The sequence below is a fragment of the Amphiura filiformis genome, chromosome 1 (assembly GCF_039555335.1).
Source record: "Amphiura filiformis chromosome 1, Afil_fr2py, whole genome shotgun sequence".
NCBI classification, from domain to species: Eukaryota; Metazoa; Echinodermata; class Ophiuroidea; order Amphilepidida; family Amphiuridae; genus Amphiura; species Amphiura filiformis.
In genome coordinates, this window is record NC_092628.1 from 84,824,867 (window position 1) to 85,113,224 (window position 288,358).

A 288,358-nucleotide genomic window follows, 5' to 3' on the forward strand; every position below is an offset into this window, starting at 1 on the left:
ATCGCGATTTGGTAAACATAAACTGGTAGCCGAAGTTTTGGTATCGCGCGATGTCAAGGGCCCTGTTTCTTGTGGGCCGTATCTGTAACTCTAATTAAAGCAATAATATACGATTTCGTTCAACTTTTAATTTTGTTTAAATAAAAAAGATTTTTGGACTTCATCAACTGCTAATGAGGTAAAAAGCCCATTTACTATATCTTTTGACGCCAAAATCAGTGATCCCAGCGAAAGTGTAAAATTAAAGTACAATTGTATATAAATTGCTTTAAGTGAACGATATGCGATAAGTCATTAGAATTGTCACTAGGTATTTCTGAAATGAAAATTTTACATAAAAAAACAACAGCAAGTCAACAACAACAACAACTTCAACGTGGGAAACAGACAAAGTTGAAGCACCATCAATACATTAAAAATACATTATGTTTCATGTAAAATCACGGCGTTCGATTTACCATTAGAAGGCTAATGCTATGTTAGCACATCTATGCTACAATAAACAAAGTGCAACAAACTGAACTTCGTTGGATTTTTACCATTTTTTGAATGAGCAAATCGGTAAATTGACCTTTATTAACTGTTGAGCTCTATGAATGAGAGATTTTGATGTCTTAATAAAGATATTAATTGCTCTGTTGTCCTACAAACATAACCAATTTTAATTTCCAATTAAGTTGGAACATTACAACTTTACAATTATGCCAAATCAGGTTTGAATTATGATTTTAATTCATATAAAAAGATTATTATGAATTTAATTGTTTTTTATAGTAAAAATGCTACCAAGTCGTGTACTTTTACTCTTTGTTTGTCTTCATCATGCCCACGTGCTTAAGTTAAATTGAAAAACTTTTTTCCTCTTTGCTTTACTCTCAAGCTCTGTATTGTTTTTTGTTTTTTTATTTGATCAATTTACAGAAAAACTCCCATTTCTGGCAAACCAAAAGATGCACCTGAGCTGATTAATCAAACAATGTTTACATGACTATAATTTTTTTTTTGTTTTTAATTTCAGCAATAACATTTTGAAAATAGAGGAAAATTTGTCAACTTACCTGAGCTGACAAGGGTCCTGTACCGCAATTTGGCACAAACCCTACATCTATGATGATCTATTTCAGGAACTCCACTCAGCTCAGCTAACCCTAAACTCCACTCCACTGGATACTTTCCAACATGCCTGGATTTGTTAACAGCCCTCAACTTTCTTCCATTCAGCGAGATAGATCATAGATGGCGTTCCGCGACATGTCAACTAAAAACCAGGACCTGAATTTAACCAAATCTAAAAGCCCCTCCATATACAAAGTTTGGCAAATTACCCCTCTCTGAAGACACGGAACATAATGGTACAGCCAAAAATTGATTGGGCACTCCATGGTGAATAAACCAATTTGATTGGTTGGGGGCTTACCCGGGATCAATCAGCTCATTTCATTTCTCATTGATGCTAAAATTAACCCGCCAATCAAAGTGCCATTCTAAGGATTGTCATGGAAACGTGTGACGTCAAGCAGTGTGTTTGCATTAAGGCCAAGTGAAGCGTTGCAAAATGAGTCCAGAGTTTGAGGGATCATCTCCATAAACTTTTGCATGCTGAATTAAAACGACTATAACTAGTATCAGGGATGATGGCTGTGTTATTAGTGTGGGCATGTAGAAACATGCAGCTCGCAGGGAAATGTACGGTTTTTGCTCTAGCCGCTGGACTAGAAGATGATGTGGACACAACATTTTGTGCTCATCTTCTCTGCTTTCAATCATTGATGAAATTGTCATTGATGAAATTGATGATACTCTAAAGTATAAACTAGAAAATTATTAGTATACGAAGTGTCGTTGTTCTTTCGTAGTCCGACACACTCACACTTTTTTACCATTATTTGATTGATTCATTGATTCAAATGTCGATTGATTGATTGATTCATTGATGATTGTTATTTACAACATTATTGGTTGGTTGGTTTTGGATTGTATGATTAGCTTTAGCTGATCATTTGATTGATTAATTGATTGATCAGTCGATTGATTGGTTGATTGATTGCTTGATTTGTATGGGTCGGCTGCTTAGCCCGGTGTGCAAAGTATTCTAGGCCGTCATTTTCTTTGGAAAAATATGTGAGGGACATAATTGCTTAAATAAAACACTCTGAACATGTTTAATGTGCCGTGGGTCATGCATGAAGCTTGCTATATTTCGTAAGTCGGCTAAACAAATGGTTAAGTTTTGGATTTTTTTAATTCCTCAATTTTCTCCCACTTTTGGACCTTTTTATTGAAAAAAAAATAGATATAGCCATATTTGAACTCTCCCAAACGTCAAATATTCCCAATGCATCTCAGATCATTAACACGACACATCCAGACTTTTGACCTATTAACTCTTCACAATATTCTGATGACAACTCGCCATATTTGAGCTCTCCAAATGACCCGCCACAACTTAAGGCGCAGTACACCAAATCACTACACGAAAGGTGCAATGGCATAGTGATGGGTTCAGGATAAAAGTACATGTATGTGGCTACTGGAGACAATGTGTCCTTTAAAGACCACGTTCTTCGTGAGGTTGGCATGTTCTGTTCTACATGAAAGATGCTAAAATAGATAGGGCCTATGAAATTCTGCAAATAGATTTCACAAGAAAAGTGTCCCGTCAGACGTAGGAAACTTTTGCAAAATGAAGACCTAATTGAAGCCACTTGGTGGACCATTTTTGAATATTGTGTAAAATTTTAATTTGACAGCCTGGGCGAAATTTTTTTTAATGACGGCCCAATTGAAGATTTTCGTGAACAGGTTTTCACTATTATTATATTGCTTTCAACATAAAGTGTGGGATATCCAAAGCAGAAGTTAAAAGGGCAACTTTTTATGCATACACGGGGGTCACATGAAGGGGGATGTCCCGGAGGGGGTTCTCCCTGGTTGAAGGTATACGGGGATGTGCCACGGTTTTATTTGGGGTACCTTTTCAGCAATTTTAGTATATCGATGGGTGGGTTTTCAGTGGAGACCAATGCGTCCAATTGGCGCATTTGGGCAAAAGTGCCCCTAAAAGCGCCCAATTGGGGCAAATTTGGGTGCTTTTTGTGAAAAAATTGGTATACTGATGGGTGGCAAAAACAGCAGAAAGTAGATATATCCCCGGCACATCCCCGTAAAATATTTTTCGAAGACCCCCCCCCCCGGAGGCCCAATTGAAGCCATTTGGGTGGAAAATTTGGACACTATTAGGCCTATTGTGTAAAATTATAGTCAAAAATGTGTGATACCAATACCAACTACATCAGAATTAACAGGGGAGTAAAGAAAGCAACTAAAGAAGCAAAAGAACAGTGGATCCATGATCATAATCAGTGAGATGCAATCAACACACCAATACGGAGCGTAATAACACTGCAACAGCTTTTCAAACCATCAGAGACCCCACAAAGAAGAAAGGTGGTAGAACAACAGTAATTGAGGACAATGATGGAAATCTGTTGACCGAGAAGAAGGAAATATCCAACAGATGGAAGGAATATTGTGAAGAACTCTACAACTATATATAACCTAACATCAGATCATAACCTGTTAAATAGGCTGAAGGCAATGGCAAACACAGGGCAAGAGGAAGATCCACCAATCTTCACAGGGGTTGAAGAGCTGCCACAAGAATCTTGAAGAAAGCATTTATAATGTAGAGGCAGAGATGTTGACGAATGGTGGGAAAACAACAATCCAGGCTTTCTGCAATGAGGTATGAATATCAGAAATTTGACCGTCATGGACACAGTCAATCATCGTTCCTCTTCCAAAGAAGGGCAACCTTAAACATGTTAAATCTTGCAACTACTGCACAATCAGCTTGATCAGTCATCTTAAGATACTTTTCCGAATCATTCTTAATAGCCTTCGAGCTCAAGCAAATAGAACCATAGCAGAAGAACAGGTATAGGATTCAGAAAAGGGCGCAGTAAAGTATATCAAATCCTCAATCTGAGAATTCCGAGTGAGAAATTCCGCACAGAAATTCTGTGGACCTACAAAAACTCACTTTCATGCAAAAAGTGGACAATACGAGTATCAATCTAAATACATTGTATTATCTAGACCTTTTTTGTCGATTAGGGTGATGGGGGATGGGTGCGTCGCATCCTCCGCACCTACTTTTACCCCCCCCCCCCCAGTTTGGTGGATCATTTGGGGCTGGGCCCCGCCCCATACAGCCCCCAGCAACTTGAAAATCCCAGCTACGCCACTTTGCTGCAAAAACAACATCATGAAGATGGGGTCTGATGGAAATGTATAGAAGTTCACGTCGGAGTTGTGGCATACCTGGGATTTTTGCCAGGGGGCAAACCTGTATGCATGGGATGGCATGGATGGGGCGGGTCCCAAACCCCAAAAATATGGGGGTATGGTCCGACGCACCCGTCCCACACCCCCTAAAAAGTACACTTTTCAGAGTAGCAATATCAAAGGTCTAAAGTAAAAAAATACAAATTAACAAATGGGCCATTTTTCAGCTCTGTTTTCATGCAATAAACTGTTCAAAATAGCCAACAAAGTTCATTTTCAGATGGATATACATAAGTCCACTTTTTACATTAAAGTGAATTTTTGTAGGAAAAATGTCCATTTGGAAATTTGTCACCCTTTTGTTGAAAAAAAAAAGAAAGAAAAAAATTCTGCGAGTCTCTTGTCTATTTAAAATCCGATACTCGGCGAGTCATTCAATTTTGGAAAAGGCTTCCTTTAAGGTTTCGCCCAGCATAGAATACTTCGTTGAACCTGATTGTCGTTTCCTGGACACCCTCATTACTTTGCATTTGGACGCGTTAAATCTCATGCCCCAATCTTTAGACCAGTTAACAAGACACGTGAGGTAAGACTGCAGAGAAGTTTCGTCCTCTTGTGGTGGTAGAGTCAACAGCGTCGGTGATATCATTTATAAACAAAATGAAATGGTGCAGGCCTAACACTGTGCCTTGAGGCACACCGCTCAGGACTGGTTCTAAGCTGAAGCACAACCATTGACCATATGACCCTCTGGATATGGTCGGTGAGAAAAGCTTCAATTCATCGTGAAATTTTATTCATAATACCGTAAAACAGCGCTGGTGGAGTACAACATCAAACGCCTTACTGAAGTCTAAGCCCGGGGAGTCTAAGATGGTGATGTTGATGATTGTTATGGTTTGTAGTCAAGTCGTGAAGAGTTACAATGAGTTGTGTGTCGACTTTCGAATGGTCTAGATTTTTAATTCATGTTGAGCATCTGTGAGGATGTTTTGAGAGCTGAGCAACTTCATAATCTGGCTGTCAATGATGTGCTCCAGTATACAACATAGACAGCAAGCGAGATGATGCGATAGTTAGTCAGTACTGACTTTTGACCCCTTTTTATGAATGGGTGAAATCTTTGCTAGCTCTTCTAGTCTTTAGGTAATGCGCTTTGGTCCAAACTCTGTTCAAAAATGAACTGCAGGGCTGGTGGTGGTAACTCAGCTGAACAATCTTCAGTACAGCATTCGGAATTCCGTCCGGTCCAACAGCTTTATTTTTGTCTGAAGCGAAGAAAGTTTCTCAACGCCATCAACGGTAATCTCAATGTCAACATCTCATCTACATCTATCTCATACTCAAAATCGTTGCCGAAGCAATATCTAATTGAGAAACAGTGCGGTAGCATTGAATAAAAGAAAACACATAATACATAATAGACACTAAAAATCATACAAAAAAAGTTAATTGCTACTATTAAAAACAATGTCATGCTAAAAGCTTTTTTGAAAGCTGAAATATTGGTGATGTTAAGAGTGTTTGGTGAGAGATCATTCCACTGAACTATTGTACGGGGCCAAAACTGAATTGGTAACTGTTGATTCTGGTTCTCATAACTCTGTATTTAGCTGGATGGTATTGCCTAGTGTTGTTATCAATCGGACGTTGGACGTAGTCTGGGTTGGGAATTATTTTAAACATAGTTGTAAGTCGGGTTGTTTTCTTCTTTGTTCCAGTGTGGGCCAAAGCGCGCTGCCCTGTGCTGTATCATCTCAAGACGATGGATATCCGATGATGTAAAATGGTCCCATACAGCAAAGGCGTATTCTAGATGGGGTCTTACAAGTATATCTGTTCCTTTACCTTCTGACATCTCCAAAGATTTCTACGCAAGAACCAGACAGAGGGCATTGTTTGCCTTGGCTATGATATTGTATATAACATTAAAGGGCATAGTACCGTTCCTTGGGGGAACTCCTGATTTAACTTTTGCTGGGTCCGATGTCACCGTCCACCACAACTATTTGTGTTCTTGTTGTCAACCATTTGTTAATCCATGCCAGGAGGCTGCCGCGCACTCCATATAAATCTAACTTCTGCAACATTCTCTGGTGGGGTACAATATCGAATGCTTTCTGGAAATCTAAAATTTTGAGGTCAGTTTGATGTTTTTTATCAAAGTTATCCAAGATGTCGGGGATATCTGGGTATGGATTGGTTGGTAATGAAGGAAGACAGGTCTTCAATTGAAAACACAGTTTGAAATTGGTCGGTGAGTTTGTCAGCTTTGGATTGGTCGTCAACAAATGTCAGCAACATGCTCTCAGTTAGCTTTTCTAATTGTCTTAAATTGGTCCCAGTGTTCCTGATCGCCGTGCTTTACGGCGCGGCCTTCAGATAGTTATATTTTGGCTTTTGGTTTAGGTAAAGACGTTTTAATAACATTAAAATGTCGGGTTATATAAAGGTCATGACAACGTTTTAAAACGTTTTATATGAAAACAGACTACAAGAATATTGTTAAATGTTTTCAAAAAATGTTATTGTAAACTATTTTGCAAAAATTTTTGCCAAATATTGTGTCAACACTTAAATATCATTATGTTAAAATATTTTAACCCAGCAAACACAGAAATGTTCTTAAAATGTTTTTTCAAAACCTTTTAATAACATTTAAATGTCGGGTTACATAAAGGTCATGAAAACGTTTTTAAACGTTATTGAAAATATTTTGGGCAAACATTTTTCGCAAAATATTTTTTCAACCCCAAAATAACATTCTGTTTAGAATGTTTTGTATCAAGTTTTCAAGAATGTGTTTGGAATGTTATTAAAACGTTTTTATACCCTTTATATAACCCGACATTTAAACGTTTTCTGTAAAACATATTTGTTTGCTGAGCAGTAGATTATCAAAACATGTTTTTAAGGTTATGAAAACGTTTTATACTCTTAATATACCCTTTATATAACCCGACATTTAAACGTTTCCTGTCAACCTTTTATAACCTTTTGCGAATGATGTCGAAAACGTTTTGTGTTTGCTGGGTACCGCACCATCAGTTTGATCAGTCATCCGAGCAAGATACTTCTCCGAATCATTCTAAATAGACTTCGACCTCAATCAGAGAGAATCATAGCAGAAGAACAGGCAGGATTCAGAAAAGGGCGCAGCACAGTGGAACAAATCTTCAATCTGAGTGAGAAATTCCGATCAAAAGCTACTTCTCCACAACTTCATTGATTTTAAAAAAGCATTTGACCGTGTTTGGCAAGAAGCAATGTTTGAAAGCCTAAGAAACAGTAGCGTGGGGGGGCAGACTGCCCCCCCCCCCCCCGGACACCTAAAATGGGGACGGAGAAGCGGGAAAAAAGGGGAAGGAGAGGGAGAAAGAGAAGAGAAAGGGAGAGGAGAGGGAGAAAGAGAACGGAAAGGGGAAGGAGAGGGGAAAGAAAAAGGGAAAGGGGAGGAAGGGGAGGGAAAAAGAAAAGGGAAAGGGAGGAACAGGGCCGTCGCCATGGGGGTGAGGTGCAACTGCGACCCCCCCCCTCCAACGACCCCTAAAAGAGCGGGAAGAGAGAGAGAAAGGGTAGAGAAGGGGACGAGAAAGTGAGAGAGGGGGAAAATGGAGGGAGGGGAGAGGTGGAAGAGGGGTGAGAGTATGAGATGTGTCTCTCACATCCATCACATGATGGAGAGGGGGCAAAAACTACAATAATTTCGTAATATAGGCCCTATTGGGCCGGTATATTGGGCCTACAATGATGTTGACCAGGTGCGTTGAGGTGATGTGGACAAATGATTTTGCAAGATCGACAAAATGCATATGTGCGCATCCCCTCCGCACCGCACCCTTCATCAGCACCAATGGAGATTATAGCTATGGGGCAAAGTGGCAAGTCAGTCCCTCTCTTACTCAGTTGACAGAAATGGTGTGACAAAATTTACAATTTTCATCATCATGTTGGTCTATTTTAGACCCAAATCAAATTCTTGGGACAGCTTGGCAAATACTTGGGTGTTTACCAGCAAAATCTATTTCTCGACACCACCCCGCCTGAGAAAATGGTATAGCGACGGCCCTGGCGAGGAGAGGGAGAGAGAGAAGAAAATGGGGAAGGAGGGAGAGAAATAGGGACGATACTGACGTTTGCCACCCCGGACTGACAATGCTGGCTACGCGCCTGCTAAGAAAGTTCAACATCAGTAATGGAATTGTAAATGCAATTGAAGCATTGTACACTGCATCTAAGAGTACTGTACTGCTAGGAGATGAAATCAGTGAGTGGTTTCGTACCCGAGTTGGAGTCCGACAAGGTTGTCTACTGTCACCAACCATCTTTAACATCTTCCTTGAGTATATCATGATGGAAGCTCTTGATGGATTCGAGGGAACAGTCAGCATCGGAGGGCGAAGGGTTACCAACTTGCGATTCGCTGATGATATCGACCTCTTGGCAGGACAACCTGAGGAACTAAGTGACCTCACAAGAAGGCTAGATGACAGTGCAAGGCGACTTGGCATGGATATCAGCGCTGCAAAGAGCAAGGTCTTGAAGACGGGGTCTGATGATATAGTAGAAGTTCATGTTGGAGGGGAAGAACTTGAAACAGTTACACAATTCAAATACCTTGGTGCAACCATCACAGATGATGCCAAATCAGTGCAAGAAATCAAAATCAGAATTGCTGTAGCGACATCATCACTAGCCAATTTGAAACCCATTTGGAGAGACAAGAACATCTCAATGGCAGCAAGAATGAGCCTCCTGAGAGCATTGGTAATTTCCGTCTTCCTGTATGGGTGTGAAACCTGGGCGCTTAATGCCGAGATGGAAAAGAGGATTAACGCGTTTGAGATGAATTGCATGAGAAGGCTCCTCCAGGTCCACTACTCTACGCAGACTACCAACAAACAAGTAAGGGCAATGATGGAAAGTTTCATCGGAGCATGAACACCTGATCTCCATTGTGAAAAGAAGACAACTCCAGTGGTTTGGCCATGTGATCAGATGGAAGAACAGTCTTGCAAACACCATTATGCAGGGAAGACGTGGATTGATAACATCAAAGACTGGACTGGACTGAACTTTGACCAGCTCATACGATCAGCTGAGGACAGGGAACTTTGGAAATTATGCATCTCTAAAGCCATCCCTACGTGCCCAAACGGCCTAGCTATGGGACATATAGATAGATATAGATATTAAAAACAACCCATACTGACTGAAGTCTTGAAGTATACTAGGAAGAATATAATTCCCATGATATCCAGATATCTTTCAATCTATCCCAGATCAATCTAACAACCAAGCCCGTAGCTGCGATAACATATCTCGTCGCCAGTCGTCGGTCACATCACATACAGACATAAGTTTAATACCATTTTTAAAATCGTCTCACATACTTCAATACCATGTTACACAATGTCACTCGAAAGATTGGCTTGTATTATAGTACGTCGTACATTATAATAATTATTATAATTATAATAACCAAACTTAAAAGTTTCAAATGTCTTTTTTGTAAAAAATACCCTTTGAGGAAAATTAATTTACCAAATGAATAAGTTTGAGGCTAAATCTAAAACCAGTATCATAGCTCTGTATGTGAAACACTTTTATCCTTGTTTGGATAGAACAGTATGATGCGACAGATTCTGCAGAAACCTAGAAAGTAGCCTCCCATTTTTTACAACATGCGATACAAACTGAGCATTAACAGGCAGAGAAAAAAAAATCATTTAGAAGCTGCTGACGAGGAGGCACCCAGAAAGCGAGTAACCTCCCTGCTGAAACTGGCCCTCGATCTAATGGCTGGAATTTGGGCATTTGGGTAAGAAGAGAATTCCATAATTGGGCTGTAGATGGTAGAAATGATTTTTCATGACTGACAAGGTTTGATCTAGGGACTTTCACTGCTAGGTCATGGGATCTCACAGACCGTCGCAACCTGGGGTCATGGACATGGATGTCAGGCATCAGCTGGCATAACAACTCAGGGGCCTCCTTGTAGAATATACGATCGAAGAGGGTGGCTGCTCCAACTGCCCTGCTGTGGCTCAATGGCTGAATATGATGATCTTCATACTCATTCGTTGGCAGACCAATGACACGCGTAGCTCTACTTTGGATGGAGTCAAGCTGAGCTAATGAGGTGGGTTGCACCAATCCAAGCACTGCTGGCATGTTCCATTTTTGATCGTATCATGGCCTTGTAGATGATGGCTCTCTGGATAGATAGAATATAAGGTGAAGCTCTTCTGAGGAGTCCCAGTCGCTGACCGGCTGTGTTCGACATTTTAGTGACTACTTGGTTCCAGGACAAGTTGCTATTCAATGTAAGACCTAGAAGGTCCATGCTGTCAGCTTCTTCTAGAGTAACACCACAAAAGTGAAGTGGTGGATGGTTGCCATCAGCATCTCTCCGGTTGGAGATGGTTTTATATTTGGCAGCACCAAACAGGACATTCCATGTCTTAGCCCATTACATGTCTCTATCTCGGCTAAATCCCGATTGCGAGATGCAGCAGCAGGAAGTCTATCCTCACTGGATTTGATGAAGGACGTAATGGTGGCATCATCTGCTTACAAGATGGACTGGTTCCTCAGATCTTGTGAGATGTCGTCAATGAAGATGATAAACAGGAGGGCCTAGTATGGAGCCTTGAGGTACCCCATCTTTGATTCTTTTTAATCCAGACTCTCTCCTATTCAGGACGACCTTCAGTGATCTATTGTTGAAATAGTCCGTCAGCCAAGCATGAAGAGTACCTGTAAATGTGCTTTACCTCACTTGCCTCACCCAACCAGATGTAATGGGGTGCTCTTGGGTCAAGACCAAGGTTTAAAGCCATAATGTACGATCTTATAATATGAAATTGGTTAATTTTTTTCAAACCTGATATTTTTTGCATATTTGTAATGTTTACACGTGTCCCAACTTGCACCTAAATGGAATCGGCCAAATTTGTTGTCTTTGTTGGTCAACAGAGCAAAGTTCGACATATTATCATAATTTAAAAATTATGATATGTCCTCCCATAGAACTGTGTGTTAAATGGCCAAAATAACCAGTGGGTTTCTTTCACTTTTCAACCTTTCTCGTCAGTTATTACTATTATTATTTCAACATTTTAAATAAAGAATAACAAAATCAAAATTTGATGGAAATTGTACATTAAGGCTTTAATGTTTTACGGAAAATGGAAAAATCACACCGAATTCTGAACAATGTTGCAAAAGTGGTAAAAATGTTTTTTTTTTTTTTTGTAAAAATCAAGAATGGAATAAAACAAATGCTGTGTCCATTTATACTTAAAACACAATTTGAAACATCATAAATGGTACAACCAATTAGAATACCCATAGAAATCGTCCTACCAATGTCAGTAGTAAGAAATCAGGTAATGGTACAGGAGGGTAGTTGATGGTCATTTAAATTCTTGAAATATGTATTTTTAAATCTTTTTAATGAAAATCAACAATTGGGAAAATTGCATTTTTGTAAAACGGAATGCAACACATAATTTGATTTGAGTAAAATGGCAAATTTTGGTCTTTATCTTAGGGGAAGTGCTGAGAGGAAATGCAGTTGCCCCCTTGTTGAAGCAAAAGGATTCTGATGTATATGTATCTCAGTGGCTGCAGAAACTATTGAAGCATGCTGGGCATGGGTGCTGGGATGAAAAGCACATCACAAACAAATAAGAACATTTCTAAATACCATAGTAAACTTGGATCATATAAACTCCCGTTGCAACTTAAGGTTACACGAAGAAACGTATAAAAAACGTATAAAAGACGTATAAAGTTGTTCTCTAAAACAGAGTTTTCTCAGTAATCAAATATCGCAGCGAGTGAAATGTTGGTGCATTGGATGTAGCTTAACATTTTTGTGTGTGTTATATACAAATTTTTAGAATAAGTTTGAAAATCCTTCGTTTAAGGCATTTTTACGCACCATGTTCACAAGATGAAAAACATGTTCCATGACGTTTTTTCAAATGTGCGCCCCGTATAAATCCACGCCAAGTGGTTGTTTTCTTCTTTTTCGTATTGTACTACAAATCGATCAAAGAAATAATGTTGCCATGGGGAAGAACCAAATGCAGTACCGATTAAATTTTAAAAGCCCGTTTTTGGGGAAAATTTTGGAGAATTTGCTTGAGAAAAAGATGGTTTGTGAAATTATCGATATCTTGATTACGGGACGTTCATTTAGACATCTGAATACCTACATTATTTCTCAACATTCTGCCAATTGCTATTCCATTTGATTTTCACTCCAAATTGAAGCTAGTTTTGCAAAAAACGAGGTTTTTCTCCATCGGGTTCGTCCAAAATTTCAGCGCCGACATGCGTGTTTATTCTAAGAGCCATTTATATGCGGACGCAATTGTAATCACGTCATTGCGTCAAATTATAATTATACCTTCGAGGACAATCAATTGTATAAGCTGATGTGTGGCCGAGCGGATAGAGCGTTGGACTTTGAATCTATTATGATTAATTTTTGTGGGTTCGAGTCCCCGTGTGGCTGAAATTTCGTTTTTTTCTCTTTTCTCCTTTTTACTTCTGTTCTTCCCTCTTTTTTTCTCCTTTTCTTTTTTCATTTCTTTTTTTTTCTTTCTTTTTAATTCAATATTTCTTTAATCTTTCTTGCTCCTTTCTTTTATAGTTTTTGTAGGCCTATATATATTTGATTGATTTGCTGACTACAGTGATTGATTGTTTTTCACTTTATATAATTCAGAAATTTGTAGGCCTGCTAAGTCTGTCTTGTTGAATATTCCCAAATTCAATTTACAAATAATTGCTTTGTGATGTTGTTGTTGATGTTATTTATTTATTTCATCAAAATAAGGCTCTATAAATTTAATATGGTGGCGTATCTTCATGGGGCGGGCATAGGGGCCAGAGGAAGTGCCCCCAATCGATTTTAAAATTTATAAAATCCTCATGAAAATTGCGAAAACGGCTTGTGCACCTCCCCCGCCGCATCAGGAGCTCCGGCACGCTGTGAGCTGAGCCAAGTTTCATGTCTTGACCGTGGATCGATATTCTATTATAATTATTAAAGTAGGCTTACCTCCCGGACGCTTGTTCATTTTCTGCATGGTTGTTTCTGTTATGAACTTACGCCCCTCTGAAATCAAGCGCATGAAAAACCTTTCGCCTAACCTTAAGTTCATCAAAACAGAAAAAAGACACAATATAATAAGAAACTTGAGACCAATTCTTTTTGTTATAATATTCTCCTCACTTTCTCTCATTTATTATCCATCACCACTCATAACATCTTTCTACCTATTATCATCTGTTAAACATGTTGTTGACAAGAGGTCAACCTCTCAATCAACTTTGACCTTTGTATTGACACAAAGTCAAAGATAAAAAATAGAAAAAAAAGTTTTATTTCTACCTCAGTAATAGACTGGTACCAAAGATAACTCAAAAGTGCTTTGCAAAAGTAAATATTTTGTCCCATTATAACCCATATGTACAATATACACATAATTACTTAATAATATAGAGCTAAACAAAGTGACATACATTGTCTACATAATGATGATGATAATAATAATAATAAGTATAATAAACTTTCACATATTGAACCATTTTTGAAAGAATAACAAGGCATAATTTTTTTGTAATATTTGTATTTAGAAAGCATACCATTGTAACACATAAACCTTTGATGTGTACTATCATTCCTAGCATCACACTCTTCATTTTTTCAGATTTGCAATGTATAATTCTATAATTTTATTCAAAAATAATACTTCTCAACTTAGACAACAAAAATAAAATCTACATGGTAAGATGAAAGCATATAATTTCTATTGACAAATTTGGCTGCTATGATAACATCCCAAGAGTAAACATTGCCTTCCCATAATGCAGTTCCAATATCACTATAACAACACTGAGCTTTACCCACAATGCCTTGCAGTTCCAATATCGCTATAACAAGACTGAACTTTAGCTGGGATTTGAGGTAACAGTTACAATATGCATAATTGACTTCGTTGACATCCCATATTCAGCAAAGTATAGCATGGTTGCATGTTTGATTGACCACAATATCACTGGTGCATCATGGGAAGGCAGGATTTCCAACTGTGGATAATAATAATATTACAAAGTAAAGAGGTTGAACTGGTTACACATAAACATATAAAGACATAGGGAAGAAGCCAGGGATTGTAAGTCATGAGGCCACCCAGAAACATGTAAAAACTGTACAAAAATTATTACAATACATTATGACAATTTGGCAATAGGAAGAAGCTTGGTAAGGTTGCCAGTTACTTAGAAAGAGACTCATTCAAACTCTGGTTCTTTTTGCACAGCATTTTAAACTTATCATAATATAAAATGTTCTGCTTTAAATCCCTGCACATGTATATGGCTGCTTAACTTAGCAATACATCTTATTTTTCTGTAAATTGATAGGCTGATATTTTATGTAATAGTGGCATGACAGTCATTCTACAAAGCATCCTGAACAAAGTGAAACATTTGGAGAGTTTTGGAGAAAAGGACCATCACAGATTTTCTGAAAACGAAACTATTTTTGACTTTCACTCAATGGTCACCATTTGATTCACTCATGTTTGGACACACACACCTATCAACTCTCACGCCATCCCATGCACACCACACATAAACATGTTCAAATTCAAGAACACATACACCTACACACATCTGATATTTAAAACGCACAAACACCATACAAACTTCACCTGCAAACACACCCCCACCACTCACACACACACGCCCCTACACAAAACAAACACTATACCTACATACATTTACACTCCACTCACCCCGACACAACATACCCACACCACACATACTCACACCTCACAGACCTCCCAGACACAATACACAATAGAAAATCAGTGAGGCAATTATGGTTCTGTCTTAAATTCTAAAAAATTGCCAAGGCAAAAGGCCAATAAGTCCTTCACACATGCACAGGTTTGCACACACACCCCTGCACCACAATACACATACTCACCTCACCACAAACACACCCCACCTCATGAACACCCCCCATACACAATAACTCGCACCCCACACATACAAACGCCTCCACACACACACACCAAGAAGCTTTAAGCCCACCAAAAGGCGCAAGCTATTGGAACATATTCAAATCTTCATGAGAACATACCTGTGATGCACACTTCTTCAGTTCTGTAAATATAATCATCTACAGATGAAACAATCTGTAAATTGCAACATGTCATAGCTTTTCTTTACACACAGACATGCACTTTACACACTATTTTACCAGATTTTTACCATTGTTTAAAAGCTACATCATCAACACTCAAACAACACACATGCATTTAACTGTACAGCACACTCTGCAACTGCAATCACTGAACTATTTGAAGAATACATGTTCATATATACATACATACATTCTGCACACACACCCCTGCACATATATAAACACACACCCATAAATGAAACAGTCAACACTTCAGGCCATCACTCATGTTCACTATCTATATCAAGCATTTCACCATCTATCACATTTTTCTACTCCCCCCTCTCTCTTTGTCACCACAAAGCTGATTGCCACTTTCTCATCACCCTCTTGCTACATAAGATGCACATAATTTATCATTTTCCATTTTCATTGCATCTGATATCATAATGGCTTCTTCGCAACTCTCTCTCTCTCTCTCTTACTCATCTCTTTTCATTCTATTCTTGCCATTCCTTCTATTTCTTTTATGACAAGTTGTTCCCTTCTGTCTCTCTAACATTTCTCTACTTCTCTCCATATCTGATGTAATCTGATTCTGAGCTCTTTTCTCTGGTATATTATCTGCTGTTCTCTCTGCTGCGATCTTCTATTCCCTCTCCAACCCCTCTCTCTCTCTTCCCTCTCTCATTCACTTCCTCTCTCTCTCTCTTACCTCACACACTTCTCTTATTCCACTGTATATATTTCATATTCTCAATTCTCTCTCTCTCTCTCTCTTACTTTCCACAATACCACACAAAATTAATTTGGTTGTTATCATTGCAACTCAATCACAGCTGTAGAATGACTATCCAAACTTGTAATGACAACAAGCAATAAATACAACTTGCTTCCCATTACTAGTATGGTCATAATGGTGAAATATGATGAAAAAATATCAAAAGCATTTTTTGTATGCAATATCCAACATGTTAAAGAAAAGTTCATACCACTCAATAATGTTGCCGTTATAACAACATTGGTAACCGTGTTTGAATTCAATTTAATGAAATGATTCATCACTTTATTCTACATACACATTCACTCAATCACACAGTAAAAGGGTGTTCAGCACAGAGATTTATGAAAAAGAAATATTATGGAACATGCCTATTACGTTGAAGAGAAACGACATACTGCTAACTGGCCATATGCATACATTATACACTACTCAAAGAAATTAAAGGATCATACTTATTTTTTTATTTTTTAACATTTTGCAAAAACAGCATTAACCTTGTAAATCAGATGAATATCATTTCTTTCAGTAATGTTAAGGCAACAGAAAATTGCACTCCCACATACTGATGTCCCGTGACACTGAGAAACTCTTGGGTTAGCACGGTAAAAACCAAAAGAAAGGAGGTAAAATCATGATTGTCAGCCCGGGATTGGCAGATGCTGATCCTTAAAAGTTTTTGAGTAATGCAGATCACAGAAATTCAAATACTGGCATACACATATAACTCTGATTATATGCTACTGGCCTGGTGCAAAAAGATGGGATTCGGGACCGGGACATAATTTGCATGCTTTTAAGCGGAGGAACTGATTACAAAAAATTACCATAATAATTTGCCATATAATTTGTGTGAGACGTAACTGGGATTGTATGATCAATTACTCAATAGTCCCATTTTTGGCTTTGCCCTTAATAAAAATAATATCCAGATATAAGTAATAGGTTTGCATTTGCACATGCATTTTACATAAAAAATGTTTAAGAACAACATAATAGAATGCTGCTTTCTAAAGGCAAGATCACAATAGTAATCAATAAATAAAATTAGAGCAAGACATGGTCGGTCTTCTTACACCAACTAGGTGGCCGATTCACAAACTATGAGATGCACCTTAGAAGGCAATAAGATTCACTGGAAACAATTCAGGACAAGACAAAAATAACAATGGATGTATCAGAGCCTATAAAGATTATGTGCCTCCAACACAAAATAAGCTAGGGTGCTCAAAACTGACATTCTTATACTAATTGTCTTCCAACAAATCTAAAATCTTTTTTTGATAATATTGCTGTTGAATTAAATTAGCCAATTCTTACTGGACAAATGTGCACTGTAAAACGAATGCACACAGTAGCTATGAAACATATTGGGTTAGTTAGATGACAGTGTAGCTAGCATTTCCAAATACCGATGCTAAAATATTTTGAGTAAACAAAAGTTTGATTGCATGATGTGTTTGTGATGATAAAGCTAAACCTCTCTAAGGTGCATTTTAAAGTTTCTAATTTCGCCTCTGGTACATACACAATATCTGTAGATAGGGAATGGGAATTCTTCCTTAGTATTGCAGTACAGTACAGTACAGGTATTGCATATATTCTATAAGTCATTCTATTTATACATATTTAAAATTAATAAGCAGTAAGCTTGTAATCTGGCGCCATGACTATTTTACACACAATGGAAGCACATTTAATTAGGCTTTGTGTAGGCTTTGTGTATGCTACAGTGCCCACAACCCTTTCTATACAGTATTCCAAAATGGGTAATACCAGTTCAAATCCATACACCCCCTATGAGAGACATGACCTTAATCTTCCACACAGGGAGTTTGAATTTCAAATGCGATTGTACCTGAATGGATGATTGCATTTGATAGGCCTGTGTGAGAAATTAAGGTCATGTCTTCCATACAGGATGTATGGATATAGACTGGAACAGCCCATTGCTTATCTACAACTTGCCTGCTACAGTGCTACCCAGTAGTACTAGTAGTTCTACTATGTTTACCAAGTATCATTTAAAGACCCGCGTGCCACTGAAAGTGGTCCATTTATTCTTGATGTTCTCAGTTCAAGTCCAAAATCAGTAATCTGGGTAGTCTTAGAGCTAAATGCCCTGAGTAGCCAGTCTGACTACCTGGACCATGAATAACCATTTGCTTTTTGTTGCATAGAGAACTGAATATTAACAGAGTGGCATATAATACTGCTTGATACCGTACCCAGTCACTTGACTGAGTACCTGTCTTCAGCTCACCAAGCAGATTTACCTGTGACATGGTGCATCAAGTAGCTCAATCTGATCTCTGGCCTGCAACACAGACAACAAAGTAGCACTAGCACAACACAAGAGTACCCCTGCTTGGTACCGACTTTGGTGACAAACTTCTACAGTTTATATTCTGTTGGCTGCACAGCTCTTTAAATAGCAGCTCTCTGTATACCAAGTAGCACTCTTTTTCTCTCATCTTACTAAATAATAGTTCAAACATTTTTTACTCTGGGTACCATCACCTGATAAATTATACATTTTGCTATACATTTCACAATAAATTGAACGAAGATCTTCACACAATATATGATCAAAGTTAGGTTTTCCACATGACACAGCATAATCGAGAAATAAGAAAGTATGAACAGAAACTGTTGTTTTATGGTGTCTTTAATAAAAGATGTCTTTGATGTATTAAGGACATTTGTAAAGCAACACTTTCAGTTTATATTTACTTATTTCACACAATATAGCAGTCCATTTCATGATAAAGTCATAAATTTTAATAATTTTCATATTTTTTACAGGATAATCTATGAACAAAGGTACTAAGACTTTAGATTAATTATAAACTTAGGCAATGTCTCAAATTGGTCCACTCAAGATGCAGAATTTATCTTTTTTAAAACAAAAGTGTCAGTCACATGTCCTTAAAAATAATGCACTTCAATGATATAAATACATGATTCATGACCACAATTTGCATTTTTGTTGTATGCATGTATGTCAATTACAGTAACCATAAACTGTGTGAAACAACATTTCTGCTTCTCAATGATGCATATATAAACAAATCACAAACGGAATCAAATGTATAACAGCTGCCTTCTGTTGAATATGGGCAGGGCAGCTTTGTTGGGAACTTGCTTCTTTTGATACTGATATATGATGATTGTTGAAATCATACTTAAACGTTCAAAGGCTGCCTTATGAAATATACTATTTAAAGATAAAATGATAAAAGGCAGCTATTGTGTACATAATACCGTCTTCCACTAGTATGCCAATCAATATACAGGGTGTCTCATAAAAAGCGGGCCACAATGAATGTTGTGATATTTAAAAAATTGTGTTATCACCAATCAATCAGTGTTTACATAATGTGAAAGCTACATGTTTTAGCAATCATTTGCAACAAATCAGAGGTCATTTGATAAAACAGTTTTGAAGATATGATCTCAGATGTAAAATGGTTGCAGGATAAAATTTGTTATTTCTGACGACTTCAAATCGCACTAGCCTGTACTGAGTTTTAAGGGACACCCTGTACTTGATACAAGATTTATGTCTTGTCTGTTCATCGCATAATTTAACATGATTGATCCAAATTATTGATATATAGGAGATATTGAAGAGCTTGGTGGGGAATGTATCAGGAATACTACACCAGGGTAATCAACTTCTTTTGTTCATGGGCCATAATGGGGTCAAATACACCTCAGTTTCTTATGATTTCCTTATTTGGCCAAATATCAATAGTTGGCAGGCCGCATTTGGCCCAAAGGCAGCGTACTGAGAACCTCTGTACTACACAGTAACCTCAATACATATAAGCGGCAAATGCTTACTTGTATTTGACTTTTGAAAGGGTCAAATAAACGCTTTGCCAGTGAAGATATCTTACCCTTCCCAGAATCCTTTGTAACATGATACATGATACATCACCTTATTTCATTAAATGACACTCCTATTACTTTGTACATGTTCCACTTGTTTTCATGTTGAGAATAGACTAAGCATGGATCGATAGACATGAAATAAAAACTGAATGTGCACTATCAACCCATGTTGAATTAGTTTGGAAATCAAATCAGAACATTAAAATGGAAGCAATGCATTGCAGGGATTATATGATATCTTCTTTGATGCTTTGCCATAGAGATTGAAAATTGATAACTCCTTGCTCCGGATACATATTCTGAAACACAGCTTGTTTGCATACATTCAAATCAAAATATAGGTCTACATATACAAATTTAAAACTAACTTGATCTGATATCTATACCGAGTAAATATAAACTTATATGCAAGTATACAGATACAAAATGACAGTACAAAAGACATCAAACAGTGTTTCAATAAGGAGAAAAAAACCAACATGCATTGTGACAGGAGGTGTAATCATGATACTTTGAATGAATGTTAAAGGCAGCTGTGAATATGGAAACACTACTAGACCTCAGCAGCTAAAGGGAGTATCCCATCATGCATTGCAGTCTATCTGCTTGCTCCATAGCAAATGTATACAAAATATAAACAAGAGCCGCTTAGATATTGAGAGCTATGGATAGTTTCACAATACTTTAGAGATCATATTTTTTCAAACAAAAGTCGAAGCTCCCCTGATATAAGCGAGTAAATTGAAAGTTGAAGTGAGGGATTTTGTGTACACTTTCTATGGCATGTGCAGTTCTACTATGCTACTGCAGAGCATGATGGGATACACCTATCAGCTGCTGTGCTACTAGACACACTCAATACATCACATGAATTCAGTCAGCAGCATGCGATATCTTGCTAACTTAAAGTGGTACCCGAATAAATCAATTCCAAAACAATTTGTTTTACTTGTTTGTACTAGACAATGCAATTATGAAAACAATTTTTTGAAATATTTTACAACAACACTGGGTGAAAGATATCCTTGCATGGGTCAGAAATGAGCTATTCCAGATATAATCCATACAATTAACGCTATACGAATTTCATATGGGGTTACCTGAATGGGTGACTCCATTTGAAATCTATACCCCCTGTGTGGGAGATTAATGTCATGTCTTCCATACGGGGAGTATGAATTTCAAATGGTAGGGGAGAGCGGGGAGTGTTCGCCCTATTTTTTTCTGACCAGCCTAGCGATGTCAATTTTAAGGTTAGGGATGACCTGATTAGCCCATGTGAAAGCCCTATGTCTTAGCTATATACGGCCACAATCCCAGAACTATAGGCCTTACAATAGCAACAGGATAGAGCAAACAAAAAAGTTTTGCAAAGTGGCGAACTTGCCCCATATTGGGGCAGGTTCACCCATATGGTGGGGTAAGTTCACCCTAATCACAAAAAAAGAGTTAAACATTGCATAACAATAACATATTCAATGCAAACATTTAGCAAGAGTACCCTTACGAAAATGTAATCATAAAAACAAGCTCGAATAAGCTTGTTTCGAGCTCGAGTGAGCTTATTTTGAGCTCAGATGTGATTGATTTTGCTTGTGTAAGCAACATTGAGCTCCTTCAAGCTCGTAGGTCGAAAGGTCGAGCTCATATTTACGAACACGAGCTCACAATACAAACAAATTACGAGCACAAGTAGTCAATTGCGATCTTGCCCACACAAACCTTACGAGCTCAAAATGCTCGTTTCTTATATGTGAGCTTGCACGAGCACACATGAGCTCATAAACTTTACATGTGAGCTCACACAAGCTTGTACATTTTTAAGTAAAAATTTCTATTAAATTTGTAAGCTCAAAAATTTTCATGCTTGAGCTCGCATGAGCACATACAAGCTCATTAATTTTGTACTTCATATTTCTAAAACATGTTGTGAGCTTGCAAATTTGATGTGAGCTCGCATGACCGCATACAAGCTCGTAAATTTTGTACTTTTGTAAAATTTCTACTATGATAATTTGTGAGCTTGTAAAAGTGTAAGCTCATAAATGTTGTACTTGATAGTGACAATTTCTCCTTTGAATGATTCATATAGACATAGCTGTCATCACATCACTTTTTACATTTTTAATTCCAATATATGTATTAACATTTTTAGCGAAATAAGGGGTATTGTCGAAGGGCAAATAATTCATGAAATCGCTAAAAAAGGTGTTTTTTCACCGACTAGCATGAATATCTATATATCTGTGGATGCGCTGCACGGAGTGCCGGGACCGGGGGTTCCCTGTACTAAGCATCATTTCAAATTCAACAAGTTGTTGTTTATCTAAAAATGCAACAAAACATTTAAAGAAAAAAAGTTGTTGTTTATCACATGATCAATCACAATTCAATTTTAAGGCTTAAGCTTACTTCAAGTTCGACATCAGCTGTCTTTAAATTAATGAATGGTGCATTCATTCTCAATTGACACAAGCTCCAGTACAGGAGCTCTTACTTAAACACTCATCATTTCATTACCTTCCCTGAAAATGTGAGTTTACAATATATACAAACCTGAATTGGCTCAAAATATTTTCAACAGTACTGGGCGCTGACATCTTGGATTTTCAATTTGGCATTGTCACAAATCTTTTACAGCTGAAAAAAATATTTACAATAAACAAAAACTGCCACAATTTTTGACATAAAAATATATTTAAATGCGAAAAAAAATATTTAAAACAACAATTGTACATTATAAAAGATTACTAACCAAATATATTATGTTGAAAGATCTTAGTTTTAGAACGAGCCGACAAGTTAACCTCCACGCATGCGCACAAGCCTTAGCAACGATTTGCATAGGAAGTTTATGGAATCCGCACGTACGTATGTGACTATTTTGAAGAGCATTTGTCACGCATAAATTCAACCAATTTACAGGTGTGTGTAGAGTATTTTTAAAAGGAATGGTTAACGAGACATTTAAGAATCACACGATTGCCTAAATATGTAAAAAGTAAGGTGTATGTTAAGGGTTTTTTGCTAAATTGAAATTACGAAGTCGCAAGAAAACTGCCGAATTCGTCAGCCTTGGCACCTTTGGTCATGTATCAGTACGGGCATAACTGTGAATTCAACGAGGTCGGTCGTTGGATGCAAGGGCGTAGGCAGCCAGCCGTGTAGGGAGTGTGTTTTACACACTCAAATTTGTAAATACACACCCAGATTTTTTGCCCACATGGCCTATACTTTGTACACAAATATCTTAAATTTTCAAAAACAGAGCAAAAACACCCAGGGATTTACACACCAAAACAAGCTTGAGATACTGTAGCTTTATCTGTCACTGCACATAAGAATATATCAACTAAAAACACAATGTAGGTATAGGTTTAGTTTAGTGCAAAATAAGCATTTATTAAGTTTTATCATAAAAACATTTCAATAACTGGAAATGTACATCAGTCATGTAGGTGATGCACTGAAAGGTTGCATATTGCACCTACTCTTTTTTTTGTATTTCGATGTACCTTTTAAATGTTCTTTAAATTAAATGTTCTTTAACTTTATACAGATGTTTGTTTACCTTGTTATTGTTGCAACTACAATAGTCAATCACAATTTTTTTTTAAACATCATAATATACCTACAGGTGTAGGACCACATGAAGCCCTTTGACCTGACAACAGGATGCCCATCAGCTGACCTGCATATTAGCCAGAATGTGCTTTTTGGAAAAGACAACAATCGAGAAATTACGAATATTGGCTTGTGATATGGAGCTCAATTGAGCTTGAAACAAGCTTGCATTTGTTACAAGCTCGTTAACAAGTTAGCTTGTGAGCTTACATTTATAAGCTTGTGTAAGCTCGATAGAAATTGCTGTTGCGAGCTTGTTTCCAGCTCACAAATGTTGCAAGCTCGATATGTTTCAAAAATAAGCTCGTTTTGTTTCAAAATTGAGCTTGTAATTTACAAGCTCGTATTTGTGAGCATATATTAGCTCGTAATGAAACTGCGAGCTTGTTTCAGCTCGCTTGGGGTGCAAGCTCGTTTTGTTCCAAAATAAGCTCATCAGTTCCAATATCGAGCTTGTAATTTGCAAGCTCATCAAAATGCAAGCTCGTAATGTTTCAAAAATAAGCTCGTTCTGTTTCAAATACGAGCTTTTTCTTGATCATTACGAGCTTTTTCTTGATCGTAACAAGCTCTGAACGAGCATATATAACAAGCTCATAACAAGCTCGTATACAAGCTCAAAATGTGCTCGGCATTTTCATAAGGGTATACAGGGCATTCATTCTCTTGAATGGGGAGTCACTAAATTTGTTGCAGGGGTCGGGTCATGGTAAAATGTAGGGGTCCAAAGTGAGCTTAAACGTATCATGTTTACAACTTCGGGGAGATTGTGGATTAGGACATAAACGGTGGTATGAGTAATACTGATACCACATAACTTTAAAAAACATGCTTTTCAGTAGTTTTACCTTGTTTAATGGTATAATTATCAATATTTTGCATAATACGCTGATGGGGCAGATCCGCCCTCCAGTTTGGGGTAAGTCCACCCGGGGAAGATCTAGGGCGAACGTGCCCCATCCTCAAAAGGGCGAACGTGCCCCTTGTGCACATTTTGGTATTTTCTTCAGGGTATGCAAAATACAAATCGAATAAGGAGTTTATAACTGCATTAAATCTTTGAGAAATCCCATATGTTCCCAACACAGATTTCCATTAAAACCATCTGTATTTATGTATCAATGATAATACAACATTATTAATGCAACAAAAAATTACGTTTTGGTGTAATTTTTTTGTTTTGGCTGCAGTTCGATGAACACGTCCCTATATGTCGCGTAGCTAATATGAGAAGTTTATAATGACCTATGTCACCTAATTTTGCCATCACCAAATCCCCCGATAGCCGTAGTGCTGAGAAACAAGGGGTGGGCGAACCTGCCCCTAGGGCGAACACTCCCCGCTCTCCCCTATAGCCCAGTGGAAGCAAAATACTTCAATTCCAAGACGTTTGCACCCACTTCTTTGTATGTCAACAAAATTCTATTTCATGCAACTCCAGCAAAAATTAGCAACTTGGTTACACCTTTCAAGCTAAAAATGTCTGTGTACTATCTCACCAGCATGACAGCATTGACAATATATATTTCATCACAATGATGCCAAAACATGGCTTCATTCAAATAGACTGAATAAGATGCTAATAGATACATTCCTGTCTCCATGTTTGATCTATTCAAATAGTGAAGAGATGTTGTAATACAAAATGTACATGAGAATTAGTTCTAGTAAGAATAGGTAAAACTTGTAAGCTTATGACTTGTTTCTGATAGGTTGTGTGTCAACATTAACTATTTCAAATTCACCTGAGATTATTAACTGTCTGTAAGGAATGCTTAGTATGATTTCCTTTTTGTTGGTTGTTTCCAAGGACAAATTGGAAAATAAAAAAAGAAAATAAATTTATAAGGGTATATTATTGCAGCAATAGTGAAGTGCAATTTATGTCCTCTAAGCTTTTTTCATAGAATCTGCAGTTTGAAAGGTAGTTCTCGCCTTTTTTTGCTGGTGATAAAGCCATTGCAACATGTCACCTTGTTTGTTTGAATCTTTTAAATTTGAGCCCCACACCTCCTGTATAAGTGGACACAGGGAGTGGACATTACTGTGCAATTAATATTTTGGGCTTTGTCCATTTTGCATTGCTTCACTTGTTTTGAAATAATTTTAAGTTTCCTTACACCAACCTATACACAAAGAATATCATTTGCGCTTGGACGCAAAACGCACAAAATAAACGTAGCACAAAATGTTTCACTTTTGCAGTACTTTGTATACACTTGCAAATACACCGCACATTACTTCACACCAGATACTTGCACATACACACCCCCACTACATATTTATACCGATCATAGACAGTCAGTATATGACTGGTTCTCAGCATAGGCACATGGTTATTTAATGGGACATGTTTTGATAGCTTGATGGAGGGTCCATTTCATATAATGCTTTTCACTGCTCCATTGCACAATTGATGAGAATCTAGTGCATCCTCATTTACACACAAACACACACCCCCAACTCACCCCCACCCACACATGCACATACACCCCCTCATAACTCATACACAATTAGGCTATACCTTATTCACAAACATACTGCACACAAGAAGTATCCGGACACTTGCAAGCAAAAGCAATATCTTAAAGACACTCAACCTAAATTTGAGACAAAGAATTTAAAAATTGACAAATTTGGGCTTTTACCTGTCAGTGTGATACCGGCTATCATACGGGCTCATCATAGCATGACAGATCAAAACGTACTCATAATCAGCGTGTTTCGAGAGAAAAGTCTATGTAAATTTGGTCACTTTTGAAATGCTCTCTTTCTTATTTTTTATTCAAATTGGAATAAATTGTGAAAATAAAGTCGCTTCATCCCGCATAAGGTATCAAAATATGCAGAACAAAATTCTCCATATATTGACTAATTCATTTGGTAAATTAGGCTTAGCATCTTAAGATATTGCCTGCATACAAAGTGGTTCATTCTCACCATTTTATTCACACTCCATCTTATCAATCTGCTGCTCATGCAATCTCTCAATAACCCTCTTTCACACACTCTTAGATAGCAAGAACCAATCAGAGCAAACACTAGAAAAATGTCAGGTGTGTATTATTGATTATGTATATTGCATGGGTGTGCACTCCGGGTTGTGCTTTTGGACGCATTCTTTCTTTTTGCAGATTGATGCATTTATATTTGCTTGCATTTACAAACGTTTTTAGTGACAATTTTGTTATAAATATAGTAAAAAATCCCAGGAATTATTTTCTTGTGTATGAAATAGGTTAATAAATGTGTATTACTTGTTGCCTGAGATATTGTACAAAATAATTTCACTTGTACTAAAATGTTGACGCATCTAATGCACTCCCTTTTGCATGACTCATGCATTAGACACATCAACATCTCAATAAGCATGCATTATTTTGTACAATTTCACTCCAAACAAGTAATATGAAGATATTAACCTATAAATAATGCACTTGACACTGTTCTATCCTACACATGTACCACACTACCCACAGGACACACATATTCATTTCTCATACCACACATTAAATCAAGGAGAACAATCCCACACTTACTCAGACACAAGATACCTGTACACCTATCTACCACACATTATATCTCCAAAACATTTCTCAAATACACAAGTCTTACTCACCTGGATACATACACTGCATATCAACATGCAAAAACACCCCCACACTGTGACACACCCATACAAAAGGCACACTATAAATAAGAGAGACTCATAACACAAACTCACATATAGGCACACCCATCAGACACATCAGCCAACACATATAAACACTCTCTTGTAGACACTATCATGTGTGCAGTTTCCAACTCTGGAGGTTCACACACTCACATTCTAAATGCAGCCAGAGTTCACCAGTACACAATTGACTGACTGAGGTATTCATATCACCAAATGGGGTGTTACTGGGGTGTTATACCCTCTATGGCTCAAAGACAGTATTTTCTCCAGTGTAAATGAGGCTACACACGCACACACACCCCGCACATCAACACACACCTTATATACAAATATCCCACACATCACTGTAGATGTGCACATAATCTCACACATACTCACAGAATGCAAGTGTGCACAAAGTCTGAACTTGTATACTACCATAATACTAAGAAAAACACAATGGCAAGTGCAACATTGGACTAAATTCGATTTGAAATCCATATGCCCCGTAATTCTTTCCAGGATCTGTGATGGAAGTCATGACCTAATCTGTTGTACAGGGGTGTAGATGTCAAATGGAGTCGCCCATTCAGGTAATCCCATTCAAAATTCACTCCTTGTGTAGAAGATTAAGGACATGTCACCCATAGGGGTGTATGGATTTCAACTGGAATAGCATATTTTCACATTTTTGAACACCAAAACAACTGCTGCAAATATAGACGACAAATAAAACTAAATTAATCAGGAAATGATTTTTTTTTAAATCCACCCAACACTAGCATGACTTTTAAACTGATTCCAGGACATTGATCCCACACTAGGTTTTACTCATGTCACACAACAAGATGATACACAATATACACGATATTGCAGGCTACGACGCATGATGAAGAGGCAAGTTATCAAACAGTCTTGATTTTTATTTGAAAAAAAGTAGTGAATTACTTTGGAAGAAGTAAATTCATATTTTATAATAACATTAGTTTCAAAGTATCCAAATATCAATATATAATAATGAATGAAGGAAGAACAATGTACAATTACCTAGATACAAAGGGAAGAAAAGACTCCTCAGAGGTTTCTTGGATTTTGGTCCCAATAACATGCTTGTTCATAGCAGTGCCACACTATAGTTTACTGTAAAAGTGTTCTTTTTTCGTATTTGAAATGCTTTGCTTGTTTGTTCTTATTTATGATTTTGCATTTTTGTATATAGACCTATGCATAAAAGAACATTTCATGCACTTTCATTTCTGTCGCAGCTGTGATGATCGTGAACATTAATGTACTGCCAAAATGTCTACTTTAACAGTATCAAAATTACAACTTTTCTCTAGAAATTACAGAAAATTTGGCATCAAATTTGTTGAAAATCTTGATGAAATCGAAGGGTGTAAAAATTGTGGTGAAAGTTCCACTAAGGGTATAGAAATTCAAAATTTCAATTTCTTTCACCTTATAGATCCCCGTAAGTGTTAGTCTTTGGTCCTGTTTTATAGGATCAAGTGTGGCACCCCCATGTAGAAACAAAGGAACACAACCAAGATCCATGAACACTCCTAGGAAAGACTACATTACAGAAAATTCAAAAATGGGAAGGAGAAATCTGTGGAATCCTGCAAATTTTTATAGTCCTTACTTTGTAAAAAATCATGTTGAAACAACAAATTGTATATATTGAAATTCAGCATCTATGATAATAACAAGTATTCTTAGTCAAGGGTTAGAACTTGTTGTTAATTACACTGTCAAAACCACTGAGTAAAGTTTAAACAACTATGCGTATTATGCAAGTACATACATTTCATAAATTTTTTTTCCAAATTTAAAACCAAAAACACACCCTTATTCAGATGGGAAAAAACATCATTTCCACCTGTACATCACATAGCTCAATTACCACAAAATTTTAATTTCCATTTATAAATTTTATGAAATCGATAAAAATCAGTTGATTTACAGTAAAAATAAAAATTTCCCAACAAAAAGTGAGGAGGACATTTTTACACAAGATTGGGAAGAATGTGTATGTTGGGTGTGTATCTGTTATAGCTTTGTGACTCATTATACCCAAATTTGGTTAAAATTTGAACCCAGTGTTTTTTTCGCAGTGTATAAATCCCTGATTTCCTATAGAGGCCCATGTTCGACTCTTGCATTGGATAATTTAATAATGATGTTTTATTTAGGTGAAGAAATCCAAGCTGACGACATTGTACAAAGGTTATTATCGCAAAGAAATTTGCATAAACATTATATACAAAGTTCAAATTCATGGGTGAAATATTGTGGTGAATTATTCTATCAGTCAGAGTTTTGTCCTAACTTGGCAATTCCTCAACCTCTCTCTCTCTCACACTGGAGTGAAACATTGCAGTTGTAGTGAATGGAAAAGCAACAGAATTTGTAAGAGCAACCTAATCTTTTCATGAAAAGTTTCAACAAGTTTGTAAAATATTGTCCAGTTTGACATTTTCTCAATCAAACCGAAAAGAAAGAACAAAAACTGCAATTTCCCTATACACCTCAATGCAATGTTTCACTCCAGTTCTGGGGAGTAAGAGTGATTGATGGAGCTAAAGCCTGGACGTCACATCCAACCGGCAGAATACACATCCAACCATCAGTATGTAAACCATAGACCAATACAGAATTTTCCAACAGTCAAAGTCCCTGTGCATTGTATGCTGTGAATTCTCGCATATTCATGAGGGCTGATCGTTCGACCATGCATGTGTAACAATTACGGCAGCGTTGTGTGTTTTCGCGTTTATGTGAAAGACCGTAAAAATATGCGGTATGTGCGTAGCAGATTTGTCTGTCACACTTCATGGAACGATCGGCCCACATTATCGGGCGATGTTGAGACTGACTGTTTGGAGTTTGTCTGTATCTCTTTAGTCCATGGTGAAACCCATCTTTCCTTCCGGGGGGGAGGGGGCCTGTTCATTAAGATATTTGATGCAGTTGAAGGTAAACATGATCCAAAAAGAGTTAAACGTTCCATCCCAACTTGTTTGAGGCAGCCATCCCTGCTGCCAACTGATCATGGACAACACAAGCTAGATTCTTTTTCCAGACTGATCAACTGGTCTCTTCAAGGGGCACAGCCTCATCCCCCCCTCCCATTTTTCCAAGGAAAATGTTGAGATTTTTATACCATTGGAAACATAATGTTTGTGTGCCAACAATTTATTGAAGATTCATTTGCTTGGCAAAAATACAGTCAAATTTGTATTTATGTGTGTTTTAAATCTCCTTTTGATAATATACACCTTGTTTTTCATGATGCACAATGGAAAGAGTACAAGTAGTCTCTAACAATCATAAGTCATGAACAGCAGGCTGAGGTAAGCTGATCTCCAACTTTTAAATTGTTCATAATGACTTTAATGATTTGCATGCTGGCCATAGGCTTCAACATAAAAAGTTAAGAGATATTTTCTCAAACTATCAAGAACTATATCAAGAACCACTGAACCAATACTGGGATTGTTTGTACTCATTTTAATGCATTTTTCATACTGATTCCAAATATGGGCATGAAAATGTAAATTTCTAAACTTTTTGAATTTTTAAAGAAATTTGGAACTTGTCGTCTGCAGTTGACGCCTAGGTGGAGTGGGTTAAAATTAGGGGAGTTATGAGCCAGGTCTGGAAAAATTGTTGAATCCAGGGAAATTTTGGGATTTTGGAGGGAAATTTTGCTTCCCCATGTAAGAAATAGATTTTTAATTATGGAAAAGTTTGCTGTATTTTGAGCTTATTTTAGATTATCTTCCCGGGAAATCAACATTTTTCCATCACTGCCTAAATCATCCCATACAAAATACAAACAAATGGTTTGTTCATCATACGACTCCATACTTATGCAAATGTAAACTAATTATGTTGTTCAGCAATCATGATAGGAAAAACAACCATCTTTGGACAGATACAATGAAAAAAAGAAATGAAACATCAGGTCATTAAGAATATCTTTTGATGAAATGCTATATCAAAATGTAGAAGTCATCACTTATATAAGAAAAACATGTTTTTTTTAAGTAAAAATATCCTGTGAAAATCAAGTGTCTTTAACTACTGTTCTCAGTAATTCAACAATTCGATAACAATGTAATAGGTACAAACATTCACTGCTCTCAATACACAAATAAACTGAATTCAGAAAATATTACTTAAAACTTTTTAAATCTAGATAGATATATAATCTGAGTAATAAGTTGTCAATGATCGCATCATGAGACATTTAGAGAAACACACATCCGATCCAGCGGTTGCACAGAAAAAAATAATTCAACGCCGACGCTCATCCAGGAGTCGTGAGTCGTTGTGGTTCTGGTATGGTCAACAAATGGAACATTTTTGCGATCTGCTATGGGAATGTACTGAACCCCTACCCCTCCCACTATACCACACCACCCCACCCACCCTCCCACCCTTTGGTCTACCCCTTCCTGAAAGCATCAAGTCATATGAGGCATTAATTAAGACTTGGTCTGTTTGTTCTTGCTGTAGATGATGTGTGGAGCATTATCACACTTTAAAAAAATCACTATATGTGTTTTATTTTGATTAAGCTTGCTGAATTCAACACACATACTTCATACCATCCTGTAAAACACACAAGACTCTAAAGAGTTGGGTTAATGAAAATGCTGTTTGTTTGTTTCTCCCATTCATAGCTGGCCTGGTCAAGAAGGCCACTTGTAGCTATACAATCCAATAGTTGAAACCAACAACACCATCGCATCATCAGATGTACACCACTGGATGATACATACGAGCACTTTCAAGCCCCCTCTTTTATACTACATTGGTACTCTCACATCCAGCAGGCTTTTACTATAGTTGCTCTCACACCCTCTTTCCAACCATCACCACCACCACAGATATGTAAACTTGAACTGATGACACAGTTTATACTATGACAGATCACTAGGCTCATCATCCGATAAGTCTTTTCTACTCATGAAGAACTTTCGGAGGCTGGGGAAGCTCTTCTTCGGAGGTGGACCCATCAACATAGGGGCACTGTTTTTGTGTGTGACGGCAATCTGGGTGTAAATAAAAATGCAAAAAAAGATCATTAGGTTAATAAAAAGTTTCCATTTTACTTTTCTTGAGAATATGATAGTTATGAAATAGTTAGGCTTCAGTTTATAAATGCCCAATCATATTAGTGGATTACACACTTTGTCGGTACGCTCCTTTATGTTATTGAAACTTCTATCAGCATCCTAAAATTGGAATTAGAAGATTTGATGAGAAGATATTTAAAAGTCAAGGTAAAATTCTTACTGTGCATGGAGGCTGCACCCATGGTTCACCGTCAATCTGCATTGGAAATCGTTTGTGTGTTCTGATGGTCACATTAGAGCATTGTGCTAGTCGTCGACCTGATGCTCGGATACCAGCCTTGACTTGACCTGCATGGAGGGCGCTCTCCACACCGATCACCTCGATCATTTTGTCACCAATTGCTGAAAAAGGAACAATATATTGGATCAGAATTATAATGACAAATTATAGATGATGCAATTTGCTGAAATAGTGCAAAAAGTCAAAACAAGAGAGCTTTAATTTCAAGCATGACACTGAAGTTATGTATATTGAAACCCATTTGCTTTCTTATTCCAAGAATGGTTGATTGATGATATCAACAATCAACTGATAAATTAGCATTTATCTCTAACAGATTTATACATCTTATATGATAAGGAATACTGACAGCTGTCAATCAATTTATGAGCTGTTGATTTCCAATCAAACCCTATATTGTGAGTACCTAATTGAACTCCACTATAATTGCAAAACAAAATAGGCCTAATGTTTTGACAATATTGTTTAAAAGGTTGCAATTATTTGTGAGAAAAATAATTAATAAAAATTTGTTAAATATTCTTCAAACCTACTCAATTGAAACAGAAAAAAAAATACTAAGGTAAATAAAGAAATACTAATGAAAAGTGTTTCATTATGAATTGTGGATATTTGCCAGTCCTTCCAAGCTACATTCATTGAATACAGTGGTACAGTATTTTGTCAGGATTCTGTAAGTAAATGACCCCAAAACCTAATCGCAGTGTTGACAGGTCTTTGCTATATTATTCACAATGTGTTAAAGGTAATGGCCCATCAAAGAAAATTAGAAATCTACTAGTGAACAAAAACAAAGCAATATAGCATTCAGTGGAAAGGAGGAATAACACTGGTAATGGGTTTATTGACAGTCCTGTCAGCAACTTGACCGGAAAATAAGTACACCTCAAATATGGGTATTTTTAGCGTAACTTTTTATATTATTTTAGATGCCAATTATTTTTGCAAGTGTATTTATTAGTCCTGATATTTGATGTAACAAATAGTATTGAATTATGGACAGAATTTACACACGTACGGTTTACATGCAGGAGTCTGATAAATCAATATTCAAAATTGCATAATTATTTTAATGTTTTAAAAGTTTTATTTTTATGTGTGGTGTTAGCATCTAATCAGCCGCTTGTTTCAAACAGCCTAGTTGTGGGAAAAATTTCTCACAAATTCCACTACACCTGTAAAGTAACTAGATGTTTCAAATTTCAAATATATGTACATTTGTTTTTTCAAAAGTTTTTATACTGGTTTTATTTTTAACTTGGGATCAATATAATAAGCAATAATAGTATACCACCAGTAATGAGTGTATTGGCACTGGACAACACAGCTGGTAGGGATTGACATGAACATGAATATTAAGCTTATTGTCCTACAAATTGGTTACAACTATAGAGTGTATGCAATAAACTAGGCCTGCTAAGAATACGCGATTTTGGAGGCCAAAAACGCATTCTCGATTTTCCAAAAACCCAAAAATCTGTGATTTCCGCTAAAAACGCATAAAATCTAAAAAAAAAAAAAATTTTTTGCGATTTTTAATTTTTTTTCGCGGATTTGGAGAGTTTTAGATTTTTTCAAAATGTCAAAAACTAATTGGAGCCAAAACACGCAAATTGCGGCACAAATAACGCAATAAACCAACCGGAACAGTATAACAATTGAAATGGCAGCCATGCTGGAAGACAGTTAACTTAAGATGACAGAGGGACAGGTCCCTAGATCGATTCCACAACCATTCATACCTATCACATGTTTTATTTTATTATCATGTGAATTTTCCCGTAGTACCTTATGGAGGACAGAATTTTATTTAAATGAGGATGATTCTGTTATGAGTGACGTCGTATTGCATACCTTCTACACAAAGCACAATAATTTTGTGCATACTACAGCACAGCCAATGCAAAAAGTTGGCAAGACTATTTCTGTGGTGAAATGATTAAAGTTTGCAAATTATAAGGAAAATAATAAGGAAAACACAAAGTTTTTTCTTTCTTCATATATTTTTCAACAAAACCAAGAGTGGTGACATTTAATGCTTTAATTTGTTTTCCAAGTGAAACCTTAAGCTCTTTAAATGTCATGCCTCCTGCTTGGTTATGTCAATCTAAATACAGAATAATCATTGTAATGCTTCACATACATTAAATTAAGTTTAAAGTTATTCCAGTTTAAATCCATACATACCCTATGGAAGACATGACCTTTAATCAACCACACAGGAAGCTGAATTTAGAATAGGTGACTCCATTTGAAATCTACACCCCCTGTGTGGGAGGTTGAAGTTTTATCTTCAATAGGGGGTGTATGGATTTCACTTGGACTAGCATATTAATTATGTTCTCTTGTTTTATACTTACATTGCTTAGCAAATATTAGGTCTATATTGGACTGTGTATTGCCAACCATGCAATGAGGCCCTTCACTTTCTCTTCTTCTCTGTGCTTTTCTTAGTAAGGCTCGTCTTTTTTTGCTCCCTGGTTGATCTCCCCACAGGTTGGACCCTCCATAGATGCTGGGGATGTTGAGTATTGAAATACCTTCTAATGTGGGACCGTTGGCTAGATCTAAGGACACTCCATCACACTAAAGTAGGAAGAGAATAAAATTGATACTGAATAAGTAACTTATTGGACATTAGCAATTCCTCTTTTTCCTTCTGCACCTTTGTCATAAATTTGGAAAAGCTTATATTGATGATAGTGTTATGATTCCGACTATGACTAATTACAACTGTGACTGACTACTTTCCTATTTTTCATCTTGGTGAGTAAGTGAAGAGTCAGTCACCACATTGAGTACGATGTTTCTTGCTTGTGTCTAGTATGCAGCACCTTTAAATGTGTGCATATGAACACCAGCACTTTGAGCGAACACTCATGATTTGACGCTGCACATTGATGACAAATAATTCATGATGCGACCAATGGTGCAACTAGGCTATCATAAATTGAGGGGAGCAAATCCAGTGTCTGAGGGAACAAAATCTACACCTGGTATATGGACACCTGTATAACCTGCCAGTTCATCTGGGGAATAGACTATGCCATAGTCGATTTTTGATAAATAAAAATATGTTATTAATCATGATGAACGCATTCAGTTGAACTCGAAATTATACTGATATTTATTACATCAAAATACTAGTATAAAATGGTTATGAAAAAGTTATTAAAAGTTATTAATATAATTATATTTGTGACAGTAAAAGTATACGTAGGCTTATATTATTGAATGCAACATATCATAATGGCATAACTATAATGGCACTTCAATACTGAACAATTCTAATTTTAGAATCTGCCAGTTTATTATCCGAGTTAAAAATCGACTATGGACTTTCACTTTTACCCGGGACTTCGTTCTCTAAAACACACTGTCAATCATATTTGTTTATCAATCAAATCTAACCACAAGACTAAGCATGGTGGTACAATACGCGCTAGATGCGTACGTTCATCCACCAACTTTCGCGACAGCACAAAAGCGCCACATTCCATAGATAATTGTGTACCATGTATAGTTAATGGTAATGGTACGTATCGGGAGGATTTAAACAATAATGAGATCTGGGCGACCAATCACAAGCCAGATCCATTTAAAGATGCATTACATCATGGCCAATTTTAGTAGGCCAGGAATCCGACAATCTCATCCATAGAAGCTCATAGACAGCCGTGTTAAGCATGTAAACCGCAATCCAAAGTCAGTAGTCCACTTGGGAAGCTAACAAACAGAGGGAGTACGGTGACTGAAAAGATCAGATGTGAAAATCTATCAATTGGGCACAAATAATTGAATCAGAGTTTTAAGCTTAAATGTAATGGTCAGAGTATGCACAATTGGCAAGTGGACTACGGAGAAGTCTACTGGGGGAAAGATTCCCAAACTTCCTATCCACCCTCCCCACCACTAGTTATGATTGAGTCACAAAAGAAAAAGGAAATAAATAGAATTAGATAAGTATACATACCATGATATCAATATCTTCGTGTAGGTTTTTGCATGTAGCTGATAAGGTTTCTGATGTACCAAATTCAAAATACCACAGTTTGTTCTTCATTCTACTGTTGAATTTCTCTGGATGTTTCTCTCTCATTAGATGAAACCTATGGGCTATTGAGGCATCCTGAAAAAAAAGGGAAGATATAAGAACATGAAATATATCGTTCATCTTTAGAAGTTTATTCACACACTCTTAGCTTAATCTTTATACCATGACTGTCACAATGAGCCATGCTATGGCAATTCACGCTAAATGCCCACTTTTCAAGTTATATTGATGCCACTACATATGTAGTATTCAGCACAAAAAGTTACATCTGTTTATAAAGCAATCTGGCTGTGACCACACATTTTTTTCTCAAAATTATCTGAATCAGTCACACATGTTGTTAAGTTTAGAACCAGCTCAAATAAGTATAACTAATCAGACTACAATCCATTTGCCAACAAAATAGAAAACATATTTGTTATGGCTTTTATCTTATAAATTATTTTTCCAATATCACTATTCTTAAAATCTTTGCATTTTGTTATCATTTTGGTGCTTTGAAACAATGAATGCATCTATATGTCAACAATAGTTTTGAACATCAAATCTTCCAATGTTGGCCACTTAATTACAATTTAATACCATATAGACTTACCACTCCTATTGAGAAATAGTTGTTGATAATGTTGTATGGTACAGGATCTCCTTGTTCCTCTGTGCTAGTGGTACTAAATTCTATGTGCCACCTGTCTAGCTGTAAGTTTTCAGCATGCTCTATGCCGTTGACGATCTTGGTCAGTCCGCCTCCGTCATAGCCTACAGTATACAATCAGTACAGTTTATTACTGCTATACTGTACATTATTCCACAGTGTTTAATATTTTCAAGTCTCTTGCTAATTCCTCTCCCAACTTTCTCATTTTCATTTTGATTTTATTTTCCACATCTCTCCCTCTTCTTATCGCCTATCATCTCTATCACCCGCTCATGTTTCACTTCCCAACATCTTTTTCATTTGTCCCCACTAATCTTTCCCCCTTTGATTCTCAGTTTTGCACTCTCAAGATTACTATTTGTCTGCTGCATATCGTCACCCTACTACAATAATTGCCTATGTCATTTTTTGTTATTTTGAGAACAAGGTACAAAATATGGTTCAAGCATGCTTATTCACCAATCTTTGCAAAAGAACAAAATATTGCCTTGCCCTATATCCCCCTAATTTAACAGGGTTTGACTCATGCCCTTTTATGCAATCCTTAAAGTGAGGTCTTCACAATGTCCACACTGCACATAATTGGTCCATTACTTTTATGGCGATAATCCTGTAAATGTCCCCACTTTTACAGTTTCATGGGTGCTCTTTCTCTCAAAAATACATAAATACAAGAAGTAAATGCACTGAATGTAATGTTGCTACTGTAATTCATAGTTGATAAGCTTACCTCCTCCCCAGTTAAGACACCTTGCCAGGTCATTGCCTGTTCCTAGAGGTAGTATGGCCATTGGTGGTTTGGGATCAAATTGCAGTTTATCTATACACAGAAATAATGATGATATTAAAAGTTCTTTATTAATGAGTACACACAGATGACAGAAGCAGAAGACAAACCATTAAGTATAGCTTTTTATTGAGGGTTTCTTCTGCTGGCATGAAATTATATTTGTTCATCCATAAAGTGTAACTGCTGTTTAACATGTTTCAAGCCATAATATACAATTTCAGTCAAATATTAATTTTGTTAATCTTTGCCAAAAATTATGATATAATACTATTAACAACTGTCAGGAAGGTTTCCTAGTCATTTGAGCTAAAATAACAAGGTAAAATAAGAGAAAACTGCCTTACTATCTATCTTGGCAGCTTAACCGTGGTGCTCTTGAATTTAGAGAAATGTCTTAATAAAGACATTAGTTCAAAATTGGTCTGTTGTCCTACAACAAATGTGGCTGTTTCCAATTAAGTTGGGAAATGTGTAAACATTACAAATATGCCACAAGTCCCTGGCAAAAATCAAGTTTGAACAGAATAACCAAATTCATTTAAAACAATCATATGACTTTAAATTTACATCTATACACACAGTAAGTTTTCAAATGGGTTGACACAGAAACCTGTTTCTGTCAACAAATGAACTTGACACTTGAATTATTCATGCAGGATGACTTTGACAACAGAATAGGAGAGTTTGTTTAATGACGATTATGACAGAACTGTGCTAACAATATTCTTACCTATACAATCTAAGACCCATCCTACTGTACCGTCTCCTCCACAACACAACACTCGGAAATTTGGCACATCTTTGAAAAATTTCAAACTGGAAAAGAAATCAACATCAAGTGAAAATGAATCATTTGAGACAACATCAAATTTGTAGAACAGGGAAGCAAAGGGATACATAATTTTTTAATCAAATGATTATTCCTGATTTGCAGAACTATTATACAGAAGGATAAACTACTATATGTGATAGGATCTGATCCATTCAGAACTAAGTCAAAATTTTTGAAAATTTAGTTATTATCATAACTTGCTCAGTACATAAGCTTACTGATGGCGAAATTCCCAAGTCCCTGGCATACTTTATTGTAAAGTTATGAACTTTTAATTACTTTTTCTTGCACTTTATTTTTGCCTATATCTCAAGTTTATTATTGCTAACAAAACATATGGGCAAAAATATAATACTCTATACATAATTTTGCCTCACCAAGATTTCAAGCAAGAAATTGCACACTTTTTGGATTCAAACATACCCTAAACAACTTCAACATACATGTGTGCATGTCAAGTGTTCAGTATATTTCTTGAGTGGGTACATGTATGCCTGCCCTAATATCTAGATTTGTGAGACTACTTACCCAGGCATAGGTCCTCCTTTACTAAGGTCGTACACTTGTCTAGGATTGAGAAGGTATTGGAATTTTCTCATGATTCTCTCTCCTTGTCGACCGCCGCTCTTGGGATTTACAAAGACTACTAAGGGATGGGTACCGGGAAGTGGAGTGATCTAGAATTAGAAAAAACAAAATGAACAAAATGCAATGAGAAAAATATTGTTGCAATTTCTGTAATAAATCAATAGAAAAGTCATTTTATTGATGATTTGGATATCAGCTGCATATTCAAATGAGCTAAACAAACAGAAAACAAACACTTTGTGAAAAACAAACAAATAAATTAATTAATAATTGAACAAATAAATAAATACATGAACAAACAAGAATATAGAATGAATATTGCAGTAAAGACCTTTTGTACATCTGCAATTGACAAAAACCCTGGTTTCAATCCGAATCTTATTAAATTTTTACTTCTCAATCAAATAATTATAGGAATTTTTAGTAAATAATTACTGTATTTCTTCATTAAATACTTATTATGTATTTCTCATCAAAATAATTATTGGTATTGCTTATTTGGGAATTACTAAATAGGATCGTTAGCTGAAGTGATAAAACACTGAACTTGAACTCCGAGATGACCTTAGGTAAAACAGCACATATCTTTGCACCATCAATTAATTACAGGTATGTGACATGTCTGTCTTGACCTGTCATTCAACTCATTGTTTAATTATCCAATGCCTAATTAACACATGCTTAATTACCATCATCACTTATGATAACTAGACATTGCTTGCTTAACCCTGGCAATGGGTTACATTTCCTGACAGACACACAGACCTATGACGTGAAGATGAACTTCTTGCGGTTATCATAAAGACAATACAATTACCATAAAGACAATATGATTACAAAGCTAGTATTTATACAACTTGGAAAAATCAATCAAAGTGCAGACAACCTGGGTCTGCTTACAAAGGAACTTGGCACTTAAAAAAGGGTCTTGGTTCACTTGAGAAAACAAAAATTATAAAATGCAGTAATTTGGAAATATAAACATTTTTTGATTTCAGATGTCTTGCATTAGATATGCCAAATCTAAATGTATCATATCATGTGGAATGCCACTTGCATTCTATATGTGCAGATTAAATTATAACCACAAATATAACTAACACTAATCCTAACCCTTGACCATAACCTTAATCCTAACAGAAATTCCTAACACTCAATCTTTTCCCTAATCTTAAATGATAATCTTATTCCTGAAGCCTAACTCCAAATTAGGTCACATAATTATTATTACTTCTGCATCAAACATTTGTAGCCAGCTCTTCCAAAACCATTTAAGGTCAAATTGTTGCTAAAATTTACCCCAAATACTCCGAATAAGAAACAAAGTACAAAAGGTGTGCTTTGTTTAAAATGTTTGACACAGCCACTTTTTTACACACACTTCTTGCAAGTAATTTTTTCAACAAAAAAGGTCCACATTTATAAATCCAATACCACCCCATCCCGGTTACAGGCCTGCAGGCTGCAGGCTGCAAGTGCAAAGTCTTTGTCATGCATTGTGCATGCCACCAATTGCAAATTGCAACAATGCAGAAAGTGTAATATAAATGAATTTTGTCTCCATCAACCAAGGATAATCAGCCATAATTTCAGCAGAGGCAGATACTTAATATCACTGTACCATGCTGCTGATCATTATTTTTATTAAATAAGAAGGAATCCAATAAGATATAAATAATAGCTCATCATTTAAGGCACCAAAGAACAACTGATGCAAGTGGCAAAATCATAATTCAAGTTCAGCACTGTGCCATTAATATCTCAGTGATTATACACATCATATTGATTCTGGAGAATTCCCGTCAATGTTTATCAAACCATGAACCACAAAATGAAAACAAAGTCCTAATTAAGGAAGTTGTCTGTGGTTTTCCAGGGTGATTTGGCTAGGAAAACAACCCACTATAGTAGCGCTAAACCAGGCAGTTAAGTCATTATGCACGATATGGTTGGTATTGGGTAATGAAGGGTGCCAAATAGGGCAAGGGCACTTCCTAAAGTAGTTAGCATATTTGACACATTTTAAGCAAAGAAAAGCTGTTATTAAGTTTGGTGTTCTTTATAATTGATAAATGAAAAGCAGTAATGGAGACCACTACACCATTATTTGCACATCAAAAAGTTTCTTTTGTCACAAATGGTCCAAACGTCAGTACCCAAAACCCCATAGGTAGTAGAAATCTTCTTGGTTTTTTTTAAACTACAGGCCTAGATTTTTGGTCAAATTTGACACAATTTTGTGAAATTAAAAAAAATGCATTTAAAAAAAATTTGGGCCCCAGTTAGATAAAAATGAGGTATTGTAATAATTTGACAGATTTAACCAATTTTAAACCAAAAATGAGACCATATTTGTGCCACACCCCATAATGGTCATTTGTACTGATAGCCCCACATGAATATCCCCCAGGAAACCCATACCAAACCCCAGTCATCTTATTCTAATTAATTAAAAAGAGCATACAATGGTAATATAATCTGAAAAGAGGCTTAAAATATACAGCCCCTTCCTCACCCTAAATCAAAAGAAATTTTCTCTAGATAAAATATAGCCGATTGGAAAGTATATCTGATTGGAAAGTTGACAAATCGTTTGACAAAGAGCCTCTCCATATACCAATTCAAGATGATATTAGTCATCTCCAATCTTGCACATAGGAAGTGATATTTCTCAAGTGGATGAGAGGGACATCTTTTATGAAGGTAATCAACCATGTTGTCAAGCTTTTAAGATGTGGTAATATGCAACAGAAGCTTACTTGAGCAATAAAAATTACACATATCTTGTCTTGCCCGTTTATTTTTCTGAATCAAATCTAATCATAATCAATAAAAATATGCACCCGTTGAATGAAATCGATGAAAATATACACATTATTATTGTTATTAATTACAGTTCACTGATCGCACAGAATAATGAGGTCCTACTTGTCAAACTTTCATTGGTACAAGACTCCCAACAAACACACAGCATTTTTGTGCACAATAGGTGCAATAAAATGTTCAACATTTAAACAAAAATTTACCACAAAAATTTGTAACATAATGTTATTTAAGAGTTGACAAGACTTTTTTTAGTGTTTCAATGGACAATATTTTACAATAACATTTTGATAAAATTGTTCGGATATAGAATGTTTTCAAAAAAATGTTTCTGATCTGTAAATAACCCAGCAAATAGATAATATGAAACTTTTGAAGAATTATTTTTAAAATGTTTAAGTTTAAAAATATATATTGTGTTTGCTGGGTACATTCCAACGTTGAAAGTAGCCCCTGTAAAATGACCAACACTCAACAGACAAGGTCAATTTCTGTGAAGAAAAGTTTTAATGTAGCCCTCATAAAAATATGAATTCTTTGAGGCTGGGTACATCCTAACACTTAAAATTTATACAGTTAGTCTGTCACTTCATTGGTAATATGTGATATGACAATCAAGCACGCCAATAGAGTGATTTGCTCAACATCCTTTTTTGTAATTATAGAGGGCAGCAAACATCTTCTTATTCACCAGCAGCAGTAGCAGGAACCTACCTTTCCAGTTATTGCAAACATTTTAATACCGGGAACCTGGGTTTCTCTACCAGACCTTAGTTTGTTCTAAAATTCTTTCCTACAAGTTAATACACATATTACATAACAATACATACAACTCTGGGGTTAATCCATCTCATTTGTTACTGCAATATGCATATTTGTAGGAGTGAATTTCGGTCAAATTGACTTCTGGAGGACCAACCCAGGATCCACCTATTGACAATGCACATCACATACCTGTAGACCTTGGCCCTCGATTGACATGGAATCTGTTCTGGCAACTTGCTTTCTACCAGACTCTTCATCGGACGTATTGCTATCCTTGGGTGTTAATGTACTTCTTCTCTCCTGTGATGAAAGCAGTGTGAAAGAGATGGTACAAACTTAGTTAATGTATTTCATACAAAATTTAGTGATTTCAACAAAACCTGACAGATCAAGATTTTGGATGTGATGGAATTAGTGAATCAAATTCTGCATCAAAATTATATTTTACTATATCGTTTTCTTCAAAGTGAATTACGATAAGCTTCCTGACTTCCTAACAATGAAGTATACTGTTAACAGTGAACATCTAGTACCCAATGATTGATAGTGTTGTATTGATGATGGTTTGACTCTCATCATACCCAGGAGGATGGATTTTTGTTTCCTGAATCAAACATTTGTTTTTAAAACTTACGGATAAGAACTCTGGAATTCACACAGTAGTGGAATCATTTAAACAGATGCTTGAGTTACCCTAAGACAGAGAAATTGAAAAACACTCGGACGCAAAAATTGCATGCATGTTGGCAATCAGACACGACAACCATTTATTGACTTTTGTTTAGGACCCGCACCAAGTACCTACACTCTCAGCCGTACTATAGCAAAATATATAATAGGAGATTCTCTAATCGAGCGAACAATACCCAACCCAAGACTCTAGCGATACAACGACCAAAGGCGCAGAGAAATCTCGTTTTGGAGACTCTCAATATATAATAGGAGATTCTCTAATCGAGCGAACAATACCCAACCCAAGACTCTAGCGATACAACGACCAAAGGCGCAGAGAAATCTCGTTTTGGATAAACCAACACGTGATCCAAACTTGCATTCGGGTAGCCGCCAACCCAAGCTCAAATTCTGAGCGTTTGACCCCGAACCCTTGGATCATTAAATCAAATATAATGGCTGGAAACTCAACAATAAATTACGGTACTGGTGCATACAGGTCAGACGCTCCCGAGTGGAACAATTCTCGAGACTCTCAACAGGTGATCGACCTGAAGTTACAAAGGATCAAGTATTAATGTTAGCATTCTATGACATGTACATATATCATAATAAATAAATACAGAAAAGATAATTCAAAACCCAGCATTATTTTCTTTTGCTTACTGTGTGAAGTCTTTGACCTTGTAAAAGACTACTTTACTGTTTTTGATGACACCTGTGCCTGCATGTAACAATACGATTGTCAATTCCTGTACATATTAAGAATTATATAGTTTTGACGACTTACTTTCCCTCTTGAACTATCATCCTAAAAAGGTTGATACAGAACAATTATATAAAATTTTATGTAGCAACATATTGAACACATGATCTAATTAAACAGTGTACATTTGAAGAACTGAGAAAGGGAAATTAATTGCAAGTCACATGTAATTTTAATGATTGGCGTCAACTCTTTATTCCTCCCTCCTTATCTACAGGGACCATAATTCTTGATTTTTCTTTTAAACTTACAGACACTTAAATGCTTTAATTAGCTATTTAACACACTACCATGTAGTAGATAAAATATATCTGTATTTATACAGGTCATTATCTCATTACTGTCACACATAATTATATTTTACTTCCTTCTCACATGTCCACACAGGGAGCGGTGGGTGGGAAGATTTTTGTTGTTGTCGTGTCCAATACAAAACCAACAGTGAATAAATCACCACCTCATCACGCCTGAAACCCGCTGAAAATCCATTGGTTCCCGGTCGAGCCAAACAATACAAATTTATCTGCATGACAATGATTGACCTCTGACCCAGTAAACAATAACATGGATTCGCCCATTTCTTAGCTAGGGTAAATTGAGTTTAACTTGTTGCACTGTGTTAAACTTTATTACCCTAAGACAGAGAAATTGAAAAACACTCGGACATAAAAATTGTATGTATGTTGGTAATAAGACAAGACAACTATTTATTGACTTTTGTTTAGGACCCGCACCAAGTACCTACACTCTCAGCCGTACTATAGCAAAATATATAATAGGAGATTCTCTAATCGAGCGAACAATACCCAACCCAAGACTCTAGCGATACAACGACCATTAAAGGCGCAGAGAAATCTCGTTTGGAGACTCTCAATATATAATAGGAGATTCTCTAATCGAGCTTAACAATACCCAACCCAAGACTCTAGCGATACAACGACCAAAGGCGCAGAGAAATCTCGTTTTGGATAAACCAACACGTGATCCAAACTTGCATTCGGTAGCCGCCACCAAGCTCAAATTCTGAGCGTTTGACCCCGAACCCTTGGATCATTAAATCAAATATAATGGCTGGAAACTCAACAATAAATTACGGTACTGGTGCATACAGGTCAGACGCTCCCGAGTGGAACAATTCTCGAGACTCTCAACAGGTGATCGACCTGAAGTTACAAAGGATAAAGTATTAATGTTAGCATTCTATGACATGTACATATATCATAATAAATAAATACAGAAAAGATAATTCAAAACCCCACACAAGGGACTTATTTTATAAGGAACTTGGTTAACCCCCCTTAAACTTGTTTGTTCACTTTGCCGCATACGGATACCATTACCTAAACCTCCTCTAACACTCCTGGAGGATACACAATGGAATGAGGCACATGTTTAAATTTGACTAGCGCATTTGAGAGCGTCTGCTTGAATACCAGAAACCACATGGTGATGGATGAACCAGATATATCTGCCTATGTTTGATAATGCTACTGATAACTAACTGGTGCCTCAATGAAGGATTTTATTGTTGGCACATTGAAATATAAAACACCGTTTGGCTCTGTGCCACTAATTGTTCATTAGCATAAAACGGCACTAAAATTTCTTTGCTGGATATTGACTGTAATCCATATAATTCTCCACAATAACACTACTAATTGTGCTGGCTCTATATGCTGCGAGATACATTGACCTCTATATTGTATGTTCACAATAGGATATTGAAAGAAATCAACGCGATAACTAGCCGCTGCGCAACCTCACAAAAAAACTAGAAAAAATGAGGACATAGTACTTGGCCCCAGAGTCTAGCTACCCCATGCCAACCTGGAGTTGATTCCTACTTCCCTTTAACACAGACTTAATCAAACAAAAACCAGCACGATTGACTCAATGTTATTAATTTCAAATGTACAACAGAATATATGTGTTGTTGAGATATATAAACCCCCGTATAGTCATACTATTACATAATGCAAAGCACATCAATATAATATCAGAGGGCTCACAACTGTATAAATTGTTTCTTGTAAGATTTTACGTACCATGCAATTCAATTTTTAGAAACCCAGATATTAGTGATATTCCAAGTCCCATGAGATTCATTTGTCCAATGGAACTTCCCATGTTGACCCTTTTCGTCCAACTCTGCAAAATTGTATAAATTGTTTTTGCATATGTTGTCCACTACCAATGCGAAGTTGGATGAATTTACGCCTCTTTTAAGTTAATTCTTCTTTCTTCAAATATATGAAGAAGTTGATTTGAGCTTTTTGATTATCAACATCGCAATGGTTAACTTTCTTTCGTACTCTTAGTTACCAAAAATCTTTTCGTCTATCTCAGGCAGAAATCGGGTTATTCTGTTGTGTAGTGAAATAGACCTTGTAATCCGAGTAAGACACCCTAGCCAGTACACTTACGCACAACCGCACATACAGAACCCAGTGATTGGGTTGTTTAATTCCATTTTGCGTCGGAAATATGGGACCAATGTGGCTAACAGCATTCTGCCTGATGTCTTGCGTTATTTTATTCTATTTCAGCACTCTCGACGTTCATGCGACCCTTTGTTCCTCAGTTGCCTTACCAAAGCGCCGGTCATGGCTAAATCATGCACAACCCATCTTTCAAATTTCCACTACTCGACATCGAAGGAATGATCAAATTAATATTTCCCATGCAAAGTTCAACTGCGGTTGATCAAACGATGCTATTATATACACCAAGAGAAGCCTTAAAGTGTTTACTTTTTCGTTAGCTGGACGCCGAACTTCGGAACTTATTTGGTTCAATAGACTTCTGACAGTACAATTTGTGTAAAAGATGCATGCTCTCCTTGTATTGCTCGTGCGTAAGTTCAGTTTCGCAGATGACACAAAATTTTTCCATATGCTTCGCTGTGCATGTCAAAGTCTACTGTCGCCTCACACAAAGTCTAGTAGTCACTAGCAATTATATGGTTGTCCAGGTGTACATGTACATACAGGTCAGGCTTGTTTCTTACCACCAGCATCAAAGTGTCATTGGTATCGCCTGCAATATAAATAAAAGAAAGAAAAAAGAAAGAAATGGGAACCAACCTGCCAGCACATCTATACTAATTACCCTGTGTAACTTGAATAAACCTCCTCGATTTTGTTTTGATCCAACACAAGTTATCAGGAGACAGATGAATATTTAATTTGTATTAATTTCTTTCCCTGACCATTTTTATGAACCATCGTGTTATGTGGATAAGCATGACAAATTATTTGTGCGATCTACTCTCATACAAATTTAACCCTTTCAAAATATGACATTTACTAATTACTAATTCCAGAAACTGAAGCAATCTTTGCCTTAATTACCCTTAATCCACAATAAAAATGCTTTGACACAATATATCCTTGTCATTGTATCACAAATGCAAGGGATGAGGGAACACATTTTCCCAATTTTCACACAATCCGCTTTTACTTACTTGACCTCAAAATTTTTTATCCCCGTTTTTCATGAAATCCTTCTCTACATTAATTAGTTCTTTGACCCTGCTTAACGATTTTTCCTAATTAGATATCTTTATATTGGTTTCATGACCATCCAATTTATTTTACTTTACTTTAAATTGACCCCCTTGTGGCCAACAGGGCGATGACCAATGTATTTGGCGGCACTCATAACTACTCCTCCTTAAATCACCATCCAAATATTTGACCTGAGATTTACCACAAGATTATTAAACTATCCAAGATCCTTCTTCACCAAGTTTTATGATCTAACATCTACCGTTGAACTTCTGAACTTCACATTACTAATACCATCAAGTTCTATAAAGACTCGAAGAGCTCGTCCACATTCCCGTTGAGCCTGTGATCAAAGCCCAACAAGGGATGCAAGGTTAAAAAGGTATGCAACTATGATCAAAATCCCTCACACAGACCGTAACACACGTGATAAACCCTGGTCTTTCATTATTATTTTTTTTTTCCATCCAAATCCAATTTTCAATCCAAATCCAATCCAAAGAAAAGAGCATTGCAATTATTTATTTTTTTTATTTTTTTTTTCCATTTTCAATCCACATCCAATTTTCAATCCAAATCCAATCCAAAGAAAAGAGCATTGCAATTATTTATTTATTTATTTTTTAATCCAATTTTAAATCCAAATTCAATCCAAATCCAAAGAAAAGAATATTACAATTCCAGTCCAATCAAATTTCCAATCCAAAATTCAATCCAAATTCAATGCAAAGAAAAGAGCGTTGCAATGTTATTTATTTATTTATTTATTTTTTCCAATTTTCAATCCACATCCAAATTTAAATCCAACTTCAATCCAAAGCCAAAGAAAAGAACATTACAATTCCAGTCCAATCAAATTTCCAATCCAAATCCAAAACCAATTTTCAATCCAAATTCAATCCTAAAAAAAAAACATTGCATATTTTTTTTTTTTTTTTAAATTAATTAATTAATTAATTTATTTATTTTCAATTTTAAATTCACATCCAATTTTTAAATCCAACTTCAATCCAAATCCAAAGAAAAGAACATTACAATTCCAGTCCAATCAAATTTCCAATCCAAATCCAAAATCCAAGTATTCAATAACAATTCTCGCCGAGACTAGGGACATATCGGGCTATCCTTGTTTTTCGATACATTTTGTCTACAACCCGTGACTAAAATTAGACCTACACTATATGACCACTTTATGGATGAAACTAGGTTACCTTTTAAGTAAGGCATTATGCCACAATCAAACCAAATTCAACCAAACAAACAAAACTAATGCATTACTGACTCTGTCATGTAAATTATATACGTTTTATGCAGAGTAAGCTTAGACATAATCGTCCATGATGAAGGTAAATATCCAAGGGTAAATATACTCATGATACCCTTCCTTTCAATAAGCCACAAAAACCTGGCCTGCTAATGTTATACTAACAATTATCACCTAAAATATGCTTGCATTAACATAAAAAAGGTGAAATCACACCTAGAAATTGTCTAAAATTTTACCACAAACGCCTAATACACTAAATTCGCCAGGGGGTGACGGGCTGTCTTTACCCCATTTTGACGAACGAGGGAGACGGAAATTGCACAAGGATTTTTCCAGATTTTTTATGGCTAAAATAAATTGCCTTTGTGAACTATTTTGCTACAAGTGGCGTTAAATATTATCATCTGCACACCGTATATTTTGCTACTTAAAACCATTATCATTATTAGGGATTTCCCAACCCAAACACGTAATCGTTGACCGACATTATCATCGTCTTACATCTTCCCTTTTGTTATTCTATTTTTATTGATTTTGTTATTTACAAGTAGGAACATAAAATTGACCATCTGTAAATTCTCTACTTATGATTTTCCAGCTTTTAATACGTAAATTAGTAAGCCAAATGATCCCAGCATTTTTTGAGTTTTAACTATAAAAGGGATCCCTTGAATGAAAACCACATTAATTTCAAGAAAACTGACAATATTTCTTGGCACTGCTTGAACTGAATTCGCACCAAATTAAAATACGACTGTCAACTTTACCCTAAAAACATATCCGATGCTGAAAAAAACCTACTTAAATGAACCAACAAAATCAAAAACGATAGTTTAATTTGCTTAAATTTTGCCATCCCGAATTCGAGCTGCCAAACTGATTCGACAATTGCTGCAACTTTGGTAATATTTGTCCAAATTCGCCGGGTAAAAACTATGGCTCAAATGTATACGATGACACCGGAAAAATTCGCCATTGATTTGCAATGGAAAGTCATTGTTTGCCAATCGGGATATCGATTGATTCGCCCATGTCAAATTCTCAAGGACCCTGACGTCATAATGAGCGTGTCTTTTATTACGCCTTGCCTTATTTGGATAATGGCTACATGTGCATTGTAAAACCCTGCCCCTACATAACAATTACACCTCATGAATTATTCATAGAACCACACTTGGTAAACAAACATTAATATTAAATGCGTAAAGCCACAGGAATTGCAAAGTTTTGGAGCACTTTTCGTGTGCAAGAAAACACCATTAAATATTATTTAGATGCATTTAAATACAATTTCAACTCCCGCATTATACATAAATTAAATAAATTTATTCTCACCCGGATATTTCTCCGTCTAATCAGAAATTACTCAACCACAAATTTCATGAAGTCTTGAAGATGACTGCTTTGCGTGCATGTTGTGCTGTTCAGTGGGATTCGCTCTACCGTAATTTTCCGGAATTTTCCACGACGATTGTATAGAATACTGACTTCGGCTAGCTCACAAAACGTGCACAAAATGTTGATATTACTACATGTATCAATATTTTTTACATCCAAGTTTTAGCTCTGCAGGCCAGCGCCGAACTCGCCACCAATTATACATAGCGCAGCATTAAATTCGGAACCTGAATCCTGATTATATTGTTGTGCAGTAAGCAGAAACAAGGTAGAAAAATCAGCGTGTCCTTGTTATTGATGCAGTAAACGTGCACATTTTAAGCTTCCCAAAGCTTGATTTTTTAAAGATTTTTGTTGTTGTCGTGTCCAATACAAAACCAACAGTGAATAAATCACCACCTCATCACGCCCGAAACCCGCGAAAATCCATTGGTTCCCGGGTCGAGCCAAACAATACAAATTTATCTGCATGACAATGATTGACCTCTGACCCAGTAAACAATAACATGGATTCGCCCATTTCTTAGCTAGGGTAAATTGAGTTTAACTTGTTGCACTGTGTTAAACTTTATTTTGAAAGCCATAATGTATAATCTTTTGAAATGAATTTGAATTTTTTTTTTCAAGCCTGATAACACGTATCCCATCTTACACTTAATTGGAATCAGCCAAATTTGTTGTGCTTGTAGGACAATGGAGTAATTTTGAATTAATGTCGTAATTACAATATTAAATCTCCCATTGAGCTCTTTGGTTAAGCTAAGATTGTAATTAGGCTTTCTTTTATTTTACCTCATTATATCAGTTAAAAATGGAAAGAAAACCTCCCCGACAGTTGTTACTAATATTATTTCATATTTATTGGCATAGAATTTCAAAATTAAAATTTGACTGCAAGTGGCTTTATTAGTGGTGTAAAATCACACAAACTGCAGCTGACACCAGATCATGTGCAGACTGGAAAGTTTCAGAAAAAAGCATTAGGAAAAAAGAGGTCTTGAAATTAAGGAGAACTTATAAGCTTCCTCATAGAAAGAAAGGTTCTTACTGGCCTTCCCGAACATTTAATTGCAGAAATAAGGAACCTTTTTGTAACTTTTCCCTTCTTTAATTTTAAGTGTGAAGATGCAACAAAAGGTGCAGAAATGGGCTATTCCAGTTAAAGTCCATACACCTCATGGAAGACATTACCTTCATCTCTCACAGAGGGGGTGTAGTATGGATTCCAACTGGGATAACCCAAATTATATAGTGCTTTAAACTGTTATGTAGGCCTTAGTCTGAAAGTGATTTTCATGAATATTAGAATACCTAAAAATAGACCCTTTATTTGAAATTTTTTGAAGAATTCGGCAGAATGTGATGTATGCCTTTGATTATGGAGTGATTGTATGATCAATTGTGATTGTGATATGTAACTTATCAAGTGAAGATATGATTATGTAACATTTGAATGAAGACTGTATCTGAATTGATATGAAGGTGGTAATCAAATTATAAATGTGATATCTATAGGTTAAGCAATCTACATCCTTAACATTATAACACACTGGGGTGAAACACAAAATTGATAGAATTAAGGAGGGTGTGGATGGGGATGACAACAGGAGTGTTAAAGGAAAGATAAACATACTTCAAAGGGCCAAAATATGGGCCTTTATTATATGACACCTGCGTTAACTGTCCATCTGAAAAGTCCATAAGAAATATGCAAAGTGTGTGTAGGGGTGAGTTTGTTAGTATGTGATGGGACCCATCTTGTTGCACCACTGTGAATTACTATGTAGACACACAGGCAGATTTTAGAATAGAATAATAAATATCCAATGACTGCATGGAACAGATCACAGGTTAGAGATCTTACCCACATCAAGAAATATAAATACTAAGGTTAAAGGTTAAAGGTCAAAAGTTATAAAGGTCAGAGAAAATACAAATCTTGGTGAATTACACATTTAAAACAAACATCTAATCTAAAACAATTCTGTCTGTCCTGTATAAAGTGAGTGTACTTTATCAACTTGGTTCTGCACTCCCACAGTATGCAGGCAAAGGAAAAAGTTCTAATATAACACCTATTTTATACTAGAATGGTGTAGGTGAGGTGAAGAATATTTTGCATTGTTTTATCCAATTGAGGGAGCAATATCTTTGATTAATATCTTTGATCAACTCATCACACCCTCTACGGCAGTTCAAAGAAGCAGTCAGATGTGATGGGTTGACAGACTCACAAAGCTACTGGTATAGTGGTGAACCATCACTAAAATGTGAAAACGTCATTGGAATTTCACAGAAAGAATGAAAAATCTCAGTTGCAATTAACATGCCATATGAACTTGTTTAAAGATTTATATTTTTGTTGGAATCTGTCGTTTGGCAAATCTTTCATATTGTATACTGTGACAAGAAATTACAACTATCACTTGTCTGCATACTTGCTGATCTGAAATGTATCCATACCTTAACAGAGAGATTAAAACCCCTCCTTGATTAAGTATTACTTTATTTACAAGAAAGGTCAGTAAACAATAATAACTCACTTGCTATTGTGTTTGATACAGAAGACAGCATTAGTAAGAAAATAAAGAACAAAATGACATAAGATGAATGAAATGAGAAAACCCTCACACCAGGTTGAAGGCACATACATGTTGAAATGTGGTTAGTTACATAAACTCAGTCCAATTTAAAGTTGACAGCAATATCAATGTTTTTATACACCCCACATTAGGGAGAGCTTCAGAACTGATTTTGGAGTAGGTAGGTTATAGAGGTAGTCATTGTGACGTCAACGCCGCCATTACAGAGTGCCTTGTTGTTAAGACTACCGCGTTGACGTTTGACGACATACACATATAAATCTGGGGTGTAATGTCTAACCGTCTAAAAGGCTGACGGGCTCTATTGGTGTGAAAAAATATGAGTTTGTGAGTGTGTTACAACAACGAACGATTGACTTTGGGTTTTTGTCCAATGGTGGACTTTTTTGGTGTGATAATATCAAAACCCCTTTAGAAGGAGGCTCAAAGAGAAACAGTGTCGTGTTCCTGTTATGTAAATACCAGAATATACAAGAACAGAAGTTGACTTGGCTGTCAATTTTAAAGTGGTCATGGTTACATGTACAAAAAGTGCTGAGAGAGATAGATTAAAATGATTTGATAAATCACTCATTTGTTATCACAATTTTTTATTAGATTGTATGTATAGAAAACATAAGGTATATTGCTGATTGGAATCGATAGGCAGAAGTGATGCATGCTGGGAATGAAAAGGGCTCAAATTTGTGATCTCAGGTGATGAATTCGATAGTTTTTGAACCCTTTTCATTCCCAGCATGCATCATGTTTGCTTATTAATCACTATCTACAATATACCTTATGTTAAACAGAGTGGTAAACAGCTATCCTTATTGAGCACTGGCTCGGTCCTGTCTGCCACCATCTGACAGTGCCCAATTCTCCATCATAGTGTGACGTCAAAATCAATTGTTACCAGGTCAACTGGTTCACGCTATCTGTGTTCAGAACCACAATCAAAATGATCACAACACAAAGTCATTGGGTTGCCAACCAACAGGTGTGCAAACCAAATGTGAACCAGTATCTAAGATATGACGTATTTGCTATGATGGTGAATAGAGCAGATGAGAAGCTCGCTGACCCTGTTGCGATAGGTTGTGTGACTCTCAGGGTTGTCACTTGTCAGGGAACACAAATGAACCAATTATATCCAATATTAATTCCATAAAGTAAGCTTTTAACCACTCTGTTTGTTAGTGTCATCAATAGTACATACCATATTGTTTGCATTGCTTTTTACCAAATGGAGGGTATTTATTAAAAGTGAATTTTCTGTGAAAAAACCTTAAAAATTGGCTGCGAAAAAAATCTTAAGAATCGCCTACTACCAAGTTCAAATTCAAGATGGCCGCACTCACATGGAACCATATTGAACATAGGTTCATCATACGTAAGTGCATCATCAAACAAAAATCTGATGAAACTGGTGAAATTCTACCATAATTAAGCAATTAACTGGAAGTCATAATAGGTTTTTTCCATGCAATTTTAATAGCAATCGTCAGTGACATGAATGATCTTGAGCTGAGCTTACTCACACAGTATAGCATCTCAATTTTGCATTTTTGTTTTTTTTCCCCATTGAAAAATTGGAGGAGGCGATTATTAGAAGGGGAGCATTTAATACAAACAATACGGTAGTATTAACTATTTTTCCATGATATTTAAAATGCAATATCAAACTGTCAACAAATAACATTCAAATATCAAGTAATTGAAGCTTTACAAGGTTTACATGGACTGGTATGCAAATACAGGGAAAGTGATTATGACCTTCCTATGATTTGAGACTCAACATTTCCTCTGAACATGATAATAAGAAGGGCTTTGAAGAAACCTCCCTGAATACACTAAAACGAAATTTTGAGAAATGCCAGGAAAAATACCAAAAATTGACACATATTCCTCTCATGTGAATGAGGATTGCTCTCACTTGTTCTTGACAACAATGTCAGCATTAACAGTAGGGATTTAAACACGACCCAGTTCTGCAGTAACACACAGGAGGCTTGTGTTTGGCAAAGAAATAGTGTACGTGTTAACTCCCAAAGTTGAGGACAAAAAACTCGGTATTCATGCCAAATGTGAACAGAATTAAATAGACAACTTGATGCTTTACATAAAAATACATGCTAATAAAGAAATGTACGCTGTATTTCAGTGAAATATCACACGTTTGGAACAGACTTTTAATCTGAAAATCTGTGGTTCCATTAGTTCATGGATTCCTTTTTTTGGTGGCGCACTGTCCGCTTTCAGATAGGGATGGGCATGTGTTTCTGATACATGACCATGTTCAAGAAGAGAAAATACACGGGATACTGCATTCTTCATAGGAAATCATAGGTTCCCTTTAAAACAGTCCGCAAAACAAGTTTTCTACTATTTCTGTATCATTAGTCTCAACCTGAAGAACCTATGTTTCAGAAGAGTGCATGAGGAACTTGGATGGACAACACTAAATAACAGGGTAGGGAGGGCAGGGCTATTAGTGTTCACCAGATTGGGTTTAAGGAATTTAATTTGTGAAGGTTGAAGCATATGAATTTAGTAACATATAGCCTTCGAGATCTGAACACACTGATCACCAAACACCATACAAACCAATGCAACATCCAGGACCAACAATAGTAGCATAATTCATCCTGATATTGTGTATCTTTTTTTGAACACACTAGTATTACCAGTAACCAGCAAATTTAAAAGCAATATAGCTACTACAACAACCAAACACATGACAATGGTCAGCACAATGTGGCAACTTGCAACTATAACAAAAAAACTGATAACCAAGACATCATCTACTATAGTTTTCAGGTCATATACTGTAAAGATTTCCATAATATGGGCTCCCTTGATATAACTGGCATTCTAGGCACAAACTAAAAGTGCCCTCCTGTAAAAACCCCACCAGCAAATAAGGGCACAGACCCTTAATTCTGGTTGGGCATGGACCTTTAATTCTTGTTGGGAATTTCAGAGGAAGGAGCTTTCTATTTATACGTGTACGAGCCCATGTACGCCACTAAGGGAATCTTGGTTACATAGATGGGATAGCATTGAACCAGTCACATTCTCATAAAGAAAAAAATGTAATTTGATAATGAATGTTATTCAGAATTTCATTACCAAGTTGAATTCTTTCGATTACTCATAAATATAATGATAAATGTAAGTGTTAATAGTCCAGCATTCAAGTTAAACCATAATGATTTTACATATTGACGGTCAGTAATGATTTTTACATATTGAATGAGGGTCAGTGATGATTTTCGAAAGAACAACAAATTTCAACTCTAATAACATCAAACCAACAACACCAAAAGCTGAACAGATAATACAAGACTTAGGAAGCAAACAACAAACTTCAAATTTGAATAGAAAATATATGTCCAGAGGAAGAAAGCTATACACATTGCAAACAATGTTTTGTAACAACCACACATACGATACCATATGAGGACAAGGCAGCAGCCATTTTGGAAAAAAATGGGGCTGATGATGACGACGATGACTACAAACGTACCTCGATTCCTGTAGAAGAACCTGACGGTCTTTTGTGCATTGATTGACGGCATGAGTTAACCCTCCCCTGTGCAATGGGGTAATACAAGTAATGATATGTGGTTTTGTTTATAATATGATGATCATGATCATGGCTATTATGTATCACATTTAGTATCAAGATAATGCTATGTGAATAAAAATGATATGATGGTAGGTTGGATATAGATGGACATTACAAATAGAGTGACATTCAGGACACTAGTACATGGTATTGGTATGGGATTGGTAATACAGTCTTTAGATGGTATACACACAATGAATAATATAATGGACACAAGGTGGACAACTCAGGACCATGTGGAATGGAGAATGTGAGGACAATATAGGACAATCAAGTACAATAAATATGTTCAGATTTAGATGAATTGGAATCATATAAGTGTCTTTTTTCTCAAAACTTCACAAAATTGCCCAATTTCATATTTTCAAATATCTATTAATATGATTATAGAATTTGGGTTCATATCAAGCTGGCCACAAACCATAATTCTGTTTCACTTTCACGAGTCCATTTATATCTAAGCCCTGTGCTTACAAATTTTGACTAAATTAATGTTCCAAACAACATCGTAACCATGAATAGTGTGCACTAAAAATGAAAGTTTTTGAAATGAAATTGATAAATGAGTTGATTCTGAAATGAAGTTGGTAAATGAGTTGTTCTCAGCTTTGTGATATTTAGATTTGATGCAAGAATTGGGTCGGTTTATCCTGTACTGTCATCAAAACATACTTTTGAAATAAACAAAATTAAAATAAAATGAATGTTTATGGTATTTCTGCATAAATAAACAAGTGGAATAGTTATATGAAAATAAAGCTACTCAAATAAAAGTAAAACAACAATGATTAAAATACACATTCTGTTGGGGTCCTCAGCTATTCACCATCCATTCCAACACACTTGTTCAGTCATAATATTATTTAGAAAGACCTGGCAGTACCTCAGTGTTTTCAGTGTTTTTATTGGAATAAATGCTGATGTAAGTAGTGCAATTTTAGTGGGTTAACAAAAACTTGTGGTTGGGGTTTAATTGCTGTCAGAACTGATCCGTACTCACAGGAGATGACATTGTGTCAGATGTGTAACTCTGTGACAAACCGGTTAAGAATGGGAAACAAGTTGAAACAACATTTTTAAGAATTAACCTAGGTTGTTTTATCGTCAACGTCATGATCAGAATTTATTTGGCAAGTAAAGAGAGCAAAACAGTAATTGATTTGAATCATGTTTCCTAAATTTGAATACATATTAATCTATACAGTATTTTAGAATTAACTAACAATTTTCAAGTATCCAAACCAAAAAATCTATTCATAAAACAGGGGTAATTTGGTAACGATAAAGAATCAATGATCGATCAGTTTTGCCTTATCCAGAATACTTGTGCCAGAATTGAACCTGCATCATCAATTAGCAGTGTGTAAGTTCAATATCACTGTGTATGCTTAAAACTGTGCCAAGCAACACCTGTTATGAGGCAAATAGTTTCATGCCTGGCTAAAAGCATTTCAAGATACTGGAAAATGGTCAATTATTTAATAATATATGAATGATGTATACATATGAATCTAAAACATAGAATTGTGAATAACTTACCAGCACAGCTGGGCAGATAGCGGTAGGTGGAAGGATGTGATCTCGGAATTCTCCCATATTGCACTCTGGTTTAACATGGGATGCGCACTTGTTGTGAAGCTGTATAGAAACAGAGAGAGAGAGAGAGAGAGAAGGTCAAAATGGTTCAATAAAACCAGTCAATCAAAAAAGTATTCTTGACAAAGCTATCTATTGACACTGTCAAGCAAGTGTGGACATCCGTGGTCCCTGTGTGTCTCCATTGTTACACAGTGAATTCACATGTGGGTTCAAGATTGATGCTGTTCACAAAAGCACACATAAACACATACAAGAACCATACACATCAAAAGCAAATAATCATGATTACCGCATCCTGTGGTGCTTCTCCATATGCAGTACTTGTTGATTCATCAGTACATAACATCCTATGGCACATATTACACAACATCTTCACCTTCTCTTCATCCATGAGACACTTTGTACATAACATCTCAATGTGAGACGGGATAACCTGTTATCCCTGATGGTGAGGGTTTAATAGGGACAACTCCAAACATTAACACAACTTGCTCTGATGCCAATGACTCTGACTGGTCTGAGAAGCTAATCAATACACAGGTATATATAATACTTCAGTTTTTAAGTTCTCACAACAAGCTTTGTAATGGCTCATGACTTCATTGTGACGTCAATACAAGTTAAGACCAAATTGGAAGAGAACTTGTGTCTTTTGTCAGTAACACCTGTTTATTTACACATCCGTACAGGGTTTCGCCTTGAGCACAACATTACAATTCCTCAGGCACAGATTAAAAGACAACGTTTCCAGCTAAGCAGACTCAAATGCAAACAGATCATCCTGGCAAGTATCTTTATCAACAGGTAGAACGACTCTATCCCAAGATGCAATGGGTTCCAAATTATTTATACCCAAGCTGGCAAATAATATTTTAAATCAAGAAGGAACTAAATTAGGATTATTGGCCAATGCTGACAAGTAAACAACCCATATATCGGCCAGTGCCCAGGATTGGTTGCTGTAAGCCCATTCAGACAAAAACAAGTAACTTTGATCAAATTGTTAAACAACCCGAAAAGGTTACACCACAAAGCATTCTGGGTATGGATCTATCAATGTTTGATTTACCTGTCTTGTTCACTACGCTTCTCCACACACAGGTGGTTACGCAAATAACCTTTTGACACTGTTTAAGATTCACTACCAAATGGGAACTGTGTTCTGTCAATTTTCAAGACATGGCAATGGCTACCAGCTACCTTGACAAAAGCTGAACCAATACTAGGCTTGTTGGTACTTAATACAATCTAATTATTATGTTGATTCCAAATATGGTCATGAAACTGATTTTATTATTCAATTTTTGGCATGCTGATATTATATGATACCAGTAATGAGATGGTTAATGTTTCCTGGAACAAACGCCAAATATGGACAAGTTATATGAAGTATTTTCGAGAAAAAGGGACGTGGAACATGGCAAACACTCTATGACGTTTGAAATTCCTGTGTAAGCTGGTTATTGTAGATATTGTTCACTCCAGGACGTTTGAGTCTGCACGTACACACTCGGTTATGTGTGCTAATAAGAAACGTGATGATTAAGAATTGGCAATAGAGAAGGTAGTGGGAAGACCAATTTGTAATCGAAGCAACAATTCCCCACTGGTATGTGGAAAATTCTAGAGACCACGCTTTCTTTTTTGTTATGTTGGTAACCAAATTAACCATGCATGTGAAAAATCTTTTGAAGTGACATAAAGCCATTGGTCTCGGGTACAGAGAGTTGAAATGCATACATGTAGATCACAGTTAGATTCAGAAAGAGTAGGGTGCAAACCCTGGACTGTTCCAGTGTCAATCTGTCCTGGTGTTTGGATTTTCATAATCCCAGTACAGTCATAGCCTGTGCTGATTAATGCAGTTTTAGTGGTATCCAGTTTATGCATCAGTGCTTTGACTTGTGTGAAAGCACATATGTGTACATCCATATCAAAAGGATGCACTTGTCGGCTGCTACAGGTGTCTCTTTTAAACTAATAGCTAGGAATAAATACCAGACTTATCTCAAGGGGAGGTCACTTCAAATCATCAGTATAAGTCACATGGTTTAGGAATGTTTAAGATCTGTATAAAATTTGTAAACCCTGTGACTTGGGGATGATTTGAAGTGACGTCCACTTGAGATGAGTCTGGTATTACATGTAGCTATTAGTTAAAAAGAGACACGTGTAGCAGCCGACAAGTGCATCCTTTTGATATGGACGAACACAAATAGCAGTTAACAAAAATATTATACTACACTAAAAAATCTACTGCTAAATCTGAATTAAAACCAGCAGTATATTCAGTTTATGATGCTGATGAGCAGATGATATTTCAATCACAAATATGTACCGTAAATAGACAAATGAAGTCCTGGACCATCAAGAAACCTGATCTGGCAGAAGAAACCCTGTGTGTATATTTTGTAATCATGAACCGTTTCCAGACAAACATGATATTTTGAGAAAACAGGTGGTTCTCAAATCCTTAATATGGTTGACTATATTAGGCAGTTACTGAGTGTAACAAACAAGTTGCCACCTGCAGAATTACACAAGGTAAATTGGCACCTAGTTGATAGGATTACTTTGATTATGGAATATTGAGAGTCAGGCTCAGTATGTTTGTATAGGCCTATTTATTCCAAATATCTTCCGGGGGATTGCCATTAACACTATATACATCTTTCCATTCAGGTTCTTTTTATGATTTCAGAATAAATGATGGCAGCAAGATGTGGCTATATCACCAAACTCCAGTGCAATGAAAGCTTGACTATCTAAACACAGTATTACTGGATGGAGCCTTCTCATGGTTCTATTGCTCACTGTCCAGCATATCATGAGAGAGCAGTACTGATAGATCACAAGGGAGGGCTTCATTGCCTACTGTCCAGCATATCATGAGAGAACAGTACTGATAGATCACGGGGGAGGGCTTCAGAGCCCACTGTCAAGCATATCATGGGAGAGCAGTATGATAGATCACAGGAGGGCTTCAGAGCCCACTGTCAAGCATAGGAGGGCTTCAAGCATATCATGTGAGAGCAGTACTGATAGACCACATGGGAGGACTTCAGAGCAAGAGTGCAATGTCCCAACAGATTTCAAAATCTTGTATGACCAACGCAATTGTGGGTACTTCCAAATGGTCTAGACTAGTAGCTAGTTCATAAGCTTAAAATAAATTAAACAAACATTCTTCAGCATAAAGCCCTGCCTGCCACTCACTGTGATAGATAATCAGGTAATTCCAACCAGAGCAACATCAGCCTTCCATGTCGTGGACATCTCAAAATGCTGCTGCTATGGATATCAGAATCAACTATACTCTGGTCAGCTCGTTATAGGCAGGACTCATAACATTGTAGAATGATATAGAATGACGTACACATAGCTGGACGCAGCACATATCCAAATTGCTTGACTGATGCATGCTTTTGTGAATTTACATGGGTGTAAGTTGGAACTTCATTGGAACTTGACTTGTGCAGTAACAAAGAACTTGCCAATTATGAGCTGATCATAGTATAGATAACTTCCTCCATCATGACATAGGGTCAATTATACAGACCTGTTCAAACATCCCATACACTCCTGCAATACTTACTGTTAGTTTACACCATCTACAGTGTAGCCCGGTAACTCCGTTATAACTCTTGATAGACTTTCTGCAGCGGTCACATTTGCCAGGGCAGTTGCCTTCTACCCAATGGTGGTTCATGACCTAAAAAAATGAAGAAAGACAGCTGAATATCAAACCAAAATCTCTAACACAATAAATAAACCAATTAAGGTCACATCTACTCACTGACTGGTTTTATAAACATTCCATTAAATACATGAAATAATAAACTGTGCAATACTTTGATTCACGTCAAGTTAAGTAGTGACATAGGTGCATATTTTGCTGGTTCATAATCGCAGCATGTGAAGTTAAATGCGCATGCATAGAGTAAATGCAAGTGTATCAAGGCAGTTTGTCGGTATGATTGTGTGGCGCAACCACAAAACGCACCAATGTCACTTCCAAACTTGAGGTAAACCAAAGTATATGTATGTGCACTTGTGTACTACTTACAATATTCAGTACTACTACTACATGACATATGAAGATTCCTATTTGTTGTAAGCTGGTAGCCGACAGGTACTCATCACTAACTACTTGGCAGATGAATCTCAAACAGTAACAGCCATATGAGTCTATTACTATACGCCAACTCAACAATGTATTTATATACTCCATATTTTTGGACTAATTGATCGATTAACCTATGAAACCTTGATCAATCAATCATCAATCAATCAGTTTAAGTTATGTATATGTTTTGAGCTGCCTTTTTATTTATTTAGCATAAACTTATAGTCTATAGTCTAGGTAGAATAACTGTGAATCAGTAAAACTGGTGAAACTCCAAGTTCCAGACTGACTGTACTAAGCCTTTGTTATGCTACAAAATGTTGTTTTTTTATAATCTGTGATTCACCATATTAATTTTAATACATTGATCTGATTGAAACCAATAATATATGCTGCCAAAGTGACGTAATAATCGGAATAACTACCATAGCAATAGGTGAAAACAATTGTTGAATACACCGCGCTGTACTACAAGCAGGTTGCACTCATCACCTGTGTATGTCTGTATTCATAGATTGAATACAATACCGGTCTTTTGAAAGATACTAATCTTACAGGTGCGAGTAATCAGCTTGACATGGTTCAATGCAGAGGTACCGCGTGAACGTACCAGTGCAGCACGGTATATTCAAAAATTATTATTACATCACTCTGCCAGCGTATAGGGTACAAAATCTGAAACTGTTAAATATTTGCTTGTATCAGCTTTTGGAATGCAACTCAGATGACTAAATAATGCCTTACCATTGAAGATTACACTACTTGTAAATGAAATCATATCTAGATCAATTTAACATATAACTAAACAGAGAAATAATCTGCATGCTACTTGCATAAATTGAATTCAAATACAACCATAGTCCCACATATACAAAGAATAAAGTAAAACTGTTTTCACAAAACATATCTTTGAAATTCATTCTGAAGCTCAGAACATCAATTCCAAATAACATTTATAACAAGTAACACCAATAATATAGAAGAGCTTGCCACTAAGAAAAACAAAAACAAACTAAACAGAATGTGCACTAGACTGGATGATGTGCTAAATGAATAAAGTGAAAAGTGAAGATAACAACAATGTTATTAAACCAAAATGTGTAAGCACTGTATGTAGGGGTGGGGTGTCGGGGTGTGTATGTGTTTGAAATTACACTTACAAACTCGGACACACACAGAATCACAGATAATCTGTGGTTCTAGAATGATGCAATAGACTAGAAATACCATAACAAAATTCCATTGAACAAGAAGTCCCCTTTATTGGTTGGTACTAGACAAAATTAAGCACAACTGGCAGAAAATGTCCATTGAAAGCCCATCAGGCAAAGAATCCACATGATTGTGTGCACATTTGATGGCAAACACATGGGGTGTGTCTGTGTGTCATGTGCATGAATTTTAACATTATGTGTATGCCAAATTCTGCATGTATGCAACTGTCAGTTTCTTAATGCAAGCATGGGTGTGTTTGTGCACAATTTTCTCATTAATTGCCATTTACCACAACATATCATACCTGCCATTTTATCCCATGCAATAATTACAAAGCAGCAACTATCAAACACAAAGTACACATAAACATCAAGGAGGAAAAACACCTCTCACATAACCACAAAACTACGATGTCATCTATATCAAGACGGTTGGATGGGAAGTCTACAGGGTGGTTGCGTATGTCTCTCATAAAACAAGGAAAACTGAGGAGAACACCTTAAGCAATGCAGGGACCAATCACCAGCTAGAGTGCATGGATGAAACCCAAAATCACTTAATATTCATTTATTTCATTGTCTACAATTATGTTCTCTTTTTGTTATTTTTTCAGAAATGCTTTCTTTTACTGCTTCCTTTTGACCAATTAGTTTTACAGTCAAGCAAATCCTGATGTGATATATTGGAAGGAAATAGCTTTGGCCTGATCTAAATGCAATGTAACCACAGACCATGTACCATTGCTATATTTCTTATATTGATGGCTGAGCGTTGTTTGATACCCTTATGATGGTCCATTAGAGCAACTGAGCATAGTGATACACACTGGTTGATTTGAGGGAGCTTATGCTTATTCCTCCCTATTCAATGGGCATCTTGGTCTACAATTAGCAAATTATTACCAAATTTATAGAAAGTTTATAAAACCAATACTGATTTCATTTGAATCATTTTATGCCATGATCATTTTAGCTTTGCATAACTTAGCTGGACTGCACAACAGTCGATTGATGATAATGAACTCAGTACAACATATTTTTGAATGAAATTATTATATTATAGAGAAATGGCTCCCAAATAAACATTCGGATATGATGGTTCTTTTGGAACAAAGAACCTTTTTCCTATTGAAAAAACTTTTGAAAATAAGAACCATTTTGACAAAAATTCTTCTTGTATTGTGAACTGAATATTATCTGCAAAACAGGAGAGATGTAATCTCTTGCAGACATGAATTGATCAATCAATTATTGCAAACTACTTGGTATACATAATGTATATCAACCTTATGATCCCAGTAACATTTTTGTTATTAATGCTCTGCATGCTAGCCATGCGCTTCAACGGAAAAAGTTGAAGTTTTGAAATATTTTCTCAAAATATCAAGATCTATCTTAAGAACTACTGAACCAATACTAGGCTTGTTTGTACTCATTTTAATGCATTTTTCATGCGTTTTCCAAATATGGTCATGACAATTTACATTTCTGAAATTTTTGAATTACTAAATTTTTTTGGAAACATGTCGTCTGCAGTCGACACCCGCGTGAAGAGAGTTAACATAAGTGGTTGGCCCCCTGACATTGCTTGCAGGTATGTTGACATGGATTGAATGAGGTGGTAACCTTACCGGTACTTCACCCCAAAGTTCTGCATCTTTTTTGGACAGGCTTTGTTGCTGTGAGAAATAACCAGGCAATAAAGCATAAAAACATATCAGAAAATAACATGACAAAAAGATGAAATGATGATGATATATGGGTTAGTATAAAAAAAGAAAAAAAAGAATAGTTAACATGAAAAGAACACAAGATACTTGTAAATTGTAGACAAAGACAATGTTTATTTGTTCCCCTTATGGCATGATTAATGTACTACCCACTCTGCAAGGCTGGAAATAAGTGTGAACAACTTGTATCAAAATAATTGTAATCTACCATTTTTCAATTTATTGTGGCTCTCCACTTTGAAAATCTTGGTTTGGTAGCAAGTGTGATGAAAGCAATGGGTGTGTGAGGGTTTAGTCCTCATTCAAATACTTGTCTGAAACTGCTCGGGTTCGGACTCAGTTGATTAAAACCGGAAGATGAAATTATTACTATTATTTAGATTGCGTTAGTGGCTTTGTATTTGATTCCGATTGCATTTAAGGATTAAGACTTTTCATTTACTTTTTTCGCTAATTTCATATCTAGTTGTCTTACAGAGACTTTCATCAATTATTTCCAGCCAAGTAGATTTGTCCGAGTTTAATCTGCCCAGTTCCCTTATTATTTGAGGCAATAAAATTCCAGGTTAGCACACCAATGAACGTCTACTCTTTAATGTTTCTCCCCAATTCCAACATGGTTATTTGCTTGTTAATGTAGCTCTGAAAAACAAATCTGAATAAAAAATAAAATTGCTGTAATATTTAACAATTACAATGTACGTCTGTCAATTTTGTCCCTCATTTTGTCTGCTGTTGGTGTTGACACGGTATGACAAGAGAAATGCGTCTAATGAGGCTAATATTGATTTTTGATTATTGATAACCATTGATATGTTTTCTTTTGTTTGTTTTTTGTTTTTAAAGCTAGAGAATCACTCATTAACTTTGTAAATATAGTGTGTTTTGTCTCAAGTTCAGAATAGCGCCATGTTAGATTTTGTAGTGGCTGACTCAAATTGTGCATGCTAACCTGATCCTGCAGGGTGTATATACATACGCTAGAAGCATGATTTGCCCATATGCTGGCGGTGCAACCACCAAAATGCACTATTTCAAATCTGACACTGCAAAATCCAATATGACGTTACTCTCAACATGAGACAAGACAAACTATTTTGGTATTTAGACCTAAATTATGATCTGAATACCATTAAATTATGGTCTACTTTAATGGTATTTAGAAGGGTTAACGTGTGAATGACTAGTGAACAAAAATCAAAATTGAAAATTATTGACATTAGATTCATTCCTCTTGATTGTGTCACATATGTTTCTCTCTGTGTGTGTGTCTCTCTCTCTCTCTCTCCTTATCGTTCCATAACTCTATTCTACTTCACTTAAATGCTCTCTTTCTCTCTCTCGCTCTGTCTTTCTATAGGTCTGTCTGTATGGCTCTCTCTTTCTCTATCTCTGTTATAGATACATCTTGTGCAGCCAAATCAGAGAGCCAATATGACAGTCATCTACTTACATTGGCAGCAGTCCGTTTTGACTTGACATAGGTACTAATACAGCTGGCCGGTGCTCTTTGTACACATCTTTCATGAACCGTATATTTACAAACTGTAGAGTGGGGGGAAAATAACAGAAAACAGATCAAGTCAAGTGAAATGTTAATATTGATATACTGTGTACTACTCTCTATTAAGAAATTGGATGGGGAGATATTGTTACAGCGAATTATACAGGCCATATCAAAATGTTTGGTACCCATAAGTCTTCTGTGATTATGGACATGCCTGATTCCACATCATAATACAACATAACAGCCACCTCATCTGCTGATAAGTTTATAAAAATGTTAAAAAAAACCTAAAAATTCTGGTTAATTATCAATGTTGTGCTTGGAAGAAGCAGTATTTTCAATAAACAACAAAACTGAAGTGTACCAATCATTTTGATACAGCCTGTACAGTGTATATCACATTTACGTAATTATCAGAAATGCATCTCTTGTTTCTCTTTGATTCAACATCTGAATACAGAGTACATATCACACCACCAGAAAATCATGTGTAACTAAAAGGGGTACATTATACAGTCTTGTCTCCAGATAATGCTGTGGTAATTTGCCATATTGGATTATCATCCATGGGGAATAAAATAGTGTACCCACGTAATGCCACACTGTTTATTGGAAAGGATTTAAGATTGATTAAAAAATTGAATACAAGACAGTATTTAATTGGTTTTGAACTATAATGTGTGTGTGTGCATCACCTTTTTTTCTCATTTTTGTCTCATGGCCACTCTTTTGGGAGGCCATGAGAAGCTGCTATAATAGTCTTTCTCATCTCAAGTTGAGATCTATGCCACCTTGGATTTCGCAGTAGTAAATTCAAATTGTGCATACTAATCTAAATTTGGGGGTGTATACACACGCGTGGAGGGGTGATTTATCCCTATGCTGGCAATGCAACCACGTAAATGCACCAATTCAAATCTGCCACTGCAAAATCCAACATGGCGCTGCTCTCAACTTGAGACGAGACACACTATATTTGTCATCTTTCCAACCCATTTTTTTATGACTAAAATGATGACTTACATGTACATGTAAGGCCCTGTTTGCCAAAGCCTACTAGTATATTGAGGCATAGATTACAGAATGCAGGTTTGCCGTGGAACTGCTTCAGTCTCCACACATGGTTACCATCATCTTTGACGTTCTGTGTTGAGAAGAAACAAAGAAAAAAGAATAAAAACATTGTTGACGATGAAACTATTCCAGAGATTAATTAAAAAAGATATTTACATGATGAACAGGGTCAATTTCAGATACTTAATTTATAAAGTGCTGGTATCTGTCATATATGACAACCAAAATGGGTTATTTCAATTGATATCTATACACCTATGACCTTACTCTCCATCACAGTGAATTTCAAATGGGGTCATCCATTCAGGTATCCCCATTTGAAATTCACACCCCCTGTGTGGAAGAAGAAGGCCAAGTCTTCCATAGGGTGTATGGATTTAACTGGATAGCCCAATAGACTACAGAACAGCAAATCTTTTCTGATCATATAACTTATATTATATCACACACATTTCACAACTTCCATAATAGATCATTTCAAATCAAAATTGGAAAAGTTCGGAAAATCAGGTGCAAGAAGAAATGTCATGAATCATGGTACCCTTTTGAACAAAATACAGCTTATCCGCCCAATGTCAACAAGGAATCATCAGGTAAAATATATCCTTTACATACTGAATTAAAACCTCTGCTATTTGGTACATCAAAATAAGTAATGGAAAGAAAAGTGCAAATGTTAATTATGGTAATAATTACGATCAAAATATTAGTAAAACGTGTACGCAATGTTTATAACACTGTACGTACATGCATGAAGGTCATAACACCCCAAAATGACGGACCTCAGTCACAATCAACAGAGTGACACGCATTGGCGACATATGCGCAGAAACTAAATAGCAATTTTCATTGTTTGCTTCATTTGTTCAGTTCAAAATTAAAACGGAACATATTTGACAGTGATACTAACATTTTGTTGAAAAGAAATATAATTTAATTTTTTATGGAAATGTTACAATATGGCTTTAAAGGTAGTTGGATGAGACAGGTGTCCTGCTTGAACATTCTTTGTAAATTGCATGTAAGGTGAATTTATTTTAGATTTATTTGCTTCAATGCATATCCACAAACCTCCTCTGCCAGTGAATCAAATGTATATAGCATGACGTCAGGAAACAGCCATGTTCGTTTAAACATAATATGTGACGCAATCAAGTGAATGAGTCTAGTGATGCTGATATTGACATTGGTAACCAGAAGTTCATTTTCATAACATACCATTTTTGAAGCACTAGTAACCAATGTAAATTTTGTTTAATATTTTTTGACATTAAACTCATTTCCCATGATCGTGTCACATATAATCTAGGCAGACTTTCGTCATTCTACATGGATGTACTTACTGTGTCTAGCCCTAATAGCACTAGAAGAGGGATGGTGGTCATTCCTCCACGGATCCATTCTTCCAGTGATACTGTTCCATCTGAATCATAATCTATCTCTATCATCATGTCTTGTAAGATCTGCGGGAATTAACACATTATAACACTGTTACCGCACATTGTGATTTAAAAAATTCTGTCAAATTTAATAATCTTGTAAGCACCAAAGCACCTCCATTAATATTCATTTCATGATCAAAAGACTATAAATGAGCAACATTTTGCTATATGAAACAAAAAAGTTCACCAATCTGTTGTGTGTAACCATGATTGGACATCACGCTATATGAGAATAGCAACCTATCTTTCCTTAAAGAGTAATCTCCCCTCCCCACTTTGTCTTTACAGGGGTGTGTGTTGGGGTGTGTGTGAGGGGGGGGGGCTTCTGTGTACTGAAACCTAATTCTATGTGTACATTGGTATGAACAGTCAATCCAAACTAAACAAAACCAGGGGCATATCCAGGATTCCTGAGGTTTAGACATTTTAACACCATTTTTATATATTTTGCTATCATCTTCTTATTACTTATTTTGTGCTTTGCTGCCTACCCCAAGGTTTACGCTCTCCCTCCACACACCCCTGGATATGCCACTAAAAATATCAACGTGAATGAATAAAGTGAATAGCAGTGATATAGTCATTTGATTTATGAGGAAAATTATATATGCCAATTAGAATAGGTCAACAGTAGTAATAATGTCAGCTGATCTTTGAAACCTACTTCATCAGCCTGATATCTTAACTTCCCTAACATGGGCACAAAAACAGCTATATTTAAGTGAATATTCATACGTGTTGGTGATTAAAAACAGTCTTTCAACCCAAAATAAAATTGAGACATTTTCTCCTCAATATTTTTATGTGAAGATAACTCCATCACAACATCTGTATACAGTTCTCATGATGAGGATGCATCTTCACATCATAATAATGAGGGCTAAATGCCAGGAGCAAATCTAAATTTTATTTTGTGTTAAAAGACTGTTTACACTAAACCTACTACAAAATGTAAGCTTATTTATAAAATGTGACACTTTGTGTAAAATATTCAGGATATGAACTCGCTAACAAAGTGGGGACATTGAAAATCTTGAGTATTCAAAATACATTTCAGGGACTGGTAAGATACTAATTTGATTTGGTGATCTTATGGCACAGAAAATTAAATGACACTTCAAATGCATGTCCACAGAATTCTAATAGCCAAAAAGCTACAAGGCAATGGACATTATTAAGGCTAGTTGCATGAAGACTCAAAGTGAGAAGTAAGACCCATAGGTATTGATATCTGCAAATGTAACTAAAAACTGTCCAATTCCAATAAAAGCATCCCCTCCTACACTACTCTTTCTACTTTTACCAAATCACACCGACACTGGTATAATGCAGTGCCCAGTCATCTACTTCTCAATAATTTTGTTGTTATCACTAGGATCCAAAACATTCTCATCTATTAGTGCACAGTTCTTTAATCCCAATACATTTATACATTTATTGAATGACCTTTGAAACTTTGGGTACAAAAACTCATACTCAGCAACTTGAGGTCAAATTTTGCACCATGATTGTTTAATTGAGGTTATTGGACTATGCCATAGGGATGAGGCCATTGTGGTCCATAGCGTTAGTCTGGCCATTAGTGGCAATGTAACATGACGGTGTGTGTCTATTCATCAGCTAAATATAAACCAGACTCTTGTTTAGTCTAGCTCATTTCATAGTCAACGCAACATGAGGAAAACGTATCCTATGTCCTATGTAAAATCACACTTTTCTAATATTAATTGTAGATGTGGGCTGTGAGCTGTTAGGCAAAGTGACTTTGAAATTTGACATCAGTTTTCACAAGGCTGGTAAGCGAGGTTGAATAAACTCTAATCACTGTAAAAGTATGTCCTGATATATGATGCTACATAGCTGAATGGACATTATAATCCACATGAAAGCAAGTCTTGATATGTATACTTCAAACCTTGTATAGGTCAATGCAAACATGAAACCTGATGTCCAATAAGTGTGAAAATGGACATGAGCCGCATGAGATGCACAGAGTGGCCCTACGAATAGTCAAAAAGTCTTTTTCGTATCTTTTTGATGGGTTACAAGACTACAACATTAGCACTCAAAATTGTAAAATGTAATATTGTTTACCAACTTAAATAATTCATGCATTTTGCTATTGACCCTTCTGTTTGCACCGATGCATGACTTGATATTGAATATCAAAACAAAGCAACTGTTCACTTATACTTTCAGTAAAGCAAATTAATAATAATGCAGGAACATTTTTCTGAGACACCATTTAGAGGTTAATGACTGCGCATCAGTTGTTTTGAGTGTATTGTGTAAAATCTAAATATTTTGCTTTGGATATTCAGTGGCCAATCAAGATCTTTTCAAAATACCAGAAAAATAACTGATACAAAGTCATCAACCTCTTTCAAAACTGGCACTTATTTTGTTATTCATCTGTATCATTATTTTCTTCTTTTAGACTTGGAAACAAAATAATTTTTACTTTATTTTCTCTTTAAACATATCAACCGCCAGTGACCAATTACACCAGCGTGTAAATTGTTTGAGTGCATAACACATCACACAATACGGTTTTTAAGGTGTGGTCATTATATGATTTCAATAACCTGCATTTGGTTCCACACGTCTACATAATTATGATGAATGGATCGCACCCATTGCATGTATTTGTGAGATTTTGAATTACAGTCATTTTTGTCAATCAAAAAATGTATTGCTTTCTTCTGGATTTACCAAATATACATCGAACAGATCAATTTGTGAAAGTTTATTTTCATGACTAAGCTACTTGTGAAATATGTGGAATAAATTCCTTAAAATCGAATTACATGTGTGAATATGTTTCTTGTTGTTTGTTGTACACTTACTGGTCTAAGTTCAGTTACATCCCAGCCAAGGTATTCAGCAACATGCATCATCTGATTGACAATGCAGTCCAACTCCTGAAAACAGAAAAAGGAAACAACAATTAGGCTATATGCAAGTGAATACGAACAAGAAACAACATGCAGAAGTATGTAAGAAAAGGAAGAAACACATTTTTTTGTGGGCAAAACATGGATTGTAGGCAATTCCTTACTTGTCATGATTACTTCACCTCTTAAATATCTTGGTATAGTGGTCAATTATATCAAATATATAAATTGTATCTTGCATTCTCTGCTAGGGTACTGCAAGTTTTTGCTCCCTGTTCAAGTGTTTATCTTTCATGTATTATATAATTGAATAGATGCCTGCTCTATTTTTGTTGAATATGTAAAATATTAAATTACTCCAAGATGGTTGAATTCCATGGTGTATTCAACAGCCTTATTTCTTTTAACAGGGCATAAGAATACTAAAAACTGCTATGATTTCGGTAGGCATAAATCATTTTTAACAGCACCATCAGAAATTATGAAAGAGTTTATGTATTTTTGTATATTCATACACATGCAAATTGATAGAGAAAAAGCTTGTTCTTTTTTCTTTTCTTCAGTCGGCATGATTTGATTTGAAGGTGAATTTATGAAACATTACAGAATAATACAAGCCGGATAAATTGAAGCAAGCAAAGACCGACAAGCATACTGTTCATTTAAAGTTGGATCAAGTCATATATTCAAATTCAATGTGATTTGATCTGAACCAACCAGTCCCCTCCCCCAAAGGCAACACTCGTGACAGGCAAAAATAGGGAGATAAAACAATCAAATAAGACCATTGACATTGTAGAAGCTTTATAACTTTGTTACTAAAATACATGGGATGCAAGGATTAGTACACTGTACAAGTTGATAATGAAACAGCTCAATTTACAACATGCCACTTTTGGCCTGGCTGGATATTATGTCACATATGAATACCCAAATCACAAAATCTTTGTAAAGTGCTGCGATATTGTGTTTCCAAACAACTGCAAAAGGGAACTCAATATTTTGGATAGTAATTTTTTGTTATTCCACTTGAAAATTTAAATATTGATAGCAAGACCAGAGTTGCGGCAGACCCAGACAATGGGAAATATGAGTAGATGGGTTCTCTTTCAATCACTTAATATTTTTTTAGCATTTTACAATTTCATACAAATTTTATGAACAGTATGCTTGTCGGTCTTTGCTTGCTTCAATTTATATGGCTTGTGTTGTTCTGTAATGTTTCATAAATTCACCTCCAAATCAAATCATGCCGACTGATGAAAAAAGAACAAGCACTCTATCTAACAATTTGCATGTTTATGAATCTACAAAATTACATTAACTCTTACTTCTTTTGGTGCTGTTAAAAATTATTGTTAGAACGAAACTGCAGAAATTCTACCAGTTTATAGTATTCTTATATTTGACAAATATATAAAATAGAGCAGGCATCTATTCAATGATATGCAAATCTATTTTGTTTCATGAAATATTTTCCATTTCTGATCTACCCTAAATTTTATAGTACACAGTATTTTCCCAAATTGAACATCATCGCCATTTTTTTACTCCTACATATTCTGACCATTTCTCTGACCATGCTTTTTTCCACTTCTAAAGATTTCATCATAAACTTTAAGTTTGTAGAATATAAAACCAATGTGATGGTAAGCATCCACTAATATGAATTAAAATGATAACAACTCTAGATTTTCAAAACGTATCAATTATAAAGTGGTAGAGGCCAGGGGTACAGGTAATTTTCATTTGCTGTTAAAGTGAAATTTTCAAGGAACATTAATTTTCACACTATTCACACTCAATTCAGCTACTGCAAAAATAAGAACATGTAAATGTGTTCTTTTATGAAAAGGTCTATATGAGAATACTCAAGTTAGAAACATGTAAATTAGTTCCAAATTGGAAGAGTGTGAAAAAATAAAAGTCGCGAAAATGACCACTTTGCTGGATTTCTGGCATTCTTATAGTGCTCCAATATTGCAAGCTTTGTAATCTTCACTATTTGTTCAACTGCACCAGATGGAAAGCTGATAAATTTGGCTTACAATTTTGTTACAATTTCTTCTTAGCAATTTTGGGCAAGAGTGTTATTTGAGAAGGTGATGCAATTGGTGTCATGCATGGGAGAGACACAGGTCTGTTTGAGACTGATTTCTTTTTGAATTGTTAATGTTTTCCCCATATCACTCATTTCATTGTGTTTTATAATGTTTCAAATAACAAGTATATGGCATCACATGCTCATTTCATTCAAGTATTTAATGATTTAATGTGAATGAACTTGTTATACATCTTATAGGATATATTGATAAGATAAAATTGTATGTTAAATTCCAGATCATGGATATCTTGAATTCAAGCCAGCAGCCCTAACATAGCAAAATAGTGCATCTTCCGTTTGCATTACAAACAATTTACTTCCTCTTGCCATGGTTGAGGTTTACTTTTACAAGTTACGTCCTTTGGTAAACATTGACAAAGCTATGGCAACAGCAAGTAACATCAAAGGTTGATTTAAAACTGGTCAACAACACTCACTTTTTAACCATTCTCCATCATCAAACAGAGACCAGCCCCACCCTAAATAGGGATGGGGCCTTATGATTCTCTTCTAGAAACACCATCACAAAGGACAAAAAGGACAATGTCAACATCTAGAAACACTGGAGAATCTTCAGTCAGTCTATTAACAGCATTACACCGCTGATGATGGAGAATGTTTTCTCAGACATATTCAGTTCAAAATGTGATTGTTGTTGATCAGTTTTAAATAATCTTTGATGTCTATTCCCAACATGTATAAATCTCTTCATTTGAGGAAGTAACATGTTAGTGCTGTAAATACTAGAAACACTCTTTTACCATATTAAGGCAGAGAGCCAATTTGCCATAACCAATGAACTGTGAGTGACAAAATCAACATTCTACAAAGTCTCTACAAAAATATCTATGTGTTACTTTTCTTACATTCCTTCCTTGAATTACGAAATAAAACCCTTCATAAACCAAACTTTGCATAACGTTGTCATATATGCATGTTGAGAATAGCCTGAATACTAAAAACCTGTATAAATACACACTTGTTAGGGGGCATCTACCGAGAAAATGAGCTGTGAAATGTGCACTCATAAATATGTTGCATGCATGCATGCATGCAACAAGTAGGGACAAACCCGTCTTATAAGTGTCTGGTACTATGCTTATATGAATAATACACCAACTGAATTGAAACTATTGGTGCCCATCACATTTGATTAGTGAAGAGAATAGCTTGTGTGTATGCAACATCAGATCCACAGTTTTAAGACTTTCCATTGCATTATGTTCATACCTAATATGTAAGCTTATCATCCAAACAATTGAATTCAAAGGGTTGTATTAGGCACTATCAGTGATCAGTAATTCTGAAACATCATCACAGTTCAGATTTGTGCATTTTTGCAAGAAGTGCAGATGTACGGTATTAGAGGACTATTCCGGTTGAAATTCATATACCCTCTATAGACGGTATGACCTTAATCTTCCACACAAAGGGAATGTGCATTTCAAATGAGTTTACCTGAATGGATGCCTCCTTTTAAAGCCTACACCCCCTGTGTGGGAGATTAATGGTATGTCTTCCATATAGGGTGTATAGTGTTCAACTGGAACAGCCTGCGAGTGATAAGACTTGTGAGAATACCCTGTCTGCAGTCATGTACTGTGTGGGGGTGTATTGGATTGAGGGTATAGAGGATTCTCATCCATACTGATACAGACACCCAGAGCAATACACAATTGACTGCAGCTTTAGGCCGTATAAAATTAATGTTTTGGTTCTCGTCCAGAGGATTTTCATGAATTGATGAGGGAGGGAGGTGTTTTTTTTTTTTTTTTTTTTTTCAATGTAAAATTAGCATTGTCAGTAGTTTTCGGTCTTCTCCAACAGTGCTCGAGGAACGATGAGGCTTTTTTTTTTTTTTTTTTCAAATGTGAGATTCTGAGGATAAACCCCTAGAGTACCACAAAAAGACTTGGAAGTGATGCTTGTTCTCTAATAAACTTATTTATATGTATGCAGATTTCATAAATCATTCCAAAGTCTAAAAAATTGAAAAATCTAAAAAAAAAAAAAAAAAAAAATCTGACAAATCCCAGAAATTGAGGAGGAGGGGACGAGAACCAAAATATTAATTTTACACGGCCTTATATTATCATTTTCACTGCTGCCTTCTCCCCCATTTTGACAGTTGTTCATATACATGTTTAAGCTAAAATTTCAAATATTTTGATACTTCTGCAGGGATCACAGATATTGCCTTTAAATGGCTTCAGGAGTTTGGAAATTGGAAGCAAAAATGTGTATTGCAGTGGCTCATATAATATTACATGTTCTTAGGGTGCTACCACTGTTTTGTTCATACCATCTAAATCAAACATATCTCAGACCTAATATTTTACTGGGCAAATAAGAAAAATATTGGATTTCTTCTCACACCAAAATCTTAATTTTTAACGGGACAAAGACATTTCCAAAATCCTTGAGAATGGTAGTGTGAATTTTAAACAGAATAGCCCATTGCATCAAAGTGACCAATAATGATGTTTTTAAAGACTATTCTAAATGCAACATTAGTTGGCTAGTATTGCATATTGTCATGACAAGATTCTGTCTATTTCAAGTAGACCCAAGATTTATGCTTAAAACACAGTCTTTTCAATATACATTAAAACTAAATACAGTGGATTTATTTCAAACATGATGTTGCATTTCTAAATGGCTGATGTTGAAATAAGGACCATAGCAAAGTAGATGTTGTCAGGAATGAGGGGAAAAGAAAACAAATTGGCTACATCTCCACAATGTGATGTGTCATGGAATGTTAAAAACAAGCAACAAAATAGGAGAGGAACCATCATTTTCATCACACTTGGAACTAGCTCAATCAATAAAGTGTTACAGTGGCGTGCAAAGCACATTGAAAGTGGGAGTGGGGGGGCAGGTTGTTCAGTCCCCGAATGGAGTCTGATTAGGAGTGTAAGGTGCGGGCGAATGACTAATTTCCCCCCGAATGACCACCAAAAGTGGGGGGGGGGGGCTGTTCCCCCTGCCCCCCTTTGCGCACACCACTAAAGTGTTAGACTGTGCATGATGGTAAGAGTTCCAGATCCAGCATCAGTGTCATAATACTGTTCTAGTGGAAATATTGAGCTAGCTTGAAATTACACTGGACAAGGAACTTACCGTTAATTGTCCTAGTCTGCTCATGCAATGGCTATATACTTGAGCAGTCAAGTTAGCTAAATCGATAAGGCATTCGACTGTGGTGCGAGATCTTGCGGTAAGGTTGAAATTCCCCTGGACAAGGAACTAACTGCTAATTGTTTCGTTGTAACCCATACGAAACTTGGGGAGCTGATCCTGGCTGCGAAGGCCAAGTGTGGAACATCTAGGGTGTGCGCTTCTTAGCTGCAAGTCCCTATACGTGTTGTTGTTTAATGGTTTATGGAATTATATGGGGCCGTAGTGGTCAGCGACAACTTGTAAAGTGTGCGTAGCGCACTACAAATCACTGCACTTTTTTTAAAATAAGTAGGCTGATAGAGTTGTGTCCCTGAATTATGTTAAATGGTTTGCAAGGTGTATCTTGAGCCATAGTGGTCAGCAACTACCTGTAAGTGCAATGATCTTAAGAAATTACACTACATAACATGGGGCTTTTTAGTTACTTACTCTGCTATCCAAGATGCCATTATCATCTGTATCATATAACCTAAACATAACTGAAATGAGAAATGGAATAAAAGCAATCAATAAGTCATCATCAATTATATAATCAAAAAACATTATTCATCTACCATCGTTAATGGAATCATACTTGGTCTAAATTAAAGCAGTGGCTTAACTGAATACATTTGTCTATCATGTCGAACTAATGTGAAATAATGCAAAAGAATATTGGCATTGGCAGCTTATGTAGCTCATACACTATTCAAATTCTGGCAGGACGAGGTGGAATTCATCTCTCACAACTGTAGTCCGGGGTTCAATTCCCAGTAATGCCATGAACATGGTTGCCGATCCATGACCATCTACAAAGGTAGGGTCAAGGTCATTCAAGCAAGGTGGAAATAGCAGGCTATGAAATCAGACCATCTTCATTTAATTTTAACACCAAAACATAACAGACATGCCAACTTTGAAATCCAGATTTCCGTACTCAGAAGAACAAAAATCCGTATTTTGCACCCTAAAACCGTATTTTTTAAATATGTACCTTTTGCATACCTGCCAACTCCAGAAACTCCAAAAGTAGAACATATAATTGAGAGGGAGCACTTGTGCGACCGAGCACATAACGGCCCAGGTCCAGGGGCCCACTTTACAAATGTGCAATCAAATTTGGCAATACCAAAGAACCATTCCATCAAAGTAATAAATCAATACAGAAATATGCTTCCTTTACGAGTTATCACTCATTGAAAGTGCTACTTTGCTATACTTTACATGGAAAGCGGCCATCTTAAAGTCGTCATATTTCCTTAATTACATAACTGATCAAGCTGAATTCGTATATATGATGCACAGTTGAAAATTAATTTTAAAAGATTTGGTGACCTCAGTCGACCTTTGACCTTGTATGTGACCTTTGACCTTACAAAATTGGATAAAGTATGTAGACCAAACAAATTGGGTTTTGTTACTTCTAATGTTGTTAGAAGCATGCTTTGTTAAAACTTTCAAGTTCAGAAAATCATTGATCATCATCATCATCATCTGAATAAAAGTGGGAAAGCATCTTGTAGGCCTATACATATTTCTTTAATGTGCATGCATGGTGCGAAAGTCGGAAGTAAAAGGAGGTCCGAAACCTTCTTGTAGGTTTATTCTTTTGCACCAATAGAGCTAAATAGTTAACTAATTACCTTCAGAAGACATATAGCATTAGGTGGTTAATAAAAAATATTAATGTGCATGAAAAATCTGCAAGTCAGAAGAAAATTATTTTGGAAACCATCTTGTAGGCCTATTCAATATTTTATTTAATGTGCATGCATGGTGCGAAAGTCGGAAGTAAAAGGAGGTCGGAAACCTTCTTTTATGCTTATTCTTTTGCACCAATAGAGCTAAATAGTTAACTAAATACCTTCAGAAGACATAGCATTAGGTGGTTAATAAAAAACATTAATGTGCATGAAAAATCTGCAAGTGGGAAGAAAATTATTTGGAAAGCATCTTGTAGGCCTATTAAATATTTTATTTAATGTGCATGCATGGTGCGAAAGTCGGAAGTAAAAGGAGGTCGGAAACCTTCTTTTATGCTTATTCTTTGCACCAATAGAGCTAAATAGTTAACTAAATACCTTCAGAAGACATAGCATTAGGTGGTTAATAAAAACATTAATGTGCATGAAAAATCTGCAAGTGGGAAGAAAATTATTTGGAGAAAGCATCTTGTAGGCCTATTAAATATTTTATTTAATGTGCATGCATGGTGCGAAAGTCGGAAGTAAAAGGAGGTCGGAAACCTTCTTTTATGCTTATTCTTTTGCACCAATAGAGCTAAATAGTTAACTAAATACCTTCAGAAGACATAGCATTAGGTGGTTAATAAAAAACATTAATGTGCATGAAAAATCTGCAAGTGGGAAGAAAATTATTTCGGAAAGCATCTTGTAGGACTATTAAATATTTCTTTAATGTGCATGCATGGTGCGAAAGTCGGAAGTAAAAGGAGGTCGGAAACCTTCTTTTATGCTTATTCTTTTGCACCAAAAGAGCTGAATAGTTAACTAAATACCTTCAGAAGACCTAGCATTAGGTGGATAATAAAACACATTAATGTGCATGAAAAATCTGCAAGTCGGAAGAAAATTATTTCGGAAAGCATCTTGTAGGCCTATTAAATAATAATTTTTTAATGTGCATGCATCACCGAAAGTCGAGCGAAAAACGATGTAGGTAACCACTTTAACAGACCAAGAAAGTGGTCAAATGATACCAGTAATTCAGTCGGTAGTCTAATCTTGCAGCTGTTTATCTTTTTAAGACACAACATTTTATTATTTTGGTCAAAATTCTGGAATACCGTATTTTTTTGGGGGTGACCGTACTACCGTATTTATCACGTTTTACCGTACAAAATACGGTGAAACCGTACTAGTTGGCATGTCTGACATAAGACCAACATTTTTACAGAATATGTTAGTTGTGATTAAAATAAACCCTGACCCTGCTATTGAATTCCAATCAAAACTGTTTGTTTGCTTCATGTAGTATTTAACTCTGTTCACGCGGGTGTCGACTGCAGACGACATGTTTCACCATTTTTTTTTAAATACAAAAATTTCAGAAATGTAAATTTTCATGACCATATTTGGAATAAGCATGAAAAATGCATTAAAATGAATACAAACAAGCCTAGTATTGGTTCAGTGGTTCTTAAGATAGCTCTTGATAGAGAAAACATTTCAAAACTTTTTCTGTTGAACCACATGGATAGCATGCATTAAGTAAAATAGAGCACCCTCCAAGAAATGCCATGTGTTCCATTATTTGGTTGTGCTTCTAGTATAGGGCCACTTTATACATGTATGTTTCTTTGTTTGATATTGTTCACCCATCTCCTTGAATCAAACTTATGAAACGTTTGGTCTGTAAAGCAATATGGTTTTATTTTTATTCAAGGATGTTAAAATTCAATTCAATTTCCTGGCAAAATGAGTGTGTATCCCTTTAAGGTCTGCTTAAAATCCAAAATAGTTTACAATGCTCTTTTATCATACTTGTGTGTCTTCTATGATTCTTCATTAATCTGGTGAAGGTGAAGGACATATTGAACACCACCTGCATCATAATATTATTTCAAAATCTATAAAATGCACTGTATTGAGCTATTCAAACTAAAATCTACACTACCCCTGTGGAACATTTTAGAAATGTCTTACACAGGGGAAGTATGAATTCCAAATGGAATCAGCACACAAGGCAGTTCCATTTGAATTCCATATTCCCTTTGAGAAAGATTCAATCTGATTCTACAACAGAGGGAGGGCAGCTCCATTTGAATTCCATACATCCTTTGAGAAGGATTCAACCTGAATCTACAACAGAGGGAGGGTGAATTTCAATAGAGTTGGTTTGGCTAATTACATTTGAACTTCATTCTTCCCCTGTTTTATTAACCACAGAGCAGTACATGTACCTGTAAGCCCCTCTTATTCAAAATTACATTTGAACTTCATTCTTCCCCTGTGGAAAACCTTCCAGGGGGGTATAGATTTTAAATGGAATAGCACCTTGTCCACTCACATTCTAATTTGTCTTCAGGCTTGCCACCTTCCAATAGTGAAAGATAACAGACAATATCTTTCATAAACACAACTTCATTCTCCACATCTGGAACATCTCCATAAGTGGCAGATTGTAGGCGGTAGTGGAAGTCATCATCTCCTCGCTGCTCCTTTCGTCTCTTCTTCTTTCGTATTGAGGCAAAGAACGACCCTCCTCTCCTGGGTTTATCTGTAAAATAAAATGTAATATTTGATAGAAAATGACTGGAATAGGTGGTTTGCTAAGTAACATAAAACATAAAAACTAATATGATTTCAATCAATTTCAGGATTTGAACATGAGACAAATATTTTACACAAGTCTATTTGCTCCACCACCTCAATCAATTCAAGAGTTGATGAAAGTATTTTGACATTATTTGGCTTTTTTTGTCTCTTTTGACAGCTTGACAGAATGTGACAGAGCTTGCATGCAGACAATCAGAAACAGACTCCATGAAGTAGACTTGAATTCCTAAAGACCAGTCAAGAAGATCAGACTGACACCAGACCATCGCCAAAGACGTGTGGTATTTGTGAGACGTCACTGTCCTTGGCATCTCAGACAGTAGGCCAATGTTCTATTCACTGACGTGTGTCGCTTCTCCCTGAAGAAAATTGAGGGATGGCATAGGCTTTGGAGATGCACAGGTCAGCATATGCACAGGAATTGCATTCAAGTAGTGGAACTTTACAATAAGGGCAGTGTGATGATGTGAGGTGGAATAAGTACGAATTGAGGGACAGACTTAATAGTAGTTCAAGGGAATCTCAATGAAGCATATGTTAATGAGATCCTTAGTCAGCATGTGGTACCATACGTTGCAGCCATAAGACAAGACTTTATATGTGTTCATGGATAACAATGCTCTTGCACATCAAGCAAGGATCACCACACAATCTTAGAGGATTGAGAGGTTAGTGTGGCCGGCAAGATCTCCGGATATGAATCCAATTGAGAACCTTTGGGACCAAAATGCGCCATCGGCTCATGAGCACGTATTAAAGATCCAACATCACCTTACCACAGTTTGTATGGATCCTGTAAAGGGCATGAGAGGAATCGAATCACCAGGGTATCCGCATTCTTACCAAGGAGCATACAACAACAGAGGACCAATTCCCTACCAAACACAAACACGACTGACGTGCCACTTGACTTCTTGACCATTTTATTTACCAGATGGGATTGTTTTTGGACATAAATTGCTGTTTTGTGTAGCATGTACAGTTGGAACACTGTTTCTTGTTCTTAATTAGCAGGGTAAATGTCATTTTCTTTTAACAATCTCACGTGAAAATGTTTTCAAATTTTATTAAATTTTTATTATATCAATCCTTGAGTGAACATCACTTGTACAAATTCCATCAAAGTTGATCAACATTGCCGTATTTTTACACACGGTCCCAGTTATTCAGTTATTGAATTCAAATGGTTTTGACATTTGTTCAAGTTCAAGCAAAGAAATTGTAAAATTATTGTTATTGTATGGCAAGACATTCACATTCTTTGAATACAGTTTACTGCAACTTTTGAAACACTGTGTAAAAAAGTTCATTCAACGTCCAGTAACTTGTGGATATTGGAATGAATTTCAAACATTTTTGCATCACATGTGTAGGAAGAATCATTCTATATTCTAGTTTTGTATTGTATTTTTTTTGAGTTATTCAAAAATATACTAAGGGGATTTAGAAGTTGTATTACATTACCAGCTAAAAGAAGTTAGTTGTACCATTTGAGACATGACTTTAGCATAGTGATTTATGCAACATGTTTTACATGACATTAGGGGGTGAACAACAACATCAAACTTGGGGAAATCACCTATTTTTTTGTTACTTGAAAGTAAATCCATATCTAGATAGCAATTGAGTGTGAGCTGCCAATATAAATGCATTGCATGACTCAAATGGGTGTCTCAAGCAGCATTGTGAACAGGTGTGTAGACACTGCATTACAAGTAAACAACAACAAATATGGATATGAGCTCACATTACGGAAGACAGATCTTTACCACTTAAGCATCAAACCATTTCTCTAGACATGTTGTCAACCAGTCATTCAAAGACATTATAAACCACTTTGTGCACCATCACATGGCAAGTAGACAAGGACACAGATCATAAACAAAAATTAAATGTGCAGTGATTTACAGTGCGCTATGCACAGGCATTAATCCACAAGCCTCAGCACACTTTACAAGAATTCACAGTGGCCAGAGACAGCATAAAAACCAGCAAGCAGGGAATTGCATCTAAGAAATACACACCCTATACATACCACAATAAACCATCTCAGCTAGGATCAGCTCTGCAAGTTCTCATATGGGTAACCAAGACAATATAAAGCAGTTAGATCCTTGAACAGGCAGGGCAATTTCAAGTTAGCTCAATTTTTCAGAAAACAAACCAGGACTGTACCGAGGCTCAAACTTGCCACACACCGATGCAGCTGAGTCTAATGCCTCACCAATTGAGCTAACTTGACAAATTCATCTAGGGACAACTTTATTACTTCAATGTCCTTTCTAATCATGGACAATTATAAAGTATCTCGCAAGTTAAAAAGGCACTTATAATTTGATAAATGTACGGTGACACTGGCAACCACTTTGTGCAACATCGCAAGTAACTAAACAGCATTGAAAGGGAGAAACAGCTCATTGAAACAACCTCATCTATCCATACACAGTTCACTAAACCCAGTACACTTGCACATTTTACCTCTAGATTTGTTGGATACAAAACTCATTACTGCAGAACTTGCGGTGACCATCTGAGCTGATTGTTGATTGGAGCTCACTAAACTATGCCATCTGGGAATGATGCTATTTTGTACTCATAGTGCTACTCTCATGTAAAAAACATCTCCAATCAGAATGCAAAGAGCACTTAGTATTGAGCACTAAGTACTATTTACAAACACCGTCATCGACATTATCATGAATGTCTGGAGAAATATTACCACTGCACTATGTCTAATAGCACCTTTCACAAGTAAATAACAACAACATCAAGAGACCACGTTCCATCAAGATTACATCTATTTGGAACATGATATATTGAACGTGGCCTATAAACCTAAAGCAAGTTGAATGTGGCTCTCTCATACCGGGTCAACATACCGGTGAAGTAGTATTTATTTCATCAGAACATTCTGTAATGACATTTTCAATTTAGAATTGTAAGCAAAGGGATAAAAAGCCTGCTTACTCCCAATAAGAGCACATCTGGACTGCTCTACACTGGCATGTCCAGGATCTGTACCTGTCGGGGGCTCAGAGGGGCTTTCAGAGTTATGTGGGGGGCTTAATGGCTAAAATCGCCAAAAAACAGCTGATTTTACATGCTTTTTAACAACCAAAGTCCCCCTGGACACGGCACTGGTTCTGTGATACTATTTTTCATGCGAACTGCAATCAAGGACGATGTATTTGATTCTTAATCCATGGAGAATACGTGGCTTTCATAAATGGAAAACTGAAACAGGGACATCAGTTTTTAATCATATAGTGCTGTCCCTAGAATACTGTGAACATCCCAAATCATACTTATTAATAACATAAATTTGCTTATCGAAAGTGGCCTATTGGCAAGACCATTCTTCAGGCAATTTTCTATCGTTTTTATTTCTTGCTTTAATACCTCTATTTTGTATGCTTTCTTTTCCTTTTTATTATTACTTTCTTTACTTCTCCATAAATGATGAGGCAACAGCCTCACATGCTTGAATGTATGTCTATACCCCTGCATTACAAATAAACAACAATACGAAACACAGCCTTGCCCTTCTCCTGTCTGAGACCTAATGTAATAAGAAGGTCTAGGTTTAGTAACTGAGCACAGTAAATAAATTTTCAGAAAGTCCCACAAGTTGAAACTTTACTATATCCTTTTCAGTTTATTTCTCCTACTGTGCATGAGCATGCATTAAATAATTCAATCCCCAATTCAAGTGTGCCATGTATTCCCGTAATGTGATTGAATTTTAAGCTGTTCTCCTGTGAAGGTTATCTTCTACATCCATGTATAGGATCTCAGATTTTCACTAAGTATCTACTATAATGGGATTGGAGGATGAGTTTAAAAAGCATATATTCAACTGAGATGTCTCTCATGAAGAATGCATTGGTGAGGGCATACCCGGTACGTTCTTATCATTATGTCGATTCTTGTCTACATTATGAAAAACTTGATATAATACACCCAATCTACTTTAATTCCAGGCTTTAATTATCTTTAATTGTGAAATGTATCTGAAGTTATACAAGCTTTGAATAATGACACATTACATTTTAAGGACCTCCTTTATAATTAAGTGTGACATTCCTCAATGAAGAATGCATTGATGAACCTATGCTTGCCTATCGCTTTGTCAACTCTTGTCTGTAATGAAACACTATAGGCCATATCAGCACAACCTACAGTAACTCTTTGTATTTGTGAAAGGTCTCTCTTTAAGGTTTTGTCTCCTAAGCAATGGCTTCAAAAGAAACTATCAGTTGACCGCCAACGCCTGGCAGAACCAGTGACGGGGCTGGTTTCTATTATTTGCGGGACATGGGTAGTGACAGGTGGTTTTGGTTTGAAGCTATCTCTAACCAGTTGATTTCTTCTGCAAAAACACTGCAGTGGCAATAAAAAAGGTGCTTGTAAAAATTGCGCCTCAAGTGGATTACCTTTCTTTTTAACTGCTGGAGGACTTGTGATCTGCATTCCTGTGGAAGCTTTAGGGCTCTCAGAGCTCTGCTGTATCTGTTGCTGCTGAAGTGCCTGCGTGGTGGAATGACTGGAAGGTGTGCCGTTGGAGGCATTGGACTTCTTGGACGAACTGCGGGATTGTGGTGGACTTGTGTCGCCGTGCTCAGGTTTCTGACCTGGATATGAGGAGTGTTTAGAAAGAAAACAGGTGCACAAGAGGAGTGAGTGCATAAACAAATTAGGTAAGGAAAAGGGTTGGGAGTTATAATGAAGAGGAGAAACAGGAGGGAAGAAAGAAATCAAGTGATGTTGCATAGTGATCATGTGTCAGTGTTGAAAGCAATGACAGTGGCATAGCTAGAAATTTCTCTTCAGAAGGAGTTTTGATGTTGAAAATGGGAGAGGTTTTATGATTAACAATGTTTACAGACTACTCTCAACCCCAACTTCAAAATTAAGTCCTACATTCCACCTTAGTGACCTTAGGTAGTCTTGTGAATTATGTTTTGAGCATTTGGATGGGAATCCATGTTTGTACCCCTAATCACCCCCCCCTCTCTCTCTTCCTAACTATGCCACAACTGCTTTCACACACCTGTGTTTGTATGATGGTGCCTTTGACAAAACATGCAGGTCTTTGTCACGCATCATTTTGTTACAAAATAGCTGGTAATAAGCAACAAAAAACACTCATGCAAACAAATAAACATACAAACAAAGACAATAACAAAATAATAAAACAATAATAGAACAAACATAAATATATAAACAAATAATAAATAATGAACAAACAAACAAATAAAACAAACAAATAAATCCACACACAAATAAACAAATAATACAAGTTACATTTGCAGCAGTACATAATGGAATCCCTGATGTTCATCACACATTCAATGAGATGCAATGAGATCAAATTCAATTTCCCTAGTTCACCATGTAGACCTATATAACAATAACAGAAAGATCCAAATATTATACAGAACTGTTATCAAGGGGGATATGACAAAGATTCTCATCAATGCGGTGATTCAATGGTTTTCTGCCAATCAGGATACAATTTTCTACATTGCATACCCATATAAGGGCTGGATATGAGTATACAGCGTTAGAAAATTGTGTCCTGTTACTCCTACATAAGATTTAATCATGATCTTCCCACAAAGACCAATTGGTTATCACATAAACTCACCTGGTATAAATAATTACTTAAACAAAAATACAATGGAAATTATTGTCACTGAATTTGATATGCAATTAGTATGCAAGATGCACTTAAAAATATGTGATACAATCATGCCTAATAATACATGAGCCAGCGGTTCTTTCAATTATAGAGATCCTTGAGTATAATAACCCATTTGATTACAAAAAAGAAAGTAAACGGTTTGGATCTTCAAGACCACAAGATTCTATGGACCTTTTATTCTTTGTACTCATAGGTTCAATAGCTTTTACAATTGGATATCTTACACAGTGTCAACACCAGGTAAATAATTATTTTTGTACATGCGGTAAATGAACCAATAGAAATATGCCCTGCAGCGAATTGTGTGGATTCTGTCCACTTTAATTCGAAATAATAAGGTAAAGTGAAAGAAATCCCACTTGCTAATTTGAACCTTTAACATGGAATTCCATAGAGATTTAATGTCTGAGAGAAATATTAGGTCAAAATTGCTCTGTTGACCAAGACGAACACAACAAATGTGGCTGCTTCCATTTAGGTGCAAGTTGGCACATGTGTAAACATTACAAATGTGCCAAAAACTAAGGTTTGAAAAAAATTAACTACTGCCGTATTATAAGATGTACATTATGACTTTCAAACAATTTTAATTCAAAATTTGAATGATGAGGCATGAAGTAATGCTGCATTGTTACTAGACAGTTTTGTCAAGTTCTTCACTTTTCTGTCAAGATTGACAGTGGTAAAACATATCACATTTATTGGTAGCAGATTCAACAAATCAAATTTTCGTACAATCTGATCTGAAGCACAAGAAACCTTCTGAGAGGGCAACATCTGACCTGGTTACAAGGGAAAATGCATCAAAACAGTGCTAACTGAACAGAATTTGTTATTCTTTCCATCATAATTTCACCCAAAAATATTTTTTCTGAAGGGCAGTCTGCCCCCTGCCACCCTCTATTTATGCATCCCTGATACCGATTTAGATTTTAGAACCACGAGACTCAATTTGAATGTAAATTTAAGAGCCTATTTTGTTCACAGAAGGAAGATTTATTGATGCAGCATCACCTTAAAAGTAATCATAACAAACACATGAGAAGAGACAGCCAAAAGCAGATTACATGGAGACAACAATAATGTTGCTTTTTGTATCTCAGTTTGAAATGTCAAACATTTTACACTGTCCCAAGAGCACGCCCTGCTTATTATGGCCTACAAATCTTACTACATACAGATCTATGAGAAATGTTACCACTCTATTTCTCCAGAAACTGATTCTAACATCCCACCATATCTATGGATTGATTCGCCTCTTTTCTGTAATTTAGTAAAGTAAGTTCTACCTGTAGAGCAGCAAATTGGGTCAAATATTTGAATATGATGAGAGATGTTTTTTGGTTATTTTGGTCCAGAGATATACTACCGTAACCACTCGGGTATAAGCCCACCCCCCTAGGTGGCAGATTTCACTTCAAAAATGGGGGTGGGCTTATAACCGGGGAAGGGCTAGTGCTTGAATTTAAAAATAAGAACAATCACCCCCATTTGTATATTATGCCCAATGTACCAGTAATTTCTATCTTCTATGTCAATTTCTTAAGGGATCCAAAATGAGCGTTTATTGCGTTTCGACAGTATTTTTTTGTGGGACATGAGAGCACCTCAGACCTATCGATTGCATTCTGAATCTGAAGCATGTCTTTCTGATATCAAATAATTTTCATTTTAAAAATCACAATATAATACAAATTTTATGACAAATTATAAAAATTTGATATTTTTCAAATTTTTGATATATAACAGTCCTCAAAGTAAATTATATAAATCTAATGATATATTCTTAAAGTGTATGTAGCAGGGAGGAAAAGCCGACGGTCAATTGAAAATTTTGACCTTTCATATTGAAGATATGGATTTTTTTCCAAAAAGACCTATTTTTTTGGTGTTTTGGGAAAAAATCTATATCTTCAATACGAAAGGTCAAAATTTTCCATTGATCGTCGGCTTTTCATCCCACCTATATACACTTTAAGTATAAATCATCAGATTTATAAAGTTTACTTCAAGTACTGTTAAATATCAAAAATATCAATTTTTAATGATTTGCCATAAAATGTGTATTAAATTGCTAATTTCAAAAATCAAAATTATTTGATATCAGAATGACATTCTTCGTATTCAGAATGCAATTCGATATGTCTGATGTGCTCTAATGTCCCAAAATAAATACTGTCCAAACGCTCATACCCCAGCCCTTAAAATTATAAGTGGGGAATGTTAATTATCAAGTGATATTTTTTATATTTGTTCTTAAATATGAGAGCAATTAAAGCAGTGATTTGATTTAAGAACTTGGCCAAAATTTAGTACTGGGCTTATACCTGAGTGCACCCTTGTTCCCAGAATGTTTTGAAAAATAGGGGTGGGCTTATAACCGAAGGTGGGCTTATACCCGGGTGGTTACGGTACTACCAAAGATGTTATACCCAAAGATTACCCACTCAAAATTGCACCATACATAACACTATGGTAAATCTACTATCTTGGTTGTCACTCATGGAGGCCACTTTAATATACTTCTGGCATATATCGGCAAGAAGCTGAAATCAAACGATAATTTGAATGTTTCAAAGGTTTACGCACTCAATGCTTAGTGTGCATATTTGACACAACGTATTACACACTACGCGCAAACGCAAACCACAGTTTGCATTGAAGTTTTCCCGGGCTCATTAAGTGACAGAGTCGGTACTCTTTGATTCTACCTCATTGACTAGTGGTGTGCTAAAGTTGGCCAGAGTGCCGTCTGATTTGATCTTAAATAGTTATGCCCAGAGAGTTCTGCCATTTGTCACAAGAATCAGGGTAAATAGACAAAAGGTAAAGCTTTGCAAAAACATTGCACTATCAGGCAGATTGATCTAGTAGCTTTATGGGTCACATTAAAGAGTGCTTTTACAAAACTCATTCCTTCTACCAGCTCTAGGTTTCTCTTTTACTATGTTGGGCCGCCACATAATGAACCAATAATTCATCAAAAGGTAAATGTTTTTTTATTAAATTGTGGACTAAAGTCAACAAAATATTCAATTTCAAATGTGATCACCTGCGTCTCCTCCTGGGATATAATGGTTGTTTGATTGTGACCAAGTATCAGGACAAAATGAGGAATATGGTTCTGGTAGAATATAAGAAAAGCAGGTTTCAGATTCAGACACTCTATTGATCCACAATAGAAACTGATGTTCTGTGCCATTACCCGGCTAATAGTGGTGGAAGTTTCGCTGGAATTTATCCTTCTTGAGGAAGGTTAAAACAGAAGCAATTATCCAGCGAATGCCAATGCAAACTCACATTGTTCCGACAGACTGTGCATACAGGGGAGAAACCATCAATTTATAATGTAAAAAGATGCACAAGATTGATGAATAAATCAGAAATCATGGGTGAAAATCATCCTGATTTAGTGTGACAACCCAATGTGTAAGCTTGCAATATTTATCAGCATATGGTATAAAATGTACAAATTGGGCTATTCCTCAAATTTACATTAAATTTACGATCATGGATTCCACCAAGGTCAACCCAAAATGCTTTCCAAGCATATGACCTTTCTCCAGCAAAGTCATGAAGTATAACGATCGGGCCACAGTGGCTTGTATTTTCCGGATAACAGTCACCAATAGAAATTGGCCATTAGCCGTCATTCTCCGCTACCGGTGAACAATTCACTGGAAAATTTTCTGATGTTCAATAGAAACATACTATATGAGAGTGAGCATGACCTTAGACATACATAGCACATGCCTTGACGTAATCAAGGCATTCATTCCATGTATTTTTGCCTACCAATTATTCACCCTGGTAATGTATATTCTTTATTTGATTCCCATACTATGCCCATAACACTTTGACCAAATCAATTGCAGATGGCACAAAATACTCTTCAAACTTAGGGAACCACAGATATAGCTATACAAATCTCTGCATCACACACATCCATAATATTCTGTCAATGCTATGCAACTTTATGCAACACCTGCAAAGCTATCAGTTTGCAATTTAAAGAGACCGCAGGTCTAATTTTAGTGATCATATGCAGCGATCACAGAAAAGATACTATATGTATCCCATAGTATTGCCAAAAATTTCATTCTCATCACTTTCTTTGTTTTTTTTAAATAGGCAAGTATTGCTGAGACATCCTGTCTTAAGTTCTAACAACCATTTCACAACCTTCACTCATCAGACCAAAAACTCTATATGATTTATAAACTATGTCGCAAGGGAAAAATAAGGACACTTGACATATACTGCCCAATTATTTGGGTTTTTTTGTTGTTTTTTGGGGGGGAGGTAAGGGTCCTGATGCCCTGATGCATCCAAGGTAGATCAAGTCGAAATGCACTATAAGAGAACAAATGAATATGCTCACTGCTATACCTTGATTCATAACAAAAGTAGGCGGACAGACATTGTCATGTAAATATAAACATGCTAAAAATAACCCACGCCAGATCACCATCTGAATACACATACAAATTAAACAACACAACTCTGACAGAAACCAAAAGCCACACCTATCTGGGTGTGAATATTACAAGTGATTTAACATGGAACTCACACGTGGGGAACATAACAGCGAAAGCCAACAAATCGCTGGGATTCCTGAGAAGGAACCTGTATGCATGTACCAAAGAGATCAAAAACATGGCATACAAAACATTGGTCCGCCCCATCTTGGAATACAGTTCCTCGGTTTGGGACCCACACACGCAAACCTTAGTGAAGCAAATTGAAGCTGTCCAAAACAGGGCAGCCAGGTTTGTTTCCGGGAAATACTGTAGACACATGAGTGTAACAGCTATGAAAAAGGACTTAAACTGGGAGGAACTTGAAACTAGAAGGAAGGTGGCCCGCCTAATAACATTCCATCAAGCACTAGCGGGTCAACTCGCCATTCCGGCACGAAAAATTCTGCGCCCAGTCCAACGGACTACAAGACATACAGCACCAAAAGCAAACAATTTTACTCCTATTGCAGCCAACAAGAACTGTTATAAGCAGTCATTTATTCCACGTACACTGGTACAGTGGAACAGCCTACCTAGTCACATTACAACCATCGAAAAGAAAGAAGAATTCAAAACAGCAGTCAGAAACTACTACAACTTTTACTAATCTCCTCAATGCGCAGACCCGAACCCCTGCTCGTCTGACCCTCAATAGAGGGTGTTGGGCAGTATACGCAAGAAGAAGAAGAAGAAACCAAATGGAGGCCAGAATGGACGCTACACCATTTTTCTTTTTCCATGTTAAGAATATAATCCATCCTTCCAATAACAATCTGACTGAAATCTTCCTTTTTATCAATTCTGTATATGTTTCTCCACAAGTTTGTTCCTGTTTCCTCCAATTCTATAAATGCCACCCACAATGTAACCTGCACAAAGCTTTTGGAGACAAATCTAATTAGTAGGTAGAAAAAAATATTTTTGTTCTTTACAACTTTCTTTCAGTTTCCTCCAATTCTATGAATGCCATTTACAAGTAACATGGACAAAGCTTTGCAAGCCAAATTGAATTAGGAGGTGCAAATAAAATGTCACTCAGTCACAGAAGTAACCCGACCTAAAAAATCAGACTGATGATATCATTTGCAAGTTACACACTTTGTGTGTAATCAGGGATATGGTGTAATGTACTACATGTACAGTGATAGAAATGCCTTCTAACCATCTTACATGTTCTACCGCAAAACAGGTATTCACACACCAAAAACAACCTTTATGTGGTTTTTGGTGAATACCTGTTTTGCAGTAGGTGGATGATGGTGGTTGGTAGTAACATTACCCTACACTACCATGAATAGTCATTGACCATCCAAAAGTTGTTTCTACTGGACCCACTGCCAGATAATTTACTGCCTGTTACTGTGTATCACCAAAAGCAGAGGAACATTATGCCAAATGATAAAACTGCTGTATGTCAATGTTTCGTGAATGTTAATTTATCAACCAAATCTACTGGGTATGTTGATTACTGAATTGCAACCAGAAATACTCCTTCACTAACATTGGCACAGTATACTGGGATTTGTGCAGAACTCTTTAACCTACAATTGAAACAGACTCCTTGAAAATGCCTCAGCCTACAGGAGTTGAATGAAAGATTCCCACAGGTGAGGTGGTGTTTTTTCTTTCTTTTTAGCTGCAAAAGGAGAATGTGAGAATAAAAAAATCCAAAATGTCTTTGATGATTTGAATGATTGAAATGAAATGAACACTGACAAAAACAGATCAGTAAGTTGAAAAAAGAGAATATACCATGTAAAAATTGCTAACTGTGTTACACCCACCTAAAGTTATGTGAAAAAGTTAACTGGTACATACCTGTAATTGGGAGGATCATCCAACAATTGATCCCTAAATGCCATTTAATATACAACATCAGTAAAGGCAAAATGACAAATACTGTGCAATGCTGATTGATTTCAAATTAATTTTCTAAAATTCTACACAAGTGACTACTAATATTAGAAACCTTCATACTGCCCAAAGGTTGAACAGGAAAACAAAAACAAGAACACACTAACAAACATACAAACAAAAAAGAAACTGAGGTTTGCACTTACCAACTACATTTACTAAAATATGATAAAGAAACACATTTATACTGTTAACTATCTACACAGATTTTAAACCAGATCCATTTGGCCCAACTTGATCCACATCAAAGGTGAAGTCATTCAGAGGGCTGCACACTAACATCAAAGGAATCTTTTGCTGTTGTAAATATTTTCAGAGTTACGTTGTTCCAAATTGATCTGGATTTTTAATACTTTGTGTACATAGTCTCAAAAATGGCAAGCAAGTGTGAATTCAACATGCTCCCCCCCCCATCTGTGACACAATAAAAGAGGAATGAGTTACTGCCAATAATTATCATTCACACAAATGCTACAATATGATCCAAACCCCATAAAAAGTGGACTTTTAGTTACAAAGAGTGATTCTTTAACTTTAAAAAGAAAGTACAACATAACAATGTATCACTCTATACCAAAATGAGTGAAATTAAGACTCATTCCTCTTGATCGTTTCACACATATGCTTTCACTAAGTTGGGACAATTTAATTTAAGGAAGGCAGTATGGAGAACATGGATATTCCACTGTTACTGCTGAAAATACTGATACAAATACCAACACTTTCAGCACATAATTGAACATTCAAATTGCTTGCAATGACACATATATCCTAAGCATTACATGTAGAGATGACACACTTGCCTTTGGTCAGATTAGGACATTACACCAGGATGGCAACTCCAGTATAAAGTCACCACACCCATCAACATCAATGACTTGGTGTGTCATACATTGGTTATTCCTGGTCTTGCATATATTTTGCTAGTACAAGCACCCAATACAAAGTTCCAATACAAAGTTTCAATGCAATTTTCTACATTACCCTTGCAGAAAACCCCACCAGATTCACAAAGGGGTGTACCATATGAAATATTTCATGCAATAATACAAAGCATTTTTGTAACTTGTGAAGCAAGCAAGCTAGCAAAAATATACTGAAAGCAGTTAGGAAGCTCTCAAACCAATAACAATTTACATAATTAACGATAATAATAATTAAGTGAAACTATAAATGAATACAAAGAATTCAGTGATTTCAACACAACAGCTGAATTGGGCTATCCCATTTGAAATCCATACACCCCTTATGGCAGATATGACCTTAATCTCCCACACAGGGAGTGTAAATTTCAAATGGGGCCACCTATTCAGGTAATCCCATTTCAAATTCCCACTCCTGGTGTGGAATAGTAAGATCTGGTCTGCCATAGGAGTTGTATGGACTTCAAAAGGAATAGCCCATTCATGTGGAGTTAGTGTAGTGAAAAGAAAACAAGAGACTGTTTGTTAGGCACTCACAGAAGATGGGACACTCAAAGACAGTGAGATAACGTGGCACCAATTTGATTTCCAAGGAAGGGAGGTCTTGAGGTAAATAATTTGCAAGCAATATTGAATCTCCTTAATATGAACATCTCAACCCATCTGGGCCTTTTTAATTAAAAATTGGTACACTATGAAGTTGCAGCTTTTAACAAGTGAGAACAACTATTTTTTGCAACCTTGTGTATTTAGATCGTAAGAGCACACATGCGCCAAAAAGATGTCTTAACTGAAAATCAAACTAAGGAGCTATGACTAGCATGAACGAGGCTTTGATGTTGCAAACATATAGTGGGCCATTTCATATAATGGCATATCATAACACTATTTACATATATCCTACATCTATGTGTGAAAAAAATGAGGATACAAGTAGATAAATTAATTAGAGCGTTTAACTCCAACTCTACAATTGTATGCGACCTGTTTTGAAACAGATGTTCTCTGTCGTCTCTTCATATACAATGAATTGTCCAGGCTCCTAACATGCAGCATAATAGAGTGAGAGTGCCATGCCTAATGTTATTGTGCAGCCAGGCATTTAAACACATCATATCAATCAACCTATCTAATTGGCAAAGCATTTTTGCAAGGTAAGCAGGGAAAGCCAGTGTCATCCGTTATATTTAATTGTTATTTGCTGTGTACGTCTATATAGCCTTCCTTTCTGTCAGGCTACTTCTGTGGTTGTGTACGGGTGTATGGACATCTACGAGTTACAAGACATACCCTAGAGGGGGCTACATACCTTTATAAAGGACTTTGCCTAAAACTGGTCCTCCCATTATGGGGGTGTAGTTTGTGTGTTTTTATTCGGGTGTGTTGGGGTGAATTATTTTTGGAGATGCAGCCGAACCCATAATTCCAAATTTTACCGATGAGGACACATTATTTGGGTGTTTACTGCAAGAGCCTTTATTTCTATTTTATTACCACAAAAACAGAATGATTTAAAAAGAAAATATCATTTTAAGTGAGAATTTTTAGAGAGAATGTGTAATATTTTCCTGTATTTCAGATACTATTAGGGTACATTATGGCGAATAATACGCCCTCACTTGACACATTTGGACCAATCACAGTGTGTGATTTTGAATACTGGAGAGTAGAGGTAATAGAATACCAAATAAAATTCTATACAAAACCATAATAAAACATACAAATGAAAGTAACAAAAGAAAAAAAATAATTTAAGTTATTATATATCTGATGGCGTCCTTGAAATTGAAAGCGTGGCTTTAGTTCAAATGTTTGCTGCATGTGTTCAGTACCCTACTTTTAGATTACACTGTGCCTTGGAAAAGGGAAGCACATTTAATGAAAATTGACATCGTTCATATTATGCTTTCCCATTTGAGTGTTGTATGTATTTTGCAAACTATATCTGTATAACCAAATCCGAGTCTGCGTTTTTGTGTATATGCCAGGCATTATGTATGCCGTTGTGCGTGTAAGGGTGCTTTTATAAAGACCTGCAAATGAGGATTCACACCCGAAAACTATAACCGAGGACACATAACATTTGTGGACATCCATGGTTCCTTATCCCTACCAGTGTACTGCAAACAATGTAAAATGTATATAAAACCATTTCTTATTTGTCGGTGTAGAGTCATATCTTGGACGTGTGTACGCACTTTTCTTCTTTCGAAGAAGATTAAAATTGCTTCGTTCAACGAAGCTAAAAAGGTTGTTTCGACGAAGGAATACTTCGTTTGACTTGAAGCTAATTTTGTAATGTACGCGCTTGCTTCGATTCGACGAAGGAAAGTGATCATGTGACAAGTGACCTTTGGCGGCTTTAATAATACCCGGGCGTTAATAGTTTTGTTCGAGCTTCGTTAATTTTTATGAAATGTGTACAGTGTCTTCGTTCAGTGTAATGTGTACGAATGCTTAATTAGTTAATCAAGATTAACTTATCTTCGTCGAATGAAGAAATTTTCTAATGTGAACAGGGCCTTGGTTGGTGATAGTAAAAAGTTGATGGCTCCATGGTTTGGAGCTTAGCTTTGAGTGTACAAGGTGATTAGATATGAAAACACTGTAGGTCCTTGTTTACAAGTAGGTCTTAACAAGTCTGTGTTTGTGAAGGTATGGGTGGGATGTGTCTGTCTATGGCTTCCCTTTAATTAATGCTCATTGTGCAATAATTAGTGCTCTTTGAGGTACGGCCTGATGTAATAAATGCATCGATTTGTCAGGCTGTATAAATGCACAAACACGCTAATAAGATCGGATTATTTTCAACCATACTTATGAGTCTTGTAATTTCCTGTGATATTATTTTTATATGGGTGGGTTTTTAAGCTGTAAGCTGTTTTCAGATGACATTGAAGTTATTTAAATCTTACAATTTCTTTTTCCTGTTCAATATCCAAACGTGGTGCTAATTTTTGAATGTGTTACATTACGTTAACAGGCATTTATAGGTGCTATTCCCCAATATAACCGTGGCGCTTACAAAGATATAAACAGACATAGTTAAATACAAATATCAGTCAATCTGGGGCAAGAAATTTAAACAAACACATGATTCTTTTAAGACTTAATGCGAAAATGTGTTGTTTTTATTCTGTATTCAAGCATTTCCTTTATTGCATCTGCATTCTTTCCATATAAAGATAATGCATTCAAAACTATTCAACTTTTTGTATTTTGCATTTATCATTTCAAAATATTGTTTTAAATTGCTTCATTTGTGATTGCCAAATATAAAAACAGATTGAATTTCAAAAACAATAAATTCTTTTAAAAGCTACATTTTATTGCATTATTTTATATACATAATAACTCACACAGCTTTCCCTATTTTATAAAGCTTTCTTTATTTCAAGATTTTACAACAGACTTGAGTGTGTGTCTAAAAAGTGAAGGGCCAGAACTTCAATCTTTGAAAAGTCAGCATTTTAATACCTGTTATATTATGTTGCGCAATAACTTGCATAAACCAAAATATTTGCAACTTTTATAATTCATCACTTTATTTTTAACAAAGTCATATTTTTCACCAATTTGAGATTTTTGCCTCAATCAGCTCTTCAGCATGAGAGACACCTGCAGTAAAAATGCCCAATTCCACACTCACACTTAAGTAGGGTAGCCAAATCAAAGCAATAATTGCCTAAGTCAAAAAATTATGAAGGACTTCGACTTAAATATGACTTGGGTAATTATTTTAATAAGGTTGTATGCTATTCATATGTTTGCATCGAATGTAGCGATATAGTTTTGCGGCTGTATATCAAATGCAGCAATATATACAGACAGCAAAAGAAAAGGGACCAGTTTTTTCACCCTTGTATATCCTGAATGAAAGACAGATGGTTGAACCAGCAGCCAATAGCTGAATCATTTAGCTTGGATTTAAGACCTTATTTGTTGAAATCAGTCAAGAAATGAAGACACAATGATCCAAAATCCCAAGGAAGATACAAATTCAAAAGTTTGTTCCATTGCATACTTTATTGGTTTGTAGGCAAAGCGTTCTCTACCAACAAAACTAGCGCATGCTTTCCATTCGCTGTCGTAGTGCACGTTAGAATATGACGGTTGCTAGGTCAACTGGCTCACGCTTTCCTTTGTTATGAACCACTGATCGAAATGATCACAACACAAAGCCTATGGCATATCAAAATTCGTAACAGGTGTATGAGCCTAGGCTTGATCCAGTAACCAATGGATACTAATGTGCACTACAACAGCAAATTGTTTAGAACATTAAAGTACAACTTTGTTCCTTCTTTGCGTTTTTGATCACCGTTTCTTTAATTCTCAACCGATCTCAACAAATGAGGTCTTAAATTAGAGTTTAAGGATACAGTTATTGGCTGCTGGTTTCAGTTTTGATATATTTATTTTGTTTGAGATTTACAGGGGTGAACATAACTGGTACCTTAATTCTTTTGCGATCTGTAGTTTTGTGATATAGTTTTGCAGCTTTATATCAAACGTAGCTATATATAGTTTTGCGATATAGTTTTGCAGCTGTATGTTGGGGTTAATGGCCACTTGCTCCCTGGTAATTCCAAACCACCATTTCAAAACAAAAATAATAGTTGTAAGTGAAATTATATCCAGTGAAATCAAATGACACTTATAAAAAGATGGATTTAAAAAAAGATTAATATTAGTAAATCTGACATCACAACTGATTAGTGGACATCGAGTGTTAAAAGTATGATTTCTTTAGGTCCAGTGCCACATGAACAATACACACACCAAAAAATTAAATTAAAAGAAAAATATTTAGAAAATATATAAATATTGTGTTAGTTTGTGCTTAGAGGTGAGAGACAGGTGTTAATATACCCACTGATCCAAATGGCCACTAAAAAGACACAAAAATTAGCCCAAAAATAACATAAAGTTAAGATTTTTGTCTTGCCTACCATTTTCAGTTCCATTTTGGTCAACATGATCAGTTCCATTTTGGTCAACATGATCAGAATTCTCAATGACAACCTGTCTCTGAACACCTGTCGTTATATCAACGGGATCATCGTTGTTGATACTTGTAGTGGTATTGTTTTCCTGCTGTTCGGTGGGTTTAGGGGCGGGGTTCTCTGCATTGGTAGTACTGATGGAAATGCTATTGTTGGTAGTAGTAGTGGATGTGGTAATGGTTGTGGCAGTGGCGGCATTGGCGCACCGCCATTGCTGGTAGCATTTGGAGAAGCGATAGGTCCACCAGAACCTGCAGTAATAGGGGCGCAGGCAGTCTCGCGAGTGGCAGCTGCCATCATGCTAGCGATATCCATGCCGGTGTCCTTACCCTTGCCCGAGTCCTTAGACTTGCCTCCATTAGGCGCTGCAGCCACAACTTGACCTGGAGGGGTTTTCTTGACAAAGGAGAGGAAGAGGTGACGGCATAGAGTTTCAGGCATATCAACATCCAGATAGGTCTCCATAAACAGCTTGAATCCATCATAATTGATAGGCTGCAAAAAACAACAAAGCAGGGAGTGAAGAAAATCAAAAGTTATTATCAAAGTACTATATAACTTAGTGACTTTTCACATATGTGATGCGATCAAGCAAAACAAGTTGTTTGTACAGCAAAATCAAAACTCAGTTTTGAATTTCTTTTTATGTGCCTTTGCAAAGATTTATTTTGATGAGAACTCAATCACAATTGGACTTTTGGATATGTTTATGTTGCAAAGAATGTTGAATACTGTTTAATTAGCTGTCTTATAATATCAATATTAAAATTCAAACTCCTCAGGGGCTATGCAATAATTACGAGCCCGGGGGGGGGGGGTAAAATTTCCAAACAGCTCGCCAAAAATCGCTTGCCCCCCCCCCCTTGGCCTGCCAAAAAATCTTTGCCCCCCCTCTTGAACATACCAAATTTTTGGGATCCCAATTTGCAAACCTTAAATGGTCTCTATGTATGTTGCGAGGGCAGCGAGCAGGAAAATTTGCATATTTTTCGAAGCCCTGCTTAGGGCGTGTTGTTAAAAGGCGCCCCATGAATGTGTGCCAAAAATCGCTTGCCCCCCCTCTTGTCTTGCCAAAATTGCTTGACCCCCCCTTGCTCGCCAAAAAATTTCTTGCCCCCCATTTTACCCTCCCCAGGACTCATAATTATTGCACAGCCCCCTCAGAAATATTGTGTAAAAGACTCATAATTTAAATATAACTCTCTTATGGTAAAAATACATAATGATAATGGTAATCCTATAACTGCTGCTTTAAATTGCATGTTTTATAAATGAATTTGATAGTCACCATACATGTATGAATTAGTGGTTCCTTAAATAATTATTTAGATGCCTCAAACAATAATCATGTTTATTTTATTGACATACCAAAACATTTGATGATTGTATTTCATCAAAAAATAAATAAATAAAATAAGATGTAAACTTTTCTTACAATTAAATGGGGTTGGGTTTGGATACAAGTTTTAGGGGTAAATTATACCCCCACCCTGCCCATAGACTCTAGAAAGAACTCCTAGAGTCTATGCCCTGCCACTGCTGATGGGTGTTGCATAACATAATGTACACACATTTAGTTAATATCAGCCTAGAGTCAGATCCCCAAATGTGACGCGATCAAGCAGAATCAGTCGGAATTCGGAAATATTGATTTTGAGATACAGGCAAACAAAGCAAATATTTCGTTTTGTTTCTTTTTGTTTTGGAACCTCTTTAATTGCTCATATCTTTAGAACTAGTCGTTCAATTTCAATGGGGTTTTCTGCAAAATGCAGCTTTGTAAATGCTTTTTACTATCCTATAAAAAACTGAAAATTTAATATTTCCGAGTTCCGACTGATTTTGCTTGATCGCATCACAAATGTAGGTTAACATAGTGGGACTTCATCATTGCTGAATCATTAATGCAAACAATTTAGATAGATATACATACTTCTCATTTATCATATGGTTGTAAATAACTAATGATCAGTGTTCGAATTTAGGAAAAATAAATGGTTGTCCCATGGACAACCAGATTACAATTTCTGGTTGTCCGTCTAAGTTTTTGGTTGTCCGTAGGCCTACAAATGTGACTTTTGGCTAGTATTTTTGGTTGTCCGGCGACTTTTTTAGTTGTCCCGGGCAACCGGACAACCAAAATTTCGAACGCTGCTAATGATGCACAGTGGCATAGCCAGGATTTTGGAACCGAGGGGCACAACTTATAAATGTACCGACGGAAATATTTTTTGCCGACGGAAGTTGTGATTTGTTGACCCAAAATTTTTTTGCATGGTTTGAAAAACTGAAGAGCAAAAAAAAAAAAAAGGATTATAGGCGGAACCAACATAAAAACACCAAATTTGTGTGTAAAATTCAATTTCATTCACAATTTTTCATCATTTTTTTTATAATTCTCCCCATTTTTTCTTTCACCCTGGGTATAAAATAGTCTATTGTTAACCCAATTTTTTTTTCACCAACGTCTTCCGTCTACTGACGGCCTTACATGAACCGGCGGCCATGATGAGTGGGGGGGCCATGGGGCACCAGCCTCCCTGCCCCCCTCCCCCACAGGCTACGCCACTGATGATGCATCTAAATCTACATGAGGATTATTATACCAACTTCGGAAAATTGCTGAACTTATTGCTGAGACCTATGCATACACATTAGGGAAATATCAATTTTAAAAGAGGGAAATTTCATGTGTTCAGGGTCTAAGAATTAAGTGGGATTGTGTATACATTTTTAAAGCACACACCAAGTTATTTTCTAATCATTGCAGCTACTAACAGTACACAAGTCCATTTTTGATGTGTTTCAGGCTTTGTAGGAATGGGTCACAGATGTGTCAAAATGAGCCAAAATCTGTTTCCTGTAGCTGATCTGAAAACCAAAATGCAGTTTGTTACCTTAAAATTATTAGAATCAGGATTTATGGTAAAATATGCATCAAATCATAAGGATTTTAATAAATGTCAAAACCAGTGCAGATAGGTTAAACATTTAAAGGTACATATTGGTTTTCATTTATTAATTTCATATTGCTTGCCAAAAAATATCTTTTGAAAAATGTTGCCATTCATTTTTGCCGGAAACATAATTTTGTCTGCATTCCTCAAATGAAAATAATAAAATGCAGTAACATTGTTCCAGAAAACAAAATGTGTATGGTTTGCAGGAAACAACTTGGTTCAACAGCTTAAGGTGATATTCTCAAGCAAAATGTTTTTTTATGTGCAACAATATTTCACAATTTTGAATTTGTAGTTTTTATGCTTGCAAATATTTCTTTTGCACAGAGCAGGCAAAATGTATAAATTTCAGAAAAATTACATGCCACGAAGCAGAGACGTGACAATAGAACTTTTTGAATGACCCTCGTATATTGAGGCAAAATCCTTGAAGATTTTGCTTCAGAAATTCTTAAAGGATGCAGGAGAACATTTTGAGATTTTGAGAGAATCAGACAAAAAAATTTGTTCACAAAAATGTTTTGAACCATCCTAATCTTTACACTTCAAAATTATTTTGACCATTTTGTAAAAAGAAACATCCCAGCAGAGGGAATTTTATTTGCTTTGAGACCTTTCAAACATACAGCTACTGGACTTTCCCTCATTTTACCCCTGCATCTATATAGCTAAGGCAATGACTACACTGGCTACACCCTTCCCTGAAAACATTCATCACTAGCTCAATACAAGCCAGCATCATTCCCTTTTCACAGAACTAAAGCCTGACTCAAATGTACATTCGGTCATAACCCACTTTAGAACCCCAAAGCCGGAATTGAATAGTGACCAACAATTCCTTCCCCAAAGGAACTCTTCATCGCCAAATACACTAGACTTGTCAAACATGTCATTTTTCAACTTGATTATATATATCTTGAAATGCCACATATGAAAAGAGGCACTTAACTGTGACAACAATGATCTATTTTTCGATATCCTATTTATGATGGAAGTTTGAGTCACTCTAAAAACAAAAGAAAAGGGAATCTGCTTTACGTCTGATTTTCTCCTTGCATGTTCATGACAGTGCAATTAGTAGCTCAAAATGGCTAAATTGATTCAATGTGCTACCCTTATTTTCAGAAGTCTTACACTATGTACATCAGAATGGTAAAAATATAGGCCTTTACTATATCATCTACATGTTGCAATTCTTATGTCTGCTATTTGATCAGTTATAGCAGCAACAATACAGCACCAAGTGCCTCTGCACAATGTAAATTGCTCATTTACAAATAGGCCTAATTAGTCGCAATTAAATATCAACTATTTTCCAAAGAAGACAATGCAGGTTATTGCCATTTGAAATGATGGGAAAGACAAATATTGAGACTATTATTCTACAATTTTATGAGAAAAAAATTCACATTTTGATAAAATATTTCCTCATTACCAAATGATCTACCAAATTAAATGAGTTATATATATATGGGGGTTGGAAGTGGACCGATCAAGCACAAATGGAAGTAAAATAATTTCCATGTATGGGTCATGATCAATTTTGTTTTGGTCCAAAGAAATTGCTTCCTGTGATATTTCCTCTATAGCCTACATAGGTCTGACAATAGCACGTGTCTACAGGATGTCCGTGTTAAAATTGTAAACAACACCACAATGCAGCCACATATCCCATAGGAAGCAGCGGAAGATTGTATTTATACTCTGTGATCAAAAATTTTATATAAGAGTTTGTAAACATTGTTATTTTTGGAAAGATTAAACAGTTACCCAACACGAAGTGTTACAATAAAAATAGACAATGTGTAAATGAAATCCCAGCGGGCATACAACCCAACTGAATAAGGCAAGGAAATGTGCCAGCATGAGATTCGAACCCACAAACTTCTGTTGTCTAGTTTAATGCAGCACTTTGGGTTGGTTCACTCTTTCCTATATTCAGTTACCTTTTGTAGGGAGAGAGTCATTTCCAATTGTGTTTATTTGTTCTTGTGCAGGATGCGTAACCCCATTACCTACTTTATTCTGTTGAGTGATTTACTAAATGATGCTGGACATGTAATGGTTCTTCCTTAGTTTATTATTAAAATAAATTGTTACCACAAAGCAATAATACCATAACCTAATTATCACCCCCAGATCTTAAGGGATCTGGAATGAGCGTTTTGAGCGTTTCGACAGTATTTTTTTTTTTTTATGAGAGCACATCAGACGTATCGAATTAAATTCTGAATACGAAAAATGTCTTTCTGCTATCAAATAATTTTCATTTTTGAAATTCACGATATAATACAAATTTTATGACAAATTATTAAAATTTGATATTTTTCACATTTTGATATATAACAGTCCTCGAAGTAAATTTTATAAATCTAATGATATATTCTTATAGTGTATGTAGCTGGGAGGAAAAGCCGACGATCAATTGAAAATTTTGACCTTTCATATTGAAAATATGGATTTTTTTCCTAAAAAGAATTTTTTTGGTGTTTTGGGAAAAAAATCCATATCTTCCATCTGAAAGGTCAAAATTTTCAATTGATCGTCGGCTTTTCATCCCACCTACATACACTTTAAGTGTAAATCATCAGATTTATAAAGTTTACTTCCAGTACTGTTAAATATCATAAATATCAATTTTTAATCATTTGCCATAAAATGTGTATTACATTGCGAATTTCAAAAAATCAAAATTACTTAATATCAGAAGGACATTCTTCGTATTCAGAATGCAATTCGATATGTCTGATGTGCTCTAATGTCCCACAATAAATACTGTCCAAACGTTCATACCCCATCCCTTAAGTTAGTCATTTTAAGGGGAGCTTATAAATTATAAAATGAAAGTTACAAAATGGAATTAACACACATTTACATTCAAACAGGACCATAGCAAGCAGGCAGCCGGAGATGCCATGGCTTTTTGAGAAATTTGTTACGTTTTTCTTCATATCTTTATTTCAATTTATCATGGCCGCCCCACATTTTTCAACCTTGCTAAGGCCCTGCATTCAAAAGACAGAAAGTCAAAATCATCATTATCCTAAAGGCAATTTCATTAGACATTAGGAAATTAGTTGACAATGTAGTGCTTAAAAAGTTGTCACTCAAAATATTCTGCAGGGGGCGCTTATTAGGGACGAGGTGCTTATTAGATCAAGTCTAAAAATACTCAAAAGTACTGTGCGAACAAGGGGTCAAAGTAAGGTTTCCATAAATATGTAGTCCGTACACTTGTAACCAGTTCTATGATTGGCCAACAGTGGATACATGTGCTTACAAAATTACTTGAGCTTTTTCATGCTCAGTAAGCAAATTTGGGAACAGTAAGACAAACTATTGATAAAAATGTCAAAACTCTGAATATGCTTTTAGTTAAGGGGGTACTACACCCATGTGGTAAATTTGTGACTATTTTTGCAATTGTCTCAAAAAATAATTACACACTGGTAACAAAAGTTATGTATATTATTGGGGCAAGGTATCCAATTACTACACTGAAATTTCAGTGACTCAAGACAAGCGGTTCAGTATATATGATAGGAAACGAGGTACAGCCTAGCGGTACCTTATTTCTGATCATAAATAACAAACCGCTTGTCTTGGGTCACTGAAATTCCAGTGTAGTAATTGGATTCCTTGCCCCTATAATACACATAGCTTTTGTTACCACTGTGTTATTAGTTTTGACAAAATGCAAAAATAGACAAAATTTATCAAGGGGTGTAGTACCTTGCTTTTTATATTGCAAAGCGCTTTTAATAAAATTATGTGTGGGAAATAAATGCAATTATTAAATATTATGACCATGTACAGAATATGTGGGTGATAACTAAAAGGAAGACAGAAACCGCCGAAGATTGAGGTGGTCATTCAATATTTTGAAATTTAGGTATTCTTTTCATAGTGTGCATGGAACTAAAATTTGATATTTGTTTAATTCTCTGTGTTGAATGGAACTATTTTTGTAAGAAAAATGCATGTAAGGCAAGAAATCAGTTTCCAGATAAGTAGGCCAGGTGAATCTTACAGATGTACTCTACACATGTCCTTCATGTCCATAAAGCCATGGAAAAAACACTGTTCTTATCTAGGGCCCGACCAACCCAGATTTTCTGTTTTGGGATTTTTTTAATACATGTAACATCAGTTGTTTTCTAAAAAAAAGTTGATTGAGTTTGACGGTAATTGCTGTATGCATGTAAAATCACCTGTTTGGGGGAAAAAGTATATTTATTTCCAGGTTATGGTGATTTTTACAATTCATTTGCTAAAAAAAAATCCCTGACTGACCAACCCTACTTGATAGATCCATCTGCCCATAGAACATTTTATTTGTCACCTTAGGGACTTGATTCAGAAGTGCATTAAGTGTGGAGAAATTTGAATGAGGAGATAATTGAACTACTGTGATCAACAAAACTTTATGCATGCTTGCTGAGGCCTTCTTTTTTTGTAAGTACATCTTATCCAACCCTGAAACTATGATGAAATACAGCCATCAAATTGGCAAGAATGGCATAGGCAGAGCAATCTACTATATAGGTCCTATATGTATATATTATTAATGGTTTGAATTGTTATCTTATTTTTATCATTTAACTATTTATTTGTATTGCTTTGACTGATATGTACTGCAAATAAACCAAGTAGATACAACAGGACACTTCCAACTGATAACTTGCTGTCAGTCTTCAGCATTACTTATACATGTTCAGTTAGTTTCTTATACAAACCCTATCTTTCATATCCTGCATTATTTTTCATATGAAAATCAATTAAGCTTTATGCAAAGTGAAATTAAACTTGATTTTGTGCATTTAAACTGCAGTTCTAGTTTCAGAAAGAAAGATAATCCTTTATGAGGATTTTAAAGTGTAACAGGGAATACTGGAAAATTCTTTCCCAATTCAGTTTCTCATCTCTACTGCATTGAATTCATTCCTCTATGTCATGTTTCTACTGCCTCTGCATTGCTATGAAATGTTTTTAATTCAAGGTGCGAGGCATGTGCTGACCATGCTTAGTTAGTATGAAGCTCTGACACCGTATCATACCTGTAGAACACTACAAACTTTTATAGGAAACTATTATGAAGAAATTTGGTCACATACCAAAATTAATCCACTTAACGACCTTTAACCCCAAATCTATGTACACCCCAACCAACCCATCTTACCTGTTCAGGGTTGTATTTGGACAGTACTCCATTGCCATGGAACTCTTCCAATACATCCTTGAGAGTCTTTCTTGAATCTGAAATTAACAAGAAAAGATAACAACATTAAAACTTGATCTCTCTGGGGTCATCCTAATATACAAATTAATACATTTCAGTGACAGCACATACAGTAATGCATTGCATTTGCCTACATTATGGTAGGGGCATAAATTTGAACTTTCTTTTTTCACTAATCAAATGTTGCAGTAGTATATGAAGAGCTTTGTTTCAAAATCCCTTACATCCACTTGCCCAATTTTGAGAACACATCAACAAATCATCAAAATAATCACTGATATAAGGTGTTTTTCAACAAAAGCAGTTTTTGGCGGGATGCTCATCCTACCCAAGCATCCCGCCAAAAACTGTTTTTTGTTGCAAACCCCACATATCAGTGATTTTTTGATGATTTTTGATGTGTTCTTAAAATGGGCAAGTGGATGTAAGGGTTTTGAAACAAAGCTTTTCATATAATCATGGTAGTACCTTTAGCACCCCTTTAACCCAATTAACAAGTGTAGCAATTTTTCATTTGAATGCAAGACTTGCAAGTGTATGTGCATAACAAAGCAGCTACAACCTTTCTTGCATTATAGCATCAAATTTAATAAAGATATCCGGCTAGTAACTTTAAAGTATTTTCGGACAAACTGGCTAATGTCAATAAAAGTCAAGTACATTGCTGTATGAAATATGTAAATTTAAGCTTTCCTGCATAGACATCATGGAGCTTCATTAATATCAATAGTTTTATGTCTGCAACACATCTTGCAAAATTATATCATATATACAATAATATTATACCAATTCATATACAAAAATAAATATGCTGTCTACTGCACATCCTACATGTCCTATAGATAGTTTTTATGTAGGTGTGAGAAGTGTACCATATGTATAGTAAACATATTGCCATTGACTAGATTTCATTATCATGTTATGTACATTGTGACAATAATATTAAAGCCAAATGAGTAATTTGTCACCCCAAAATAATATTTAGACACGTGCAAGAAAAGTATTAAATTTCTTTTTCAATTCAGTGGCGTGCGCAAAGGGGGGCAGGGGGGTTATTTGGGGTTATTTGTTGGTCATTCGGGGGAAAAACGTTAAAAACATCAAAATTTGCTCCTAATAAGACTCCATTCGGGGGCACTGAACAACTTGGTCCCCCCACTTTCAATGTGCTGCGTACGCCACTGTTTCAATTTGATGTTTTCTACATCATGACAATTTTCATATCACTGGATCCATATAAGTGCAATATTTATAGGAATTGCAGAATAATATAGCTTAAAGAAATGGGTAAGAATATCAAATAAAAAAATAAAAACAAATTTTACTCATCCAATGACTTGTTTTGCTGAATCATATCACATAATAATACAAGCATGAATGAATTGTATGTTGAGTTCAATGATTCTGTTCATGATGGACTAAAAGTAGGTCACCATCATGTACTCTGTGACATCAATATTTTGTGATTGTTGTAATTTTGTGAACATATCATTTTTATATCTTCATCAGGTGCACTAAATAGTTATATTTATCTTCTAGATTTCAAATGGAATACCTATTCAGGTATCCTCATTTGCAATAGAGGATCATAATTCACAAAATGAACAATATCAGGGAATGATACTTTTCAACTTAAATCATACAACCCTTAACACTAACAGTATCAGGTACTACAAAAATACTACTTGATATATGCGCTGTTCATGCGTATCGCCCTAAGTGATATATAGGCTGGCCAGCGAAGCCTAACACCCGTGGCAAAGTGTCGCCGACCCAGTGCTAGGCATACAGGGGGTCTCGGGTTCGAAACCCACCCAGAGCAAACAACTTCTTTTCTTTGTTTTCTCTCTTTATTCCTTCATTCTTTAATTCCCTTCCCGTCGCCAAAAAGCCCTTAGGCTGTTAGTGTTAAGCTTACAGGCACATTCAATGAGTCATTAACCCTACACACCCAATATTGATTAAAATTAGCATTTTAGTATTTATAATGAAATGTGCTATTAAACAACAACCGGTGGCAAATATGAAAGCAATCTAAAAAAGCCAAGCCTTCACAGTCTGCCTAAATTTCTTTATCAAGAGGGGAAAATACTGCATTTCAAATTAATAGGGCCTATATACATTCCATAACAGAATAGTAGAACCTGCATTTCTATGGAAAAATAGTGCATTAAAAACATGTTTTCACCGTATTACACATGTAGTTCTTGTATACAGCGTAGTTTACAACTTCCTTTACAAGCACGTGCAAAAATAAGTTGATTCATTAAATCATGTCCTTATCCCTAAGTTACAAACACTGAATGTTTTGCTTGACACAGGAAGCAATAATTATTTCCTTGATAGTCCTCTGGTTTTGAGTCTACAACTTGAGAGTTGTTCTTATTTAGATATGTGTGGATGTGTAATATGTGTGTTTGTGAAGACCTGCAAGGACGCATACCTGATAATAGCATGATAACCGAGGATACCATGCAACCGTGGATATCCACTGTTCCCTTTCCCTGTATTAGTGTATTGCAAATAATGAAAAAATGCATAAAAGACCATGACTTATTTGCCTGTGTAAAGTCTTGTCTCTGGTACACACCCTAATGGTGTGACTATGAGACTTGCACTGTACAATGATGCTGTTAGCTGACAGTGGTTTATAGGCCTACACATAATTTGTGTTTGTTTTCACCTACAAACATGGACTTTGAGTCCACACTTATGTTTTGAAAAATCACAGAGAGTGAACCGTGGATGTCCAAGGTCATAAGACAGCGGCAGAGGGTGCTATACAGCATAACTTCGCATATGGAGTAGGGTCCGCTATCGTATGTGTCCGCGGTTAGCGGTGAAATATCACAGATGTCCAAGTATGGATTATGATATGTCTGTGTGTGTGGGTCCACGGTTTCACTGTTAACAACAACACATACAATACAGGTGCACGGTTGTTGGTGAAAACGTGTAGGGGCGTGTTTGCGGGTCTACCTATGAGTGAATATGTGGCTCATATGAGTATATGTGCCTGATTGCCAGTATACGGCCAGTGCTAAACTATTATCGCATCACAATCATGCACTAAAATGTATAAGAGTCTCTCTGTTGGATTTTCAACATAGTATACAAAAACCATTTTGCAACTGACCATTAGTATTAAGCCTAGGCTGTGATGCATATACTTACGTAACATAATAAAATCCATGGTAAATCAATTTAGGATCTAATCCGTAAACACAAACAGCAACTTTGAGTAGGCCTGTATCTTATCAGTAGGCATAACAAATAAATCTGCAATAATTCCAGTAAGTGCTTGTAATAAGTCCGGTTATATCATCCAGAGTGATAGATACTGAAACAAGTGGTTTAACATTCCCCAACTACAGTAACTGACAAACTTAGCATAGGTTGTGGGAGTTGCATAGCCTACTATCTATATATTAATCAGCTATCATATCTTGGTTGCTGACACACACATACATAAGTACATAACTTCCAGGATGGCCATCATAAGTTCATAGCCTGCCTGCCAGCTAGCCAAGCCCAACCCCCTTGCAAACCTATTTTTGACTCGGTTAGTCCGATACCATCGGTTAGTGGTGATCAAACCCTATAGCTAGCCAACAAAACCACCGTAGGTCCTTCCCTCCACAGCTATTTGATTAGTGCATGCTTCCTGTACAGTCAATGGATCACTACAATAATAACTCACTAACAGGATAATTTGATTAACTTTCAACACTAAACTTGTTTGTATTTTTAAACATTTCTTGGTGTTTACTACTTTCATATTAATGATATAACCAAATTTACTAAATTTAATTTTTAGTTATTTTTAAAACAATAAATTGAATATACTTCTTCACTATATGAAAAACAATCTAACTAAACTTCATTACTTTTTACCAACATGATTCAATTTATATATTTATATATAAGAAGACTAAGCAATTATCACCTGCAGAAAAAGTTTGTATGACAAATATAATTATGATATTCTATCAGGGTTTCATGAAATTGAATAGTAAGCAAATTTGTATTAAAAATGAATATGATAAAAGGTATCAATTTGTGATATGAAAAAAAGTGGTTAAGTTGATTATTGCAACAATTGAAGAAATAGTGTTTGAAAAAGCTAAAACATTCTTTGAGTCTTGTGACAGATCAGTATTTTAAGCCAACTCAATTTTGGAAGCAAGGTCTGTAATTCAACTTAAAGCTGCTTTTTAGTATCAAAAAGCAGTGATTAACAGGCAAGAAGAAAGAAGTGATTCCAAAAGTTAAAACGGACTTCCAACACACTGTTCAACAGTAACTAAAAGCAATTTTGAAGAAAAAAAGAATAATACAGCTGAGAACATTTCAGACAAACTGCCATAATAACCGACAGCTCAATAAATGAATCCATACTTGGTAAGTTTATTTTTAGCAATGTGATCAGAGATTGCACCAAATCCTATTATCATTGTCCTCAATCAATGACCAGGCTCACTACCAAGACCACCAGTCCAGTCAAGCATTCACAATCTTTGCCGTAAGTCAAAAGTAAATGGATCGCGTAATGGATCAAGATGGGAAGACAGATTACATGGGGTTATCTACATTGTACTTCTTGATCCGGGTTGTTGATCTGGTTCAAATCTACTTTCAAATTCAATTCAAAATATTGCACAAATTCATGTATGATCGTTTGCACTGTGTACAGGGTGTTCCAATGAAATAGTATGTGTAATATATTGAAAGTTTAACAAAGTTCAATGATGGTCTGAGCTATACTAGTAGACATTTGAAGGAAAGGCAAAATGACCATCAGGTCACTCATCTGACTTTAAAATCGGAATTGAATGTAACCTACACCAAGAGCGTCCTAGATAAAACCACCTTGATTTGATTGTTGCAATGATGATGTGCTCTTGTAGTACTTGACCTAATAATAGAATATACTTATAGATTCATGATTTAAATTGAATATGGTTTTGCATTTCAATATTGGTCTCATTATTAACGCTAAGCAATTAGCAATTCTAGAATATTGTACCAGGTTGAGTATTTCCCAAAGCATAATAATAATATTGTATGCATGCCTATGAACTTCAATATTACACTTGCAACCTTGTGATCTTGACATAGGTTTAAAAAAATCTTGTTTTGGCACATTTGGTCTCTAACCACCACCACTTACTTCGTATGCATATTACTTATCATGAGTTAAAACTTGCATTTCTCCCGGCCAACAGTACAGCCCTTAGATATCTCGGTCATCTCTGCTGTATAAGGAGTTAAAAATTCAAAGGTTCCGAACACATGGTGTGTGTGGGGAGGGGGTGTTGGGTGTGTGTGGGGTGCCTTTTTGTCCATCCATCTTTCTCTCTGCAACAGCAGTGGGGCTATTCCAGTTGAAATCCATACACCACCTAAGGAAGACATGACCTTAATCTCTCACACAGGGGTGTAGATTTCAAATGGTTCCATTCAGGTTACTCAATATAAAATACATACTCCTTGTGCGGAAGATTAAGGTCATGTCTTCCATAGGGGGTGTACGGATTTCATCTGGAAGCAACCAATATCACTAACTATTAATGATAGAAAAATAACCTCAAACAAAAGCACAGGGACTCCTGAAACAAACCCCCAAAATGAATCCATATTTAATCACCTTTGACATTTGATTGCAGCAACCAGCAAACCCCTTTCCATAAAATACCCCTAATGAATTTTTCACTATGCGATTAACCTGGATGAGATGGATCGCCTGGGGATGGTATCTCACATGCAGTCGGTAATGCAGGCATAATCCGAAAATCCAAGCAAGGCGGCTGAGAGCACACATGCACACACAAAAAAATGCAAAATAAGACGGAAATAAATCCAATACGGTGTTTGCTAAAGGTATGTTTGTACTTGCATATCTCATAAGACAGTGTATTGTATAGCAGCAACATTTTGCCAGGTTTGTATTTTTGCGCTTTTCATTTTACTTTCCGAAGTGCCCCCCCCAGTCAGAACACTTGCCCCCTGTTACCCCCAGTAAAAACCCAAAATTATTGATCCCCCCTTAAATTCACTTTGCCCCCTCAATGCCCCCGAAAAAAATTCCTGGCACCACCACTGCAAAAACGGGCAATGGGCAGGGCCCACAAGAATTTTATGGTGTTTCTCAGCTATTGCATGCATGGGAAAAGAGATCTTCAACAATCCACAATCAGATGTTAGTCCACAGGTGAAGGGATGAGTCCTCATTTTGAAACAATTACTCTCTAAATGTAAAAGAGTGAAAATTTCACTCGGAATTTGGAGTGATTTCATTCTCACTCTATTCGAGTGGTTAGTCGTTCTTTTAGAGTGAAAAAAGCTTCTACTCGGTCAATCTAGATTCACTCCTTACAGAGTGATCCAAAATTACCGCTCAATTTCAGAGTGAAATCAGAATCACTCTTTGCGGAGTGAATCCACAGTTCGTACAGCCAATCAGAAAGCGGATTTTCGCATCGAAAAAATTGTGATTATTCATTCAGCGATATTAATCGTTGCAGCAATGGCGGTGGAGTTGTCAGTAGTCAGGAATGGGCGAGGCAGTTTGGCGAAGAAATAGCCAATATTTTCGTCGGTAAGTATACTTTGAACTATTTTATTTATATGTTGAATCATTGCAGATTGTAATCGACAACTAAAATCTGATGTTACTGTCTCAAAGGTGATAATTGTACCCATGAAGCTTCTTCATTTGTTGAACACATTGATTCACATTGTCGGTCCGGCATTACGGTGGCACACTCATGGACTGCTATGCATACCTGGTACATGTATTACTTCATAAACCTGTAAATGATTGAGTGTACTTGTGTAATAATTGTAATGTTTGTTATACTGCGTCAGCCTTATTGTTAGTATGTACCCGATCACATCTCCGAGTCCGATGCGCTAGTCATGCTATACATACCAGTAGCCACAGGATCACATGCAGCAAGGCCAGGCCATACCTAGCTAGGCTTAGGCCATCATCAGGCCAGGCATGTTATCTCTGACCAGTCTCTAATTTATCATGTTTATATACTGCAGCATGTTATATCTGCATGTGTGATGCCAAAAGTCACAGAGGACTATAGGCCTCTATGTCTGATGCTAGGCCTATAGTCCTACGTCACTAAGCTTTTAAGCATGCCAAAATTACCATTTTAATCTTAATTAACATGTAAAAATACTTATTGTGTTGTAATTCCTTTGCTCACAAAAATACATGAATGAATGAATGAACATTTTGTGCCTATTTCTGTGATTATTTTTTGTCAGTCTCATTCACTTCTTTATTTCAGAGCTATTAACTCAAAAGAGTGGGTTTTCCACTCCTCTTTGGAGCTGTATGAGTGACCACTCCTTTTGGAGTGAAATTCACGCTCCCTAAAGAGTGATTTTATTCACTCTTTTTTTTCGAGTGAATTTTCTCACTCTTTTGAAGAGTGAATTTCACTCTAAAAGGAGTGGTCACTCATACAGCTCCAAGGAGGAGTGGAAAAACCACTCTTTTTGAGCTGTTTTTCACTCTTTCACATTTAGAGAGTACACATGCACCCCCACACCCACATGTGTAACCTCCAGGAAACTTAACTTTACTATGGATGTGGTTAATATTTACTATTTAATTGCAGTCTCAACATATACCATCAACTGCAATCATTGGATATAACTTCAAATGCGGTAATATTTAAAAAACACCATCTAAGAACAGTGTACACACACGATTCCTGTGTGTCCTTATTTGTCGAGGTGTACAAACACACCCCCCCAAACACACACAGATATAGGCAAATGGACAATTAAGCTGACTGAAGGTTAAAAAAAAGCTTTAGACCAGATCCTGGAAACACCAGGATCTGTACTAAGGTTGATAAGAAGTAACAAACACTATCGAATCCGAACTCTTAAGGAAACGAAATCCCTAAAGCGTTCTACATATTGACAAGCACATTTAACTACATTTAATTCTTTTTATCTTTTAAACTCAACAATAATTGGGCAAAAACATATGACATGTGTTGCTGTGTTTATGTAATCACTGACAACAGCATTTGAAATTTTTGAACATATTCTGCAGCAAAAATGGGCCTGTAAGTTATGCAGTTTCTCATAATGTGCAACATCGTGAAATATTTCATTTGTGAAAATCATGACTTAATACGCTCTGATGTTACCCGTTGGCTATGTTATTTGAGTTGAGAAATATTGAAATAGGAAGTGAGAATGCAGCATACTAGATCATATTAGCCTTAATGTGCTCTAAAAACATAAATCTTGGAAAGTAACGATATATAATGATCATCTCTAGTCAAATAGTGCTAAAAATATAAACCACACAATAGTTAAATACACATTATTGACGTAAAACAAAACTGACAATGAAAGATATTTCAACATTTTGGCATATAAGGCAATAAGAAACCTGCTTTGACAATACATTTTCTCATAGTTCTCACACTCAATGTGGTTTCAATATTGTTCGTGCTGCTTCATATATTTAGTATAATGCTTTAAAGTTAATGAACTCTAAATTTGTCATATTACAAAACACACCAAAGATAAGGACACAGACATATCCTTAATCAAAACATAAGTATAATATGGCAAACATAAGAAATTATACTCTCAAAGCAAACATTTTAACATTCGTCATTGATACGGGTGAGTATATGTAAGAGTTTCTTGAAAATGTCACAACTTGCTGAGATGTCTATGCTGCCTTGCTGAGGAGATAAATTCCATAATTTCAAGTAAAACGTGTGTGTATTAAGTGTATTTTTATTAACTTCCTGGGAATAAAAAGTCGTTGAAGCAATATAGCAAGAAGTTTTTGCTCAAGAGAAGGCTCTTAATTTTGTCCTTTTTAAAAGGACTGTCTTCTATGCTAAAGTAACTTCTGCCGCAACAGGTAAATCATCCCCACATAGTGTTTCTACTGCAATCCTGTATTTCTCTACCAGAAGTCACACTTCTCACAAGGTAATACGCATATATTGCATTGCAATAGATAAAGATCTTGAGAATTAATCCATCTTCTTTGGAAAGAATTTCAGTCAAACTGACTGCCAGTATAGACTATGAATACCAGAGTCTATGCTGGCAGTAGCATTTGATCAGAGCCCTCGCTGTACCAATAGAAGGTCCAGTGACCGAGGAAGTAACTACTACATGTAGTAGTAAAGAAAATAGTAGTAGTCCAATGAAGACCTATGGTTAGACCCCCGGTTAGACCATTCTACTATATTAGAGCCAGCCTTGAAATAAAGACCACTCCAAGTATCCCTTGCTGAACAAAAGCCACCAATCCATCCCACCAAGTATGGACCACTATCAGCTTGCCAGCAACAATCCACCACTATTTTGGCACTATCTTTCGATCAACCGTTGATGCCATGGTCGATCCTTATAATTGATAAAATATCAATAATTGAATGTTGTTAATTGTGAAAAAATTTAATATGTAATCCATTGACCAATAACATATTCATTTTTGATTTATCAGTCAATACCGGTAGTTCATTTATAACAAGTATTGAAGCAGTAGCATTGACGGTTGATCCCCAGACCAAACAAATTTGGCTGGGGTGCCTAAGAGCATCACTAATAACTAATTGAAAGTTAAATTATCAACACAAATACAAGAAAAGTCAGCGTAATACAAAACTTACATTCACAGTTCCCCATGACGACCAACATAGTATCACACAAGTCCTTTAAAAAAATCTCTAACTCTTCAGCATTGAACGAAAACCGCCGCAGCTTTTAAAGCGACAAAATGCCGCTTCTGGTAAAACCTTTCCTAAAATGAACCAATCATTACAAATAAGTTTTGGTCCTTGTTGGCTCTGTGTTCCAGTAGTGAAGTTCAAACCTATACTATCCTTCAATAGGTGTTTTAGACAAAAAAAAACACCCAGTGAGTAACGTACCAAGCACTTGACATAAAAAGTATCTCTGCATATTTATTGAATAGAGAAATTTTAGAAATAATTATGGTTATGTCACATGCATAAATAAATCAATAGAGCTTGTGATGTCTTTTTAGGTCATCTAATGTAATTGAATAGCTAGACCATGTTTTCTTGTGGCGTGTACGTCATCTCGCCTTCCTTTTCATTCTCACTTATTCTTTACAGTGGTTATTGTGGTTACTTTTTGTTACCAATTTGGGGGTATCTACATGGTATTTTGTAATGCAGATTGATCTTGTCTGCTGAATTGATCCGCATTAAGTATACGCTGAAGTGTGAAATTCATATTTTTTTGATAATGCATTGATAGACTGTGGTACAGTCCCTTCTACAAAACTCATATCCCAGTGACTGGTCTTTTTTCTTGGGGATTACGGATGGGAGCGGTTATTGTATTGAACCTATATTCATTGTGAAATGAGATGCTACTGAATTACAAATTTTAAAAAGGGGCTATGAAGAAGACTAGTAATGCGTATAATTATTGCAGGCCTAAAAAACTTTTTGGACAAATCGGACATAAATTAAATATTCTTGGTGCTAATTGTTTGTCTGTGTTGTAAAAGTCTACATGAATCTAAGCTAACTAAATCCAAATCAATCTAGACCTGTAAAACACTATGCCAGCCTCATTGAATTTGACAGAATGATATTGCATTCATGTATCTTACTTCAGATTCATTACCAAGGTGGCAGACCAGAACAAAATCAATACAGCCGATGTCATAGAAATGACAAACACTGTCATGATAAATGGCTCGCTGCCCAACAACCACACCAGTATTTTTAGACTTAATGGGATCATATTTTTCTTTCAAAACAAGGGGTCATTATATCCATATCATGAGGCTATTCTGGGACAGGTTGAATGTTTTAAAGATGACCAACAGGATTTAGAGACCAAAACATTACCAGGATGTTCTGATTGACAGCATCATCCCCACATCATCCCCAAAGCTTTCCTATCAAAGTGGAGAACTTGGTACTGTTAGGAAAATGGGCTATTCCATTTGAAATCAACACCCCATAATGGAAGACATGCCCTTAATTTCCCACACAGGGGATGTAGACTTCAAATTGAGTTACCCATTCATACCTCGACTGCTCACATTAGACCCAGTTTTAACCACCGTTTATCAGTGGGAGCTGGTTGCCTAATAATGGATAGAACCTCCGTCTAGTGATCATAATGTCGTGGGTTCAAATCCCATGCCAGCACATTCGCTTGCTTGTTTTTTTCAAGTTGAGTTGTGTGCCAGTCGGGATTTGAGTTTATTTGTTGTCTTGTTTAATTGTAACTTTGGGCTGGTAAACTGTTCTTTCTTTCTTACCCATTCAGGTAACCCCATTTGAAATTCACACTCCCTATGTGGAAGATTAAGGTCATGTCTTCCATAGGGTGTGTATGGATTTCAACTGGAATAATGTAAAAGTAGAATTTGCATTGTTTAAATTTGTCATTCTATGCTGGAACTGTCCACAAAAGGAATATGTTCACAAATTGTTATTTTCATGGTAATTGCATGGAAAGTGAAAAGCATGCAAAAAACAAATGTCCACTGTTACAGTAAACCAATTGGTCTAATTTGTGCTAATAAGCTAATGGAGAAACAAGGAGATCAAAAAGTCAATTGCGAGTCTTGGTGAGTTAATGTCACACAGCAAACAGAGTTGTTTTCAGAACATTTGAAATGCTTTTTTGGTCAAGACAACATTTTAAGAACATTTAAATGTTGAGTTATATAAAGCGTCATGAAAACATTTCAAAATGTTTTGTATAAAAAAATATTACAAACACATCTTGAAAAAATATTATCAGAATGTTAGCATAAAATATTTTTTGCAAACATTTAACCAGCTTTGCAGGCAGCAATTAAAAATGTTTGTAAAATGTTATTAAAACATATAACCTGTCATTTACACATTTTCTGGACCCTTGTAACCTTTTACAAAAATGTTTTGTGTTTGCTGGGCACTTGCAAACAAATCAAGGACGCAACCACATGAGAAATATTGGACTACCTTCATTTAAAAAGAAAAAACAACAACAAAGAAATAAACAAAGCCTCTAGTTATTTCTCCCCAATATTTTTGTAGCGATAGGCCTAGTAAATAAATTCAGAGGGTATACACAGGCTTTTGTTGATTTTTGTGTACAAGTATTTTGTACTTGTTATATTCCGGGGTTATATTGTCATATTAGACAACTGCAATACCCAAGATGCCATATATGTCTAGCAATTTCTGAACAAAAAGGCCACAGGCATTACATTGGCATGTATTTTGATCTCATCTCATATATATTTTCACTTAACATTGTTATGTTTTTCAGTGGAACATCAATAAAATGCAGCACACCAATCTTGTCAAATGACCATTTAAACATCTCTGTCAAACGACCTACTTTGTCAGTCCTATATGCACTTTACCCCATATATTTGGTCTTTCACAAAAGGTAGCGGTTGTAAAAATGCATAACATATTGTGAACACAAACATTTGACACAATACATATAGGAGAAGAGCATAAATTGGAAGTAGCAGCTTCTGACAGATTTTGTCTGGTGCTGTATCTACAAAGAGCTATTCCATTTGACATCCATGCACCCTATGGAAGACATGACAGTGAGTGTAGATTTCAAATGAAGTCACCCATTCAGGTAACCCAATTTGAAATCCACTTTCCTCATGTGGAAGATTAAGGTTATGTCTTATAAAATGGATGTATGAATTTCAACTGGAATATCCCAAACCTACTCCAGTTTGCTGAACCAAACATTACCAGTGGCGTAGCCAGTGGGGGGCCAGTGCCCCCATAAAAATTATGTGTTTTTATGTTAGTACCGCCCATTTATCCTTTTTTTTTTTTTTTCAAACCATGCAAAAATTTTTCGGTACATTTACAAGTTGTGCCCCCTCGGTTCCAAAATCCTGGCTACGCCACTGAACATTACATATTATAGAAGTTAGTAATTTTCATGATACGATATCAGATTTTGTGTACTTGTTTCATTCCTAACCCAGTTCTCTATGAAATAAATGATGAAACCACTGTCATACATGGGAATATGTGATGAAGGAATCACTAGCACAATTTCATTTTGGTATCCCCTTTGATGTGTATAAAGTGCAAAAGTAAGTACATTGTGTCTATTTCATACATCTTCTGATGTCTGGACTAGACCATACATCCAAGCTGGCGGATCCATGCAAAGTGTGAATAGGAACATTGAGGCGGTTCCTGTGTTGTAACACGCATTTAAGTTACTGCTCAATTCTGAGATGGGGGAAGTAAGGGAAAGAGTGAGATGGAGGTAGAGAGACAGTGAGATAAAGAATGGAGAAAAACAAGGAGAGAAGGAAAAGAGGAATGAGGGATAAACAAGGAGAAAGGAGAGGGGGGGGGTCCTGAAGGAAGAGAGCGAACATACACATGAGACAGACAGACAGACAGACAGACAGACAGATACAAGAGGACAGATATGGGATAAGAGAATGATAGAGGCAAGGACGGTCATCACAGCATATGCCATACGCAGTGGCTAATATAGACTGCTTTGCATTCCCTTTTGATAAGCAATTCATACCAGCTATGCCATTCCAAAATAACACAACACATCCCCATTGACCGCTCTACCCAGAGAAAGAATTTTTCTCCAGCATCACAGTTTTTGGATGGGAGCGGTTCTTGTTCTGAACTTGTAATCATTGTGAGTGTGAGATGAGTTGATATGAAGTTCCAAAAGGGGCTATGAAGTAGGCTACGGCTAATTTGCCACCAGCATCAAGAAGAAGAAGAACAAGGCCCTCAACAAAGCTAATCACTTGAGTGGAAAATCAAGGCCAAGAACTGAATGTCTGGGTGCAAAACTCAAAGTGCACTGACTGTCGCAACGGAAAATCGCCCAACCTAGCCTTATGTCGGAACTTTGATGCATGTGAACATACTTTGTGTTTTTTAACATTCTTTGTTAAATGACACATCAAATTCTGTGCAGCTTTCTCTTCTCATGGAATGTTTCTATTTCACTCTTCAACATATTGAATTAATGAGTAACTTTTGTCAATATTGCATTGTGTATGTAGCAAAATATCCAGTGAAAATTGAAATTCAATCAATATTTTGAAAAGAATGGTGAATATTGTAGGTAGAAATTACATGCATAAATTGTCAATAATTTCATTTATTTTCCATTTGAAGAGAGCACAATTTCAATTTTGTAAAAATGCTTTCAAATTTAAGAAAATTTAATTGAATTTGAGAAAATGCAAATTTTCAATAGTCCAAGGAAATAAATAAGTCAAGTTTAAAGAAATAAAACATTGTATATGTGGGCGGTGGGCCTTGTAATATCATTTTCAAGTTTTGTCTTACTTTTTAACTTTCAGGACAGTTCAGCACCTTAAAGGGATATACAGTAATTTTGCCATTTTCAATTTTGACATCTTGAAATTAAAAATCAAACAGCTTTTTACACCAGTAGTACGCCTATCACAAGTTCACTTCTAAAAGGAGAAAGATGGACAATATATATATATCGAGGGGTGAGAACCAGAAAGACGTAACACACTTTTGGCTCACTGAAGTAAACCAGCCAACACCAAAGATTTGATAATTTTGTTGTTGCTAGAGTGTGCTTTAAAAATACATTATTATTTTGTAGTAGTAGTATGTGAGTCCATTGACTGACACAATATTGAGGGCAGGTTTTTTTTGGGGGGAGGAGGAGGAGCAAAGCAGCTTTTGGCACACCAAGCAAAAGGGTAAATTAGTTCTTTGGGCAAGGGGGAAGGGGAAGTGTGTTTTTTCAAAGCTGTGGGAGGGTGGGTGGAGCAATTTTTGGTAGACCATTTCAAAATTCTGTCTAAGGGCTAACACATAATTATTGTAGTCCCTGAGGCAATCATATCAAAAATGCATATAAAATCACCAATTAGGTACTACTGCAAGCTTGAATATCCCTTGTGTCTCATCATATTACAAATGATCACTTTATCAATATACCCAAACCTCAAGTACTTGACACTACTGCAGGGAAATTGTTCTTTCTTTCATCAAAATTGATGTTATTCACTCATTCTTTTCTTTCCAATATCGCTGCAAGGCAATATGTTTCTGTATGTTCCACAGAGAACAAAATTTAATCAAAATTGATTGCACAGCAATACCGATATCATTTTGGGAGATGTTTTTATAGTGCTATAGACTATTATTAAAAAAGAGAAGTTTGTTCCATTTCAGCTTGTGATATCGATCAACTTGAAGAGGTGGTATAAACACAAAATAAACAAACAAGCATGGAGCAAGAAGAAAATGGCTCCCTTCTACATCTTAGACAATTTTACAATTTCAAAGTCAAGAACTAGAGCGGTTCTCGGCTTTCGCGGTTCTCGGCATTCGCGGTTCTCGGTAGTGTGGGTTGGTCCGTATGTGACGTTTCTGTTCAGAACCTTGTGTGACCCTTCCCCGAAAAAAATCATCCGCCACCACTGGTTATAACAAGGGCCTTGTAAATGCAACTGGTGAGACAGAGCCTCCCATGACGTTTGTGTTTTCAGTCTGATTTCAGTTCCCTAACAGGTACAAAGTTTACGCATTATCATTAGGCCTACCAAGTATTGTATGTCCTATAATCTCTTATGTATGACATGGATCTTTACCATGATTGTGCAAGCCAAAAAAATATCATTTCAATACCCCAAACATGCGGCATTCGCGGTTCTCGGTAGTGTGGGTTGGTCCGTATGTGACGTTTCTGTTCAGAACCTTGTGTGACGACCGTCGCCCAGAAAAAAATCATCCGCCACCACTGGTTATAACAAGGGCCTTGTAAATGCAACTGGTGAGACAGAGCCTCCCATGACGTTTGTGTTTTCAGTCTGATTTCAGTTCCCTAACAGGTACAAAGTTTACGCATTATCATTAGGCCTACCAAGTATTGTATGTCCTATAATCTCTTATGTATGACATGGATCTTTACCATGATTGTGCGAGCCAAAAAAATATAGTTTCCAGACGCCACACATGCGTTAAAAAAGACCATGTTTTACACATGCAACCTCAAGTTTAGACATATAATTTAATTTGGCCTAAACCCTCATGCACGGGAAAAATCATGCCGCCACCATTGGTTATGACAAGGGCCTTTTAGGGTGCACACCAGTAAATAACCCCCACTGACTTTCTGTACAGACAGGGGCCGGGATAACCCATACAGCTAACGCCACCTCACAAACAGCTTGGTGTTTCTGAAATGTAACACATTTTGAAAGTCGTCATCAAAAAGTCGGATCCTGCTAAATTTACACAGACAATCTAATTTACAGGCCTAAATGAGGATTAAATATGAATCAGGGCCTAATAGTTTCCTTTTAAGCCTTTTCTAATGTATTACATTAAGTCATATTGTTGTCATTATTGATTAAGTCATGTTTTTTTTTTCCTTCCAGGGTGTAGCTAGACTTCTCCGTACTCCACTTGCCAATTGTGCTTCTGGCTATTCAGGGTTCGGTTTTTGCCGGCAAAAACCTGTTTTTGCCGCAAAGTGGCAAAACCTGGCAAAAACTGTTTTGCCAGTTTTTGCCCGGTTTAAACCGGCAAAAATGGCAAAAACTCACACATAGTCACTCAAATATTAAAAAGTGACACAGAAAGCTCATAAACAGTAACACACATCTTTCAACGAATCATTCAACATATTTTTTGTCTCATCAAGTCCTTAAAATGAAAAAGTTTTGAATTTGATACATGCCACATTTCGATTAAATGCACTTGAGCAATGAAAACGCATGCCTTTAATTTCTAAATATATTGCTTTTAATTACAAAATCTGGCCTTGTTACACTCGGCAACTTATTTTTGTAACTTAATAATTTGTTTTGAGATGAAAAAAAATGAACTATAAATCACTTTTTTAGTTTTTGCCATTTTCGCCGGCAAAAACTGGCAAAAACTATTTTTGCCAAGTGCTTAAAACCACGGTTAAAACCGCGGTTTTTTCCACCTGCGGCAAAAACCTGCGAACCCTGTGGCTATTGCATTTAAGCTTAAAACTCTGATTATTATTTGTGCACAATTGATAGATTTTCACATCTAATCTTTTCAGTCACCGTACTCCCTCTGTTTGTTAGCTTCCCAAGTGGACTACTGACTTTGGATTGCGGATAACATTTTAAACACGGGATTCTATGGAGAGTTAGGCCAATTTCTGGCCTAACTAAAATTGGTCATGATGTAATGCATCTTTAAATGAATCTGGCTTATTGGTCCCCCAGATATCGTTATTGATTGAACAAATTCATCAGGATCGGTAGAGTAAACTAGTAAACCAGAGTTCGTAGTATCTGATCCAAGAAAATGCACTTACTGTGTACGTTTCAACAACCACTGTTGTCTTTGTCAACACTTGATGAGGAGTGACTGCAATCTACTGACAACCAACGCTAGAGGATATGTAAAATCAGGCGGTTTTGGCGATTTTAGCCATTAAGCCCCCCCCACCGCATAAATCTGAAAGCCCCTCTGAGCCCCCCTCCTGGAGACGCCATTGCAAAATCAATGGAGAGAAACTATACTACCTTGTTTCTTAATAAAATGTAACGGGGTACAACAGGCAACTATGAGAGCCAAAAAGGCCTCAAATTGAGCAAAGACATTAATTTTCACGTGCATTTCAACCAAGACGCTTCATTAGTGGTGTTCGCCTTTAATGTCATATTATCATGACCGTTTTATTTTGTTTTATGTTAAGGGCTGGGGTATGAACGTTTGGACAGTATTTATTGTGGGACATTAGAGCACATCAGACATATCGAATTGCATTCTGAATACTAAGAATGTCCTGATATCAAATAATTTTAATTTTTTGAAATTCGCAATGTAATACACATTTTATGACAAATCATTAAAATTGATATTTTTGATATATACCAGTCCTCGAAGTAAATTTTATAAATTTAATGATACATTCTTTAAGTATATGTAGCTGGGAGGAAAGGCCGACGATCAATTGAAAATTTTGACCTTTCGTATTGAAGATAATGGATTTCCCCCCCCAACAAAACAAAAAAAATAGGTCTTTTTGGGAAATAAAATCCATATCTTCAATATGAAAGGTCAAAATTTTCAATTGATCGTCGGCTTTTCCTCCCAGCTACATACACTTTAAGAATATGTCATTAGATTTATAAAATTGACTTCGAGGACTGTTATATATAAAAAATTTGAAAAATATCAAATTTTAATAATTTGTCATAAAATTTGCATTATATCGTGAATTTCAAAAAATGAAAATTATTTGATATGAGAAAGACATTCTTCGTATTCAGAATGCAATTCGATATGTCTGATGTGCTCTCATTTCCCACAAAAATACTGTCTAAACGCTCAAAACGCCTCATTCCAGATCCCTTAAGTATATGTCATATTACATGTTTCACATTTGTACGATTTTAAATAATTCTTTATCATGTTTATAGGACATGCTCTGTTATGTTTTTATATCCTCTTTTCATTCTTGAAAAGATAGATCATGCTTTTTATTTCACCCATTGGGTATTTCTTTATTAATTTGTGTTTATATGGCGATTTTAAGTGGGATAATAACTCCTGGATGACGTAAGCATAATGTTGATAGATTTAAATATCATTATAAATAGGCACTTAATAATAATGATATTGAAATAAATTGATAAATTAATAGATAAATAAATAAAAGATATATAAGCCTAGATAAATAATAAATAAATGATAAATTGCAAACATTAAATATCTTAGAGCAAATGAGCATTTAATAAGTTTTTGCGACAAATATTTTGCCCCTTCTTGTACGTTTTATCATTATTTTATCTTTTACTAATTCTTTTTTGGGACATGCTCGCTTATTTATTTTTTATGTTTTCCTCTTATCATTTGTGAAGTATTTCTTTATTTTTGTTTTAGTACAAGTGATCACTGAGTATGTTTAACTGTGGAAATATCGGTAGATAAGGTGTTTTTTTTATAAGTGTATCAACATAGGCTACATTTCACATGTCATGATTTTTCATTGTTTTATTTTAAAGCAATTCTTTATTGGGGTGCATGCTCTCATATATTAGGTTTTTTTCATGTTCCTCTTGTCATTCTTGATAGATGGCTGTTTATTTATGTCGCGTGTTAAGTATTTTTTCAATTTTTGGTATAAGTTTATAATTATCATCAGACACATGTCACATTTTTATGTATGATTTTGCATTATTTAATTTCAAATTATATAATTTTTTAAACGTACTAACGTAGTTCTTTATTTTTGTTTCTGTGAATATCATCCGAAAAGTAGGCCTCCTGCACATTATGATTTTGCCTTGCTTTATTTAACTCTTTACTGGGGTGCATGCTCTCTGCTGGTTTTTTTCATGTTCCTCTTATCATTATTGACAAGATAGCACCTGCTGTACGCTGTTTATTTATTTCCCCCTAAATTATTTCTTTACTCGTGTTTTTAGATTTTGAAGTTTATATCATGATATCACACGCTATGTTTTTATACCAACCGCGTTTTCTTTTTGAAAACAGTTCTTGTTTCAAATCCTGGTCCGCAATGTCAACATTCAGTTCGTTCATAAAATATGGCTATTTATTTATGTCGCGTGTTAAGTAGTTCTTTATTTTTTGCTCGAAGTGTATAACTATCATCAGACACATGTCACATTTTTATGTATGATTGTTCATTATCTAATCTTAAAATATATAATTCTTATTCTTTTATTTCTTTTTTCTGTTTCAGTGAATATCATCCGAAAAGTAGGCCTCTGCACATTATGGTTTTCCTTGTTTTATTTAAACTCTTTATTGAGGTACATGCTCCTCTTTTCGTTATTGACAAGTCAGCACATGCTGTACGCTGTTTATTTATTTCGCCCTCATTTTCTTTACTTTTGTTTTTAGATCTTTAGTTCTTTATTTTTGTTTCTGTGAATATCATCCGAAAAGTAGGCCTTCTGCACATTATGATTTTTCCTTGCTTTATTTAACTCTTTACTGGGGTGCATGCTCTCTGCTGGTTTTTTTCATGTTCCTCTTATCGTTATTGACAAGATAGCACATGCTGTACGCTGTTTATCTATTTCGCCCTAAATTATTTCCTTACTTTTGTTTTTAGATTTTGAAGTTGATATCATGATATCACACGCTATGTTTTATACCAACCGCATTGTCTGCTTAAAGACAGTTCTTGTTTTAAATCCTGAATACAATGTCAACATTCAGTTCGTTCACCTCACAATGCGGTGCGATGTTATATATATAACTGTATATATTGTAGGGTTGCCAAACCCGCGATGTAATAGGCCTAGGTCAATAGGATGAGTTTTGAAGATTTTCCTCGCGACAATTTCCTGTCCTATAGACACCAATTGATGGTTAAGAAAAATATTGCATAACTTCTCAACATTGGCTTACGCGACTTCTGGTAGTTTTTTATCTCATAGAAACCAACGGTTGATAAAAAAAATATTGGGCGACTTTTCAATGATTTGACCCGCGGTTTGCCCTCATTTGTTTGGCAACCGTGATCTGTGTTAAGTGAATATATTTCGGTAAGAAAACAATTATCATAGACCATGTAGACAGAACGGACAATAGTCATAGGCGCTCTCCTCCATTTTGAGAAATATACTTTTACACACACACTACATTTATAATTAAAATGATCAGCCTTAAAGTTTTACCTTTTAGTGGGTTAAGCCAAACCTAGGTTAAGTGGATGAAATATAAATCAACACTTCTGGCACTGATTGGTTTCCGTAGTTGTTATATGGAATACGAGCTGTCTGTAGCTACAAAATTGTCTGCAAATCGGCTTTTGCCGGGCCTCTCTTTTTCGGGTTTTTTCTCATTAAATTAGGGTCCCGTTCAAATAAAAAAATAAACTGGTGTCTAGATGTAATCACAGTTAACACACCAGGAAAATTGGAACAAACATGCACCTGGCCAGACCTGGCCGTAAAACAAAGTGTTCTCCCTACGGATACCCTTAAGGGTCACACAAAAATGAATTTGCATTTTGATTGTTGTTCTGGTGGCATTGGTCAATAGTTAAGCCCACTGCACTAAATGCCCAGAGTGTTGTGGCCCTGATTTTACTGGTAACAAGAAATAGCGCCCTCATATAGGAATGTCTGAGAATGATTATAGAGTAAAATAATGTTTGCATCGTCAAAAGGGGTTGATCCGAGCTAGGCAGCTAGCCCATGTCATATTTGACAAGTCCACCTAATTTGAGACTCTCAGCCGCTACGAATACCCCCTTTGTCAAATTCTGGAGTTTTTTTGTCAATAAAAATCAAATCTTGTAGGGGGGGGGTAAATGTTTGGATTTTTAATACCATTTTCTTTTATGTTTTTCACTGTTGTTGCTACATTACCATGTCATTTCAGTTTTGTTGTTACTGTCAATAACCCCGGAGTTGACATGAAACTGAGTAGATCAGATCGTCTTACAAATGGATACAAAAATCACAGCTAAATGTTGATTTATTAAATATTCGCAACAACAAGAAGTATATCCAGTAATACAATATTTAACGTATACACAACATTGAACACTGATAACAGTGATTCATTAATATCACAAGGAGGTGGCCATTATACAGCCACTAATATAATAAACTGCTAAAAGACAAGAATTTGTTTTATAACTTTTTCAACTATTTGTCATAGAATTACACCCAAAAATGAGACATTTAAAGAGGAAGTGTCCCCAGTGGAGCCACCAGAAGAGGTTGGATGCAGATTGGTAGCTAAAAACACAAGTTGGAACCCTGTCAAAACAACATCATATGCATCTTTCAAAATCTTGGGTTCATTGGCCATATTAATCAGAAGATTTTCAACAAGGGGAGTGGGGCTGACAAAACCATTTTGTTGTCCTGTTTGAAGGAGGGGGTGGGTAGGTACTTGACTTAATATTGGGTACAGGCATGCCTCTAAGGGGTCAAAAAACTGACCCAACTACAGTAACATTCTTATAGTTAAGTCACAGAATATGGATCTTTCATATAGTAGTCCCAAAAATATGGACTATTCCTATTGTAGCAGTTTAAAATATGGACAATTCATATAGCTGCCTGAATCATGGTAGTTTTCTTTTGTCTTGAAGCAAGTGACATTCATTGTGCTATGGACTGCTTGACTCATCTATTTGGTGAACAGAATGCTATGAACAAAAAAAAACAGTTAAAAATCGGGCAGAAAACTGCAAAATTCAGATACTTTTTTTTGGGTGATGTCGTATAGCTATTATAATAGCTATATTGGGTCATATAGCTATTATAAATTATTTAATAATCTGAAGTCAATCTGCCCATCCATTCACGAGATACAGCATCGGAAGCACGGACATTGCAAAAACAGTATGCCTTGCGGTGGAGGCATAAAAAAACAAAACAAATCAAGTTGTCCCACCCCCACTCCAACACATATCAATAATCAGCTCCACCACCCCCTCACAATAATGAAAGTTCGGTGCCTCCTGTCTTGGGAATTTGTCATTGCAATTTGAGATCATCATGTGGGTGGGTGGGTGGATGAATGAGCAAAATGCTTGAGCTAAAATGTCCACAATATGGCCAATAGATTAATTGCCCCTGTAATTTACTATAAGCTAATACTACAATTATAGGTGCATCCAGATGGAGAGCTTTTTGTTTAAGTGACGCTGTTCTTGAGTCCCGGTCTTATGTTAAAATTTTGACATCATCAGACATCCCAAAAACTTGAGGATTACAGCCTTTGATGGAGTCGTGTGGACATGCAGTAAAGGATTGACTGAGAAATCATAATTTTCATGTATATTGATCCTTAAGGAATCTATGACCGCCTGAACACAGCTGTGGCACACAGGCAATAACACGCTCCTTTGCCTTTTTCAAAAAGATGGTAAAAACTGGCTATGTGCGTTAATCTGTATAAGGTATACAACAACACATCTCCCCATACTACACATCATCTCTCATCTCATTCAAGCTTTGGCTAGCCCTCTTTCTTGTTCTAGTGCCTCTTATTAAGTCTCCTCACATAAACTCATCTCAATAGCCACACAATGCAGACAGTCCAGCCTTTTCATTTACATTATAGGTCTTTGACCCAATCGACAGCCTCATCTCCTGATTTACCTTGTCGTTGATGAGATTTTTATTATTTTATCATATATAGATCCAATTTTCCATCCTAAATCCTAAAATTTGACGTTCCAAATCGTATTTCTGAATCATGAGAAAATGCTGATATTTGTCCGGATAACCATTGCGTAGGTCCCGGGAATTTCACTTCGATGACATCTGGCCATATGTGAAAATTTAATACGATTAAGTCGAAGCTTACTGATACTGTTTTATGATATAACTTTGGTGTTTGTTATTCCTGCTACAAACACACTTTCTACATATACATGTGAGTGAAATATATTGGCATAAAATCACTATTTCTTCTTAAAAGAAATGGTAAAATGAAGTTTAATATGGCATACATTTGCTTATTTATCAGTGATTGGGACCATAATGAAGCTTGTGCATACCAATGTATTACTAAGTAGCTTGCTAAATTGTACCAATTAATCAAATTTATGCTGAAAATGTTCTTGTGTTTTTACATAAATGCATAAAGGGGACAATATTTCACATTGTATGTAAGTTTGAAGAAAATCCATATTCTAAACCAATAAGATCACCCATCTTTAACAAGGGTAGATAAAACATGGTTGAAAAAATAATAATAGATCCTTTATTTATTTCAACTTAAAACTGACCCACTTGCTGACAAAAATCAATAAAAATAATGACATCTAATTCAGAAAGCAATTAATTCAATGCAAAAGGGCAAGTACCACTCCACCTTTTGTAACATAAGCATCATTAAATGCATCATTATAATTTATAATAGCTATAGCTCCTACTGAACTTAACTTTTCCCTATATCATGTTATGTATGTTCCCTTTCATGCCGTATCCACCACACGCAAATAAAGAACTTGATTGGATTTGGTAAGGATGAGCCGAGCAGCTGGGATTTCAAAAACATACTCCACAAATATACCAAATTTGATGAAAAGAGAAACAAAAATATATTTATTTTTGTTTATTTTAAATTCAAAATTACGGTAAATTCTGGACGTTTTGAAGATAATTTTGAAAAAACATCCCATCCAAAAATTGCAACCCAAAGTTACACCAAAAAGCCTTGAAATGCACCCATCTCTGCCGTGCATACCTGTACCCATCTCTCCAGTAAGTCCCCGTACTCCTACCCCCAGGTTATTGTACATCTCCTTCACCTGCATCAAATTTGCACCATCCATCATGCCCCTACTTAAATGCATTCATACTGGTATCTTAATTAACAGATGCACACATCAATAGGTCACTTTAAGATGCATCTTACTCAAGGGTCAGTTTGGCTACAAGAGAAATTACCCTATTTAATTTATATTAATTAAATTATAATGAAAATTGGTGCGTGTATGGCAGTGTTTTCTTCTATACAGTGTTAAGGTTAATTTGATCAGTATTCATGGTGGTACACCAAATGTTTTAACTGCATTTCTGAGATATCAGTATTTGCAATTCAACCTCAAGCTATACTGTTTTCCCGACTGTTTTACTTCCAATCTTTGTAAACCAAAAGTAACTTTTAATTGTGAAGGTCTTCATATATAACTGCATGAAAACAGCAACACCAAACATGTGTAAATAATTATGTAATTATTAAGGCAAACTGGAAGGACTCAAAGAAAACATGTAGTGAAATGCGAAACTACATACACCAACGCATTTTCTCCAGACTGAATTTGACTTTGACTTTGATAGAATTGAAAAAGATGTGGTGTTTTGGAGTGCATTAGGAGATTTCCTGAGGTATGTTATACATTATCTAGTTGAGCTGCTAATAACCAGGGACTTGTAACATTACATGGATTTAAGGGCATTTGATTCCTCCATGGTCAGTGTTACTAACTGCATCTCTAGGTGGTAGTGGTCATAGCATTATGGTTATACTCAATGGCAAACAGCCACAGAGTACAGGGAGTGGGATACCTCGGGGCTACTTAACACAAATGACCATACGGGTATGTTCCCTGGAAAGACCCCCTTTTTTTGGATTTCTCAGCTCCAAAAGAGAGCTCCGAAAGACCCTTGATTTTGATAATTTCAGACCCAAATTCAAATTGCTCATGCCTCATATTTCTGGGTTTTTTTCAGTCGAATTTCAACCAATAAGCCAAGAAAGACCCTTGATTTTGACTGTTCGCAGCTCCAAAAGTCCCCATTTTACTTGTTCGCAGCTTGGTTTGCAGCTCCAAAAGACCCCCTTTTACTGGTACGCCGTCAGCTCCCAAAGACCCACCACCTCAAAATTCCGGGGGAACATACCCACCAAAATTTTTGGATGTGCCTCTCCCCCGGAGGGATACAGACCATTTCAAGATATATCTTAGGATATAAAGAGTAGTGTGCAAGGAGGACATTCTCAGCATACTTATTGTGTAGGCTATAGTGCGTGATCAGATGCTGTTAAAAATCAATTAATGGTTTGCTACATGCAATCCGCTGCCTCGAACGTAAAAGCCTGTCTGGGGCACAACAAACAGGTTACAGGAACACCCCTTTAAGCTTTCAATTCAGAGCCAACGAACATACTATACACCAACGCCCCATGATGTAAACATGAGACTGTTGACACCTGACTATGTAGGTGTGTTAAGTGCTCTTTAGTCACATTGACTTTTTATTTCTAATGGGATTTCTAGCCCCTAGTCAAAATACTAGGAATGAAAGTTACCCTTCCAAAATAATCAGTCAATATTCAACATACTTCATGTCTAGTGCATTATTCTTTCTGTTACTAATGTTACATTTCTGTTTCTGTTACTTTTCAAATTCTCAATTTTCTTTTTCTTATGAATACTTGTTAATTTTCTTACACAGGCAAGCCTTTTGAGCTAATGGATTCGCTTCGATTAAATCATGATTTCTAACAATGTTTACAAAATTATGTTGACAATAATTTTTGAACCGAGTAAGTTCCCAATCTTGTCCTTGTACACAATCCTACCAAAATTGATTGTGATTAGAGTGCCAATCAAATTATGGTTCAACAAGGAACATTTGAGTGTTCTTCCAGAGTTAAGGAACCATAAGGAAATGGTCTTGCAGTGTTTTAGAACCTGGTTGATCTACAAAGTTTTAGTGTGACAATAGTATTTTTGATTCAGTGGCAGCCTTTTCTTGATATAATTCTTAAAATATCTTCATAAAACCCAAATAACTTTCAACTACAGGTTTAGAGGACTCCCGACTGGAGCCGAGTCCTTAATTTCAAGAACTTAAAATAAATTTGGATTTATGTGCAAATGAAGCTTGAGGACTTTGCTCAAGCCCAGCCCGAGACCTGCAAATGATTTGATTTTCTTTGCCCTAAATACATTTTTGGTAAAGTTTCAAAAGTACCCTTCACTCTATAACATTTCTTTCAAAACATGAAATCCAGTTAATGGTTCCTCGTAATTATATTAATGGTTCCTATCAACCCATTAAGAAGGCAATAATAAAATACAGCCTTGCATGTAAGCAAACCAAAACATTAGGCCCAATTAGGTCAAGTAAAGAGCAGCTAATGTTCAAAATAAGTCAAATAAACACATTAGGCAAGGTAAAGACCTAAATTCTGCAGAATAATAGCGGCATATTAAAGCTTTTTATTTCCAGAAATATATCTTGAGCAGAACAGAGGACCACTTGACATTTGGATAAAAAATATCTTTGGATTGCTGCACTACATGCAATTTGTTTCAATGCTGTGTTCTTTACGTGCTCGTAATACTAAATTAGGATCACATATATGATGTGATCAAGCAAAATCAGTCAGAACTCGGAAATATTACATTTTCAGTTTCTTATAGGATAGTATAAATAATTTACAAAGCTGGAATTTGCAGAAAACTCCATTGGAATTGAACAACCACTTCCATAGATATGAGCAACTAAAGAGTTTCCAAAACAATAGGAAACAAAAGGAAATATTTCCTTTGTTTGGCTATGTTACTTATTAATAATATATGGCCCAATCAGGAAATGATATTTGTAACTTAATAATTTGTTTTGAGATGAAAAATCTGAACTATAAATTACTTTTTTAGTTTTTGCCATTTTTGCGGGCAAAAAGAGGCAAAAACTGTTTTTGCCCAGCGGTTGAAACCGCATTTTTTTCCACCTGCGGCAAAAACCTGCAAATCCTGCTGATAGTTATACCCAAATTACTCATGTATCAACAATACCAAATCACGTGCATGCTTTGTAGACCAAATTGAATGGTTATGTTTCCATGCCCAATACAGGATGTACCATCTTCAGACACCGTCCAGACAAGGCAACAACACGCAGGAAACGGGAGCATAAACAAGCTATCTCGTCATTTGTAACTTGATTATTTCCCCTTCACTAGTCACTCAAGTCTATTTGATTTCCATTTGGTGAGTACATTCAATTACATTATGCTATTTAACCAAGTGAGAGACGAAACACGGCCCAAATACATTGCCATTCAGTTTGCCATCGTTCCATGCATGATTGCAAAAACGAAGAAGCGTTACAGGTAATATAATTGAGTTTGAAATCAAAGAATTACTTGCCGACTATACTTTTATTTATGTACACGTTTTGATGAAAACAATGCCCATTATGCGCAATTGGGATATTTTAATAACCTGAACTTCCTTTAATAAATGGATTAATTTTCAATGTGTAAACTATTCTATTTTAAAGTCAATGGTATATAGGTAATATACAGTTGTGCACCAAAAGATACTTTTTGTGTCACAACAACATCTATTTTTGTTTTAAATTTCATTTTTCTCACTCAATTGTGTGTATAATTAGTAATAAAAATTGCCATGTGGATGGACATGGCTCTTTAGAAATCAGCATATTTGCTATGAAAATGAGATCAACTCTTTTAAGACTGGACAACCCTATGAAGAGCGGTCTACCGGTGACCTTTTTGAAACATGTTAAAAGACTATTTGGTGGCGTTTCTGTAAATGAAGCTTTCAATATAATAAATATTGAGAAAATGATCTAAATTTCCTGATAGTTGCTCATTTTTCTTGACAATGATTTATTGTATAATATCTATCACCCCTCTTCTAGAGTTTTCTGCCTGTAGTGCGACAGGTGAGTCTGTGAGTTCACAGCTGATCAAATGAATAGTGCTACTCTGCCAAAGTGTCTCTTCACAATAATCTAATTAATCAGACACAATATTGTCATTACTGTGTGCATATATAATGTATGGGGTACCATAATGGTAGAAACAAAAGGAAGCAAGGAACAAGTACAAGAGTGAAATAGATTACATGAAACTTGATGATGGCGACCATTTCCATTTCTTCAGCAGGCCAAATACTCAGAAAGGATTTCTTGAAAAGATTTAAAGGTTTTACTATAAAGCCACAGAAGTAAGTACTTGGACTTTTATACATGTAAACAATATGAAAACTACAGAGGGGAATCCCCTTATCTAAAAATGTAAATCAAAACAACTTAAATGAAGCAAGTTACCTTGAAATGTTGCAATTTGTTGGCCTAAATCAAGTCTTAAAATGCCACTTCCCCCACTAATGGACATGAGTAGATTGACTACTGTGAAATTCTAAACTTTCTGTGTAACATTAATCACACACTACAAAATGTGTGCCACAAACTGTGTGCAAAAAGTCAAGTAATTAGTATTTTCACGTTCAGTGAGCCAGTGACGTCAGTGTGAATTTCACTAGTTTTTGCTCAGTGCTCATAATTATTGGAATTAAAAAAATAATCTGAAATGTTTGAAATACTTGCAACACAAAAATTAATCCAGCAAAAATTACCACAACAAGCAGTTTGTCCCTAATAAAATATGAATTTGATATACAGCCAAGAAAAGTGCTCAACTTCTTCTTGACTGTCTTGGCTGTTTTTAGCCGCATACAGACCACGACTTCTTTTTTGATGCGGTTTTCAGTAACCTGTACAATGGGCACACATACTAGATGGAGCAATTGATTCATATTTCAGGATTGCATGACTTACTCAAAATGACAAAGAAATGTGTATCAGGCATCAGGGGCTATTCCAGTTGAAATTTACGTACCCCCTATGGAAGACATTATCTTATTCTTCCACACAGGGAGTCCCAAAGGAGGTTACCTGAATGGGCAACTCCAAGGTGTTGTCTTGAATAGGGAGGGCAGGGAATGGATTTCAACAGGAATAGCCCAATGCACCTGCTCATTGTGCATGATATATTACTGCTGATATGTCCTTTTCATCCTAATTGTCCTTTCTCAATTCTACAAGTTGCTGTGAAAAAAATAACATTTTTATTTATTAATAACCTAAAAAGAAGACAGTTCATGTAAAAATAATCTGCTACCTACAACGTAAACTCAGCATAATTTCCCTTTAACTCAAGCCTATGCTAGACTTACTTGTCACTGTGAAGTCATGCAAAAACCTATAAAGTATTACTACAGTAATTATTTAAACACTATTGAAGCACGACAGATAGCCACACATAGAAACATATCACCTTCATTTAAAATATCTTTTCAAAACATCTGCAGGAAGTCAGCAAAGAACAACAAAAAATAAGATAACCATTGAAATAGACCTACACCTTTGTGCCCTGTTTGTTCTTTGGCACCCTTGGATATATATACTATTACCCCTCCCCTCATTGAAAGATCTGTTTTGTCTTAATAACAGTCCACCTGGACAAACTTCTGTGTAATGACAGTAACAACACAAGAGGCAAATTTAACATTGTTATATTTAGATAAGCTTGCTATCTTCAGTAGATAGCAGTGCTGAGCAGTAAAATGCAAATTTAATGTTGTCATATTAAAACAGGCTTGCTATCTACTGAGTAGTAAGATGCAACTTTAGTTTAGTGTTGTCATATTAAGAAAGGCTTGCTATCTTCAGTAGATAGCAGTGCCGAGTAGTAAAGAGGGAACATTTAATGTTGTCATATTAAACCAGGCCTGCTATCTTCAGTAGATAGCAGTGCTGATTAGTAAGAGGTAAATGTATTGTTGTCATATTAAGCCAAGCTTACTATCTTCAGTAGATAGCAGTGCTGAGTAGTAGAGGCAATTTAATGTTGTCATATTAAGACAAGCTTGCTATCTTCAGTAGATAGCAGTGTTGAGTAGTAGAGGCAATTTAATGTTGTCATATTAAGACAAGCTTGCTATCTTCAGTAGATAGCAGTGTTGAGTAGTAGAGGCAATTTAATGTTGTCATATTAAGACAAGCTTGCTATCTTTAGTAGATAGCAGTGTTTAGTAGTAGAGGCAATTTAATGTTGTCATATTAAGACAAGCTTGCTATCTTCAGTAGATAGCAGTGCTGAGTAGTAGAAGCAATTTAATGTTGTCATATTAAACCACCATGCTATCTTCAGTAGATAGCAGTGCTGATTGGTATACTGAAGACATCGAAGTCCAAATCATCTGCTGTTCAAAAGGACAAAAAGGACATTGCAATTTGTCCATTTCATTCTACAAGTTGCGGTTAAAAACATCTCTATATTAATATTAATATTAAAATTATTAAGACAAGATTGTTATATTCAGTAGATAGCAGTGCTGATTAGGAAGAGGCAAATTTAATGTTATATTAAATATAAAACAAGCTTGCCCATCTTCAGGTAATTTAATGTAGTCATATTAAGACAAGCTTGCTATCTTCAGTAGATAGCAGTGCTGATTAGTAAGAGGCAAATTTAATGTTGTTATATTAAGACAAGCTTGCTATCTTCAGTAGATAGCAGTGCTGATTAGTAAGAGGCAAATTTAATATTGTCATATTTTAGACAGGCTTGCTATCTTCAGTAGATAGCAGAGGCAAATTTAATGTTGTTATAATAAAACAAGCTTGCTATCTTCAGTAGATAGCAGTGTTGAGTAGTAAGAGGCAAATTTAATATTGTCATATTAAGACAGGCTTCCTATCTTCAGTAGATAGCAGTGCTGATTGGTATACTGAAAACATCAAAAGGACAAAAGGACATTGCAATTTGTCCATTTCATTCTACAAGTTGTGTTAAAAACATCTCTATATTAATAATCTTGAAAAAGGACAGTTCATGTAAAAATAAGCTGTTATCTGCAACGTAAACTCTACATATTTCCCAGCCTACGCTCCCTACTTGTCGATGTCAAGTCATGTGTAAAAACCATGAAGTATTACTTAAGTGGTAATTTAAAGGCTACGTTAATCTTCATGCATCATTAATTGCGGTAGTCTTTGCCAAACTTGCGGTTATACAAACTCTGAAATGTATGCATTAAAAGGGATGCAGCAATGTTCTGTCATACAGATTAATTGAATATACATGGAAATATCAAAATGTTATGTAACAGGTATATATATAAATCCTTCTGTATTTCAAGAGAAAAAAATCCCTGTAAGTTGCCATCACAGATAACTAGTGCAACATCACTTTAATGACACCCACTGAAAAGGTCTTGAGATAGTTGCAGACACATGCAATAAATCCCCATCAAATTGACTTATAAGCACAAAAAAGACTCGTAGCTGCCGTATACTCCTATAACTTGCACAGTCCCTTGGATTGAAATGCTTCAATAGAGAGAGCACGGTACAGAGCACTGGCTGATAGGTCCACATTTGTATAAAGTTCCAGGTATTTTTTTAGGTTATAGAGAATCTACTCAAAAATTTTTAAACTTAACTTTTGTTAAATTTTCTTTATTCGGCTGTGTCTTTAAGATTTCTTATTGCGCAAAGAAATCTGTTCAGAGTGTGATGCTATCTATGCTGTGTCTTTAGACTGCCTAAGACTGCATACGGTAGTGGCTGTGGCTCTCTGTGACCACTTCAGATTGCTTGTGGATAAGGTTGTGGTCATGGCTCTGTCTGGCCGCTTCAGATTGCATGTTGATAGGCTACTTGCGGTCATGGATCTTTTTGACCACTTCAGATTGCTTGCAGATTGGGCAGTGGCTCTTCCTATAGGGCTATACTTGATACTTGCTCATTGTATCATTGTTGGGATATCAATGCTATAAGGTAGTAGTTCTTAAGATTATACCCATTGCAATCAAAGTCATTTTATAGACCTTTTTATATCCCATCATGCACTATTCCATAACATCCCATAGCAACAATTGTATAGCAAACATCTGACTCTCTGTCTTACCACTGAATCTATGTCATTGGACAGACGGCATGAGGACTCACATACCAAGACATGTGAATCTGTGTCTTACCATTGGACAGATGGCATGAGGATTCACATACCAAGACACATGTGTCTTGCCATTGGACAGATGGCATGAGGATTCACATACCAAGACACACGTGTCTTACCATTGGACAGATGGCATGAGGATTCACATACCAAGACACATGTGTCTTACCATTGGACAGATGGCATGAGGATTCACATACCAAGACACATGTGTCTTACCATTGGACAGATGGCATGAGGATTCACATACCAAGACATCAGTGTCTTACCATTGGACAGATGGCATGAGGATTCACATACCAAGACACATGTGTCTTACCATTGGACAGATGGCATGAGGATTCACATACCAAGACACATGTGTCTTGCCATTGGACAGATGGCATGAGGATTCACATACCAAGACACATGTGTCTTACCATTGGACAGATGGCATGAGGATTCACATACCAAGACACATGTGTCTTACCATTGGACAGATGGCATGAGGATTCACCTACCAAGACACATGTGTCTTACCATTGGACAGATGGCATGAGGATTCACATACCAAGACACATGTGTCTTACCATTGGACAGATGGCATGAGGATTCACATACCAAGACACATGTGTCTTACCTTTGGACAGATGGCATGAGGATTCACATACCAAGCCACATGTGTCTTACCATTGGACAGATGGCATGAGGATTCACATACCAAGACACATGTGTCTTACCATTGGACAGATGGCATGAGGATTCACATACCAAGACACATGTGTCTTACCATTGGATGGATGGCATGGGGATTCACATACCAAGACACATGTGTCTTACCATTGGACAGATGGCATGAGGATTCACATACCAAGACACATGTGTCTTACCATTGGATGGATGGCATGGGGATTCACATACCAAGACACATGTGTCTTACCATTGGACAGATGGCATGAGGATTCACATACCAAAACACATGTGTCTTACCATTGGATGGATGGCATGGGGATTCACATACCAAGACAAATGTGTCTTACCATTGGACAGATGGCATGAGGATTCACATACCAAGACACATGTGTCTTACCATTGGACAGATGGCATGAGGATTCACATACTAAGACATCCAAATCTGTGTGTTACCATTGGACAGATAGCATACAGATTCACATTCACATATAACGAGAATGCATATCGTGACATGACCCTGTGGAATAGAACATGATGATAAAGGTGTTGTCTCATGTGGACAGTTGCATATCATGGATGCTAGGAGCACATCAATTTGACCCAGGCATAAGGCATTATACAGATAAGGTGTAATACATGTAATACAGGTAAATCTCAAATTCTACTGAGTAATGAGACAACATTTGACAAATTTCTGTATCCTTCACCAGAAGCACTGTGAAAACTCCAAATATGGCAGCCAAAAGAGATAGGACACTGCTGCACCAACAAGACTAAATGTTTTGTCTGCTGGTGACAGGAATGACATTTTCACTACTTCTCGTTAACACAAAAAGGGAAATCACCTCTTGTCGATAGGTTTTGTTTTCAAAGCCTTATGTAGGAGAAGGCTTTTGTATTTCAATTTTCAGAGTGCATCGATATCTTGCTTTTGAAACCCATTACATAAGAATGCTATCTATGACAGAAATCTTGTTTTTCCAATTCACATCTTCAATTACACAAATCTGGTTTATTTCCATGTTTTTATCTCTCATATCTATTCAAATGTTACTCTAGTTACATGAATAAGTGTATGTTGTGAAAAATATCAGAGAGCTAACCTTACATTATTATACTTTTTCGGAGGCATGCAGCGTGTTTGCTATCAACAGGCATTGCAGTGTTATGTAAACAAGCATAGTAAATCTATGGTAAGTACTATTTTGATTAGATAGTGTTTTCTAAAGTAAATATAGCATTTTTGGCAATATGGAACACACAGATAGCACATTCACACATAACAGCATTTGCTGTGTTTACCTTTAGAAGCCCATATTCAAGAGTGAAATCCAGGATCTTTCTAAAGATTCAAAATGGAAATACTTTTTAATCTCAAATTCAACAGCGCCTAGTGCTATCTACTGAAGATATGAAGTACATGTCATGAACACCACTTGTAACTTAAATGGCAAAAATGGTGTCTAATGTGGGCATGTACCAATTCAATTAAAGCACACATACTGAAATCTATAATAAAGGGCAACAGATAGCACATTTCAGGCACAGGGGTAGATACAAATTTAGGTTTTACAAAATATCTAACATTTTAATTTCAGACAAAATAACTTCACAGAATATCTACAAAAAATAACAAAAACACTGAAGTAGATAGCAGTGTTTATTCAAATGTAACATTGCCATATCAAAAAAGGCTTGCTATCTTCAATAGATAGCAGTGTTGATTCAAATGTAACATTGCCATATCAAAAAAGGTTTGCTATCTTCAATAGATAGCAGTGTTGATTCAAATGTAACATTGCCATATCAAAAAAGGCTTGCTATCTTCAGCAGATAGCAGTGTTGATTCAAATGTAACATTGCCATATCAAAAAAGGCTTGCTATCTTCAGTAGATAGCAGTGTTGATTCAAATGTAACATTGCCATATCAAAAAAAGGCTTGCTATCTTCAGCAGATAGCAGTGTTGATTCAAATGTAACATTGCCATATCAAAAAAGGCTTGCAATCTTCAGTAGATATCAGTGTTAATTATTCTACTGAAAACACCAATGTTGTTAGTTTGGAGATGTCTCAAACCCAGTATCCCACAGTTGCATTTATCTATTACGGTAATATATTTCACAAAATATAGCAGCATATTATTAAGTGAAATTATGCACTTATTTGGTCAGGCTATTAGAACCCATTTCTAGCAACAATTTATATGATATATAATAGTGTTGATACAAGAAGTACACATTAAACCATCAAAGTCAATGCCTTCACATTTCAAAATATGTGATTCTGCAGAAAATTCTTCTAGAAACACTGCACTGTCAAAAAGGACAAAAAGGACATGGTGATTCATAGTAAAGTAGTGATTAGATGGGAGAGGATTAATTACCATAGCGATGTGTTTACACTCCTGCTATATTACTACTTCTACTTTGTCTGGAAAGAGTAGAAGATCATTATTAAAATCAGTGCACCACTGATGATAAAGAATGGTTTATCTGAAAATATTCATATAATAAATGAGTCATAAACTTATATTGACAAAACAATGTTAACATTAATTAAGGAGAAATAATCATATGGTTTCTATTAGATATTTAACAATCTACTCTCAAGTTATTAAATTAGAAAAAAAATGCACTTCCTGTCTCACTCAAACATGTCAAATCACAAGGAAATTCACCTCATATTATTATTTCAGGAAAGGTTTTGGAACCTAGAAGATAAACTTGATACCAATAGTATGATCAAACCTTGACATCACAAATTCATAACCTTTGGAGGTAAAATACAGAAGCAAATTATATCTAAATCCATAGGAGTCGTATTTCTTTTTCATTCATTTCATTTCTTAAATTATTAAATTTTGTAAAACCAATACAACATAGCCTATCCGCAGAATAGTTCAATGCACAAAAGCAAGACATTGCAAAAGTAAAAAAGATCAAGAAATAGCCTCATAAGAAAGATATACCCTTCTCTCATCTAGTCTTATTTATATTCTGAATAAAGCCCCCCAAAAATCAGGCTAACAGAATATATTCTTCTACCTATGAGTGTAAAGTTCCTTGTACGGCAAAATAAAAAGCTAGTAAGTCTCAAACCTGGCAAAGATTTATAAATCCAAAGTGGAATGCATTTTCCTCCTCTTGTTTTTCCCCCAACTCAAATATGAGATGCTTGAAACTTTCAAGAACAATTCTTCCAACAAATGCTTTCAAACAATATTTTTATCATTCTGGTTTTTTTAATTCAGGAAAAAATCATCAAATTTCTCAGAGGCAAATTCATACTGCAAAACAAACACAGGCCACAGCTTTAAGATATACTAGGCTTTTGTTTAGCCTATCTTATTCATATCTGCCCTCCTTCATTTATATACTATCACTATAGAAAGTATTACAAAAGGGTCTTACAATAGTGTCTTATCAAGAAGGATAATGAACACAATCAATTTTCATTCCACAAATGGATATAAAGAAAAGGTGACATAGCCAGAGACAGCATCTAGTGTTACCTGTGTTACAGGCCAAGCATGTGTGCAACCTATGTAATCCTCATAAGTAACCCTGTATTAGAAGCTAACTGCGCTGCTGTATGCTGTAATCAAGGTTACGTGATACGGATGCGCTGCTTTATATTGGCAAGAAAATGTAACCTGCAAAGAAATGAGACAGCTGCTACAAGTGCTTTCATTCAAAATAACATTATCTGAACCACCAGGTGGATCCAAGAATTAATTCTTATCAATTTATTACTAAAAGCACTTATGCTGCATTTCCCCTGAAAAGAGTGTTGCTGACCTTTTAATCACAACAATAGTCAGAATAGTTGAATGAAGCTCAGACCTTTTAGGACTGGTAATGTTGTATTGAACATTGTGCCTATTCTTACACAACATTGATGTGTGCTGTTGCACCTAAAAAAAGTATTCCTACCTACTGAAGATAGCATAACAATGCTATCTACTGAAGATAGCATAACACCGCTATACTGCCAATAGCATAACACTGCTATCTACTGAAGACAGCATACAGTTATCTGCTGAAGATAGCATATCACTACTGAAGATTACATAACACAGTTATCTACTGAAGATAGCATAATACTGCTATCTACTGAAGATAGCATAACACTACTATCTACTGAAGATAGCATAATACTGCTATCTACTGAAGATAGCATAACCCTACTATCTACTGAAGATAGCATAACCCTGCTATCTCCTTAAGATAGCATAACACCACTATACTGACAATAGCATAACAGTGCTATCTACTGAAGATAGCATAACACCACTATACTGATGATATTATAACACTGCTATGAACTGAAGATAGCATGATACTGCTATCCACTGAAGATAGTCAGAATAGTTGAATGAAATGTATAGTTAGAAGCCCAGACCTTTTAGGACTGGCAATGTTGTATTGAACATTGTGCCTATTCTTACACAACATTGATGTGTGCTGTTGCACTTTAAAAGGTATTGCTATCTACTGAAGATAGCATAACAATGCTATCTTCTGAAGATAGCATAACACCACTATACTGCCGATAGCATAATACTGCTATCTACTGAAGATAGCATATCCCTGCTATCTACTGAAGATAGCATAACACCACTATACTGACAATAGCATAACACTGCTATCTACTGAAGATAGCATAACACTACTATCTACTGGAGATAGCATAACACCACTATACTGCCGATAGCATAATACTGCTATCTACTGAAGATAGCATATCCCTGCTATCTACTGAAGATAGCATAACACCACTATACTGACAATAGCATAACACTGCTATCTACTGAAGATAGCATAACACTACTATCTACTGGAGATAGCATAATACTGCTATCTACTGAAGATAGCATAACCCTACTATCTACTGAAGATAGCATAACCCTGCTATCTACTTAAGATAGCATAACACCACTATACTGACAATAGCATAACACTGCTATCTACTGAAGATAGCATAACACCACTATACTGATGATAGCATAACACTGCTATGTACTGAAGATAGCATAATACTGCTATCCACTGAAGATAGCATAACACCACTTACTATTAATAGCATAACACTGCTATCTACTAAAGACAGCATGACACTGCTATCTACTGAAGATAACATATCTTGCTTACATGGAAATCTCAGGCGCAAACTCAATATTTCTAATATAGCAACTGCAGTAATCTCTTTTTGATTTGGCATGAAAGATATACACTATTTCAGGACATTAAAGTCTAGGTCTTACTATGGTATCCACATGCTGTGAAGAATAAAATGGATCAAGCCGTGAAGTGACAGCAGTTTGAAAGATGACATCAACAATAACCAGTTGTTGTTAAATCTGTGTCTAGGCAAGGTCTGGTTGCTGGGACAGTATGTCGCAGAAACCATAATTATTATGTAGGCGTGCAGTATCACATAATAATGCTAGTGAATACCAGAACATCTGCTTGAAACTCATGGGAAAATACAGTGTGAATACAATAAAAAAAAACCAGATTATCTGTCAAATCAAGCAACATAAATTTGATTTATTTCCTCCTCAAATATTTGTAATTTTTATGTAAAGGCTATGTATTGTGGACGATCATTTTTGTTCGCAATAAAACTGATTTTGCTTGATCAAATTCAAAGGTGTATTTTGTGATCCAAGCATCCTCTTTTTATGGGAAGTTTCAGGAGATACTCATGAAAAAAGATTATTCCCAAAATTTCAGTTGATTCTGGTTTTGCATGTGTGAGGTATGCATGATTATGTGTATTACATTACTCCAAGTTATTGCTCTGTTAATACAAATTTGACGATATTTTTGCCAAGTGCAGCAATTGGCAAGAAATATACCAGAGGTGTCAGGTGGTATAAAATCTCAACTTCTTTTTTTTAGAAATGTGGAGGATGAGGCTGTGGATCACGAAATGCCTCTTTAAGATCACATGTGTCATGTTTAAATAGCCAGAAAAACACCTGTTGTATTAATGTAAAAAATATTGATATGCAATATAAATAGATTCATACATCTAACCACACAACAGTAGCTCAAAATGGGAACCTGTGACACCATTCTGTGTTGTGTTCAAATGTACAGAATTTGTTGATTGAAAACTTGTTGCACATATTGACAGTGATTTTAAGGGTTGAATGGACAATCAATGTTACATTACTGATCACAATAACATCTGCTGAAACCATTTGAAAGTTGGTAATGGTCAGTACTGTTTAGGAGTATGTGTCCACAAATTGATGTAATTGAGCATGGTTGAATCTATGCAATGGGCAGGATGTTAGCCAGAATCTACAATTTGAAAAATTGTCATGGGGCCGGGAGGAGGCATGGTGTTAGCCATGATCCCAAAGCTGTCTGTCCAAAATTCTGGTGGTCAAATATTGATCGATCAGGTATCACACGTAATTGATCCAAAGCAGTCAGCAAATGACATGTATATGTGTGAAAACCTCTATTGCAACTACTACACATCACAACACGTCATGAAACATTGTACATAATGCATTTGACATGTATGAGTTTGGGTAGGGGTTTGGGAGCATATTATGCATAGTGCTATGAGCCAAAATTGCAATATTCAAGGTCTTTTCTACTGGGCTTTGCAGGCTGCTTTGTACTTTCCTGACACATTGATCTCACTGGGGACTTTCTGCACATCCATAAGATGTGGTGAGGAATTTTCCATCTGTCTACTTTTAAAATTAGCCTGGTGTCTGATTAACATCTTGGAGGAGGAGGCTGAGAGGCTAAAAAACATCTCTTTAAACAATTTGAAAGTTGGCAGGGAAAATATGATTATTAATACTGTTTTTTTAATAGTGTCCACAAATTTGAAAATACTGGGGGCGAGCTGAGTGGCTACAATTGGCTAAACTGATTTTGTGTGCTCTACACCTGAACCTGCCATTGTTGATTGTAATTCCGACTTCAATGTGTGCATTGCAATGTTTGTGCCCTATTGTACCGAGTAAATGTAAACTTCTTGTCTGAATATTATAGGTGGTGGTTTCTGCTATATATTTTCTACATGATTACTAAATGAAGTTTTGAAGAATCTTAGCATATTGCGCCATCTATTTCTTGGCCATGCATCCCTTCATGTGATCCTTACATACAATCTGAAGACCAATGTACAATTTAACACTTCATTATGTATCTTTCTGTTGTGACAACTAACAGTGGCAAACCTGAAGTAGTGTTTTTCTCGCTAGGCCATTTTTGGCATTGGAAAAACAAAAGCTGAACTTATTAATGAAAGAAAAAAACAATCTCCTATCTAGATAAATACACAGCTATGGAAGGTGCAGGTGCTTGTATGTATACATAAATATCAACCTAGACATCTGTTGATCCACTGATAGTGAAGAGTACAATCACAAAACAATGCTGTGTGCGGTGGTATTGTTTTAACAATAACCGTTGAAATTGTAATCAACTCACAGGCTCAGTGTTACAAAATGCAGATTTGTATTACATTTATGAAACAGCAGTGTTTTACCTACAGCAGGCCAGTGCATCTGGTCAGATTTGAACCGACAAACTTAATAATACTAGCTATGCTAACCAATTAAGCCACAGAGACAAGTTGGAGAAGAGGGGAAGATTGAAATCTATGTTAACTTCTCAATATGAATGATAGTCAAGAAAATTTTCCCATCTCCTGTTCTACCCATTATAAATGATAAAGTAGATCCTCACTATCATTCATGTTGCCCTAGATATTTTTACAGAACTTATTTCTTAGAATTTAAACTCCTGAAATACTGTATTATTCCTAATAAACGCCCTTGGGACATGGGATTTTTCAAAAGGGGAGGCGTTTATTAGATGCAAATTTTCAATGAAAAAAACTTTAAAATCTAGTTCAATAATACATTATTTGCATTCCATGTTGCTTTGTCAAGTTTGTGGAAAAAACCAACCATATTGGATTCCATCAGCTTCAAATCTACACAATCATTGAAACCGATATATATCTAGAATAAAATAAACCCTATACACACATTGCCATATATTACAGACATAGTACAGAGTGATTCCAACAAAGAACAAGGAAATTGAGATGGATTCATTTTGGCAGAGTTTTTCCTCAGCTCAAAACTAGGCTACGTACATCTCTACCAACTGTATTTACATACTCTTATTCTTCTTCAGGCTTGCTGTAACCCCGCATCACCTTTTATTTTGGTAATGTGTGCGTGGGTGATGCCAAGAAGATCTCCACCATTACAATCCAACAGGACACGGTTCCATAAGCAAAATACACTTCCTCACACATAGAATGACCTTTACAAGGATTGGTACTAAAACTCATACTCCACAGCTTGAGGTCAAATTATGAGCTATGGTTGTTAAATGGAGGGTATTGAACTATGGCATGGATATGAGATGGCTCATAGTGATGGTTATTCTACAGAAGATAGAGACAAATTTCAAACAGGTGGGTAATTCAATTTTGTGTGTTTTCGTTTGCTTATACCATCATATGTCTAGCTGCAGTGGGTATACCATCAACATAGAGCAAATAGTGTGAATATTCCTTGGTAGGGATTATGTTCTTTAAAAAAATCCAGACGTGTTACAAAGGCACACTCCTGAGGATGTTTGAGAATGCTAGAAATAACACTCTCATTATAACATGCCACAAACTCCAACCTGCTGAGCCTGTAGAGCAATACATTCTAAGTATTGTAAGTTTTATAAGTTTATACAAAGGGGTGTACTTTGTTCTAAACAAAACATGATTCAGTAGACTACATGAAGCTCAGCAGTCTTATCTGTTCCATACATCTACGACTTTTTAACAAAATCTCAAGAAACCACACAGCATTGGGACTACACACTTGTCACCTGTGATGCGACCCCAATCTCTTCTTCTTGTGGGTGTGAAAAGTAGCCCTACATGTTAACTAGAAGCAAAAGTGAGGTCTTCTGTGTGCACACATAACATCAGAATAACCTTATCTCTGGTTTCAGAGCCCAAAGGCTTGAGTACTTACTTTATTTTTTCCAGCAACTGCAGGAAACATGTAACATCGGTAATGCAGAATTTGTTTTTGTAAGCAGCCACTTGACCAGTTTGGCTACAATTGATGGGTTTGGTCATGCCATTGAAATTAGCATATTTATATCATGCAGACCAAAACAAGTTTATACTTATGGCTCCAATTGTAGAAATACATGACAACCAGTGTTGCCACAACTGTTTCAGATCAAAGGTGGAGTGAGCATCACATCAACATTGTGGCAGATGCCTTTCAAGTAACCCAATTCCCAGGCATAGAAAAGGTAAAAAAATCCAAATTCGTGGTTTTAAAGTATTAAAAAACCTACCACCAAGTCATCATCAAAGACTCTTAGCATGGCAATTAATTATCTCTATTAAAAACTCTCAAATGGGCACAATTAACAAATATATCCATGAACAAAAGGGTGACATCCCGCTATCTCTAAGGTCCGCTATCTCTAAGGTTCGCTATCTCTAAGGTTTGCTATCACTAACGTGTAAAGTCTATGGAGATCAAAATTCGCTATCTCTAATAGAGAAAAGGGTTCGCTATACCTAAAAAAAGGTCCGCTACTTCTAAGGTTCGATATCACTAATTTAGAATAAGGTTCGCTAGTTCTAAGGTTCAATATCACTAATTTAAAATAAGGTTCGCTATCACTAATTTTGAATAAGGTCCGCTATCACTAATTTATTGATGGTTCGCTATCTCTAAGGGTCGTTATCACTAATTCCAATAAAGGTCCGCTATACCTAAGGTTCGCTATCACTAATTTTGTTTCAGATTCGCTATCCCTAATTAATTAAGGTTCGCTATCTCTAAGGTTCGTTATCACTAATTTCGATTAAGGTTCGCTATACCTAAGGTTCGTTATCACTAATCTTAAATAAGGTCCACTATCTCTAATTTTAAATAAGGTCCGCTATCTCTAATTTCAAATAAGGTCCGCTATCTCTAATTTTAAATAAGGACCGCTAATGCGAACCTTATTTGAAATTAGAGATAGCGAACCTTATTTAAAATTAGAGATAGCGAACCTTAGAGATAGCAAACCGTAACCGAACAAAAGTTGTATCTTGCAAGGCGCAGCAACTATTTTCTAAATCACAGCATTCAAACTATATGGCAAATCTGATAACAGGCACCAGTCATTACTGTACTGTTTCTACTTAGTTGTTCAATTTCATATATCTACTGAACCTACTCCCATTAGTTATAATAGAATATGCACACATGTTGGGACTGATTAGCCCATTAACTAATCTGAATTTCTGACAAATTTCTCCACTTGACTGCAATTCCCCTAGTAAATCTACAATTAAATGGCTCTTCATTATGTTATTATATTTTTGCCAAAGTGGCTGATGACTTTGACAACACGATCTATTTGGCGAGTCTTGATAGACGTCTAGTAGTTGGTATCAATTTATATAATTAAAATTACAATTTCTATACATGTAAATCACTGATGTTATTACATTATAAATAACCTTTTGTGACATTTTCCAATTTTCACAAGTTCCGCATTTTATAGGAACGGAACCAGTCACATTATATGAAGTGTAGCTACTTCATTCTTCAAATCAAACAAAGCATACTGACGCATTTATAGCAATTTCCAATTATAACTGACTGACTGCGTCATGGTTAATGTACCTATTGTTTACCAAAGCACTCAAAATAAAATTACATACCACTACAACAACAATATAAATGGCCAAACATTATATATATGAAATATGAAACTTGTATTGATGTTACCGACGAAGCCTTGAATACTAGGAGTATTCTTTACATATTATGGTGCGTAACTGACCACGCAGGGTATTGACGTTATAGTTAATTTTAGATCTTTCTGTGCAATTATTGAAATCTGTAAATCAAAATGAAGTCTTACATCTTGTGAATGACATCATTGTAATCAAAATGTTATAGCAACCATTTTATATACATAAAAATAAAATTTCCAATCAAATTTCAAGATAAATGAAATTTACAAATCAATTGTCAATTGACATTTTTCATATACCACTATGTGAATGACGCAACTTCTAATTTGTCCTATACACTCTCAGAACATTGGTTAAAAATTTTAACCAACTTGGTTAAAATTTTAACCAACCATGTATTTACAGGTGAACAGCCCAACAGTTGGTTATATTGTTAACCAACCTGGTGGTTAACAATAGTAACCACAGGTTGGTTAAAAACATTGACCAACTACTGGTTAACATTACGGCAACCAACAAGTTGGGCAAAGCATGTTGGGCAAAATATAACCAATAGTTGGTTAAACACTATGAATGGGAAGTTCATTTCATTGTTCATATTTTAACCAATTGGAGACATTTGAAGGTAGGAAATTATATTATAAACATTTTATCGGGTATAACACTTAGTTTAAGTGTGTGCGAGGCCAGACTGTGAGCAAGACTTACGATGCTTTATCGACAACAACTAACACCACAACCTGTAAGCTTAAGCTTACAGGTTGTGGTGTTAGTTGTTGTAAGTGTTATACCCAATGAAATGATATACTTTATAATATAATTTCCTACCTTCAAATGTCTCCAACAGATCTTGAAGACCCCGATCCACAGCTTTGCAGCAAGCCACTCATATCGGCCATTTTGTTTTCTGAAATGCATTTTTGCCCAACACAATGACCAATCACAGTTCGCAAAGGAACACCATGTGACCATGGTTGGGCAAAACCATACTTTGCCCAACTTTATTGGCGGGAAAAGGATGTTTTATTACCAAGGTTGGTTAACTTTTAACCAACATTGTGTAAATACCATATTGACAGGTTTGACCAACCATGTATTAAACTGTATTTTGCCCAACTTCAAAAATCTTAACCATTGTTGGGCATTTTTTAACCAAATGTTTTCTGCCCATTCATTTTTTATCCAATGTTCTGAGAGTGTAGTACCATCAGTCCCTGATAAGTATGGTGACTCTTTCTATTGTACCCCAAACTTCTTTTGTTTTTTATAAAAATGAAAAACGATAACACTACGCAAATGTTAATTATTATATTTGATACAATTCATTACATCACTATAGGGCATGATAGAAAGAGCCATTGGTACCTAACCGGGCACCGATGGCGCTATAGTACCAAATAAAGCGTGGTGCGTAATGAAATTCCAGGAAACAAAGACTGACACTTACCTGTATATTAGAATCCCCAATGAAGAGTAGACATGAAAAGGAAAAAAGAAATGCAAAATCAGTTAGAATTTATGATAATTTGTACATTTCTCAATTCTGAAGGGACTAATTCATTGTTACCCCCAAACAGAAAAAAAACCAATGACCACAAAGTTATTCTGAAGGGACTAATTCATTGTTGCCCTCAAACAGAAAAAAAACCAATGACCACAAAGTTATTACTTTTGCATCTCTGTCAAGATGATGACAGAAGGGTTATGCCAAATTTCCCCATTTATGCAAGGAAACACTCTATTGGATACCTGAAACAAAGGACATAACATATAATTGGCTAGTCCATACCTTCCCATAATACCATTTGATAAACAACAACAGGCAAGGCCAGGAATGAAGAATTTCTCCTATGGAGGAAACACCATTATTTCCAGATCATCTTTATTGTCAAATTTTAGGTCACAAATGCCAAGGCAAAGTGTTATGGGTAGCAAAATGAGGATGCAGGGTACATTGCTGAGTATTGTGTGTCTTTTGTGACCAAAAAGGTTTACTGAAATCAACCATATAGTATACCGGTATTTGTTCCTTCAATTACTTGTTCCCAAAATCATGAGATACTAACTCCCTGGTCTTCCTGATAAATGCAGGCCCTGAATCTGGGGTTGTAGCTAGCATAGTTTGAATGCTGACTGTACCGGGCAGCAATTTGCAGAAACATACCAATACTGAACACTTTAAGGATAAATCCAATATATAAATCCAAATTGTATTTTGAGTTTGAATGTTGGGCGCTAGCCCTGATATTAATCTTTTGTGGTGGGCTCCATTGCCACCCACCATAACTATACCATAGATCATTTAAATAGATAATCTATGACTATACAACCTTACCTGAATCATGGCAAAATATTTCAATGAAAACAGCAAATGAAATGAGGAGTCATGGATTAGACCAATAAAGACACATACAATTAACCCCACCCTATAGAGGAATATAAATTGCATAATTCAATACAAAACCTATTCATTACAATATCCTCCATAAAACATCTTTTGATTCTTATCAATCATCCTTTTGTATCCATGTTTAAAAATAATTTTTGAGGAAAATGGCATTAGAGTCTTTCATGATTACAATAATAATCTTATAATGATAAGCTTAATTTAGCTTTAGAAATAGGAAATACTTTGACCTTCACATTGCAAGAACAATGCAAATGTACTTTGAAACAAGAAAATTCAAAAATGATCAATAATATATCACTTATCACATTTGGATTGTACATTAGACCAGCTACATATGATAACAATGCTGAGACGCCCACTACTTTTCTCTTTTATTTTTCACTTTTCTCCCTCTTTTGAAGTTTGAGAAGTTCATGAGCAGTGCATGCTTTTGTTAACATTGTTTATAAGGGATGCACACATGGGAGACTGTGGTATCATTATTTATCACATGAGATTCCAGGTTGATATCCTGGTGATGGCAACTCATGATGGAAAAGAAAGTCTGAATTAGTAGGCAACATCTGCAGATTGAATTCAGACATCCATTCTCTCCACCAGTCAACATTCTCTCCACCATTAACATGATAGCGCCCTCGTTGACGATTGGCTGCATGTCACTTTCGCTCTGTAAATGTTTCATCAAATTTGATATTTTAAAGACATTTTGTGTATTTTTCGACAATATAGGACTTGCGTGAGTACATTTTATTATGGATAGCAGAACTTGATTGAATTTTTTGGAAACAGCAATTGTGCTATTTTGTCTTATTTAATCTCAACGATCAGCGTTATCTCTATGTATTATACTAATGCAGAATTTGGAAGCAATTTTCTAACATAGTGCATTGACAGTTTATTGTACTTTTAACTTTTTTCACACTATGCCTCCACGAATATACAGTGAGGACATCCTACTTAATCTGAACAAAAGGTGTGATCAACAACATTGTTATAATATTGAACCATCTGTCTGGACAACGTTGAGCAACCTCGGTATTGCCAGAAAAACAAGACGAGGTTGCCGTGGACGAAAGGGGAAAGGACGAAAATCGAAGTTCATATCACGCCCAAGACATTTGATTTGAAACCACCGCCTCAAGGGCGGCGCTTATCTTGTTAAATTACCTGCAGCCCCAGTCGGAGCTGGACAGAAACCAAAAAGACAAAATCATTGCCTAAAGCCTGCCTCGGATCATGGAATGCGCGTTCAATTAAAAAAGAAAACGGCGTCTATTGCTGACTTTATAATTGATCAGAAACTTGATGTTCTAGCCATTACTGAATCATGGCTAGATGGAGACGATCGTGACGAAGTTCCTCTTGCAGATATTATCAACACTCTGCCCCATTTCGCCATTCACCATGCTCCTCGTGTAAACCGCAGAGGCGGCGGCGTCTGTTTGATCGTTCATAGGGGATTCAATGTTAGACTCAATGACATTCGTATCTTCCAGTCATTGAATATCTCGATGTACTGTTGTCAAATGGATCCTCATCAATCAGGTTGGTCATCATCTACCGCCCACCACCATCAACAGAAAACAAACTTACAGTGAAAATGTTCATGACAGAGTTTTCCCAGCTTTTGGAAACTTTGACCATTGCCCCGGGCCATCTTTTGATCACCGGTGATATGAACTTCCATCTTGATGATTCCTGTGATCGCGATGCGACTGCTTTTATGGATCTCTTAGATTCATGTGGACTCTGTCAACATATCCATGGACCAACGCACAAGGACGGTCACACATTGGATGTTATTATCTCGCGCTCATCTGATGAGCTTATCTCTGGTGTGGCAGTTTTGAATGGTCTTCCATCGGACCATAAACCACTGAAATGTCTTATGGATGTGCAAAGACCAGCTCCTGTAAAAGTGGAAGTTTGCTCGCGGAACCTACGCAGTATTGATCTGGAACAGTTTAAAACTGACATTACATCATCGACCCTTGGTTCATCTGAAAGCAAATTTGATCATGTCGATGGCGATCCTTCCATTCTAGTGGACCGATATGAACATGTGCTCTCCAGTTTGCTTGATTCTCATGCGCCTATGAGAACTCGGACAATAGTGCACAGACCTAATGCCCCCTGGTATGATGACAAGCTACGATCATATAAGCGTGAAAAGCGAAAATGTGAGCGTAAATGGTTAAAATCTGGTTTGGAAGTGGATCACCAGCTGTATGTCCAACACTGCCAAGAGTATCGCAAAAAGCTTGAAGGAGCAAAATGTGAATACCACGTGCACAAATCAGTCAATGTGATGACCGCCAACTGTTCAAGATTGTCAACAAATTGAGCAAGTCCTCCTCGTCAAGTGTGCTTCCTGACCACTCGTGTTGCAAAGATCTCGCGAATGGCTTTGGAGAATTCTTCAAGAAGAAAGTGAAAAGACTGTTAGATACGCTTGACAACATCAATCCACCTGGACTATCTGTTGATATAACTGATACATGTGAGAGTGAGTTCACTGCATTTCATGAGGTATCAGATGAGGATGTTTGCCAGATTGTGTTGAAATCATCTACAAAGTCTTGTCCATTGGATCCAATTCCAACTAGTCTTTTGAAGAAATGTTTGGATCCACTGCTGCCACAGATAACCAACATCGTCAATGCATCTCTCATGTCTGGTGTATTTCCTCAGTCACTGAAGTCTGCGCAAGTGACCCCACTTGTAAAGAAAGCGAACTCTGACCGAAATGAGCTGAAGAATTACCGCCAATTTCAAACTTGAAGTTCTTATCAAAGACAATTGAACGCGTTTCTGCAGCACAACTATCAGACTATCTTGTTGCAAATGATCTCTACGCTCCTAATCAATCTGCCTACCGAAAATTCCATTCCACAGAGATTGCACTCACCAGAATTCACAATGACATTCTCAACGCCGCAGACCAACATCTTGAAGCTGTCTTAGTACTTCTAGACTTTTCCGCAGCGTTCGATACGCCTCCCACCCAGCTTTACTTCAACGCTCTGCGTGAACGCCACGGCATAACAGGAACGGCACTGAAATGGTATGAGTCATATCTTCAAAACAGATCTCAGTCGGTTGTCATCAACGGAGAATTATCGGACAGTCTCGACCTTAATGACGGGGTCCCTCAAGGCTCGGTCAATGGTCCCCTTTTGTTTACTCTGTTCTCAGCCCCCATCGGTGATGTTATCAACGCCCATAACATCAACTTCATGACATATGCTGATGATACGCAGCTGTACATGCTTCTTCACCCAAGTGAACGCATTTCGCCATCCCGAGACTAGAACTCTGTCTTCGCGACATCAAAGCATGGTCAATCAGAAACAGGCTTGTCTTGAATGACTCAAAAACTGAGGTTGTTCACATAAGTTCAAAATTTGTGAAAACTCCATCCTTTCCCAAAATCACCATTGATACATCTGAAATTGAGGTATCGCTGGTCGCAAGGAATCTCGGCGTCATCTTCGATTCATCTATGGACATGAAAGACCATGTTAAGAGTGTTGTCCGTGCAGCCTCTTTTGCAATCTACCGTATTGGAAAGCTGCGTCGCTATCTTGACAAGTCATCTGTGGAGAGGTTGGTACATGCATTTGTATCCTCGCGTTTAGACTCATGTAATGCTGTTTTGTACGGACTTCAAGACAATGAAATCGCGAAGTTACAGAGAGTGCAGAACACCGGGGCGCGCGTCGTTACCAAGTGCAGAAAGGATGAGCACATGAAGCCTGTTCTTAGAGTCCTCCATTGGCTTCCCGTGCAACAGCGGATTGTGTACAAGATCGCATTGCTTACCTATAAGGCACTGCACGGGTTGGCTCCTAGATATATTAGCGATCTTATTGAGGAGTATAAGCCACAGCGGACTCTACGATCGGCTTCACAAGCTCTCCTTTGTACACGAGCACCAAAGAACTGTAAAACCAAGTTCTACGGCGAAAGATCATTTGTCGCAGCTGCACCAAAGGTGTGGAATAACTTGCCTTTCAAGCTTCGTTCAATTTCAAACATAAACTCTTTCAAAAAAGGACTCAAAACTCATCTATTCAATGCATCTTGCTAGACAATATGATCGTCATCTCATTTCAGTTGTGCAATTTCATTTTCTGCAAGGTCTTGAATTATATTGTTTTTAGAAGTGTGAAATAAGGTGGCATGTGGTGTGTGCAAATACTGCCTTTTTAAAAGCGTTTTTAATCTTATTCATTTTGCTACTTTTTAAACATATGTCTCCAGAGTTTAGACTAATTTTATACCGGTAGTTTGCTGGTCAAGCTTACGGTATTTTATTGAGTGTGTAACTTGTACATTATTTTATGTTTTAGTATATATATTAAGGTGTGTTTAATGAGCTTTATCATGATTATTTTCATGTATACTATTTTGTTCAACATGTAGGCCCTAGTTGATTTTGTATTAGTGTATGTAGTTTTAAGATTCTGTGCAGCGCCTTGAGGCTGTTTTTACATCGTAGGGCGCTTTATAAATCCCATGTATTATTATTATTATTATTAATGGGTATATTTTCACGGGAAAATTTTCTGGACACGTGACCAATGCATATCAATGTAAGTGTACCCTCGAGCCTGATCTCTGACCCCGGCGGTGACCTCGCTATTCAAGTCTTAGTAATTTTGAATTGTAATTGTATTCTTGGCCCAATTTCGATAGAAATTCGTGTATTGCAAATTTATTAAATATCATGCAATCTTAATTTCTTCACAATATCATCAAAACGTAATTTCAAAAATATCTACATACGGAAAAAAATATTTATCTACGGAAACTCCTACCATAACATTTTTAACTTGCGACAAGTTACTTATTTTGCATCAAAGGAGGAATTCTTCCTATTCAAATACATTGGAAGACCACCCGCTGTGCTCGGGGTCACATTCCATAATGCTAATATGTCTGCGCCCATGGGTGTCACGTGTCCAGAAAATTTTCCCGTGAACATTTACCTATTAATTCTGACTGTCCACTGTGCATTTAGCATTGTGTATATAAACCACTCTTAAGTGAGGATGTTAAGGATGTTAAGTCATCGGTTCCATGTACAAAGAACCATAACCATACAATTGCTCATTACGACAAAAAGGCACTGGTTTTGGGCCAACATGTGTCTATTTGGGGTGTCTTGTTTTTACCTTCTGCACAATAAAAGTTATTATAACTCAACTAATCATGAGAAATTGCAGTGTTAACAGTGCACATCACAGATCTTGGAAATTCCAGGATCTGTAGCTATCTGTGGTGCACATTAAGGATATGCCACACAGTTTTTCAGAAGTTCTAATTAGAACAGAAGGATTTGAATGGTAAGTCATCTCATACCTCAAAAATAACGTTGGCGACATTGTCTCATTTGCTTTATTGGATCACATCGTTATGTTGGTATTCATGAAAGCAAGCTGCTATATAGTATTTTGCTGTAAACCTTTGACGAGAGTGTACTTCCGCGATCTTGACAAATGCGCCTTTGACACATAGTATGTGTGTTTTATTGTACGCATTGTGAGTTTGTCTTGTAATCATCCCACAAGTATACTCTCATGTTTACAGCAATTTGATATAAGAAAGTGATCTGTCTAACTGTAACTTGACAAAATTATTGATCAGTTAAATCACACATGTACCAACTCCATCTCTATGTGTCTGTAATCAACGGATAATCACTTTGAGCATTCTTCATTCATACAACCAATAGGCTGCACGTAGATACTTCAGGAGGAAATCAAATCCAGTTTACATTGACTCCCACACCTGGCTATTACAATATATTAAGATAAATCAATAGCATTTACCTGAAGCCAAGAATACGAGTTGCGTAGACATAGGATGGATAAAACAGCGTTGAATGACAAATGATACATCCGTTTATTAAGTGGTTACAGGAAGCTGTATATCGGACAGCTTTTGTGGAGAGAGAGCATCCTTTCTGGTGTTTTGCCATTAGGCATTGGTAGTATACTATTCTAGTGGAAAGTTTCACACCGGTATTTATTTTTCACACTCTGCCAATTTTGAACTACCTTGCTTGTTTTTAAATACCAAATTTTGAATTTTCTTACATAGACCTGTACGTAAGGAGCATATTCAAAGCTTGTTATTTTCATGGTAGCTACACTGAGTGCAAAGCACATGTGAAAATTAGTATCAAACGAAAAATTTATATTTGAATGGGTTATCTTTTCAAAATATTTTCCGGAAAATTGGCACCTGTAGCCAAAATTTGCAGAATTTTAGGAAAAGTAAAAAAGTAAAAAGTTTGGCAAGTTGCATTAAATTTGGTCTAAGATTTTGACTTTTGATATAGTGATGAATCCAAATTTCTTGGAAAATTAGTATAGATGGATGGGTCCACTTTCAGCGACACACTCCTACCCAAACCAAACTTAAGAACCCACTCCTCGGCCTCTCCCTGTCCCCATCTTAATGGCCAGGAGTGTTAGAAAGTCAACTTTGATCAGAAGAAAGAGGCAATTCATCCTAATCTAATGTTCAATATGTAATTTTGCCCAGCATTGTAAATGTATATTAAAAAACAGAAAATGATTGCGCACACTTTGACATGATTGTACTTCTTCATTTATTATTGTATGAGACTGATGTAGAAAGCAATAAAATTTCAGATGGAAAATGAAGTGGGAAGAAAGTTTATTGAATTATGATGTATAGTATAGTAGACATGCTTTGTTTGTGTTATTTAATGTAAAAATTCATGAACAAGTAATAAAAATATAAAATAATAATATTTGTAATGTTTTGTGCAAATTGTGAGAATTGTAATACAAAAGGAATATGTTGATGACAGGCTGCAAATAGCACTACTGTAAACCATTAACCAATCACACTGAACAATATATTTGCAGTACGAACCAATCAAAAAGAACACACACAAATAGACCCTATCGAATACTATGTCACTCATCCTGTTTTAAATAAAATTCTGCCCTCCAAGAGGCCTCCACAGGGCAATGCGCATGATAATACAATGAAACGTGTGAATGGATCAAACTAGAGACCTCGTCCTTCTGACCTATCAACATGTCTGTCATTTCAATTGTTATACTGTTCTGATTGATAGGGTTATAGAATGAAAAACATTGGCACCTCACCTCCCCCCACACATACACCACAGGATTAGGAGAGTGCCATAGAGGTATTGCCTCCACCCCCTAAACAGGTTCAGTGCTCCCCAACTCAAATGACTCATGCCATGTGTGCAATCACCTCACCCCCCCACACATACACCACAGGATTAGGAGAGTGCCATAGAGGTATTGCCTCCACCCCTTAAACAGGTTCAGTGCTCCTCAACTCATGCCATGTGTGCAATAATCACAAATTTCATGTTTATGTCTTATTTGAAAGCAGTGCCATGACGTGACACATCTATAGATTACTTTAGCATTTCCTGTCCATACAAATAAGTTGATATGTGCAAATCCGCATATGTATAATATATAAGCTGGGGATCTACATCGGCCAAACATCAATTATTCCAGTAAACAACTGATAACTTCAGTCCATGGTATTTTGTCTTTTGTAATAACATTTTGAACCATTCGTAAAGGCACTCCTGAGCAAATTAGTTAGTTTGTACCAATATCTTTTAAAAATAGTTGTTGCTAATCTGTGGCTGATTTACTGTTTTCCAAACTAACTAAAACATAAGGGTCCAAGTTCTGTTATCACACCACTGCATATACCAAGGTAAACAGTCTGCAGAAAAACAACAGAAAATGTTGAATCAAATTTCATAAAATGCACTCTATGTGAATTGCCATGTTGAAGAGCACATAATAATATTGCATATAATGTACTCATCTCCTTCAGGGAGTCATTGACACTGTACAGTTCCAATAGCCATTTTTGTAACAATATGACAGCGGCATCTCCGTTTTTGTACTGTTTTATTTTTGTGAAGATGTGGGCATCTCAATACAGGATGTTATTAAAGTACAGTAATGGGTTGCAATGAAAGAATTTCTCTTGCAAATACACTCTTTATCCAAACAGGTACTAGAAGTGCCGGACATAGAGGAATATCATAATGGTAAGATACTTTCATGTTTCCAAGAAAGTTATTACAGGCTTTGGATTAAATTACAACAGTTATACTTTTCAAATGTCATAAGTGACTGTGAGTCACTTTTTAGGTTATATTTTATGATGTTTAGTTAAGAGGGATGAAGTGCATGTGGCAATTAATTGTCAGATTTGTGTATGAAAGTCCACGATTCACGAGGGCCGATCGCCGTTGACACTGTGCAGTCTTGTTCCTGTTCACCGAACCAGAAATTACCCATCATGCAACGCTAGTTCGCCGAATAGTCGCGTCCATTTAGTTCCTCGTGGTGACGTCATCCCGCTTGGGATTGATACAAAATACAGGTTGTTCTGTCTAGGTATGAGACTACCAGGCCAGTTTGTTTGTCTAAATTTTATTTGACAGTCAAATAAATTAATTGCAAAAACCCGAGTTAAATCGACCTAAAAATAAGCGCATGCGCGGATTTAGAGGGGGGCACAGCTGGCCCGTGCCCCCCCTTTTGGCGGATCCCAAAAAATAAAAAAATAAAAGAAAGAGAAGGGAAGGAGGGAAAGAAAAGAGGAAAAGAAAAGAAAGGGAAAAAAGAAAAGAAAAGAAAGAAAAAAGAAAACGGAGCAACCTAAAAAGAAAGAAAGAAAGAAAATCTTCGGGTCTATAGCCTAATAAATCTGTAGTGAGTAGGCCTATCATCACCAGGGTGGCACTCTCCAGGCGCGGATTCAGGGGGCGGCGGCCCCTTCCTCCCCCCAAAAAAAAAAAAAAAAAAGAGGAAAAGAGAGAAGAGAAAGAGGAAAAGGAGAAAAAAGATAAGAGAAAAGGAGAAGGGGAAAAGTTAAATTGCACGTATAGGCCCATGCCAAAATAAACCGCACAGTAGTTCACAGTCTGGTCTATCAAAAGTAGGCCCTATAATACTAGGTCTGATTCTTTTAGGCAGTGCTTATTGATTACTGCTGGCCCGTTGATGATTCTGTTTTAAAAAGCAATGATTATACTCTCGTCTGCATCAAATGGCTTCAATTGGACCTTCATTTTGCAAAATTTCCAAATTTCGGAGGGGAACATCAGACATCCCCTGCCTATATAAACAACTGCCCGTTTTCGCTTCTGTATTTCACACCCAGCACTCTGTTTATACAATAACAGTGAAAAAAGGTGGCTTCAATTGGCCTGTCATTTCGCAAATTTTATATTTTTGGCTTTTTCAAACTCAAATTTTACACCATAATAGTGCCAAAATGGTCCACCAAATGGCTTCAATTAGGTCTTTATTTTGCAAAAGTTTCTCATTTCTGAGGGGGCATCAGACACCCCCCTGTGTCCCCCAACGTTATGGCTACATATAAAGCAATCATTTATACAAAAAAGGTCAAAACTTGTCCACGAATGGCTTCAATTGGGCCGTCCTTATGCAAATTTTAGGCTTTTTCAAACTAAAATTTTACACAATAATAGTGACAAAATGGTCCACCAAATGGCTTCAATTGGGTCTTCATTTTCCGAAAGTTTCTCACTTCCTCAGACACCCCCCTGCGTCGCGCAAGCGCTCTGGGATGCCCGCTACGCGGCCATTTCTTACATCTTTTATTTTTCAGGAGTGCCCCCCCTTTTTCGAAATCCTGGATTCGCCCATGAATAAGCGAGATACAATGTTTTATATATGGCATATTTTTACACAAAAATGGATATTTTGACTGTTTTCAAACAAGAAATTTAGATTTATACCAATAATAATCCAAACTTTTAATTTCAATACCATAAACATTGACTGTCGTGCTCAATCAAACTAGAAACACATTTGGTCGGAAATGAAATGAAAGTAGTGAATTTGAACGATATTTGTGGGCCGTATTATGTACAGAATTTTGGCATTAAAACATTAAAAACATGTCTGCTTGTTCGTTGCTTGCATGATTCTTAAGGAAGGAATGTGTATGTTTTATATAGTAAAAAGAAGCAAAAATTATATTCCGTGATTTGATACTTTTTGAAGTGAACAAATTAATATAATATTAAAATCATGCAAGAAAAGATCACGCTGATGTCTCGATATTAAACCGGGATATTAAAATACCACGATGCGTGTGCGCCTATGCACTATAGATATAGCGAGGAGATGCTGTGTCGATTTTTAATAAAGTTCATTGTTAAACAAATAACGGATGGCCGGGTTAACAATAGATGGGTCAGAATTGGGGAATAATCAATAACTAACGGTGCCGTTGTTGATGGATCCATAGTGAAAAATTATTCAATAACTTGTATAGAGGCAGATAGAGGGCAGTGCGAACAAGATTCCCAGATCGGTCGTCGTGGATTTCGATATTAAAATAATGGCACAATGTGTTTGTCCTCTTTTTGCCACTGTAAAAACAGGGCCTACAGGGGTGGACAGGGGGGAGTAGGGGTGGGGGTGCTTGTGTCTACCTGGGGGGTCACTCAACATATGTCCTCCTCTGCACCTGTATTCAAGAAACGCTTTGAAACAAGTTCTATTGTCACCACACAGAGGTGTCCACATCTTTTTGAAAAAGGGTTACATTTATTCCGTTTAGGGGTCTTTAGCAGGGAAATCCTACAACATTTAAAGGCTGGTTGATTTGCTGTGACTTAGAAGTAAAAAAATGTCTTCCCATGCTTTCTCTGTATCTGCTGCAGGAGACATTAATAGTTTATAAATAAGCCTGTTATTAGCTTTACGACATTTAGGGTATAGCTTGTGCATGTATTACACCATTAAGGTAATTAATTTGATACGGTGTATTTCAGAAATCGTCGGTCAGGTGACCAGGACTTTTGTGTGAGAGTGACCACCAACATGTCTGTTGTGTGTGTGCCTGATGTGTGTATGCTATGTGGTGTGAGTATAGGGGTGGGTATATAAGAGTTTTGGCTATCTACTGAAGATAGTAAAACTGTTTTGAGGATACAATAGTGTTGCACATTAAATTTGTGTTAACACTATGATTATTCAGTGGTCAATATAATCATTAGACTTTAGAGTATTGAACTCTAGGTTTAGTTATTATGAATTTGGCTATTCCAGTTAAAATCCATATACCCCCTGTGAAAGACATGACCGTTATCTTCCACACAGGGAGTGTGAATTTCAAATGGGGTTACCTGAATGGGTGACCCTATTTGAAACCTACACTCCCTGTGTGGGAGATTAGGTTCATGTGTTACACAGGGGGTATATGGATTTCAACTGGAATAGCCCATTTCAGCCATGGGAAATGTGATGATTTCATTTCATCACAAAATCCATCACATGTCTAATGCCATTTCTAAATAAAAGTATCCACTTATCCATCAGAATTAAATTCCAAATCACGTCCCACATAAACTTTGTAATATGTAGAAAAATGAAAACCTTCAAATGCAAACATTATTATGTTGTCAAGATTTAGCAACTGGATCACACACTATAAACACAGCCGAAGGGAAAAGAGTGCCGTGATGGAAACCAAGCATGCTGGTTTTTATACAAGATGTGCAGTTACCAAGGTAACTGTACACAGAAGTGGTTTGTTAACATTTAGCTGAAGGGGTCAAGGCTATGGATGACAGAAAAAGTGGGAAATGAGCTTCTGGGGTTATGGGTTATCTAATCAATTTTATGAAATACCCTGGTGATGGCTGCATTTAGAAAAATTGGGAAATTGGGCAGGAGCCAAACACAAGAAATACATAACCAAATTGGCATGGCACAACTTTGCAATCAAGTAAGCTAGGATATGCAGATTGTGCAACAGTATGATTTGGTTACTGGTTAAGTTGATGGTGATATTAAAAGGTTTTCAAAAGTACCTTTTTTCACTGTATCAGTTGGTGTCCTAGCCACAGTTTGTGGCCCTCACAGACTTAGCGAGCGCGTAGCACGAGCATCTGAGCGTGTATGGGGCGAGGCGTTCAGAAGCGCTTTAGCGCGAGGCTGCTAACGGAACCTCTCTGGATAGTATATAAAAGCAACAGAGCCTGAAAGTAGTGCTATTGGTGTCCCCATATAACAAACTAGTTGCTCTATACAAATAAAAAAAAACTCATTGCATATAGGTTTTAGAGGCTTTAAGCAGTCTCCATTCTTGGCCACAAATTTACAGACAAATTGTCTTTTTGACACTCTACCTGTTGTGATTTCAAATTAAGATGCATTGTGCAAAGTGAAATATCAAAGTAAGCAAAACAAATTAATGAATCCAAAGGAGCCATCTTCTCAGTTTATTTCTTTCTTTAGATAATTGCCACTGTCTAAGTGCAATGCTATTTGTGTGTGCACTGTATGTTATTGGTACAACAATCGCCTCATCAATCAATTTATTTGTTGACATACATGAAAGAAAACCTTCCCTCAAGGAGTTCAAAGTGCTCTGCATGTTGTTGAGTGTTTTGATAAAAGTTGACAGAGATTTAAAAATAAAAACAAGAAGGTAATATATTGACCTGTCTGGGATGTTCCTGGAAGCTTATGCAAGTGCTATGTTGCTCTGAGTTTTGAAGTACCAAGATATAAGTAAATTTGCTATATACTGATGAAAACAGCAGTCTAAGGTCATACAGTCATTTGAAGTTAGCTTTTGGGATGATATTGATATTATTTGTATGCATCATTCCACAATCGTTTAGCATTTATCATACACGAGGATGGGGTCGTAATGGGCAGAATTCTAATTTTATTTATACACTGAAAGGCCCAGATCAGCTCTTGAGCTGGTCTTCCTTGAGGCAGTGTTAATGTGGCATGTGGTGTAGCATCATAGGTACATTGGTTGGTGGAAGTGGGAGTCATGGCCATCCAATCCAGGGGAAAAAATTTGACAAAAAAATAGCAGGCACCCATACAGCAGACTTGGTGCCCCCAAACTAACACTACACCTGTGTGGCATGGCTCTTTCTGTGTGATAATCACTCAGGGCGTACATTCTATCAACTATGTATGATCATAGTAGGATCAGTAGTACTTCAGATATCAATGTCTATTGACAGTGTGAGAGTTCTACATTTAGGTGATAGTGTTATCTTCTGAAGATAGCACACACTTAATCTAAACCAGTTGTTGAATAGTCTTAGTTCCGGTGTGTGCCAAAGTTTGAATAAACTATTGTATATTTATATCTTATACCCTGAACTCAAGTTTGAAGTTTAGTTGCAATAGCTCCATCATTAACATATGAATCATAATTGATGAAATAAATGCATGTACTGCTGTTCAAAATTAATGAAACACTAAAATACTATAACCATTATTGCTACCATTGCAAATAAATATATATATACAAATGCATAAATATTGCATACAAACAATAAAGTGAATGTCTACATCAGATAAGGCAAAAGAGCATTTGTAGTGATTGACAAGGGCCATCTGCAAGAAGACGTCCATCAAATCCCCTGCGAAGTGAACATCATCATCATACACAAGTGGGTAGCCAAGTGAAGCCATGCAAGTGTACGTCTGCACACGCATGCATCTCGACCGTCACGCCATTTACACAGCATGCAAGGTGACCTACATCCCATTTTTGTCAGGCTTCATGCTCTGCTACCTGGGGTCTCGTTCAAAATCCTCATGGGCCTCGTTACATTTGCAGTCTAATTTAAACTTATCATTTGAGATTTGGTAAATGGATATATTTTTCACGGGTTGAATAATAACAAACAGGAAGATTGAGAATTGATTTTTTGAAGTTTTGTTGCTACATGTCGCTAAATAGACAACTTTCACTGCGATACAGAATTAAATAATGTTGTTGCATGTTTAGATAGGTAATTTGGTCAAATATCACAATTCTTCTCCTTTTTAATTTGGTGCAAAACCGCATACAGTCCAAAGGTAAACTGATGAAAAACAGGACAATATGGAGGTTTGTGACAAGAAAATGAATAATTAATTCTAATTAAAAAGATCAAAACCTGTGATGGTTTGAACTTTTATAGAATGTAAATTTAAAGAATTATAATTGTAATGACATTTGACAAGTAGGGCTAACTATTTAAGCTTGTGACAACAAATGCATCACTTTTATCAGCGGATGTCATCTACAGAGACACGCTTCATTAGCAGCACACTTCATTAGCTACCTAGTGCACCGACTAATTTTTCTCTTGTCTTATATAATTTCAGATATTATCAGTATTTTTTATAGATGATTTGCTTGTGTGATTCTATAAGTTAAATGGTGTTTACTTTTGTAGCTAATTTAAAGGTCATTCCATAATTGTATAAGAATATAGGCGGTAAAAAACTATGTCAGCTTAATGCTTTACACACTAAATGTTGACAAATTGACAACATTTTCAACATTCACATAGGCTATCTCAAGAAATACTAGGCTTGTTTGTACTCATTTGAATGCATGTTCCATGCTGAATCTGAATATGGCGATGACAAATTTAATTTTGACAATTTTTGGAAAATTTTGAAATTTTTGGCCTGTCGTCTGCACTTGACACCCACGTGGAGAGGGTTTAGCAGCTAGTGTCAAAATTAGGTGTTCATTTGTTTCTCTCACATATTTGTTTCATTGACATATTTATATTCCTTTACTTGGCCCTTTTTCAGTCACCCTCCCCCTTTCCTATTCTTTCCTTCCTTCTCCGTTCCTCTGTCAATCCGTCCCTCTCTCTCGCTCGCTCTCCTTCCCTTCTCTTCTTCCTTATAAGTGCCTCCCTCATATGTATGAGTATTATCGCACTGCATACAGACAAGCTGTACTTATTTTTTACTCTGGAACCTAGAGTAGATGAGTGTATTTTGAAGTACAGTCAACATGACCGGGATGATCCCCTGCTCTATTTTCTCACATTAATGTAGTGTGCACGTTAAAGAACGTCACAGGCTGTGTACACTCTCTTCCCCTTCCCTCTATTTGTCTCTTTCTTCATAAATAATTATTAACAATTCTCACATCATCTTTCATCTTGCAGATTCACCTCTTCATTATCACAGCAATTCTCTCTGCAAGATTGTATCATTTAAACACCAAATATTAAACAGAAGGTAATTTTTCTCATAGCAATCTTCAAACTTGCAACATCCTTAGCCACTTCTAGAAACACATGTTTGGAATATAAAACAGTTTGTATAAAGGTACATATGACCTCTAGATCAAAGAACTGATGTATTCATGAATATCAAATGTGGCTGGTAGACAGGTTTCCAATCAAGCTTATATATATCTGTATAAGAGAGGATCCAATGGGATGTTCCATTTGAAATCCACACTCCCTTGTGGAAGACTTAGCTAGTCTTTCACAGAGGGAGTATGGGGTTTAAATAAAATAGCCAACTGGGTAACTAAGTTCTATTTGAAATACTCCTGTTGTGGAGGATATAGGTAAAGCTATACAGGAAAGTATGGCTTTCAAAATAACCTACCTTAGTCAATTCCATTTGAAAAACATACTCCCTCTGTGGAAGACTTTTCTTAAATCTCCCACATGGGTATGGTAGATTTCAAATGGAATAGTCCAATATTTGGTTGGACCATCAATTTGACGCTTGAGGTGGGCCAACAGACGAACATACAAACAGGAATATTAAGTCCGAACATAGACTCTGATGATGGTCCAAATAGGTATGCTTTTGTCAAATCAACGCTCATGGGACACATGTTTCTGAATCAACTTGATGCTTACAATACATCAGTTGAGAATCCAAGGCTGCTATGTTGGTCTATTTGATATGATGCTTAGGGCTACCTGTTAGATATGTTTATTCGATTTATATGGAGAGTGTCTTTGCACATTCTCAATCTAGGATTGCTGGGTCGACTGATGTTAAACTAACATTGGTAATAACACTGATCCATTTTTCCATAGTGCATGTGGGTGTATTTGTTTTTTGTAAGATAACCCATATTTAAGTGCACTGTGGGCAAAAGAAACAAAGTCAATAATTTCACAAACTTCTCTAATAATTTTCCACTAAGTTTAAAGCAAGTTCTACTATAAAGTCACATTGACACTGTTTATTATTATTATTAAATGGTTAAAGCTCTAAAGTAGCATTTATATTAATTAATACAAGCAGCTTTACTCCTTTTTATTTACTTGCATTCCATGCTGCTCAAATGGCTTAGTGCAAAACGATAACATCATTGTCCTATAAACTGAAGATTGACAAAGTTGATCATTTCAATCTTCTATAATCGTTGTATTTTCCCAAAACTGTATAACACACATTTTCTCTATATTACTTTTCGGCTATCTTCAGTAGATAGCATTTGATTGGTATCTTCAGTACAGGAAATAGCACTGAGTAGCTATGATATCTGCTATCTTCAGTAGACAGCATTAATTTTAATAGCTATCTTAAGTCATCAATAGTTACTACCTATCCTCAGTAGATATCATTTACTATAGATATTTTCAGTAGAGCATTTATTGCCTAGATTCAATTGTTGGCTACCTGTGATATGATAATAAACATCTAAAAAAAAGTAACTAACCCCCTTAAATAATGGCCATTATTCAAAAGGGGCTATTGTAATACAAATCTGTAAAATGCGTTGGAAGCAGAATTTATTTCTATGCATTTTGACACCTCATTTGATACATTAGCCCAGAAAACAATAAAACACCGGTCAATTTAATGTAGTGAGGTCCAGATTTGAAAGTTTTACTTTTTTACAATTCAAAAACACTCAGATATCATTACACAGATTTCCTTCCATTACACTGAATACAAAATCAATACAATTTACTGTAACTTTCAAATCTTGGGTTACAATGATTTAAATGTATGCTGTGACGTCAAAATTTAGTCAATTGCTGGAAATGAGGTGGCAAAGTGTGCAAAAATAAATTCTGCTTCCAACCCATTTTACAGATTTGTAATACAATCAGCCGTTTTTGAATAATGGTCATTATTTAAGGGGGGTTAGTTACTTTTTTTGAGATGTTTATAACCAACTATCTTCAGTAAATAACATAATTATGTTACACTGTACAGTAACACTGACTGAAAGTGAGGTTTTATGTTCAAATTCAAATTCTGTCATCTTCAGTAGATAACACATACTGTTTAAGTGAAAAATTTTGAAAGGGTTTTATTTTCACAATTTTTCCGTAGAGGTAAATTTAACAAAAATACGATCTGTTGTCATAAAATAACATTGTTAAGGCAATACTTTCACGTAAATACCAACACACACAAATGTCCCCTTTATTTGAAACCTGTCCACAAAGATAACCACTTGTACAGTCATTTTTGATTTATTGAATGAAAGTACTTTGACATACAATATAGATAATGCCAATAATAAAATCATTGCTTTCATCCTTGTAAGCAAAAATATCAATATTCAGCAATATCATATCCTCATTGCTAATGATTGAAATCAATAGCAAAACAACATTTTAAAACAGTGAAATAAAATTGTGTACATGCAGCTAATAGACAATGTGTTCCCAGCTATAGCAATGCAAGATCACAGCAACAGTAAAGTATAAAATACAAGATCATTTAAAATTCTTTTCTGCAACTGGTTATAATATTTCCTTGTAAACATCAACTTTCCATCAAAAAATTAAGAGATGGTACGTACAGTCCACAAAACCCTTATTATTTCAATTAAGTCTAGAATGGACTAATGTGGATCTATGTTGTCTATCACACACATGCACTGGTGATGCTGAACCAAATCTGGATCAGTGGATTTACCATCAAAGAAAAAAACCCATGGGGCATGCCATTTCAAAAGTAAGAAAGTGAATGAACAGTCCTATCCTGTATTCAACTTTGCCAACCAACCATCTTTCAATGTTGGAGGGTCTCACAGACCAGCTGAGAACATGGCTTAGCCCAACATTGAATTGGGAGGGAGGCAGACATTATTCCAAAGGAAAAGAGTGTACCAACAAACTATTCCTGAATTGGTAAGGCTTGGCACAGCAAGTCATCTACGATACGTAAGACTCAAGGTTACTGAAATCGTACAATAGTTTCCGGCATTGACTTGACCAGAATAACCGTCAAATCATTTCCTTAGCATTTTCTTCACAAGGATATACAGGTAACAAACACACACATGTGCTATTTTTTCTACTATAAACTTCACACATGCCACATTTTTTGGGGGAAAATGTCTCTGTAAATTTGTCAGTGGATTGAGAATTGATGCATGATACCTTGTCATTTAGCAATACCACTGCAAGTGATCTTCAGACATTTGACAACAGAACTACAGCCAAATTGTGTAAGGGCATATGGATTACATTATCTATACTTCATCATACCATCTGCTTTGACATCATTGGTTGAAACCCTTGAGTATTTACTTCAGACAAGCAGGAAGTGTACGTGACAAATCAGCCAGAATGGCCCAAGATCCTTTATCCTCCGATTAGCCAGATACATATTAAATATTACCTACTCACTTGATGTAAAGTGCTCACACTGATCTCTGTAAATCAAGTTTGACGTATATCCCAACCCCAGATAAAAGTCAACATTTACATTTTGCGTGCATACATAGAAGTCATAAAAACCATAAATAATGTGCTTAATTTGACTCTTAATACTGTATTCATAAGGAACACTTGTTTGGAACAGTGATTTACGATTCTGTAGGCGTAAGATGTGTCCACGTACGACACGTAATGTAGAAGATAAATATTGCTGATAGACAAACCCATACCAATGTCATGAATGTCTACTCTCAGATAGATTTCTTCATAGCATGTCTCAAACATAATTTATATTGCATGTGTGCAACAGATCAGGCTCAACTATGCAGTATTTCTTGATGACATATTCTCAAGAAGAATTTCCATCAGAAAAGTTATATCATGAAGATTTGTAGTCAAGTCATGACTCATGACTAGATGAAACTAGATGGACGGCGGTTCTCCGATGTTGCTGTTTTCGAAGCACAGCGTCGACTGTGATGCCTCCACCAAAGGGAGGGATGTGGCACTCAAAAGTTGATACAAAGTTTCAAGCCTCAAGGGCAGACTGAATTTGACCTCAGATGACCCCTGGATGACTCGGCTGTCACGTTTTCCTGGCTGATGGTGACTGTACCCACCAAGTTTTATGCCCACATGACAGTTTTTACTAATTTGACCTCATGATCCCTGATGACCCCAAAATGACCTCAGATGACCCCTGGATGACTCGGCTGTCACGTTTTCCTGGCTGATGGTGACTGTACCCACCAAGTTTTATGCCCACATGTCAGTTTTTACAAATTTGACCTCAGATGACCCCTGATGACCCCAAAATGACATTCCAAAAATTTGGCTCTATATGATGACTGTACCCACCAAGTTTCCTGCCCATACGACAGTCTGTACTAATTTGACCTCAGATGACCTCTGATGACCCCGAAATGACCTTCCAAAAATTTGGCTCTAAATGTTAACTGTACCCACCAAATTTCATGCCCATATGACAGGTTTTACTAATTAGGATTAGGATTTAAACTGTTCATATGAGACCAAATTTTAACCAAAAGTTTCAAAATAATGGTATTTTAAAAGTTGACCTCAAACGACCTTTGACCTCTGTATATGACCTTTAATCACCACCAATATATGAGGGTTCATCAAGTGCAGCTATGACTCAAGTTTGGTTGCAATAGGATTTGAACTGTTCATATGAGACCAAATTTACCATTTTACTTTGTTTGACCTCAAATGACCTTTGACCTCAGTATATGACCTTGAACACCACCCAAAAAAAGTATCCAGAGTTTTTGACCATGACCCACCTATCCTGAAAATCTGAAGTCAATCCGCCCATCCATGCCCCAGATACAGCATCCGGACGGAAGCACGGACATTGCAAAAACAGTATGCCTCGCGGTGGAGGCATAACCAGATGTGACTCGATCGACTCTTGGATGATCGAATCGACTAACTTTCTCAACGTTCCCTATTGAATTTGTACAATAACCCAATTTGTATAGTGACTCAATTTGAACAGTAACTCAATTTGTACAGTGACTCAATTTGTATAGTGACACAATTTGTACAGTGACTCAATTTGTATAGTAACTCAATTTGAACAGTAACTCAATTTGTACAGTGACTCAATTTGTATACTGACTCAATTTGAACAGTAACTCAATTTGTACAGTGACTCAATTTGTACAGTGACTCAATTTGTACAGTGATTCCATTTGTAAACTGACTCAATTAATTTGTACAGTGACTCGACTGACTGAACTTGACTTGAAATGGAAAATCGCTCCAATGACAACACTAACTTCAAAAATTTTTCAGACTGAATTTGTACAGTGACTCAAGACCTGACCTGGAAAATAGCTCCAATAACTTGACTCAACCTAAATTTTCATGAGCAGTTATGAGCATTTTAGACGGCTAATATTGCACTGAATTCGGTGGTTCTTGGGTGAAGGCAACAAAATATCTCAAGAACATATTGAGCTGAGTGAGCAATATTGGGATCCCATTGAATCCCAGCTACATACAATGGACTATTCCAGTTGAAATCTCAACTCAGCATTTTCACTGTTTTCCCAACAAATATTCATAAAATTTTAGTGCAAATGTTGGTACTAGTATATTACTGTCATTGGTTCAATGGTTCCAGAGACAGTCCTTGTCATTTTCAAAAGGATACTTTGGAACTATATTGGAATGTGTTTTGATGAGTTGAAATGCATACAACACAGTCCGATACATTAGCAATGTGACTGACAGCTTGGTCAATAGAAAGATAAACAAGAAAATATGATGCGCAACTTTCCCAATTACATAAAACGAAGTTGAGAAAATATAAACATCTAGCATTCGAACAGGCCAATGAAGCAATAAAATCCTCATCTAGTGAACTACACAGGGTATCAGAAAAATTCCTTACAAGTCGCAGGAGCTGGAAAGGCTTTAATGGCAGATAGTTCTCTTTCCCAGAATGGCAGTGATCATTCAAACTTACCAGGAAAAGGCATCCTATTTATATAAACTGGGTTGGGTGTTTCTGCTTTCTTTAGTATGATTGGGCTACTTTACACAAATGTGTGGCATCAATTTGAAGGGAAACAACAAGGATGTTAAATATGTCAAATGAGTTTAATATATAAATATTGGAAAGAGTTTCTCATGAATTCGGCATTGCTCTTAGGTTGGCTTTCCTTCATTTGACTTTATTGTTTTGGCTTAAAATGGACAGAAAACCTTCTTGATAGTTATTATTAATATTATTTCATAATATTTGGCAAAGAATAAAAAATTAAAATTGACTGAAATCGTGTTGATATGGCTTTAATCTGAATTGATCTTAATCTCAATTAGCATATTATCCCATTGTTCTTCAATTTGGTCAAGAACTGATTGATTACTCTTGACATTTTGTATAATGCAAATTGCAGAGGCTGTCTGCATTTTTCTGACAAATTTGTTTTAGCGGTACCCTGAGGAAAAATAATGACCAAATAAATTTTGTTTACTGCTACCATAGATGGGTCACTTCTCATTGAGTCATACTGACAAGCACGGTGGTAAATTGTGTGTAGGTGTGCATCTCTTTTTTTCTCAATACAGAACAAACAGAATTTGTAGCTGAATCCAACCTGAACTGTATTAGGTGAGAAATCAAACGGCAAAACGTCCCTTACCTTGGCTAAAAATTAACAAAGATGCAAAAAGTTAAACAACATCAATTTGCTCTCTATCTCACACCTGAAAGGTTGGAGGGATTTATTAACATTACCCATGGGCTCATTTTATGCAATATCATTATAAACCTCATTAAAATTTTCACACATTTAGCTTCACTTTCCCCTTTAACAGAAGCACCAACCATAACCACATTGACTGATGGCTTTATAAAGCACGATATCACAAGAATATTGCTTTGCCAAGAAATTATCACATACCGTAAAAATTTGATAATAAGTATATGTGCCTATTATTGAGTTGCTCAGACAAGAACGAATTTTTAGGGTAGTTTGTTAAATTTTTAAACTACCTAAAATTTGTTCTACACATTTTAACGGTAACCTTAAACCACTTTTACCTTAGCTAGAATCTCCCTTCCTTATATACAACCACAAGTGCAGAACAATGGAGAATTTGAGCCTAGAAGTCTTGTTTGGACTCTGAATCCAATCTTCCATATCAATATGTGGTGCTGAACAAAATGTGCTTATAAACCATTATCAGATGCAATCATGTAAACAAATAAGATCAATGTTGGTGATCACCTTGGTCTGGGGCGGACATTTTAAAAATGAATTTAGAAGAGCAGCAACGACATCACTTGCATTACATTCCAGATGTTAAATCTACATCATATGCAAAATTTGAGGATATTCGCACGAGTCCGTTTTATTTTAGGGCCATTTGTCTATAACTGGTCTTTACACGTAGCCCTATGGGAAGAGTGCCCGTTGAGGGTGCTATAACCACCATTTTAGGAACAAAAATGTGATTTTAAAAAAACCGTCTCGTACGAATTTTCTAAAACTTTCAGAGTATGTAGTATGAACATGTAGAAATATAATCAAGTGGTTGCCCTACCTGCTCTTCTCCGAAAAAATAAAAAGTCCTATACCTCAGTGATAATGAAACCTAGGTGGTGAATTGATTTTGAGGTATTGCCATAAGACATGTCAAATTTCTTTTTGTATTCTGCTATTTTTAGCAAGCTGACAACTATCATATCTCTGCAACCCATTAGCGCCAATCCGGATTGAATTGGGGGGGGAGGGGGGCAATCAGCCAGAATTGTCACAAAGTGGCTGAATAAAACAAAAAATTGACTATTTTGCCGAAAAGTGGGTGGGGAGGGTGGGGAAACATCCCTTGCCCCCCCCTCATGGATTGACGCCATGTTGCAACCTCAAGTCCAATCTGGATGAAGTTTCAGCAAATTGTAACATATTATATGGATAAGAAAATTAAATGAAAACATATAAGATTGATTTCACCTTCCAAGGGAGTAATTTAGCCAGAGTGCATCCACACCTCATAGCTACCCCCATAATAACCAACAACAATAACAACTTTGGCCGATTACTCTATCCTATATGATGCCATAACAATATTGCTTCACCAGGGCGACGGTGCATATCCTCTTTGACGCACTTGCTTGTTTGATATTTGATCTGCATTGTGAATGGTTTATAGTGTCTTTACACAGGCTTGTATGAAATTGAAGTTCTTCAGACACTGCCTTCAAATCCAAATTGAGTCTACTCTAAGTAGATTACTTCGTATATAACAAATTTGTGTGTGTTATTTTTACACTGCGGTGCAACAAGTGCTTATTTTTGTCCCGCATCATTTCAGATTAGACCATGTAAAAAGATAAACCAATTTATTTATACTTTCTTTAAGCAGGGTAATCCCATCAATGAAAACACTGATCTTCCTGGGGGCCCTGCAAGAGCCGTACATTTACAAATTAAAATACAACTTAAATTAAGTACCAATTTAAACACCAAAAACTTCAAAATGGTTGCAGTAGTAACAAAGCTATTCCCCTGTCCATGTATCCTATTTCTTGTATGGGGAATTGGGACCACCCCAAAAATGCCATAACTTTGGAAATTTAAAGAGAGAAAATAAAATGCATCAATCCGAGCCAGGATAGCCTGGAACAAACTGGATCAAACAGTGCCATGTAGATAGCCTTCACTGAAAAATGAATTCATAACTACCACGTCAGTTAATTATAACCACTGTACTAGAAGATTGCATTTTTACACTGCCCTACTTGAAGGTTAAACTTATTGTGTTGTTCATTTTTACAGGACATTTTAAAATCGCAATGCCGTAAACTGATTAAACATGAAAGGTTTAATTTGTTAGGAAAGCACTAAGGTATGAAGATATGCAATACACTTTTTGAGTTCATCACTTTTAAAGGGGCATTGATAAATATGCTGTGCACAAAAAAACATCTGAACACTTACAACAAAGCAATATCTTAAAGAGACTCAATCTAAAGTACCAAAGAAAGTAACCATTAGATGGATAATTTTGATCTGCATATTTTTGCTATTGAAGACAGTATTTTTTGTTGTTTTTTACCATGAACTTATAATACAAATGAATTGCTTTCTACTGAAGATAACAATCATCAGCTCATTTTTCTGTGCTCTAACAACAACACATCTGCTATCTACTGAAGACAGCAATGTTGTACTTTCAAATTATAACTTAAAACAATACAAATTTTGCTTTCTCATGAATTTTACTCTGCCGGACTACTAAAAACAAGAATGTTGCAATCTATTGAAGACAGAATTTTTGTTGCTTTTTACCATGAACTTAAAATACAAATGAATTGCTTTCTACTGAAAGTAACAATTGTCAGCTCATTTTTTCTGTGCTATAACAACAAGACATCTGCTATCTACTGAAGACAGCAATGTTGTACTTTCAAATTATTACTAAAAACAATACAAATGCTGCTTTCTCATGAATTTTACTCTGCAGGACTACAAAAACAAGAATGTTGCAATCTATTGAAGACAGAATTTTTGTTGCTTTTTACCATGAACTTAAAATACAAATAAATTGCTTTCTACTGAAGGTAACAATCATCAGCTCATTTTTTCTGTGCTCTAACAACAAGACATCGGCTATCTACTGAAGACAGCAATGTTGTACTTTCAAATTATCACTAAAAACAATACGAATTTTGCTTCCTCATAAATTTTACTCTGCCGGACTACTAAAAACAAGAATGTTGCTATCTACTGAAGACAGCAATATTTTACTTTCAAATTATCACTTAACACAATACAAATTTTGTTTCTCATAAATTTTACTCTGCCAGACAACTAAAAACAAGAATGTTGCTATTATTTTACTTTCAAATTATCACTTAAGGGCTGGGGTATGAGCGTTTGGACAGTATTTATTTTGGGACATTAGAGCACATCAGACATATCGAATTGCATTCTGAATACGAAGAATGTCATTCTGATATCAAATAATTTTGATTTTTGAAATTCGCAATTTAATACACATTTTATGGCAAATCATTAAAATTGATATTTTTGATATTTAACAGTACTTGAAGTAAACTTTATAAATCTGATGATTTATACTTAAAAGTGTATGTAGGTGGGATGAAAATCGACGATCAATTGAAAATTTTGACCTTTCAGTATTGAAGATATGGATTTTTTTCCCAAAACACAAAAAAAAATAGGTCTTTTTGGGAAAAAAATCCATATCTTCAATATGAAAGGTCCAAATTTTCAATTGACCGTCGGCTTTTCCTTCCTGCTACATACACTTTAAGAATATATCATTAGATTTATATAATTTACTTCGAGGACTGTTATATATCAAAAATTTGAAAAATATCAAATTTTTATAATTTGTCATAAAATTTTATTATATTGTAATTTTCAAAAATGAAAATTATTTGATATCAGAAAGACATGCCAGATTCAGAATGCAATCGATAGGTCTGAGGTGCTCATGTCCCACAAAAAAAATACTGTCGAAACACTAATAAACGCTCATTTTAGATCCCTTAACACAATACAAATTTTGCTTTCTCATAAATTTTACTCTGCTGGACTACTAAAAACAAGAATGTTGCTATCTACTGAAGACAGCAATATTTTACTTTCAAATTATCACTTAACACAATACAAATTTTACTCTGCCGGACTACTAAAAACAAGAATGTTGCTAGTATCTATGCTATTTTATTTACCCAAGTTTATATACCAATTTGAATAAACATCAGAGCATTTCAAAAGTGACAAAATTTTCTTAGAGACTTATCCTCTTGAAACATGCTATTTATGAGCACGGCCAGTGAGTGTTGATCTGTCATGCTATAATGAACCCGTTACAATAGCCAGCAGGAATCACCCTGATGGAGGAAATAGCCCAAATTTGTTACCTTTGAAATGCTCTCCTTTTCTATTCAATTTGGTATAACTTGAGGAAATAAAGTCACATTGTGCCAATTGAGGTATCACAATATACGCAGAATAAATTTTGTGGCTAGTGTTTGGCTATATTTTGTGGGCAGTATATATAAAATTGAACTTTAAAAAGACTTGATTGCAAACTGCATTTCTGACAAAGCTGACACTTTAATATAAACCACCCTTCTCAGTGGACTAAAGGATTTGTTTTGTCAATATTGTTAAGATGCTATATGCAACTAAAGAATCAAATATTTACTTACCTGTATCGCCAAGAAATCAAATTTGTAAAACAGCACATAGAATAAAAAAGAGAGATAAAAAATGTGTTATTCAGTGGCAATTCATATCATTCAGTGGTAAAACATATTGATTAAAGTACATTATTACTAGAAGATCTATTTACCTTTTAAATATTCAACCCTCTTGTGTTGAAACAAAAGCCAATTAATAAATAATAGTAATTAAAATAAAATAGCATCTTCACATGGCAAACAGGCAATTGCACACAATGCTATGCATAATATCCACACACCCAATCCATCATTCGCCTTTCACAAACATTCATCATGTTCATACAAACACATGTATAGGCCTTAACTGTCACATATATATTTTAAAATGCAGGGTATAATATGTCACATGTATTTTTCAAATACAGGGTATAATGTCACACACACAGATTTAAAATACATAGCCTTTTCCAACTAAAAAAACACAACCCCACACAATAATTCATAACACTTACAGCGTTCTTCCATTATCTTCTGAGACAAACCTTTTATAATATTTTTGACTTATTTATACAAAAAGAAAGAAACAAATGTGACAGAAATTTATGTTTAAAACCAACATGAAACACCTGAAACCTTGACCGGGCAATAACCTGTTCTGACTGAATTCAAAATCTAAGGCAATAGGAAAAGGCAGATATGGCTATAAGCGAGTCTGACCATATTGACCATCTAATTCAGTTCCACACCGGAGAAGACAATGTTGTCGACCAAGAACAAACTACTATCTTTGCATCACTGGATTCTGTCCAAACCCACAGGGTCAGCCGGTAATTGATCTTGTTACATATACGCGCACATGTGATCATTTCTAGATAACAAATTTTTGCGAAGTGCGATGTTTCTATAAGCCTTGTTTAAAATTAGAAGCATCTCCAGTGCAGTCACTGACCTAGGAATAGGCTATTCCAGTCAAAGTCTACACACCCCCTATGGAAAGCATGATCCGAAATTTAGACACAGGGAGTGTGTGTGGTTACCTGAATGGGTGACTCCATTTGAAATCTACACTCCCTGTGTGGAAGATTTTAAGGTAATGTCTTCCATAGGGGGTGTGTATTTTAACTGTAATTGCTCAATCTTGTTAAATCATCAGTCTCCGTCTTCTTGCCCACACATTTGCCACAAACATGCATCATCGATGACTATGTTACAAGACACTAAACCCACAGACCACAAAAAAACCTGTGAACCAATCATAGTCCATGTAAACAGAATACTTGAAGCGCAATAATTGTAACATTAAAGAGCAAAAATAATGAGTTATCTCTTGCCAAAATTCATTTTATATAAATGGCCTAAGGAAATATTTACATTCTTTTGTAATAAATTTTGTCTGGAAATGTCAAGTAATGAAATCTCAGAAACTGACAAGTCCAATTTCAATGTGATTTCCAGAAATTTTAGCCAATAAAATAATATCAAATGTATGCACTATAAGACAAAATGGTCTTAGTTCAAACGGCATAGTCACCTTCATACCTCATAAATTGACCTCATGCTGATGGGGCATGAGTTTTTGTTCCCGGCAAAGGTCTATCATATGAGTGCACAAGTAGGCATGTTATTGATCAAAACAGGAATGAAAAATTTATTTGCTCAATAGAAAAGACTCATTTCACGAGATTGTGCCACAAATGCAAACTTCATTTTGTAGATGAGGATTCAGAATTAATATTGAATTTGAATTTTCCTATGCTGACATTTTGGCAAGTCAATTTCAAGAGTGCTGAACCTGGGGTATTGAACTTCAACCATACTACTCTATCCCCTTTTTGTTTTTCATCATCATCATTACACTATTTTGACAATTCCCCTACAATCTTGAGGTGAAAGATTTCATAATCTATTTAAGATTGACTATTCTATTTGAAATCTCGGGGCATACAACTAATTAACACTTATAGTTGAGATCTTTTTTCTGTTCACCGACTGGTACAGCTTTATAGTGACCTTGACCAGTCCAAGCAAACAACGGAGCTGAAACATCTTTCTTCATGACTCGCACAAATCGATAGGTAATACTCTGTACATTATCGGGAGCACACTACTAAGTATAAAATGCCCCATTGAAATACACATCAAAATACAATTTGTTTTGGCTTTTTAGCCTTTTTGGTGTTATTTGAGCTATTTTATGATAGCCAGTCGATTGCATATCAAAAGTTTAACATAATGTTCCAAATGTATGGGTAGTCTTCCATCTTGTTTTCCAGTATGAGCCAATAAATAGAGCCCTCACTGTTTTTGTCATGCTCTCCAGACTGCAAACCCATTTCTGCCCACTTTTAATTCACAGACCTATTTTACAGCCCATATTACCTCAAAAGTTGTCATATTTTACAGGAACTCATTAGGGTTGTCCCAATAGCGCTCTCCATCTTATTCTCCTTTGACAATACAGCACCCCATAAACAGACAACAGCGCCCCCACCCCCAGAGTTTCCCACCTACACACCAACCTGCCATGAAAGCATTAATACATCCACACACACTTCCACAAACGTGTTATAAAATCAGTTTTGCGTTTTCATTGCTTTTTACTAATCACCCAGCTGTTGGTGCCTCATTAAGGATGATGGGATGCTAAAGAGTGGTTTGTAGTTGTAAATGAATGAATGATATCAAATATATGGGTGTAGATAAAACCTGACTATACCTATTACGATACACTTGAAAAAAAAAAAAATCAATAACTAAAAAAATGTCCACTCGTCATAATCAGATTTTTAATTGGTACTGGTTGATTTCAGCTCATCAATTGTCAACCCACAAACTTATTTAATTATCTTTAGAATGGATTTTCTGAATCAATGGCATACATAGCCTTGACCTTTTAAAAAGAATCATATGAATAATTCTTGACAGCAGCAAACAAACAAAATCAGAATGAGGTAAATGGTCATTTTGTGTAATCAAATTATCAATTACAATATTATCAACACTATAACAAATAATAAATAAATATATAAATCAGAATGAGGTAAATGGTCATTTTGTGTAATCAAATTATCAATTACAATATAATCATCATTATAATAAATAATCAATAAATTTTAGATTTATATATTTTATTTTATTTGTAAATCCAAGTATGTATTTTTGTTGCTTTTAACTGTACAAGTGCATTGCTTTCTACTGAAGATAGCAACGTTTTCTCCTATGCACTAAGAACTGAGTGATGGTAGTATGTTTTGTTGCTTTTCACTATGAACTCAGAACACAAGTGAGTTGCTTTCTACTGAAGATAGCAACGTTTTCTCTTATGCACTAAGAACTGAGTGATGCCAGTATGTTTTGTTGCTTTTCACTATGAACTCAGAATACAAGTGTGTTGCTTTCTACTGAAGACAGCAACGTTTTCTCCCATGCACTAAGAACTGAGTGATGCCAGTATGTTTTGTTGCTTTTCACTATGAACTCAGAATACAAGTGTGTTGCTTTCTACTGAAGACAGCAACGTTTTCTCCCATGCACTAAGAACTGAGTGATGCCAGTATGTTTTGTTGCTTTTCACTATGAACTCAGAATACAAGTGTGTTGCTTTCTACTGAAGATAGCAACGTTTTCTCCTATGCACTAAGAACTGAGTGATGCCAGTATGTTTTGTTGCTTTTCACTATGAACTCAGAATACAAGTGCGTTGCTTTCTACTGAAGATATCAATGTTTTCTCCTATGCACTAAGAACTGAGTGATGCCAGTATGTTTTGTTGCTTTTCACTATGAACTCAGAATACAAGTGCATTGCTTTCTACTGAAGATAGCAATCATCTGGGTTCCCTCTATGTACTAAGAACAATATCCACATTCCTATCTACTGATAACTCGTAATCTTTTGGATTTTTTCCTGATCAAGACTGTTGCTTTCTACTGAAGTACACTACTTTCAAGTAAGCTGCTTCAATATGAGTTCTACAAAAACAACCTATATTGCTATCTACTGAAGACAGCAATTATTATTTTGCTTCAATATGTGCACTACGAAGATGAATATTGTTATTACATGTACAGCACACATACATAACTACGCACACATCTACACCCCACAAACAAATCAGAAATGCAATCACACAATTCAGCAAATTGATCTTGCAATTGTCCCCTTCTCACACCTCACACCATTGAGCACCACACAGCATGCTTCCTAAAAATCCATATTAACTCTCAGTCTCCACATAAGTGTCGACTGCAGACGACAAGTTCCAATTTTGTTAAATTCACAAATTTCAGATTTGTACAATTCCATGACCATATTTGGAATCAGTATGAAAAATGCATTAAAATGAGTACAAACAAGCCCAGTATTGGTTCAATATTTCTTCAGATGGTTCTTGATAATTTAAGGAAATATCTCAGAACTTCTACAGCCATCACGCAAAGCATTAAATCACAAGAGTATCATGGATGAGCAGTCATGTAGGATAAACTATAAATGCACAGAGACAGGTTGTTTACAAATGTCCATTTGGCGACGGGGACCACTTGGGAATGAATTGCCATCCACATGAACCATCAGATGTGTGCATAGCATGAAAAGTCGTCATACCTTAAAATGTCATGTATTAGCTGTATTGAATTATTAAAATAAAAACAAAAAACACTTTTGGTTTTGGTTGACATTTTGTGAGAGCTGCGCATATGACATTGGCAACCATGTGGTAAATCTCATCCTCCTGGTGCTGATAGACTGTATAGTGTTAGTAATAACACCTTTAAAATGCCCATGCACTCCATTCTGTAAGAGTGTTACATTGTAGAACTTAACATGATGGGTATTGCATGCATATTGCATTCTGAAAACAAATAAATACATGCATTTGGAATGTATCTAGCACCTTTTTCAATATTTTCTGACATGCAACAACATTTCTAAGCTTAGGGAAATCTGTGAAGTGTGCATGTGGGTTTAGTAAAAAGCATTATAAATCACTGCATTTATTTTTATATGCAGGTATACTGTTCCACTGCAGTCACCTTCAAACCCATCTTAAGGTTAGCAGAAGATCATTAATTGTCAAGATGAAATATCAGAAACCTCCCAACAAAATTTATAAGACCAGCGCACCTAAATCTTCTCCAGCTAGTATTAACCACAACAAATGGATGTTTTATGACCTCTCCTTTCTATTAGCAGCTAAAGGTCAAAAACATCAATTTTCAACAATGAAAACTTAACTATCTCATCTAAACTAAGTTGTAAATTTTGAATGGCCCATGATTTAAAGGAGTATGTCACAATTTCACTTCATGTTGTATTCTATATTTGTTTTTAAAATAAAAATCCCACACCAGATTGCCTATGATAGTTACTTTCATGACTACCCTTTCTGAAGTTACAGAGTGCAGGGGTTCAGTTTTAAGGTGTGGGACTGCTATATGATCACAAGATTTATAGCACACCTGAAAAAGTAAAAATATTATTATAGTCTAGTTAAATCAGGTGAATCACACTCTCCTAAACAAATTCAGGGAGCAGTTTATAGCACAGTACACCTGGATTTGTCAAAACTTAATTTTTGCTCTGAAAGGCAAAAATTACGGCAGTCATATAATGAAACCATGCTTACATATATATAGCAAATAATTGTAAACATACTGGAGAAATAGCTTGAGCTATTTCTTAAAAAGGCATGCACTTTATGATCAAATCATGCCCATATGCTTGTCATCAATGTGTAGACCAGTGCAAAAAAAAATTGTTCAGAAAACTCCTGAACGTCCCTTTAATTTTTGTAATCAATGTATACCGAAGCAACATATGGGTGTGGGCGTATAGTAACACTACTTCACTGTCTCCTCAACATTATATATTGCATATTGTAAGTAAATAAAGAGTCTAGTATATCATGTTGTGAACATGAAACATATGACCTATAATAGTTACACAGCTTGCAGATATAATCCAACAATTGGATTGGATCAAATATACCCCTTTTATTAATTTCCTGTTACACAACTACTATTATTGTGTCATATGTAACAAAAAGTTTTTAAAAAGTTTTAAATGTCAAAGGTCATTAAAACACACACATTATAAACAATGTCCACGGTTAAAGCTGTTTGATATTCTGCCCTTCGTGATTAAAACAATTTTAGGACTCCATAGTATAGCCTATAAAACTTAAAATGTTGATTTTGGTAAAAGAAACACAGTATTTATTTATGTAGGGGTGTGTTTACTGGTGTTTACACATAGGAGGGAGTGACAAATGAGGACATACACATGAGCAATCTCTGTACAACAGTGGATGCACACTTGGAACTGTGGATTATGTCCATGGTTCCTAGACGGTGTTTCTATACGTGAAACACCAGAAGTGAGTGTTATAGCCGCAGTTGCCAGTATAGGGTCTGTCCACACTTGGATAGTAAACACTTGAACATGTCCACGGTAAGGCATGTGTGTATCAATCGGGGTGTGTATGTAAAATGTATTTATATGCAAGCATAACCAAATGTGTAAACCATGGACTCCCAGCTGAAGGAAAAAATCCTTTGTGGACATAAAATTTTTCAAATGCAGGAGTGTAAGTGTTGTGCATGTTTGTGGCACAAGTAGTATATATGCCTATATATTTTTTTAATTGAAAAAATGTGATATTTGGTAAAAGTGTGAAAGAGTGAAAGTGAATCTCACATTTTGCCAGTGAGATCCGGCTAACAACACACCATATTGTCTATCGTTCAATGCCAAATGGATCATGGATCAATACCTTCTTTTATGTCCAATGTTCAAAATTCGATATTTGTTATTTATAGTCATTTAGTTCACAGAAGATATAGTCAATATTTGAAAGCTTTTGTTTAAAAATGTTGACGGTAACATAGCGATATATCCTTCATATTTCTGATTGCAAACAAGTCAAGACAGGAACAAACAGATATAGTATTATTTATTTGGCATTTTTGATACATATCACTAATGCTCCTTTGCATCTTTCATCTCTGTATCAGACAATAGTTACTTTCAATTTTTTAATTCAGCCATAAATCATATTCTTTGCATGGGTGTCACTTTCACAACAATCTGCCCACTCATAGTATAAAACCAGGGCAAATTTTATATCCATCTTGATCTTCCCATTTTTCACCATTTGAAAATTGCAAATAAAGGGCCAATGTGAGAATTAAATCAGTGTTGGCAACTGTTAGATGTTTGTCAATGATTTGTCACACCTTGCAACAATGGTTCACTGCTGATCTGCAAAACCCTCGATCCCTAACACTGAGCCACCCCCACCTAACCGATATTTACACTCTGCACTGCCATAGTAAGGTTGAATTAAAGTGGGCCAGCTATAACAATCTGGGGCACATTACAGTCTGATAGAACTCGGCCAGTTCAAATCATGAAAATAATGAATGTACGCCAAACACAAGAAAAGAAAAGAATTAAGGAATTAATTCATAAATGTTGTGGAACACAAAATGTTAACATTCGAGAAAAAGGCAAATCAGAGAGAACATCAAAGTGAAAGTACCAGTATCAATAGTTCTGAAGAAATTATTGTATTATTGCATTTAAACAATTCATTTGGGAATGCAAATTTTAAAACTGCATGAGAAGGAAATACAATCCAATTTCTTACAGCCACAAGACCTAATGCAAATACACTATGATATGTCAAGCTCAATGGTGTATATTCTCAATCAAAGTGAAAAATCACAAAATTGTGAGGAAAATTCTAAGATTAAAAACACGCATTTGCAAAAAGCTTGCTAAAAAGGTTTAACAATAGTCACCTCCTGTTTGCATTGCAAAATGTGCCCTAATTCAATAATTTTAGGATTCCGTTTCAATTGTAAAGATCGCCATATATATTTTTACAATGATTTACATTAACAACACTATTGAATTTGACAAACTGGTCATCTCTTTGTCAGCGTTGGTTTTCTGTAAACACTCAAATTAGAAATACTAAAAATTTACCTGCTTCCAATTGATGACAGAAATTTGCCCCCAATTTCAGGAAAGCAAATTGCATTCAGATTACTATGTTCATCAAATGAATATGTCACATGGAATCTGAATAAAACATGTGAAGCATTAATCTATAGATATTTGTCACGTCTACATTCTGACGTTGCCGTCAAATCCCGTTAGCATTGCACTGATTATGCCTTGAAAAATAAAGTCTGTCAATATAATCAAGAGGAGATTAAAAATGTCACAGACCCGTGCTCGCCACTCTCATTATGTCATTTTGCTAACGGGCAAATAATCGCCAATGCTGTTGGATTTATTTGTACATCTTTTCTGTAACGAGTTACGAGTGAGGCTTAGGATGACCCGAGAAAGCAGAATCACCGACCAATACACCCTTATATTCTATAGACAATACTGTTATAATGCCCTCTTGACTTCCCTTCGCATCTTGTTTAAATACCAGGAGGTTATACTGCTCGGCCAAAGAAACGACGTACCTAACTATTCCGAGGCTACAAAAATAAATATTGGCATAAGCTGATCCTTAGACACTAAGAATGCCTAGCTGGGCGGTGAGGCAGTACTTCCCATCTCTGCTTCTAATTATTCATTATTAACTTGTGACTGATGGGATGTATATTTGTTAAAGGCAATTAGGACGTGCAACTTGGTAGACATTGCAGCCTGCCTGAGTTTAATATAGATTTAACTTACAACTTGCTAAGATATGAACAAGGGTTTGAAAAGAATGCCTTATGAAATGTATGTGTGTAGTGCTTGGTGCATATGTGTTTACCGACAAACAAGGACACACACATGACATTTCATATTTAAATTGAGGACCTCTCTGCAACTGGAGACCGTACTCGGTTTTGGAGGTCTGCAAATAACCACAATTGCATGTATTATGCATTTGCGAAATACATTCTCTATCGTGTATTAGATATACCACAGTTGCTAGGTAAAATTTCATTTGTACACAAACACACAATAAATGGCAGAAAACGTCCATTACTTTCTTACATCACCAGGGTATGATAAAAAGAGTCATCGGTAAATAACTGGGCACCGGTGTTGCTATATAGGACCAAATTACATGTAGTGCCAAACTATCAAATGAGGACAGTCAGGACACTTGCAATGGACACTCTTTTATAGCTGCAGTGAATTACTGATTTGACAATATATTATAGATGGCTATACGAGTCCACACTTTGTTGCAGTTTGAGTAGGTGTGTCCACGGTCAGATAATGAAAGTTACATTCTTGGTGCAGGAGTGTTTACTCAACATCCACATTTGATAGCAGGAACATGCAGGAGTGCGGCGTTAATGCCAGCAAACAAAAACACACTTGTTTTTCACATTTGAAGCGTGGACCTCTCGACAATAGGGGACTGTCCTTGGTTCAAGGAGGTCTGCAAACGACAGAAATTCTATGTGTAATGTATTTGCGAAATACAACCTCTATCATACGTGAGATATAACGTCCACAGCTGCTCTTGAGGTAACATTTCATACATACAAAAATACAACAACAAAATGATGGAAAACGTCTTCGGTATGTCGATTGTGTACAGATTCAGACGGCCACATTTGCATAGTCCTAAACGGCATCCACGTTTGCAGGTGATTACACATAGGGTGTCGGGGTATGTGTATACAGATAAATAGGCCGAGTGGGGTGTCGGGGTATGTGTATACAGATAAATAGGCCGATTAAAAACCAGGACAGCTAGACTGGATTAATTTGTTGCTGTATTGAACCCAACAAAGTGTCTCCTAGTTTAATAAAGATGAATATCAGCAATTGGTGAGAAATGAGCAGAGTACGGTATGCAAAATGTGTTGTCAAGATGAATTGACATAAGCTGTGCTTGCATGATGGAAAAAGAAAACTTTGTCAAATGTCAGATTTAGATTTAATTTTGTATGTGCGTGGGCAACTAGTGATAAGACCACACAAAATAAATAAATATATAATAAACTATGTGGTGGGGGACATAAGGATGACAAACATCACAAATTGCTCACGGATTTATCGGAAAGGGACTTTTTTATTTGGATGATGTAGCTCCAATCCATCACCTGGAATTTAACCAATTTTGAGTTGAAAGATTGGACTAGGCTTATAGGCTTTGGTGAATTGGCTTGGAAAGCTCTAAAGACTGTCTGCTGGAGTAGATCCAACTAATGCATGATGCAGACAGATTACATGTATGCCAGGATGCCCTTATAACACACAAACACCCCCACCCCAACACTCTCATATCACTACATGTACAAATAATAATGCAATACAATAATATGATAAGAGAACGAGAGATGAACAGTTTTGAGAACAAATGAGTTCTTCTTGAATGTGTTGACTGATGGTGCTGATCTAACATCAAGAGGAAGGCTGTTCCAGATCAAAGTGATGAAAATGCTCACCTACAGTTTTTTCTTACAAAAAGTGCAATGGCGAAACCAACCAATATTAATAAGGTTGATGAACAGAATGACTTAAGGAATCAAACTGATAACTCTTAAAAGAGATCTTGAGTTGTGCAAGAATGAGGAATGTGCAATAGTGTGCAATCTTCACATAAGCAAAGCCTGTAACAGCTTGTGTGCTTGTCTGAGGACTTGTACCGTAAAAACTCAATAGTTAGCATATGTGCTTACTATCGAGTGCTTTTAAAACATGCAAACATGAAGTGCCCCATCCACAAAAGTGTAAAGGGTATTGAGCAAATCATCGATACAAATAATTATATACGAACAAGTAAACCTGCAAAATTTGTGCCTCAACCCCATTAGCTCAGTGGGTAAAGCGCTGGACTATGGTACAGCGCTTGATAGTAAGCACATATGCTAACTACCAAGTTTTTACGGTATATGATCAGCACAAGTTTAATAATAAGTCATTTCTAGACCGGTAGCCAATGCATCATTGGGCGTTATTGCATAAATGGATGTTATATGTGAGTGCCCATTGGGATCTTGTTATGGTAATTTTACATAATGATCCATATACATTGTAGTCCTTTGGAGAGTTATTCAGCTGTTGACCATTAATGGCAGTGGATTTGCTGCTGGTCATACTTCAGTCCTGCTGGGAGCATTTAATGGGGATGTTTGAAAAGAGCAGCTAACTGTAATGGATTCCCTTGATTAAATCCTTCACTTATGGGCTTTGAGCTCTAGCCTGCATACAACCTTCTGTTTACAGGTGTGTGCAGTGAATGCTATTAACATGATCAGTATTGCATCATGTGGGGAATTGATTGTTAAAATCTACTTTCACATGACAACCAGCACCGATATTCAATCTGTCAAACCTCTTTGAAAATATCACTATTTTCAACTTGAGCTTAGAAAGAAATGCCTAGAAGCAAGAACAGAACCTTGGAAAGCTCTGAGGACTATCTGCTGGAATATATCCAGTTAATTAGTAGACAGATCATTTGTACATGTACAGACATCCTTGGTAACACCCACCCACACAAACACCCCAATCTCTTACAAATAAATACCCCTTCCCCACATCATTGGGCGGTGCTGCATATGGATGTTGTATGCAAATGTCCTCTGAGGGATCTTGCCTGATGGCAATTACATAATGATCCATATACATTGTCCTTTTGGCCGGGCCTTTTGACCATTAATGGCAGTGGATCTGATGCTGGTCATACTTCAGTCTGGATCTAGATCTGGATCTGGATTATTTACTGCCCAACGCCCCTAAAGAGGAGTCACACGAGCAGGGTGGTGCTAATCTGCAGATACTTTGGTGGTTGCTTATTCTTTGCTTTCTTTGAAGTACTGTTTCACTGTTGTCTTAAACTTATCCTTGTCTTCTATGTCTGTGATGTAATGTGGTAACTTATTCCAGTCAATAATAGTATGATTGATAAATGAATATTTCAAACAGTTTTTCGTTGCTGGTAGTTGAGTGAATTTACTGTGTCGAGAGGAGCATTGGACCGGGCGTCCTGCTGGGAGCATGGGGATGTTTGAAAAGAGCAGCTAAATGTAATAGATTCCCTTGATGAAATCCTTCACTTATGGCCTTTGAGCTAAGTCAGCATACAACCTACTGTTTACAGGTGTGTGCAGTGAATCCTAACTACATGATCAGTATTGCATCATGTGGGGAATTGAATTGTTAAAATCTACTTTCACATGACATCCAGCACTGATATGCAATTTGTCAAACATCTTTCAAAATATTACTATTTTCAACTTGAGCTTAGAACCTTGAACACTAAGTAGATGAAGAAAATCCATATCATTAAGTGAATTTGTTTCCCGTTTTGTTCCATCATGTCAAAGAATGTGGGTTCTTATCTTATAATTAGTCTTTTTTCCCTTCTCTCATTCTTGATTCTATTAATGGAGCTCACATTAATCCAAAGAATATGCGCTGTGCTAACCACATCAATTAACGTAATGCTAAGAGAACCATGTAGAATTGTACAATTCACATAGTTACATTACCAAGTTCATATGTCCCTAGGCTCATTCAGATGTCAATAGCATCAAATTCGATTAAAAACAGGGCGGTAGAATACCTGATAAACCTCTGCAGAGTTCTTTACCCAACCTATAGATCCTTGCTCACTGTGTGCGTGCGTGCACCATTACCAGAAATTTATGTTCCGTTCATCATAAATCAGTGCTGTAATGTGCTATTAACGCATTTGACTCTTTCTTCACCATGTTCACCGTCACACTTGTGTAACCTCACATACTTTCCGACCATTTCAAGAATCACATGCGTCTAATTAGCCTACTATACATGCAATGCAGATATTTGGTTCCTTTTTAGCAAAGTGTTGAATGGTTTCTCTGTGGGATTTGACAACTCAAAAGTCAAATGTCAAAATCCCACAGAAAATGCTAACTTGTTAATTAACATCCACACTGCTTATTAAGTGCACAAGTTGCACTATGTTACCCATACAATGAATAATGTATACAGGTAGTTTTTACCACCTGCCTCAAGTAACAAGTTCATAATGAATGACTCAGGCCCATACATAGCATGGGGGGGGGGTCTGTGAAATTTTAATCAAGAATCTTACATTGGTATTTTACAAGTTGACCTCAAATGACCTTTGAACTGAGTATATGACCTGAACATCACCAATAGATGTGGGTTCCTATAATGTAGCTATGACCCCAAATTGGTTGCAATACAATTTAAACTGTTCATATGAGACCAAATTTGAGGGATTACATAGTGCAGCTATGACCCTAATGACCTTTGAATCATGACTATGTGCATGATCATTATGTGACCTTGGATACAACCAGCACAAAAAGTACCCATAATGCATCAGTGACCCAAGTTTGTTCCTTGTTTTCAATCATCATCTTTCGTATGCGTTATTTTCCTATTGATTACCCACACACATATAATTCAATCAGGGTCATGATTGTTGCCCTAGTTTCTACTAAAATAGTACTATAAACACTAAAACCACACCATACTTATCCAGTCATAGTCCACAAACCAAATATTATGGTATTTTTCACCAAATGACTCATTTCTCCAAGCCCAAGATTCCCAGAAATATTAAGAAATGACGTATATGAGGAGATTATTCAACACTTTCAATTGATTGCAAATGACTAACTCATTTTATGCGGCATATTGCCTTTTGCAGTCAGGAAATTCAAGATGTACACACTCAAATAAACTGAATTACCCCTCCTTCCAAGTCAAATCACCATAGCATTAGGCTATTCCAGTTAAAATCCATACACCTATGGAAAACATCACCTTAATCTACAATTTGTTTTAACATTATGTCTTTCATAGGGGTTTATAGATTTCAACTGTAATAGCCCATTCTATAATGTAATTAAGGACATTGTAAAGTACTGAGTTATGCATCAGGTATTCCATGATGCATACACCTTACCACAGGCATCAAGGTCTCGCATCAGTTGAGTTCCACGATTCAAAATTATGAAAATTAGAGCCAAATAAACATGACAGGTATATAGAAGAATTTCAACAAGTTTTCAACACTTTGGGATTGATCCTACTTGGCAAGAATGTTTTCTTCATTAATAATAATATAATAATAATAATTTATTCTTATATAGCGCATTACAAACAAATCTCAATGCGCTTTACAAAGCATACATAAAAGCATAAACACATGGCAACAATATTTAAATATACAGCATTAAGATACGAACTAACATTTTAAAATTAACAAAGAAAATAAGGGGTATTATTGTCTTGGATAAATGTATGATGCTTTTGCTGTGATGAAGGTGCTATCTACTGAAGACAGTAATATTGAGTTCAACAACATACACATCAACCCCCACACATTACACATACACCCCCACACCCCTGCCTGTTAAGCACCTCCAAACGAGGACGTACATTCCTGCAGTAAATCGACATACCGTGAACATGCATACACACACTATGAGGTGGTGATATCTAAGGGGGTACACCCCTATACCGCCAAGAGAGCTCATGCTCTAAATAGCGATTTTACACCATTTCCGTCATCCTGCACCTATCGACAGACTGTTGGACAGTCTACTTTAGGTGTGTGTTCACGGTTGGAGGTGTGTTACAACAAATAAGGCTTCATTTGGCGATGAACACCTACCTACTCTTACACAAGCACATACATGTAGTACACCCCACTCTAACACAATCAACTAGTATCAACATATTTGTTGCTAAAACCTACTTTGAGGAATAGCTAAAAAGTGGTCAACTTCCCATATATCTCAGGTTTTCAGCACTGAAATGTCAGGTAACCCAACTCCTAGTTTTATGAAAATGTTAGCATATCATTGCTTAAAGCATAGGTAAGAAGTTGAAAAAGAAAAACGATTTTGCCCGATAACTACTCACTTTGCTCCACTTTTGTCCCAAACGTTAGCGAGCAAAAAATCGTATTGTATATCTCTATGATTGATCATAAATCATGGCATTATATTTTTTTGCCTGGATCAAGTTTCCCATTTCGCTACATACATCTATAGCCATGTAAAGGTCACAGGATATTTTACACTCTTAAATCAAGTTTTATATGCTCCAAGATTATTGTTATTACAAATTCACAGAATACTACAGTTACTGGCTTATGGGTCCTATTGATGAGCAGTGTTAAACTCAACCTACTATTGTGTATTTGAGATGGCATGTTTCATATGGCCCATATATTTCAGGATTTAATGCATACCCATTTATAATATTCCAATATTTAGGGCAGATTTCGTAAAATGTGGACTTCATCGCATCATTGCCATGTGCTCTCCCATCCCCACTCATAAGTTGGAATATGTTTTCAAAATGAAGCCATTTGGTTCAACCTTTTTTTTAAAATGTGGGTTTGTATGTGGACTTTTTTGGATATTTGGGAGTGTACCCCTCCTTCTCCCCCTCCCCTGTAGGCCCGATTAATAATAAAAGCAGTACAAGATAATAAAAGAGTATTACAGATGTTGTGAAATAATTATAATCATGTTGGGTGAGGGAAGGGAAAATAATTTTTTTAATGTATCATCATATAAATGCAAACTGCGTAAGATATGAGAAAGGTTTTAACACAAGTCTCAACATATATAAATGACAGCCAGTGAAAAGATTTTACTTATCATCCAGGATATGAATCTGGGACCTTCGGATCACCGGACCGATGCTCTAACCAACTGAGTTCATGAGTCAGATGGCGAAGAGCAGTGATGTTATTATCTATAAGGCTGTCAATTCAATACACCCTCTATCATCTTCTCATGCAAGAAGCTTAAGAAAGAGGTTTAGAAATCATTCCTAAATCATATTTAATTTTTCATGCTTAATTTCGCACTTGAATCAGGTACCTCAAAAACTAAAAATGTGCATAAATATGTAATTTTATGTTCACATATATGCAAGAAACCTGATAATCGCCTATTTTAAAACAAGATATTTGAATATGTCATGCCATACCATCCCTATTTCTTCTGAACTTAAGTCCCTTCCACACAGAGCCCTATGACACATGCTCTGAGGGAAACTATTTAATATTGGAAAGACGTAAATAAGTGAAATTCTCCTTTTTTCCGCCTACCAACACATGTTTTTGAAAAAAAAATGCTGAAGTAGATCCTCCCAATGACGCCCAGAAAAGAAGCCAAGTGTTACATTGCAGTATAATATAGTCCCACTAGTTTAAAACAGAGGCCAGTATCTTCGAAAGGAGTAAATAGAGGGTCACAAAATGTGTAAAACATTTAAACAGCACTCTCTAAGATGTACTTTAATTCAAATAAGACCCAAGAATGTGCTCATCTCAAAATGTGGACAGAACCTAGCAGTGAGCAAACACAGTATCAAAGTCTAAGAAGAAAACTAACAAGTATTTTGGTCTCATTGAAAGGAATGTCTATTTACATCCCATTCTATTCTGTGTATAATCAGGTTGTTGATGACATCAAGTATCATTCACAACTCTTTCCAATGACTGGGGACGTCATCATATGTATGTGAAAAAGAGACCTTAACCAATTTTGATGAATAAATCTTTTGCATTATTCAAAATTCCATATGGAACCACCTATATGCTGTTAATAAGAATCTACAGATGAAAGAAGCTCTGACGTGCAGCCCTAATTGAATATGGTTCATCCTGTGCATGTGGTAATTAATTTTTGCACTTTAGTGATTTCAAACATTTTTGCTAGATTGTGATTGTAGCTTTAACAAACCTTGTGCAAGGGACACAGAAAACTAGCAGAATTAATTAAGTCAAGTTTTCAAGATGGCTATTTTAATAGCCATACATCTCTTTTAAGAACATCTCTTTTAAAAACAGTTAAAAGACCTGATTCTTATGCATCTCTGTCACCCCATATTTTTCATCAAGCTCATACTCTCCCCTCCAAAGATCCTTAATTTCACCATGATTTCACCTATAAGATCTGTCACCTATGTTTTAGATTGAATGGCAAATTCCATTCAGTACTGCTTTCATAAGCCCGGATTCTTTAATAATTATAATCTGTTTAAACAAATTTTAATCTATATAGATATAAATTATGGGATTTGGATTGTGAATACAAACACACTCACCTAAAAAAACACAACAAAAAATATATATAGGGCAACAAATTCCATTTCACTGCCAAACGCACATTACGCCCACACCAGCCATGCATCTATTTAGATGATTTAATTACCAAATATTAATTACTATCTGTACTGCAATTAATGAACACAAGATTAAGTCAAAGTCTCTCAATTATGCAGATGCCATTAAGGCTGACTGAATGCACATTGCACAATAGTAATTAACCTTTGGGTAAATGCATAATTAGTACAGACAACAAGTGCCAGGATGGATGCATTCATATAGCAAAACATCATCCTTCTACCAGCTGGGATTCTGTGACGGACTGGTACAGGCAATGGTGTCGTAATCAGAGGCTGCGGGTTCAAGTCCCTGTTGGATTTGACAATTTCTTTAATTTATTATTATATTTTTCTGAGAGGGATTGAAAGGTGAAAGATAGTAACAATGAATAGCTGCCCTATGCAGTAGTAAAGTAGTTGGGCTCCAGGAGCACAGTATGTTGAAGCAGTCTCAAATATGATGTGTAGTAACTGGTTTAAGATAGTAACAATGAATAGCTGCCCTATATGCAGTACTAAAGTAGTTGGGCTCCAGGAGCACAGTGTGTTGAAGCAGTCTCAAATATGATGCGTAGTAACTGTTGAAAGTTGTAACAATTTGCTTAGATATCAGTTGAACAGTTTTTTTTAAACAATTCATTTGTAAAACCTTGGATTTAAATCACACATTTATAAAGCTGTCATAGTGGACACATTTTTAAAGCACTCATATTGAATAATAAAGGTTTTCTAATGCAAATTGTGCAAACATTTCTCATGTAAAAGCTTTAAAAATGTAGGAACAAATTTCCGTCACTATAGTACTGTTTCTGAACTTTCTGTTGATGTTGCAACAATAACAAATCCTTGAACAAACCAAAAATTCCATTTTAATATTATTTGCCATTACATGAAAGTGGAATTAACACTTGATTGCCTGCAATAACAATGTGTAGGTGTACGGCTACGTGTCAATGTTCCCATGTACGTAATTTCATTTAGTTTGCTTCCTCATGGTGAAAAAATATATATTGATATTTTCTGAATTAAGCGTAGTTTTGATAGGGTTTCTAGACATGAAATCGACTTGAAATCAATACAATAAATGAATTTTCACACAAATGTTACCAGCTTAGAAGAATACTATATTATAAGATTAGTGTAATATCATCAACCATTTTAGTCTACTGTAGTAGACCATTTAAATTTATCATCCCTCTAATCCCACCATGGAATTGGAAAATCCACCAATCCTGTTCTGATCCAACAGCTATCTATCCATGAGAAAAATGTTTTTTTTTCTCTGGGCAGGGCAGTCACTGGGGATGTGGATGTGTTGTGTTTTAGGCATGGAATGGTATGAATTGTTTAAAAAGGAATGCAATGCAGTCTACAACCATTCTATAGTTTTGCACAGGTAAGTTTTTTGCAAGGTGTATGGAATTTCAATGCAAAATTACTTGCAAAAAAGTGCTTTACTCCATAAAGATTTTGATTTTTTGTTAATCTTTTTTTTTTTTTGGGGGGGATACCTTTCTTTTGAATTGGACCTTGAATATTTTTACCCTAAAACGTGGGACATGAGTGGGGGGGGGGTGCAATCACACCCTGTGCATACAGGCCTTGCATTTGTGTTTACAAGTCTATTACTAAAGCCAGATGACCACCATACATTTTCAGTCAACTCTATCGCCATTCCCCATTAAAAAAAATATGAAAAACAAACAAAAATCACCTGCTACAGATCCTGCAATGTATGTTGTTATACAGGTCTTCAGACATTTGGACATGTCCACGAATATGACATACTTATTGCTAGACTAATGGACTTGCAAAAGTTACATTTACAATGAACATACAATACCCTAGATGCAAAAAATAACTGGTTTATATTTAATGTTATTTACACTAAAGGGAAAGAACATTTAAAATTGTTCTTTCCTGTCCACTTTGCTTGTTCAGTTTCTTTTTGTGACAATTAATTTTCTAAGAACAATAATAATATAAAACTTGATTATTGATATTTCCACACAAAGTTTGAGATCAATGTTGATTCCAATTAAAGCAATTTAAGCTAATAAAACTATCATTTTTGATTATTATCTTATAAGTGGGCAATTCAAAATGCATCCAAGTAAATTGTACCAACCCAAAAGAATGGTATTAAAATGACAATACCAATTTTTATATGAATCTTGAATTACATAGCCCTAGGACTAGTAGTTTCTAAATAATATTAGAAAATATATACTAACCATAATCCACAAGGACCATGTTGACCACATTCTGCGCCTGACCCTGCAGCGCCATCACGAGGGCCGATGTACATGGCATAAACAGCGGCCTCTGGATACTGCTCCGGGACAACATTCTCGTAAGCCCATTCATTGTGACAAGTTTTTAATTTCAAATCTTGTAGCAAGTTACCTTAAATTAAGAACACTTGTAAACAAATGTTGGTCGGTCTATGATAAATAAGGCACGTAAATACAGTTGGCTTGGTACAGCAATTAGGCACATTCATCAGTATAGTTATTTCCAAAGAATTTTTATCGATTGTTTTTCTGTGTCTCTGACGAACAATGCATCTTCATTTGTATTGTAACACGTAACAATACTAGGATCCAATATGATAACTTGCCACATTCACAGCACATGCCTAACTGTATCTGTAGAAATAAATTAACAAATCAATCACTACTTCCAAAACCTCTTAATTATGCTTAATTATGATGAAAACAAATGACAAAATGACATCATTTATTGTCTCCATCATCATCAAGATTAAAAGGAAGGAAGCAAGAAAATAAACCTGGTAAGAATCAATTTCAGAAATGTATCCGTAGGGCGTGCAGGTGATTTCTGGCGGATAACATCTCGAACCAAAAAAACCAAACCTCTCAAAGTGAAATCTTCCGGAGGAATACTATGTCACGCAGGTAACACTATGTATATATTCCACTTAAGCTTCGGTCTCTCTCAGAGCCCTCCAGCTCTGCCTAATTCCCTCTACATTGAGTGAAGAAATGGAGAGGTTCGCCACCCCTCAAATCAGGGCTATATTACTTGTGACAGATCCTACAGAAACTTTAAAGCAAAGATCACTGCCCGTGCACTTTAAAAGAGAGCTGTTTTCACAATTCACCTGCTGTAGAAAGACATCCCTATGATGATAACGTACCAAAGTTTTATCACAGCACAAGTACTATACAATTGTTGAGTACTTTTTCAATGGCTGTTAAGAGTAGAATTCAGCAGCGGACCATAACAAACTGTGCCCTGTCATCACCACCTTTATACAATATAATAATAACGTATGTTGCTATCAGCTGTTTCATCTGCCGATTTGTTTCTACAGCAATGTAGCATCCCTGTGTACGTACATACGTGAGTGCGTGTGTTGGCTCATATGGCTTCTATCGACACTAGGGCAGCTTCCACGATCCCAAGGTTAAGTGGTATTCAATTACAAGCCTAACTAATTACTCCGCTATTAGGTTGACACTACTGCTGCACAGATGTGTAGAGTTGAAATGAAATAAACTTGATTAGCCTACTACCTGGGTTTCCTCCTATATAGATAATATGAAAGCAACTAAATAACCCAGGAAATACTTGACACAAAACCAAGCCAAAGCAAACCCACTCAACTGGGTTAGGAATTTGTCCTAGTTGACAAATAATACAAAGGTCACATAGAATTCCTTTCAGATTGCAATAAACTGAGATCAATACATTTGCTTTACGCTTCAGCAAACTCAGACCTTTAAACACTGAAATATACTCAAAATGTGCAACTGTGGTATTTCTTAGCAACAATTTCTTAACAAATTTACCAGTTCCAGAGCAGCAGGAATTTTGATGGGCAATTCCCACATAGAATATATATATATATCCACAAAGTAAACATGAATTGGACTGTAATCAAAGAAATCTTGGTATCAAAACATTACAGAAATGAAGATATAGGTATGTACAATAAATCAAAGGTTGCGAAAAACAAAACTCGCAATTTAGCCTGTCAGGAGTAGATTCCAACAATGTTGATGTGTTCAAATCACCATGGAAGCAGCCATATTTTATTTTTAAGCGATGATAATAATCTCAAACCTTGGTGGTCAATCACCTAGAATTTTGAAGCGATACTTCGAGGATTAAGGCTCCTGTTTCTCGTATAAACTTCCAAGATGCAAAAACAGCCGATCAAATGTCTTCCCCACCACTAATATGACATACGTCCGACTGGTGATACTACTTAGTTAACTCATCTGTGTGTATTACAAAGAGTTGATCAACATTCACTCACTTGGGTGAAACCATTCAAACTGGAGGGTCCCAAAACATAGCGCAATATGAGTGTGTATCTTAATACACAGTGTATCTGTCTTTAACTCGACTCAACCCATCTTCCCTTACTGAGAAATCCACTCAAAGTGTTTCTAGATTGCATCAAGTAAAATTGTTAGCTGCTATATAGTAGTTACTTTCATGTAGAGATTTAATTTTTGCGATTTACAATAAAAGAGAACATTTGAGTCTGTTGATATTTTCACAAAATCATGTCTTAATAATGATAGTATATCAAATGAAAAAAGCTCATATCCACATGAATTGCAACCTAACCGCAATTCCAACCCCCCCAAAAAAAAAAACCCTCACAAGTATATTTTTTCCTCTCTGACAGCCTTTTTAATTTCCTATACAGAAAACATACAGATTTCAAGTATTTTCTTAGTATAGCCTACTTTCATAGCATAGTACTTACAAATTATTTTTTGATTTTTCCGACAAAGACGACCTTTGTGTATGTTAATATTTACACAAATTTCATGCCTCAACAATAATAATATATATATGACAAAAGTTCATAGTCGCACATTCTTAAATTCACAACCTAAATCTCTATTCGCGAAATTTAGAAAATAAAACCCTCGCAAAAATTACCACTTACGCAGTATATTTGTTCCTCTTTGACATCATTTTTAATTTCCTTTACGGAAAACATGGAATTCAAGCACTCTCTCGTATTTTCATAGCATCGTATGTCTAATAATTTTAAAAGCAAACAAAATTACGGTGAAGCTGGCCATTTCCTTCCACTGTGATTTTAGTTTAGAATTTCACAGATGTCACCTTCCAAGAACTGTGAAATGCAAATGATAAGGTATCCTTATGTAAAATATGTGTCAACATATGCAGACTGTGCAAAAGAATCTGTCAGTGATAATGGAATTATGTATATCGGACAAGAGGTACACACTGTGTAATTAGAGATCAGGCTTGCTTCATACACCATAGTGTTGTAATATTGGAGATGTAATTAAACCAGCCTTGGCCACTAATGACATCATCAAATGGATAAAATGAGTAAACAACCAACAATATTATTTAACTGCAATTGAAAATCAAAACAAACACTGTATTCTATTGAGCGGTTTTATAGTGTACACAAAAGGCGGCTGAAGTGTGATTGAATAGTAAAAATAATTTGATTTGAATACTTATTTTCATAATTGAATTTGTTTAAAAATTATATGATTGAATTTGTCAATAGTTTTTCTGTGGGTGACATTTTTTACTTTCTTTCTATTTCTTCCAATCCTTTTTGTCCCTATTCCCTATCCTCCCAGCAAATACAAAAAATGTTCTTAAAATGTTATAAATTTGTTACAGTGTTTTAGTTTTGGTCAAAATGTTTTAATAACATTGAAATATCAGGTTATTAAAATCATGAAAATTGTTTAATATGAAAAACACAATCAACAACATTTTTAAAATGTTGACAAAATGTTATTGTAAAATATTTTTGGCAAACAATCATTTTGTTGGATTGTTTTGCACTGTTTTGAAATGTTTAATTATAAATAACATTTTATACTCTTTAGGCAATGAAAAAAATAGGTATGGTCAATCCGGCTGGTGTTATTTAAACTTTTTTTTTTGGAAATGACTGTAAAAATCAACGAAATCTGTAAATAAATTGCAGTTTTTCAGCAATTTTCCCTTGCTTCCCACTCCCATTATTTTTTAACCCCAAATAGCTGATTTTACATTCGTACAACAAAAAAAAAGCAGTTTTTTTGCCTTATAGTATACCCAAGTTATATTATGTACTTTTGTAAATGTTTTCTGTAAAATGTTTTGTGTTTGCTGGGCCATTCTTTAGCTTGCTAACTGTTTGCTTGCTTTCTTGCTTCCTACTCATGCTAATCCTAATATTGAACTCATTCACCTGCTAATTTGTACATACATTATTCAAATGGTTAATTAATTACATTACAAATGAATCAATTAACTAATCAAATTATATTAACATTTATGGTTTTGTCTTCATTTTTCTATACAACCTTGCCCATACATATGATGTGCAGTTTGGTCCCTCTTCATTAAAGAATTCGTAAAATTCATTTCATGACATTTTCAGGAAAAAACAGATTATTTAATAAATGTCAATACATGCTTGTGCATATAGTTTAAAAACAATGTAAAAGTTCACTTGTGTCCCATTTTGCAGCATCTTCATCAATGCTGACGCCTGTTATACTGCTTAATACATGAGCGTTAATACCACCTCAAGAGAAAATCTGATTGACGATTTGTATACAGATACCAATATTGATGCCCTCTATACAAGAGATGTTGGCACATGTAATATGTCTTGTATTTCTGATGCCTACACATCTATCAGATTAAATGAACCTGACTTCATGTGTACTTCTGACTTTTAAATTCCTCTAAGGTAATTTATAGTTGATCATGTGAACAGGTACAAATTATAAATTAGTATAGACAGTGCTTTTTAATGATGACAATGAGAGTTTACTTAAAGACCAATAGCTTTAGACCTAGAATCGCATGGGTCAGTCTCACTCTCAGGGAAAGTCAAAAACTGCTAACATTTACCGTTTTTGAAAGTACAAGAGGACCGTCCACTGTGTGATGTCACTATTAAGACTAACTCACCATCAAGCAGCAATTGCAGCCTCCAGTTATCCAACTTGAATTGATTCATTAGATGGCACGTAAGGGAATAATTTCGGATTACATTAAAGAGAAATAAATGCCCTATGTGTACCACATAAAACTTTCTTATTCTTTTGTGTGTGCATGGCACATCACCTATCACTTGTGGTCTTCATATAGCAACCCCAATACCTGGGAGTAGGGGCACTGCAATAGTAAAGTGACATGCATGTGCAGCCACAACTTAACATGAACATTGTCTTTCAGGAGCAAAATTGTGGAAAATAACATTTTGAACCCCTTGGTTAAAAAAACAGATTTTGACCCCTGCAGAAATAATGGTTTGGTCTCGATAGTTTATTGTTATAAGATCAATATGGGTTGCTACCTGCATATTGTCTATTTGTTTATCATGGGCACCATCAGCGATTGTTGGGCCAATCAGCGATCATATTTAACAAAGCTTGGTCCTTGTGCATGCGTATACTACCAGTATTCTGTCAACATTCATGCAGAAAAGTCATGAAGAATTTTTCTCCCACCCACCACTCCCATGATAAAAAGTGCTAAACAACAGGGGCCCTTTTAAGATGCTAAAATGGGGTCTTTCAGAGAATGATGTTAAAAATGGGGCCTTTAATTGAGAGAAGATCCTAAAAATTGGTTCTATTGGGGCAGATTCTAAAAATTGGGTATTTGGGGGGGGGGAGATGTTGTAATAGTAGTTATTTTTTTCACAAAAGGGTCTTGCCTAGAGAAAAAAAAATGGGCTGTGGGGAACAAGATATATTTGGGATCTTTTGTAGGGATAAGAGGGGGTCTATGAGGGGGAAAAGGAAACTATGAGATCTTTCAGGGGGCAAACAGGGTCTTTGGGACTGCACATAATGCACATCTTAGTATGGCCCCAATACAATAATCATGTTCAGACAATCAATGGCAAGTTCTATGTAACATCACAGCTGGCTACAATTGAAAGTGAGCTCGTAGCTAGTGTCTGTATTAGCTCACCTACAATGATTTAAACCCGGGATTTAAACAAGATTTCTTGTAGCTAGCAACCAAAATAACAACTATTACAGTCACAATTCAAAACTTAAAATTTTCCATGCCACTACATGGAATTGAATAGACAGGAGAGATGGTGGTATAATAGAATGGGTCATTTTGATCAAATAAATACCCTTGTTAATTAAATGTCTGTGGTCTTTTCTTTTATAATCCATTTCTTAGAAGGATTCACCTAACACACTATCATTAGTGCACATGTTTTTCGCAAAATTAATTCCACTAGATGATATCAATTATGATGTGCTGCCATGGCAACCTTAATCTGTAACATGTAATAAAGTAGGAGGATTCACAGTAAAATGCCTTAAACCAAAACCACAAGATATGGGTAAGTAAGTGCACTGGGATGCAATTTGTCCTCCTAAGTGCATGCGTGGGGGTAACTGCCCCAGGCATGGGAGTTTCCACCTAGAAGCTTATCCCCCTCAAATTAAATTCCAGAAAATTGCATAATACATTTTTCTATTGATGGATGAAGAATAAGATGAGTTGATATTATATTTCTAAACACCACACAAATATACAGAAAAGTTAAGTATCCAGCAAAAGCATCAAAATGCCCGAAAATAATTTGCAATGAATAAAATTCTGAATCGAAAGCATGTGTGATACAGGTCTCCTTTCCAGACAGTGATTCGTGTGATGGATGCATACTTATAGTTTGATCAGCTCGTAATCGGTGGCCATTATAACATCGCAAATTAATATCAATATATTTTATTTCAAGAGTTATCTTGTGACATACCGCCAGAAGTATCAAAAATTATTAATTCAAAGTACTTTATTTAACAAGCACAAAATAGATCAGATAGGTCAACTAGATCACTCTTAATGCTGGTCTTCTTTTTCGGCATAGTGGTAAAAACCTAACAATTCTAGCCGCTTACGAACTGATCAACCTATAGAACTTCATTTATGGTTGAAATATCTAAGGCGGGGCGGAGAGGAGCATGACCTAGCTATGTTTGCAGCCAAATACTGAAACAAATAAAGCTGACACACAAGAGGAATGGTATGAGTTTTATAGAGGAGATCCCAAGGCTTGATATAATTAACGTCCAGGAGACCGGTCGAGTGCAGATCCCTTGGAACACGCTTTTCAATAACCCTAACCTCATCATGACATCATCCAAGCACCAAAGTTCATTTCCCATTGAACTGCAGTTGACTATTCTGCCAGTGTGCATGATTTTTCTTGCAAGAGGAAAAATGCCTTAAACTTGCATTTTAATATATTATTAGCCTTAACTCATGAACCACAAGACCTATGGAAATATAAATGTGATTTTTGGCTTCAATTCCTCGACTCATTTTCAAGAAGATCAATATATTAATATTAAGAAGTATACTGCAGTTTCTTTAGTTATTAAATGGATAAAACTGGACAAATACAGCTCCTGCCTTCCCACTGGCCTTAATTTAGACCATTCAGGAAAAACAAAAAGGAAAATGCATAATGCATTGTATTTTTAACCTCCTGTGAGACCAGAGACAAACCTTCTCTGGCCTAATAAATGTAGGGAAAACATTTTATAAATTACTTTGTTCTGTACCTTTCTAAACATTTTCAAAGCAGTAAGATTCAATTGCTATTTTCACTCATATCATTATAAACATGAATTAAAACACTACCATAATCCCATAGCTTCAGACGTATTTATGAATACAGCATGGGAGACAACATCAAAGCTATTAATCTCAAAGCTGCATTAACATTCACAATGAAGAAAAAACAACTCAAATATCAATTTCTGGAATCCTGGATCCAATACTAAGTAAATCAACAACTTTCATACTCTTCTAATTGCAAATGCTAATATGAGCTTTAAAATAATAAACACATTTTAATAATTATGTAAACTTATGTTAAAAAAATGATTTGAAACAGTTTTCCATCTTAGCATGGATCATCCTTTTCTCAAGTCTGGTACCCAGTCTATTCATTCAACCCACGCACAATCTGAAATATACACATATTCATATCCCGAGAAGACTTCCAACAACACAGCTAACCCGCGTGCTGTTTCATAAACACAACCCCTCAAGGCACACGAGCTGGCGTTAACAATCACATTATTTAGGAACCTTTTTACTAATGGTATTTTCCTGTCACATACATGCGCTCATAATTACACCGAACATTAATATTAATAATTCATAACTGTCAAAATGCTTCTCATACAATGTTACTCATAGCAAAGGTGTTTTAGTTTGGTATTTCCTTTTGATTTCTATGTGCGTAATTTTCTGATCTACATTCCATAATTTTGTTAAACTAATACTGGATATTTAGCCGGGAGATAGGAATGTGGTCATTGATACCAGTTAGAAGATATATGAAGGCCATAAGTAATTAATCCACTCACTCCATGGTCATGTCCAAGTGCACATTGGCTCAGCAATATCTTGAGGTTCCCAATTCTTAAGATATTGCTTACCCCAGTAACCAATACTTACACCAAGGCTTTGGTTCTTGCAGCTGTAAATAGCTCTTAATGAGCATCTCCCTTTCCTGGTAGGAATCTCAGTAATGTCATACTGTGTGCAGTACAAATGTGGCAAGCAGTTACACAAATACTGCAAGTCAAGACTTTTTGTCAATTTTTTGAAATAAAGGGAAAAAAACCAACCTTAAATGTTTGGTCATTTTTAGGGGAGCAGCACTTGTCCAAACTATTAACAAGTGAAGTAGAATAGAACACGGTGTAAGCTTGGTGTATCTTTAATGTAGTTCAACTTGTGTTTCAACACGATTACAGGCAACACACTCAGATTTGGTTAATCTAAAGATCTTGTGTGCTAGTGTGAATATGGCTTACCATGGAAAGATCTTAGATTTAAACAGGTTGATATTAATATCCCAAATTGCCATGAAGAAAGTACAGTAATCTAGGTCAGTATGAATATTACAAAGTAAATTCCACTGACTTCTGACAATCTGATTGCAATCATCTGCATATTCATATTATGTACCTGATAGTACTTTATGGTGTAAAGACCGGACTAAGTGAACTGTCACGTATATACATGTATACATGTATACCATAGAATTCCATCTACAAGCATAGCCTATGCCTCCTGAGTTTTTTTTAATGAAAGAGACCAAAGGCAGACACCCTCCATAAAAACATTATTTGGAGTTTGAGCAACTATATAATTTTTATATTTACAAATAAGGTGACTGTACAAGCATGTATTTTTGTAAGACCAATCTATTGTAATGTTTTTATTCAGAGTGTCTCATTGAGAGGTATATGCTTGTAGATGGAATTCTATTATTAGAAATGGTTCTAACTATCAATCTTAACATAACCTGAGAACATAACATATCAAGAAGTATGTCTATAGCACTTTTTATGGATTGGCAAGCTATAACCAAAGGGCTTCACAACAGGAACATAGATGTATAAATATATCCTTTCTTCATAGGATGCTGATCTTGATACTTGACATTTTATACCACTTGTCTCACAAAATGCATTTCCTTTAGACTACAATATTATAGGGATACCAAATAGTCTCATCTTCATATAAACTGACAGCCTAAAAGTTTTAAACACACACAAGCAATGTATCATATTTACACCTGCCAACTGCCAAACCATATGCATTTTTCATAAGTGAAAACACTTCTTCTACCGAAGCAAAACACTTCTAAACCTTCCAAAAGTAAATTTATATTCAATCCATTTGAAATGTAGATATTTGCCCTTTTCAAATATGATCTAGAAAGTCATCTCTTAGTTTTGGTACAGAAACTAGAGACATTGTCCTGTAACTGGACCTGTCACACTCTGCGCCAGCTCAAGTTGTCTAATAAACACTTTTATTTTCAAACAAAACTGTGTTTTCCTATTGTATATAGTATGAAAGAAATGCAACTCCACCTCCGTTGTATAACTAATTATGACGCACACTGTCAGTTCTAATATCTACCTGCATTACATGTTTGACAATGTATTATTATCCATGGCTTCAGCATTATTACACAAACCTGGAACTCGGCATGTAGATATAATTAGTTTTGTGCCACAGATGATCAAACTCAGGTGAAACCTTATTAGATGTTCAAGTTTAATCAATGTTGTAAATAAAATGTGAAATATTTGAGCGGTGAATCTGGGAGGAAATGTGGAGAAAGTGGGGAACCATGATACGATTATAAGTAGAGGGTTCAAACCCTGGTAGTAGTGTCGAGCACTTAGACAAAGCTGTTAGCCTCTAATATCTCTCTCCACCAAGGTGGGTACCGGAAGAATGGGTTCCGGAATAATATAAGTGCTGTAGGAGTAGCGAAGGTGAGTCTGGCCCAAACCCCAAAGAAAAAGTGCATGAGCATGACTTTATACTTGGCATGATTTAACCTATACCCTTTTTTTACCTTGTGGTGCAGCTACCAACTCTACTTCTAAAGTATGACCCTGTTTTCAAAATCTGTTTTTGCTGGACCATGAAATGGACCAGCAGCAATGGACATTGCAAAAACAGTCTGCCTTAGTCGCTGTGGAGGCATAACAAGGAATCTGAATGTTCAGTCTGGCCATATCTTAAAATCAGTTTTCCTGTCATTGCTTCATTTCACTTAGTGACATCATTGTAAAACAAAATCTTTGAATTTCAACATTAGAAACCTGTTAAGTTGTCAATCTGATAACCTATAAGTATAGAAATATCAATGAGGTAAGAGTAGTGCCACTTGACAAGCAATTCCAGTACAATCTTTACACACAGCTTTTAAGGCGGGTTGAAGGGAAGCATGACCTAGCGATGTCTGCACTCAAATATTGAGACAAATAAAGCCGACACACAAGAGAGGATGGTGTGGTTCTATAAAAAGGAGATCCCAGACTTGATATAAGGGGTGTCATTCCTGCCTCATGTGCATTTTCCTTTTGAGGGAAAACACCCAAATATTTCTTTTGATATATTATTGAACTCAAGAACCCCAAGACCTAAGGAAATATAAAAATGAGTATTGGATTCCTCAACTTATTTCCTCTAAGATCTATGTATTAAGGGGGTACTACACCCCTGTGGTAAATTTGTGACTATTTTTGCACTTTTCTCAAAAGATAATAACACACTGGTAACAAAAGTTATGTAGAATATTGGGGCAAGGATCCCAATTATTACACTGACATTTCAGTGACTCAAGACAAGCGGTTCGGTATATATGATCGGAAATGAGGTACATCCTAGCGGTACCTAATTTCTTATCATAAATAACGAACCGCTTGTCTTGGGTCACTGAAATTCCAGTGTAGTAAGTGGATTCCTTGCCCCTATACTATACATAACTTTTGTTACCACTGTGTTATTAGTTTTTGAGAAAAATGCAAAAATAGATACAAATTTATCGAGGGGTGTAGTACCCACTTAAGGGGGTTCGAAACGATGTTTCTGGAAAACAGAAACTGAATTTAGAACCATTTGAATAGATTGAATAAGTTAAGCTAAATACACTGAGCAAAATAGTTTTTGTTTGAAGGAAATCGGACATACGGTTGTCAAGATATACATGTTTTTAGTTTCTTTTTATTCTATTGTTTTTGCCAATATATTGATGAAGTTAATGAGGAAAATTGGCATAATGTGCTCATGAATATTCATGTTTGCCAATATTATACCAATATCTTATGAATAAACCTTCATACTACTTTTATTTTATATGATTTTGACATGAAACTTTGCCAATGTGTTTCTATGTCCTAAAACATTAACATGTGATTTTCCCGCCCATCTAATTTGCATATTTGCATAATTAATTAGCATTATACTTAAAGCTAATTAATTATGCAAATATGCAAATTAAATGGGCGGAAAAATCACATGTTAAAGGTTTAGGTCATAGAGACACATTGGCAAAGATTCAGGTCAAAATTTAAAGGTAAAAGTAGTATGAAGGTTTATTCATAAAATATTGGGAAAATATTGGCAAAATTAATATTAATGAGCACATTTTGCCAATTTTCCTCATTAACTTCATCAATATATTGGCAAAAACAATAGAATACAACGAATCTTTCAACAACAATATCTCAAAAACCGTTTGTCCGACGGCTCAAATTTTGGAATTAAGATTATTTTGCATATCTCTCTGCAACAAGTCTATTTTAATCTCAATCAGAGCAACTTGATTTTGCCTTTCGTACCACCTTAAGGTACATTGCAGTTTTAGTTAAATGGCTAAAACTGAGAAAACCCAATATGGCTCCTGCCATCCCACTCAACCACCTCAGCTGTAATTACACTTTCTCCATCCACAATAACTTCCACTACAACTACACCATATCCATTGTTACTACAGCATTAATTATCTTCATTCTTCACTCTCATCACTTTATGTCTTTCTCACCACACTTTATACAGTTATTTTTGTTAAGACTTCATAAAGTTGTCTGATTGAGCTAATTCCTAGATGCAGTCTTCAGCTAAATTGCTTTTAAGTTACATTTATATTGCACACTCTCTTCAGCTAAATTGCTTTTTAAGTTACATTATTACACTCTCTGAAGTACCTCTATTTTCAGGTCTTTTCAATATAAACGAGTCTCAGCCATATGTATTATATACCAACCAAAGTATCCTTACTAATGTAATTCACCCTCTACATATCAAAGCAAAGATATCAAAAGTATATCTTGAAATCACGAGAGAAATTTTTATGAAGAAATATCCATATTGTCTAATATTAAAGCAACTCATATATATTTTTCTCTGGGAAGGAATAGGCTACTCCAACAATGCAATTATAGTATGCTGTACAAAAGCACCCTCTTTCTTGAAATTGAACAGCAAGGATTTAAAATGAAAATAAGATTTGACTCTTGCCTTGGTGGTGCTGTTACAAATATTCTTTTGCTCTGCCATCTGATGATGACTTGATACACTACCGACAGAGGGCTTTCTACAACACCAACCATCAAGGATTGAATTGAAAACCATCCAATGCTTGTCACAATAGATTGATACAGAATCTTGCATTTGAATTATTGAGTTGCAGGCTGATTTCTTCACACTTAGTTACCTTTTATGACTCACATATGGATCATTTTCACTGTATTTTTGGTCTTGTACAAGGAAGCGGACAAAATTCCAAGATTCAAAGACTCTCCCCTTCCCTTTAAGTTCATAAAAGTCATTGAATCACTATATCAATCATGACATGACATGCACACATAAAGAGTCTCTTTCTCTTTCACACATACACCTGTACTGTTTCCCCTTAATCCCAAAATCATTATTTTCATCGTTGTTATCCAAATCAAACTTATCATGTCTCTCAGGCTCTGCTTCACAGTTCTACATAATAGTATACTGCCCTCTAGAGATAATGTTTTAAGTTTATATATATCCACTCATCATACGATTGGGGGCAGTATACAAATTGCATGCACACTGAGGTTCATTACAGCATTTGCCTTAGCAGCTTCAATCCTTGGGGTAGTTTAGTTTAAGGTGTCCTATGTCTTGTCCACCCCTGCCCCACTGAAGGGGAGTCACCAGTCGGTAGAATATCAGGCATGAGACTGCACTTTCCTAAAAAAACCTGAAAAAACTGAAAATGCGTGTGAAATTGGGCAAAAAGTACCAAAAACAGGCTGAAATTAAATAAAGTTGCGGAAATTTTGACTATAAAAAAAACTGAATTCAGTTTTTAAACTGAAAATTCTCATGCCTGGAATATGGTGATTTACAGATTATTTTGATACAGAAATAATAATTGTGGCTTACTTTGTAAGCTCAATTCTGTCAAACTCTAAATTTCGGACATTGCCTTGTTTTCATTTTAGGAGAAAAAAATGAATGAACACCACTTACCTGTGTCAGCAACATGATTCAAATGGGTAAAACAGCACATGCAAGAAAGCAGAGAGAGAGAGAAAAGGAGAATTAACATTGTGATCAAAAGTTAATAAAGAAGTATACAAGTGGTGGCACCAGGAGGAGGGGCATTTCACCTCTCCAAAAATGTTGGGCTTCCCCTCCTCCAGTCAGAATTTTAAAAATCACTCAAAATCCAAATATTTGGGGAAAAACGCAACATTTAAGGAATGTTTAGCACCTCCCCATTTCCCCTAGAATAATATTCATAATGCACCAATCAATCCTATACATTGATACACCAGTTTACAATACTATACCCCAGATTTGAACCTTCAGTTGTCATTTCTGGCCTTTTATTATTGTCTTTGAGGTCCTGTCTGGTCAGTTACATGCCATACTCCATATAAGCCACCTATTTCTTTTTAAAGGAATGTTTTTATTTGTTATAGTCTAATGTTGAAAATGAGTGTATCATAACACACAGGTAGTGTTCAGAGGGACCAATGCTTATTTAGTCACCATTACAGTGTAGCCTTTTCATTTGCTAGGCCTGAGTCCATCTCAAGAGAGACGATGTATTGATATCTTATGATAAGGTAAGATGGCAAGAAAACAAGTTATGTGGCACTATGCATGGTTCACAGCCGGGACGACCAGGTAATACAATACCATTGTGTCTATTCACAGACACCTAGTATGCTAAGGAGAGTTTCCTCATAGGATAATGCCAGACGCTAAATGTATCTTTGGGATCGCACCATTGGTGAATCTATAATAAGGCTTGGTGAATTCATTGCTGTTGTTTTTGTTTCATCTATTTACGAGCCGTACACTGGAGGGTATTTGAGTTGGGGACGGGTACGGACAAATACATGTCACGTCACTGAATATCAAAGTGAACCCATTGCTATGTCATTTTCCTGTGAAAATTGGAACCATCACCCAATCTATCTGGCGCAATCAGAGAGGCAGCGGGGCGGCAGATTTTGAATATGAGGGGGGGCAAATTTTTTGGCATGCTGCGAGGGCTGATTAATGAAAGTCCCAGTTTTTCCAACCGCAATGTACACTTTAAATAGCCATGTGCATCTTTGGAACAAAAAGTCTGAAACCAAAACCAAAAGCACTCATGAATGGAGGCCATCAAAATAACGATATCATGCATGAGAAGTGAGGGTGTTTGGCTCAGAGTGAAACTGCCATGCTAGCTCCTTGATCAAGAACAAAAGGTAATAAAACTTCAAAAAGAAACTTTAAGGAGACTCCTTCCCCCCCCAAAAAAAAAACACCCCAAACACATTGTTTCAAGTAGGGCCAGTCATTTCGTAAACAACCCTAAAACATTCTTTAAAATCAGCAAAATCTGTTTAAAAAATATTTATGTTTACTACACAAGTGTAAAAAGAAAACAAACATACAATTAGGTCTTCCATATTGATCCTATTCTTTAGAATATTCTGCATTTTGTTTTACAAAGATTTGCAGGTTTGCTCATTTTGTGGGCAAAACCATACAAAATGATGGGAACTTGAAGTAGTTATTGAAATAAAAGACCTAATCCTCTTCTCTTTCTAGTCATGCAAGAGAAAACTGTATGAGTCAAATATGAATGTGGGAAAGCCTTCCTCCAAGGCTTTCATATCTAAAAGATTCCAAAAGCGTAATTGACTTATAATTTCAACAGAGCCAACTATCAATTCCACGATAATTTGAGTTATGCAAACATGTGGTATGAGAATGGGCATGAGGGTGCGAGGTGATAGAATATAATCTTTCTGATGCGGTGCGCATCGGCTACATTTGACTTAGTACCAGATGCGACTCGGGCACATAAGCCAAGCTTACCTTTTAGTTTCCTACAGAAAATACCCCCAGTTTTTAATTTGAGGTAATATGGGGCCACGAGTGCCAGCCTGAATGCAATCAACCGCACCAAATTAAGTTGCTTTGCTACCATTATAAAAACAGAGAAAGACTCACTTGTAATGCCCCTGCGTACTAATTGGTACACCTTAATTTTGAAGTCAAAACAACTTTTGAACCTTTTGAAATGTGCAGTATAATTAATACTCCGTGCAAAAATGAATGTTTATTGGAAATCAGCATCAAAATGGATTTGAATGAAAACATACCTTGTTATAGGGTTTGGCATTGGGCTATTTACTGCCATATAAATTCCAGTTGCACCTGATTTAGCTGGAAATATTTACTAGTTTTATGTGAAATTCCAGCTGCAAATTGTTAAAAATGATACAATCCAGTTAAATTTTGCACAATTTAGCATAAAATTATACAATTTTTTTTAATTCAAAAATTGTGCACACCTTTTCCACTTTTATCCACTTTTAATGGATAAAATTGGTTGGATCTGGAATAATTAAAGGAGGATTTCGTGATCCTAGCATCCTCTTTTTATGAAATTTTTCAGTAGATATCCACGAAAAAAACTTATTTCCAAAATTTCAGTTGATTCCGATTTTGCGTTTTATGAGTTATGCATGATTATGTGTATTACACTGCTCCATAGACAATGTGTTGTAATTTCGTTCTGGTGCACCAGAACGAAATTCAAATTTAGCGATATTTTTGCTAAGCGAATTAATCTGCAAGAAATATTTGGTACATAAACATTATGTAGCCAGAGGTATCCAGTGGTGTAAAATGTCAACTTTTGTTGTGGGGGATGAGGCTATGGATCACGAAATGCCCCTTTAACTTAATTAATTAACTGTTAATTTGAGTGGAATTCCACAATTTCCATTGTGGTGTAGATTTCAAATGGAACAGCTCATTGTGTGAAGAATCCTACATTTTTTACTAATCGCTACTACATACATGAAAAATACTATATGTGCCTCTTAAATAATGCAAAAATGTCAAGCTTTTGTTCCTCCAGCTTTTGGTTTTCATACGTTTCTGTGCTTCAAAAGTCACTTAAGCAGTGGGAAAATCATCACTTGAAAGGATCTCATGAGGGAAATGATATAATGATGGAATTGGGCTATCCTTCTTCATAAAGGACCTACTTACTACTGATAGTTTTTCTATAGATCATGTAAAAAAATTCTTAGCAAATAGAGCTAATTTTACTATTAACTCCCAGTTCATATTCAGTGTTCCTTTCTTGTATCCTGAGAAACATACTGCAAATTGACAAAGAATTATGGTTAAAGTCTCAAAAAGGTGTATTTCTGTGCTGGTGAGGGCAATAATTGTTAGACCATCAAGGTCCCACATAGGGGGCAATGTGGGCATATTATTAATTTTTAGTCATGTTCAGGGTAACTTCCAGCATCCTGAGTGGCAAAAACGAAAGAAAGATATCTACCACAGATTGGCTGTTAGATACTACGCTTCATTATTTTCTCCTGGAGATCAATGCATACATGTTTAAAACTGACAAGAAAATGTTCATATAAGATCAATGTGCCTTGCAGAAAGTCACTACCCTATAACCAGTTAGCATCATAGTGGTGACAATACCTTAATCAACCTACATCTAGAGGACCATCACAGCCAGGAATAGCTCCCTCAGGTTTAATTACGCATGAACATTCATTGGCTTATTTTATAACGACTGAAAGGTATTCCAGACCCTGCACCAAAATTATTGAGGGGCTGAGCCTCCCCCACCCCCCGGTTCCTAAGTCTATGACATATAATACACCAGGACAATCAGCAGAAGTTTGATTCTTGAGCATGAGAATTTCAACCTGGCTAATATTTTTACACTAGCAAACACACACACAGCATGTGTCTCATATTGATAAAAACTGGTCTACTGCCCTCTAATAGCCAGCTTGCAATGTCCCAGGTACCTTTGAAAATAACAAATGTGATACGATCAACTGCAATGAATCGGATGTCAGGGAAATAGTTATTCAGATAAATGGCCAATACAAGCAAGCAGTTTTTCTTTTCTGTTGCTTATTTAGGGACACTATAACTGTCTATATTAACAAAGGTGTTTACAATCAAAAGGATCTTTAAAAAGTTCATCTGCCATGATACAGTTGTTTAATACCAATATGTTTGTACACACAATGAATGACCTTTGAATGTGTAAAGTACAAACCAAATCATACTCCTGAGGAGGGGGTACAGTACAAATTAACATACGGGGATCAGTGGCGTAGCCAGGATTTTGGAACCGAGGGGGCACAATTTGTAAATGTACCGACGGAAATAGTTTTTGCTGACGGGAGTTGTGATTTGTTGACCCCCCAAAAAAAGGATTATAGGCAGTACCATCAGAAAAACACACAATTTTTATGTAAAATTCATTTCATTCATAATTTTTCATTGTTTTTTTACAATTCTCCCTTTTTCTATCACCCTGGGTAAAAAATAGTCTATTGTTAACCCATTTTTTTTTCACCAATGCCTTCCGTCTACCGACGGCCTTACATGAACCGACGGCCATGACGAGCTGGGGGGAGGCACCGGCCCCCCACTGGCTACGCCATTGACGGGGATGTGCGGCAGATATGGGTCTTATTTGAGGGCCTCTGGAATAACAATGGCCTCCTTTTTGGTCAATTACGGCATGTAATTGGTCATTTATTTACATCACAAGAAAGTGCCTCAATTTTGATCTATAAACTTGAGCCTAAATTTCAATATTTTTGGGCAAAATTCTGGGCCTCAGTATAAAAACAGGCCCAAATTACTTTGAAAATTGATTCAAACCAAACTTGAGTACCTCCCTTTGCTCACACTCCACAACTTAATGTCAGATTTTAAGCTGTGCTTTTTAAATGGAGGTCATGACTATGCGACTGGAAATGCTGCTATTTTGGCTCAATCAAAGTGAATGTATGAATTTAAAACGTAGAAAATTGACAATTGAATGCAGTCAACACAAGACTCAATTGGTTTGATTGCATCACATATGCGATACCGGAGATCATCTCTGCTATTCACTGGGTGAATTCACACGTTTGGAAAAGATGATGCATTCAATCGTTGCGTAAAAGATTCATGACATTGATCCATATAATACAATGCACAGCGCTGCTGGAGTGGAATTAGAGCAACTTATTTTGATAACACAACATGATTACCTTACATCTGAGACAGAATGAGGACATTTGTCAGTTAAGCATAATCCATGTTCAATCAAGTCTTACAAATATATTTTTTCTATTACTGTTATTAAGATTTTTTCTTATTGATTCATGTGGTGTCTTTGTCGTATTAAAGAATATTTATTATATGTCAGTTTGCCAGAGGATTTCTTGGGCTTGTATCATTTTTTTCTGATCCTTGCGTATCAATTGTGTCTCATATTGTCTTATGCCATGCCAGGGTGAAGAATGTAAGCCACCTTCTTTCTTCAAGATTGATTAAAGTTCCTTTTGTTTTTCCACAAAATGGGGCTACAGGACAAAGGCTGTAAAATGATCACAGTATTACGATCATCTGCTAAAATTATTTATCAAAACAGAGTAATATTTTTACATAGTACAAAACTAAGTTGGGGTAAAATTAGGAGGGAGGGACCCTATTGATTGGCTATTTCATTAGTGGGATTGCCCCATTGCAGCTATATTAACTATGCCACTGATAACCCATTTTAATGTGTTATTTCATATACTACATATCATAAAAACACCAGTAGCGTAGCTTCATATGGGCACAGGGGAAGCATGTCCCCCAATTGATTGCAAAATTTAGACAATCCCATAGGAAAATGACCAAAAAACAGCTTGTGCCCCTTCTCAGACCCGGTGCCCCCCCATCATAGCGGTGCCCCCCCATATAATGACCCAAACTATGCCAAAAGGCATGCTGAATGATACTGAGAGGCAAATTGTCCTAACTATGTCCTCTGTTTATACATGTCTAAATTGGGCTTATAACCTGTTAAAATCTAATGCTCCTGTACTGTGAGCTTCTGCAAATAATTATTATTGTCAAAGAAATCAACCTGAAGATGCAAAGACATCAATGCATGTCAGATATAAAAATATAATGGCAAAAGAATCACGGCAAAGTTTACGTCCTACATTTGACAGACTGCCCACAATATGTAGCACAAAGTCTCTACAGGTGTAATAGGTAATAATGTGATTCCATTGCCCCAAGATGTCCTCCTTGTAATTGGCCGCCTTTCTAGGAGGACTATCTCAAGCACGCTCATCCAGCAGGACAACATTCTTGAACCTCAATGTTTGTATATACATTCACAGAATGGCCTATCACTGTGTTGAGTACAAAAACTCATATTCCTTAATTTTAAGGTTAAATTTTGTAATATGATATCAAAGGGAGGTTACTGAACTGTGGCACTGGATATGAGATTGCCCATAGTGCAGCTTACTGGCAGGTAGGCATCACTACCTGATTGGATATCAAATCATTTTATGCTATCCTGCAGAAATACTTGCCACAAGAAAGCATTGAAATCAAGAAGCAGGTCACTCACTGCAATGGTATCCCTTCTTCTGGATCTAATCAAAAAGGGTTACCCTAGTGATTTTAATTCAATCACAGTTATTAATTGCATGATAAAGGGCATTCGCAGGAATCGGGCAGTATATTTTTTAACATGATATAAGGGCCCGTCTTAATTTGGAATAATGACATAGGGCCTCTTATTTGGAAATGACCTGAAGAACACAGAGATATCACTTACTGTACATCCATTTATTCAGTGAACATTAATGTGCGAACTGATTGTAGAAGTAGATGCTCAGTCAGGTATGCATTGTAAGCCCATTGTATTGTTACTCTTAACGTGATAAATCATATGGAGTGTTTAACTGCACATTGGACCAATTTGGTCATGAAATTGCTAAATTGGCTCAAGATTGAAATGCTTATGAGGGACCACTACTCATCTCCAGAGCCCAATGATTTGTGCAGAAATAAATTACAAATTGCCGTGAAAAAAATGGTAAATTATGCAGAGAAACGTAGCCGATTTTGTGGGGAATTCTGCGGGAAAATTGCAAATTGCATGGGGATGAGTGAAAACATATTAATTTCAAGGGGAATTGTAAGGAAAAGGTTTATTTTGCGGGGATTGGCAAGGAGTTTTGACGACTTCACAGGGTTGAAAAACAGTACTTAAAGTGCAACGTTTACATCAAGATTGTCAGATCATTTTTGTGAGCAAAATGGCAGAAAGCAAGTTAAAAAACCCTATATTTTACTGAAAATTGGAATGAAATATATTCTAAATATAATAACACTATATCTTATTACACGGAGCAGGGCAAATTACGCGGAGCGTTGTGGGATTTTGTGCCTTGAAAATCATTGGGCCCTGCTTATCTCCACACATCAAAATGGGTCCTGGGATTTGGTCCATAAATTATATTAAAAGTGTTCACACCTAAGCAGCCTGGCAGACAACAAGCATCCCTCTGGATGACTGCAAATCACTATCATCATTAAACATCTCAATATATTGGCATTGAACTTCACCTGGGGTGTTTCAAGATGGGTATCTACCCTTGCTGATAACAAGTATGCATCCCACCGATATGGACCATAGCAAGCGTGTCGTGCTGCCTTTTGCACCATGAGACGTCACACAGGGTTGACGCATGCTAGTGACTTCACAACTCGGTCCATTGATGCGACGAGGTGGTTACATAACATAACGAGTGCGTCAAAGCCAGCTTAGTTTGCAGAGGTCAAGAGCTAAAAGTGATAGTGCCAGTCGTGCACTTTGGTATCTTTTACGGAGTTATTATCTATAATTATCATGTCTATATATCTACTAACATAAATGGGAATTTTGGTGTTGGGTTTCTCCACAGATCCTGGAGAGACAAGAAGTGTAGGAACTTGGAATAGTGGCTGGCATGCCAATCAACATTGCACTAGAGATGAATAAACCATACATTTCAATAAGGTGAAATTAGCAAGACTTTAAGCTTTAAAGCTTGCATTTGTGATTTGATGAAATCACAAAGTCAATCATACAGTGCAGTTTGTTGTCTGTGTTAACTCATGCTGCATGAAACCAAAAAAATACAAAGTGGGGTAGATTAGCACTGGTTCCTCGCGCCCAGGAGGGGGGTGCATGTGAAGCATGCACGACCGCTTCGAGTGCGCTTGCGCACAATCGAGGCTAGGACTGGTGAATTTTGTAATGTCATAGATGGCCTGTCATGATCCCCCTATACACTGAACAAGTGTTAGAGTAAGTAAGTGGATTGTGAATGCAGACAAAATGCAAATGGTCATTTGAGGGGAAAAGGGTGAGGTTTTGAGTGGGAAGGGGGAGGAGTAGGAAGCTCTGTCAGTGAAACATATGTCCCAGTTTGAGGGCATCCAAAAATAGCTGATTTCTGATATAACAATACTTTCAATGCATCGCAATTTCACCCAAAATATTTTTCTGAGGAGGCAGTAAATATAACCCAACCCCCAAACCTGCCCAACCCCCATCTACATACATCCCAGGCCACTAAAAACACACCAATATTCCCAAACACTAACTTGCAAACTTAATGCTCCACTTCCATAATTACTAGGTTAGTTGTGCCATTACTTTGACAACTGTCAAATGAGATGACGTACTAGACACAAACTCTAGATTCAGTCATGCCGACTTGAAAACCTGATACCGGTGTAATATATGATGAGCACACATATGTGATAACCTGTATTATGTAACACACATGTGCGTCATATGTGACTGTAAAACCAGACTAAACGAAGTGGGATGGTATCACATATGCCATTCTGATGCACTCATGACATGTATACATAGGTTTAATTATGTGCTCCAGGTGCGTTGTCGAGTCTAATAATAAACATGCTATTATAAGCACACATAGTCGCATGTGGGTCAGGATGACATAAGTAGGCCTATGTATACAGGTGTGCATGCAACACGCAAACATGCACGTACACACTTCAGCAACATCAGGCCCATAATAATTATACAAACACGAACTGGAGCAACTTTGAAAAGTGGTCACTACCCCAACCCAACTATAATCATAACCCTAATCCATTATCTTTTATTCCAATACTAAAATTAGGTGGTGGCGCCATATTTAGCATTAGCTTTGGATATTTAATTATTTTCCACCCGACTTATACGGGTGAAAAATCAATACAATAATTAAATGTCCAAAGCTAACATTAAACAGGGCACCTCCGCCTAATGTTTCTGTCTCTTACACTAATTACAACCCTAAAAGAGCATTGTGAGAGGATAATGGCTTAATAGTTAGGGTACCGGTACTTGACTTATGGTTAGGGTACTTGCCTTTGGTGCAATGAGGTCCCAGGTTTAATTTCCAGCAGTAGAGATTGACTTGGGGGGGAGTTTGAAATTAATTGGCAACAACTGTAGATTAAATTCAGACTTATACTCTCCCCATGCAATGGTACATTTAGAATTGCCTATGCGAAAAAGGCATGGTTGAACTATGGTTAACCATGGTCAACCATGGTTCAACCATGGGTTTTGACCATGGTCAAACCATGGTCAACCATGCTTTTGAAAAATGGCACCACGGCCAGAGACCATGGTCAACCATGGTTAAAACTTAGCATGTTTGACCATGGTTGAACCATTGTCAACCATAGTTCAACAACCAGGGTTTTGACCATGGTCAACCATGTTTTGACCATGGTCAACCATGTTTTGACCATGGTCAACCATGTTTTTGACCATGGTCAACCATGGTCAACCATGTTTTTGAAAAAATGGCACCACGGCCAGAGACCATGGTCAACCATGGTCTATCTAAAGTGACCATGGTCAACCATGGTCAAAAATTTGCATGTTTGACCATGGTTAAGAAACAATAGCAATCAAAGAAGAAACAATAGAAAGAAACAATAGCAATCAAGCTTAAACTTTAAATTAGCACCCGATAGAGGGCAGGGCCTGAAGAATGAGGGAAATTATGGGGTAAATATTTAACGGAATAAACTGCATAATCATATTATTTAGATTTATTCCGTTAAAAATCTTATTTTAACTTATCAAATTACTAGTTTTTATATTCTATGGTGTCAAATATTTATTCACAACGTTGTAAATACGCATTGAATACGATTAATAACAACAGAGGGCGCTTTTTCTCATTCACTACCCAGAGTCAACCATGGTCAGGTGAGGTGATGACCATGGCTGACAATGCTCAGCCATGCTAAAGCATGGTCGACCATGGTATACTTAAAAGTGACCATGGTCAACCATGGTCAGGTGAGGTGATGACCATGGCTGACCATGCTCAGCCATGCTAAAGCATGGTTGACCATGGTATACTTGAAGTAACCATGGTCAACCATGGTCAGGTGAGGTGATGACCATGGCTGACCATGCTCACACATGCTAAAGCATGGTTGACCATGGTATGCTTGAAGTGACCATGGTCAGGTGAGGTGATGACCATGGCTGACCATGCTCACCCATGCTAAAGCATGATTGACCATGGTATACTTGAAGTGACCATGGTCAACCATGGTCAAGTAAGGTGATGAACATGGCTGACCATGCTCACCCACGTCCATGTCCAAAGCTGCTTGTTTATCACTGCGCAACATTGGAAGTGTACGCAAATATTTGACCAGAGATGCAGCAGAAACTCTCACTCATGCTTTTGTGACATCAAGAATTGATGGAAATAATGCTCTCCTAAATGGTCTGCCAGATAAGCAACTTAATAGGCTCCAGAGACTACAAAACATGGCTGCACGCATCATAACTTACACCAAAAAGTCTGACCACATCACACCTGTGTTAGCGGACTTACATTGGTTACCTGTTAAACAACAAGTGTCTTTCAAAGTTTGTTTGATCTTGTTCAAATGCATGCATGGTCAGGCACCCCTCTACTTGAGTGATCTAGTTGATGCTTTCACTCCGGATAAAGCTGGGTTGAGATCAACGGACAGTGGACGCCTGCTGGAGCTTCGTACAAGAACCCTTTGGGGAGATAGATCCTTCGAAGTTGGTGCACCTAAACTATGGAACACACTGCCTGTAGCCCTAAGAACATGTGACAATATCGCAACTTTCAAATCTGGACTTAAGACCCATCTATACAATGAGGCATTCAAAGAGTGACTCTTTTAGTATTTGACTCTTTTTCAAATGAACTGTGTCACCATGTTGATATATATTTTCTCAGATCTTTTGAACTTGTTGTGTCAAGCGCCATTGAGCGTCGAAAGGCGGATACCGGCGCTATATTAAATCGTCATTATTATTATTATTATTATTATAAAGCATGGTTGACCATGGTATACTTAAAAGTGACCCTGGTCAACCATGGTCAAGTGAGGTGAAGACCATGGCTGACCATGCTCGGCCATGCTAAAGCATGGTCGACCATGGTATACCATGGTGACCATGGCAACCATGGTTGACCATGGTCAAGCCACCATGGCTGATCATCGCTGACCATAGTTAACCATGGTCAACCATGTTTTGACCATGGTTGACCATGGTTGACCATGCTAGCACGGTTGACATTTCGCCTAGGTGGGTAAATGAGCTCCATCCTTCAGAGTGGATGTTAAGCTGCAGTCCTATGTACATTATACAGAGAGCCATACCTGTGTATCTTGCAGTCACTTCCGAAAATAGTAGGGTATTAACTGTTAACCCCTGACTATCCCAATCTGCCCTGGTGCTGTTTGGATATTGCGCATCCTGGAACACTACCCACGATTTCTACCGGCTATACATGTACATGTATGTTATTCTCAATTAAAAGCATATCTTGAAATCATTTTTACTCAAATGATTTTTACTCAAAATGTTTTCCACCTTTAACGAAGAAAGCAGGCCAGGAGAAGAAAGTGTGGAAGAAAACCACAAAGAGATGAAGAGGTGAAAGTATTGCTGCTGATGCTGACTGGTGGTGATGGTGGTAATGTGTGATGTTCATGATAAACCAGATGGAATAAATTCACTACCAGCAAAATTAATACTTCTTTACCCATACATCGAAACAAATTCACATCTGCTATTTACGAATCTATTGAATCGATACATTTGAACTTTACCACATTTCATCACCCCTAGCTTATTCCCATCTAAATAAATAACTTTGTCATGCTTTGCTTAATTACTCTGGCATTTACACAAGAGTCATGGACATGTCTGTACCAGTCTGGTTGCCTCCCTGCCTCCTTCCAAAGCCACTGTTTAACCTGTCTCAATTACTTTTTATTCCATAAGATGTGTGAGGAGCTAGGAGATCATCGTTGGTTCAAGCAAACAAGGTGTGAGTGGTGGCCAGCCAGCAAGACGGCTGGACGACTACTAGTCCTATGCGGCCACAGCACCAAGCAGGTGTCACAATACAAAGTGTACAGGTGCGTGATCGACTCAAGTTTCTCCCAATTTATATGTTTCATTACAGTATTGGTTTCTTGTGTCCATTGCAGGTTGTTTCTTTTTCTTCCCTATTTCATTTGCGTATCTTCTTTGTACATCTTCAAATTTGATTGATTTATTAAGGTCAAAGAGTCAGGAAAGAATTAGAATACTAAAGATCCACTTAGATGCATATGGATAACATAAAATAGTCCTTTGGACAGCTTCTTCCTTCTTCACATATTTTAGGAAAAGTACAGAATTTTATATGAAACTGATAATGTGCAACTTAGACGGAATCTGACCTTGCACTTGGAATTTTAAAAGGTCTTGCAGTAGCAGAGTAAAGAAATAAAGCGATGAAATGATGCTTTCATATTTTGACATATCACAAGAATTACAACACAAAAAATAAAAACACTAAATAAAAAAACTTTCCCCACTATCACTTTAAGAAATTATCTTTCCCTACCAACTTACATAATACAATAATGCATGAAAATTCAAACTCCTGGCCAATACCTACTTGTGCAAAAAATTAACAAGAGCACCAATGATGCTGTAGTTCAGCGGTGAAAAAACATACTTTGCCGCCAGTCACACATTAAACAATGTGCAATGTTCTGTATCAACCCACCATGTGAATTGTGATGAGAATTGCCATTTACAACTCGTACAGAGTATTAAATACTGTAACTTATTTTGTTAATGCTGCTGCTGAACCTGATGCAAACAATGACAATGATGATATGAGCAGGATAAGGTTGGCAGGAGGTGAAGGAGATGAGGGACAGAGGAAAAGGAGAGAGGATGATGGAGAAGGGAGAATGTGGCAGAAGTGGTGAAGGAAAATGATTAAAATCATAATGATGACAACAATGACCCAAGTCTATTTTGTTCTAGTAACCATCAATATGATTTTGATTCAAACATTAATCCCCCAATATGCTTACACTACTATATTTAGCAACTCATTAACTCATCATAATCCTTTCAGTTCAAATTAACTGTCATTCTAAAATTACTCCTCTTTCAATACATCTTCACTTGATCTAATTTTTCTCTTCTCCAATCTCTTTCCAAAACAAGCATACTTTCAAAAACTGTACAAGAGCGAATAGCCGACGACAAATCCTCCTTACGTTGACCTCGTTACTATTTTTAGTTAAGACGTGGCTCCAATATTGGATTTGGAATGAAACTTGTGTGCTGCGGTGAGTGACGACGGGTAGGTCGGCAAGTCCGTACAAGTGATATGAAGCTGAACAACTGCACTACATCTTAACTTTGTGTATCTATTAAAAATATAAGTACCTAAGCTTGGCTACATGAATTCTCACAAATTCAAATCACTCAACTCATATGACATGATTAGAACTCCCAATTGTTGTTCAATATTGACCAAAAATAGCAAGTACCATAACCACAGGGGATCACCCATGGGTTAGTAATTTTGGAATAATTTCCACTGAAAGATATTAAATGGAGTCACCCAATCAGATAACTCCATTTAAAATTCACACTCCCCATGTGGAAGATTAAGGTCATTACTATATAGGGAGGTGGATGGATTTTAAAAAAATAGCATGGTGAACAAAGTTTACACAACTCTCACATACACTGTAGAATGCATGGTAAGTTAAGTCAAGACAAATTTGGGTCATTGCTCTGGTGACAAAGTTTGCAGTATCAATTTTAGCGATTTTTGCAAAGTGCAGTTGCTGATGTCAGAGAGAATTTCATTGTGCACAACTTCGATTCACTAGCGTTTACTCAGAGCACTGTGGTACACACAAAGCAGTTTAAAGATCGGGTTAAAGATGCTGCAAAAAGCTACACACACAAAACAATTTCCTTCAATGTGTCAATGTCATGGACTGCAATTGGCAAAAAGTATTATAGCTATGAATTAAGATCACTTCATACATTGACATCAAGAGAGAAGGGATTTCATAGGTCCTTTTTAACTAAGGAAATATTTGTGTGTCATTATTTTCGTGGTAGAAGCTTGGAATGCAAAAAGCGTGCAAATAAATGTAGCAACAATTTGCACTTATAGTAGTCTAACCTTGCTTATTTGGACCTCTTTCACATGGATATCTCAGTTATCAGGACAAATGATTTTCAAAAGAAAACAGGTCATGAAAAATCATTTTTATACTCTGAAGCAAGAACACTCTTTTGTAAAAGGCAATACTCAGTTCAATACAATCAGTGTTGTTACCCATTATGATATTCTTCCAAGTTCAGCATTAAGGGCATTCAATGAATAATTATACATAATTCACCTATCTGGATTTTTCACTATCTGGTCAAATGCTTTAGACCATCACTATAGAGGTTGGACTGTATGTGCAGCTTGCATGCATTTTATGTATGTACACTTTGGGTGTATGCGTGGGTGGAATATCTTATTAGCGTTAAAACATCACACTTTTAGACTACTAAATCTGATGCTATATTATATGTGTCCACCTTAAGCCGCAAGTAAAACTGTCCTCAATCCGTATCGTGAAGTTAGTCAACCTAGAGACCCAAACTTTCCCTTCCTGTTACCTCCCATACAACCCACAAGACATGTAAGTGGAACAAAATATTTGAGAACGATACAGAAAGACATGGTTCTTGATTTTGTGTGCTCCATAGGTTCCTTGTGTTCTATGTCCTGTGTATGGGACAGAATTCAAGTTCTTGCTCATTGGACTATCCAAAGCAAACTCTAATTGCTCTAGTTCCAGGCTAGTTTAAACCCTAATGGTCTGCTGCTGACAATACACTTTTACATCTTCTCTCCTTTAACTACTGTTATTTTCATATGTTACGGTTTCTTTTGCAAATAGATAATTGCCGCAACCATCATAATAATGTAAATTGCAATACAGTACCAAATTAGCAGTATGATTTTATTTTCCTTATTCTAACTTTCTACCTTCCTCTCTACATTCTTGTTTCCTTTTTTGGTTGTTGTTCATGTTGTTGTTTTCTTTAAATGGGGCATAAAATAAGCCATTTCTTTCTGAACTTGAAAATTGTCAGTGTTGTCCCTACTATATTATATAAAGAAATATCTGCATATATACCCAGTGTATACCACACCAACAAATTTGAAATAAAATTCTAATTTACAAGTAGCAAATGGTCACTGGGACTATTTAAGGACATGATTAAATCACACATTTTAGAGCCCATGAGAAATGTGAACACATCTTTGCAAATTGTTTCAAATATTATTACACATCAACATTTGGTACACAAAATGTGACAAAAATAAAAGCAACGTGAAATGAAATAACCCCCTTATACAGCAGATAGGATTTCCATTCTCTATGCGTATCACAAGATTGGGCTGGCTGTCCATACTCTATTTCTATAAATAGCTTGTTCTGACGTCAATGCACCACTCTGGGTTGTGCCAGTGGTGTACACCCTGTCATAAACAGCAGGCATGTGAGGATGGTAGATTGCAGCAACTCGTGCATGAATGGGTGGATAGGTAGGAAGGGGAAGCTGCTCTATGAATATTAAAGCAATTCACTTCTTCTTCTTCCTATATACGTGCATACCTCAAATTGAGTATTGTCAATACGGGCTTAACGTGCATAGTATTTTACCTATGCACGATCCTGGAACCTAGGATTGATTGCAGATATCAGAACCGGGATGGTCCCCTTCTCTTTTCGAATAGCTCTGACACTTAACGTGCACAGGGTTTGACTCTTCCTGTACACGGGACCAACGGCTTTTCTGTCAAATTGATTTTATTTTTAGGGGCTGCTTGTTTATGCTTTTCAAGCTACAATCAGCAAAATAAGGTTCAAATTGTACATTTTGCCACCATAAACCCTCAATACTACTTGGATCAGGGGTTCTTGCAACCCAATAAGCCCAATCGGCATTGGAAGTTTGCAATGGATTGTAGGACAGTTTTTGCAGTTTTGGGACACTTTGTCCTTTGACCTTTCAGAAAATTCAGAAATATTGGGTTTTTGTACGTACAAAATATAATCTAAAATGTTTTACAATATTTAAAACAAATATAAAAAATATTAGTATTTTATAAATTAATTATTTGGTATTTTTAATGATCAAAATTGTGACAATAATAAGAAAATTAATAATAATTACGTCAATTTTCCCGATATGTCAGAGGTCAAAGTGTCCCAAAACTGCTCTCAAAAACCAGAAGTTAGAATGGCGATTGGGCTTATTGGTTTCATCAGTGTGGTACAACAGTAGTATAACCATGACAACTGAAAAAGTTATGTTTTGTGCATGCATTCTCAGCAGGTCTTTACAAACATACCCCCACCATCCACAACACACACAAACCACACACATACTAAATTACTGTACACATTTCAGTGTCCTGTTTCTGAACTTCAGTGGGGAAGGGTTAATGAACTTGTTCAGTGGGGAAGGGTTAATCTTAAAATGTTCCTTCAAAAGACATGAAAGATACATAAAACAATGTAATTGGTACAACATTGAACTGCTATATGAAACCTTGTTTATCACAACATAGCAACAAACCATGACATGTTGCTTATCTAATTAGGCATGTTGACTTCCTTACCAGCACCCCCCAATGAGTGTTTCCTCTTACAACCAGTACCAAGCCCTGTGTGGGACATGAAAATGTGCCATGCATGGTGCTTGTGGTACTAAATCATACCGCTTGACTTACATTACATGCTTTCTGTCAAATATTGAAATCATATTTATTTGTTTGTTTACAATCCATGAATCACCTATTTAGCACAATCATGCTTTTTGCCAAATGTTACTCTTTCTCTTACATTTCAATAACGAGGAGTCAGAGCCAAAAGGCCCTAAGTACAAAAATGCCATGTAATGATACAGGTGGTTTTGTACTTCACACATTTCATGCATAGTGTTGCACTTACGGCTTAACATTTTCGTGATAAGTTTCTGTGGCTATAACTTGTTTATGGTATACATTCATTTAAGGTGCCCAGTGTTATTCTTATACCAGAAGGGTAAAACTGAGAGCCATCTAAGAAGCACATTTGTATTGAGAACCCTCATCTCCCCTCCCCTTAGAATGCTCAATTATTCCTAACTAAGTACAGGCATGAGAATGACTTTTTTGAAAACTGCCTGAAAAAGTTTGTGAATTCGGCTTGAAGAGGCCCAAAACAGTCTGGAAAAAACAATGCTTAAATTTGGACAACAAAATAGCCTGAATAAAAAGAATGAAAATACTCATGCCTGTAAGTAACACTACAGCCATGTTACAATTTGCCTGGTGCGAATAGCCAATGGCTAGCCAAAGTGCATAATCCATCCTGTGGGGGAAGCTAGGCGATCCTTTCCTCTGCTGTTGCTTCTTAGCAGTATTGACCATTAATTTGGGTAATTCATAAAATCCTCTGCATAGAAATTGAAACTACGTCATCATCAATGGCGTAACATTGTCAGTACACAGTGATGACCTTTTTGTATTTTGGGTCTTTTTGGTTCTCAGGAATTACCAAAATGGTATACTGAGAGACAGGAAAGCAGTGGACTAGACTGGAGGAAAGCTAGAAATCATATAGTCAAAGTTAGTGCAAATTTTCTGTAAGTGAGCATTTTTCTTTTTTAATTTCCCTGTCCCCTACATTACACAATATATTACTAATACTTCATCCATGCTACAAAATAGGGAAATGAATTTGTCACCCTACTACTAAGTATTCCATTCCATATCCTTTCAAGCTAAATTAGATTCCTTTTCTAAATACCATAGTTCAAAATTGTATTACATCAAAAGGGTTTTTAAGAGCCATGTAGCTATATGAATTTAACTCAGAGAAGGTAGCTCAAAGAATTTACTGTACAAATGCATTCATTTATTTATGCTATCATTCATTTGTTTGTTTGTTCGTTCATTCATTAATTTATTTCTCTTTATTTGTTCGTTCATTCTTTCATTCATTTATTTCTCTTTATTTGTCTTTTCTGTCTTATGGAAAGAAATACCTTGGCATTTAAAAATATTCAATAATAATCACTAGGTCTTTTGGTTGTTTAGTAAAAATATATTCTTTGCATTGGTGTAGACTTAGCTGCTTTGGTGGAGTCATGATGAAAAAAGTTACACATTCACTCAAAGCATAATTTTGCTCACCTGAGAGCTTTTGGAGTGTATCACTATTCCTTGTTCACTCGGTTGATGGACTGATGAAAGATGCTTGTTACTAGTCAGAAACCAACGGACCGTGGCCGGCGTAAGTCACATGTCTGACTCTGACATGTAGCATCATTCACCAATCCATCAACCAAGTGAACAACGAATAGCGATTCATTCCAAAGAGGAGGTAACAGCTATATTGAATTATTTACAATTATAATTTTGCAACATTTTGATAACAAATTGAGAACAAAATATAAAAAGACACACTACCTGTCCTCTCATTTCAATATACACACCAATTTCATTGGCACAATGCACAAATTAAATTCAAACGTCATCACGTCATCATGATGAATACAATCATAGACCATGAATGATACAATTGACTAATATAATACTGGAAATAGTATGCCCTCAGGGTTTCATTCATCAGCTGTTGTACCTCATCAACAAACAAAAACGACTAATTGCTTTGTTTCTGTTCCGCTGACCGACCGTTTTAACCTCTTGTATCAAGTGTAACCGGAATACACTAACGAACGTTTACAAAATGACTCTTTCATTGCTTTAATTTCAAATCATAACCTGACTGAGCCCATAGTCATTCAGATTTTTCTTCATATCCTGAAGTCTACGGATGCAATCAGAAAAGGAGGGGGCATGTATTGAAACAATCAATATTTTTTGCCAATCATCAATAGAATCCCAATTATGCTAATCTACCAGTGCTTCGTTCTTAACCCTAGTATGCTTGCACACACATAGAATGTGTTGGGTACACAAACTCATACTCCATATCTGAGGTCAACTTTTGAGATATGTATATTGAATGCAAATTATTGAACAATGCCATCAGAAATGAGACGTGTTTGGCGCATAAGTCATTGATTGTCAGGGAGGGTTTAAGAGGAAGACCACTCCAATTCTTTTTTTGCGTAATAATTGACCTCAACTTTGATTGAATTATTTCTGGACACGGATCAATGCATGGTACACATGCTGCAGCTAAAAATGTGTGCACTCGCTAACGAATCCCAATGCAAGACATTGCCTTTCATTTTTTCACACCCACATCGTATGGATTTATCATAATCAAATTAATACACATTTAGCTTGAGTAAAATATCAATCTCATGGTAATAATGTAAGGTAAATAAAAGCTGTGCCCGAGCAACTGCTAAAAAGTCAAATTGCCCATCTCTTTAACTTGGTGTTTGGGCCATACTCCTCTCAATTAACTTGATGTTGTCGGAGTTTGCCAATTCACCTTTTCGGTAAATCCCATAAGCCTTTGCGAGTACACCTGAGACCTCGTCATTTGACGTCACGCCGATCTGCGCCGATGCGCACATCGTTTATCGTTTATCGAGCATTGCAAGTCGGCGTGACGTAAAATGACGAGTTCTCAGGTGTACTCGCAAAGGGTTATGGGATTTACCGAAAAGGTCAATCCTCCTGTACATTGAGTCTTAGACTTGATTTTACCTTCCCAGCACTATATAAATGAAGGTACCTCCCAGCACTAGGCAGGTAACCATTTATTCGCTGTCGTAGTGCACGTTATAATATGACTGTTGCTAGGTCGATTGGATCATGCTTTCTTTGTTACGAACCACTGATCGAAATGATCACAACACAAAGCCTATGACATATCAAAATTTGGAACAGGTGTATGAGCCCAGGCTTGGAGCAGTAACTAATGACAGCGAATACACCAGGGCGGAGACAGACAATAGGTAAATGCCTTGTCTAAGTGCACAATATGATGGCACCACTGCCTGCTGGGGTTAGAACCTGCAACCTCCCAATCATGATTCATAATTTCATACAATAAGCAGTACTCACTACTTTTCTCCCGTGTAAATGCAGTATCAGTCTACACACACAGAGTAAATCTCAAGATTTCACAAAACTCAAGACATTGACCTTGTGTGAGTATGACTAATATCTAGGACATAGGTAGGATATTTATATGTCAACCTAAAAATGGCCTATTTATAGGGATCCAACTTCTCTAAACCAATTTCATACCCAGTCTTCTGTGACATATAAATATACATGTAAAAGGTTGCTTAAGAGTTTTATTAAATATAATAAGATCCAACAGCAGTTGCTTAATGCTTGGTTACCCAGCAATATTAAGTTAACATTATCTAATGCATGTCTGTACCATCTGGCCAGCATTTCACTAGTATATTAAACCATGCAACTGAAAATAACTTTCAAAAATCCTGCTGAATATAGAAAATATGGTATAACAAAATGCAGAGCAAAACTGTCCAAATTAAACCTGAATTTGGCATAAATAAATGAAGGTATGGTGCGAAAGTTATGGCACACACACAAAAAAGATATAAATTATATTGACTCTCTTTTTATTTTTGCTTGAGATTTGTTGTAGAAAAGTTGGTCACCCGTTCACATGTGGTTAATATGTTATCATAAAGATAAAGATTTCAAAACACTTACCTGTGTTGTAAAGGTGATACAAGCAAACAAGTAGAACATGAAATAAAGGAAAAGAGAGAAAAATTAAAGTTAATATAGACATATTCATAAAATACATTCTGTCATAGGTATGGTTAGTTTCTAAAGAAGACACCATGCAAGCAAACATAACAAACAAACAAATAACCACACCCATAAAGACCTGCAAACAAGGACCTACAACTTTTTCCTGCTTGGCCAAGGATCTAGCACACCCGAAGCACCTGTGGAACCACTTGACTTTTTACTACCTCTCCCACTGCAATAGATATGCTTTACATTTCCAAATTTTTCTTTGATTACTATGCTAAATGTTAAATTATTGTTTTAAAGAAGAAAATTTTATCTAAACAGTTACATTTCAGCACATCATATCAAAGCTCCCATTGGGCGCCCCATTCCTTTTTATAGGAATTTTTATTACTATCTAACCGTTACCTGTCAGACCTCACAACACAACACTTTACTTTGTGTGCAATATGTTGGTAGGTAGAGGGAACTGTGGACATCCTTGGTTCCTGGGTGTCCTCTGTTCCTCTTGCTTTTTTAGGGTGTGGATCCTCATTTGCAGGTCTTGACAAATGTGAATACCCCCCTCCCATACACAACACATTTATATTAGCCACAGTCTAGTGGCACTCACAGATTTGACTGAATATACAGTATGAGGTCAGCCAATGGGCTGGACCGACCATCGCTATTTCTCTGCCTGGATAGTACACTATAAAATTGATAGAGCCTGAAAATAGTGCTAATGTACGTAAAGTGGTACTAATGTACGTTTGCACTCGCATGGACCTTGAATTTGAAACACGCATCCCTGGGAGCACTGCATTGTTGAAAACGTCCTTGTCCATCCTCAGAAGAAAAGACGTGCTTGCATTATGTAACACTATGATCCTGTTTACATCATCATCAAAACATATATTGGCATTGGCGAAATAATCAATGCTGCTATATCATGATTATGACATAATGTACAACATCAATCAAATAAGATATTACATAAATAAGTAAATAAATAAATAAGTACCAAAGCTAGTCACTTGTAAGTAAACTTGTTATAAATAAATAAGTAAATAGATAAATAAATAAATAAATAAATAAATAAATAAATAAATAAATAAATAAATAAATAAATAAATAAATAAATAAATAAATAAATAAATAAATAAATAAATAAATAAATAAATAAATAAATAAATAAATAAATAAATAAATAAATGTATTCAACCACAAACTCTCACATATAAACAAATACTCTTTACTTAAGATTGATTTCTGCCACCGAGAGAATCTTAACCAAGTCATTACCCTTCAAGTTCAAGTCAAGTGTAATCACATCTATTCATCCCTCTGATATTATACCATCATTATCAATTTCATCCCCAATTCAAAATGTCTTCATGCAGTTAATTGAGTTTTTCACACTGGTTAGAGAGTAAAAATAGCTGGTACTTTATTTACACCATTAACCAGACTCATCTATATTTTAAGCTGCTTACAAAGGTTTAGTATACTGGTCCAGTTAATTGAATTCTCACTCCAGTCTCTTGTGCTTATGTAACGAATTAACCACTATCGCTTGCCTACCTCATAATTAACCAACTCAGACGAGGAATAAATGATTAAAAATACTTTCTCCACTACTTCTGAATAGATAAATGAAGTAAACAAATGTGTAATTACTCTTTAGTGTCCAACTTTTATGTCACAAATTTAAGTGTTTTTCATAAAAATTGAAACTCTTAACAGAAGAAATGATTGCAACTAATTTCCTAATTCCACACAATTGGAGTAACAAAAGTGTACTAATTTCTAACTTTGAGTTTTCTTGTTTTGATAATGAGACCAACTCTTATGAGGAAATAAATGATTCAAATTTCTTTCTCCATTAGCTTCAATTTCTAGAGCAAGTAATTGAAGTACACAAATTAGTTTACATATTCAGCGCAGAATCTTAAATATCACGTCAATGAATCTTGTTCTTTTGATAATTAACCAACTTAACGTGGAATGAATGTTTAAACCAGTTTCATTGAGGCTGTTAGCAAATTGGGAACAGGTATAATTGAAGTAAACAGTAGTTTACCTATCACATATTCAGGCTTATATATATCTTTAAGCTACCTGAGGGAACACAGCATAGGTAATTAAATTCTTAACATAAGTGACAATTGTGTGATAATCTTTTTGGATGATACGCTTATACTCCCTATGCGCTGCACCTAACTTCAAAGCGTGTCTTGATAACCCGGTAATCGCCTGTTTCTCTAGCTCTTAGCTGCGAAGCGTCTTCTATGATAGCTCAAGTCCTCAAAAACATCTCAGTTTTTTTAGCTTTTTAATTTCACACACTTTGATAGTGGTATCTGCTTCTCTAATTTTTAACAATGTAATAACTTCATCAATAATATCGGCTTGTTTTCAACTTTGATAAATTTACATTTTCTACAGACTAACACACTAAGTAAAAGTCATTCATTTTGCATAAATTTTAAAAAGCACAAAAGTCACCTTAATCAATGTACCTTTTTTTTACACAGAATTTTATTACGAGTTTTATGTATTTTGTGTAGGCATGAAAATATATGTGTGTAAGATTGAAGTGTCTTGTAATACTGCAAACTCATTCCACATCCATAGACAGAAAGGCACATTTCTTCCTGACAGCACACCAGTGTCCTATTCCACTTGCAAATGTGTAGGGGTGCATTTGTGATTACCTGCTAATGACGACACACCTGCAACCGTGGATGTCCTCGGTTGCTGGATATAACCAGGACAATGCAAATAACGTATAAATGCATTTAAAACAGGTCCACGTTAGGGGGTTCACGGTTGGACAGAAGTTGTCAGATGTGAGTTGTGTAGGTCCCTGGTGTGTCGATTGAACATGTTGAAATTGGGTGAGGGTGCCCTTGTTAGATAGGATTAAATCATATGCAGAATGAGGTCCTTGTTTGCAGTTAATTACAAAGAGGGATGTTTATATGTTGGGGTGGGGGTGTGTGTGTATTTGTAAGCCCCTCTAAAGGATGATGATGTTTTAATGGCAACTGTGGACACACATAGAACCTAGGATGTCCATGTTCACAGTTATGTGCAAAAGGTTGCAAATAGTGTAAAAATGCTAATATTTAGTTCTGACCTCCTTTAGAGGTACAGGACATGTGCAGTGTGGTTTCATGTGTGTAAAGTGTATGTCCTTGGTATGGCAACTGACTTGATGTCCTTTATCATGATCTAGGGGTATACTCCTCACTACTCGTAAGCAACATCATATATGAGTAGCGGGGAGTATACCCCTAGATCATGCAGAGAGAGAGAGAGATGAAACCATGAGAAATGAGACACATATTCAGTCATATAGAAAAACACAGAGTGACAGACACATAGACAGACAGCCATAGCGAGACAGACAGAGAAGAGCATACAAAAAATAAAGAGAAAGTGAGAAAATATAAGCAGTTTGTCTGTCTTTGGGCACACCTGATTATCAGTAATCACAACTAGAGGCATCATTTGATCCATTGATTCAACATCCTTCAGGACAAAAGCTGCATCCCCCAGACCCACGCTGCTATCACACCTACTCCATAAGACACCACAGAGTTCACAAGTTTAACTATCTTTTTAACTTTCATCAATATTCTACTCAAATACCTCTAGCCATGCCAAATCTAATAGCATGTTTACGATTAATATTCACCAAGCCGGCTTTCAATGCAATAATCCTCTTGGCTGTGTTAAACAAGGGGGAAAATGTTGTACTTGACAAAAAAATATGAGAAAAATAAATAATTTTCAAGTATAATATAGCATGCCCAGTATAGTTAATCCTTAACCCAGAAACTAGGTAATACTCAAGTTTATGTAACCGCAGATGGGTATGGCGTAAATGCGATATTTTTTGGCAACAACGGCGGTGGTAGGTGAGTTCCCAGGGACAGACTTGCTCTATTAATATTACAAGCTCCTAGCACTTCATATCAAAAGGTTTTTATGAGCCAAGTAGTGACAGCATGTGTACCATCTTGTCTGTATCGGATAGTACCAAAAATGTGATACAATTTACATCACTGTAATTTTTGCGCTTTTTACCCGCTACAATCCAATCCACAAACCCACTGTGTTTTAAGAACATTTGATCACCAAATATATTTGAAGAAATCGCAAATTATCCAAAATGATGAGGGAAAATAATATTGATGATAGCAAGTTCATAAAGATATTACTTGCGTTAATATTACTACTTTTATACCAACATGTGTACTTGTCAGTACAAACTTGTACCAGCAGGGCTGCAAGCTTCCTAACAAAAGTTGAATCAGATATCGCCAAATAGATTGCAGTAAATATGTTTACCCGTATGAATAACCTAGAAAGACATGCCAATCTTATTGCTTTCCTTATGTATTCCTTTCATTCATAAACCTGGTTTTCTTTCTTCCCATGTTGAGTTAGTAAACTAGTTTATTATTTTCAATGAAACATGGGACGTTTCTTGCTTCACACACAATGCTATAATACACTTAGAGGGTGAGGTACACAGTCATACATACTGCAAGATGTAGAATCATTCAGTCAAGTTATGAAAGCAGGCCCGACATGAGGGGGGTGCGACCGCACCTCCCAAATTTGCAAAAAGTATACAAAAGTCCAAAATTTCAGAATTTGCGGCGTTGCGAGCCCAAAAAATCAGGTTTTTTACGCTTTTTTGGTCAAAAAAGGACCTAATTTGGGGAAGAAAGTCCACTTTTCACAAAATCGCCCCCCTTGAAAAAAATGTCCACTTTTTCAAAATCAGCACCCCCCCAAAAAATTCCTGCGTACGGGCCTGTATGAAAGGTTGATGTATGCAGAAAACACATTACTGTTTGTTTGTTTTTGGTCCTACTCACTCTGTGTAATGTACAGAACATCTATAATGCAAAAATGGGCATTTTTGTGGAATATTCCTTTGTTGTGATTTTTGTGCTCACTTACACAGCTAAACCGTGAAAATAAAAGTGCACAAATATGTCTTTTATGCTCGTCTTTGTCCGAAAACTCAAAATTGTGAAATTAGTTCAAAATCAGCAAAGCATGAAAAAGTTACACACCCGGAAATGACCACTTTACAGAACTCTGTGTCTTGCAGCATTCAGTAGCAGTCAATTTCCATGAATATATCACATAATACATCAAACTCCAGTAGAAGCTCATTTGTTAATGGCCTATAAAAGGGAAAACAACTCTTTGTCCAACAAAACAATTGGCTCATTCAGGGATATGAGACAAATTGTTCAATGGACTTTGATCCGAAGCACTTTCCTCAACTATTTTTGGCCAATCATATTTTGTCCTCCTTTATTTTGGTAAAAACCTTATTTTGTCCTGTATGATTTTGGCCAATATACATGGAAGAAAAATATCAGGGTCAAGATAATGTTGGACCAAATCTTTGATGGACATGTGTGGACAAAATATCTTTGAAATATTTTGGACAAAATGTTATTATAAACACCCTTTCCAATTCTCTTTCAATGATAAGTTTTAGTGAGTCAGTTCCCCCCCCCCCCCCCGGTAAAAGTCAAACCATTTTCACAGCAATTTTGCCCCCCCCCCCTTAAATTCACTCACCAAGTGGGAGTCCAGATAAAACATCCTTGATGCAGATCCTACTTATTAAGTTCCCACTTTACTAATTTTTATTCAAACTGATCAATTGTATAACCTTTTTCCTTTATGTACCAAATAGTTGATTAATGCACCTAATTTTAGCCTGGATTTTATGTTTCAGTTCACATCTGCTGTTGCGATTCTTGGATACGTCAACAGCGTTTCACTTTACTCCAATTATAAGCAAACCATAGGCCTATGTGATTAATTGCTATCCAATAAATGAATCGCTGATATCAAGTTGACGTGTAGATAGTACAATGTACAGCTCAACTATCATACGATAACAAGCCTTCTATTTTATGTAATAATCATCTGCATAATTTTGTAATATCACTTTTATATGATAAACATCTGCTATTTGTATTTGTTTTGAAGACCAATCATCTCAGTCATCTCTGTAAATTAAAGCCACGTCCCTTTCACTAAATGGAACATCAATGATTTATTTCCCTTTCTTTTTATCAAACATTCTGGCTGCCTGATAGCTGGCCTGTCTGTCTCTCTTACTCTATCCCCATCTCTCTCCCTATCTCTCTCTCCTTGAATCGTTCTTTTTCCACCTTTCTCTATATCTCCATCTCTCTCTCAATATCTTAAGGGCTGTGCAATAATTATTAAGAGCCCTGGAATGAGGGTAAAATTGGGAGGGGGCAAGAATTTTGCAGCAAACTAAATGGGGGGGGGGGGGGCAAACAATTTTAACTATTTTAAAAGGGGTGGGCAACAAGGTTTGGCAGGTCAGAATGGGGACAAGCAATTTTTGGCACACATTTACTGGCTCGGGCACCTTTTTTAATTTGTTATTTAAAAATAACAAATTCGAACAGAAAACAGTAGAGAAATGTTCAAATATGCACAATTTCCTGCTTGCTACATATGCTTGCATATCTAGACCAAAATATTTGCAAATTAGGAACCCACAAATTTGGCATGTACAGAGGGGCAAAGTTTTTTGGCAGGCTGAGGGGGAAGCAATTTTGGCAGATCGGTTGGGGGTAGCAAGCAACTTGGCCAAATGTTTGGAAATTTTACCCTCTGGGAGTACTAAATTATTGCACAGCCCTTTATCTCTTCTTTCCTTCTAAGCCCTTCACACTTGATTCTGAGTTACCCATCACACAGTTTCAGAAAACAAATGTGGTAACTTTTTCATTATCAGTCAAAATGCAAAATTAAACACAGTCCTCAGGCACAAGCTTACGTATTGAATTTACTGCAGGTATGCTGCAGTGGGTGTATGTGGAGCAAATTTAGATTGGGTTCTAAGTAAAAAAAAGTGCATAAATTAAAAATGAATTCAAACGTGGGTGGGGCAACAGGAAACTCAGAATTAATTATGAAGGCCTTATTTATCTCTTCTATCTTCATCTTTCTCACACATTCCTCTATTTCTAACAGCTTTCTCTCTTTCTTCTATTTATCTGCAGTCACCTCTCTCCATACTCTCTGTTGATTAGATAACCCAATGAGCTGTGCGGTGAAGAAATCATTTCTACATGTGATTGACTGATGAACATGTCTTTTTCTGCCACTCTCATACAAATCAATCTTGAGGTAATCGTTCTTGATCTTCCTGACCTTTAAATTAAGACTTTTCTTCTTCAGTTCAATTATCATATCTCACTGTCATTTTTCACTCCTCATGATGTTTGACACAGTCGAGTATAATTAAAGCCAACTTCACTTTAAATTTCTGACAAGAGTCAGTCAGTTAAAAAAAGAAAGAAAAGGGGAAAACAATTTTATCACCCATTTAGTCAACAACCCTAAACTAGAGCAGTTACCGTGCCATAGCTGAACCATGCGGGTTCGGGTAGTATACATATTCAAGGTTATACCTTCTTGGGATTTTGAGATATGAAAAGGACCCAAAATAGGTATATTGACCTGAGTCTTCTGAATAGTGTCACCCCCAGGTGGGGAAATTATCTTTATTACATTCTTTACTTTTTTCATTTGACACCACCCGCATGGTCTTTTATTTTCATTTGACACCACTCTGGGGGATTATGAGAAAAATATGAGCTCTATTCTGATGCAAATGTCTCCATTCTAATAGGGAAAAGTGGATAAATGATGATGTTGATCTGGTCACTCATCTTTAGTAGAATATTTCATATGAATGTTAGACAACTTTGTTCTTCTTTAACTAAGGTGTGTAGCTATCTATTACAGTATTAAATTTGCATAAAATCTGAAAACTTATGGCAAAACAATGAGCAAAGGTGGCTTCTGCACTTAACCAAAAGCTTCACTTGGCTAAATAGTCCTACCTCTTTTAGCACAGATACTTTAAAAAGTATCTGTGCTAACATAACAAATTGAAATCTGATGAAAAAAATGTCCTGGGTAGATTGAATAACAAGTCCTAGTTGGTGTCCATGATACTCACACCTAATACTTGCTTAACTCTTATCTCAATTTTATAATGCATTGTGCTATTCAATCCATACACCCCCTGTGTAAGACATGGCCTTAATCGTTCACACAGGGGGTGCATATTTAACATGGAGTCACCCATTCAGGTAACCCATTTAAAAATTTACACTACCTATGATGGAAGATTAAGTTCATGCATGTCTTCCATAGGGGGTGTATGGATTTCCCCTGGAATAGCCCATTTTTTGCTTAGTAAGTGAAATATTTCAATTAGTAAAAGATTGCTACTATAAACGTGAGAATTTGTGAATTGGACAATATTATAATTGCATCGTGAGGTGTTGATGCTCGTTTGAAATACCAATGTAGTGAAAATATTTCATCAAAAGTTGCCATTTCTTTTATGTGATGGAAGCAAGAATGAAATAATTCCAATTCCAACACATCATTAAAGGACACTTTGATAGCTCAAGTTGCTGGCTCACGTGTGGTGTGCTTGTGATGCACACGCATCGACGGGATGTGTTATTTTTGTGACTCGGAGCCACATCTGGCAAACGGACGGAGGTTTGCCACCCGATGGGTGAGATTTAATTTGTATGAAACCGTTGATGAAATTTGTATTGAATATTGCTGCTGGACAATCACATTTGTGTGTGTCATCACTTGTTTGGATAACACATCTGAGGGAGGCCGGCCGTAGAAAAAAGCTCATGTTATCCCGCAAGCATTGTACCGACCAAAACCTTGCCATCAATGTGTTTGTCTAGATGTACACAGGATGGATGGTTCAACCAGCTGATGGTCAATTTGTTTTCACAGTTTGTTTAATTTTGTTGCACAAATTTACTCAGTGAGGAAGCATCATTAAATATTATGTGATCATGATGTAGTTGTTTTGTATTTATATATATATATATATTGAGGAATATATCAATCGGGGTATGATCTAAAATATGCATATTTCACCCTTCATTTAAAAACTGAATATGACTCAATTTATGGCTACCACATTCTTTCTAATAAATGCCTCCAAGGTGTGACAAAAAGTGGGGGCATTTATTAGAAGTTAATTTTGGATGAAAAATTGTATTATGTAAGCTTAAAAATCAGTGACATACAGGTCACTTCTGGTTTACTTCCAGTGTTTGAATGATGGATTAAACCAACAATTTGTTCCAGCTTTTAATAATTTTTTGTTAGTTTTAAACTTTCAGGATTGGTAAATATATTCCAAATTGCACTTTATCAGAGAAAGATCAGTGGTCTCATTTCTTCCATGTTTCAGCAAATGAATCAATACACTAATTTGAAGCTGTGTTCACATTGTCAGACATACCCCTGGCGGAACTTGGTCAGAGCAAGTTGCCAGGAGTAGTGAGCTAGCAGTGGTGGCGCCACAGGGGTGGGGGTCATGGGGGGTGGGCAAATGTCAGTCCCCAGTCAGAACGCTTGCCCCCCCCCCCCGTTGCCCCAGTAAAAACCCAAAATCACAAAAATTTCCACTTTTTGGGGCAATTTTGCACAAAATTTGTTGATTTTGCCCCCCTAAAACTTTGCCCCCTCAATGGCCCCTGGAAAAAAATTCCTTGCGCCACCACTGTGAGCTAGGTGTAATCTCCCCAGGCGTATGTTGAAATGTGAACGCTGCTACGCCTGGCACCCATTTGTCCTTTCTTTGGTCAGAACTAAGAAATTAGATTTTGTGTGGTTGGAAAATGTCACTGAAACACCGGAAGTGGTAGCCGATGTATACGTACATGTATATGGTCGAATCCAACGAAAAGTGTACACGGCATGTTCAGGGCCATAACTTAAAAGTATTAATCAATTGGCATTCGTTTTTTGTATTGTGTTTATTCGCCTTGATCATACGCTTCGGCGCCATATATAATAAGACCCCTTCTGTGAAAAACTTAGAGTATTTTTAAAAACATCTAAGTCAGTCATGAAAAGAAGTCATTGGATTGAATCTAAATTGATTTCCTGAAAGGTGTGTATTCAACGATTGCCTGTTCAATTTTTCACATATTTGTACATAATTATGAATTTTTTGTGATAATTTTTTGAGTGGTATTTTTTTACATTACCTACTGAATACAATTTTTCATAGCACTAGATATATCTTTAAAAATGGAATTCACTAATAAATGCGAAATTGATACAAGCTTTGATATGTCCAATACTGAAATGCATTGCATTCGGACATCTTTATTATTGTGTATAGCTGCCAGAAATTCTAAATGGCACAAAGGTAGGTTTGGTAAAAAATATGCATTACCTCCGAATACATGTTAAAAGCTGTGTCATTTCCACAAAGTGAGAGAATAGTAAACAATAGTTAAAAGCAATAGGTGCAGGGTAATACACTCTTTATTTCTACCAAGTTTCAATAGCCTGCGTTTAAATATTTCTGAGATGTCAACAATAAAAGCAAGTATTCAGAGGTAAATTTCGGTAACCGAATGTTACCTACTGAATACAATTTGACATCATGACAGTATTGTGAAACACCGCCATTCATGCCAATGCCCATATTGGTACATAACGAAGGCCTGTATGTTTGCTATCAAATCATATGTCAATGAAAGTTGCGAATTCACATACATGCCCACCATACAAAAGTGAATACGGCTTAATTGTTGAAAAATATGTACTGAAATAGACGATGGTCTGCTCATTTGAAAGAAAAATCAGATTCAAAGAAGATTAGAAGGGGATAGATACTTGGATTTGTCAACTGTCATGTGTGCTTCACTTTAAATGTTTACCGACCTTCAGGTTTCTGATTAATTTGTGTCCAAATTGATTTATTCGAAGGTAACTTTTGACGTTTTTCGCTAAGGTTACCTCCGAATACCATGGAAAAAACGACTGTTCTCATTGTCTCATGATCTGGACAACACAGTGATGGACCCTGGTATAAAGCTAATTGTAGTTGCCCTCAAACGAAAGGCCACAAGACGTAACTGACTCCAAGATGGACTTCACAAGTCTGCAATAACGGTTTTAAGTGATTTGTGTGCAATTAAGCAAATTAAAGTCACTTTAGTGCCTTTGTTTCTTACTTCAATCATCTTTCAACCGCTGTAAACCGACATTATTAATACATGATGGGTCTAAAGTATCAATAAACGCACATAAAGAAAATAATACATTCAAAGTGCTTTATAAAATGAAGTTTTGATTGCGATATCCACCAAAAGTCTAATTCTTATCTACAAACACTGAAATGTTACTTACGAATACAGCATAATACATGACATGTGTAATGAAGTGTCCCTACCAATGGAAATTAATTGTCAAAAACTTTAAGCGGTACCCCAGGACACTATTATTACCTATATACGGATTCATTCAACAATTATTTATTATGTAAAATTGCTGATTAACTACTTGTATATCAAAATGAAGTGGTCAAAATCTTGCTAAAAGCATCAAAAATTTTTGATTTAAGGTAATAGCATTTATTCATTTGGACATACCATCTGAAAGAGATCTAAAACTACCATTTTATTAATTCATTACCATAATAGCAAAATTTAAACCTCTAAACTCAATATAGATATTGTTAAATAGCTCATGTTACCTACTGAATACCGGGTTTCTTCACCTTTTCATTGCATAAAGCGTTAGGTGTATGCGTATAATTCCTAATATTCTTGAAAACATATATCCTACTCGTTCTTATGCAATGTGTAAATTGCTTCATACTCATTTGATAAATAAAATACAGAAACTGACCTAAACTTCATTTTCAAAAATAAACTAGCATAAATTGACTAAGACCATATTGATCGCGTTATAAAAATAAAAACAAATATTTTCTGGTTGAGCTAGCATTTTCCTGACACCCTGTGGTCTACATTACACGAACACTTTCTAAGTTGCAGACCAAAATGGCTTAGGGTATATAATGTTAGTTCCAATTTTCAACAGCAGATTCCCGACAGTAGGCCTATATATAATTTACTGCAAAGATTTGGTTTGAGGGCTGCGGAAGTCTGAATAAACTATGAACCAGATTTTAATGGGCAGCACACTTTTTCTTCTTTTCTGGCATAGCTGAAATCCTACATAAAACTATGCTGGCTGTAAAATTGTGTCTTTGTTAAAGAGTCTTGTAAATAGATGTCTTCAACAATATAAAACAACAAAGAAATAGTAGCATGTGTCTTAACTGAATCACAAACTAAGACACGTCTTGTGAAACATTATTGAGACACTTCCCTAGTAAGACACAAGTTACCATGACATCTAAGACACACAGTTGTGTCTCAATTAAATTCAACTTTGATTTCCATAATCAAAAAAGAAACAAATTATTAAATACATTACTAAAAACAAAGATTGATTGTAACAATTATGGAGGGAATGACTGAAAGGCCAATAAGGCCATCACTGACCACACCCTTTTTATAAGACAGAAAAAAGAAAAACAAGAGTTTATCACACAAGACACATATAACTGGCTCCAAGAATTAATTGTAAGATGAGATCAGATACAATTTGTATTTTTCAAAAGTTTTCTGATGATTTGGCTTCTTTGACATTTTATTTGGGGAGTTCCATGCATGCAAGACCCAACTTAAATGTATAAGACATGCCAATTGAAGTCAACTTTGTTTTGAGACACGTCTTGATTTTGTGTCTTCTGATCAGATATATATGACTTGCTAGAAGAGAAGACATGTCTCAATTGAGCATATTAGCTGGTGTCTTCAGCCAAGACATATGTTTCTACCTAAGTTCTCCATGATAAAAGACATGACTATTGCAAGGCAATGTCAGCTTACCAAGACATAATGTTTATAATGCGGATGCCCAACATCAAAGAGCATAATGTAGAAGAAATATAGCATGTAACCAAGGGTGAAAATAAGAGCGCATGAACCAGGGGCCACTTTGGCAAAAAAGTGGCCCCTGGTTCACCAAGATTTGGAGTGAACCAGGGGCCACTTTGGATGAACCAGGGCCACTTTAAAAAAAAATTATTATTTCAAGTTTGGGGATCTAAAATAAAAGCACTGCAGTATAATGTTATTAAAAAATAAAAAATTAATTAATTAAAAATTACACGTGCGCAGCACGCCACATAACACATGCTCTCTGCAGTGCACCTCCCCAATACACAGTGCACAGACTGTGCGGTGTTGTACAAACTTTATTGCTCAAATAAAACGTTAAAGTGCATTTCCGCCGTGATATTCCATCACTAGTCGCTATGATAAATTTTCTCATTTCCATGTCAGTTTTGTTCAAACGTGGTCAGAAAAAGGTGCAAAAACTTGGCGAAAACTCAATCAATTTCCATAGTTTTTTCTGTATGTGACGGCCATTTTAATATTTAATGGGGTCATGGTTCATGTTCATGACGTCATCCCCACCGGAAATAGTCGATAGTTTACCGAAAATCTTCGGGGGTAACTCCATGAATGAAATCTTTTCCCCGAGTCCAACTCGTGCTGCCGATAACTAAATTACAATAATTTATGCAGACTGACCTGGGCACTGAATTCTACGTGCGTACGCAGTTCATGATTTTAAAACGATGTTTTCGTCAACAAAACTTGTTAAGCTTACAGGTAATTTGTACTTAAATTTTAGAGTCAGGTAGTGTTGGAGACGTACGAGCGCCACTCGGGAGAAAATGGGTGTCGCCCGTCTATATTATTTTGCCTTGTCACGAGCGCACTTGCCTGGTTTCTGGGGGCCAAACGGCGCCCGTCGCCCGCTTAAAATCACCCTTGCATGTAACCCTATAACCAAGTAACACTATCTTTATTATAAGTCAAGATTTATAGTGTGGACTTCCTGATACTAATAACAATAAATAATGATATGGGATTGATATCATATTCAGACAATTTTGTTAAGTGATTAATGTATGGCATGGATGAGAACAAACATCTACATTGTATGAAGCCCTATGAACATGACCAACAAAATTAGGTTGAGTAAGGAGCAAGGAGATAAAACTACCATTACATTTCTTGTACACCCTTAAGAAGATTAATGTAATTTCTAATTTGGTTAATAACTACAAAAATTGAAAACATTCAAATGATGAAGTTCCATAATTTCAGAAAGCAAGAAGTCGACAGTGCACTTCCCTGTAGAAAATGATAAGCTTCTGGTTTGGAAGCTATGAGTATGCAATTATTTTTTTATCCTATCTGGTACAAAATGATACCTGTCTTTCTTCATTTTGCAGCAAAGTAAATATAAAATTGAAATTGTAATTCAATTTCTTTCCCCATTAGCTAATTATATAATAGGTAATTTGATTAGTTCACAACACAGGGCCATTTTCCTAGAAAATTTGAGTGTCATTTTATAATTGAATATCACATGAGAGAGTGTATATGTTTGTGAATACTGTGTGCAAGTATTGTATGTTGTATAATGCATTTGTAAAGACATGCAAACAAGGACGCACATCTGAAAATAGCAAGAGCAACTGAGGACACCCAACAACTGATGATATCCACTGTTCCCTCTACCTGCCAGCATATGGCAAACAATGTAACGAAAAGGTCTGGTAAAGGTGGATAGTAAAAAGTCAAGTGGGCTCCACGGTTTGAAGCCTATAGCTCTTGAGTGTGCAAGATCCTCAATTAGTTAGGAAAAAGATGTAGGCGGTCCGGTCCTCCTCTGAAAATCTTTACAAATCTAGGAATATGGGTATGTTGCTTTTGTACATATCCAAGGACAGCTGGTTTTCCAAGGACCTATCCCCAGGACTTATACCCTGTCAAAGGACCTTACACATTATCTTCGAAGTAACCTTTATTGTATCATATAGGGTGTAATATGTGTCTATTAAAGTATTGTACACAAACCCCTGTTCTATTCCATCAAAGATCGTATCTTGAACACACAGAGTTATTCTGAGGACACATTACATATTTGAGGACACGTTTTTCAAGTTTGGTGTCCTCTGACATACAATAATACATTTGGTGTGTGCATTTGTTGGTGGTATTTGCGTGCCCATGCCACATCCATGTACATGCTATTTGGCATTGAGGCAATGAGTGAGTTTGTTTGCACATTGATTAGAATCTTTTAAGGAAGAAAACCGGTGGGGATAGTCGTTCAAAATCTGAATTTGCACATAGTTCTAAAACTTATATCATATTTCCCATGATATTTACGTATAAGCAAACAATTGTCCCAGGATTGCATTTTAATTCTTATGCCATTTCATTGTTTTATGGCTTTAATTCTGGATGCTATTTACTTTATCAAGTTGGCAGATCAGAAATTTTTTAAGTACCCAAATCCTTCACCTTTGTCAAAAGTATAAGCAACAGGGACTGTATTAACTTTTCATGTCATTTCATTGCTTTTAAATCTGTGTGTTACTTACTTTATTAGTTCCATTTGGCTGATTAGCAATTACTCTATATCTATAATGGAAAATCCTTCACCTTTCTCTATAATGTGGTGACTACAACCAAGATTGAAGCCTCAAAGTATATTTAATTTTTCATCACATGTTAAATATTCATTACCTGGATCTTACCACTCAATTTTCTGAGCAGGTTTTCATTATTTAAATGTAAGCTCGCAAAAAATAAAACAAAAGCATTTAGAACTACAGCACCTCAACTAGAAACAGTTATTTTTTTCAGTTTGTTGATTTAAATGTAAGAGTCAAACATGATTCACTAGCAAAGGGTCCCTCATTTATTCCCCTAGCTTTACATTCCCCCTTTCTCACAAGCTTCATGGATTTTGGGATATCCATCTAGAAACATACTTGGTCCTAATACTAGGACAGACAAAGGAAAGGCTACTCCACAACACAAATCAAGTACAAATGTTTCAATTCAGACCAAGATAATGGAAATTCCTAAACTAGTTGATCCCATGTAACTATTGCTCATTCCACAAATGAAGAGCTTGGTTCCAAACCATGTTAAGTCTACAAACACATGTGTCTGATTTACCTGTGTGATATTGCAATGGGTTATGATACTATACAGTAAGCCAAAAAATTAAGGTACCAGTTATATTCACCTCCTGTATATCCTAAACAAAGACAGATATGTCATAATTAGAACCAGCAGCCAATAGCTGCATCTTTTAGCTTCAATTTAAGACCTCATTCGTTGAAATTGTTCAAGAAATAAAGACACGGCGATCTCAAAACCCAAAGAAGATACCAATTTAAAAGTTGCAGTTTGCTGCATTAAATGCCCTATTGATTTGTATACAAAGCGTTCGTGAAGAAGAGAACTACCACTGCGCTTCCATTGATTAGCACGTTAAAACTAGCGTCGTGCTTTCATTGATTAGAACACAAAAGTACAACTTTTGATTTCGTTTCTTCATTGGGTTTTTAGATCACCGTTTCTTTAATTCTCAAACAATTTCAACAAATAAGGTCTTACATCAGAGCTAAAGAGTATAGGTATTGAATGCTTGATTTAATTTTGACATATTTGTCTTTATTTATGATATACAGGGGTGAACATAACTGGTACCTTAATTCTTTGGCTTACTGTAGGTATAGTAATGTCAGTTGGATGCACCATTACAAAGCAAACAGTGGATGGATGCACAGTAACAATACTGTGTGAGGCCTTTGGTTCCCAAATGAGAACAATAGTCTGCATATTGTTAGGCAGCATTGTTGTGGTAAATAATGGCTTGTTGATGGTACAACTCATTGTTGCTAATGTCAAACTTGTCAAAGTAATTGTGATTATATCACTCAAGTAAATGAGAAACATGGTTTCGAAACAAGCTCTTCAAATACAGTCATAGAGATAGAAACTTTACTTTGCTGCTGGGAAGCAAAAGTGTTAGAAGTGGGGATGGAATCAAAATTGGAAAATGTGACATGGTCTGATCCATCCACTCAGATCAAAGTGAGATATTTTGAAAAAAAGTTATTACCATTTCTAACTTGCTTAGTACCTCCGCTTACTGATGTTGAAATCCCTGGCAGCCATAGATTATTGCAAAGCTATGACATTTTTATATGCTCATTTTCTGTTTTTATTGTATTTTACACCTTATTTTTGCCTATATATGTTATTATTCCCAACTTTGGTCTGATTGGATCAGATCATGTCACATACGTGATTGAGCAAACGGCATCAACATTAATCTATGGTTCCATTGCACTATTTCATATTGCATAGCAACAGTAACAGGTTTTGTCATTCTTATTGTTAATTATGTCCCAGACATGCTAGTCTGTGCTATTTGAAGTGTTTGGATGCGTGAAACATCTCAATTGTGAAGAACAAACTAATATTGTACTCCTAGGCTTAAAGCCATGATGTACGATCTTTTAAAATTGGTTTTTTGGCACATTTAATGTTTACACATGTCCAAACTTACACCAAATTGGATTCAGCTAAATGCATTGTGTTTTTAGGACAACAGCAAGTTTAAAATCACCCATAGAACACAACAGTCAAGCGGCTAAGATAGTAAGTGAGTTTTGTTTCATTTTTCCTCATTAGTTTGGCTTAAAGGACCAGAAAACTTTCCTGACAGTTGTTCCTAATAATATTTTATAATATTTGGCAAAGAATAACCAAATTAACATTTGACCAAAATCATATATTAAGACTTTAACTTATAACTCCTCTTGTTAAAATTCCAAATTTGACTGATATTGCAACATTATATCAAACACAACAGCTCTCTATTGTGGACCTGGATTTGCTTCATAGCCCGTATGAAAAACTATAAATAAATTATGAAAAGTATTGTTATTTAATGAGGCAAATTACCAAAGACTTGAACCGGGCCACTGTCATTTACAATTAACTATGGATTAATCTGCTTAAAATTGATTCAACAACTCCTCCTATACCTTTGCACAGGAACCAACCGTCGTTAAACAGTGATAAATCCACACTTTTACAGTAGCTTATGCTCGAACGCAAGTTAATGGAAGCACGCATACACCTTACGTGCAATTGGTCATACCAGGAACTTGTGTGCGTATACACACATGTTGAATTCATTATTTTGGTGGAAGCAGCTAACCATAACCATTTTAATTGATGATATCAACAGAGAGAGAAATCAACTTAGCCAGGCCATCTTCTTGTAATGCTCAATGACAAACTGACATATGTCATGAAATAATTGTGTGCATTAGATGATCTTTAGCTTGTTTCACTGATCAATCATGTTACACAGTGGTTCATCAGAAATGAAAACTCTGCACCCTACACATCAGCATACTTTCATATCAATTACACAGCTATATGCTGATGCATGGGTGCATCCTTTATATCTGATAAACCACTGTGTAATATGATTGAATCCCTAATGCAATATCCCTTTATCCAAGAAATTTGGACTGCAAAATCGCTCCCACCAACACACCGATCCAAGATCGCAGTATAATGTGTTAGAGTAAAAGTATCTGTTCCCACATCATTTCACTTCAGTTCACATTCATGTATCTTTTATATACTCTACAGACAACATTAAAATTGCATGCCCTCATGGCGTGTAACCAACTCCATTGCATTAATTGTGAATGACTTGACAATTAACTATGGCGATAAGATACGCTTATAATTGCCTTTAAACACCTCATTTGATACCAAGTGATAACATTAATATTGCAACGCTATATATCAATCATGATGACACCAAATATGACACCACTGTCTCACTTCATCTCTCACACTTTCTTTCCCTAACTTAATGTAACTTCTTGGTGTAGTCTCTTCCACCTTTGATCTTTGTCTTCTCTTGTCTGTCTCTACTTCTCTGGCTCACTCTCTCTCTCTCTTACCTCACCTCATTCTGTAGGTCAATCTCCTGCCATACCTCCATATCTTAATCTCATTGCTTGTCAATCTCTTGCCACACCTCCAGATCTTAGTCTCACTGTTCGTCAATCTCACTGTTCGTCAATCTCCTGCCACACCTCCAGATCTTAGTCTCACTGTTCAGTCAATCTCCTGCCATACCTCCATATCTTAATCTCATTGCTTGTCAATCTCTTGCCACACCTCCAGATCTTAGTCTCACTGTTCGTCAATCTCCTGCCATACCTCCATATCTTAATCTCACTGTTCGTCAATCTCCTGCCACACCTCCAGATCTTAGTCTCACTGTTCGTCAATCTCCTGCCATACCTCCATATCTTAATCTCACTGTTCGTCAATCTCCTGCCATACCTCCATATCTTAATCTCATTGCTTGTCAATCTCTTGCCACACCTCCAGATCTTAGTCTCACTGTTCGTCAATCTCCTGCCATACCTCCATATCTTAATCTCACTGTTCGTCAATCTCTTGCCACACCTCCCGATCTTAATCTCACTGCTCGTCTGTCTCATGCCACACCTCCAGATCTTAATCTCACTGCTCATCAGTCACAAGCCACACCTCCCGATCTTAATCACACTGCTCGTCTGTCTCATGCCACACCTCCAGATCTTAATCTCACTGCTAGTCAATCTCATGCCTCACCTCCAGATCTTAATCTCACTGCTCATCAGTCACAAGCCACACCTCCCGATCTTAATCACACTGCTCGTCTGTCTCCTGCCACACCTCCAGATCTTAATCTCACTGCTCATCAGTCACAAGCCACACCTCCCGATCTTAATCTCACTGCTTGTCTGTCTCATGCCACACCTCCAGATCTTAATCTCACTGCTCATCAGTCACAAGCCACACCTCCCGATCTTAATCACACTGCTCGTCTGTCTCATGCCACACCTCAAGATCTCAATATCACTGCTCGTCAGTCTCTTGCCGCATTCTTCCAAGTTCTGCATGTAACGACTTATTGACTTCCCCTCATTCATTTCTTTCACTGTAACTTCATAGAGTATTATGTTTTTAGAATCTTGCATCCTATACCTTTGTACATAACCTTGCTGTGCATCTATTAACCACTTTGGACAGGAATATGGGAATCTTAATTGCATATTCAGGAAGGCTATTCTCAAACATAATGATTAAACTGGATGAATTTTTTTTCAGAAAATACAAAATTTATTGGTCCTGCTAATATATTTGTCTTACCTGATAGTGCCTAGCCTTAATAAATGTGAAACAATTTTCATATCCACTATTTACAGCAGCACCAGTTGGCAAATAGAGGAAATATGTTGTTTTAAAATTGAGAGCTCAGCCTTTGATAGAAGACTCAACCTTGCAAATGAACTGACCCACAAACCTCTTACACAATGTGATAATCGATTTCCACCTCTGGCCTGTCACTATCTATAAAAATCCCACCCCAAATAGTAATGGCCTGTAGTCACATGCATAGGAGAGGAACTGGTGCAGCCAGTTAATGAGATTGTGCACAGGTTTCACACCTACCATTATTAGCCAGCCAGGCTGCAGGGCTCAACTGTCAAGGGTTTGTCGCTTGGGACGATGACGTCGACAACCGGGCAATGGTGTGCGTTGATTTGCCCAGCTCCACCCAAGTGAAAATATTGAATTGTCGTAATGATCTGGATGAGATGACTTTACAACCCCTGACTTATTTACCTGATTAGCATCGTTGAATCTATACTTTATTCGCAGGGGAGAAAAAAGCGAGACCAATTCACGTCATGAGTTGATTATCAAAGTCTTGAGGTAGTATTGCGGTGCACATTATTTGTTTGCATGCTTAGTTAGATGGTTGTCCCACTTGATGGAACAACCACAAATTGCATGATGAGGGCTTTATATATATAGGCTAAAGTCTAATATATAATTTAAAAATAAAACAGAAGACAAGAATTAACATTCTCCTATTTACCATCATGAACTGAGATGAGGGGCAATATAATCTTACTCACATTTTTAGCAATCGTCTTGGAAAATGAACTGGCAACCATATTGCTGGGCAACCAATTGCTGGGTAAACGCAACAACATTAGTGAAGAAAAAGGCATCACTGCCACCTAAGACAACATCAGAGACCAACTGATTCTCCTGTATGTGGCACATGAACAAACACATTAATGTTGTTTCTTGAATGTAGCGGCACTGTGCAACAGGTGCTCATACTACAAAAAGTATACTACACGCAGCAAACCCCAACTACCTGTACACTGAACTCTGCTATGTGCATGAACATTGAACTCCAATATATGTACAATGAAACAAGCATCAAGAAATAACTGCTTATGACAAGCTTGCCCGAAAGATGTCAGGATCTCATCACAATACATGTGGTATTTGACATAGATATACTTTGTGCTCAAGATGCATGAGTCATATTGAATGATATCAAAAATCTATATTCGTTAGACAAATTTAAGATGGGTAGTAGGTAAAATAGCTGCTTTATGATGAAAGCAGAGAAGGATGGACTGTAAAGAAGGGTGGTCTATAATAGGTTGTTTCCATCTTGACTGAATGACATTGAATGATATCAAAAATCTATATTCGTTAGTATGTCTAAGGTAACTGAGGATCATAGTTGGTAGAATAGCTGCTTTATGAGGAAAGTAGAGATGGCTGGTTTGTGAAGAATGGTCTAATTTTATTGCAGGTTGTTTCCATCTTGACTGAATGACCTTGAACAATTCATTGAATGATATCAAAATTCTATATTCATTAGGACTTATTTCAGATGGGTAGTATGTAAAATAGCTGCTTTTATGACAACAGTAGAGAAAGATGGTCTGTGAAGGAGGATGGTCTGATTGTATCACATCTTGTTTTCATTTAGACTGGATGACCTTGACCCACATTCCCTACACATGTAGTTTCATCTTGATTATTGCTTCTCATCTTATTTAATGTGGTTAGAGGTTATTCCTCCTTTTGCCATCATAAATTGATGTGTGGATTGTGTGTACATGAGTTGCACACTACACGCAGAGCACCACACAACTGTTATCCCGTGTCAGCCAGTGTTTTGCGTTTGTGCGTGAAGGATCAAATGCTGTAGATGCCAAAAAAGCCCTGTACCTACAAGATTAAAGATGGTGATAATTCGATGTCACATCAATAACCCTTACATTTAGAATAAGACTATAATTATGATTTACAATGTGTTTCAACAAGATCAAACCGTAATTTATCTTATATCTATAGTTCTACCCTTAATTTCACAAGGTAAAAGAACAACAAAGTTTCTACTGGCACCAAAATGTCTATTTTGCAAGGGATAAGATAGAGATGATGTAAAGATGACACATCTAGTCAGACATTCTCAATAAACACCTGCTCCAACATGAATGGTGGATAATTTGGATGTCAAGTGTACAACTCCAAATCAAATCTATCCACATGACTGGTAAATTACCACACTGAGATCTGTGTCTTGTTTTTATTTCAACAACACAATTCTATCAAGTGCTTAAAACCTAATAAATTATTTTGTTTCCCAAATCCACTCCTTAAACCCCCCTCAAGCTGTGTCTACAATCTACTTTACTAAGCTTCCTTTAACGTCACTCAAAGATGCGTATATTCCGGCAATCACTAAATTACACCGGTAAGTCTGTTACCAGAAGCACTCAGTTGTTTGTCACATTTTTGGGTAAGTGCTGATAGGTTCTACTCTGGTAAAATACCTGTCGGTCTGCACAATTTAAATTTACCAACCAAGTTTGCTAGTGAAAAAAAAGTTTGTAGCTAACCCTGACCTTATTAAAAAGATTATGCCTCTCTCTTTTTCTCTCTTTCTCTCTCATTCTATGAAATCGAAGCAGATTGGCATTCCCCTGGGTTTTTTTGTGTGGTTGGTTTTGCTTTCTTTCCTTGTTTTTTGTTTCATGAAGGAAATTAGATCTGCTTTGCTCTTATAGCATTAGTAAACAATTAGTGTAGTAGGGAACGAAAGAAAGAAAGAAAGAGAAAGAGAGAGAGAGCGAAAGAATAGATGACAAGGAGAAACAAGCATGATCATCTACCTCGTTCCTGGGTGTCCCTCAGTTACTCTGCTATTTTTGAATGTGTGTCCTTACTTGATGGTCTTTACAAACACATTACACATACCCCCTACACAAAGAATGTGCTATTTTCACCATGTCCGATGAACCAAGTAAATCATTTTTTTTCTCTCAAGTTTGAGTTTACAGCATCTGTTCACAGTTTAAGACCAACATCACCTAATGGACTGTGAGACTTAATACTTCATTTGATGAGGAAACATCAGGTTCTCAGTGATGGCTGTCAGAGCAGATCAAAGCAGTCTTCCCCTTTGCCAAACTGATTGCTGTGTATTTTGTGCAATGCGGACACTGTGCCCAGTTGTCTAACACAAGAATTATCACTGCCATTTTTACCAACAAAAAGGCAGCAGCTACTAGATATCAAGCAACCAAAGTAAAACATCAGATATTATTCATCCTCTTTCTCCCTGCCTATATCTCTCTCTACCTCTGCCCGCTGGTAAAACAATGCTTGTCTATGGTACTATTGTTAATTAACATGATATTACTGTTAGATATGGTGTCTAAATAGCCAGTGGTTAGCTGCCAATGTTTTCATAGGATTCAACTTTATTGGCTTTATGTAGAGATGAGAGTATAGGAAGAGGACACAATATATTGACTTATTTAGGTCATAAGAGTAAAGTACAGATTGAGTGTGCATGTGTATTTACATAAGTGTACGGGTGTGTGGGGTGAGTCTGCATCCTCATTTAAACTGTGGAGGTGTACATAATAAACACATTAACTACAGTGCAGCCATATCGCAACTGTGGATCTCCATAGTTGGAGATAACTCCAAAACCAGGTAATACTGAACACCCTAGTTTGTGAATTCCTAGTGTTAAAATGGTTACATATGTACATTGCCTATTTTGTTCTCCATGTATGGATACAGAATTAGTTATCTTCTTGAGCTCCTTCAACTTTGAGACACTATATAGCAAACCTGGAAGCTAATTTGTTTCCAAACATTTAATAAAATTGGACAAATAAGTTTGTACCCTCTGTATGGATACACACTTAGTCATCTTCAGTAGACAGCATTTATGTGCCTGCCATTCAGTGGTTTGCAGTCCAGTGATAATTTGCCACATGAATTATTTATTATTATTCAATGAGTGCGTCTTGTAAAGAATTCACGTAATTTGATTGGTTTTCTGGTGTATAATATCTCACAATAGTTGATAGTGATATTAGTCAGGGCGCTAGCGCCACATAACGGGCTGCACGCTTGTTGCTCCTCAATGATCACGCGATAATGCGTTAAGCGTAATACACGTGCGAGAACTAAGAACGCGATTCAAGCGGCTTAGATGTTCGTGATGGTTTCGTTCATTTAAAACAACGGGGATGTCCAAACAAAAGTAACTTTATTTTATTCGGAAAAAGGGCAGTTTTTCTCGCAAAAATTACATTAAAACTGAATAAGAATGAGAATAAAAGATAGGATTTTGTCTTTTGCCTATCAATATCGTGTCATAATGGATGGGCTGGCCAATATTTTTATCGTAGTGGATACGCTGCGCGGCATCCACTACTCAAAATATTGGCCAGCCCATCCATTATGACACGATATTGATAGGCAAAAGACAAAATCCTATCTTTATTCTCTAATTATATATAGGTCAATTTGATCAAATAACTCTTATATGCAAAAATTCACACCAAGTATTTTAATGTTTGCCATTTGCATAGCTTATCAGCATTATGACGTTGAATGTTGCATCTGATGTCAGATGTCTGTCACTTGAAGCAGAAATGCCTGTCTTGCCATGCCCCTTATAGGTGACGTCATACTAAACATTCCAAGTTTATTTCTGCCTGCGACTATAGATCAAAAAATTTAAAATATTGGTAAATTTGATGAATTACTGGTGTTGTGTTCATACAAATTGCTGAATGGGAGCTCAATAGAAGAACCAAAAAAAGCTAAACCTGAACTTAAAATTTGGGAATAGCTCAAAGGGGAAAGGCAGCACAGTGGTACTGGATTTGGAGTTCTGATCAAATGACAGAGGAATAGAAGGGAGAACTATTTTACAAACTAAACAAGGAGAAACATGAAGTAGATTTTATATTTTATCATAATTTAAATGACACTAAATGTAACAAATTCATGATGGTATAAAATGTAATTGAACTTTCAAGTGAACATCATCGCATATGAATTCTAATTAAATACATGTGCACCATGCCAAGCTACGGAGTTCTTGAAATAAATAATTTCAAACCGAAACATAATGACAAGTTTGATGAGAGAATGTGTTACTTATGATGGAACCGACAAAGAGTGAAGATTTCCAAATATCATCATTCAGACATTCTCTCAACATTGCTGATCATTAACCAAAAGTGATGTGCACTTGATGCACAAAGTTTCTATGGCTTGCCATGGGCACCATAAATCAAATAAAGTATACTAGGAACAATGATCTTCACAACGCCTCTGTCAGGAGAGACTATTCCAAAGCCGAGGTGAAAATGATTTTATTTACACTACAGCAACAAAATACATTTACGTCATAAGAAGGTGTTTTTATTTGTTTTACACAGACAGATAACTTATTATCGTCAGTAGACAGCAGTTACATAACATTAAATCATATTTACAATGTAAGTATTCAATGGTATGTTATACATGTTATCTCAAAACTTTCCTTGGTTGACATATGCTACTGATAAACTATCTCTTCAATGAATATCACAACAGTTGATTTGGTATTTGAGCCATCAATTGATCACTGCTAAATATGGTAACATTCTTCACCCTGAATAAAGTAATTACCATTGTGAGATTATGGCAAAAAAAACACAAAAAAACACCCAAAACAGCATTTTTTAAGTTTAATAATTTTCTGCTGTCTAGAGAAGATAGCAGACTGTTGAAAAATGTGTCTCATTTGATAAAGAAAATCATTGAAATGGTACAATTTGTTTAGCAAAAAATGTTTTTTATATTCCTGCTATCTACTGTAGATAGCACACTGTTGAGAGATGGGTCTCATTTGATGAAGAAATCCCTGGAATGGTAAATTTTGTTTAGAAAAAAAAAACTTTGTATGTTTTATATATTCTTGCTATCTACTGTAGATAGCACACTGTTGAGAGATGGGTCTCATTTGATGAAGAAATCCCTGGAATGGTAAATTTTGTTTAGAAAAAAAAAAAACTTTGTATGTTTTATATATTCTTGCTATCTACTGTAGATAGCACACTGTTGAGAGATGGGTCTCATTTGATGAAGAAATCCCTGGAATGGTAAATTTTGTTTAAAAAAAAAAAACTTTGTATGTTTTATATATTCTTGCTATCTACTGTAGATAGCAGACTGTTGAGAGATGGGTCTCATTTGAAGAAGAAATCATTTAAATGATAAATTTTGTTTAGAAAAAGAACACTTTTTATGTCTTATATATTCTTGCTATCTACTGTAGATAGCACACTGTTGAGAGATGGGTCTCATTTGATAAAGAAATCACTGAAATGGTAAATTTTGTTTAGAAATTAATACTTTTTATGTCTTATATATTCCTGCTATCTACAGTAGATAGCAGACTATTAAGAGATATTGGTCTCATTTGAATAAGAAATCACTGAAATTGTGATTAGAAAAAGATAGCAGACTGTTAAGGGATGGGTCTCATTTGAAAAAATATCACTGAAATGGTCAATTTTGTTTAGAAAAACAACATGTTTTATGTTTCATCCATTACTGCTATCTACAGTAGATAGCAGACTGTTGAGAGATGGGTCTCATTTGATAAAGACATTATTGAAATGGTCATTTTTGTTTAGCAAAAGGTGACTTTCCATGTTATATACATTCCTGTTATCTAGAACAGTAGCAAATAATTGAGAGCTGGGACTGATTACAGAGCATATTGAGGAAAACATAAAAATACTCAAAATGAAAATGTGAAATACCACTTTTTAACATATGTTTAAGATCAGTAACAATTTGAATTTGGAAGCTTGAACATTCATTGTACTCTATTCAAATATCAATTGTGGTAATTTTGTCCATACATTTTGCAATTGACTCCCGTATAGAAAATATGTCAATTACAAATTGTTTCAGTAATTTTTGAGAAAAAGAAAGTAATTTTCAATATACAGCATAAAACTATGGACACTTTCCATACAACATTTCAACTTACCTCTTTAGCTCAGTTGGTTAGAGTGTCGTGCTAGTAATACGAAGGTCGCCGGTTCGAATCCGGCCGGATGCACTGGGGGTTTTTTTTGGGTTTTTTTCAACGTTTATGTGCACTGGCCTACTCTGGGAAAATTTGTTCATTCTATTAACCCAGAGAACTAAGTATAATAATTTTCACTTATTATAATAAATTTTGCTTTTTATTGTTTGTTTACATGCTTATTCAGACACATTTCCCCTATACCCCAATCTAGAATGGGTTCACAAGTATCAAATATGAGGATAGCATTTTACTGTGACTGAATGAGGAATGAAGACTGATCTATCCAAATTCTGCCCTGATACCCTACTTTAAACATCACACTGCAAAAACAGCAGAGCAACACTTAATAAACACTTTAACACTTCATAAACACTTGTTTGTACAGTGAAGGTACAGGGATGTTAATTTATAAACAAAACATGTTTAAAATATAAAGATGTTTATATTTTTAACACAAGATAGTGTTTAAATACATATTTTAAACACTATCTTGTACATCTTCACTGTACAAACAAGTGTTTATGAAGTGTTAAAGTGTTTATTAAGTGTTGCTCTGCTGTTTTTGCAGTGCAGTTTTTGAAACTTTGATCAAAAGTAGCTCTATCCACTCCTGATTAGCAATAGTATAAGAGACACATCAACTATATCACTTATCTGCAAGCCTCTGCTCATTGCTTTGAACATACTATTCATGTATCGCAATCTAAAGAAAATAAACAAGAGCCAGGTTTGGTCTATTTTCCCTATTACACATATATTTGATGAAATTCAATCAACGTTCAAGATGCATTGCAATTTTAATTAACCACTACAAGCATAACCCACACAAACATTTCAACTATGTAACCTCTAACATGAATATTTCATGGGCGTATATCCTACAAAACAAAACCTAGCATAAAATAACCTGACACACATCCCACTCTAGGTACAAGAATCAAACCACAAAACACACCAATGAGTTAGTCGATATAGCTGTAAGGCGTCAAAGATGTACATCCATCATCATTACGATATATGACTGTCTCCTTTCATTGCTTGCGCTTACAATTTGCTGACATCGCACCTGTTTTGGCTGTTACTGTCACTCTCCATGCGAGTGGAGATAGAAACCAAGAGATTTGGGGATTGAGCTACCCTCCATCTTGGCTTTTGTATGCCCAAACAGAGTATGTTACTGTCATTTATAGCACTCATGTAAGTTACCTCGATCTGTAATGGTGATGTAAATTTATAATTTAGGATAGTAGAATCAAACATAATGAGTAACGTCTATTAGGTATTCTTTGCCAGGTTGGAAGGTTATTTATAAGTTTGATCAAGTTGGTAAGTTCAACTCATTCTATATCTGTAAAGTTCCTCATCATGCTATCATGAGTTATGCATGTCAGAATGACAGGGCAATCTGCAATTGTTATTCTATATCTGTAAAGTTTCTCATCATGATATTATGAGTTATGCAATTGCATGTCAGAATGACAGGCCAATCTCCAATAGTTATTCTGTATAGTTTCTCATGCCATCATGAGTAAAACATTACTGTAAATGCTGTTGAATCACAATCAAATTGCATATCCAGTTCAGAATTTAAAACAGATGGATTATATCTCCAGCTCTTCTCTGCAAGGGGGGTGAGATGGCTGAAAGTGAGATGGCTAAGCAGTCTAAGGCGTTGAGCCATTGGCCGGAATAACATGATCTGTGTGGGTTCAAGCCTTGGGCTTGTTTGGTGAGAATTTTTTTGTCTATTCCAAAATGTTCCTATAAGGTTGGGAATCCTGCAATTTTGTTCAGGTACCACAGTGAGGCTAGTTTATCAGAGATAATTTCTCTGATGTGAAGCAGACTCAGCTTCAAGCAGTACATAAAATATTATTGTAGAATTCCTCCTCACTCTCATACACTGCTTAGCACATGCAGATATATGTAGTGTATAAACAGCGTCTTGTGGCTCGGAGAGTAATTTTAAGCTAGTGGTCCCGTGTACAGGAAGAGTCAAACCCTCTGCACATAAAGTGTCAGAGCTATTTGAAAAGAGAAGGAGGACCATCCCCAGTTCTGATATCTGCAATCAATCCTAGGTTCCAGGATCGTGCATAAGTAAACTGTGCATGTAAAGCCAGTGCGACAATACACAAAACTGACGTACAGCATGTATATAGGAAGAAGAAGCAGTAAACGGAGGAGGGAGAGGAGGAGGATGGAGGAGAGGAGGATAAAGAAACGGGAAGAGGAACAGATAAAAGGAAGATGGGAAAAGGGGGTATGGAGAACCATATGGTGAAGTAACAAACATACTTCAGCTGTTAATTAATGCAATCTACTGAAGATAACAAACTGTTGTCAAATAAATTAAGATCTTAAAATATTGCTACCCATTAAAAAGGTTATATTACTAGCAACCATCTATGCATTTCAAGTAGAATAATGCTATCTACTGAAGATAACTAACTATAGGTTTATGAGTTCCTTTCTAATTGGCAACAGATACTATCTACTTTGATTAAAAACATCACTTTTGTTTTTGATACAATGCTATCATCTGAAGACAGCTACTAAATCTGTGTCCATGTTTCAGGACAGTCTTCCGTGCAAATGATGCCAATCTACTAAACATTTCCATGTGGGGGTGAGTTTGTACACTCTAGAATGACCTGTGTTGGGTACAAAAATATATTCTCAACAATCTGTGGTCACCCTTTAGGGTTATCATTGTAGTATTGGATGTGCACATAGACAGTTGCATAAATATTGACTGTCTATCATTTGCATTACCCTGGAATCAAAATGATGAGCGGCCCATACACGTTCAATTTTATTGGGCAATATCAAAGACCCTAGATACAAAAACAATGCACAGTGCATTGTGCACTGTACACACGATCATTAATAGTACATAGATTTTGTATCTAGGGTCTTTGATATCGCCCAATAAAATTGAACGTGTAGGGAGGGTTAATGAATGTATGGATGGACAAAATCGGAAAGCAGACTGGTATGAGCATCACATATGCCTCCACACTTATTGCCCCACACCGATGTGACTTCAGAAAGAGATGGATGGTGTTCCATGCAAACTTAGGAATAGTAGTCAACATCTCATCTGCTTGTTATTTACACTGATACTCCATATATATATATATATATGTGTGTTACAGACCAAAAGCTGTTCAAGGTTGAATAATGTAGTGACTAGTGAAGGGTGATAGGTTCAATATGATTTAGTGCTTTATCATTCCATCACTTCCTTAATACAAGATTTGAATCAGGACATGAACCACAACCTACCACCTGTGTCCAATTTGTAAGGAAGCCATACAACTTCCGATGACTTCCCACATTTTTTATTTCTGTTGAAATGTTAATAAGCAGTCTTGTGAAAAGAAAGTATTTTCACTATACAAGGGAAAGAAGAACTACATATCGCATACTTGCATATTTTAACATGAAATTACAATGGAAACATAACATGCAATGGCAGAGAAGTCAAAGAAAAAATGAGGAGTTGAACCCCAAACCTTTGGAAAGTGTGTCCAATGCTCTAACCACTGAGCTACACAGACTGTCCCTGAGACTTATGGTGCTTATGGATATGACCAGTCAGAATAAACAGTACAACCACACAACAACATACCACCATATGAGATCAATTTATGCCTACCTGCCAGCCTAATATATCACAAAAACAAGGGGCGAGGCTAACGCATTGTACACTGGAACATAGAAATGCTCGAACATTTACAAACTAGCGCACAATATCAAAAAAATAATGTTTAACTGTAATTCTTAATATATCAATATAGGAAAAAGAGGAACCACAAATCATGCACTAGCACATTTGAACATGAAATTACACTGAAAACACTATTTGTTTCACTATTCAAGTGTTTTGTTACCTATTACGACATATTTTCATGGTAGCTTTAAGTATGTCTTACATTCAGTACCTCATGAAATCAAATATTTCCTAAACAACGCATGCAAATAAACACATGCATTAATCTGTACTCAAGTCTATGTAATGCATTCCCTTGGGACATCCCGTCTTCTCAAGAGCTTCTGTCAAGGAGCTTGAATTATACAAAAAAATCCAACGGGAAAAGTACCTTGACCTCAACAATCAGGTCAAGCACATTTTTCCTCTTGAACCCAGTCCATCTTTCTATTTTCGCTGTTTTGGCCCCTAGGCTTTTCAGCTTGTTCTGGCACCTGACGATTTGTCAAGTGAGGAAGAAGTTGGCACGCGCTGACATTTATGCAATCTGGGGTTTGTCAGTCGTGGTATCAATTTAAACGAGGATTTGGTAAGAGGATACCAATTTTTAAAGTACCACACCAATTAATGAGCGAAGTCACGTTTGAAATGCTTGACACTTTTACCACTTACACTTGCACATCAAAGTGGGTTTTATGTGTGCTAATGTGATTGCGATGATATGAGGACACTTTATACATATCAGTATGTGAGAATCGGATACTGATAGATGTTTACTTGATTTAGGATTTCTCCATTTGATGGTACAAAATTGCACCGATAATGTTGACAGTAGAAATTGACAAACTGCTGCAAGCACTGACAAAGAACGGATTGCAAAAGGTGGAATTGTGAGTTCAATTGTGTTTGATAAACAATTTAGTCTCAACCATCTCATACTTTTCTAAAGTTACCAAGATTCATATTATGGATGCTCTGGTTTTCCCGATTGCCTTGTATGGCTGTGAAACGTGGGCGGTTGGAATGACAGATAAGAAAAAGATCATGGCGTTTGAAATGTGGTGCTGGCGGAAGATGCTGAGAATATCTTGGAAAGAACATAAGACCAACGAATTTGTAAGAAACCAAATTGGAGACCATGCTTCCGTGTCCCAGAAAATAGATCGTTTTAAACTGGCGTATTTTGGCCACATTTCTAGAAGAGATGGTGACAGCATTGAGAAGATAATTATGCAAGGTCACATAGAAGGCAGTCGTAGAAGAGGTAGACAGAAGCTTAGATGGACTGATGGAATTAAACAATTAACAGGCCTTTCTCTCGTCGCAGCCCACCGTCTGGCTCAAGACAGAAGCTGCTGGAATACCATCATCAACAGGGTCACAAAGGGTCAGTCATGACCCATAGGACCACGACGACGACGATCTCATACTGTTATTAGATATTAAGAGTGATGAGTGTTTTGTAACTAAATTACATTACTACCTATTTCTTATTAATTTGCTTAATAGATAAATTAATGGGGTTACACATAATGACACAAGAACAAATAAACACACTGGGGAATGACTGTTCACTAAAAGAGGTAACTGAATATATTTTATAGGAAAGCGTGAACAGTTAACTTACCCAAAGTGTTAGATTAAAGTAGACAACATATATACACAATTCCACCCTGCTCACAAACCAAATTGAAAAAAAAAGCAAGAAAATGTGCCAGCATGGGATTCGAACCCATGAAGTTCTGTTCTATACAATGGTTCGCCTCAAGTTTGGTAGTAACGTAGGTGCGCATTTCTATAGGTGCAGTATCAAATCAGGCAAGTATAGCTAATTGTGCACATGTTCAGGGGCAGTTTGTCAGCATGCTTGCAGTGCAAAAGCAAAGCAAAAAGGCAGTGACGTCACTACCAAAGTTGAGGTGAATGAAAGAATAGTTGGGTGCCTTATCCAATAAAACTGGGTACTAATTTAGGCATTCAGGTATAAATACACACAACCTGGATCCAGTATTTCTTACTTGTAGATCCACACTGACATTATCACTGTTCCAAAACACAGAGAACAAAGATATTACTAATCCTTCCAGATATAAACCTCTTTTGGATATTTTCAAGGAAATGCAGAAGAATTTTTTTTTAATGAAAGTAAGTAACTTACATGACTGATCTTTGTATGTTCATTGTTAAGCAAGTTTTTTTTTGTACGGAAATGATCTGAATTGAACTGTCCCACTTAGTGAAAGAGGAAAATGTCAAACAAAGATGTCAATGTCAGCATGGCTAAAAAAATAATTACATTGCTTTTAATTAAAGATTGCTGTCTCCATTATCAAGTTAAAGGTCAGAATATCATTAAATAGTAACGTCACTTTAATCAAACTCTATGATAAATCTTGGACTGTGGATTGGTGAAGCACATGTACATCAGTGTTACAAATATAGCAAATGAGCAAGCACATCAGATTCTTGCTCTCAAGTGCCTATGCAAAGTCAGAGCTATTTTGGGGACTAATTCATGGCACCAAAACACAAACAACCGATTGCGGTACAAACATAGCTGGCTTTTTACAACTCCCATGGTGAATGGCCTTCTAATAATAAAAGCTATTTAGGGATGGACTGACCAGACTAATTAATGCCAATTTGTCTTGTTGTCATTTAACTTGGTACTGCCCCCATATTTGGAAGCAAGAGTTAACTTGTACATATCCCACAATACACCTGCAAGCAATGGAAATGTTGTTACATTCATTTCAGAATAATATCTGCTCCTTGGGTTCTTAACCTTTTTGAAACATTAAAAACCACATATGTTACAAGTCAAAACACTTTGACCCAAGGTCAAAATTGTGTCATGTGTCCCACCAGGGTAGTCTTGTGACTTTGCAATTTGAGCTTGTGACCCATGAGGTCATGACCCACTGGTTGTTAACCCTGAACTAACTCAAATGCTGACCTGTGTTGGAAGGGATGCCTTGCTGAACCATTTATTCTATGGTACAAATTTTGAAACAAACATGCTTAAGCTGCTATCTACTGAAGATAGCAACTATTTATATAAACTACATGAAAAATGTTATGGACAAAACAGACAAATGTAATGCCTGCATCATCTCTCCCTCATGTGTAGGGGTGTACATACAAACACACACACTATATGTATTCCAGTGTTAAATGGATTTACTGTACCACCATTTCTAAATTCCACACAAACAAGTATAAACGAGACAAGAAATACATTACATCAGCCATATAAGATAACAACAATTCTAATTTTAGTGTTCCACATTCAGGTTTCAAACTGCAATTTGGACCTGCGTTAGTTTTCTAGCAATGTATGCTATCTAAGCAGTGTACATTTCCCAGTGGTGCACGTTAACATCAGTGTTGTTGGCCAGACATGGGCAATTTTGCTAGTTATCACAACACTCGTTGACTAACCAACAACATGGCTGTTTCCCCAGCTACACATCTATTCTTCCCTACAATTGTTGCCCTGGGAAGAATTAAACAAGCAATCTGCTCTCATTTGTTGACAAATACTACTCGACAGGCTTTATTTACAAACCACAGTGCGCTGATTTGCCTACCATTAGTAACTGCACCAAAGAGACATTATCGCTCTTTTAGTGGGGACAAACATCACAATAAACTTGTCTCCATCTCTATGGTACTAAAACAAATTTCACCATACATTTTGGTTCCGGTTTCTGCGTTTATACAATATTTTTTCAGTGACCTAGCCAACTACTATATTACAGACCTATGATGGTTCATGATAATTTTAATACATACCTTAAAGAGATGTCATTTAATTCATGTGCATGACCAACATATGGTACCTTTTTGATGCCATAGGTCTCTGTTGACTATCATGAGGCTTATCAGTGATACAATTAAGTATTAGATTTATGCACCATTTATAGACTTTACAAAAAATGCCACAGAAATGTAATGATTCTTCTTTGGGACTATTCCAGTCCAGAGGTTGATTTGACATCTTCACATCATGCACTATAAAATTTCAATACCTTTTCATATTCAAATTCAAATATTATACCAGATGAAAATGGACATTAAGAGGAACTAAATTAAGTCAGGGCTGTGACACTCGTATTCAAACCCTGTATAAAAATTGAAGTCACTTTACGGCAACTTAATTGACACATCGGCAGTTTGAGTGACAGTTGCGAGGCTTTTTTAGTACACCTAGTAACGTCCTGGTAACGCTCAGGCATCTTAGCCTAAAATTTACGCACGGTTCACACAACAACGTTGTGCGTACTTATGCCACGGTGGAACAGACTTATCCTATATTCAATTGACAAGGTCGTATTTGATTGACAGTTGCTGGGCATTTTCAGTACACCAAATTTATCCAAGATGGCGCCCATCGACTGCCAATTTTTCGGACCCCTTCCAGCAAAAATACAGCTTATTTAGCTAGTCTCGTCATAGGGTCCTCGAACAGAATATTTTCCTAGCATATTGAGCTAACTCCTCAGCTATTTGGTTTTTCACGATATGATAGTAATAGAAAGATTCGACCAAATGTTCGCCGTTTTTCGCCATTTAATTTTTTTGGAAACGATGACGTAAACATTGCATCATCTCTTCCACAGGTTATACACTCATACACATACAGGGGTACTATGCCATCACATGCATTATTGCGCATAGGCTGAATGACCGACTTCATTTGCGCAAACGAGTGGCTTATCCTATAGTATATTAGTACTCGAGAATCCTTGATTAAGTGCTCAGATAGTCATAGAATTCCTGAGGATCGCAAGAATTGTGATTCCTAAGTCCATTCCCGAGTGCGTGTCCACACGACTCAATTGAAGCCTTGACTTTAATTTTGCAATGCCTGAAGTCGTCAGCTCAGGAATTATAACCAGAAGCTTATTGTGACCCATCTAGTTGCGTGCAAAATTTAGATGTATTAAACATAATTACACCAACGTCATTGGTTAAGCTCAGAACTTAAAAAATCGTAAAATGTACTGTTCACATAGCGGTAACACCTGAGGACCACGCGAGGATCACTCAAAGAAATTGTGAAATCCCCATGAATTTGAGGATAAGTTTTGGGGAAAACTTTGAATCCTGAAGACAGTTCACACGGCGGATTTCGTAAGTTTCTGCTCAAGAAATGTGTTGCTTAAGCTAAAAGCCCTCTGTGTGGACAAGCCTTATTTCTCATTTGAAATTAATGAATTTCTTCTGGATAATGTTCTAAATATAGTAATTGTGTCATGTTGTAACATTTTCAGACATTTAATGTTAGTGAATGTAAGATAAAATAGCTGAAACTATAATTTTGTTCCGTATTTAATTGAAGAAAATTAGTTTTTGTTTGTGCGCTTTCGTGTGACATTTCCTTACACTGACATTCCACAAAAGGAATATATCCAGGCGTTGTTACTTTAGCGGTAGCAGCTTGGAATGCAAAAACCACGTAAATAAATTTAGCATGAAATTACAGTGGTTGGTACTTTCAGGAACAATAGCTATATTCATTTAAAGTAACCTGCATTTTTTGAACAGGTGTTATAATCAATTGAGGGGCTCATTAACTCGATCTCGATGAAAGATACCTTACTATTGTTATGTCATATTGTACATCATTGTGATGATGTTATTATTACTTAATGTCGCCAACCTCATCATTTTACATCCACATAATCCCTGACCACTTATGACAAGCATGCATCATTCGGTCATCATCAACATTTCTACTCATCTCCACAGACCAAGTGTGTGTCATTTTGTATTATTTTCTGTACACCTTGATTGATAACTAACGGACATGAGATGAGAAGAGGCAGCATCATCAGGATGTGATCCGTGTTGTAAAAAACATCAGATGGCCAGTTTAAAAACATAATTTGCTCATGGCTAAGTGCATTTCCTGGCTGTATAAACTGCTTTATCTGGATTCTGTCTGATTGGTAATGATATGAAGATGGTGCTGATCTGGATGGAGGTAACAAAGTCCAGTTCATGTGTTGGCCAACTTCTTAAGATATTGATATTCTCCAAAGGTTTTGAATTTTATCTGATCAAAATAATTGCACCTATTCACTGATTCATCTGCTTCCATATTAGAGGTGATTTTGGCTAAAATACCTTGTAAACTATGCACCATAAAGGTTACTCACTTTTGGTATTTTGTGTAGTGCAGAACGTAAGATTGCGGGTTCAAAACACAGCAGTGTCAAATTGTGTTCTTATAAAAGGTCCTTATAACTTCCAGTCAATTTCCACCCAGACATATAAATGGGTACTCACATATAAATGAGTGTCACTCCTCAAACACCCACTGCAAATTATACCAAGGCAATGATTATATGGCCCCAATGTCAAGGAAAGAGAGATGGGCATTTGGTTTGTCAGCATTGCTTTGGTATACCTTATAATTATACACTTTAAGGGGGTACTACGCCCCTCAATAAATTTGTGATTATTTTTGCATTTTTCTCAAAACTAATAACACACTGGTAACAATAGTTATGTATATTATAGGGGCAAGGAATCCAATTACTACACTGGAATTTCAGGGACCCAAGACAAGCGGTTCGATACTTATGATAGAAAATGAGGTACCGCCAGGATGTACCTCATTTCCTATCATATTTACTGAACCGCTTGTCTTGAGTCACTGAAATTTCAGTGTAGTAATTGGATTCCTTGCCCCAATAATATACATAACTTTTGTTACTGGTGTGTTATCAATTTTTGAGAAAAATGCAAAAATAGTCACACATTTACCACAGGGGTGTAGTACCCCCTTAAATCAGAGCATGAGCAAATTCTGTTTCAATCATATTAACCCTGGATACAACTTAATTGAACATGGTTTGAAGTCCTTTAATGTACAAAAACAAAGAGGTTTTGATATATTACTATCAGTATCATTTGCAACAGGTTGAAGCATAATACAAAAAGTATGGATGCAATAATCATCTGCATATATTACTGCCAATTTACCAAGGTAGAAATATCTTAAGATAATGCTATTCTGTGTGAACATGAGCTTTAACAAGGCAGGTGACATCCACTGGGCAGACAGGTGGATGGTATACAGGGGACATATGGGTGATGCTATTAGCCCTACAGATGTGTTTCTAACAACCCATCTCATTATGCACTATTATTTTAGATGCCTGCTGATGTACTGACCATCTACATAATGCACAAGGTAAACAGACAACAGTACAGGGTGATGTCATGCCAAGGGATGCGTTTCTCTAAATACCTTTTTCATTATACTCTTTCCTTCTCACGGTTGTTTGATGCCATGTGAAACTGAGTCATTTTAAAGAAAAGTTGAACAATGATGGCGATATTTATCTAAAATCTTGTTTGCATCTTTAAGAGGGGTAGACACTTGAAAAATGGTATTAGAACATCATCAAACAGACTAACAAATAACAAGGGAATTTCAAAAAAAACTTTTATCATGATGTAAGGTATAACTCATATTATTTGGCTAATTTAAATTTAAAATTTATGTAAATAGTGCCCTCAATTTGCATATAAATGTACAGTTTATAGAATTAAAATTACCACAAAAAAGCAGAAAAAGATGAATCATTTGATATAGAAATAAAAATCTATGTTAAAAGTTGCTACAAAATATATGTGTATATACAGTTTATTAGTGTGCCAGATTTTGGTTTTATTCAGGTCTAGGATTGAACATTATAATAATGTTTTGTTAGAAAAATTAATAAATGGTCACATCAAACAATTCTGACACCATAGTGGGTAGTTGCTTAAAGAGAGGTCTGATCTTTCTGGAGGATACATGTAGTATTTGAAAACAAGAAAAGAGGATTTAAACCACAGTCTTTGAGATTGTGTGACAATGAAACACATCACATCATTCATTGCCTGTTTCATAGTTATAACACTGCAGCAATTCAGGAACCTCAGGTTAATATGAGCAAGAGCAGCCTATGTTGTAGATAGCCACCATAAAGGTCCAATTTCTCAAATCTTGGCTAGGGGTCAGGCTTCCTAAGCCAGCAGACTAGTCCTACCAATGTGGACCCATTTTATTGATTTATCTTTCTAGGTGATGTACAATGTGAAATTGTAAGCACTGATATATAAGACTAATTGGGCTTAAGCCTGATGGCTTAGCCATGCTTCGAGAAAGCGGCCCTAAAACACTTGCAGACCAAATTTTTATGCAATGTCTTCTGAAATGAGCACAAGCTATAATGATCAAAATGACCCATTTATGCCTAGTGATCATTTGGTGGAACTATTACGCAAACTATTTTGTACATAAAATATCTTGATTGTCATATTCAGGGAAGCACCAGGTGCTTCTACCATTTTGATCTTGTTAAACAAGAACGTAAGTATGATAAGAGAGATGCAACACTACACGTTGCTTTGTGCTTTTCTTTCACAATCCACTCTCCTTCTAGTTCATTTATAACACTTATCTTAGTCTTGCGCCCTGTATCAAACACACTCGGTGTTCCAGATGTAGACACAACAATATATATTGTCTCATTTTTTATACCCGACCAAAGTATACTGCAAAAAGGTTTCCAGTTATTATACTGCTAAAGGTTTTCTGTAGACAAGCCACATGTGTAAATGTTACGATTCTCATGTGTAAATGTTTGGTTTCAAATGACATGCAATTCCAATCTGCAGAGTAGCTTGCATGGTACAAATTATACGCTATTCAACAAAGATGTGCATTTTTAGGTTAATGTATTAAAGGGGAAAGTGGTGCCGAATTTAAAGCTTTTTACCAGGTAGTTCAAATTTGTTGATTTGATACCAATAATAATGATATGCTACACTCCACCCAAGTTAAATTGGGCAGCAGTGTAAGAAATAAGCAAAAATATTCACAGGCCATTTGGACTCTTATGACCAAAACTTTACAGACCCACTTCAACTTTTAAATTTGACAAATAATGTATCAATACAACAATGTAGCATATCTTATGTTAGGGCCCTCATCAATTTCCATGGGCTTTTAGCCCAAAGCCCTGCCTTATTCTAATGCGATTAACAGCTTCAGAGATAATCACTATGTGCTGAGAGGTTATATACCATGTTGAATGAAATGTTTCTGATGCATCCCTGCAACAATGGGACAAAATGCTGAAGAAGTTTACAAATCTGACAGTGAAACAAGCATAATGAACATAAACCAATTATTAAATAATAAGATCTCCCATCTCTCTCATTATTTCTACTTTCCAAGACTGATATGGATTTCAACAGGTTGGTCAGAAACACAGCTGCTAGTCTGGGAATTTGATTGCGCTTGTTTCTTTACCAAATGAAAAAATCTTGTACTAAAATGAGAGTGCTATCTACTGAAGACAGTAATATACTGATGACAATAAAAGCACACACTCAGTCATTTCATGTGTCTATTTGAAGGAAGTGCAAAGCTGGGTGAGACATTACTAGTATGTCTTGGGACTGAAGAGCAAGTTCAATTTGAAACTCTGATTTTATCTACTAGTGATTCATCAATAACCTTTCCAAGCTCCATTTTTAAGCATTATTAAATGCTCACTCACTTCTACATATATATCTTTAGATCCAGAGCCATCTCTGCATTTGAACTTTGCGACTCAAAACAAACCACTAGACTGTCAATAGTGTTTGGCGACAAACACATTACGGCTGGCAACAAATATGTACAACCCAGAGTCACCTTCTGTCAATGTGACCCATGGAGAATTGACTTGCAACAAAACATTACACACTGTGACTGTGCATGTAATCATGCAATGGGGGTTTAACCCTTGCAATATTTCTGATGGAGAGAGAGACCATTTTGGAGGTGATCCATATTAGTTGCCACCCAAAGACCCCACATATTTTTTCGAACACATGCTCTATCACCCAAAACCCCTTATTTTTCCATTTGATCTGTCACCCAACAAAGGATTGTATTTTTCAATTTGAACAGCAACGTTCATTTATCATTTCAATAATTATTTTTCATTTTTAAAGCTGGCTGGAAAAATTCTAAATGAACTATCATTGCAAAAATCTTATTATGTATGCAATTGCATAAATTATTTTTGGTTCAGGAATTAAAATACTAAAATATATTAAATTACAATTTCGGATAGTACAGTTGTTTCAGAGACACCTTGTATGAATTTACCTTCACACTTTTGAAGGACAAGGACACCGAATAGCAGTTCCAGGCCAGTAAAAACTTCAAATCCAATTATTCTTTTAAATTGTGGAAAAGGTATTATTGTAATGCTTGTCATGATGAGTTGGTTTAAAAACATGAGGTTGTGTGAAATTGGGTTGATTAAAGGATAGTAAAAGCAAACCCTTGAATGACATTAAATCCTTTTTACATGCCAAGCAAGTGAAATGTGAATTGTTATATAAGGTTTGCTATGATTACTTGGTTTAAAATCTCAGGTACTGAATTGGGCAATTCAAAGATGGCAAAAGCAAACTCTTAAAACGACAGAAACCTCTCGTTAAATGCCAAGAGTCTCCTCATCGTAATTCCTTTTAAACTATCATATTATGAGCTCAGAACTTCCGATGCAACATTTACATGTTTGCTTTTTTTGTTTTGTTTTTTATTAATTTGTTCTTTCATTTGTTTGTAGATTTGTTTGTTTATTTTATTTATTCATTCAATCAATTAATCAATCAATCAATCATTCAATCATTGATTGACTCATCCACTCATTTGTTCAGGCATTTTCATTTTCTGATTTTAAATCACTAAATTTTACTGGAAGGAAGATACTACAAGTCACATCAATTAAGGGGGTACTACACCCCTGGCCAATCTTGTGCCTATTTTTGCATTTTTCTCAAAAATGATAGCACATTGGTGACAAGTAAGATATGTAGATTATAGGGGCAAGGACTGCAACTACTGTACTAAAAATTTAGCAACTCAAAGCAAGTAGTTATTAATTTATTGATCAAATATTGGTTTTCCCTCATTTTTGACTGTAACTCCACAACTGTTGCCTGTGCAGAAATAAAATTTCCAGTGCAGTAGTTGTAGTCCTTGCCCCTATAATATACATATCCTACTTGTTCCCAATGCGCTACAATTTTTGAGAATAATGCAAAAATAGGCATAAAATTGGGCAGGGGTGTAGTACCCCCTTAACTTATTTTATTTTCAATATATGAAGAGCTTTGTTGCAAAACCCCTTACATCCACTTTTGACTTTTTCAGAAAAACAGCTTTTTTTAATTGTGCAAGTATTACTTGATCGATTTAATTCAATTCAATTTGGGATTGGATAAAGTGTTGATGAATAGAAACTAGAAGAATAGGTTTGGGACAATTTTCAAGGCTTCCTATTTATTTTATTATTTCTTTTATATCGCACCTTTTGTGGATGTAAGGGGTTTTGCAACAAAATAAATTTACCCCTTTTCTAGAAACCACCTTTGCAATCAAATTTGAGCCCATTTGTTTGCACTACATTATGTAACTTGACTAATGCTTTGAAAATCAAAAAGAAAAATTGAAATATCTCATTTACTTTTTAATTTTGAATTTTTAATTAAATTCGGAAAAATAGCATTTTTGTGGTATTTCCAAAGCTACACCTTTTGTTAATTAACATGATTTTTTCAAACATAGTGACCCAAAAACAGTTCCTTTTGGTTTTAATAGGTAAAGAACATTCCAGGCTACCATTATACATCAAAATATTTAAAACAAAACAATTCTATATTAATTTTAAGTTCAGATTTCGGAAATTCCTAAGATTTCCCAAGCGGGAAATATGCGATAACTCGGAAGGGAAGGTAGTATGAAGGTCAAACAACCACCAAAATGTGTATTTTTACCCACACTATAATATTATGCCAATAACTCAATTTGGCCAAAAGTGGATGTAAGGGGTTTTGAAACAAAGCTCTTCATATATAGTTAGAGGTCAGATATACTCTTGTTGGGCAAAGGACAGATTTGTGCTATGATATTTACATTAGATAAAAATAAATGACTCAAGAATTAGACAATCTAGGGTTGGGTTTTATTTAATTATTTTTCTTTACATATTTGAACCTTCATATTTTTGTATTCACCTGTATTCACCTGTTCTTCGGGCTCTGGAAATAGGGCTGTTGCCCTGTGATGCTCACCCAATTTCATCCTATTATTCACTGTATGATCTTAGGTATGCCATGGAAAATAATTTAATTGGAAACTTGTTGCCAGAGACATCCAACTCCAAATGTAAATCTGTTGAACTTCTTGGCTAGGGCTTTATCCACTGCTGTCTTGAAGCAATTCATTGTTGGAGCATTTACTGTCTCGTTTGGCAGGTCATTCCAGGTATTCCCTACTCTGTTGGAGAAGGAGTGCTCTCTAAGTCTAAGTCTTGAGTGCTGCTGTATGATTTTGAGACTATGTCCTCTGGTCACCGATGTGTGGCTTGTCATTTCAAACAGGGCTTCTTTGGTTACATCAAAAATCCCATGCATGATTTTGTAAGTCTGGATCATGCCGCCTCTCAAATGTCTGTAAGCTAGTGTAGGGAGTCTCAATTCTCTCAATCTTTCTTCGTACGACTTATCTTTCAACTGTGGTGCTAACTTACTGGCCCTTCTTTGGACTTTTTCCATCAGCTGGTTATCTTTGTGATGTAGAGGGCTCCAAATGCAGTTTGCGTACTCCAAGTGAGGCCTTACCATGGTCTTATACAGTGTTCTCAACATGTCTTCATCAATGAAGTCAAAAGTCCTAATGATCCCAACCATACTATTCGCCTTCTTCACCACCATTGCAACATGCTTACTGAAGGTTAATGTTGGGTCGAACTTTACTCCAAGATATTTTTCTTCCTGAAACACATCCAGGTTCCTTTTACTATTTCCATCAGACATGCTGTATGTGTGAGGATCTTGTTGGTTGCCATAATGCATAGTGACAAATTTGGAGACGCCGGTCTGACCAATCACTAAGCTCATCCAGATCTCTTTGCAGTCATCTTCATCTTGAACATGTGTAAAAACCTTGGTGTCATCAGCAAAAACCATAACACAAGCCAAGACACTGCCTTGCGGAATGCCACTAAGTACATTGGTCCATGATGAAGATTTTCCATTTACCATCACTCTCTGTTTCCTTCCAGTCAGGAATGCCTCAATCCACTTCAGTAATGGTCCATCAATGCCATGTGCTCTTACTTTCTTCAATATTCGCTGGTGCACTGTCAAACACTTTTTTAAAATCCAAATACACTATATCTATTCCACCTCCCTCATCCATTTTTTCATTTTTGTAATTTGTCTAATGTATCCCAAAATTGAGCCTGACAAACTGCATAAATCATCATTTACTATTGTATTTTGTGGGAAATGTTTTAATTTCATACATCATCTGTGGCAAAATATGATCTAAAAAAAAAACCAAAAAAGGAAAGCAATCTACCGACCGACTCTGGTGTTGGAGCTTTTATAGCAATTCATCTTTCATTCTTTTTTGCTTACAATCTATGACAAAAGCAAGTACATTAAAAATTTCATCTCTCAGTATATTCAACCTAATTACATGGATTTACAGCATAGCAAGGTGAAGGAAAGAACTCAATCCTGTATCCATGGCAAGGCAAACAAAAGATTTGTTCTAGATTCTAGATTCCCTGGAGTAAAACACAATACTAAAATACACGGATTAGGTCATTTCTGGAACCTACTTCTTTAATTGCAATAAAATTCACACAAAACAAGTCATATTGATTTTCATTTGTTCCATTTTATATTCTTGCCATTCAAACAGACTACAATATGTTGAAACCCCATCAAAATTGAACAGTTTCTGAAATATTAATATTTTCACTCCAATTGGACACTTGTCAGTCTATAATATCGAATTGGGTAGTAGCCATTACTGCCAGTAGACAGGAAGTCTAGAAAGTTGACCTCAACGCTGTAGGTGATCTTCCTGTACTTTTGAATGGGACAGCAGTAACCTTGGGCATGTTTTAGACCAAAATTTTGGATTTTTCAGATTTTTTTCTAAGTTTGTGAGAGCATAACAAGACAATCCGTCGATGGATTTTTATTTCCGTCTGTAGATATTTTTAAAATTAAGTTTTTCATAACATATTAAAAAGGCAGAGACCCCTGATGTATAATAAATTAGCTAGGTAAGTTTTGAGTAACCTTGATGAAAATTATCAAAAAAGTGCCTATTGAATTGTGTGGGTATGGTCCATCACCTGTCACTTGGTAGTCTTGTAACATGTCTAATGGCGCTGCCCATGGCCACTCGATGAATTGTTTAATTCGAATTAATCAATTCGATATTATACACTGCTTGTTCTGCCCATATCCCAGAATCACATTCAGAATTAGGCAAGTCACTGTTTATAAATAATAATAAGTGTTTGGCACAAGTAGCATTTTAGAGAAGCATTGGAGGACAAAAAAAAAAAAGAAGAAGAAAAAAAACACTTGTAAGAATTTGACACTTGTCAATATTTTTGAGGTGGCAAAACCATTTGCTTTTGTGTTTATTTTTAACAAGATGATGAATATTTTACACTTGAAATAGTTTAAATGACAGCTGTTACCTGTAATTAGCCAATAATAATACACCATTCCTCTTACTATATTCACAACCACACTAAACATCCTTACAAACATCAGAGAAGCCTATGTCTTATGCCACAGAGATTTCCCAGAATGGCAAGCCAATATGCTCCTATTTCCAAATGCCCAACCAAATCTTGTCAAACCGTTCTATAAATATCCTAGCTCTTTATAGATATATAGAAGCTCTTCATCCTAGTGATATAACATTGCGTATATGTTCCCCTCTTCTCTTTTACACATTTAAAAGGAAACAAGAAAAGCCCTAATACATGGGGAATAACATTTCAAGTTGCTACAATTCCGTGATGCCAACCGGTATTTGGAAACTAATTAAGACGGATGTATGCATACTGACATGTTACCAATATTTTTAGATTTCATGCAGTTCACATTTTTGTCGTTCTCTCTTGTCTTTTCGCCCTAAAAATAGATTTCTAACCTCCATTCTGTGTAGCTGTTAAAACCTCAAATCCAGTGTGTGCGAAGTTCACAGGGACAACTGATGTTACGAAAGTATTTGTATCTTTTCTGTAGATTGTTTCAAATTACTTTCACAATTAATTTGTAGTTTTACATAATTTCCACTGTTTATGGAAGGTAAAGGACGACAGCATGAGTTGCTCTCATAACTTGAGGAAAAATAAATGGCAGAAAATCTCTTGTATCTACTTTGCTCCATAAATCAAAACAATTGAAAAGCTTTGTATTGGCGGTGAGAATCATCAATAAAGTACCAGTATTGTCACAAGTGTTTTTATATTAACTTTGGAAGGTAAAGGACGACTGTAAAGTTTGTTCGGCTTATATAAGGCAGAAAAATAAGACTCATAACATCTGGGTATTGATATAATGGCGTGCACAAAATTTTGCAGTGCTTGAACTAGTTGTGTGTTACATAATGTGTGACCAATGCAGAATAATTTCCATCGAACAAACTTTAGTAACCATGCAAGGTAAAGGATAACTGGCAGCTACTACTTCCATGGATTTAAAGAGAAAGTAAGAGCTCCTTTATCTCCTTTTTCTCTGATAATCAAAACAATTCTTGCTCATTGTTGATGATGCATTATGCCCACTCATCATCAAAATGGTAAGAAACCTTTTTCTCCAAACCACAACTTGTGAGAATGTGTGCAGTGTCTGTAGCAGTGCCCTGCACTCCATGGTAAAACATCGTATCTGCTTTATTAGTTACTTGTAAATGTGGTGTTTTTTTCATGGGAGGGTAGAATTCAAATGATGTCTGTCCTTGATTGCAAGAGATTATTGGTTTTTTTAAAAAATTCCAGATCAACTTTTTAATTAACACTAATTGTTAAAATACCTACTTATCTGTAAAGTTGTATTGTATGCCCTATCTTTTTATGTGTACAGTGCAACTGACAGAGCACACTTTGGTAGCTCTTGAAATCTAAATGGAATAAAAGGTAAATAAACTGAAATTTGACTTACCTATTCATTCACATCCATCCAAGAAGGAAAACATGAAAAAGAACAGAGAGAGAAAAAAACTTGATTAATATTAAATAGATCCAAGTAATCACATAACAGGTGGTATTATTCTAACCTGATATACTCAGTAAAACAAACAAACATAAAATATTAATAATGTAACTCACTAGATTGTATAAAGATGCATACATGTAATTCAATCCAATATGAAAAGGAAGCCTTTCTGCTATCTTCAGTAGATAGTACCAGAATGTCCTACTTCCTAAAGTAAATAACTAGACTATTTTCAGTGGATGGCACTTTTTTATGATAATCTACAGATAGTAATACATTTCTTTTACCAGTTGGAAGCTCTGAACACTTAGCCTGTATGTCTACTATCTACAGTAGATAAAACAAAACATATTAACTCTCTTCTATAAAATAGTTGTAAACAGTACAGCTATCTTCAGCAGACAACTATAAACTTTTCAGCTATCTTCAGTAGACAGCATTTTAATGATTTGATTGTTGACTATCAATATTTAAAGGTGTGGCGTGACCAGATTTACAGCTAATATTTTTCTCATAATTCCAGTGAAATTTTAGGCCTGAAATATGTTTTTGTTTATATGTTACGAATGAAAACATGATAGCCTCATCCACCATGGTAGTACTCGCCCATATACTGTTCTCAATATTAAAATCACAAGTGCAAGTTAACCAAATACGAAACTGTTGACTATCATCAGTAAATAACTGTTCAGCTATCTTCAGTAGACAGCACAAAACTGATGACTATTGCTAGTATGTAACAAAGGAGATATTTTGGTTGCAGTAGGCCTACTTAGTAGATAGCATTGAACTTTTTATCTTCAGTAGATAGCAATCAACTGCTCAGTTCGCTTTATTTCTAGAGGACAGTAATTACATTCTTCCAATCACTTTCAGTCAACTGAAAGTGAAAGTACTTGACTATTTGGAGATGGGCAGAGATTTGAAATTTTCTGCCCATATCCAAAATATCCATTAAATTTCCCACAATAACTATCTTTCTAAATGTCACAAGATGAACCATATTCAAATTCTACTCATTCATAATTCCTTTCATCATTCTTTGTATCATTTTTGACCCAATTCTGTTATTTTCCCAGAAGAAATAAATAGACTAATTTGCAAGAAAGCATGACACACTTCACTCTTGTGTTCTCTAATATATTAGTGTAAAGACCATTCCGACTCCCAAAGGATAACAAACTTTTTAGTGTACAGTATAAATATAGAATGTTAACCATTAATATGTGAATAATACATAATGGATCATTTGTCTCCAGTGGCTTTTGCTCTACTTAGTACAGCATTAATCTCTATGTTTGTGTGTGTGGGGGTGTGTGTGTGGGTGGGGTATGTGGGTGGTGCACACTTTATATGACTAGCAGAAGCTCAAAGAAGCATTAAGAAAACAATATTAATTTCGTTTTAGATGTACTTTAACAAATTCCACTCCCAACATGCCTAACATAAATATTCAGCAGTTTTCCAATCAACAACTTGCATCTTGTTGAATAAAAAACAATTGCGCTGTAACAGTGATAACAACTATCAACCATCTGTGACTGTACTTTGTCAAGGCTTGACAACAAACATAAGATTTCTACATTTTGTCCTGCGTCATACGATACACAAAAGATGGGAACTAGTTTTGACTTGAGGTATTGTGCAAATCTTGGCTAATCTGAGGAAACCATGGAAACCCTCCATGGAATCCACTTGTCCACAAAAGGAAACTATAAATACATGCCAAAATAATACACTTGCTCTCATTGGCTATACTTTCAGAGGCATTCTTACTGTAATACTGGGGTGAGGTGTGAAATATTAATATTTAAACATCTCATACATTATGTTTTCTTTAAGATCTGGAGTAGTACCTGTTCAATATTTCATTCAATGCTGTAAATCATAGCACTCTTGATGTACTTCAAATTCATAAAATTGTAATAGGCCACTAAACAGTAATAGATGTCAAAGGGTGTTTTACATTTGGTGAAACGTTATTCAGTTGTTTTAAAGAAAGCGAATATATAGGTGGGAGAAAGATAAATAGCAGCACTAGTGTCAGGTGACAAAGGAACAAGCAAACACAAAAAGTAAAGACAAAGTGAGAGACAAGAAAAAAGAAAGTAAGCAAAATAGAAAGAAAGAACAAATGAAAGAAGCAGAAACAGAAAGAGAGACAGAAAAAAAAGAAAGAACAAACAAACAAACGAAAGAAAGAAAGAAAGAAAAGAAAAAGAAAGAACAAACAAACGAAACAGACAGAGGAACAAGGAAGGAAGGAAGGAAGGAAGGGAGGAAGGAAGGAAGGAAGGAAGGAAGGAAGGAAGGAAGGAAGGAAGGAAGGAAGGAAGGAAGGAAGGAAGGAAGGAAGGAAGGAAGGAAGAAAGGAAGAAAGAAAGAAAGAAAGAAAGAAAGAAAGAAAGAAAGAAAGAAAGACAGAAAGACAGACAGACAGACAGACAGACAGACAGACAGACAGAAAGAAAGAAAGAAAGAAAGAAAGAAAGAAAGAAATGATAGAAATGTAAGTTCAATGTGTGCACTGCACTGACGCTATTCACATGAATGTACACATTGATTACAAATTATTCTTGGAATTGCCCAAACTCTGAAGTGGTTGTTGCCATTTCCCTTCAATGTCAATACGTAGAGAGATAATTCATTCTAGTGTCCAGACAGACTCTGGGAGCTCCATACATGTAGATGCTTCTTGACACTGGACCCCCAGAGCATGATAGGTCTTAAGGGTCAGTCATATTCCAATGTCTGACACACTGCCCAAGGGAACAATGTCTGGATATTATTTACTTTTCATTTATTTTGGTAGCAGCATATAATTAGAGTTGGTACATCATGCTGCTTATGATTGATTTTGACTTTGATGTTTATGAAGCAGATGATGAAAGGATGCTGCTGAAATTGCAACAGCTTTCCCATCAGAACTTCACATGACAATGGGTTATTCCAGATGCACACCCATATAGAGGAGTTCGGATTATCCCGATTATTTGTCCAGCCATGATTGTTGACAATCCAGGCTTTTAAGGGATTGGATAGCAACATTTGCACAGTATTTTTGTGGGACCTAAGAGCACATCAGACACACCAAATTGCATTCCGAATATGAGGAATGTCCTTCTGATATCAAATAATTTTTTTGAAATTCGCGATATAAGACAAATTTTATAGCAAATTATTAAAAATTGATATTTTTGACATTTAGCAGTCATCTAACTGCGTGTTTCTACTGAGGGCCAAATTCCGTGCCATGCCGTGCCGGGTCATACCGGGTAACAAGCCCAGTAGAAAGCGATCTGGGTAATCGGTTGCCGTGTCATGCCAGTGCGGGTCAAAGCGTGTAATCCAGCGCGAGTAGAAACGAGCCGTGCGATCGGTTGCGGGTCGAGGTCATGCGTGTTGCAAAAATAACGCGATTTATATTCTACTTGTATAGTCTAGCCTAGGCCTATAATGTAGTAGGTTCCTTCTTTCCGATATTATATACACTGGCCACATGTGTGACTCGCATGAACTTGATGAAGTAAAATGGATATGACTTTACTTAGTCTAGGCCCTACTTCTTTAGTTAATGAGTTGGTTATATCTTTATAGTTAATGAGTTGGTTATAATATGAGCTGTAAATTAATTATCATAATAGCCAATTACTAGATACTCTGGTAAAGTAATGCAATTTGTATTTTACGAAAACACAAAATTGTGATTGTAGGTCATATGCCATGAGCTGTCATGCGTAGACATTTAAATTTAGGATATAACCGTCAAATCTGTTTTCCGTACTTCGGTTTACAGGAAAAATGCAGTGCATCGTATGCGAGACACGGCTTTCTGGTCTCAGTAGAAACAAGCTGGGTAACGGTGGCCGGATTATGATCGGTATTATGTGTCCGGAAAATAGCGGGTCAAAAAGCTGTACGCTCAGTATAAACACGCTGTAAGAAAACTTTTGACCTTTTGTATTAAAGATATACATTTTTACCCCAAAGGCCTACAAATTTTAGGAGAAGGATGATGCATGGCCTTGATAGTTTTTTTACTCTGATTTTATTGTTACAAGGACACATCAACATGATTGTCTTGGCCGTATTGCTATGTGACACTCTGGTGAGCCAAATGACAAATATTACACTGAAATATAAGCACATAAAATACCCCTATAGTATATTTTAACCATTTCCGTTTCTGTTTCGTTTCAACATTTGACCTTTTGCTTTCTTACATTTGTGATTTGTTTCATACTTAATATCCTGTAATTAAACATTATATTGCGAATTTCAAAAAATCAAAATGATTTGATATCAAAATGACATTCCTCGTATTCAGAATGCAATTTGGTGTGTCTGATGTACTCAAGTACTGTGCAAATGTTGCTATCCTTTCCCTTAAAGTTGCCTCATTTGAGAGGCTCATTTTGCCAATTCTGTGATTTTTCATGAATTCAATTGCATTTCCAAGCTTTTTCTAGTAACATTGGCAACTGGTCTGATGGGTGTTTAAGAACAGTGATGATGAATGATGATGATGATTAAAGTCAGAATGCATACAAACCACTCCATTAAATTACACAAAAAAGTCAACCAATCAAACTGACGGAAATAACATTAACATGATTGCTCCATTCACAGCTTTACAATGAAAACCGTATTCTGGGGTGTTGTATTTTCCAAAAGGGGTGTTAATAATAGAGATCTTTTTAACAATGGTAATTCCCATTCAAAACATTGCTACTGTCTGTTCAATTAGCTTAGATTCTTGAATTTTTAAGATATTTGAAAAAATAGAAAATTGTGGCCAAAGTCATCAAAGAAAAGTGTTAGCACAGCCTTAGACCTAACGTGGTTTATACTTTTCAAATTCCAAAGTTCAATTTAAAACCCCATTTCTTTCCAATTTTGCCTCATTTTAGGCAGTTACTTGGTAATTCCCATTCAAAACATTGCTACTGTCTGTTCAATTAGCTTAGATTCTTGAATTTTTAAGATATTTGAAAAAATAGAAAATTGTGGCCAAAGTCATCAAAGAAAAGTGTTAGCACAGCCTTAGACCTAACGTGGTTTATACTTTTCAAATTCCAAAGTTCAATTTAAAACCCCATTTCTTTTCAATTTTGCCTCATTTTAGGCAGTTACTTGGGTCCACCATAATGGTTCGCGACCTTTTTACAAATCGAGTGGGACGGTCCATTCTCAACTTAGGGCATAGACCCTATCCAATTTGGCAAAACAATCTGTCCATCAATCTGTCCTGCCATTCCAATTGTTATATCGTTCGGTTATTGGATAGGTTCTATAGGTGATGATGGTCCACGGTTTTTGTTACACGAAACTATAATTATGGCGCGATTACGTTTTTATGCATAACATTATTCTGAGCATTATTTTTTCCTAAATAATGACATTAAAATTATGGATTTCGTTCTCATTTCAACTGGTTTACAATGTAACTTGAGTTTTGTTTAATACCACCGTTCCTTCCCAAGAATTGCAGCATTCGCTTGACATTTTCAGATACAGGAAGTGACTTTACAAGAAATGTTTTCTGTAACCTGATTGTTTTCTGTAACCTGATTGTTTTAAATAATATTTTCTGATGCAAAAATTATTTTGTTTCCAAATGTCCTTCTCATACAAAAAAAACCGAATAACAAATTGAAAATAAATGTGTAATTTTATAGTAGGCCTATACCTTCTCAGACCAATTCGTAAAATAAATAAATAATAACGTAATGTTTCAACAGTAGGGTTTCAACACAAATTATGCATAGGCCTACTGGCAAATATATAGCTATTTTGCTGGACAATACTTCCTGATACGGATGGTCGAATAAATACTATCTCAGTGCATTATGACATTCGTCCCCATTGCTCTAAATGGATTGATTCAAAAAAGTTTGTGGTACCCGACGTTCTACGGCTTTTTATAAAAATATCGCGGGCAAGGACCAAAATTGAAAAGAAATGAGGTTCTAAACTGAACTTTAGAATTTGAAAAGTATAAATCATGTTAGGTCTAAGGCTGTGCTAACACTTTTCTTTGATGACTTTGACCACAATTTTCTATTTTTTCAAATATCTTAAAAATTCAAGAATCTAAGCTAATTGAACAGACAGTAGTACCGTCTGACAGTGCTGCAGTGCTCCGCGCGATATCACAGAATTACTGTAAACACACTTGATAACAATGGACGCACACATGAATATCATGAAATTGGCGATGGCAAGTTGGAACATACAGGCTCTATATGGTATTTTCAGCATGGAACAGTTCGATTGAAAAAAATGATGTGGCATTTAATAGATAGGGCATTAATTGGAGAGAAAACCATAAAATAATGACATCTTGGAACACTTTGATTTAGAATCAGTTGCTAAAATAGGGTCATAGAAAGCTCTTGAAACAATTTTTTTTCTTTTCAGTTTCTTGTCCAAAAGTACCAGTTTCAACTTTGTATTCTTGAACTAAACAAGAAGAACTGAAAACTAAACCCTTGGTGGGTTCAAAACTGTGTATTTTAAGGGCTTGGTCACCCACCTTTGCACAATATTTTAATGGAACCTGAGAGCACATCAGATACACCAAATTGCATTCTGAATACGAGGAGTGTCCTTCTGATATCAAATAATTTTGATTTTTCACAATC

The 288,358-nt window shown here is 36.1% G+C and overlaps 3 protein-coding genes across 3 annotated transcripts; 1 reads left to right on the forward strand and 2 right to left on the reverse strand.

The window, feature by feature from the left end:
* Positions 1-31,902: 31,902 nt before the first annotated feature.
* LOC140155419 (diacylglycerol kinase beta-like) lies at positions 31,903-201,583 on the reverse strand. Its single transcript, XM_072178268.1, is given in 26 exon segments — positions 31,903-32,513; positions 32,758-32,939; positions 35,199-35,424; positions 36,812-36,967; positions 37,488-37,648; positions 38,278-38,367; positions 39,068-39,153; positions 39,698-39,846; positions 43,535-43,645; positions 57,066-57,131; positions 58,168-58,197; positions 58,707-58,805; positions 62,362-62,478; positions 65,738-65,785; positions 67,290-67,381; positions 68,367-68,487; positions 69,761-69,880; positions 72,706-72,780; positions 78,470-78,519; positions 82,049-82,258; positions 86,751-86,948; positions 100,331-100,580; positions 100,583-100,879; positions 108,524-108,600; positions 200,240-200,653; positions 201,368-201,583. Coding segments are annotated over 25 exon segments (3,276 nt in total). The 5' UTR covers positions 200,373-200,653; positions 201,368-201,583; the 3' UTR covers positions 31,903-32,381.
* Positions 201,584-224,331: 22,748 nt separating this feature from the next.
* LOC140163744 (uncharacterized) lies at positions 224,332-224,889 on the forward strand. Its single transcript, XM_072187064.1, has one exon. It carries the CDS (start codon positions 224,332-224,334, stop codon positions 224,887-224,889), a length of 558 nt encoding a protein of 185 aa, XP_072043165.1.
* Positions 224,890-277,805: 52,916 nt separating this feature from the next.
* Positions 277,806-278,723, reverse strand: LOC140163753 (uncharacterized). Its single transcript, XM_072187073.1, has one exon. The coding sequence runs from the start codon at positions 278,721-278,723 to the stop codon at positions 277,806-277,808; it is 918 nt and encodes a 305-aa protein (XP_072043174.1).
* Positions 278,724-288,358: the final 9,635 nt, after the last annotated feature.

What these genes read in the sequence shown, in the direction of transcription:
- LOC140163744 (XM_072187064.1), top strand. Translation starts at nt 224,332, where the DNA reads ATGTCCAAAGCTGCTTGTTTATCACTGCGCAACATTGGAAGTGTACGC.
- LOC140163753 (XM_072187073.1), bottom strand. Translation starts at nt 278,723, where the DNA reads ATGGTAAATGGAAAATCTTCATCATGGACCAATGTACTTAGTGGCATT.